This window comes from Triturus cristatus, chromosome 4_2 (assembly GCF_964204655.1).
Source record: "Triturus cristatus chromosome 4_2, aTriCri1.1, whole genome shotgun sequence".
NCBI lineage: Eukaryota > Metazoa > Chordata > Amphibia > Caudata > Salamandridae > Triturus > Triturus cristatus.
Window position 1 is genome coordinate 56,823,055 of NC_140586.1, and position 288,358 is coordinate 57,111,412.

At 49.1% G+C, this 288,358-nt stretch overlaps 1 protein-coding gene across 1 annotated transcript; it reads left to right on the forward strand.

The window, feature by feature from the left end:
* Nucleotides 1-45,646: 45,646 nt before the first annotated feature.
* BRME1 (break repair meiotic recombinase recruitment factor 1) lies at nt 45,647-215,991 on the forward strand. Its single transcript, XM_085599879.1, has 7 exons — nt 45,647-45,947; nt 46,306-46,517; nt 124,519-124,626; nt 152,058-153,608; nt 154,381-154,496; nt 157,305-157,463; nt 215,848-215,991. The coding sequence occupies exons 1-7, from the start codon at nt 45,647-45,649 to the stop codon at nt 215,972-215,974; spliced, it is 2,574 nt and encodes an 857-aa protein (XP_085456005.1). The 3' UTR covers nt 215,975-215,991.
* The last annotated feature ends 72,367 nt before the right edge of the window (nt 215,992-288,358 follow it).

Here is a 288,358-nt window from a genome sequence, read left to right on the forward strand (position 1 = left end):
TTGTCACTCATTTTGGCATTCTTGTGATTGCCGGACCAATCTTCTTTGTTTAATTCACGTGTTGTGACCTTAAGAGACTTCAACATCTGTTCTATCCAAGCCATTCATCATGCCTCAATTGGATCTCAACCTGTTCTTAACATTTCTCATGTCCGTGCCCTTCGAGCCCCTGCACAATTTCCCAATTTGCTTACTCACCATCAAAACGACGTTTCTGATGGCCAAGCAATCGCCTACAAGATTCAGCAAACTGCAAGCACTTTCTATGCACACTCCTTACACAAGTGTTTATCCAGACAAACTGGTTCTGAGGACCCGTGCCTACCTTCTTTGCTCCATCTCACCCTTCTAAAGAAGAGGAGTGACTCCACTGCCTGGACCCAAAAAGAGCGTTGTTGTTCTACCTTGATCATATCAGAGTTCCAGGCGGAGAATCAACTGTTCTTTGGGTATGTTGGGACGAAGAAGGAAAAGGCTGTGCAGGAACAAACCATTTCACAATGGATAGTGCTTTGCATTAAAATCTACTACGCATGGGTAAAAAAGCAATCTCCTGAGGGCTTGTGTGCTCATTCAACCTGAGACAAGGCTACACCACTGCATTAGATCGAGCAGTCCCTGTCCTGGACATCTATCAAGCAGCAATGTGAGTGTCTCTGCACACATTCACTAAGCACTACTGTCTGGACAGTCAGGTCTGTCTTGATGGGCATTTTGCCCGTTTGGTCCTAATGGACTTTTTGGCCTAATATGTTCACAAACCTATTTCCTGGAGGTATTGCTTGGTTATCTATTCTAAGATAAGGAATCTGCAGGTAGAAGTCTCCATCAGATGAACAAGTAGCTTACCTTCGATAACGCCTTATCTGATAGAGACTCTATTTAGCCACAGATTACTTACCCACCATTCTATCCTCCCTCCTCTACCAACTAATATCTGAATAGGATTAACCTTCTAAGGCACTTAGCACTACTCATCAAATCATCAGCATTCTTCATGGCTCCACGAGCCTGGCGATTAAAGTCACTAAAAGTAACTAGATAGGCACATCCAGTGCGGACGACGCAGACACGGAGTTGAACAACACCATCTACTGCCGCGCAAGGGTACCGCTCAATTTTCAGATCCAGTCAGACACCTGGGGATAATTCTAAGTTAGTGAATCTGCGGCTAGATAAAGTCTCTACCATACAAGGTCTTATTGTAAGTAACTTGTTCTTCAAACTCATATCTACAAAACTGCTTCAACTCCAGGGCAGTTATGGTCGATCTGAGTTTCCCACACAGGTCATTCAAGTCAGCTGAGCTGTGGTGGTTGTTGGCCTTTCTGGCAAGGGAATTCTAGCGCTTTGTGCAAGCAGGTATGTTCTGCATTCTGTCCACAACTTCCAGCATGGCATCTTTCACAGGGCTTAGTTGGTTACTTCCTAGTTTGTAAGCAGAATGGCAACCCTGCAGCAGTTCCAATCCATTCTCTTCAGGGCTGATGCACAGGATCTCCTCGGTTGTTGATTCCCCTTGGTTGAACAATGTGCTGACCTGAGGGGGGGAGGGCTTAGCAGGGCAATATTTATGTCTCCTGATAGCCTGGTTAATGAGGTGGTCTGCAGGAATTTTCTAGGGTCCTTTCAGTTCCAGTGGCATTATCCCGTGTCCAGGAGGTCAAGCACCCCTTTAGTCCGTCCTGAGATTGGATTGGGTTGGCTCAGGTTGAAAGTGTACTGGCTCCAAAATCCATTCCTAAAGAAATGCTGATTTTGTCCGGAAAAGGGGCACAATAGATTTAGGTGTGGCAAGGGAACTGCGGGTAGATCAAAGGGACCTTGCCCCTACACAAAAGTAACCATAGCCTTGTTTAACAAGTGTAGTGTAATTGACTCCACCAACCACATATACCTAATATATGGGTTCTGCACACATTTTACATAAAGAGAACTGTTAGGCCATCTTTATATAAGGGTACAGTTAAAAAGGCCTGAACCCCTGGCTACCGATTTTGTCTGCCACTATTGTCATTTTCTCTTAGCCTGGATAGAGGTGGTAGTAGGAGTAGAGTAGTGCACTTTGGGCCCCCTCTACATCAGAGATCTGCTCTTGTGTCTCACAACAGTAAACCCGAGTGCCTTCAGAGGGCTTGTATGAGTGTCAAGCTCACTGGAAGAAGGACACACAGGGTAGCCCAACTAGCCCCACCATAGTCTGTGCATCATAGACTGCCCTCTGAGCAGATATGCAGTATCCTTTCCTATCAATCAATCAATCTTTATTTCGATCAATTAAGATCATAAAAGACAATGTACAATAAAAAAGCAGATAACCCCCATAAAATGCTACAATCTAAATACAATTAATGCTTATAAAAAATCAGTCATGTTAAAAATCCAAACACTAAAAGTTTCGATTGATTAAATAAATTGATCAAAAGTTCATGATAAAATTAAAAGGACCTAGATGACTCATTAATACAATAGGCATTTTGGAGCAAGGAAAATAATTTTGGGCTCATAACTTTGTGTGACACTAGTGGTAGATACACTAAAAAAGGCTATAGTGTTTATCACAAACAGAGAGAGTATGCCACCTGATGACATAGTAACAACCACTTTCTGGTGCAATACCCGTTTATCCATTGACACTTAATTTTTTCATTTTGTTATATTTTTTCTTTACAGACTCTGATTTAGGTAAACTGAGGTAGTCATACCAATTTCTGCCATTTTTCTTTCCCGGATTGACCAAGACCAACTTTAAAAATTTAGCGACAGTGTCAGTCTGTAATATTCTCAACGCAATAGCGCTGCTCCTCACGCCCAAGTTTTTGCATAGTGGACGCAACCATTTATTACGTGGAGCCTGGTATGCCGAACAGACAAATAGAATGTGTGAATAATTTTCGTCGTGTTCCAGACACAACTTTCACAGACTATCATTGTCACTGTGCCACTTACACGTGAATACATTTAGGAGTAGTTTGCCTACCCGGAATTGGAAATATAAACGTCTATTCCTGGGTTTACTGATGACATCCCAATACTGCTCATATTATGGGCAGGGCTTAAACTCTAGATATTTACCCGTCAATGATGTGGACTCTGAAGTAGTGATGTTATCATTTACCACCATAGACCAATTGTTAGAACTGGGGGTCTCTAGTTGGCAATGGTTTGCACCTTTGTCCAAATAGGGAACCTTGCTTCTAGTCAGGACAAGGGAGTTACACTCCTGGATAACCCTTGCTCACCCTGTGGTAACGTAGCACGAGCAGACAGGCTTATCTCAGAGGCAGTATGTAGAGCATTTGTGAAGATACACAGTAACACAGTTAAAACACTACAGGTGGACACCACACAGGTTGTATGAAAAAATATATAGACTTATCACAAGACCAATGACAAAAATTCCACATACACAAATCTTCTTTAGTAAAATCCTTCTGTATTCCTTGTGCACAATGAACAACTGTCCCAGACGTATGGGGCCAGTAACATAAGCAAAAATGATCTTATCAGGAATACGGTACTCCGTGAGTCAAGGTTATTCTTGGGAAGACTGTTTCAGCTGTGTAAACACAAACGCACGAGCCCAAGCCCTCAGATATGGGCTATCGGTGCGCGGTGAATTCGGCCCCCAAGGAAGGAAGAAACCAAATGCCAGCAAGAGGGAGAGGCAGTGGTACCAGCTATAGCGGAATGCTGGCACGATCCTAGGCTGACCCACAGTTAAAATAAGTGTTCAGCACAATCCCTGCGCATACGGGCTCCCCCTTGGCAGACGCGCCAACTTCCAACCCGCTTAGGAAATGCAAAGCGGCAACGCGGGTGGAAGTTCTTTACCTGGGGAACTGTTCTGCTCCTGCGCCCCCGCCGGGGCGATCGGCAGACGGGATTTCTCCTCCCTCGACGGCGCCTCACGGAGGGGTTGGGACAGCCTTTCCAACTTTCCACGCAGCGCCTCTTCCGGTTGTCGACGTCCTGCTGGGCGGGGTGTAACGCTGATGGTGCTCCCTCGCTGAGGCGTCCTCGGTCACTTAGCACCGGCATGGCTTCCTTTGTGACGTGGTCTTCTTCTTGGAACTCGGGCCGGAGCGATGATCGGCAATAATGAATCAGAGCGCGTCATCGCTTCTCGACACACACTCTGCAGCGGAGACACACGCAGCGCTGTCTAGCCCACAGGCCGGTGGCGGTGAACCTCAGTCAGCTGGCACTGTAGACCTCACAGCAGACAACAGCCGACATGCGCACCGAACCGTAGGGGCGATTCGTGGGGTTGCTTAGATGCAGATAAATCAGCCTCTGTGACAGACACCACCTCGGCCCCGGTTCACAGCAGCTTGAAAGATGTTGCAAGGAAACTTTTGTAGCCCTGAGTTTCCAATAACAGGAGGCCAGCTCTCTTCAGGCCCTTGGAGATTCTTCTTCAAGCGTTATGAAAGTACACAAAAAGTTCCTTTCTCCTCTCCTTGGCAATCAGTAACCACTGCAGGCCCACCCCATAAAATAGCACACTGGCTCAGGGCAGTCAAGTTCCTTCAGCTTCTTTGGTTACTCTCCGCGACAGACGTTCGTCTTGAAATTCCAGAAGTGATCTAAATTCTTGGGATCAGGGTCCCAATACTTATACCCCAAAATCCTTTGTCCTCTGAGGGCAGAGGGGCCTGTGCCCAGTCCAAACCAGTTCTGTGCAGTCCTGGAGCACTTTGTTGACAAGGTTACTCCTCTCCTTTGTCAGTGAGGGGGGTGTGCCATCAGACACACCACAGGGGCCGGAGCCAGCATTGTGGAGGGAAGGCACAGCCCTATTCTGGTCCCAGGTGCAACTCCTCCCCATACTGTATATTCTATGTGGCTCAGGGGAGTGAAAGGAAAACTCCTCCCTCCTACTTAACCTGCAGACCCTCCTATTCAGCCCTCTGCTGACTCACCCTGCTCCTGTCACTCCAAAACCAGACAGCTAATACACAAAACAGCAGAGCACACTGGAAGGTTTAGGCAAGAATGTTAAAACCAACTTCATTAAAAGATGTATTTTATCATTTTGAGTGCAGGTATGGGGAACAGGTAGCCTTGCAATAGTGAAAAACGAAAATGGCTGTAATTCATTATTAGGACATGTCACACACACCAGGGCATGTCCTACCGCATACCTGCAATGCACCCTGCCCTTGGGCCTACCATAGGGGTGACTAATATGCAGGAAAGGGAAGGTTTAGGGACTGGCAAGTGGGTGCACTTGCCAAGTCGACATGGCAGTACCAGACTGCACACAGGCTCTGCAAATGGCAGGCCTGAGACACATTTTACAGGCTGCTTCTGTGGGTGGCACAACCAGTGCTGCAAGCCCACCAGCAGCATTGGATTTACAAGCCCAGGGCACACGTAGTGCACTGTACTAGGGTCTGACCAGTAAACCAATCAGCCAATCATGGAGTCACTAATTCATACATCAATTTACCATAGGGAGCACTTGCACTGTGGCACTGGATAGCATTGGTACAGTGCCCTAAGCATCTAAACCAGCAAAAACATAAACAAGCATTTGCAATGCAATAGGTCTCGCATTTACGCGAGTTTGAGCTATTGGCATTGTAATAGACAATGCCTTTTATTTATGTTTTAAAAACCAAAACATAAATAAAAGGCATTGTCATTTACAATGCCAATAGCTCAAACTCGCGTAAATGCGAGACCTATTGCATTGCAAATGCTTGTTTTGTTTAGCTTCACAGTACAGCTGTCCGCAATGCCTACTGTTGCAAACTCCAAACATATTCGCAGTTTAACCCCTTCACAGCCATCCCATACAGAATGCAGTTCGTTTGTGTTTTTCCTAGCAATGGCAAAAGCCAGGGAGCTGACCTGAACAATGTTATAAGCACCTCTGCATGCAACTCATGCAACCAGCATTTGTGAACCCCTCTGTTTACCTGTCTTAGCATAATAAAGCCATCTGTATATCTTGGTCTTTTTTTAAAACAAATTAATAACCGAGTTTTGTCTGCAAGGAGTCAGATGACTCCCATAGGAGCCGCTACAGCCGACTGGAGCCAGGTAATCTCACTACCAGACGGTCAAGATGTAAGGGTTTTTCGCAACGCGCAATAATAATCCCTTCTGGGATTTTACTATTTAATTGCCACCCTAGAGGGGTCTCTCTAGGATCCAGTTGCTGTGATATTTTTGTTTAATAAACTTGGTTCTGTTTGCAATGTTATAATATTAACAGTCCCTGAACTTAATGTCGTGTCAAAGTCCGTAGAAAGGCTCAAGGTAAACACGGAATGTCGTGTTTTTTTTTATTTTCGGTAGCGAATGAGAGAAAAAAATAGACAGAGCAGCCATTGAACGAAAAACAGAAGTCAACTGTTCACGCCATCTGTTTTCCGATGTGAGTTGTGATATAGCAATCAGAGTTACTGAGTAGAAACTAACAAGGTTCGTGCTCCGACTAGGTTCTAATCACATGACCTATAAATAAGTATTTAAAATAAATAAATGGAAAAAAAGAAGCGAGGTATGTGTGAAGCCTGGACATCTGAGAGCAGTAAAAAGACAGGAAAGCAAAACTAGCGTTAAACGCACAGGTCGTGATGAAATCACACGTGTAAAATCTAGTCGAGACTGCATAAAAGGAAAGTACAAGCAAGCCACGAAAGTGAAAGCAGAGTTACTGAGTAGAAACTAACAAGGTTCGTGCTCCGACTAGGTTCTAATCACATGACCTATAAATAAGTATTTAAAATAAATAAATGGAAAAAAGAAGCGAGGTATGTGTGAAGCCTGGACATCTGAGAGCAGTAAAAAGACAGGAAAGCAAAACTAGCATTAAACGCACAGGTCGTGATGAAATCACACGTGTAAAATCTAGTCGAGACTGCATAAAAGGAAAGTACAAGCCAAGCCACGAAAGTGAAAGTTAAAGCGATCGGGCGGAGGCAGAGGAGAATGCAACTTAACGACCCGTGACGGAGGAGACAGATGGTGGCTGCGCGCGTGCACACGCACGTGCACTCAAGCTTCAGGCCAGCAAAACTCTGGTAGGTAGCACTTTTTTTTTACCCTTTACAAAAAGTCGAGCAAGCAACGCATGCGTTGCTCTAGGCTCGACCTAAAAACAGAGGAGGCAACAGCAAAAAATGGAAGGGAGACCCACGCCAACGGTGCCAGGTCTAACACCAATATAATCTTTTCATCTCGCATTTTGCCTTTTCTGAAGCAAGCGCCGGGACACTTTCGAGTAGCCATGCGCTGTATAAATTAAATATAACATAACATCTCTCTATTGGGGGGAAATTGATGACTCTCTGGCTCATCCCACAGGTGTCACAGACCCATACTGACCAATGTAGTTTTCAAGGTTTGCAGCCACTTGATCTTACATGAGGTATATAGGGCCCATACATCTTTAAGAGCAGCTGCATATTGACTCAACTCAGGGGTTGTCCATAGTCTCCGCCAGTACGCTATTGGACGAAACTTAGCAACCTCTTCCAGTCTGCTACAACCCAGGTCGTAGAAGACTGGTTTTAATAGTGTGCTCCGTGGCAGACCAATAACACTTTATATCCAAAAAGGGGTACAGAGTTCCTCAAGTACTGGAGAGTAGAGATGAAGTGATCAGAGGACGGCCAGGGAAATGTCAGAGGACGGCCAGGGAAAATTTCCCTTGGTGGAACTAATGCTCTCACACACCCAGCAAGCTAGGTGTCATACTTCATCATATGAGCATTGCCCCTCGTCAAGTCGGCGCTGCAATCCTTGACGGGCTCCCGAAACCGGGGCTCTTTGTCGGGGATCTTTTGTTCCTGCCGAAATGTGCGTGGGTGTGAGGGGCCTAGTGGAATAAATGTAGCAGAATGTGAAAGTAAAAAGGGTTGGTCAGTCCTAAGCTATTTTTATTCAACAGGTAGACTACCCTATTAAAAACGATGTAGAGAGGCTAAGTCCTAGAATATAAAGTTCTAGACGTAAAGCTCTACTCTAGAATGATCGACATGTTTCTTGCCATATATGTCAGGAGGATCAGGGCAATTCATCAGGATCGGGGACTGTCTACATAAAAAGTGGTAATGTGTGTGCTACATACCACGTCCTAGGCTGCTGGCCTAATGCGTTAACTAGAAGAGCTAGCAACGGAGCTGGCGGCTTAAAAGGACACCGATTGGGTCCAGCGTCAACGAACGCTTTTTCTTTTGACCTACCCAAGCCGTCAGTGACCACCCCGGACATTTTCCCTGGCCGTCCTCTGAAATTTCCCTGGCCGTCCTCTGATCACTTCATCTCTACTCTCCAGTACTTGAGGAACTCTGTACCCCTTTTAGGATATAGACTTGTGGGGCACGTACATTGGACCTCCTTAAATATAGCCCCCTGTCCCCCCTTTTGGATTACAGACCAATAACACTTCTCACAAATTTATTCTGTGCTAAGACTAGTGCCTTTATATCACTAAAACCCCATATTTCAGCATCATAGGTGACAGCAGCTAGTACTTTGGTGTTGTATATCTTTAGTAAAGGGTGCATGGGTTGAGTATATGAAGTCTTAAATTCCTTCAACAAAGCACCAGCTAATTGACTATGCTTTAGGGCCAAGGTGTTTATCTGGAAATTCCAATTGAGTCTGTTCCCCAACGTGATCCCCAGATAATTAAAAAGATCAGTCTGCTCCAGTAGTTCTCCGTTAAGAAGCACCCTGCCCTTAATTGCTCTATAATTATGCAGAACCATAAACTTTGTTTTATCTGCATTGATCACCAACCCAGGATCTTTACAGAACTCTTCAAATCTTAGTAAGGCCCTCTGCAGACCACTCTGGGTCTTGGAAATAATAAGAGTATTGTCTGCAAACATAAGTATGGGGATTTTAACACCTGCAAGGGATGGTGCGTCAGTTGGAAATGCAGAGAAATAATCTACAACACCGTTAATAAACAATGAAAATAGGGTCGGCGCCAGAACGCACCCTTGACGCACTGCTTTCAATACTGGGAATGGACCAGTTTTATTACCCTGGGTGCTCCAGCGTACTTGGGCAAAATTTCCCACGTGTAATTGCTCTACAGCAAATAGCATTTCTGCCGGCATGCCCAGATCTTTGCATACCCTCCAAAGTTTACTCCGCGAAACCAGGTCAGAGGCGGATTTTAAGTCCACAAAGGCTGCGTAGACGGTGCCACCAGCCAACACAACGACACGCCAATAAATCAGGACAAACTGAAAGACCTAGTCTATTGTGCTCACGTTGGTGCGTAATCCTGCCTGTAGTGAAGTTGATATCTTATTGTCTTCAATCCAGTCTCGCATTCTATTTAGTACATTCTACCCATGATCTTTTGAATGACATCTATGAGACTGATTGGTCTATAATTGCCTGGGCATGAGCGATCTCCATTTTTTTATATTGGCAGAATCTCTGCGCCCTTCCATGAATCTGGAATGGCTGCCCCACTAGCTATCACATTCACTAACAGGAGAATATATTGTTGCCAGATTGCTTTATCTTTCTTGAACAAATCGGCCGGTACACCATCGGGGCCGGTTGCTCTACCATTAGCAACTGAACTCAAAGCTATTTTGACTTCCCCTATAACAAATTCTAAAGCTCTACCAGAAAACGAGATGGTATGGGCAGCCTCGGATTCGCCTCCTGCGTTGCAAAATGGGAAACCCACTTCTCCGGGTCTACATAATTATGGGGCATGGGAGCCTGTCCCCCTCTTCCCCATTTAACCTGATGCCAGAAAGACTGGGAGTTACTGTAGGAGAGTGGAATCTGACTAATGGTTGCCCCCAACTTTTTGCCTGGTATTTGAGTGGTTTTTGACTAGTCTGGCTGGGATCCTGCTAACCAGGAGCCCAGCCTATCTGCTTTCTCCCTAAAACTGATGTGAGTACTCTAGGTACAAACCTAATTGGATGCTGGGCATGCCCTACCAGTCCCTTGTAGATGGTACCCTAGGTACCCAGGGCATGGGTCCCCCAGTAGGTCTACCAGGGCTGCAGCACTTATTTTGCCACCCTGGGACAGCCATACAAACTGACACCACCAGACAACTACTGTAGCCTGGGTAAGGTGGTGCTAGCACCCCTTACAGGGATATAGGTACCCTATATCCCACCCCATTACAACACATGTACTCTCATAGGTCACCCCTATAGCAGGCCTTGCTAATCCTACAGGGCAGGGTGCTGAGGTATGTGTGAGGGGGAACCCCTACATGAGTAGGGCCTCTCTGCAACCTTCGTAAAATCGTTACTGGGTTGTTTGTAGTGTATCCATACCATATACTCTTAACCGCATTATAAGTATCGCGATACCGCGATAACTTGAGAATGGCTACACAGAACCATATTGTGTTTGGTGTCAAACATGTAGGAATCATATCCCCAGTCCAGCCATGGGCATGAGGGTACGATTCCCCCTTGCTAGAAGGGCGATATGGGAAAAGCGGTAGAATTTAGACACCAATTTAAAAGTGCACAAGTTTCACAAAATGGCTACTGCCCGCCACCTACACGACCCTGGCTGGCTGTTGCTGGGGAAAACCCCAGCCTCGCCAGCTGGACAATAGGGCTCCTGTGGCAGGGAGGTGCTAGCATCTCCCCAGACAGGATAATGTGGATTGGAACAGGGTGGGTGCACCAAATGTCCTTTCAGAGTTGCACGTAGGCAGCTGCAGAGACCTAATTCTGCATACACCGCTTGGAACCGGTTCAGGGGCATCCTGCCCCTCGCCCAGGCGGGAAACACACAAAGGGGAGAGGGTGTAGCCACCCTTTCCCGCCTCACCTACCATTGGTGGACACTACTCTGGACACTCCCCTAATCTTGAGGATAAAGGTGAATAACGTGGCCCCAGAGCCTCAGATTAATTTGGAACTTCACAGAACCGACCTTCGACGAGCTGCTGCCCAGCTGACTGAAGAAATCTCCCTTGGGATAAAGGAGTTATCCCCCTGCTTGGCAGGCACCTGAAACACTGCAAGTGACCCGGTTGGAACTTTGCTGCTCCAACGGACTTCGACGACTTCCAGCAACCTTGAGATGGGTTTCCAGCGCATCCCAGAGGCCAGTGAGTGTGCTCAACGAGTTTGGGCACCGTGGACCGCGTGGGTGCCGAGATCCCCAATACCCCAGGACACCGGCCACCTCTTGCATAGCACACGACCCTGACCAGTGGGGAAGTTGTGCTTTGGCCCGTTTTCGAGCCAACCACTCTACAGCAATTGTGCCAAAGACCAGCGCCCTAGCCCCCTCCGGTGGCCCGTGGGTGCCCTTTTACGCACGCCAAATTGCCGCCTCCCGCGGTCCCTTGTCTCTCGACTTGCGGGCCCTAGCGGAGGTCTATCTCAACAAACAAGAGTTCCCCTGGTTGCTCCAGGCCTGCTCTACAGTCTCTCCAAAGGAGACCTCTCCCAGACCTTGTGGATCTGCACTGTAGCTGATTTGTTTATTCTTCGTGGGTTGCGGTTGCCAAGGCTTAGTGGATCCAATCCGGACACTAACACCGCAGCGACCCTCATCCGACGTGGGACAGTCGCCCTCCGGAAGCTGGCCTTCCTTGAAGCCTCCCGGAGCCCGTGGCTGCAGATCCAAGCAACAGCACCTCTCACCTGAAGCACCCGACATCGAAGGGCTCCTTGCTTTGAGCCTCCTGGTCAGTGTGCCGTGACCCAGACTCTGTCCCCTCTGCTTTCAGGTTCTTCTCTACAATCTTCACATCTTTGATCTTCACGGCATCATTGACGCTTTTGGCTAGCAGATCTTTTGACTATTTTCCTATTGAAAATCAGCCCGCGACCCGACACCAGAATCGACCTATGCACCCGGCTTCCCTGGGGCAGGTAACAGTGGTACTATGGTACTCTCGAGGTGGTGGGCTCTTCAAAAGCTTAACTCCAAAGTTTTAACTTTGTACTACTGCTAGAAGTATTTTTAATCTGTTTATTTCAAACCGCGACATTCTCCTTAGGCTAACATTGAGATCCCGATAGCAGCTCTTTGCACTGCACGCGTCTCCCGTGGGTCCCCTTCCTCATAACTGTGGGTGGATTCTGAAGGGGCAAGCGATCCTGAATGCCCTAGGCATTGCCTATATAATTGTCGTGGTTCTTATACCACTATTTTAGTATATGGTTTGGTCCCCCCCTGGGGCCCATTGATTTCTGTGCTATTTATTGTGTTTATAAATGCTTGTTTGAAGTGTAACTTTGCTACTAGTCACATAAAGCGACTGTGGGATTCTGTCTAGAATAAATACATATATTTTATATATATACCTGTGTGGGCTACTCTTTCATTTGGCTATTCAAGAGGTTATTATGGTAAAACAATAAGCTTAACACTCATTCAAGACTTAGCCTGAAGGCTGCTCTCCACAGCAACCACTAGGATAGCTTTCTTTAAAGGTTGTCTTAAACCTATCATCAATAAGAGTCGAATTGGACTGGTGCAAGGTGTCCCTATAACTAGGAACAGCATATGCCAGGCCAACTTCTCACATTGGTGTGCAGCGGTTGGATTCAAGCTTGCCATTGTTTTACCAGATAACAAATTGAATTTCTAAAGTGAAAGCCACTTGGTACCAAAGGTACATATAAACTCAAGCTAGAATACAATAAGTTCTACTGAACTTAGAGTTGTGTGTAGAGGGTTTAGCACACCTTGACTACAACTCAAGAGAGGGTTCAGTAGGCCACACCTAGTGTAGGTAGATACACCACTATCACTACACTAGAAATGTCTTCAGGTACAGGTGCCCCTAAGGCTCTGGAAGGACTCCAAAGGGTCCCAGTCGACAAGTATGATCATCTCTCCTTTGCTGATCTCAGGGAGATGTGCACCCTTAGGAAACTGAAGACAAACAAAGGTGCCAATACCCAACGTCTCAGGGAAATCCTGCTCATAGCAGACTTTATGCAGACTTTAGGGTCTGGTGGGGTAGACAGGTTGGGTGGGCATCCATCAGAAGAGGACTCTCCAAGAGGGGACTCTGATGAGGACCAGGAAGAGGATGAAGATCCTGACCTGGAAGAAACAAACCACTCACAACATGGAGGTGATGGCCCAGGAGGCACTCCCTCCAGCCCTAAAGGGAGAGTGGTGGATCCAAGAAGGAACAGATCCCCCTCAGTGGGATCCAACCATTCCGGGAGATCCAAAGGGATCTCTGCCTCTTCTCAGAGAAGAGAATCCTCTCATGAGAGGAAATGCAGACTGATCAAATTTGAGCAGGCTAAGCTACAGCTTAAGAGAGAACAGTTAGCATTGGACAGGGAAGCCCTGGAGCTTAAGAAAGCTTCAAGAAAGTGGGGTCTAGAGACCCCTGGTGGCAGTAATGAAACCCCTAGAGTTAGAGAGAAAGTCCCTGACAATAGGAACCTCCACAAGATTGTGCCCCCCTATAAGACAGGGGATGATATCCACAAATGGATCTCTGCTCTTGAGAGGGCCTGTAAAGTACAAAGGGTCCCAGTAGAGCAGTGGGCAGCAATCCTGTGGCTCTCCTTTGCAGACAAAGGTAGAGACAAGCTCCTCTCTGTAAGAGAAGAGGATGCTGATGATTACTATATCTTGAGAGATGCTTTAATAGATGGGTTTGGCTTAACCACTGATCAATACAGACTTAAGTTCAGAGATACCCAAAAAGAACAGGATCAAGATTGGGTAGACTTTGTTGATTGTGCTACCAAGGCATTGGAAGGTTGGTTAAATGGCAGTAAAGTTAATGATTATAAAGGATTGTATAATCTCATAATGAGGGAGCAGATTCTTAATAATTGTCATAACCAACTCTTACACCAGCACCTGGTGGACTCTGATCTGACCTCTCCCCAAGAATTGGGAAAGAAGGCAGACAAATGGGTCAGAACCGGGATCAGGCCCAAGAACCAAGGTGGTGACCAGAAGAAAGATTCTACCAAGCTCAAAGAGAAAGGTGGGGATAATAAAACAGAAAAGACCCCTGAAGAGCCCCAAAAACCCAGTGCTGGGGGTGGGTCCCAAAATCCTTCCTCTTCTAAAAAGAAACCATATTGCCATGTGTGTCAGAAACCTGGCCACTGGAAAACTGACTCCAGTTGTCCAAAGAATGGCAATAAAGAAAATGTTCCTCCAGTTGCAGCTCCAACACCTCCTGTTGCTACTAGTAGTAATCCCCCAGGTGGTGGGAGTGCACCTAAAAACTTAGTTGGGTTTTCTTGGGGAACGCAGGTGGACTCTGGTCTAACCAGGTCCCCTGCACAAGCAACTCTAGTCTGTGATGGTGGCATGGGGTTTGCCAACTTTACCATGAGCCCCAGTATCCTGGGCAGGTACAGACAAGAGCCCATGATCAATGGTCAGAAGGCTGTGGCCTATAAGGACACAGGGGCCAGTGTCACCATGGTGATCAAGAGGCTAGTGCCCCTAGAACAGCTTTTACCTGGGTTTAGCTACCAGGTGACCAATATAGATGGAATCAGGACAGACCATCCCATGGCAGTGGTAAATCTCAGCTGGGGAGGGGTCACTGGCCCAAAGAGAGTGGCAGTGTCCCCAAACTTGCCTGTAGATTGTCTACTGGGGAATGATCTGGAAATCTCAGCCTGGGCTGAGGTTGACCACAAGGCCCATTTAAAAATGGTAGGAATCCCTGAGAGAGCGGATGAGACCCTGAGGGCCTCACCTCCACCCCAGGAGAAAGAAGAAAGGGTGAAGCCTGAAACTATGGATCACTCTACCCAAACAGAGAGCATAGGGGAAGAGGAACAGTCCTCCCCCCACCAGACTACAGGGAAGGGTCAAGTTTCTCAGGGAACTGATCCTGCCCCTTGTGAAGTAACTGCCCCAGAAATGGACAGGCCTGGCCTGCCCACCTCTCTGATGGCAGGGGACCCTTCCAAGGTGGTACCCAGTCTGGAGCAGGTATCCTGCCCCTCTCTACCCTGCCTCAGTCAGCCCAGGGCTGCAGAGGTCAGGGAGGTCAGTGGACCCTTAATGGGCCCCTGCCCAGAGGAACCCCCTCATCAGCAGATTAGGGACACCCAGCAGAGTAGTTTCAGCCAGGTGAATATTCCTCTACAAACTGAGGGATCCCCCTTACCCCTAGGTATAGGTGCCCCTCAAATGGATGATGTTGAGCACAGGGAAACCTGGGGCATAGTTGCCCCAAACCTTCCAGTGCCCTCCACTATTCCAGCCAAAGAGATCCAACCCCCAGCTGTAGGCAGCCAGAGGTTGACCCTTAGGGCCAGATATGACACAGTCATGGGCAGAAAGGCTTCCATAGTGGCCAGTGATCTGAGGAGGTTGAGATCAACCCAAATAGGGCCTCACTTCCAGACTCAGACACCCCACCAGCCCACCTCTGACCCAAAAACCAATACAGGTAATTTCCCTAGACTTTGGAGAAACTCTAGAACCCCTTGGGGTATAATTTCCCAAGTGGACCATGAGACAGGGAGCAACCATGCTAGTGCAGGTTCTTCCTTATATGGCCACTCAGGAAATAAAAGCTTATCTGGACAAGGTTAGCCTTATCTCCTTTCGTTTTGGGGGGGGGGGGGGGTTATGTAGGAGAGTGGAATCTGACTAATGGTTGCCCCCAACTTTTTGCCTGGTATTTGAGTGGTTTTTGACTAGTCTGGCTGGGATCCTGCTATCCAGGAGCCAAGCCTATCTGCTTTCTCCCTAAAACTGATGTGAGTACTCTAGGTACAAACCTAATTGAATGCTGGGCATGCCCTACCAGTCCCTTCTAGATGGTACCCTAGGTACCCAGGGCATGGGTCCCCCAGTAGGTCTACCAGGGCTGCAGCACTTATTGTGCCACCCTGGGACAGCCATACAAACTGACACCACCAGACCACTACTGTAGTCTGGGTAAGGTGGTGCTAGCACCCCTTACAGGGATATAGGTACCCTATATCCCACCCCATTACAACACATGTACTCTTATAGGTCACCCCTATAGCAGGCCTTGCTAATCCTACAGGGCAGGGTGCTGAGGTATGTGTGAGGGGGAAGCCCTACATGAGTAGGGCCTCTCTGCAACCTTCGTAAAATCGTTACTGGGTTGTTTGTAGTGTATCCATACCATATACTCTTAACCGCATTATAAGTATCGCGATACCGCGATAACTTGAGAATGGCTACACAGAACCATATCGTGTTTGGTGTCAAACATGTAGGAATCATACCCCCAGTCCAGCCATGGGCATGAGGGTATGATTCCCCCTTGCTAGAAGGGCGATATGGGAAAAGCGGTAGAATTTAGACACCAATTTAAAAGTGCACAAGTTTCACAAAATGGCTACTGCCCGCCACCTACACGACCCTGGCTGGCTGTTGCTGGGGAAAACCCCAGCCTCGCCAGCTGGAAAATAGGGCTCCTGTGGCAGGGAGGTGCTAGCATCTCCCCAGACAGGATAATGTGGATTGGAACAGGGTGGGTGCACCAAATGTCCTTTCAGAGTTGCACGTAGGCAGCTGCAGAGACCTAATTTTGCATACACCGCTTGGAACCGGTTCAGGGGCATCCTGCCCCTCGCCGTGGCGGGAAACACACAAAGGGGAGAGGGTGTAGCCACCCTTTCCCGCCTCACCTACCATTGGTGGACACTACTCTGGACACTCCCCTAATCTTGGGGATAAAGGTGAATAACGTGGCCCCAGAGCCTCAGATTAATTTGCAGCTTCACAGAACCGACCTTCGACGAGCTGCTGCCCAGCTGACTGAAGAAATCTCCCTTGGGATAAAGGAGTTATCCCCCTGCTTGGCAGGCACCTGAAACACTGCAAGTGACCCGGTTGGAACTTCGCTGCTCCAACGGACTTCGACGACTTCCAGCAACCTTGAGATGGGTTTCCAGCGCATCCCAGATGCCAGTGAGTGTGCTCAACGAGTTTGGGCACCGTGGATCGCGTGGGTGCCGAGATCCCCAATACCCCAGGACACCGGCCACCTCTTGCATAGCACACGACCCTGACCAGTGGGGAAGTTGTGCTTTGGCCCGTTTTCGAGCCAACCACTCTACAGCAATTGTGCCAAAGACCAGCGCCCTAGCCCCCTCCGGTGGCCCGTGGGTGCCCTTTTACGCACGCCAAATTGCCGCCTCCCGCGGTCCCTTGTCTCTCGACTTGCGGGCCCTAGCGGAGGTCTATCTCGACAAACAAGAGTTCTCCTGGTTGCTACAGGCCTGCTCTACAGTCTCTCCAAAGGAGACCTCTCCCAGACCTTGTGGATCTGCACTGTAGCTGATTTGTTTATTCTTCGTGGGTTACGGTTGCCAAGGCTTAGTGGATCCAATCCGGACACTAACACCGCAGCGACCCTCATCCGACGTGGGACAGTCGCCCTCCGGAAGCTGGCCTTCCTTGAAGCCTCCCGGAGCCCGTGGCTGCAGATCCAAGCAACAGCACCTCTCACCTGAAGCACCCGACATCGAAGGGCTCCTTGCTTTGAGCCTCCTAGTCACTGTGCCGTGACCCAGACTCTGTCCCCTCTGCTTTCAGGTTCTTCTCTACAATCTTCACATCTTTGATCTTCACGGCATCATCGACGCTTTTGGCTAGCAGATCTTTTGACTATTTTCCTATTGAAAATCATCCCGCGACCCGACACCAGAATCGACCTATGCACCCGGCTTCCCTGGGGCAGGTAACAGTGGTACTATGGTACTCTCGAGGTGGTGGGCTCTTCAAAAGCTTAACTCCAAAGTTTTAACTTTGTACTACTGCTAGAAGTATTTTTAATCTGTTTATTTCAAACCGCGACATTCTCCAATGGCTAACATTGAGATCCCGATAGCAGCTCTTTGCACTGCACGCGTCTCCTGTGGGTCCCCTTCCTCATAACTGTGGGTGGATTCTGAAGGGGCAAGCGATCCTGAATGCCCTAGGCATTGCCTGTATAATTGTCGTGGTTCTTATACCACTATTTTAGTATATGGTTTGGTCCCCCCCTGGGGCCCATTGATTTCTGTGCTATTTATTGTGTTTATAAATGCTTGTTTGAAGTGTAACTTTGCCACTAGTCACATAAAGCGACTGTGGGATTCTGTCTAGAATAAATACATATATTTTATATATATATACCTGTGTGGGCTACTCTTTCATTTGGCTATTCAAGAGGTTATTATGGTAAAACAATAAGCTTAACACTCCTTCAAGACTTAGCCTGAAGGCTGCTCTCCACAGCAACCACTAGGATAGCTTTCTTTAAAGGTTGTCTTAAACCTATCATCAATAAGAGTCGAATTGGACTGGTGCAAGGTGTCCCTATAACTAGGAACAGCATATGCCAGGCCAACTTCTCACATTGGTGTGCAGCGGTTGGATTCAAGCTTGCCATTGTTTTACCAGATAACAAATTGAATTTCTAAAGTGAAAGCCACTTGGTACCAAAGGTACATATAAACTCAAGCTAGAATACAATAAGTTCTACTGAACTTAGAGTTGTGTGTAGAGGGTTTAGCACACCTTGACTACAACTCAAGAGAGGGTTCAGTAGGCCACACCTAGTGTAGGTAGATACACCACTATCACTACACTAGAAATGTCTTCAGGTACAGGTGCCCCTAAGGCTCTGGAAGGACTCCAAAGGGTCCCAGTCGACAAGTATGATCATCTCTCCTTTGCTGATCTCAGGGAGATGTGCACCCTTAGGAAACTGAAGACAAACAAAGGTGCCAATACCCAACGTCTCAGGGAAATCCTGCTCATAGCAGACTTTATGCAGACTTTAGGGTCTGGTGGGGTAGACAGGTTGGGTGGGCATCCATCAGAAGAGGACTCTCCAAGAGGGGACTCTGATGAGGACCAGGAAGAGGATGAAGATCCTGACCTGGAAGAAACAAACCACTCACAACATGGAGGTGATGGCCCAGGAGGCACTCCCTCCAGCCCTAAAGGGAGAGTGGTGGATCCAAGAAGGAACAGATCCCCCTCAGTGGGATCCAACCATTCCGGGAGATCCAAAGGGATCTCTGCCTCTTCTCAGAGAAGAGAATCCTCTCATGAGAGGAAATGCAGACTGATCAAATTTGAGCAGGCTAAGCTACAGCTTAAGAGAGAACAGTTAGCATTGGACAGGGAAGCCCTGGAGCTTAAGAAAGCTTCAAGAAAGTGGGGTCTAGAGACCCCTGGTGGCAGTAATGAAACCCCTAGAGTTAGAGAGAAAGTCCCTGACAATAGGAACCTCCACAAGATTGTGCCCCCCTATAAGACAGGGGATGATATCCACAAATGGATCTCTGCTCTTGAGAGGGCCTGTAAAGTACAATGGGGCCCAGTAGAGCAGTGGGCAGCAGTCCTGTGGCTCTCCTTTGCAGACAAAGGTAGAGACAAGCTCCTCTCTGTAAGAGAAGAGGATGCTGATGATTACTATATCTTGAGAGATGCTTTAATAGATGGGTTTGGCTTAACCACTGATCAATACAGACTTAAGTTCAGAGATACCCAAAAAGCACAGGATCAAGATTGGGTAGACTTTGTTGATTGTGCTACCAAGGCATTGGAAGGTTGGTTAAATGGCAGTAAAGTTAATGATTATAAAGGATTGTATAATCTCATAATGAGGGAGCAGATTCTTAATAATTGTCATAACCAACTCTTACACCAGCACCTGGTGGACTCTGATCTGACCTCTCCCCAAGAATTGGAAAAGAAGGCAAACAAATGGGTCAGAACCAGGATCAGGCCCAAGAACCAAGGTGGTGACCAGAAAAAGATTCTACCAAGCCCAAAGAGAAAGGTGGGGATAATAAAACAGAAAAGTTCCCTGAAGAGCCCCAAATCCCCAGTGCTGGGGGTGGGTCCCAAAATCCTTCCTCTTCTAAAAAAGAAACCATATTGCCATGTGTGTCAGAAACCTGGCCACTGGAAAACTGACTCCAGTTGTCCAAAGAATGGCAATAAAGAAAATGTTCCTCCAGTTGCAGCTCCAACACCTCCTGTTGCTACTAGTAGTAATCCCCCAGGTGGTGGGAGTGCACCCAAAAACTTAGTTGGGTTTTCTTGGGGAACGCAGGTGGACTCTGGCCTAACCAGGTCCCCTGCACAAGCAACTCTAGTCTGTGATGGTGGCATGGGGTTTGCCATCTTTACCATGAGCCCCAGTATCCTGGGCAGGTACAGACAAGAGCCCATGATCAATGGTCAGAAGGCTGTGGCCTATAAGGACACAGGGGCCAGTGTCACCATGGTGACCAAGAGGCTAGTGCCCCTAGAACAGCTTTTCCCTGGGTTTAGCTACCAGGTGACCAATATAGATGGAATCAGGACAGACCATCCCATGGCAGTGGTAAATCTCAGCTGGGGAGGGGTCACTGGCCCAAAGAGAGTGGCAGTGTCCCCAAACTTGCCTGTAGATTGTCTACTGGGGAATGATCTGGAAATCTCAGCCTGGGCTGAGGTTGACCACAAGGCCCATTTGAAAATGGTAGGAATCCCTGAGAGAGTGGATGAGACCCTGAGGGCCTCACCTCCACCCTAGGAGAAAGTAGAAAGGGTGAAGCCTGAAACTATGGATCACTCTACCCAAACAGAGAGCATAGGGGAAGAGGAACAGTCCTCCCCCCACCAGACTACAGGTAAGGGTCAAGTTTCTCAGGGAACTGATCCTGTCCCTTGTGAAGCAACTGCCCCAGAAGTGGACAGGCCTGGCCTGCCCACCTCTCTGATGGCAGGGGACCCTTCCAAGGTGGTACCCAGTCTGGAGCAGGTATCCTGCCCCTCTCTACCCTGCCTCAGTCAGCCCAGGGCTGCAGAGGTCAGGGAGGTCAGTGGACCCTTAATGGGCCCCTGCCCAGAGGAACCCCCTCATCAGCAGATTTGGGACACCCAGCAGAGTAGTTTCAGCCAGGTGAATATTCCTCTACAAACTGAGGGATCCCCCTTACCCCTAGGTATGGGTGCCCCTCAAATGGATGATGTTGAGCACAGGGAAGCCTGGGGCATAGTTGCCCCAAACCTTCCAGTGCCCTCCACTATTCCAGCCAAAGGGATCCAACCCCCAGCTGTAGGCAGCCAGAGGTTGACCCTTAGGGCCAGATATGACACAGTCATGGGCAGAAAGGCTTCCATAGTGGCCAGTGATCTGAGGAGGTTGAGACCAACCCAAATAGGGCCTCACTTCCAGACTCAGACACCCCACCAGCCCACCTCTGACCCAAAAACCAATCCAGGTAATTTCCCTAGACTTTGGAGAAACTCTAGAACCCCTTGGGGTATAATTTCCCAAGTGGACCATGAGACAGGGAGCAACCATGCTAGTGCAGGTTCTTCCTTATATGGCCACTCAGGAAATAAAAGCTAATCTGGACAAGGTTATCCTTATCTCCTTTCGTTTGGGGGGGGAAGGGGGTTATGTAGGAGAGTGGAATCTGACTAATGGTTGCCCCCAACTTTTTGCCTGGTATTTGAGTGGTTTTTGACTAGTCTGGCTGGGATCCTGCTATCCAGGAGCCCAGCCTATCTGCTTTCTCCCTAAGTAGGTCCCCCAGTAGGTCTACCAGGGCTGCAGCACTTATTGTGCCACCCTGGGACAGCCATACAAACTGACACCACCAGACCACTACTGTAGTCTGGGTAAGGTGGTGCTAGCACCCCTTACAGGGATATAGGTACCCTATATCCCACCCCATTACAACACATGTACTCTCATAGGTCACCCCTATAGCAGGCCTTGCTAATCCTACAGGGCAGGGTGCTGAGGTATGTGTGAGGGAGAACCCCTACATGAGTAGGGCCTCTCTGCAACCTTCGTAAAATCGTTACTGGGTTGTTTGTAGTGTATCCATACCATATACTCTTAACCGCATTATAAGTATCGCGATACCGCGATAACTTGAGAATGGCTACACAGAACCATATCGTGTTTGGTGTCAAACATGTAGGAATCATACCCCCAGTCCAGCCATGGGCATGAGGGTACGATTCCCCCTTGCTAGAAGGGCGATATGGGAAAAGCGGTAGAATTTAGACACCAATTTAAAAGTGCACAAGTTTCACAAAATGGCTTCTGCCCGCCACCTACACGACCCTGGCTGGCTGTTGCTGGGGAAAACCCCAGCCTCGCCAGCTGGACAATAGGGCTCCTGTGGCAGGGAGGTGCTAGCATCTCCCCAGACAGGATAATGTGGATTGGAACAGGGTGGGTGCACCAAATGTCCTTTCAGAGTTGCACGTAGGCAGCTGCAGAGACCTAATTCTGCATACACCGCTTGGAACCGGTTCAGGGGCATCCTGCCCCTCGCCCAGGCGGGAAACACACAAAGGGGAGAGGGTGTAGCCACCCTTTCCAGCCTCACCTACCATTGGTGGACACTACTCTGGACACTCCCCTAATCTTGGGGATAAAGGTGAATAACGTGGCCCCAGAGCCTCAGATTAATTTGGAACTTCACATAACCGACCTTCGACGAGCTGCTGCCCAGCTGACTGAAGAAATCTCCCTTGGGATAAAGGAGTTATCCCCCTGCTTGGCAGGCACTTGAAACACTGCAAGTGACCCGGTTGGAACTTCGCTGCTCCAACGGACTTCGACGACTTCCAGCAACCTTGAGATGGGTTTCCAGCGCATCCCAGAGGCCAGTGAGTGTGCTCAACGAGTTTGGGCACCGTGGACCGCGTGGGTTTCGAGATCCCCAATACCCCAGGACACCGGCCACCTCTTGCATAGCACACGACCCTGACCAGTGGGGAAGTTATGCTTTGGCCCGTTTTCGAGCCAACCACTCTACAGCAATTGTGCCAAAGACCAGCGCCCTAGCCCCCTCCGGTGGCCCGTGGGTGCCCTTTTATGCACGACAAATTGCCGCCTCCCGCGGTCCCTTGTCTCTCGACTTGCGGGCCCTAGCGGAGGTCTATCTCGACAAACAAGAGTTCCCCTGGTTGCTCCAGGCCTGCTCTACAGTCTCTCCAAAGGAGACCTCTCCCAGACCTTGTGGATCTGCACTGTAGCTGATTTGTTTATTCTTCGTGGGTTGCGGTTGCCTAGGCTTAGTGGATAAAATCCGGACACTAACACCGCAGCGACCCTCATCCGACGTGGGACAGTCGCCCTCCGGAAGCTGGCCTTCCTTGAAGCCTCCCGGAGCCCGTGGCTGCAGATCCAAGCAACAGCACCTCTCACCTGAAGCACCCGACATCGAAGGGCTCCTTGCTTTCAATCAATCAATCAAAGACACTTATAGAGCGCGCTACATACCCGTAGGGTCTCAAGGCGCTGGGGGAGGGGGGGTGCCGCTACTGCTCGAACAGCCAGGTCTTCAGCTTCTTCCTGAAGGAGAGGTGGTCTTGGGTCAGGCGCAGGTCGGCCGGGAGGGAGTTCCAGGTCTTGGCGGCCAGGTAGGAGAAGGACCTTCCTCCTGTAGTCGCTCTTCGGATGCGGGGGACGGCGGCGAGGGCGTGGTTGGCTGATCGGAGGTGGCGTTTGGGAGCGTAGAAGTTGATGCGGCTGTTGAGGTAGCTCGGGCCTTGGTCGTGTAGGGCTTTGTGTGCGTGGGTGAGGAGGCGGAAGGTGATTCTTTTGTTGACGGGGAGCCAGTGAAGGTCTCTCAGATGTCCGGAGATGTGGCTGGTTCGTGGGATGTCGAGGATGAGTCTGGCTGAGGCGTTCTGGATCCGCTGGAGTCTCTTCTGGAGCTTGGCGGTGGTACCGGCGTAGAGGGCGTTGCCGTAGTCCAGTCGGCTGGTGACGAGGGCCTGGGTGACGGTCTTCCTGGTCTCGGTGGGGATCCACCAGAAGATCTTCCGTAGCATGCGTAGGATGTTGAAGCACGCCGAGGAGACGTTGTTGACTTGCCTGGTCATGGAGAGGGAGGAGTCCAGGATGAAGCCCAGGTTGCGTGCATGGTCTGTCGGTTTGGGTGCGGTGCCCAGGGCGGGAGGCCACCAGGAGTCGTCCCAGGCGGAGGGTGAAGAGCCCAGGATGAGGACCTCCGTCTTGTCAGAGTTCAGTTTCAGGCGGCTGGTCGTCATCCACTCGGCTACCTCTTTCATCCCTTCGTGTAGGTTGGCTCTGGCGGTGGCGGGGTCGTTGGTCAGGGAGAGGATCAGCTGGGTGTCGTCGGCGTAGGAGATTATGCTGAGGTTGTGTTGGCGTGCGATGGCCGCGAGGGGGCTCATGTAGACGTTGAAGAGGGTGGGGCTCAGAGAGGATCCTTGAGGGACGCCGCAGATGACTTCGGAGGCCTCTGACTTGTACGGTGGTAGGCGGAGTCTCTGAGTTCTTCCGTCGAGGAAGGAGATGATCCATTCCAGCGCCTTGTCCTGGATTCCGACGTTGGTGAGGCGCTGTACTAGGGTGCGGTGGCAGACAGTGTCGAATGCCGCGGAGAGGTCTAGGAGGATGAGGGCCGCTGTTTCTCCGTTGTCCATCAGGGCTCGGATGTCATCGGTGGCGGCGATGAGGGCGGTCTCGGTGCTGTGATTGGCTCGGAAGCCGGACTGTGAAGGGTCGAGGGATCCATTCGTCTCGAGGAAGGCGGCCATCTGCTTGTTGACGGTCTTCTCGATGACTTTGGCTGGAAACGGGAGGAGCGAGATGGGGCGGTAGTTCTTGAGTTCGGTGGGGTCCGCTGTTGGTTTTTTGAGTAGAGCGCTGAGTTCGGCGTGCTTCCAGCTCTCAGGGAAGGTGGCGGTGTTGAAGGATGTGTTGATGATGTCTCGCAGGTGGGGTGCGATGACAGCGTCGGCCTTGTTGAAGACGTGGTGAGGGCAGGGGTCGGTTGGTGATCCGGAGTGGATGGAGTTCATCGTGCGGATGGTGTCTTCGGTGCTGATCGGGGTCCAGGCGTGGAGGGTGGTGGTGGGGGGTGGTTGTTCGGTCATGGTGTGCGTTGGTTGGTTGTTGAAGCTGTTGTGTATGCCCGCGATCTTGTTGTGGAAGTATGAAGCGAGGGAGTTGCAGAGGTCTTGCGATGGGGTGATGTCGTTATTTCCTGCGCTGGGGTTGGATAGCTCTTTCACGATGTTGAAGAGTTCCTTGCTGTTGTGTGCGTTGTTGTCCAGCCGGTCCTTGAATGCAGTTTTCTTGGCGGCGCGGATCAGCTGGTGGTGCTTCCGAGTGGCCTGCTTGAGGGTGGTCATGTTGTCCGGTGTAGGTTCCCTTCTCCAGACTTTCTCGAGGGCTCGGCAGTTCTTCTTGGAGCTCTTGAGTTCGTCGGTGAACCACGGGGCTTTCTTGCTGCCGGGTCTGCTGGGCGGGGTCCTCAGCGGGGCGAGCTCGTCCGCGCAGTTGCTGATCCACTTCGTGAGGTTATCGGCGGCCTGGCTGGGGTTCGCTGAGCTGGCAGGAGGGTGCTGGCTCAGGGATGTGGCGAGCTGGTCTGCTGAGATCTTGTTCCAGCTTCTGCGGGCGGCCTGTTGCTGGTGGTGGTGGGTCGTCGTTCTCTTGAAGGTGAAGCGGACGCAGCTGTGGTCCGTCCATTCAAGCTCTGTGGCGTGGCTGAAGTTGATGTCTGTGCTGGAGGAGAAGACTGCGTCGAGTGTGTGTCCGGCGCGGTGGGTGGGGGTGGACACCAGCTGCTTGAGTCCAAGATTGGCGAGGTTGTCGAGCAGGGTGCTGGTGTTGCGGTCGTTGTTGTTCTCCAGATGGAAGTTGAGGTCTCCCAGGAGGATGTAGTCAGCGGAGGGGAGGGCATGCGGGCTGACGAAGTCGGCGATGTCCTCGCTGAATGGGGTGCGTGGTCCCGGGGGTCGGTAGATCAGGGTGCCTCTGAGGGTGGTGTTCGGGTTGGTGTGGATCTGGAAGTGCAGGTGTTCTGCGCTGGTCAGGGTGTTGTCGGTGCTGGTCGTGAGACGGATGGTGTTCCTGTGGATGATGGCGATGCCTCCTCCCATCTGGTTGGCGTTGCGGTCCCTCCGGACGATCTTGTAGCCCTCTGGGATGGCGATGGCGATGTCGGGAGCTGAAGAGGCGTTCATCCAGGTCTCCGTGAGGAAGGCAACGTCAGGGGCTGTGGCGTCTAGGAGGTTCCAGAGTTCGATGGCGTGTCTGTGGACGGAGCGGGTGTTGAGCAGGATGCACTTGAGGTGGGTGCTGCTGGTGTTTGACTTGGCGGGTGCCGGAGCGAGGCAGGTCCGGATGCAGGAGAATTTGCAGGCGTGGCAGCTGAAAGGTCCGTGGGTGCGTCGTGGTGTGGCTTGGTGGCAGTCTGGAAGTCGGCCGGTGTTGAGTGCGATGAGGGTGGCGGCGGAGTACGTCAGGCTGGTAGGTCGGGGTCTTCGTGGGCCAGGGGTCCTGGCGCTGGTCGCGATCCGGTCGCGGACGGGCGCAGACGGGCTTACCTTTGGCACGCCTTCGGCGCACAATCGGCGCGCCCGCTGCGCGTTCGCACGGTCGCCATTTAAGGCGAAGTGCGCGGGTGGGCGGAGCAGCTGGGAGGCGGGAGCGGGGAGGGAACAGAAGAAAAAAGGGGCGGGGCAAATGGCGGTGGCGGGAAGCGGGGAGGGAGAGCGGAGGGCGGCGAGGTAGGCGGGCAAGCAGGAAGGAAACTGAGACACGGCACAGGGACTACACCAAATGAAACAGGCACAAATGGAGGGCAAAACAAATGGCAGAAACAGTGAGAGAAACGATGTCACGGCACAAATAACCACAAGCACAAATGGAGGGCAAAACAATGGCAAAAACAGTGAGAGAAACGATGTCACGGCACGAATAAACACAAGCACAAATGGAGGGCAAAACAATGGCAAAAACAGTGAGAGAAACGATCACACGGCACAGAAAAATGCAAGCACAAATGGAGGGCAAAACAATGGCGAAAACCAATGGGAAGCGACCAGGCGGCAGCGAGGCCGGCGGCGAGGCAGCAAGGCAGGCAAGGGGCACACGCAGCAGCTGGTGGCCGTGCGGCGCGGGGGTGTCCCACAAGTGGGTCACCCTTTGAGCCTCCTGGTCACTGTGCCGTGACCCAGACTCTGTCCCCTCTGCTTTCAGGTTCTTCTCTACAATCTTCACATCTTTGATCTTCACGGCATCATCGATGCTTTTGGCTAGCAGATCTTTTGACTTTTTTCCTATTGAAAATCAGCCCGCGACCCGACACCAGAATCGACCTATGCACCCGGCTTCCCTGGGGCAGGTAACAGTGGTACTACGGTACTCTCGAGGTGGTGGGCTCTTCAAAAGCTTAACTCCAAAGTTTTAACTTTGTACTACTGCTAGAAGTATTTTTTATCTGTTTATTTCAAACTGCGACATTCTCCATAGGCTAACATTGAGATCCCGATAGCAGCTCTTTGCACTGCACGCGTCTCCCGTGGGTCCCCTTCCTCATAACTGTGGTTGGATTCTGAAGGGGCAAGCGATCCTGAATGCCCTAGGCATTGCCTGTATAATTGTTGTGGTTCTTTTACCACTATTTTAGTATATGGTTTGGTCCCCCCCTGGGGCCCATTGATTTCTGTGCTATTTATTGTGTTTATAAACTTGTTTGAAGTGTAACTTTGCCACTAGTCACATAAAGCGACTGTGGGATTCTGTCTAGAATAAATACATATATTTTATATATATACCTGTGTGGGCTACTCTTTCATTTGGCTATTCAAGAGGTTATTATGGTAAAACAATAAGCTTAACACTCCTTCAAGACTTAGCTTGAAGGCTGCTCTCCACAGCTACCACTAGGATAGCTTTCTTTAAAGGTTGTCTTAAACCTATCATCAATAAGAGTTGAATTGGACTGGTGCAAGGTGTCCCTATAACTAGGAACAGCATATGCCAGGCCAACTTCTCACAGTTACCATCCATACTAGCCTGTTAGAGATCTACCCACCTATGTTCATCCCAGTCCTTTTTGGCTTTATTTAACGGAAATTTATACTCTAGCCGAGTACGCTTTCCTGCAGTGTAATCCTTCAGTTTAATGGCTGCCGCCAGTGACTTATAGGCTACCTTCCAGTCCTTATTGTACCAACTAGTATCTTTACTTTTCCGCTTAGTTGAACTACTAGCCGGTTTTAAAAAGAAGGTACTTATTTTACTAAACAGACCCTCATAGAGCTTCGTTATTCTTTCATTTATCTCGGACTGTGTTGTTATTTCTCGTATCTCATCGAGAGTCTCTAAGACTGCTGCCCTTATATCAATAAGTATTGTTTCTACTTACTTCCCGAGGACGCTGCGGACTGATTCAACTTCTCGCGGCCCCCGCTTCGCGGGAGCCGCTCGTGGGCTGGTTGCTCACTTCTGCCGCTGATAAGCGCGGGGACGCTTTTGGGGTCGCTCTGGCCTGATTTGCGAGGACGCTTTGCTGATACCTGAGGGACCCACCGGGGAGGCTGATAGTACGGGACTGCGAGGACCAGGGTGCATACTGCCAACTCTTCCTGCACACCTGATTCCTCTTCCCGGCCCCGCCTCCATTGATTGATTCCCCGCTTTCCCATAAAGTGCTGGAATACCACAGAGTTCGTTGCTACTTACTTCCCGAGGACGCTGCGGACTGATTCAACTTCTCGCGGCCCCCGCTTCGCGGGAGCCGCTCGTGGGCTGGTTGCTCACTTCTGCCGCTGATAAGCGCGGGGACGCTTTTGGGGTCGCTCTGGCCTGATTTGCGAGGACGCTTTGCTGATACCTGAGGGACCTACCGGGGAGGCTGATAGTACGGGACTGCGAGGACCAGGGTGCATACTGCCAACTCTTCCTGCACACCTGATTCCTCTTCCCGGCCCCGCCTCCATTGATTGATTCCCCGCTTTCCCATAAAGTGCTGGGATACCACAGAGTTCGTTGCTACTTACTTCCCGAGGACGCTGCGGACTGATTCAACTTCTCGCGGTGGGCTGGTTGCTCACTTCTGCCGCTGATAAGCGCGGGGACGCTTTTGGGGTCGCTCTGGCCTGATTTGCGAGGACGCTTTGCTGATACCTGAGGGACCCACCGGGGAGGCTGATAGTACGGGACTGCGAGGACCAGGGTGCATACTGCCAACTCTTCCTGCACACCTGATTCCTCTTCCCGGCCCCGCCTCTTCCACGCCCTCCCTCCTTCTAATATCTTCACTGTCCCTACGCGCTAGCGGTACGCGCGCGGGACGTAGCCCGGGGCGAAGACCGGGCAAAGAGCGGGCCGTTTGAGGCCGTTTGAGGCCGTTCGAGGACGGTCGAGATCGGTCTCGGGCAGTCACTCTGATATTACGCCCTCTTGTGCCTCCTGTTGTCTGTCTGTGGTCTGCCTTGATATTATGGCCATGAGGGAGACACGAAGCAAGACACAGGGCGCTGCTGGGAATTCCCAATGCACCTTGGACGCGTACTTTGCCAAAGCTGGAACACTATTAATCGAGGACATTACCATGCTAGAACGACGCATCTCCCAAGAAATCGAATGGGTAAGGAGATCTTCGTTGGGTCCTCTAGCTGCCGCATCATCCCCGACCCAGAGACTTGATGTCAGCCAACAAATGGACAGGAGTAAGGGTATAGAGGAAACAACAGATTTGGCTAGATTGCCATCCCCCCTCTCACTTGGTACTCCCAATTCTGAATGTTCTATTTTATCACAGGCTGACCTTAGTATATTGTCTCTCCCCCTCCCCCAATCTAAGCCTCTACATTCTAAGACCAGTTTGAACACCCTAGCACATCGTAGGGAGGAAAACACTTTAGGGGCTACGTTTCCTGATCACAATGGGTCAGGGATGAGGGAAGGAGCCATCCCTAAGCATAGCAAGAAGCCCCAGACGTCTCGGGGGAACAAACACAAAAACGCTAAACTACCAAATGCGCCACAGACCGAGAAACCTGAGTCCATTAATAAACCCCAAACAATACTACAAACTAAAGGGCCTTTGTCACCTAATCTCCTATCGAATAAAGCAGATAACACTGGTCCAACCTTGGGGGAGGAGGATATTACACTTTTAGACATTCACAATCTGATGAGGCGTCTTCTTAGCCCTTTGGTAGCACGTTTGGGGAAAATTGAAACTTCCCTAAATCGCGTTGCTAGCGAATTAACCAAATTAGCAACTGTTCGCGTAAAAGACGCTATTGCCCCAGTTACTGTGTCGGGTGGCACGTTAAACAAGTTACCCCCCTCAGCCTCTAATTTGAATCTTGCCACCATTCCCCCAAAACCCAATACCCTGCCGCTTCCACCCAAATCACCAGTTACTGATTTAGCACAAAATAGAACCCCAAAAAGAAATTTGCCTGTAGGCGGCACCAAGGGCCTGAATAAAAGCTCTAGTGGGGAACTAATGACCATCAACCTACCTCCCGAGGCTAGCCCATACACTGTAATTCTAGCAGGTATCCCTGCCTTAAAAGAACCAACCCAAGAGTCTGTTGAATCGCTTAAAAATAAGGTCATCAACTGGCTTACTATCAACAGACCACTCCCTGTTGGATTAAGTAGCCAGGTTTTGATGGTAAGAAGAGTCCAATGGTTGGGTGGCCTAAAGAAATCAATACAGGGAGATTGTGTCTTGGTCAATTTTAGGGACCCTAGAACAGTCTCCCATATATGTAATTGGCCGTATCGTGACAGGGGAACCACAATCCAAGCTCTACCGTTATCTTTCTTTTATCCACCTCTAGCACAAGGGCAGGGAGAGGCTGATTGGGAACTCGTATGTAGCAGAGGTAGAAGGCGGAGCTTTGGGAAAAGGAGTATCCCGTACATGACTGACCTATCACACTTTGACTACTTCCCCACGCAGAACAGATTTGGGAGTTTAGAATGGGTGGATTGAATGACCCGGACAAGTAGTGAAGAGGAATGTGTTTCACCTGCTCTAACAAAGGAATTCATCCCTCCGAAGGTTGAGGCTAGGACCCCGGTAGACCACAATCCTTCATATCTAGATATCCCGCCGGCTGAGGTGGTGATTCCCATAGCTCCTGTCTCTGTAACGAGTACTCTTTCAATACTTGAGCTGGGTAATACCACAGATCCAGATGAACCCATTGGCGATACCAACCCCCCGCTTTTAAAAGTATTATCATGGAATGTGGCGGGCCTTGTCAACAAGTTGCATTGTCCAGAATGGAACACCTTCGTTAGGAGTAAGGACATCTGTATGTTCCAGGAAACCTGGGCTTGTGACGAGGTGACATATCTAGGATATGAAGCATTTACCATGTTAGCTAAATGGGGAGGAAAAGGTCGACCCTCGGGTGGACTGGCAACATGGATAGCGGCAGATTTGGGCTGTAGTGCTGCCCTACATCCGCTTTCCACAGAGGATATCCTTGTGGTAGTACTAAACTGGCCCAACTCTAAAAGACTTATGTTGGTAAATGTTTATTCCCGCCCAGTAACTAACGGGCAGGAATCCCGTACTATAGAGGAACTCGCTTTAGTTCTAAGCGAAATCCCTGTGGGCACGCCCTATCTAATTGGTGGCGACTTTAATTGTCACTACGAGCCCCTCCTTGGCCTATCAGATGGATTGGCCGACGAGGAGGATGCGCTCTGGTCTATACCCACTCTTGAGGCGCCAAGACCAAAAGCATGGACACCACTTGCGGTCCAAATCACGACACTAACTTTAAAATTTGGTTTACGGGCCTGTAACGGCAGGAAAAAGTCTGATATCCCTCCAAAACACACATACAGCAGGGGTGGGAGCGAATCTAAACTGGACTACATTCTTGTTCCCCTAGCATCCTGGTCTTCCATCAAAGATTTTAGGGTTTTGCCAGGTGTGGATAGTGATCATCGCGCTCTTGAAGCAGAATATATTATTCACGACTATGTGGCTACAAGGGAGCAGACCACGTCCCTTCGGACGGGTCTAACACTAACCAATAATAGACGGAGAGTGAGATGGGAAAGACTACTTTCAAACCCAGATAACCTTCCCAATCTTTACGCCCGGGCAATTCCTGTATTGACCAAGGCTCTGGAACTCTCTGACCAAGATGATTGTCCTGACAATTGGACGGAGTGGGGGACACTCCACACAGACCTAACCCTGGCATTATCAGACATCCTTTTTACAACACAGGAAGGACCGACCAAACGCTTACCCATTCCCACCTGGTACAACTCCGCATGCCGAAAGGCCAAATCGAGCCTTCTGGCTGCACTGAAAGAGGGCCATGGGACTGAGGCTATTAGGACCAGGCGTTCTGCATACAAACGCATGACGGGCTTTGCACAGAAGGAATGGGAGCACAGTAGGTGGGAGAAACTAAAAATTAGTTTAGCAAAAGGAGATTCTCGCTTATTCTGGCGCCTTGTTAACACAGGGTCAGACACATTACCAGACGCAATTGAACCAAATATTTCAGCTACTGCTTGGCGGAATCATTTTAAATCCCTATACAGCACTTCAAATATAATGGAGATGTCCAACCTTAACATCGAGGTAACCAAAGTCCACTCCTTTACACTAAGGGAGGTACACGAGGCGATAGATAGGCTAGCACTAGGCAAGGCGCCTGGTTTGGACGGTCTGCCTGGTGACTTATTTAAACACGAACCACTTATTTGGGCGCCATATTTGCTGTGCTTATTCAATTCCATTTTGGGCGGCATGGAGGTTCCGAATACTTGGCTGGGAGCAGAGATTGTCCCAATATTTAAAAAGGGATCACCTCTGCTCCCTTCCAACTATAGACCAATAAGCTTAATAGATGTCCCACAGAAGTTGTTTGGTAGACTGTTATTGAACCGTCTCCAAACCTGGATTGCAGAGAGGGACATATTGAGCCCATACCAGGCTGGGTTCAAAGAGGGCGTTTCTATAATAGACCAGATTTTCCGATTTAATTATTTATATTGGAAAGTTGTGACTGTGGGTAGAGGAACACTGTATACGGTCTTTGTTGACTTACGGGCAGCAATCGATCTGGTGCCCCGTGCCAAATTGTGGACAGTACTCAAAGATCTAGATGTTCCGGGTGACATTTTAATTATGCTGATGAGACTCCATCAGGGTAATTATGCTAAAGTTAGGTGTGGAAAGGGAGGCACTCTAACAGAGGATTTCCCCGTGAACACGGGGGTCAGACAGGGCTGTGTGCTCGCACCGACCCTGTTCTGCCTCTTCGTGAATGGTGTTATAGACTTTCTGACAGGGCTAAGCTATATTGATGCCCCAGTGTTGAACGGCAGGAGGGTACCCGCAATTATGTTTACGGATGATACCCTCCTGCTCTCAAAATCACCAATGGGACTCCAGAGAATCCTGGATGGATTCATCAACTTTTGTGAGCTCCGTGGCTTGGAGGTGAACGCGACTAAAACCAAGTTCATGACCTTCAACCCACCCCCTTCAACACGCCCTAATCCCACAATTGGTAAAGAAAGTCTCGATCGGGTCTCCACCTTTGAATATCTGGGTGTCACTCTGAACCAATCCTTGACCTGGGACACGCACATCACCAGAGTAAATCTAAAACTTGCTCAACTTACTGGTGGTATAACCAGGATGATATCTAGGTCCACCTATAAGCCATTAGGACCACCTCTCCATATTTACAAAACTCAGGCTAGAGGGGCGGTGATTTACGGGGGTGAGATATGGGGCTATGCTGCGTGCCAGAAGTTGCAGATAACTGAGAACAACTTCATTAGAAAACTGACCGCCTTACCATCAAATACCCCGCTCTTCCCGTTGAGATTGGATCTCGGCCTAAGACCAATTATTGAAGAATTGGGACTTAGGCCTCTGATGTATTGGCGCAGAGTTTGGAGTTCCTTAGAGCTTTCTAGTTATAGAGCAGAACTAGAAGAAATCATACGTTTTCCTAAGGTGCTGCAAATACCCTGGTTTAAATACATCAAGAACACTTTTAAAATGATGGGGAAGCCAGAGTTGTGGCTTGACCCGCGGAGCGCCTGCACAAGGATCTCTCGTAGGTCACTGGCGGACGCATACCGCGAGTACAAGTTACAGGCAGCAATTGAATCTCTTCGCCAAGACTCGTTGTCCATACATTTCATCGCTCTTAAGGACCACTACTATCTGGAGCAGGTCCTTGATGATGTTGGCCCACAATTAACACGAAAACTTTATTTGCAGTGGCGCTATGGGACACTCCCGTTGAGGGCTCACACAGAACACTGGCTCAAAACCCAGAGTACACCTAATTGCCAGGTTTGCCCTCATACCCGAGAAGATGATTTGCACATGATCTTCTTTTGTCCTGCATATAATACGCCACGTAAATATTGGCTTGTTCCACTCCTCAGGAATCTAGGCTTCAAGGAACACCGTCCTGCATATAGAATCCTAAAATCTGATCTGTCTGCCCCCATTGTATGTGCCGTAGCCAAATTTTTAACTACAGCCTGGTTTATTCGTAATCGCCTCATGACTAGGTAAATCTACACTGTAAATATTTTTAGACTGGTTTTATGAGTTTATCACTCCATGTTAGGTAATAATTCATCTATAAAATGTCTTTTTTATTGTGTACATTTTACTGTTTAATTGTTATTGTATTTATTGTATCTTTTATGGTCCACAGTGGCCGAAATAAAGACTTGATGATGATGAATAAGTATTGTTTCGCTAGACACTACCTTATCCTATTTTACCCTCCTGATACTACTGCAAAGCTGAACTTCACTAGTAGAAGGTAGCAATAGTGAATTTGGAGGTTGTAGGGTACCCTTAAGTTCCATCTTTAAAGATAGTGGATTGTGATCACTTTCCACTCTCTCCAAAATCTCCATTTCACGAAGTTCGGACCAGTAATCTAAACTTAAAAGTATATAATCGATCCTACTCGTACTCACACCATTATCAAATGTGGCGGCTCTATGTTTATCGGAGGGTGAGCGACCATTTACTGCTCTAAGCCCCCCCCCCCCCTCCAAACACAATGCCTTAAGTTGGAGGGCTACTTATGACCATTTCTTGATGGAGGGTATCTCTAAACTAGGAACACTCCATAATGCATCCTCTTCTTCCGTCAGTTTTGAGTCCTCACTACCAAGGGGTTCGAAGGTGGTGTTGAAATCCCCAGCTATAACTATGTAGGGGGTGCCTGCCAGACCACCCAGAAAATCTTCTAGGCAGCCAACTGTATTAGATTGTCTTCCCCCAGAAAGGCCCCTTGCATAGATATTTACAATCATTATTTCCATAGTTGAGTTGGCCTGTAAACGTACAGCCAAGATGTCAGAACTATCAATAGGTACTATACTCGTGATAAAACCCAAATTCTGCTTTACCCAAATGGTTAGTCCCCAGCTGGTCTGCCCTTCTGAACAGCCGGTTTAAAAAAGTTTAAGAATCCCAACTGATATAATGGTTTGGCTGACCACGTCTCCTGGAATATGCAGACATCATACTGCTCTATAAAGTCCTGCTAGTCTTGTGACTCTACCTTGGACTGCCGGCCCGCAATGTTCCAGTAAATGTAGGATAATAGAGCGGGACATGTTGGTAACGACAGTTCCAAGCTACTTGATTGGGTACATACTGGATCAATCATGCACCCCTTATCTGGGTTTGAAGTTTGGTGCCCTGCTAACTCTTTGTTCTTTCGAGTGCTGACACGTGGTTCTGGCATTAGTCAGTCGCAGCAATCCAACCCACTTAAGGGAGCAAATCTGTTTCCTGTACTTACTCCCATACCACCCAAGTTTTCTAGAGCACCAAATTTGTGTCCGTTCCACCCCATGGGCACGCCTAACCCACCATTCCCACAACCCTGATTGTGCGGTGACTTAAAAAAGAACTCCTAAGGCAATGCTCTGATTTCAGAGTTGTCACATGGGATCCAACTTAGTTGATCAATGAGAAAGTGTGGCGTTGCTCGATTATTAAAGTTTAGAATCACACAATCTCCCCGCAATGATTTTTGGGCTGGTCCTAACCATTCCACTCTTCTTGCCATTATAATTTGGTGGCTCAGTGTGTCCCCCCGAATTCCTCTTATGTTTACTTGACGAGTTAGCCAATGTAGGGATTTATTCATTAGCTGTGTAGTAGACTCCAGCTGCCCCTCCCTCAAGGGTGGAACATTTCCCAAGATCAATACAAGTGGGAAGGAAGCCTTCGGTAGATGTAACAACCGGGATAGGGTTGCTGTTGACCCACACCTTGCTGAGGGACTCCCGGCTCTGTTCCCAACATCTTCGTAGGATGACTAATGTCCGAAACCAGACCTGCTGCAGCGATAACTGGGAGCTCTGTCCTGGGGTTTGGTTTTTGACTTATATTCATACTATTATTACCTCCCTTGTTCCCAGGGGTTGACGATGTACCTGGAGCATCCCCCGGTTGATTCTGGCCATCTGTAAATTGTACTAACTGGGGCCCTCTAACTGCTAAAGGCACAGAACTCTCAGGGACCGCTGTAAGGCTGGAGTCTACATTTTTGCAGTTACATTTACAATGTCAAGTCCCTGGCCTTTTTAACAAAGACAAACACACCTCAATTATTGACAATTTACTTAAGAGTGGATTTAGCAAAACTGACCAGAGTCTCTAGCCTTTTCCATTGGTCAGTGTCATTTCCTATCATCCATCTGCACACCACCCACTGCCCCCTGCGTTTCACCAATCCCCTCCGAGACCTACTTAATGGCTGCACCGCAGGCATGCCAAAGTCAAGCCCATCTGTACCCATCCATGCCTGGAATACACTCAGAATCAGGAACCTGGTCCTCCACCTACCCACCACTATCCTCCTATGGTCCTCTGCTGCCTGAACCCCGGGTTCCGCTTGTCGCACTATTGCCAGACCACGCCACACAACACAAAGGGATTGTTCACATGCTTCTCCTGCAAGTTCTCATACACACTCCCACACCCACCACTCCCATGCCAACAGCACCCCACTCGCATTACCCCAGCCACCGGCTCACGCTCCTATAGGCCAACCACCAGCCACACAACAAGCCACACTCTCATGCATGCTCCGCAACACCCGCTCGCTCACCAAACACACCACAAAGATATGTGCATACTGAACAACCACTCTCTGGACCTGCTCTTCCTTACGGAAACATGGCTAAACCCAACATCTGTAATGAACATCGCTACAGCCATCCCCACCAGCTATAAGATCGCCAGGCAAGATCATCATCACAAGCCCTGAGGTAGAGTTGCCATCATATTCTAAGATACCATTAGCTGCACCACCTATATGAACACCCCCACTAGCTACCTCTCGTTCAAGATATGTGTCACAAAATTCTCCTAGGCAGAACCCTCATATACAGTCCACCAGAATTCCGCACCAATTTCATCAGCACATTACAGACTTTGTTGTACCACCTCATTATCAGCGGCAGCACCTTCATCCTCCTCAGAGACCTTATCTTTCACCTAGAATACCACACCGACCCAAATTCTACTGCCTTTCTAGAAAATCTCAGATATTTCGGCATCATACAGCAAATTACCAAAGCCAACCACACTGCTGGACACTTTTTGGACACTATTTTCTCCTCAATCAGCAACATCCTATTTGACAAGCCAGCAACTATAACTTGGACAGACCACACCCATGTCAGTTTCATTTAATGTGGAGATATCCAACCTCAGGGCAAAGATGATTTTCTAGATGATGCTAGAGGTTATGCAGACACTCACCATGAGATCCTCTCTTTCCAGCATCAGTTCATTTATGCCTCTAGCTAAGAGGCACTTGTGTTTGGTCCCACTTGAGAAAGGTTTGGCTACAGAAGAGTCTTGTCCTTCCTCCGTCTCTTTCCGGAACCCTGCGAATTTGCGCAATTTACCCGCCGAGCCACAGTCAGCCAAGGAAAAGTTTAGGAATGGTGGTAATACCTGATAACACATCCCAGTCACCTCTACACACTGTGCCTACACTAATCATTATCCCATAGGTTGTTCCGATTACATTAACTCAAATAAGCCCTTTAAACAATTCCTCAGATCATTACTCAAGCTGCTCTGACTCGGCCAGAAACCGGTTCTAGGATGCTTGTTTCCAGTACTGGGAGGACCAGGCCTGTCCGTTTGGGCTGGACTGTTCCCATTGGGCATAAGGTGAAGACTGATTTGCATATGGCTGGGTTCAAACCGGAAAGTCATGGGGAGCAAAAAATACGATGAATTTAGGCCTGGATCTCTGTAGTGGGGTGAATGTATGACATTGTTCTGCATTCTGTTCATCAATTGTTCTTTTTGCTCTGACTCGGCCAGCAAGAAATCCAGCATCACATTTGCCTCCCTTACCAATATTCCCATGTCTCGGTTATCGCAAGAAAGCATTGATTATCTTCATCATGTAAAGATGACTCGAGGAGGAGACAAAGAATAGAATGCTGAATATAAAGTGATCATGAACTCAATTAACGGACAGACCAGAAAAGGCACAAATGGCACTTCGGAATCATAGGGAAACTATATCCCTACTTCATCTGCTAAGTATCTCACATTATACATTTTCATGAGGTTCTAGCTTGTGAGTTATACATTTAGCATCCCATATGAAATGCTGCAAGCATGTCCTGTTGTGAAATTTGAAACCTACAGGCTAGGATGCGTTCTCAGAGGAACCGCTGAGGAGGATGAACCATCCCCTCTGACAGCCATTGGGACAACTATCTAACTGCAAACACATTAGGATCCAAGCAGTGATAGGTGTGAGGCCCGACCCAGCTTCCAAAAACAAGGGGACAGCGCTGGTGCTCACAGACCCTACGGTTTGTAACGGCGACGGCCCACACGTAGAGGCCACAGGAGGCAACTTCCCCAAGATAGGACTCTAAGGGTCGAAAGCTTGTGAGAGTCGTGGGCCACCCCCTCCCTGGCGTGCAGTACTGGACTAGCAAGGTGTGAGGGACAGGGAAGGGTGACCCCAGCAAAAAGGCCGGATGACTGGGTGGCCGGCGCCTCACCCCCTGCAAAGGCGGTATGACCTGCACGACTGACCTGGCCTGGCTGAGAGCAGTGTAAAGCAGAAGTTCAGACCATTCTGAAGTTAAGAACTACAAACAAATGTAAAAAGGAGAGTTAATGAATGTTGGCTCTACTCTAGACCCTCCCTCAGGGGGCTGACATTATGTAATAGATTTTCAGTATGGATATTTCATATGCCAATTGTCCAGAAACACAGGCCGTTCAAAATATTTTCAGTCCAAAAAGAAAAGAGGACTTCCAATTCAAAATCTTCCATTCAGCCTGTAATCCGCCCAATACTTTTTTCAAGAAGCATGGCTGTAGAGGCTGTGTATATGTAGCGATTTGCCTAGGGCCTAATCGCGCTGGGCTGCGTGCCGCGGTTGCGCGCAATAACAGGAGACCACACAGTTCACTCGTCGGGCCCCAAGTGACCTCGAGCGGCCACACCCCTTTATTTTAACGCGCGCCGCGTTCTCGGCATCAGCGTGTGGGTGCGACATATCCAGTGCGGAGGTTGGAGCAGTCAGCTAGACTGCTGACTCACTACATCCCATCCCAACTCAGTTTTTTTGTCCTTCCCCAGGACTCCGCCGGTCACTTACTTGGCAGGCGAGGATTACCCCTCAGTCCATACCTGGGGTGTCCAGTCCGGGTGTTGAGAGGAGATGCTGGCTCTCGGGGCATTGAGGCCCTCTCAGGGGATTCTCCTGCCGCCACTGCTCAGTGTGAAGTGGGCTGCAGCCTCGCCGGCAGACTCCCGCAGGGGTCTCCTTGCGGTGGCTCACTTTGTTCCCATTCGCCAGGATCTTCACTGACGTTGTCCTCAGAGGGGGAAACTGGAACTCTTTTGAACCATGAGATGTTGCGTGTTATGGTTTCACCTTCCTTTTCTGCTGTTACCATCGTTCCCTTCACACCAATCACCAACCACTGGCCTGGTTCAAAACTGGTCTGGAATTTATTTCCTGGCCTCCTGTCCTTCAGTATGACAGTGTGACCTCTCTGCACTGTACGGGTTGTTGCTCTCCGTGTTTGGTTGGCCGTTAGGTTTTGTTTCTCTCTCCTCCTGGTGGCGCTTTCCTCGTCGAATGGAGGGGGCGCCCACCCTGGGCAGGTGGGTAGGTTGTCGCGGCGAGCGCCGTTGAACATGAGCGACCACGGAGCTTGGTGGGTGGTGCATTGAGGGGTGCTCCGATGCTCCCGGAAGAACATTTGTAGGTGTCTTTCGGGGTCCACATTTTCGGCCGCTGCAATGCGGAGGGCTTTGTTGAGAGTCCTCATAAATCCTTCTATCTCCCCGTTGGCTTGAGGCCATTGTGGGGTGATGCGCCTGTGTCGTACCCCGTGCTGTTGCATGAACTCTCGGAACTCGTGGACCTGGAACGGTGGCCCATTGTCACTCTTGATTTCCTCTGGCCAGCCAAACATTACGAACACCTTCTCGAGCACCGGGGCGACCTGGGACAACTTCCATGATGGGATACTTGGAGTAGCTATCAATGAGGGCCAGGGTCGTTCGGCCACCGGGGAAACTCCCAAAGTCAATGCTCACTTTTTCCCACGGGATTCTTACATGCTCTTCTGTGTGAACAGGCGCAGGTCTTTCTGAGGCGCTGGTCACCTGGCAGGCGGGACACTTTCGTAGTGTTTCTTCGACTTGGGTCTCCAGTCCTGGAAACCAGACTTTCTCTCTCATGCGGGCTTTCACCTTTTCCACTCCTTGATGGCCTCCTTGAGCTAATGGTGTAGCTCGGTGTTGTAGCGCTGTTGGTATGACAATCCGGGCACACCTCAGCAGGATCCCGTCTTGGGTTACGTTCAATTCATCCCTGATCTGCTACATCTGCATGAGACTTTCCTTCACCAAGCCTGACCAGGCGTTGGCAGACTGCAAGAAGTTGTGCCAGTGTCCCACTTGGACGGCCGCACGGATCTTGGTGATGACAGGATCCCTTTCTGCTGCTGCAGCTACTTCTTCTAGCGTTAGGGCCTTTGGGCAGGTGATGATGGAGATCATGTTGAGGTGTGCCTCTAATGCTTCGGTGTCCGGTCCTTCTTCCTCACCCTCTTGTGGGCTGGGGTGTCGTGAGAGGAAGTCAGCGGGATTTTTGGCACCGGGCCGGTACGCAACGTCCATCTCATACTGTTGGAGTCCAATGGCCCATCGCTCAATTCGCGGGGCGGGTGAGGCGCCAACCCTTTGAATAGGGGCACCAAAGGCTGGTGGTCTGTGATGACTCGGAATGGTTGGCCACAGACATACAGGTGGAAATGGCAGCATGCCCACCAGATCGCCAGGGCCTCTCGCGCAATTTGCGCATAGCGCCTTTCGGTGGGGGACAGTGCTTTACTGGTATGGGCAAGGGCGGCCCATCTTCCCGGTTCCTGCTCTTGTGTGAGAACGGCTCCGAGGCCTACTGGAGTGGCGTCCACGAGTATCTCCGTTTGCTTGGCCGGGTCGAAGTACACCAGCGTGGTGCGGTCAAGGAGGGTGCTCTTGATTTTCTGGAACGCCATCTCTTCCAGAGTTCCCCAACTGCCACATGGCATCAGCACGAGTGAGGTTCCGTAGGGGCTCCGTGATGGTGGCTCGGTCGGGAATGAACCTGCCACAATATGTGGCCATCCTGGTTAACTCTGCACTTCTGACACCGTCAGGGGGTGATGGGCGTCCTTGATGGCCTGAGACTTCCTCGGGTCCACTTGAATCCCTTCCTGATTGAACGTGTATCCAAAGAATTCTATCTGCTTTTGGAAAAGTAGGCACTTCTCTCTGTGGATGGTGACTCCAAGTTCCTGGAGTTGCTTCAGGGTGGCCCTCAGGTGTTTGTAATGCTCTTCTGCAGTCCTTGAATGGATGAGGATATCGTCGCTTACGTTCAGTACTCCCTGCAACCCAGTCAGGATCTCCTTTAGGGTATCCTGGAAGATCTCTGCAGCTGACGAGATGCCGAAGTTGAGGCGCTTTTACCTCCGCAGGCCCAGGTGGGTACTGAACGTAGTAATGTACCTGCTTTCTTCGTCAGCACCAACTGGTGGTAGCCGGCATTCAGGTCCAATTTCGAAAACCACCGGGAACCGTTGAGGTCAGCCACGATGTCGTCCATCGTTGGCGTGATGTGGTGTTTGCGCCGGATGGCTTTATTGGGAAGGCGCATGTCTATGCATAGCCTGATTTTTCTTGGCTGGGGGGTTTTCTCTGAGATCACCATGGGGGATACCCATGGTGTGGGTCCCAACACCTTCTCTATGACCCCTTGATCGTCAACCTTTTGCAGCTCCTGTTGTCCTAGCGGTCTGAGGTGGAAGGGAATCCTCCGGTGTCTCAAAGCTGTCGGGGCGACACAAGGGTCTATGTGCAACTTGATTAGACTTTTCTTGATCTGTCCCAAGCCCTCGAATAGGCTTGCGAATTGGTTGAGCAGGTCCTTTGTTTGGTCCGCTTGTACGCTCCTCGAGAATGTCACCAGCCCGAGATCTTCCGCTGCGTGGCTGCTTAGCAGGGTGTCGGCTTCTTGATTTATCACGTGGACATCCGTGATGATCTCGTTATCTTCGGACCGTATGGGTACGGTCATCTTGCCTTTGAGGGGCAGGGATGTGTCACTTCCTTATGCTAAAATCTTTGTTTTGGAAGGCCTGAGTTCGGGTTTGGGCCTCAGTCGGTTAGACTGCTGACCCCCCATGACATTCACTGATGCGGCAGTGTTGGTTACAGCGCAAACATCTGAAAGAGACACGTTAATGATAGATTCCTTACGCTAGAATATCCCCAGGCGTCAGACTGGATCTGGAAAGTTTTCGCCAGCAGTACCCCTGCGCGTTGGAAGGTGGCGTCATGCGGCTCCGCGTCAGTCGCTGGCATCGTATGCGCCGAGATGACATCACGGAGACTACTTAGGCGCCACCCACGCGCACTGACGTCAGTTCTGTACATGACTTTCCGCGCCAGGAATGCAGAGCCATGCAAGAAACTGACCACTGGTGCCATGAAACTAGGGCCCTGAAAGGGATGACCTTAACCCTAGAAATCAGTTTGCAGAGCGGGGAGGATGGGTGGGGCGGTAAGGAATCTATCACTAACTAATGTCTCTTACAGATATATCGTTACACAAGTAGTAACTTGTGCATCTGAAAGAGACACGTTAGTGATAGATTTCTTGCCTTAGAACAGATACCCCAGCAATACCAACCCCGGTGATGGGCCTGCGAACAAGATTACACCAGAAAGTCACGGAGGACAGAACGGCCAAAGAAGCCGTCTCTCCGGACTTGACTGTCAAGGCAATAATGCTTGGTAAACGTGTGCAGCGAGGCCCACATAGCTGCCTGACAAATGTCCTTCAAGGGAACGCCACGTCCCAAGGCAGTAGTGGCTGCCGTTGCCCTGGTAGAATGGGCACGCAGCTCCACAGGAGGCTCCTTCTTAGCCATTGAGTATCATGCTTTGATGCACAGAACGACCCACCGAGATATGGTTCGTTTGTGCACGGCCCGACCTTTTTTGGCGCTCACGTAGCCAACAAAAAGATGGTCATCCATCCGGAACTGTTGTGTGCGCTTCAGATAGAACGAGAGCACACATTTTGGGTCCAGACGGTGGAGCCTCTCTTACTCTTTTGAAGGATGCGGAGGCGGAAAGAAGGTGGGCAAAGTGATGGTCTGCTCTATGTGGAAGGGCGTGACAACCTTCGGCAAGAAAGAAGGACGAGTCCGTAAAACCACCTTGTCCGGATGAACAGAAAGAAAAGGAGGTTTTGAAGAAAGCGCCTGGAGCTCACTCACTCTTCTGGCAGAGGTGATAGCTACCAGGAAAGCCGTCTTGAGAGTGAGAAGACGTAAGGGACAGTTATGAAGGGACTCAAAGGGAGCGCTCATCAGATATGTCGAGACAAGATTTAAGTCCCATTGAGGCATTATGAAAGGCACGGGAGGAAACGTGTGTGTAATGCCTTTGAGGAAGTGATTAACAACTGGGGACTAAAAAAGAAAAGGCTGATCTGGAAGCCGTAGAAAGGAGGAGATTGCCGAAAGATAACCCTTGAACTCTATCACTAACTAATGTGTCTTACAGATATATCGTTACACAAGTAGTAACTTGTCCTTCAGACCCTGCGACTCGCACCGTGCACGTGGGGTGGGGCCTTCTCCTCCTTTTGAGTGCTTGCGCAAAAGAGACTAGGTACGTCTCCTCTTCATACTCCTCCTAGGCTGTGTCTTCTACATGGTAGGTGGTTTGTTCGCCTTTCCTTCACCCGTGTGAGGATGTGAGGGAGAGGCTCGAGAGTTGGCACACTATCTTCCGCGCAGGCGCAGCTCGTCGTCCGTCTTTCTTCGGGGCTTTCCTCCTGAACACCGACGCGAAATGGTTTAGTATCTCACAGTTGGTGCATGTTTTCCCCTGGGCCGGGCAGGACTGGGGGGCGGGTGTTCCTCATGGCCGCAGTATCTGCATTGGCCTCTCAGGTTTGGCGGCATACGGTCTCTGGGCCTGTTGCCTCTGTCACGTGTCCTAATTGCATCAGCCCGTTCCACTTTGATGGTGGCACTCTTCTCAGTTGAGCGTGTTAGGGCTAAGTCCATTTCATCAGCGTGCGCTGCTGATAGGTCGTGCGACCTGGCCATGACTAGTATGTCATTCAGCGGTATAGTCGGTTGTCTTAGAATGAGTCCGAGCAGCACCTTACTGCGTATCCCTTGGATGAGCTGTGCACTGATTTTTTCGGCCGCTCTCTCGTCCACTAGGTGCGTGCTGGCTAACTCCCTCAGCCTTGCGTGGAAAGTGTCTATTGATTCCCCCTCTCTTTGTCACTTGAACCTCTCAAAGGCCGGGTTCAGTTGAGGGTCAAAATGAGCATTGAGTGCGGCTACTGCTGCTTTATAGTCGTTTGGGGGTCCAACATCTGGGAGGTGCTTGAAAAGCAGCTATACCTCTTCCCCGGCATAGTGGGGCAGGAGCAATCTCTTGACGACTCCGTCTGTTTTGCTGGATGCTATGAAGTAATTCTCAAGACGTCCGAGCCACGTCTTCCATCTTGGGGGCGCAGTGGTGGGGTCGGCTGCCTCACTAAATGGTGGTAGTACCCCTGTGGGGGGGTGTTGTGGGGTCATGCGGGCTGGCGCGTGGTTCGCATCTGGGTTGTCCCACATCGTGGTGGTGGGGAGACAGCTTTGCTCAGCATGGCGCAGGAGATGCTTGGTACCTTGCTTTAGCTGCGCTGCTTCTTGGGCTAGTCAGGAGTGCCCCTTCCGTGTGCATGGGCGTGACTCAGGTTGTTACCTGTTAAAGATGGGAGCAGGCCTCGTGCTGCGTGACGCTTGGGTAGCCAGTCATGTGGCTGTTTTCTACTGCTGGCCGCTTTTGCGCACACAGGTATTTGTTGGTGTGTCTGCAGCGGCGGAGCTTTGTTCCAGGTGATGTGGGGGAACTTGGTGAACCAACTGTGCCTTCTTGGGGGCGGCGTGCTCCGTCTTATTGCTTCTGCGGCCTGGCTCCATCGACCAGGCGTCTTCTGTCCAGGCTTTCAGACCAGTACCTCTGCTGGGTCTTTCCTTTCCTTTCCCCTTTGATGTTTCTTTTATGTTTTTTTTTTGTTGTGTGTTCCGCAGTGCTGCCGGGGAGGTCGTAGCGCGGATCCTCATCGCCAATGTAGGGATCTGCCTAGGGCCTAATCGCACAGGGCTGCGCGCCACCGCTGCGCGCAATAACGGGAGACCACACAGTTCACTCGTCGGGCCCTAAGTGACCTCGAGCAGCCAAGCCTTTTTAATTTTGATGCGCGCTGCCTTCTCGGCGTCAGCGCGTCTGTGCGACATATCCGGCGCGGAGGCCGGAGCAGGCAGCTAGACTGCTGACTCACTACACGTATCTCATGAATAGAGGACTGTTTCAATTTCCATACCTGAGTGATTTGCTCCTGAAATTCAATTCACAACAGAAAGTACATCAAGATTTTCAGCCGACAGTCCAAGTGATTGAGCAACTGGATCTTTATGTGAAGTACAAAAAAACGGAAGGCATCCATTATCTGGAAGCGATTCTAGACTCAAGTGATGATGTTTCCTTTGAGGAAGAGACTGTTATCAATCCAACAGAAATGCTCCAGGCTCGCTGCAACCAAACATTCTGCGCCAAGACAGATATTGGGTCAGATTTAGAGTTTGACGGACAGGGTAGTCCTTCACAAACATGATGGAGTACCCTGTCTGCCAAACACTTGGTCCTCCCACCGTATTTAGAGTTGAGTGGACAACAGCTTTTCTTTGGCGGTGCCTAAGTTGGCACCGTCGACAGAAAGCTTTGTTTGACAGCCTGACAGAGTGTAGCCAGTCAGCCTCATGCTGTCCGCCCTATTTAGGTCTGATAAATAGTTTTCTGTCCTTTACCACCAGGTAAAACCCAGTGGTTATTAACAGAACAATTCAAATAAGGACCCCGTGAAAGGGCTACAGACGGCGAATGCGGGAATCCCAAGATGGCCGCCGTTCATACTGCAGCTGTGGGTCTAGTGTCTCACCAAAACACCTGCAGGAGATCGAGAGACTGCGGAGCCCCTATATGAGCGCACAAGGGCCGATGCGTTGGATCGTCAGGGAGCAGGAGACAGAGACGCAGAGGAAAGGGACTCTACGCCCATCGAAGAGGGACACGGAGGAGTGGGGAATCGAGGACTGCAGCCGATTTCGAGAGCAGAGGAGGGAAGGAAGGAAAGAAGGAGTCTGGCCAGGAGACGAAACAAAGAGGTAAGGGATACAGCCGACAGTGCTTCCACCTTCGCCTTGCATCTCCGAGTGAGAGGACACTGAGGCCAATATCGCTACAGCTCAAGAGATGAGCCCTAGCCCAAGGCAAGTAGCGTGCTGCATGTATGTTGAATGGTGATGGGATGCACAATTGTCACACTGTGTCTGGGTGGTTTGAAGGGCCACGTGAGAGCCCAAGAATGTGGTAACTATACACTGGGAAAAAATGGAGACGATGTCTGCACAAGGAAGCACAAACAGCACAATAGAGAAAACTCCTACTAGCACCGGTTTTTGGTTGTGTGTTCACCCTAGAGAGCCAGCTTGGCTAAAGGTCTCTTCTGTTGCCTCCCGATGGTATACAAGCAACAAGAGGAGAAGCCATACCAATGGACCCTTACACAGAAACAAGAAACCCAAAGGGAAGCAACTCCACAGAAGTATTCTTCCCTGTAATATGAATGGATGACATCCAACCATCATAACTGCATATATCCCCAATATATATATACATCTTCACTTCTAAATACAAAAAACCCTACCATGCTCACAGTGACTGTTGTCTGTTTTGGCCAGCTGGCTACAGACCCCCCTCACCCACTGTGGGAGTTTGTTTTTGAAAAAACAAAATGTTTGGCATACAGTAGTCAAAACCGATGGCAGCTTTTGTTACCTTCAGAGGAACCACTGTGACAACAGTCCTTCTGACGGTACAGAAATCACATCTGGGCTGGCCGTGATTTCTAAATTTGGTGATGAAAGTCTGTCAGGGTGATGTATGTGATATCATCTGATAGATGGTGGGCCACCCGCTAAACCCTAAATTAGGCCCATTATCTCTTTTGCACTCTATGGCCTCCTGGATATTGATATCTGTGGATGCAAGGATGCATTTGAGGCCACCGCAGGAGTCCTCTGGAGCATAAATGGGGTCAGTTCTTAGGTAACTGGCATAATATAGCGGTGTTCTCTGCATCTTTGCCCGAGTGGAAAAAACACCAGAACCTGAAGAGAAAGGTTCCATTTGGTTGAGTTCCCTCATCATAGACAATAGTCACAGACCCATCACTCCTGGGAAAGTGTGGATATAGTGGAGATCTTCAATTCAATCATCATGGTCTCTGATGGAGGCTACTTATTGCATAAGTTGCGAGCAGTCTATCTGCCTCTTTATTCATTTCTTCAATCGCAAACCAACATTGCATTGTTGATAGAGACACACAACACAGCAGTGGCCCATTACCTTAACAAGCAAAGAGGATCAAGGTCAAGGATTCTGCCAGAGGAGGTGCATTACACATGCATTGCCAGTGGTATCAGCTTGACCGCAATGACGTCTCTTAGCTTAACAGCATGTCTCATGTCTTCATGCATTACAGGCATCTGAACCTTCCTATAGAGTGTGTTAACATCCTAAAGGAGGCTAAAAGACAACCTATGAGGTATTTATATGATTTTAAGTGGAAAAGATTCTGCATGTTATGTTTCAAAAGGTAATTTGATTTCACCTAATGTCAAAAACATGTAATAATAATAATAATAAGAAGAAAGCATTTTATGAAGTGCATGGTTACACCGAAGGGTGTGTCCCTGCACTAAAAACTGACCTGACCAGAAGAGGTAGGGAGAAGGGAAGGCTCACTAAGAGACAGTTTCAGCCGACTTAAACAGCCCAGTTTCAAGTCCTATACAAAAGGTCTTTTTTGCTGGTTCGGCTCTCAGGTGCATTGGATGGGAGTTCCATATCTTAGCTGCCAAATGGATAAAGGAATAGGCCTTTAGCCTTTTTTTTGTTGTTTTTTTGCAGTTTTTTATATAGCACGAACTTGACCCGAATCCAATCAGGTATCAGAGCGCTTTACATAGCACCAGTTACGTTACATGAGGATAAACATTCATTTTTTTTTGTTAGGCACGGGGAGATTAAAGTACCCTCACTAGATTGGCCCTGGCATATCTTAAGTTATGTGAGGGTAAGTAGGGTTGCACCATAGAGAGCAAGTATTTGGGGCAGTTGCCCTTTAGAATTTTGTGGCGATAGCACATAGCCTTGTAGATTATTCTTTTTCCCACTGGCAACCAGTTGAGAGAAACAAGGGTGTTCGAGATCGACATCCTTCTAGGAAGTTTCATAACTAAGCGAGCTGGTGTAATCATACCTTATCGTATTTATCTAAATCTGCCTTGAAATTTTCATCCATAGAAGTCCATTTAGCAGCCAGTATAGCCATCTAGATGAAAACTCTCCAGAGCTCTATCATTCCAACTCCAGTCATTAAGAACTTCTGGGAAGGGCTAACAAAGAAGTACTTGCCAGTGAAGGAGGCACCCTTCCCTTCATTGTAAACTGTCTGAGTCAGACCCTCCACGTCCTGACTCCGAACCTATGTGACGAAGCCCCCCCTTCTTTACCGTTTCAGCCCCCGGACTGGGAGACCGCCTTAGCAAGATCAGCACACTTCCCTACTGCAGGTCACTGGCCCTTTAAGACAGAAGAGGACCACCTGTGACAAGCATCTGGGGGCGGAGTCACGTACCGTCCTCGGCCGATAAGGATTGGCCGACGGATCCGGAAGGCGGAAGAGTCCCGAAGGAGGAAGACGCGGAACGAGTGGAAGAGGAGACGGAGAGAGAGACCAACAGCGAGCAGACGTCCACAGAACCGAGCACCGGGAAGCCAGGAGGCCAACGTACCTGCCCCTCGCCCCGCCGCGGCCCTGGAGGGACGTGGCTCAGCCAGGTGCGTTAACGCTTGCGAGGGTCGTGGGAGGCGGGCGGGGAGTCCGGGAAGCCGGGGTAGAGAGACACTGACTTTGCGCAGCGTGCCTCCTAAAGCAACCAGCCAAAAGACCCAATAAACCCTGTGGTGACGGACCCCCGCCCCTCACAACTCCCGTATTAGACGGCCTGGTGAATTACCTCCTCACACCCTTTTCCTGTGAATCCATTAAGAGACCACAACACTGAGACGTGTTATTTCTTTTATTTTTTCTTGTATGTGAGCCCCGCCGATAGACGTGGTTATCCCGACTTCAAACCGGACGAGTCGCCCCGGAAGGAAAGAGACGGATGGTGGAGAAACCTGTTTCCCTCTCACTTGCTGAACTGAAAAACTCTTAGTTACCTTTATTTACTTTGTTGGACAAAACCCTCGTGGTTCTCTCGCTTTCCAATCGAGCATCAATAAATATCAACCCCAAAATAGACAACAATCTGGTGGCTCCATTTTTCTCCCCTCGACATATGGTGGAGAATGCGGGCACTTTGACCTCTCGCCTATTGATTCCCCATGGAGAACCTCATACAGCACATCGTCGAGGGCCAAAAGAACTCGAATGGGCTGTGGAGCGTCAATTGACCTCCGCACAAGCAGATAGAGACACTTTTAAGCACCTCATGAAGGCCCAAATGGAGACCCTGTTAAAAGTAGTGGAAGACCCTCTCTCACCCACAACCGGCCATAGACTGTCCAAGGCGGTGTCCGCTCTCCCTACTGTGTCTCTACAGAAATACATACCTGGAGAGGACCCGGATGCGTTCTTATTGAATTTCGAGAGGGCTGCCCGGGCCTCCGGCTGGCCTGTCAGTAAATGGCAGTTTTTCTTAGCGCCTCTCCTGACAGGGGAAGCCCAAGCAGCCTACCAGGTCGCTAATGCGGGTGGGGTCACACCCTATGAAGACGTCAAGACCCTCATCCTAGACCATTTAGGTATGGATACGGAAGCATACCGATTAAGGTTCCGGAAAGAGAAAGGAACCCCTGCGGACACTCCAAAAACTCTATATTATAAACTAAAACTAGCGGCAGAGAAATGGTTAAAACCGGCGGAGCGGTCTAAGGATGACTTCATGGGGGCTGTGATATTGGAACAGTTTCTGGATGCTCTTCCCTTCTCAACACAACGGTGGTTGAGACAACATGCTAACCTCACAGCAGAACAAGCCGTCGAATTAGCAACAGCTTTCTCACATGCCCAACCCCGGGCCTCGCCTTGGGAACCAGGAAAAACCAACCTCATTGAACACTGTATCGAGACGGAGACAGGGAAGACAGTAAGACAAAGGCCGTATCGACTTCCTGCCTCGCGTCAAAAAGCCGTCTCCGAGGAACTTCGGCAAATGTTACGAATGGGAGTCATCCGTACTTCAACAAGCGATTGGAGTTCTCCCATTGTCTTAGTACCGAAACCCGACGGTTCAATCCGTTTCTGCATTGACTTTAGACAAGTAAACGCCATATCAAAGCTGGACGCATACACCCTACCCCGAGTTGACGATCTGGTAGAACGACTGGGTGAGGCTCGGTATATAACCACGCTCAACTTAACCAAGGGTTATTGGCAGGTGCCACTACGTCCCTCGGATCGAGAAAAGACCGCTTTTTCCACCCCTGATGGTCTTTACGAGTTCACAGTCCTTCCCTTTGGGTTACATGGTGCTCCAGCCACCTTTCAAAGGCTGATAAATACCCTACTAAAACCCCATCAAACCTTCTCCTCCGCATATCTCGATGATATTGTCATCCATAGTCCCACTTGGGAACGTCATCTAGAGGACTGTTGCAAGGTCTTAGGCTCCCTGCAGCAGGCAGGACTACACATCAATGCGAAAAAATCCCGAGCTGCTTTCCATAGGGTAAGGTACTTGGGGTTCGTTATAGGAAACGGTTGTATTGAAACTCAGGGCGAGAAAATAAGAGCTATACAACAAGCACCCTTGCCAACAACTAAGAAAGAGGTCCGAGCATTCCTTGGGTTGTTGGGATATTACCGCCGATTCATTCCCCATTATTCAGAGATCTCAGCCCCCCTCACGGACCTCCTACAGAAAAACACCCCAAAAACCGCCCTGTCTGCTCCCTCCCTTACTGTACACACGGCCATTCAGAAACTAAAGCAGGCCATCACTAGCCATCCCGTTCTAATCTCCCCAGATCACTCCCGACCCTTTATCCTTCAGACAGACGCCTCCGACATAGGAATAGGAGCCGTCCTGTCCCAAACCATCGTAGAAGGGGTCGAAAAACCTATCCTTTTTATCAGTAGAAAACTGTTCCCACGTGAGCGAGCCTATCCGGTAATAGAAAAAGAGTGTCTTGCCATTAAGTGGGCCGTGGAGAAACTCCAGTATTATCTAGAGGGTACCCGTTTTGTCTTGTACACAGACCATGCACCCCTAGTGTGGATGAGCCCTAACAAGGGAAATAACCCACGCATCATGAGATGGTTCTTATCCCTCCAGCCTTACACCTTTGTGGTTCAACATCGTAAGGCTCCCCTCAATGCCAATGCTGACTTTCTCTCTCGGTTGCCCATCGTCCCCGATCGGGACAGATCTAGGGTGGGGGTGTGTCGAAGTCAGACCCTCCACGGCCCGACTCCGAACCTATGTGACGAAGCCGCCCCTTCTTTACCGTTTCAGCCCCCGGACTGGGAGACCGCCTTAGCAAGATCAGCACACTTCCCTACGGCAGGTCACTGGCCCTTTAAGACAGAAGAGGAACCACCTGTGACAAGCATCAGGGGGCGGAGTCACGTACCGTCCTCGGCCGATAAGGATTGGCCGACGGATCCGGAAGGCAGAAGAGTCCCGAAGGAGGAAGACGCGGAACGAGTGGAAGAGGAGACGGAGAGAGAGACCAACAGCGAGCAGACGTCCACAGAACAGAGCACCGGGAAGCCAGGAGGCCAACGTACCTGCCCCTCGCCCCGCCGCGGCCCTGGAGGGACGTGGCTCAGCCAGGTGCGTCAACGCTTGCGAGGGTCGTGGGATGCGGGCGGGGAGTCCGGGAAGCCGGGGTAGAGAGACACTGACTTTGCGCAGCGTGCTCCTAAAGCAACCAGCCAAAAGACCCAATAAACCCTGTGGTGACGGACCCCCCCCCCCTCACAACTCCCGTATCAGACGGCCTGGTGAATTCCCTCCTCACACCCTTTTCCTGTGAATCCATTAAGAGACCACAACACTGAGACGTGTTATTTCTTTTATTTTTTCTTGTATGTGAGCCCCGCCGATAGACGTGGTTATCCCGACTTCAAACCGGACGAGTCGCCCCGGAAGGAAAGAGACGGATGGTGGAGAAACCTGTTTCCCTCTCACTTGCTGAACTGAAAGACTCTTAGTTACCTTTGTTTACTTTGTTGGACAAAACCCTCGTGGTTCTCTCGCTTTCCAATCGAGCATCAATAAATATCATCCCCAAAATAGACAACAATCTGGTTGCTCCATTTTTCTCCCCTCGTCATAAACCTTATATAGTTTTAACTAGGCTGATGTGTCTTATGTTTGTTTGAACACATGCATTAAAGATCTCTGGAACACTTGTTGTGCAAAGTTGCTTTTCTGTTACCAAGTACGTTGGCTTGAAGGGTGAATGAAAGTTAGGTCTTGTAAGGAAAAAACTGAATCTCCCATACAGAATTCCCACCTCACTAAAACCCTGACTTTCAAAGATCATTGGATGTATTTGCCATTCACAACTGACTTTCTGGCAGACTGGACAACCAGATTCCATTGAAAATGTCGAACAAGATTAACCCCGTGAAAAGGATCACTTAGAACAGTGACACAATCAAGAAAATCATAACAGGATTCTGCAGCCTGCAAAGCAAATGGGGAAAATGCAGGAGGAGCAATATAATATTGTACTGCCCTTCCATAAGAGCTTACAAAGTGGCAATCAAAGCTGCGAAAAGACTTCACCACTCACATTCATAATGCACGCAGTCTGTCCATCCATCGAATACATTTAACAAGATTCTTTTTGGCAGAGTTCCATAACCCAGAGCGCTATAACTGAGGGACTCTACAATCTTTTGTTTTTAGAAATATATATATCGGTTTTTTAAGATTACGGCATTCCGGGGGAGGAGCCTAGCGCTTGACCAAGATGGCCGCGTGAGCTCTGAGCTCCCGAGACCCTCGCGCCCTCCGTCGACTATCCTGTCTCTAATCCTGTCTGTATGCATGGCATCGTGTAGATGACCTGCCAGGGAGGCGATTGATGCTACCCGCGGTCGGATCGCCCACCGGGAACCGGAGTTATGCATGGCGGAAGATTGCGGCCTATCTCCGAGGAATGCCAGGGGCTAGAGTTGGCAGGACGCCCGACTTCTAGTTGAACAACAACGGCCAGGCGAGGTGTGAACTGTCGGATGGAGGTCCCCGTCCTTTCACTTTCGCTTTCTCTCCCTTTGTCTGCCCTGCCCCTGGAGAGCTCTTGGTGGCTTCATTATCCTTTGGACGCTCTACATGCTATTCTGGCGGCCCATTGCAGAACTGATCACTCCTGATTCCTCTCGTTGAGGGAGGGCCGTCTTATCTGAACCGACCTGCTTGGTACCAACCATGTCGGGCAAAGCAGAGGTGGATCGGCTGAAGCCTAAATCTACCAGGCGGGGTGCCTATACTCAGGTCAATAATATGGACCGCTATGCTCTGCAGAAGGGATCACCGAGTGGATCGAGCCAGTCGCCAGATACCCAGAAGGAGGCCTCGCCCTTGGCCCCGGAGCTCTCGCTGCAGGATGTCATGGGCGCGCTTGAAGGGATGCAGACTTCGATTGGGAGGCAGTTTGATGCCCTGGCGCATAAGGTGGATGCCATCTTGGTGGATGTCAACTTGATCCGTGCGGACTTGGGCAAAACGAATGAACGGGTTAAAACCCTGGACCTCAAGACCAAGGGCCTTGCCGATGATGTGGCGGAACTGCAGACCGAGGTTCGTAAGCTGAGGACCGAGAGTGATCTCGCTGCCCGCATGCTGGAGGACTTTGAGAGCCGGGCCAGGCGCAACAACGTGCGCGTTATCGGGGTCCCGGAGTCCTCGGATGAGGCTTCGGTTGACCTGCTCGTCGAGGACTTGATGCTTAACCATCTGCAGCCTAAGGGTCTTGGGAAGTTCTTTGCGGTTGAAAGGGCCCATAGAGTGCCGGGTGGGAGGCCCAAGGTGGGAGCCCCACCGAGGCCGATTGTCGCCCGGCTCTTTCATTTTCTAGATCGGGACGCTATCCTGCAAGCAACGAGGGTGGCGGGCCCGGTCCCCTTCCAGAACGCGTCGGTGAATTTCTATCCGGACTTCACCCAGCAGGTGCAGAGACAGGGCTTTCTGGGGGTGAAGAGGCGACTTCGGGAGAGGGATCTGAAGTATGCCATGCTCTTCCCTGCCAGACTACGTGTGGTGTACGAAGATCGGACATTCTTCTTTGAGTCTCCTGTTATGGCCGATGAATGGCTGGACGCTTTGCCCCGGCGGCGGACGGGAGAGGATACTGCCGCGGATGGGGACAGTGGCCGGGATGGGCAAGGCTGATTTCTCGGAGCCGGTCTGACTCGATTTGACTTTCTTTGATGACTTGATTAGAGTGCAGTAAATGCGGAGGGTTGCGGGAGGACGAGGGGAGCTCTTTCCTCCCTTAGGGTGCTTTTTGTAGATGTTGGGTTTTGTAGGGCGACAGGCACACTGCAAGTTGGGGGGGCTTTGTAAGCTGCAGCAGGGGTGCAGGGTGGGGGGGATGGTTGGGATTTTGGGGTTGTTGTTGAGGGGTCTGTTTCTGCAAGGCGTAGTGATCATCTTCGGTATTGTCCCATGGTGGCTCTTCGTGGGGGGGTGGTGGGCCTCTTTGTGTTTGGGGATGGGGGGTAGAGGTTTAAGTGTTATTAGCTGGAATGTTAATGGTTTGGGGGATCGCATTAAGCGCGGGATAGTTTTGCAACACTTGAAACGGTCAATGCCAGATGTTGCCCTACTGCAGGAGACACACCTTATAGGTAACACGTGCTATGCTCTTAATAGGAAGGGTTATAAATTCATAGCTCATTCGGGATTCTCCTCCGGGTCTAGGGGTGTGGGCATCCTTGTCAGGGCCTCGCTGCCATTTGAGGTGGACTCCACCGTTGTTGACGATAGGGGGAGGTTTGTGGCGGTGGCGGGGAGGTGGGAAGGTAGAACTTTGGTTTTAGTTTCGGTTTATGTCCCTCCAGCCCTGCAGGCCTCCACGTTTGTGGATCTGGGTAGGGCCTTGCTGGATCTCCCGGGGGGTATGTTAGTGGTAGGGGGGGACTTCAATGCTGTCGGCTCTGGACTGCTGGATAGGCACCCGCCCAGAGACACAGGGGGGGCTCAGAAGTGGCTTCCAGACTTCCTAGACACACTCGGCCTGATAGACTGCTGGAGGCTCCGACACCCCACACAGCGTCAATACACCTTCCACTCCGGGGCGCATGGTAGCCTTTCTAGGATTGACTATCTGCTCACTTTGGCTGTGCACGCCCCTTTGGTTTCTGAGGCCAGTCACATGGCGCGTGGCATATCGGACCATTCGCCAGTGTGGGTCAGGTTGGATGTCGGCCGAGAGGGAGGGGGCAGGGTGGCTCCTATTAACCCCTGGTACTTTCGGGATTCCAAGATGCGCAGCGCACTGGTGAAGACAGTTGATAATTTTTTCAAGGATAATCAGGGGTCCGTGGACTCGGCAGTGTCGCTCTGGGAAGCATTTAAGACCGTTCTGCGAGGGGAGGCCCTCTCACTTGTAGTGGCGGCCAAGCGGCGGAGAGATGGCGAGGTTATGCAGGTGGAGGAGGAGATCATGGCTTTGGAGGGAGCGCTAGAGGAGGAGGTAACAGCGGCCTCACTGCATGAGCTGAGCTTGAAGCAAGCCGAGTATAAGGACCTTGTGACAAATGCCGCTAAGACCCTCAGTAGGGAGCAGCAGGGCCGCCTGTATGATGTTGGTGACAAGGCCGGGAAGCTCCTAGCTTGGCTGGATAAAAAAGAACGGGTTAATAGAGTAGTGCCGGAGCTGACGGGAGAGGGGGGAGAGGTGATTGTGGAACCTGAGGGGATTGTCCAGTGTTTCTCGGACTATTTCCGTAAGGTCTATGCCTCAGTGTCGGATAGGCCGCCCGGGGACTCGCGTGACCTCTTGCGGGATATCGCTCTGCCCTGTCTTTCTGATGTAGATAGAGATGATCTTGATGGAGACTTAACGGTCGATGAGGTGGCGGGAGCTATTCGCGCGCTGAACTCGGGCAAGGCCTCGGGCCCGAATGGCTTGCCGATTGACCTGTATAAATTGTTCCCGGATAGGGTAGCCCCTCACCTGCGCGCCATGTTTGTGGAGGCGCGGGGGAGTGGGACCCTCCCGTTGGACCAGAGGCTGGCGGAAATTGTTGTGATACATAAAGATGGTAAACCCCGAGATAAGTGTGCCTCATATAGGCCCATATCACTCCTCAACGCCGAGCCGAAGATCCTGGCTAAAATCCTGGCGGGCAGATTGGTCAGGGTACTTGGAGACTTGATTCACCCGGATCAATCCGGTTTTATTCCGCATCGCAACACCGCGTTGAACCTTCGGCGCCTTCATGGGGTGATCGCCAGGGCTGGCACGCTGCGAGAACCGGCTATTGTGGCGTCTCTTGATGCCACGATGGCCTTCGATACGGTGGAATGGGAGTATTTGTGGGCTGTGCTAGCCAAGTTCGGCTTTGGCCCTGGTTTTGTGAGCTGGGTGAGGTTGCTGTACGAGGGACCCCTTGCGAGCGTGGTGGTAAATGGCCGGGCATCGACTCCGTTCCGGCTTGGGAGGGGGACTCGACAGGGCTGCCCCCTGTCGCCTCTGTTGTTCGCCCTTGCTCTTGAACCTCTGGCGGCGTGGATACGCTGGCACCCGGATATACGTGGCCTTCGGTGGTCGCCCGAACACGAGGACCGCATTTCGCTATACGCTGATGACATCTTGTTGTATCTTGCCTCGCCCAAGAACTCACTCATAGTGGTCTGTGACGTTCTTACATCCTTCGGTAGGAATTTGGGTCTCGTCATCAACTGGAGTAAATCGTATTTATACGTCCTGAGTGGTGAGGTTCCGCCGGTCCCGCGAACTTGCTCGATCCAGATTGCTCAGCAGGGCTTCGTGTATCTGGGGATCTTTATCTCCATGGACCCCGCTTTGCGGTATGAGAGAAACCTGCTCCCCCCCCTGGCACGCCTGCGGCGGGATGTTGAGGGCTGGCGGAGGCTGCCGCTCTCCCTCGTCGGGCGCGCTGCCTTGTTCAAAATGATGTCCCTTCCTCGGTTCCTCTACGCATTGCAAAACACTCTAGATTGGATGCCGGCCAAGTACTTTCGGGAGGTCGAAAGCCTCCAACGGACGCTGTTGTGGGATAGGAGGCCGCGGATAGCGATTGCTAAATTGACGCTTCCATGGTATGACGGGGGTATCGCGCTTCCAGACATCCGACGCTATTACTGGGCCACCCAGTTGTCCGCGATTAACCACGGTTTCTATGGCCCGGCCCTCAGCCCTGGTTATGCCATGGACAGATGGTTGTTGCGCGGTGGGAACTATCTTAGGGCGTTGTACTCGCGGTCCCTCGACTCATCCCTCACGGGGCCCACTGGGGTGGCGGTGCGTGTATGGAAGATGGCGACTGACTCTCTGGGCTGGAAGGATAGGCTCACCTTAGCGGCCCCGTTGTTTGAGTCTGAAAGGTTGGGTAGGCTTTGGCATACGAAAGGGTTTGATAAATGGGATTTGATCGGCATTTCCAGGGTTGGAGATATGCTGATTAAGGGTAGGGTGAAGTCCTTTGAAGAGTTGCAGAAGGAGTATGAGTTGGGGGCGTCTGAGTTTTTCCGATATGTTCAGGTGCGTCATGCCCTGCGGTCAGTCCTTGTGGAGGGTGAGAAGGTGCCTGAGTCCTCTCCTTTGGAGGACCGGATCCTTGATGGCCATATGCCGGAGAGCACGATCTCGCTCATCTACAAGAAACTGATAAATGTTCGGGCTGATGTGCTACTGGGGCTGCGGGACCAGTGGACTAGGGACGGACTCGAGTTGGACGATGAGGACTGGCAGTCTGCTGTTTCCTCTCCTAAGGAGGTTGCGATCCCGTCGCGTCTGAGGCTGGTGCAGCTTAAGATCCTGCATCGAGTGTATGTGACGGGGCCGCGACTGGTTCATATGGGATTCTCTGAGGAAGGCCTATGTAGGAGGGGATGCGGTATGGTGGGTACTTTCCTACATATCATCTGGGAATGTGGTGTCATCACGGAATTTTGGAGGCGAGTTCATGCGGTGATGGGGGAGGTGACGGGCATTGCTATGCAGCCGGAGGCGCGGTGTTGTCTCCTGAATGTCTGGGGGCCCACTGACCATGATGAGGCACAGACCCAGTGGGTGACCCTGGGTAACATGGTTGCTAGGAGGGACATCGCGCGCTTGTGGGGTTCCGGGGGGCCCCCCACGTTAACTGCGTGGAAAGAAAATATGGACTGGAGTATGCTCAGGGAGAAGACAGTATATTGCGCCAGAGGCCGCCCTCGGAGGTGGCATGCCATCTGGGGGCGGTGGAACCAATACAGGGGGGGAATATGTCTTGCCCCTGATCTGGATCCCCCCGAGGAACAGCTTTCTTCTTGACCCTCTTTCCAGCTCCGTATGTAGATGTGATGCTTAATTGACTTCTTGGGCCTCTGCTTTTCCCCCTTTTTCCTCTTATCATAGTACTGTGACCGTTAGACGATTGGGGTCCGGCTCCCCCTGAGGGGCTACCACCGTGGGCATTCAGTGTTGTTGCCTTGCTGGGGTTTGTTGTGTGTTTGTAATTATTAAAAATGGAACCTTCTCACTGCTCCTTCAATGTACTGTGGACGATTCTCCATACTCTCCTAATGAAGCTGCCGAACCTCCGGGTTGTCGGCTGAATAGCTGTGTCCAGATTCTTGAAGAAATAAAGGTTTTTAAAAAAAAAAAAAGATTACGGCATTCCACCAGCAGTGCAGTGATCAATACAGTAAGTGCCAAACATGCATTGAACGTGAACAAATAATCAAACAACAGGGAGACCCTCAGGGACTCTACAATCTTAAGCCTTTTGCAACGCAATCTCCAAAGACCTCATCGCAAAAATTGAAAATCTAGAGGATCAACTCATGGACAAACCAGTCAATGCTCGGATCAACTCACGGACAAACCAGTCAATGCTCCCAATCAAATGACTGGATCACATCAATTAGTTGTTTCTTAAAGACTTCAACATGCTCCCCAAAAAATAAGTCCTTTGACCATGTCAAGGCAAGTAGACTTTCAGCATCACTATCAGGTCCCTTAGAATTTTCACAGATATCCTCTTGACTGAAGCTCAGCCAAGAGCACACTAAAGAAGTCCTTCGAACATAGATCCTTCTCAACTCAGTTGACAACTCAGTATATCAGACTACTCCTCAAAAGGAAGGGATTTGACCCAAACTACAATCCAATATCTAATGGCCCATTCCTGGGTAAACTGAAAGAGCTGTCCTCATCCATACGAGATGACCTAAAACCTGCTATAAGCAAAAATGGTGTTGCTGCAGTTCTGTGTTTGGACTTCTCAGCAGCGATTGACACTGTCCATCTCCAGATGTTATTATTGAGACTCCAACATCTTGCGATATGCAAGAACGCTGTAAAGGGGGATTGCATCATACCTCGAGGACAAACAAAGTCTGGCAAATTCCAGCAGCTAGGCTTGTCCTCAATCTTCCATCTGGTTCCCCTTCAGTCCCTTCCTTAAAGACTCTGCACTGGTTGCCAGTAAGAAAAATGAGGTTTTTTTAAAGCTCTGCTGTCTCACATATAAGGCCTTAGGGGTCAAAGGCCCTAGTTATCTCCAACAGAAAATTAAATTGCATATACCCACCAGAAGTTTAGGATCCAAGGACAAAGCCCTGCTGGGTGTTCTCTGCATCCGCTTGGCGATATATGGTAGAAGAACCTTTTCTTACTTGGCTCCTTTTTATTGGAACAGACTCCCTGTACATATTCGCACCGGCATGAACTATTGGCAATTTAGGAAACTGCGAAAAGCCTCCCTTTTATAAAATCCATCTATTTGTGTGGATGCTTGCCTGCTACTGTTGGCAGAGTCAAGATGCCCTTGGGTGATTTGAGCGTTATATTAAATTTAAGGAACATAACATACCATAACATTCTTGCTGCCTTTTTCATCCACTATCACACCCTGCACTTTGTGTCTCTCTTCTGTTTAATCTTTATTTAATCCCCATACTATCGATGAACAAATCCTTCAGTCTCGTGCTACAAATATACGAATGACACACAGATCATCCTATAAATTGACAGCCCAAAAGACCTAATGATTGCCTTTAAGCCTTAGGTGCTTGGATGATGTATAACCACCTAAAACTTAACACTACAAAAAATTAAATAATGACCAAGGATCGTCTAGATCATGGATACTCCCAAACATTTTCCTACGGCCCACAAATAAGGTCTCTGGTGTGACTGATAACTGCACAAATGTAAATGTCAAGGTACTTATAGAGCGCACTGTCACCAGACGGCCACCTTCCGGTGTCGCCTTTTGCGGTTTCCTGGCGCTGATACTCATACCGCTGTGGAACCCCTCCTGGCTTTCCCTGTGAAGTGTCCACTCCTGGGCACCCCCAGGGTGAAGCCAGGCATCCTTAGCGCTGTTGGGGCCGATGTAAGCAGGGAGGAGGTTGTTTGGGGGTCAGGTGAGCCTAGGTGGAGTGACCGATGTACACAACGATGTCTATGAGGTATGGCGTTATTTTGAGGGTTTCAGTCAATGCTGCGCTCCTTCAAATTAGGTCCATAGTCTCTAAAAAAAGACACAGATTTGCCAATGTGTTATGCTGCATCAGCGTTGCTATCTCTCTACCGCCCCCTGGAGTAAGGATTATCTTCTTACTATTGTTACCTTTTGCAAGTCAAGTGTAAAAAGGAAATTACTTGATTATTGAATTGAAATTAAATACAATCTCAGGTCTCACAATCTCCGTATGCCTTTACTATTGTATCTATTAACATTAGAAATGCTCAGATCAGGTAGTGAATGCTTTGAAAAAAACATTGACAAAGCCCCAGAGCAACATGTGCAGTTCACTGAGGTGGGTAGACACAAATATCCAACCTCACCCCCTAGATGTGTTCAGTTCAACCGTTTTTTCTGTTGAACTGGGTGATTTGCTTTATTTACTGGCTTCACCATTTTGTTAAAATATGCTTTGTGAACTCTGTTAAAATCTGGTCATGATCACTAACATACTGGTGTTTCTTTGATGAGAGCAGTTCACCTTCAGAACCACTGAAACCCCAGTTGTTGAGTGGTGATCAAGATCTAAACTATGGTATCAGAAGGAAGACAAGGTTTTTATTAATCCCAGCCTCCCTTTGTGACAAAGTGTGCGCTCTTGTACAATAAAGCGTTGAACTCATCATCTGCTGCTTTTATATTTATAGCAATTTGAAAGGACTTTAATCAAAATAAATACCTGTAGGAAGGATATGATAAGAAAACAGAAGTAGAACCTAGCAATAGTTGGATTTTACCCACAGAAGAGACAACACCAAGTCTCATAGTCTGCTCACTAAAATGTGGTGGAGTAGGATCATTCTGAACCTTGGAACAGGGAGCCTTGCACGGCAGTGTTGTACTCCTGCTTCACCATATTGTTTAATCATGGGCAAATCATGTCATTTCTGGGGTTTTATCCGCTTAGTTGTCGTCATGAAAGAATTTTTAAATAGTAACAATACTGAAAATGAACACAATGCACATAAGCATCATACAATATATTCCCTGTAAAGGCTCCCAGTACAGATTTTATGCATATGAGTATTATCTAATCATCATTTTAAAGCTAAATGGGAACTAGTTGAAAGGCAGTAAGCACTTGGACCACCACTGTCCTTGATTTTGTAAATGCCATAAAACACAATTAAATCTTAAACTCTGTCTTTCTGATCTCACATGTCAGTAAAGACACAAGGAACACCTATACACTGAAAACATTGAGATGGATCTTTCCCTGTCTTGGATTCTAACAAAAGCTGCAAGCCACCCTCACCCTTGTGATCTCTAAGGTCCATTATGCCAACAGCCTCTCCTTAGCACGCCTGTTTCCTTGTAAGCAAACTGCAACAGATCCAGAATAATGCAGCAAGACCCGTCCTTCCCCTTCTTACCATGGAGCACATGATTCCAATCCTACAAGCCCTTAACTGGCTACTGGTAGCTAGGTAATTAATTTTCAAGGTATGCTGCATCATCCACACAGTCATTCAAGGAAAAAGGACTGTTACACCTACAGCTGAAGTTTAAACAATGCTCACAAAACAGGACACTGCAGTCCAGATCATGGATTGGCGTACTCTCTTGCGAAAAGAAATCCATGGGATCTGGAGACAATACTTGTGCGTAGAATAGTAAGGAGGCAATGGGTGCACCAAAACTTCTGAGACATAAGAAGCAGCAGCAGGATAATACTCCCTGAATGCCATACCATCTCACCAGCAATAGAAGTCGATGCGCAACGTTTTCCACTCATTAATATATTGGCACTGTTTTGTTTTTCTCCTTTGTCAGTTCCCACAGGTTGTTGGAGGATTTTTTTTTTGGTTACTTCTCTCTTCATCCTCTCTCATTGCTAAAATCGCGTTCCATTACATTACCTGTAATGAGGTGACGGTGCAACGTGTTCGAAGCCTGCCGCTTCGTATCAGGTAACCTCAATCCGGGACCTAAATTTAGAACTAAGCGATACCTAAAATATATATAACAAGACTAACAACCCTGTACATTGGGTATAACGTTTGGAAGTCCATGGATATAACGAGGACATCCACCTACATTTTTAAATAAAGAAACTTTGGAATTGACATAAAAAATCGAGCGCGATTTTAGGACGTACAAATTGCTGGATTTTATTGAAACTTAAGCCCTGAGGAAGTCGTAGGGGTATTGCCCCATTGCGGAGAAACGTGTTGGCTAAAAGAAGTGGATGGAATAAAAAGCATATGAGAAGATACAGAAGCCTGCTGTGTTGTGATATATTTTTTGTACAGTGTATCGTACTATAATTTGACTTGAGGAGCATGTGCTTCGAATTTTGTAAATTGCTTGTTTCAATTTTGGATTGATAGTTGGGGGAAGTAGGGTGTATCTCCCTATTCTGAAGGCACCGCTATAAAATTGATTTTGACATTCTATTACATTATTTGTGATATCCATACGAGCGCCTGTAGACCCATATACTCAGTTCAGTAGTGATAGGATATTTATGGCACGATTTATAACTTGGCGGTATGGAGACTATGTTGTGACAGAGTATCCATACTGCCAACACTGTTGCCCTCCCGTCAAATTTAGATGTGGGTGGACCTAAGGATTGATCATGATGGACCGTCTCCACCGTGATTAAACACCTCTGACGGTCCTGCGCAGTAAGGGCCGTCAGAGGCAGACCTCTAATTCTGCCCACCTAATTTAGGTGGGTGGAATTAGAGGTCAGTATTCATTACCTTCAGTGCCAAGAAAACCCTAGCGTTAAGGGGCACTAAAAACTACTAAATGCTCTCCTGCTTCGTAAATATTGACAGCAATTATATTACAACCCGCTTCAATTATATGGATATGGCCTGAGAGAGACGGCTAGGTGCACACGGTGTGGGATGCTGGAGGCTGATTTCATTCATCTCGCATGGGAATGTCCCAGGGTTCATGAATTCTGGGGGTTGGCCACGCAAGCCTCAACTGTCATGATGTTGGAGAAAGTGGACTGCTCTCCGTGGCTCTGTCTACTGGGGCTGGTGAAGCGCTAAAAACCGATGAACAGGAGATTGGTGCTAATTGCATTACTACTGGCTAAGAGAAGAGTTGCAAAATATTGGAACAGCAAATAGGCACCGATCTTTAAAACCTGGATACAAGTTTTGGTGTTCATACTATGCTGAAGAACTTCCACCTCCTTCAAGACCTAGAGATGTCTGGTCTCCACTAACGACCTATTTACCATCTAATCCTCAAGATGTCGCAGATGATTAGGGTGCACCTTGGTAGCATTGTGGCAAATGTGAGATGGTGTGGGTTAATGCTCTGAACTGGCTGTATGATGACATTCTGTAAAATCAAGGTATCTTGTCACATGGGGGGGGGGGGACGTGTTTTCGCGTGCATTGCGCATCTGTTGTATATTGATGGAAATGCAAAAATAAAAAAAAGAAAGGATTTTATTTTTGAAAAAAAAAAAGAAAACTGTTTGGTGCAGGGCTACATCATGATGAGGGAACCTTGTACCAATCTGTAAACCGCATTGACAGGAACTGCTGTGCTTGTAGTTCCTGCCAGTGCTTTAGAAATTACTGTCCAGCTTGGCGATCATGTCTAAATTTGGCGGGCGGAGTAGTCGCGTCCTGTGGCTGTTAAGTCCATCACCAGGCAAACAGAGATTACTCAGCCTAGCAAAATATAAATTGGGCCTGTAGTTTGACTACAGAGTAAAGGATGTATTTCAAGGGGGCCAGATATGAGTTTAGGGCTCTAGCTAAAATGGAGTTGCTAGAAATGAGTCTGGAGATTGTATAGGGCTGTGCCATTGTTTTCAAGTGTTCCTTGGGGATGAGGCGTCTCATGTTTTTGAGAGACTGGAGGTTGAAACTGGCTACTTTAGCCACATGGATAATGTGATTAAGGCGTATCAGTAAGGGGTCCAAGATGAGGCTAGGAGATTTAAAAGATGTCAGTAGAATTGGAGAGGACCCATCGGGGTTCAGAGGTTCCTCAATTTTGGATCTTTCATACATACACATGCTTGAATCATCCCCGTCCTTGAGCTGGGAGTCTTACAGTAACCACACTGAGCAGTGCAATGTTAAATATAGGCAGAGAAGCTTCAACATAGCCACAGAAGTAGCTCATCCACATCATTTTAAAATATCTACATTTCAGCCGGTAAGCATACAGCACAACCTTCACTCCATCCTGGTCAATCTAGCCCAGATTTCTATTGCATGTCGTGTATGAAGGGAGCCCTCTGAGCTCCACTTGGTCAAGCACAGATAAGTTACCTAGTTTTGCTTATTACTTAATTTCTGAGAGAATAACCACCAGCTCTAAAACCTTTTTAACATGACAATTCTTAATAATGGCTGAATCTTCTAAAAAAGGTATTTTTAGATCATGTGCTACCTGTGATGGGAAGAGGCTTCTCTCTGGAAACCCTCATAAGGACTGCAATTCTATGTCAGGACCGGAGGCGAGGATTATGCTCATCTTTCCTCACTTTAATGATAGCAGCGATTTTAAGAAAACACCTTAACAAACTACAATTCCCATGATGCCTTGGGAATTTCAACAACCAAGAAACAATAGAGTTCAACCTTGCAATAGTCTCCTCCTTTAGCCAATCAGGAGCCTGCAGTCCCAAATATAGTCCATCAACGCTGTCCACCCATCCTCTTTCTTCGCAGCTATGCAGCCAGAGTAAAAAATTAGCTAGCATTCGCGCCAAGAATTTTCAATTCTATTAAGGACACGGAGGCGAGGATTATGCTTCTCTTTCTTATTTATTGCTACTCACAGCAGCCAATGAAAATTGTTCTTATGCAAAACAAACTACATTTCCCATGATGCGTGCACCACATCACTTCCTGCAGAGCCCCATAAGAGCCAGTAATACCGGAACCAGTCCTCTTTCTTTGATCCGAACAACAGAGTCCAATAATTATAACAAAGTTCAGCAACAGCTTCCAACGTGGAAGGACCAGACCAGCTGGGAAGAACGTCAACTTCAAGCAGGATTACGACTAATCCATCTTCTTTTCGGATCCTGAAAAAACAGAGATAGAACAACCTGTAACTTCTGTATAACCAGAATATATATGCAAAACGGGTGGGCAATAATTACAATACTGTAATTTAACCGGGTGGGATAATCCTCGCCTCCGTGTCCTTAATAGAATTGAAAATTCTTGGCGCGAATGCTAGCTAATTTTTTATTCTATTACAGGACCGGAGGCTTCGTATTATGCTAGTTTAACGCTGATTAAAAACAACAGAGGATATGTCACCCACCGGTTTATAATAAAACTGTTTAAATGTTGACTCAGATGTCCAATCTGCAGAATGCATGATATCTTGTACAGTAGAACCCAACATGAAGGTCTTAGAGGCCATAGCGCCTCGAACAGAATGTGCACCAAAGACCTGAGTATCTACACCCGCCTTCTGCATAACATTTTTTAACCATCTGGCTATAGTAGCCGCAGTAACAGGTTTGTACGGTTTCTGCAGAGCAATCAACAATTGTACCACACCACCAGGCCTGGTAGACCTGGTACATTCTTCATAAGCCTTAAGGCATTGGACCACACAAAGTTTAGCATTGTCGGGAAAAGCATGATAATCTACACTGCGTGACATGGTTTTGGTTCTAGACGTAATATTAAACAAAACTCCCTCCGGAGTAAATACTCTACCTGTAATATCAAGAGCCTTAACATCCGAGGAACGTCTACAAGCCGCTAGGCATAGCAACATGGCCAGTTTGGCCGATAATTGTTTCCTGGACAACATATTGTTGTCGGGCCATCTGGTAAACAGTGACAGAACCACAAGGAAGAATACTTTGGTTTGGGTGGATTAGCTACTCTGATACCCTTTAGTAACTTACATATTAAAGGATGCATTCCAACAGGTTTGCCCTTGATCTGAGAGTGGCCCGCCGATATGGCGGAACGGAAGTTATTAACAGAGCGATACGCTAAACCTTCGGACGCTTTTTCTGACAGGAAGTTTACAATAAAGGGTAATTCCGCCCCCACCGGATCCACATGCTGTCCCATGCACCAACGAACCCAGCATCCCCAGGCTGAAGAATATCGCTTCCTGGTAGAGGGGGCCCACGCTTGGTTGATGAAGCCTGAAGCTTGCTCCGAAATCCCTGGCATTTGCCAACGCTGCCTGAAAGTCTCCAGGCCATCAGAGACAGATGCCCCGATAGAACCATCGGGTGCTTCTCTCCATGAGGGCCCTGGAGCATTGTCGAGGACCATGGGATCCTCCTGGGGATGTCGCAACTCGCCTCCAGCAACAGCGGGAACCAAGGCTGCGACTTCCACAAGGGGGTCACTAATATCACTTCCGCTTTCTGGCGCATCACCTGAGTGAACACGCGAGGAATGAGAATGAAGGGTGTAAACGCATAATTCAATTTCTGAGTCCACTCCTGTGCAAAGGCATCCGTCGCCAGAGCCAATGGGTCCGGCCTCCAGCTGAAGAACTTCGTCATTTGACGGTTCAGCCTGGAGGCAAACAGGTCGATCTCGCACAACCCCCATATCTCCTGCAACCACTGGACCACCCGTGGGAGGAGTTGCCAGTCGCTGTAATCCTTGAGGTGGCGTGAATTCCAATCCGCCACTACATTGGACTGACCCGGAATGTATTCTGCTATGACCGAAATCTGATGACTCAGGCAATAATGCCAAAAGGCCATCGCTATCTCTACCAGCATTGAGGACCTCGTGCCCCCCAGTTTGTTAATATACCGTGCTGCCGATATGTTGTCCATCCGAAGAAGGATGCAACATGAGACCTGTCTGGGAGATAGTGTCCGGATCGCAAATGATCCTGCGAGGAGTTCTAGACAATCTATGTGTAGATTTAACTCTTCTAGGGACCAATGTCCCCCTGTGGAAATATTTCCGCAGCGCGCTCCCCAACCCCAACATCTGGCGTCGGATTCTATGACCACTTCTGGTAGATAGCCGAAAATCGCTCTGCCGTTCCACGCCTCTACGTGGGCCAACCACCACTGCATCTCCTCCCTCACTTCCTGGGAAAGAGGGACTACGTCCGTGTATGAAAGACCCTTCTGCAAGTGTTGAATTTTGAGTCGTTGAAGGGTCCTGTAGTGTAGGGGTCCCGGAAATATTGCCTGAATGGACGACGCAAGAAGTCCCACTATCCGGGCAATCACCCTGAGAGAAACCATTTGTTTGGTCAGTAAGGAGCGAAGCTCCTTCTTGATATCCCGAAGTTTGGAACTTGGAAGACTGAGCAGGGCCGTCTGAGAGTTTATGACGAACCCCAGAAAATCTATCGTCTGAGTGGGATCACAGAACCGATTTTGGTTCGTTGATCACAAACCCCAAGTTCTGCAAGATACGAATGGTCATGCGCAAATGCTGAACCGCCAACGTCTGAGACTGCGCCATGATGAGCATGTCGTCTAAGTAGACAATCATGCGAACCCCTTGTTCCCTGAGGTAGGCTACGACAGGCTTCAGAACCTTGGTGAAGCACCACGGTGCTGAGGAAAGTCCGAAAGGAAGGACCAAATATTCGTACCACCGGTTCCGCCATTGAAATTGAAGGAATCTGCGATGGGGACGATATATGGGAACGGACAGATAGGTATCCTTCAGGTCCAGACGGACCAACCAGTCCCCCTGCTTCAGTAGGTCTGCCAACAAATGGATGCCCTCCATCTTGAAGTGCTTGTAAGTCATGTAGTGGTTGAAATCCTTCAAATTGAGTACCAACCTGTAACCACCGCCTTTCTTCTGCACCAGAAAAATATTGCTGCAGAAACTGCGAGGGCCCTCGTCGCAAGGTGTTATCGCGTGTTTCTGCAGCAATCCTTCTATTTCTGAATCTATGAAATCGCACTCTAGTTGGGAAAAAGAAAGCTGTCTGGGCCGATGAACCTGACAAGGAGTCTGGAAGAACTCTAGATGGAATCCCTGAACTGTCTGCAAAACCCAGGCATCCTGTGATAGTTGAACCCAATTGTGATAAAACTGCTGAATACGGCCCCCCAATGGAAGAAGAAATAAGTCTGGAGCGCTCACCTGAAGACTCGGTGTTCTGGAATCCTCCCCGATAGGATCCCTTGTTAAAGCGTCGCTTGTTGAAGCGTTGCCTGGTGGGGTAGAAGGTGCCACCGCGGGTAGAGTCCCACTCTCCCCTGCCGCGTCCGAAGTCTCCTCGCTGAGGACCTTGGGAAAATTGATGGCCAAACGAGCGTCCCCGGCCTCGTCCGGCCCTGTTGAAAACCCCAGCCTGGAATACACGTTTGATTCCTGCCTGAGCTTTGTCCAGGGTCGTGAAAGTGCCGACGTATTTCGCCACATCTTTGACGAAGCGGTCGCCGAAGAGGTTTCCGTCCGCCAATGGGCCAGGCTCCGCCGCCGCCAACTCCGTAAGGTTAGAGTCCATGCGCATCAGAATGGACTTCCTGCGCTCCGTGGAGATTGCGCAGTTGGCATTACCTAATAGGCAGATTGCCCGCTGGGTCCAGCCCGCCAATACATGGGAATCAACAGCGGTGCCCGATTCCTGCGCCTCTAGAGCCATCTCCAATATCTTGGCCAAGGGACCGACCACATCAAGAAGCTTGTCTTGGCACCCTCGCCAGGCGCGATCTATACCCTTCTCGGGGTCTTTGGCAAACTTTTTAAGGAAAGTTAGCAGACTGGAGTCAATTTCTGGCGTTTCAGCCACCTTGTCCGAAAGATCCGGTCGGGGACATTCAGACCGCAGTCTGTTGCGCACTTCCTTGTCAAAACTTTTGCGCAAATTCTCATGCAGGTACGCTGCCACCTCCGGGGCAGGCAACCAATCAGAGGACCTACGATGAACAATATCCGAGGGGTTGAAGGTGAAAGGCGTATGGGCCGTCTGTGGAGTCTCCACATTCTTAGCCTTCTTAGATTTCTTCTTGGGAGGGGAATCATCTGGGGTGTCCAATGAGGTGGAACCAGGTTCCGAGTCGGTATCCTGACCCCTCTCTCTCTCCGTCTCAGGACGCGAAAGTGACGAGTAAGAGGCAGAATGAGGCCAGGACTTAGGCTGTGGCCCTTCTGCCGGAGCTCCAGCTGGGATAGTGAAGCCATGATGCTTCGCGAACCTCTCCAACTGCCTAGTAATAGGCTTCAATGCAGTCGCCAATGCCTGCTGCACAGTTCCCAGAACTGCCTTCTCCAGGGCCTTGTTGACTGACTCCTGCACGGAAGCGTCCAGGGCCTCAACAATATTTTCCTCGATGGAAGGTGTGCCTACTTCCTCCTCGTATAAGGTGTCATCCTCCTCATAGTGCACACAATTTTTCATGGTGGAGCCAAATTTGTAGACGTACTTGCTCATAAGGCACCAGTAAGAAGGAGTAAAGGTGGGGGGGGGGGAGCCAACCCACAGCACAACAGCACAGGTACCTAGCTCCTCAGCCAAAGCTGTATCTCAATTATTACAGCCCCCAGGGCGTAGTGGAGCCAAAAGAGCAAGAAAAAGTCCAAGGAGGTGTGCTCCCTCCAGGCCCAGGTCGTTTTTGCAGCCAGCCAGGCGTAAAGCAGTGCTCTCTGAATGAAACTCAGCCTGGAATGGCAAAAACTAAAGAAAAAGCGACAGAAAACGGGCAGTTACGACGTGCTTAGCCCAAATCCTACCAAAATAGCCCAATTGGGCTACGCACGTGGAAACCTAAAACAAAAAGTAAAAGTAGCAGGCTCCCAGCGCACCGGCATATGAGGGGAGCCTTAGCGCTATCACAACATGTAAATTTCACCTGCCGAAGGCGGGAAGGTACCGTGTGCAATGACCTCTTTAAGCGCTAACACGCTGAAAGTGAAACTGACAAGGCGGCCGAGCGCCACGTCTAACACTCGTCCTTCGATCGTGAAAACGGCGCGAGGCTCACCCGCATCGATCGCCGTACCCGGGGCACTTAAGCAAGCTCACCACTCATCCCCAGCGGGAGCCTCGTAGCGCCAAGGGCGCGAGATCCGACTCGCCAACAGCGGTCAAGGCAATACTCGACAGGTGATTTGAAAAGTAAGAGTGGCGTTAAAATTTGCTCAGAAATACAATGACCATGCGCCGCTTGCAGCAATCAAAGCATCAATCATAAAGTCACACATTAATAATGCCAATAACGGAGCTCTCAACTTAACTGTCTGCGTGAGCAGCAAAGAAAGAGGACTGGTTCCGGTATTACTGGCTCTTATGGGGCTCTGCAGGAAATGATGTGGTGCATGCATCATGGGAAATGTAGTTTGTTTTGCATAAGAAAAGTTTTCATTGGCTGCTGTGAGTAGCAATAAATAAGAAAGAGAAGCATAATACGAAGCCTCCGGTCCTGTAATAGAATTAAGTGCTTAGCTTATTTCATAGTGATTTTGATGTTTTATTCTCACTGTGTTCATATCGTTATTGCTGCACTGCCTTCTAGTGTGTTTTCCTAAGCTTCCGTGGCCCTGTTTCATTTTATCTAGTAATCGTGGAGATTTGTATTGCCTGATTGTACTTTCCGCGCTGATGCGGGCTGGTTTTGTTGTGCATGATAGCCGCGGGAGCGTTCTTTGCTCCTTCGCTGCCTCTCTAAGGTGCAGCTCCGCAGTACTTTCCTTGAGGGGCACTGACTGGCGCCACCGGTTGCGACACGCTCTCGGAATTACGCGCATTCCTCAGTTTCCCGTGCAGTGCGCCGCGGTTGGGAGCCTTGGTTGTCTGAAGAGTGACGCCCTTCGTTTGAAGGGTCCGTACTGCCATTAGGCAGCTTTGCAGTTTACGCCCTGACAGGGTCGGTATTTGAACGGATTTGCCTACCACGCTCCCGCGGGAGTCTATTATTTTCAGGATGCTGTCCTGCAGCGACCCTCCCAGACATTTCCCCCCTTAAACAGCTTCTTCCTGCACCTGGGGTGAACGGTCCCTGGGGCATTGACCCCACGATGTAAGTCCCTCACAATAAAGATTTAGGCTGACATCCCGCCCCCCATAGAGCTGGTGCTCTGCCTGAGTGCTGCATATCTTTATTCCCTTTGCGCTGCAGTGACACCAGGGTTCATCTCCTGGTCATGGAACCCTTTGACGACTTCCAGGTGGAGGACGGCCACTTGGCAGGGCTTTCCTGGGATGACGACTTTTATGATGCGTTAGACGAATCAATTCATAGGGCAGTGCCCCAGGCCATGGCCCCTCTGGAGGAGCGCCTTAAGCGCCAAATAGCCCAGGCGTGTGACCGTATCGCGGGGCATTCCTCGGGCCCCTCCTCTTGCCCGCAGGGCCCGCCCAGCCCCTGGATTTGACACCCCCACCGCCTGTGTCCTCGTAAAGCGGTGTGCATATCGACGCCTTCGCTAGGTTGAAGCAGGCGTTCTTAGCCAGTAGTGTGCCCACTCCAGTATCCCTACTCCCTGTGGATAATGAGCATAGGGATACGTATGACGACGCAGGTCTGTCCCACCCCTGGCACCCCTCCTCTCAGCCCCCGACCAACCCTTCACCCGCAGATGACACCAAGGGTTTGTGCTGGAACATGTTGAATCCAGGCGAGATCCTTTACCCCTAGGTCTTCCAAATGGGCCCATCCGAGAAAGTCACGCAGTACAAGGCGGGCCGCATTCGGAAGCCTCTGGAGAAGGATTCTCGGGAACTGCTTGCAGGCGGAGTGCCCCCGGCCCTCACTTGACAGCAAGCTGGCGATGACACCAGAGACAGATCTCCGAATGGCCACTTTCCTGCAAAAGTTTAGTAAAGATCCCAAAAAGGGGATAGACAGATCCTGGCGGGCTTGCCAGGACAAGCTCCTGGACACCCTGGGCCCTCTAACGAAGATTCTGGACATGGCGGAAGAGGCCACGGCATCAGGTTCCCTGATCTCCCCTGACACCCTCTCCGCCTGGGCACAGCATGAGATCGTCTTTCTAGGAAACGTGAATTGCGTGTTATCTATGGAGAGACATCACTCATTGCTTATTAGGGTCAACCCCAAGCTGGGGGACCTGGCTGACTCAGAGGCAGGCCCTTTCGCGCAAGGCGGTCTTTTTGGAGAGCTTTTTATCACGGAATTGGGGCGTTTCGTGAACATTTTCACCTCCCTTGATAAGGCGCAGTCCTCCATCAAAAAGGTTTTCCGGGGGGGCTGGTCGAGGCAGGGGCTCCCACCAAGGCCAGTATCAAGACCAGGCCAGGTTTGGTAACTTGTATCCTACCAGAGGACGATGGGGCAAAGGCAGAGGAGCGAGAGAAGCAGGTGCTTCCAATACCACCGGTGAGTGTTCTTCCTTCTTCCCACGTAAAAATAGGGGGCCAGCTAGCAAATTTTTTCCTGGCTTGGACTTCCATCACTTGGGACGCTTGGGTTCTTCAGACGATCCAGGGGTTCCGGATAGAGTTCTTTGGCACCCCGGTTCAGGTTGCTTCTCCTCGACCCATACATTTTTCCTTGGAGTATTCGGCTCTGGTGAACACCGCTTGCAATCCCTTCTATCAAAGGGTGCTATATCCCCCAGCATCCCACATCCCAGGGGGTTTATCAGCAATCTTTTTTTTGTAGACAAGACAGATGTGGGTTGCTGACCGGTCATCAATCTGCGCGAATTCAACGAATGGATCGTCTATCGTCACTTCAAGATGGAGGGGGTCCACCTGTTGCGGGATATCCTCCGCCCCCGGGACTGGATGGTGCGCCGGTATCTCAAAGACGCTTACCTATCGATACCAATCTATTCTCCTCACAGGAGATTTCTGCAGTTCTGTTGGAGAGGCGAGACTTACAAGTTCACCACCCTTCCCTTTGGCCTCTCATCCGCCCCCTGTTGTTTCACGAAGGTCCTCAAGCCGGTCGTGAAGCACCTAAGGTCTCACGGGATGAGACTCATCGTCTACCTATAGGACATCCTCATCATGGCGCAATTTCCCAACCGCCTGACTGTGCAGCTTCAGCGGGCGGTCGACCTCTTACAGCAAGTGGGCTTTGTAATCAACAAATCCAAGTCCCTTCTGGTCCCCTCTCAGCGGGTGATTTTTCTGGGTTTCTCAATCGACTCCATTGCCGCTACTCTCAGCTTCCCATCCCGGAAGGTGACGAAGATTTGACACGAGTTGAGACGAGCTTTGTCCAGGTAACGTATCTCCTTGAGACTGGTGGCCCGCCTGGTAGGCCTCCTCTCGTCCTCCATTCAATCCATCTTCCCGGAGCCTCTTCACTACCGCGTCCTCCAGCGCTTGAGTGCGGCGTAAGGGTCTCTCGTACTCTCAGCAGGTGACCCTCTCCAGGAACACCAAGGAGGAGATCACTTGATGGCTGGCCAACATGGAGGCATGGAATGGCCGAGCGATTTTTTTTTTTCTCTGCCCCAGACATCGTCATAGAGTCCGACGCCAGCAGGTCAGGTTAGGGCGCTAGATGTGGCGATTTCGCTACAGGAGGACTGAGGTCGCCACACGAGCAGCGTTTACATATCAAGTGTCTGGAGCTTCTGGCTGACTCTTTTGCAATTCGGTGTTAGACCACGGACTCTGTCCAGTCTTGCGTTCTTCTCAAGATGGACAATGTATCCACGGTCTGCTACATCAACCATCTGTGGGATACCCGGACGAAAGCCCTCTCCGACCTTGCCTCCAATCTTTGGCAGTACTGCCTGGATCGCCAGATCTCGCTCACAGCAGAGTACCTTCCGGGTCAGGACAACCAAATAGCGGACTTTCAGTCCCGCAATTTCTGGGATGGGAGCTTGTGGAAACTCCATGACGGTGTATTCTCGGACCTCCAAGCCAAATGGGGTCGTTTTTGGACCTTTTTGCCTCCCGCCTGGACCATTAGTTTCCCAGATTTTTCAGTTGGAGGCTGGATCCTCTGGAGGCAGCCACAGATGCGTTTCTCCAGGATTGGAAAGAAGAGAAAGGTTACGCCTTTCCCCCATTCGCCATGATTACGAGAGTCTCAATGCAAGTCAATCAGCAGAAATCAGAGGTGGTACTAGTCACACCAATTTGGAGATCTCAAGTCTGGTTCCCAGTTCTTCTGCAACTTTCTTGGGATTTTCTAATCCCTCTCCCCTGTTTCTAGAGCTGCTTCTCAGCCCAGATCAGCAACCGCATCCCCTTGGTCTGCAAGGGGCTCTTGCGCTCATGGCGTGGCGGATTACCGGGAATGATGGGCGGTCCCGGGCCTTTCAGATGCGGTTGAAAACTTCATGTCCAAGGCCTGGGTTGACAGCACTACCAAGTGCTACAAATCCAGTTGGTGGTCCAGTTGGTGGCTGCGATGAAGCCTTGATCCCGTGGCAGCGAATGTGATACATGTTCTGAATTTCCTGGCCTCGGCGGTGGAAGATTTGGCGTATAGATCAATAAATACCTTCCGATCCGCTATTTTGGCGGGTCATGCTGTGGTGGAGGGCTCTCTGGTGGGGGAGCACCCTCTGGTATGTCGACCTTTGCGGGGAATTCGCCTCTCCCTTCCTCCGGAACCCAGGTATTCCGCTCTCTGGGACGTGAATCGGGTCTTGAATCTGTTTCTTTCATAGCAACCTAATAGGTTTCTTTCCAGAAAGGAGCTTTTGGCGAAACTAGCTATGCTTCTTTGCCTTGTGTCTTGTAGACGAGTTTCGGATGTCCAAGCCTTGGATATCACCGTTTGGATTTTTACCCCTTTGGGAGTAACCTTTACAGTCCGAAGACGGACCAAGTGCGGCACGAGGATAATCTCGTACCCAGCTTTGCAGGAATCGCAAAAACTGTGTGTCGTTGCATGCTTTAAGGCTTATGAGATGTCAGAAGAGTTTTGTCCTCCTGGGGAACGCCAGCTCCTGATTGCACTGCGAAAACCACACAGGGCGGTGTCCTCTCCCAAGATTGCCCGCTGGGTTAGGTGGGTGATGCAAGAAGCAGGTGTTGATCTGTGTTTGTTCGGAGCCCTCTCCACATGTGGGACGATGGCTTCCAAAGCTTTTGCGCTAAGAGCCCGGCTGGAAGGTATTTTGAATGCGGCAGACTGGTCCTCGGACTTGACCTTTAAGCAGTTTTACTTCAAGCCAGTGCTGCATATGGCCCAGCTGGTGATAAGTAAGCTTTGAACTAGCATAATCCTCGCCTCCGGTCCTGGCATAGAATGAAAAATGTCCTAGTTATTGTACCGGAAAGTTTCAATTCTATTAAGGACGCAAAGCCAAGGATTATCCCACCCTCTGGAGTTACCACAACTCTCTTGGTTAGAACCCTCCCTACTTCAGTAAGTAACTTGTTTTGATCGGTCATTGCTTTGCTTATTTGCACTATTAAAGATGCGTTTTCTATGCAATTGCTGTGGTCCTTTGCTTTCCATTTACAGGTTTTAATCCTTAGCCATCGCAGGGATCTAATTTGGCCTCTTTGTTTCAGGAATGGATGTGAATAAACAGGATGCTTGAAATAATGGACTTGGCTGACTACGCGCGACTAAAGAGGATATGTGGACTGCATTGATGGTCTATATCTGGGACTGCAGGCTCCTGATTGGCTAAAGGAGGAGCCTTTCGCCATGTTGAACTCTATTGTTTCTTGGCTGTTTAAATTCCCAAGGCATCATGGGAATTGTAGTTTGTTAAGGTGTTTTCTTAAAATGGCTGCTATCATTAACCCTTTAAGTGCGCCTGTCGGCCAACGGCCGTCGCGAGCACTACCTCGGTAGTGCTGCGCACGTCCGTTGGCCGACACGGCCCCGCCCACATAATGGAACGCCCCACACTGCGGCAAAATTATCGTTGAGGTAAACAGGTTAAAGTGAAGAAAGATGAGCATAATGCTCGCCTCTGCGTTCTTAATAGAATTACAACTTTCCGTTACTCTAGCTAGGACATTTTTAATTATTGTTTGTTTACTGACCACATGGCAAATAATTGCAAAATTTGTTGTACCTTTTCTGCAAAAACAGTAAAAAAACAAAAGTGTAGACTTTTATTACGGCTCCAAAAATCAATTTTAGGAGAAACTCACACTTTTGAAGAGGAATATCGGAGTACTTTCAAGACCTTAAGAAAAGTGTAGAAAAGGGTTAATTTACACTCTGAGGGATCTTCATTGTTATGATAAGTAGAAAAATCTTCAGCGTTTGAGGAACCTCCAAGGAAAGCTCTCAAACAATATTTGAGAGGAACTGAGGTCAATCCGGCTTAGGTAGTCATGCTGATGTAAATAATTCTCTCACAGTCAACCAACAAGCCGCGCTCTGAATCACCCACACCAAAAAAGAAAATATTTGAGGAATCGGATCCAAAAATGAAAATGTTGACATCTTTGCCGTCGACGAGACCACTGTTAACGTTTCCATTGATGAAGACCGCATTGGCAATGACACCATCGTTGATGAAGAAGACTGAGGTTCGATCTTTGACCGCAGTTCAGATAAAAGCCTTGTCAAAGGCAACACTACTTATGCGACCACCATGAACAACTTTAGCTACATTGACGACAACACTATCGATGACTTCTTCAACAACTACGCCATCTAGGATACTGTCCAAGGCAACTCCGTCAACAAAATCAATTCTGCAAAAGACACCCAGATCGTCAAAAGTGGCCTTACTATTAGAAAATAGCATTCCAATGCCATTTATGCTTGAACACATATCACCAAGCAAGGTATCTCCATATCCACCACAATGGCTCCTGGATACACCAGGATCTGATGAGAGCTGTAATTGTATTTATATAGTGCTTACTACCCCCCGACAAGGCGTTGAAGTGCTTTACAGGGATCATGATGCTGGTTCTTTAGGACCTGTGTACAGTCCAGCATAATTAAAAGTTAAATCCCAAGACTCGGACTAGGAAGAATATAAGGAAATGTAATGCATTTTTCCACTGATCCTGGTCTGAGGGAAGACCCTAACACCATAGGTTCCTATGAACCCTTTGAAGAGCATTGAGATCATACTACTCAAGGGGGGGGTGTGGCTTGCCAGCCAACATGGTGGACACAAGTCTATAGCGCTCCGGCCAATAAACCCCCAATTATCTGGTAAATCGATCCCGCAGATATGCCATCTGCAAAAAAAGCATATGCGACTGGTGCGAGATCGTGGAGCGGCACCTGGGAAGCCCAACGAATTGCTGTTTTGTCCGACGCAGCCAAGGCCGTGGTCCAAGGGAGCAATGCGGCCCAGGCCGCGTGAACACCCGGGGAGACAGTGAGCGGCAAGAGGCTGGGACCGGCGCTCGTAGCGACGCTCTCAGAGCTGTCGAGCGGATACAGTCAGCCGGCACTGGGACGGCCGCCGGGGGTTAGCAAAATCCCGGGCAGGCAGAGACCCCCGAAGCCTGTTGATGGAAGGCCGCGAAACCCCCCCCGGGGACGAACCTGAGTCATTGGCGGTGCCAGAAGGCGGTGACGATAGCGGAACGAGAGGGGGCGCAGTGCTGGCACGAAGAGCGCCATAACAGGCGGCTAAGGTGAGGAGTACGGGCTGCGTGAGACAGGGGCCGACGGCAGCAGCAGGAAGTGAGAGGTGGCGGCCTGGGCCGGAGCAGTGACCCGCAATTGACTGAGCATCCAGCCGGGGCGACGGTGGAGCGGACTCATGGAGGGGCCATACTGCATTGAGTGAGGCTGAGTGCAGCACAAGAGCTGGGCTGAAGGGCATCTCCCTGTAAGCCTCTATTGCGAGGGAGGCCACCCGGGTGACGTGGTCTCTCGGGAGCCCCCAGGGCGGCACAGACCAGCGGATGAGAGCGGAGGGGGTGTCCACTGCGAACTGAGTGCGGCAGGACTGAAGCGTGCACCGGGCCCAGGAGGCAGCCGCGGGGGTCCTCCACCGTGTTGGGGGCAACCTAGCTGGCACGATAATCTGGGTAGGTGAATTGCAGGCGCAGGCCTGCACACTCGTGAAGTGGCGGATAATCACTGGGTAGCTGGACGCTGATAAGGTCGTGTCCTGGACCATTGTGGACATTTGCGGCAGCGACCTCGCATTGTCGCGGAAACCCCGTATCTGGCAAGGTGACGACGGACGAGCTCGGCGGGCGCCAACTTGACAGCCACGACTGCTGCTGAGATTTAGATGTGGTGAGTGGCTTGTACACAAGGCAGCCCAACAAGGACATACGCAGCTCCCACAGGCCGCTACCCGGGTCCTGACCACAAACAGTGGGAAGAGGTTACCGCGATCTGCCCCGCCGGCCTATAACCCGAGTGAAGTCTTCATGGGAGCAGACTCCCCTGTTAGCAATATCGCTGTTGGCACACCGCCCCACTGGTGCCCACCCGCGAATGCCCACAGCGCAGCAGCTTGTTATGGGCCGGATGAGAGCCATGATGCAGCAGGGGCCCTTACGTGGGAACGCCTTGGATCCCATGAGTATGAATACTGGAGGGGCGACTGAGCCCGCGACCACGGCCCTAGCAGCCAAAATGGACTCTGTACTTGCAGCAGTAGAAAGGATAGGTGATGTGCTGGAACACACCAGGACCTCCTTGGAAACCAGGATCGGCAAGGTCACCTCGGACTTCAACCTCCTCCATGCAGACCACTGTAAGCTGGCGGACAAAGTCACCGTGCAAGACCAAACAATAAAAGAGCTTCAGTCTGTCACGCAAAGCCATACTGCTGCGCTGCAAGAACTGATAGATCGTGTCCATGTCCTGGAAGACAGAGCAGATGATGCGGAGGGCCGCTCCCGCCGCAACAACGTCCGCGTGGTGGGCCTGCCGGTAGGTGACGAAGGTAGACACCCGGAGCAATTCCACGAACGTTGGCTACGCGATCTCCAGCCTCAGGGAACACTGTCAGCAATTTGTGGTTGAAAGAGTCCACCACATCCCGGCACAGAAACCTCAACCGGGAGCCAGACCACGACCGTTCATCTTTAAGTTACTCAACTATAGGGACAGTGTAGGAAGGTGGAATCTGACTATATGGTTGCCCCACTTTTTTCCTGGTGTTTTGATGGTTTTTGACTAGTCTGGCTGGGATCCTGCTATCCAGGACCCCAGCCTATCTGCTTTCTCCCTTAAACGACTTGGTGTGCATATTAGATGCACTAGTGATTGGATACTGTGGTACCTTATGAGCCCCTAGTATATGGTACCTTAGGTACCTAGGGCATAGGCACTTCACAGCCCTACCAGGGGCTGAAGCATGTATTATGCCACCCCTGGGAAGCAGACTCAATCTGACACCACAGGCTTGCTACTGCAGCCTGTGTGAGGTAGTGTTAGCACTCCTCACTGAGATATAGGTTTCTATATCTCACCATACACACACATATAAACCTATCAGCCACCCCTATGGCAGGCCCTATCAATCCTGAGGGCATGGTGCGTGGTTTACAATGTGCCTCTGCGTGAGCAGGACCCCACTGCAGCTACCAGAGTCTATTCTCTATGGCTGTTTGTGGATGCGGTTCAACCATATACTCTTAAGTGCATTAAAATGCTAACTTTGGAATAACTGCATCAAAACATGTCGTGTTTGGTGTCAAACAACTTGGAATCATACCCCCACATCAGTCCATGATGTGGGAGCATGATCCCACCCTTCTAGAGGGGACGACATGCAAAACCATAGAAATCCTATAGAGCCCTGGCATCACAAAATGGATGCCACCAGCACAGACACTGGGCTGCCCTCCTGCTGCTGACTGAAACTCGCAGTGGAGGAAGCCCAACAAAAGGCATCCTGTCACAGGGAGGTGTCACCACCTTCCAGACAGGATTTAGTGTATTGGGGCTGGGTGGGTGCACTCCTAGAGTGCTTTGAAGTCCTGCACTGGGGGAGCAGTAGGCTCCTCTGTGCATATGCCAGCTCAAACCGGTTCAGGGGCTACCTGCCCCAGCTCTGGCGCGAAACTGGACAAAGGAAAGTGGGTGTACCCACCCCCTCCCCTGACCCTCCTAGAGGAGTGGTCATAGAGCTAGTCCCTCCCCTATCTTCACTATAAGATAGCAAGCTTTGCCATTGCAAATCAGATAACCCTGGACGACGCTCTACAAAGAAGAATCCTGGCCCTTAGACGTTTCACTACCTTTGGAAGACAGAAGAATCTCCCTTGGAGTCAAGGAGTGACGCCCCTGCTTGGCAGGCACCAAAAACCTTAAACAACGGTTGCAAACTTTCCCGCTCCAAGCCGGAGTTCGAAGTCCCTGCTGCCCCGAAGTGGATTTCCTGACTTCTCGACAGCCATTGTGAGTCCCCAGCAAAACTGTGGCGAGTGGACCCCACGAGTGACGAGGAACAGCAATACCCGGGGACCGTGCACTATTGTCAAGTGCAATCCCTTCACGACGTTCTACGCACTTGTGCATTGGACCATTTGTGGCCCAAGCCTCCAGCAGGTTTCGCAGCGAAAATCAGAGGCCTACCCTGTCCCGAGTGACCGTGGACTCCTGTGAAGCATTTCCTGAAGAGGCGTCTTCGCGATCACTTGCCCGTTGGCTAGTGGGTCCCCCGAAGACTTTCCCATTGACTCAAAGGGCTCCCCTGGTTGCTCCAGGCCTGCCCTCACTTACCCTTGCTGGGTGAGTCCCTCAGACCTTGCTGGTCTGCATCATTGACTTTGTTCAGTCTACACGAGACTTGCAGTTGCTCCAATCCGGTTGCCGACACCGCCATCAGCTGCCAACGTCGTGGGACACTCCGAATCGAGCTGCTGGTCATCATCGATCCCTCCTGGGCCTCGTGAGCAAAGAGTCAAAACACCATCGACGACCTGAAATCACCCGACATCTGTGGTCATCCATCTTCCTGGCCACCGGTCACTGGCAAGTGACTTTGAACACTGTCCCTTCAATTTTCATGTTGCCTCCATCTTGAATCCACCCTTGGATTCCACCGGACACTTCTTCAGTCGACGCAAGCAGCAAGTCTTCTTTGGTCTCCATAGAAAACAGCGACGCGACCCGACACCAAAAGACACCTATGCAGCCGGCTTCCCTGGGTGAGGTAACTCGTGCACTCCGGTGCCCTAGTGTGTGTTGGCCCTCGAAGTACTTACCTTGTAAGTGGCTTGCTTGTAGACTTCCTCGAAGTACCCTAGAACTTTAAAAATCAAACCGCGACTTGCACCATTGTAATCAATAGGGAACCCGCGGCTGTGTTCACACACTGCACGCGTCTCCCGTGGGCCTGTTACCTACCTGCTAACACTGTAGAAGTGAAGCCCCAGCGATTCCCCAGGCCCTAGGCCTTGTCATTTTGCAAGTCGACATTCTTACACCTTTTTTTTATTATATGGTCTGGTACGCCCCTAGGGCTCCAGCCATATTTGTGCTTAATTTATTGTGAAACGTTGACATTTTAATGTGTTCCTGACTTCTAATCTCATAAAGAGATTAGTAGAGTGTGTTTAGAAATAAATACATATATATTTGATATATATACCTGTGTGGTGTCCTTTCATTTGGTAATTCAAGAGATTATAAGGTAAAACAAGCTGCTTTACATTCCTCTGAGTCTTAGGCTGAAGGCTGCTCTCCACAGCTACCACTAGGATAGCTTTCTTTAAAAGGTTGTCTTAAACCTATCTGCCATAAGAGTCGAATTGGACTGGTGCAAGGTGGCCACTATAACTAGTGACCAGCATATGCCAGGCCAACTTCTCACAGACAGGGATGCAGTTCTTCGAGAAACACGCAAGATGGTCAACCTTAAAGTGGGCGGCAACCCAGTTATGCTCTTCCCGGACTATACGGCTCGGGTGCAGAAGCGTAGGAGCAACTACACAGCCGTGAAACGACAGCTCCGCGTCTTGGAACTACCTTACTCGCTGCTATTTCCAGACCGACTGTGTGTTGTCGCAAAAGAGGGGACCCGCTTCTTTGACTCACCAGAGGAGGCGAGGGACTGGCTTGAAGAGTCGGGTCTGTGGTCGGGCGCGAGACCTTCGAGCTCAGAAAGTGAAACCACAGCGGGTAGGAGAACCCAGCGAAGTCGGCGGCGGGGGACAATGAAGAATGCCCAGCCTGGGATAAGCGCCCCGAGCCCGGAGAACATGCGAAGGGAAAGACTGGAAGCCCTAGAAGCAGTCACCACCCTCGGCTCCTTACATGCCCAGGAACGTCCGTACTCCCACGTGTGCACCACGCTGGTACCCAGCGGCTCCTCATCGCCATCGACGGAAGTATCTGAGGATCTTGGATTACCAGTGGTAACTCCGCAAACTGCGGATGACATTATCTAAATTGACACTGTCGCGACAGCCCTCAGCCCTCAGCTGTCTGTTAACCTCTGTGTTTTGGTTGCAGTTGGGGGGAAGGGTGAGCCTACTGCACTAGCTGTAATGTCCAGTCCACATGGTGGCGGAGCAGCCGCGACACATCCGCAGCTGGTCGGGCTCCGTACATCATTGCAGGGGGACGGGTGAGAGGGGAAGAATGGGAGGAGAGGCGCACTCGCCTGGTGCATTGGTCCCGCGAGGCGACACTGGTGCTCACACGGATGGCACATCACACATGCAGGAGCAAGGGGGATGGCCACAACACGACACCGCTAGTGCGCGCACCCCAATAGGCACCCCACAGACCTAGTTTACGCTACTTCACAGTTACAGTGGTTTGGACGGGCATAGCGAAATGTCCGCCCCAGATGTTACACCGTTCTTAGTTCTTCAGTTATGTTTTCTGTTGCAGCACATCAACTTAACACTGCCTGTCCCTGTTCCCCGTGCCACCCGGGCACGTCCCGGCCCAGGCGCCCCCATTGAATCGACTCATCCAAGATGGCGCGCACTGACATAATCACGTGGAACATACGCGGCATGTACACGCTTGTGCGGCGCTACTCCATATGCGCATATCTCCAAAGACACTCCACTGCAATCGCTCTCCTGCAGGAAACACATATGACACAGCCGGAATTAGACAGGCTGCGCAAACGCTGGAGGGGTCAACTATATGGCACAACATATTCAGCACACGCGCGGGGCACACTAATTTGGGTGAGAGCGGGTACCCCATTCATCTGTACAGACACAGTGATAGATCCCGCAGGCAGGTGCACTCTGGCACGGGGGACACTCAATGGTCAGCAAGTCCTGTTGGGCTCTATTTACGCTCCGAACACTGACCAACCCTCATACCTAGCGCAATTGTCCACAACGTTGGCTCCCTATGCTGGTCTCGCCTGGCTATTAGGTGGGGACTTTAATTCGGTGTTAGACGTATGCCTAGATAGGGCCTTCCCACCCCTCCGAACAACAACGGCTGTCTCAAACGCGCTGGCCCTCACCGACTGGCTATCATCCTGGGCGTTATTGGATCTGTGGCGTGGCCTGTAGCCTAATGATCGCATCTATTCTTATTACTCTGCAGGGCACGACCTTTACTTGCGGTTGGACAGGGTGGTAGTCTCTCTAGCACTGGCCCCGTTGATTGTGGACGTGGAATATGTAGGACGGACACATTCTGACCATAACCCCCTGAGGCTATGGCTGAACTGGGAACCTGATCGTCCTCCGGTCCCTACCTGGCGTCTCCAGTCAGCGGCACTGGAGGACCCGGAATTCCGTGTATCCCTGGAGTCGGCTATTCTGGAGTATTTCGAACTGAACGAAGGGACAGCGAGTAACACATTGGTGGAATGGGATGCTCATAAAACGGCTATCAGGGGTCACTGCCTTGGTGCTACGTGGAGCATACGCAAAAGCCTGTCGTTGTCACTTACTCGTCTTGAATCGCAACTGCTCCAATACGAACGAGAGGGCGAGGGCGGAGGCCGCCACTCGGTCCGTCTAGTGAGCCTTCGGGCGCAGCATGCGGACCTCATGGAACGTATGCGATGCCACAACTATGCAGCCCACACGGCTCGTACTCACGCCAAAGCCGACAGCAGGGCCGCTTGTTGGCCTGGCTGCTCAAACAGGAGAGCAACCATGCCCCAATTGGGGCCATACGCACACCTGAGGGGGCCCAGGTATACACGCAGCGTGAGATACACATGGTGATGTCCGACCATTACGCTCAACTGTACCGGTCCGCAGGCCGCTGTTCTGGCCCTGACCTGGATAGGTTCCTCGAGACTATCCGCCTGCCCACAGTCTCCGAAGACCATCAAGAAACGCTCGATGGTCCCCTTACTTTGGAGGAAATCGAGGAGGCGATCGGCTCCATCCATCTGGGAAGGCACCGGGGCCGGATGGCCTACCTGCTGAATACTATAAGGCCTACCTGGAGTCCCTAGTGTCGAGGTTGCATGCCCTTTACTCCACAGCTCTGGACGAGCACACTCTGCCCCCCTCAATGTGTGAGGCCTACCTGGTGTCCCTTCTCAAGCCGAATAGGGACCCCGAGAATTTGGGATCATACCGACCCCTGGCACTTCTTAATGTGGACTATAACATATTCGCCAAGGGGTTGGCGGAGCACCTGGTACCAGTAGTACCGGAGTTGGTCCACAGCGACCAGAATGGTTTTGTACCCAAATGTAGTACCTCACTGAATCTGCGGAGGTTCTTTAGGGTGGCGTCGGATAGTGTACAGGAGTGGCCTAGGGCGGGTTGCCTTGTGCTGGACCTTGAAATGGCCTTTGATTGTCTGGAGTGGGGCTACCTCGCGGCAGTGCTGCTGCGCTATGGGCTGGGCCTGGGGTTTCTCCAGATGGTCGACCTACTATACAAGAACCCCACAGTGAGGGTGAAGACAGGGCCATACATCTCTGACGCCATACCAATTCGCAGAGGCACTAGGCAGGGGTGCCCGCTCTCACCCCTCCTGTTCGCGCTAGCAATCGAGCCCCTGGCAGTGGGACTGCGTGCGACACTGGGTGACGGAATTCCCTTGGGGGATGCGACACATCAGGTATCCCTGTACGCGGATGACCTCTTGGTCTTCGTAAGAGATGTGAGTAATATTCCAGCCCGGATGGCGCACACGCTGCGCGACTTCGCCGCTCTCTCGGGCCTCACGGTAAATGCCAGCAAGTCCTGCCTCTACGCGTTCAGGGGAGACGCTCAGGACCCGGGATACATACTGAATGGTGTGCGGGTGCGGTGGACAGGGGACACTTTCCGCTACCTAGGAGTTCAGATATATCGCCAACCAGCGGATCTCATTGAGGGTAACCTGGGCCGCGCTGTGACATCAATTAAGTCCCAAATACGTTTCTGGACCACGCTCCCACTAACAGTCACCGGCAGGGTAGCATTATCTAAGATGGTGATCCTTCACCACCTCCTGTACTACTTTGCTAATCTGCCAGTTTATGTCCCGGCGGCCTTCTTCACCGCACTCACTCAGTTACTTCGGGACTTCCTCTGGGGCAACACACGTCACAGGGTAGCGTTGTCTAAGTTGTACTTGCCCACTGACCAGGGAGGCCTTGCTGCGCCGTGCTTCGAGCATTACTATTTGGCAGCGCAACTACAATGGATAGCCCGCTGGCTAGCTGACAGGGGACGTGACGACACCGCGACCACCTCCCCTCTCTCTCGCTGATATTACCAAACTCTTTCACCCTGCCACAAAAGCCCCAGCACCGGCACCGCTCCTCATGGTGGTGGCTTACAAATGCTACCGCCGTAGCCTATATCTTACTAGAACTCTGGTCCCTTACGCTCCGGCCATACCACTAGTGGGCTCCCCCAGTGGGCTGGGAACGCTTACATCTTCTGAGCTAGTGGAGTGGCACGAAGCAGACATACAGACCCTAGGGGACTTATATAGTGATGGCATTCTCATGATGTATGAATCCCTGGTTGAAGAGGCGGGGCTGCCACCTGGACAATTTCTCAGACACCGCTCACTGATTGCTACGCTGACCTCCAGATGGGGGGACATGAAGGAGGAGCCAAGCCAACACCTTACCATACAGTACCTTTATGTTATGGGGCGAGGTAGACACTTGATCCGGTGGTTTGCGGCATCCCTACGTACACACACAGCGATAAGTTTGGAATCACTAAGCCGTAAATGGGAATCAGATCTGGCGCGGCCACTAGAGGATAGGGAGTGTTATAAGATGCTACAGAGTCCAATACGCACACCTAGAAATATGAGGTTCCGCCAAATACAGTTGTTTATACTCCATAGAGCATACCTTACACCCGAAACGATCAATAGGTACTTTCACCGCACAGATACGGTCTGCCCACGCTGCGCAGAGTTGGGAGCTGGGTTAGTGCACATGCTGTGGAGTTGCTACAAACTACGCTCCTACTGGGGGGCGGTTCGAGAGACGCTACACATGTATACGGGCCGTATCATACCCTTTGAATGGCCAGTTTACCTGCTGCACCTCTTTTGCAGAATGCCGTCCACAAAAGTTTCCTCCCGCTTTCTCGACTTGGGGCTGATGTTTGCTAAACAGCTACTTACAAAAAGGTGGAAGGCACCGGACCCACCACACATAAGGGCGTGGAGGTATTCGCTCCTGGCGTGGGCCAAGGCAGGGGGAATAGCTCTCCTGAGAGAGGAAACGCTTGGACTCCGGAAGACGCCTATTGCGACACAATGGGAGGGTCTACTACAGGCCTTGACACAGTCTGAGGGGGCAGCACAGAGGGGCGTCCTGAACATGGGGGAGACACCATTATGGGGAGTGATGAATAAACTACCAAGGGTCAGTAACGTCGCCATACAAATACCAGGGTACTATCTGGTGCTCAGGATGGGCAGTGCTGAGCTCTCTGATTGGTGGTGTCTGCCTGCGGGGAACCGGGGGTCGGGGGGGGGGGGGGAGAAGCAGTGGGGACACGATGTGGAATGCACATTCACAAGTCGGACTATGCTGCTGTTCTTGGTTACTGGAGCTTTGTTGAATTATCACCTTTAATGTTTTCTTCTTAACATCTGTGCACACATGTATCCTGAAGACTCTGCGTAGACTCTCTTCACCATACCACTGGAACCATGTCACCAATGTATGATGTCGTTTATCCTGTCCAGGTTTAACTTGTAACTAAACCACTACTGTCCTTGATTTGTACATCAGTTTATCACTGGTCCACAGTCATGTTCATCTGATATTGCCAAATACTTTAAGGTATGGTCGATGCTATATGTTAAAAGCTGCCTGTCTACAAGCTGTCAACTCTTCAAAACAATAAAAACAGATTTAATAAAAAATTGAGATACTACTCAAACATCACAGTAATCAATGATCCATCTCCCTATAGCTTTCGTAAGAGATCTACAACTTAAGATAGCAGATTATTATAAACGCTATCATGAATTATCTACATACTAACTGGAAAGACAACCTTCAAGACCTGCATCTCCACCTCAATCAAAGATTCATATAAGGCTGACAACTCCACGCACACCTGTGCTCATGTCTTTGATTCAAGGTCCTTCAATTCTTTTGCCACAACAATCCCCTTTGGCACCCCAGTCTATACCACCAACTGAAGATAACCCATGCTTTAATAAGCATCAGGCATAAGGTCAACTACTGCAAATCCCTCCTCAATCTACTGGTCCTAAATGGGTCGTTTATATAGCACCCATTTTAGTAGATGTCACCCCTTCTGTGGTAGATTCTCCTCCAGATGACATTGGAGGTTTTCACAAACTCATTTAAGAGTAGATAAGAGATTTGATTTATTTAAGTCCCAAGGCAAGAAAATCACTAATTTTTTATGACCTTTTACAACCAGCAAGGAAATCAGTAAAGGACATGTTACTAATCATCTCAATAAGCAAAACTAGAGGGGAACCCAGTTTCCATGGAGTGCATGTCTTATATGTATCCAACATAGGTGAGCGAAATGCACCCAGGTTAATTGGTGCTCACTCCACAATTTCTCAGATATGTAAGTTGGATGATTAGTAGTATCTATCAACCAGTATGTCTATGTATATAAATATATAACTTTATATTTATATAGGGTCCTCACCCACATGTACCACCCGTGGCTTGCTCCATCATCGAACCTTCACCTAAACCTTGAGGATGGGCTCAATGCGTTTGTAAGCGGAGCACTTTTAGGTAGTAGAAGTGAGTGAAGGCAGGGAGTCCGGGTGAATAAAAATTGCCTGATTCCTAAGTTGCCAAATGTTATGATGTAGGATTTAGGACTAGGTTAAAATAATAGTGTGATGCCCTTAGGAAATAATGTTCCCAGGCACCCATTAGGTCGACATGTTTCAGCCATTGTGCTGCCCATAAAGGGTCATTCAGCTTTCCTCAGGATCTTGATATAACCCTGCTTGAAAAACGTTTATTGCCTTTTGCTGTGCAATCAAACTATAGTAAACATGCACGCAACCATACAGACCATACAAGTAGCACTTTTTCTCGGTATGGTCATAGATGACTTGTTTGTTCATCAGACTTCAGAGGGTATGCCAGGGGAGGACTGTGCCTGTAGTCAAACATTTATCAAAGGTATGCATCCGCTTGCACTCATCGTGTGTACCTGTATCCCTGCATTTCGGTCACCTATCTTGGATACATATACCTGACACACACTCCATGGAAAGTGGGTTCCCCTCTGATTTTGTTTATTGAGTACATAGAAACTTTAAAGCTTAGGGCACACCCACTTAAAGACTTCTGACTCCTCCCTCGTTTATAGAATGCATGTTACTAATCAACCATATTTGGTCAGAAAGCATAAAGGTAATTAAAAATCAAGTCACAATTGCTTCGTGATTCCCAAGCTATAAGGCACCTGAAAATAGCCTCGCTTCTCTCGCTGATCACCACATGCAGATTTTGTGATGATGCATACGGCCCAACAACGATCAAGAAACCTGACATTTCCATGTGCTGCACCACCTGATTGAGAGACCAGAAGACTTGACAACATTAGTAAAATGTGTTTTGCAATAGCCACAACATCTATCACGGCGGCTCACGCACTGACAATCCTTGCCTGATTTGACCATCCTATGTGGTCAGTTATTGGACCATATCTGGACCACCTTCTGGACAACAAAAAGGCAAAAGCAAAAACAATACAGAATGAGGGAAAAAACATTGTCTGTAATCATTGATACGAGAATGGTGTAGGGCGTTGGGTGCAGGGGTGTCTTTTTGTGTCAGATTCTTCTTTACTGGCTCCGGTCGCGGATACTCCAGAAAGGGGCTGCGGGCGTCAGCGGGAGACTTGAGGCAGATCAGGGATCACCAGATACCAGGTCAGGATCGCTAGGAAGACCTCCTCGTGGCGTTGGGCCACTTGAACCCAGGCCATGGCCATCAGGTGCAGAGTAGTGCAGACTTGCGGATTTGGCCAGAGCCAGAGTCTGGTGGTGAGCAAATGAGGTGCTCACGGTAGACAAATTCTGGTTTGGGGAAGCAGGGCAGGTTCTCTGGGTTCTGGGGGACTGCTGGCTGTTGGACACGCCGGAATTTTGCGGGAGCAGGTTGAGGTCAGAACAGGCCGGTAGGGCTGGGGCCAAGTCAGTTAGTGTCCTCTTCTTCCATCAGCATGGCTTCTTCGGTCCTTCTTCTTCTTGTATCTTCTTGTCTTAAGAGGCAAGGTTCAGGGTTGCCCCTAAATACTAAATTTAGGGGCATTACAGGTAGGTACAGGTCGGGGCCAATTGGTCCCTCCCATGGGGTGGGAACACCCCCTATTATGCCACCCTCCAGTGGGAGTGGGGCATAAGCCTCATTCTGATTGGCTGGGTTCCCCCATCTTCAAGATAGAGGGGACTGAGAGTTGTGCTTCACCTCACCTCTCCCACCTGAGGGGTGGGGTTGGCATAGGTGGGCACACCTCTCATCCTAACTTGGTTTTCCCACCGATTATCCCGCCCAAAGTAGGGGTCAGAACCAGTAGGGGCCAGTTGCTGGGAGCAGAAAATGGCTGGGGTAACTCGCAAAGGCAGCAAGCCTTTGAAGCTTCCCCTTCGTGGACCCTGCCCATCCCGAGGGAGGAGGCTTGGCACCTTGACTCAGGATGTGCTTTGTTTCAGGGCCTCAAGAGCAGCAGACTCTCAACCCAGGGGTCCAGAAACATGACTGGTGGTGGCAGCTGGTGAGCAGCCACTGACCCAGGACACTGGAGGTAGATCGTTTTTCAGGGGGCATCTCTGAGTTGCCCTGTGAGTGCATTTTTCATTAAATCCCACACTGGCATCAGAGTGGGTTTAATGTACTGAGAAGTTTGATACCAAACTTTCCAGGTTTCAGTAAAGCCATTATGGTGCTGTGGAGCTCGTAATGACAAACTCCCATACCATATACTCTTTATGGCTTTACTGCACTTACAATGTCTAAAATAGACTTAGACACTGTAGGGATACAGGGCTCATGCCCCTGTACCCTCACTACTGGTATAGTGCACCCAGCTAGAGGGGTGGCTTAACTATGCCAGAGCAGTGGATTGTAGGCATGCGGGGAACCGGGGGTCGGGGGGGGGAGAAGCAGTGGGGACACGATGTGGAATGCACATTCACAAGTCGTACTATGCTGCTGTTCTTGGTTACTGGAGCTTTGTTGAATTATCACCTTTAATGTTTTCTTCTTAACATCTGTGCACACATGTATCCTGAAGACTCTGCGTAGACTCTCTACACCATACCACTGGAACCATGTCACCAATGTATGATGTCGTTTATCCTGTCCAGGATTAACTTGTAACTAAACCACAACTGTCCTTGATTTGTACATCAGTTTATCACTGGTCCACAGTCATGTTCATCTGATATTGCCAAATACTTTAAGGTATGGTCGATGCTATATGTTAAAAGCTGCCTGTCTACAAGCTGTCAACTCTTCAAAACAATAAAAACAGATTTAATAAAAAATTGAGATACTACTCAAACATCACAGTAATCAATGATCCATCTCCCTATAGCTTTCGTAAGAGATCTACAACTTAAGATAGCAGATTATTATAAACGCTATCATGAATTATCTACATACTAACTGGAAAGACAACCTTCAAGACCTGCATCTCCACCTCAATCAAAGATTCATATAAGGCTGACAACTCCACGCACACCTGTGCTCATGTCTTTGATTCAAGGTCCTTCAATTCTTTTGCCACAACAATCCCCTTTGGCACCCCAGTCTATACCACCAACTGAAGATAACCCATGCTTTAATAAGCATCAGGCATAAGGTCAACTACTGCAAATCCCTCCTCAATCTACTGGTCCTAAATGGGTCGTTTATATAGCACCCATTTTAGTAGATGTCACCCCTTCTGTGGTAGATTCTCCTCCAGATGACATTGGAGGTTTTCACAAACTCATTTAAGAGTAGATAAGAGATTTGATTTATTTAAGTCCCAAGGCAAGAAAATCATTAATTTTTTTATGACCTTTTACAACCAGCAAGGAAATCAGTAAAGGACATGTTACTAATCATCTCAATAAGCAAAACTAGAGGGGAACCCAGTTTCCATGGAGTGCATGTCTTATATGTATCCAACATAGGTGAGCGAAATGCACCCAGGTTAATCGGTGCTCACTCCACAATTTCTCAGATATGTAAGTTGGATGATTAGTAGTATCTATCAACCAGTATGTCTATGTGTTCTGCTTGGGTTTTCGGATCAGATAGAACCCGCTCATCAGAGCCTCACTAACCCAGCCAGAACGTTACCCCCTCCCTAGAACCTATTTACAATCCTGCAACCACATATTTATACCACCTAAGGACAGGGGATTCCTACTATGCATACCAAGACCTCTTATAATCGGCGGCCTCGCGATCCCATACGGATCCAGACCTCTCTGCCCATACGACAGTATCACAAGTGGCGGCCTCGCGGTCCCATACGAACCCAGACCTCTCTACCCAGACGGCAGTCTCAGCACAATCGGCGGCCTCGTGATCCCATACGGATCCAGACCTCTCTGCCCATACGACAGTATCACAAATGGCGGCCTCGCGGTCCCATACGAACCCAGACCTCTCTACCCAGACGGCAGTCTCAGCACAATCGGCGGCCTCGCGATCCCATACGGATCCAGACCTCTCTGCCCATACGACAGTATCACAAGTGGCGGCCTCGCGGTCCCATACGAACCCAGACCTCTCTACCCAGACGGCAGTCTCAGCACAATCGGCGGCCTCGCGATCCCCTACGAATCCAGACCTCTCTGCCCATACGACAGTATCACAAGTGGCGGCCTCGCGGTCCCATACGAACCCAGACCTCTCTGCCCATACGACAGTATCACAAGTGGCGGCCTCGCGATCCCCTACGAATCCAGACCTCTCTGCCCATACGACAGTATCACAAGTGGCGGCCTCGCGATCCTATACGAATCCAGACCTCTCTACCTAGACGGCAGTCTCATACGACAGTTCATCCTATGATTACCATAACATACAAAAAGGGAATCAGTCTCACTATTCATCAGATCACACAAGTAATGCCAGTTCGAGCATAGCCTGTTCTCAGGTTCGAGGGGCTCCTCTTTCCCTTATTCAGTTACCACTTACCTGATCAGGGTTAACATCTGTTCATGTAGCCGCAGCTGACTAGAAGAATAGGCTACCCTCTCATACAAGAACACGCAGCACATGTTGGTTCACTACAAACTGGGTACTTTATTACTCATTACATACACAATCACATAACATTACGATATAGCACATAACCTGCAAAGAAAAGTGAAAGATTAAGTTGTACACTCTAATAAGAAAGGGTCGACATCACCTTAGTAGTATGTAGCCTGCACTCAGTGGTCATCTAGGTTCCCTTCTCGTCTGTGCCTCGGCTCGCCTGGAATCACCCTTCTCCGAGTCACTGGGACCTCTTCCTTATCGGCTACTCTCTCCTCTCTGGCTATTCTGCTAGGAAAGCATCTGTCTCTCGGTTCTTCTCCGCCTTCAAGATGGCGTCTGTCTTCCCTGGAATAAGTAGTAGCTTTACTGCTAACGGCTAGATGCCGCCTACGGACTGAACATGTAACTGCCTCAGACTTTCACTAATATAGAGGTGCGTTTCCTCATGGAAAATTCCGGCCTGTAACCTGCCGCCCACCAAATTCTTGTACCTCCCCGTACCAAGGACACGTTCCCAGCCGGCCGGCCTGATGTAGTGTCTTCGGCATGAAGAAAAATACAATCCTTCGATAAGGGCCGGCCTGAACCGGTTCTCTCCAAGCGAATAACACCTCATAACTAAAACATTACGTTTGACCTAGAAGCATCCCAAGCTGCCGGAGCAGAAAGAAAGATGGAGTCTCTCCCGTTTGAGGCCTACCAGGCCTGAATTCAGCACAGCTCCGTGAAATACCCTCACTACAGGACAGGTTATCCCTAATACTAACGAATCTATCCCCTAGGCTATGTGTGCAAGCCCTGATCTATGGGGAAGAGCACAGAATCATGTCGAAGTGCCTAGTAAATAGGCTCCATTCACTACTCTAACCCTTAGACTTGAATGGTAAGAGACTGAAGTCACATTTAATCATCTTTTCCTCACAAGAAGGCCGGGAAAATCGAGCAGAACATTTCACCCTTGACTTCAGTCTATTATACATTCATTAAACGGAACTAATATCTGTGGAAGAATAATATGAAACAAGACTAACTGATCTATGTCTAGTACCAGGTGTGCAGAATTGAAGTAGTGAAGGAATACACTGAATAAAGCAACAGATAGAAATCGAAATGCCGATAGTAATCAGAATACCTCCTAATATTTGACGTAACATATGTAAATCAGGTAACCAATTAAAGAGCCAGTCAAACCAGCCCTGGTCAATGTGTTTTCTAACTTCTTCTGTCAAGTCATGTAATTTATCAATGTGAGCTTGAATGGATTTTGTATGATCCGACAAGTTAAAACAACAAAGACCCTCAAAATCAGAACAATCATGTCCATGTTTAAGCAAAAGATAATCAATGGCCGCTCGATTTTGCAAGATAGCCCTTCGTTCACCCTGGGCGTCTAATAGCATGTCAGACAGGACTGTAGAAGTATGATTGATGGATTTTACCATCCAGCAGGCCATTTTCCCAATAGATTTGGCATTATAAACTGCCAAAGCAGGAACACCAACAATTGAAATAGCCAGGCTAAGGTATTCAGACTTGGAATATAAATGCAAAGATGAGTCACAATCCTCCTGTAACCTCACTGTATCTCGAATCACACGAGAGTTGGCATTCGGATGTGAGGAAAACATGAGCAAGCTCAGTCTAGTAATGGCACAAGGGCCTCCAGAAATATTTGCGGGGATATATGGCCAGGAAGTATTACCACATGAGAAAAGCCATCCGGCAGGTAGTAACATCGTGCGATAGTGACTGGGGGTAACTACCATACTCTTGCAAGTCATGTTATTCTGAACAGAAGTACATGTTTTCGGTGTCCTTTGAAGGCACAAAGTTCGTTCATGAGCGGTGAATGAAGTGGCACCTTTCAATTTTAAACGCATACATTCAGAAATCGCACTAGGATCACAAGTAAGGAAAAAACATAAATCACCTTGTGTGATATTATAGGTAACTATTTGGGACTGGATGGGGGGTATCGGGTCTGACAGTACAGTACACAAGGGGCAATACTCATGGGCAGCGAAATCGCCCAGAAGAACATTGGGGCGAGCATTTGATATATTAAAAATATGAGTCAAAGTCTCCAACGAAGCAGGGACAGCAACTAAACAAGTTGCCAGAATGTCCGTCACCGATCTCATCGGTGTCAAGCAGAAATGAGGGGCTTTAGTCACTTGCTTGGCCAATGTAATCCAAAAGTTCGGCGACGAATCCCACGCAGCGAAGGAACGCGACACTCGGGTTCTCAACTCAGCCCGGGTTGATGGGATCCCTCCTCTCTCGTCGTACCAGCCCAAAAGGAGTCCAACGCCGACACATCCTGCAGCAACAGTCCAAAGAATGATCTGAAAGAGAATCAAATACAGGCATTATTCATTCTCGTAAGTAACATTTGTCAGCCGGGACTGCTTCCCAGCTATCTTTCCCTGGTCTCATAACTAAAATGGTGTTGTCTTGACCGGTTGCAATCACTTCTGCTTGTTCAGGGGGATTCTTAGGCGACTGCACCCAAACTCTGGCCCCAGGATTATCTGTGGAGCCAAAACCTTTCTGGCCTCGTACAGTTAGCAACGTTGGGGCAGTGCCTTTTGTCATCTCATCACTGAAGACAGGCATTATTAGCAATTGAGCCACTCGGTCAGTTTGATGTATCAGTAAGTCAACCTCACTGCTATTCAGCAGGAGCACCTTAATCTCTCCCTGATAATCACTATCAATGATTCCTCCAAGCACCTGAATGCCTTTTACTGCCAGCCCCGATCTAGGGGCGATTAATCCGAAATTTCCAGTTGGTATATGAACACCAACACCAGTTTCAATGATGACACGATCCTTACTTTTTATAACGGTGTCATCCATGGCATGCAAGTCTAAACCTGCCGACCCTGGGGTCGCTCTACATGGAGCCAAAGCTCCGGGAGTAATCTCCCAGTACATCACAGTCTCTCTGATTTCATTGGGCTTAGCATCAACATTCGGAGGAAACAAACGCATAAGTGGGGATTCAGCATTTAGAAAAGGACGGTTATTTAAAATCAATAACGCTTGAGGCAAAAAGTCTCGCCAATTCTTATACTTGTCATCTGTTAATTTGCGCAATTGGTCTTTCAGCAGACCATTCAACCTCTCCACAAGACCCGAGGCCTGTGGATAATATGGTATATGAAACACCCATTCAATATTGTTTTCCACACAGAATTCCTGTACCAATCTTCCACGAAAATGGGATGCATTATCAGATTGAATTTGGAATGGCACACCATAATACATCATAATCAATTCCAATGTTTTAATAGTATTCAATTGGGTAGCTTGCTTACAGGGAAGGGCCACCAACAGGCCACTGTATGTATCAACAATGGTGCAAACATATTGACAATTCCTACTCATAGGAAGTGGACCAATGTAATCGATCTGCCGAATTTGAGCGGGCAATTTCCCGCGATGTAAATGACCTTTAACAATTTGGGGCACTTTGCGCTGCCTGATATGCTGACAAATGGGACAATGTAGAATAACATTTTTGATTAAATCTAGGGGAATATAAATTCCTCGATCAGCAGCCCACCTGCTAGTGGCTTTCTCTCCAAAGTGTCCTGCTTTCTGGTGGGCCCATTTCACCAATCCCGCAATATCAGAATCTTGCGTGTCCACCCCTGCCTCAGCAATTTTAGATTTCTCATCTGCAATATTATGAAAGAATTTGTCAAGAGAGTCTATCGGGGTATGAGCATCCACATGGAAGATTGTAACAGTACTCTGTGGGAGCATTTCCCAAATCTCCTGCCATAATTCTTTTCCCCACAGTTCTTTTGAATGGATTTCCCAACTATGGGAATGCCAAGTCGGTAACCAAACTGCCAGTCCATTGGCAGTAGACCAAGAATCGGTAAAAATATGACATGTGCCAGGTAACTCTTGTTTCAGAACTTGATAAACAGCATAGAGTTCAGCAAATTGACTGCTCTTACCCTCACCAGTTGTACTCAGCAATTTTTGTGTGATCGGATTATAGGACACTGCCTTCCAATGCCGTTTCGTCCCTATGAACCTTGCTGAACCATCCGTAAACCAGACATGGTTTCTGTCCTCTGCGGACAAATCATCAAAAGGTTTACCCCACTTAACAGGAGACTCCTGTACTAAAGGTACGGAACATTCACTCTCAGTCTCAGTTGATGGCGCCCGTGCCACCTGCTCATGCAAAGATGCAACTCCTTTTTGTCCCACACGTGCCCTGTCTTGTATATACCATTTCCATTTAATCACACTCGCCTCTTGAGCGTGTCCAATTCGGTGAGTTTTCGGCGAACTCATAACCCATTGCATGATAGGAATTTCAGGTCGCAAAACTATATCATGTCCCAAAGTCAATTGCTCGGTATCCACCAGAGCCCAATAACATGCAAGTAACTGTTTCTCAAAAGGTGTATAACGCTCACCAGCATCAGGTAACTTTTTAGTCCAGAAACCTAACGGTACTCTACTCTTGCCTTGTTTCTGCCACAAACTCCAATTCGCATAAAGGCCTTGTACAGACACATTCAAATCCACATCACCATCACATACAGGCCATAGATCCAGAGCATGCTGAATTGCTTCTTTTGCCAGACTAAACGCATCTTGCTGTGGTTTACCCCATTCAAATGCATTCTTTTTACGAGTGACCTGGTACAAAGGGGCCAATATTTGACTCAAATGAGGAATATGCTGGCGCCAAAAACCAAACAAGCCAATGAAGCTTTGGGCTTCTTTCCTATTCCTCGGAACTGCAAAATCAAGAATTTTCTGTTTAACCTGAGGGATCACTTCTCGGTGCCCCTCATGCCAATTAATGCCCAAAAATTTCACAGCCTGGGACGGACCTTGTAATTTATCCGGGTTGATTTCCCAACCTTTCTCACGCAAGCACTCAATGACTCTATCTAATTGGGTCTGAACTTCCTCTTGTGATTCGCCTTGGATCAAAATATCATCAATATAGTGACATATCTGAATTTGTGGATGAACCGGTACCTCAGCCAGATGCTCTGCCACCAGCCGGTGACATATCGTAGGACTATGCACATAGCCCTGGGGAAGACTTCTAAACGTCATCTGACGCCCGTTCCAAGTAAAACTGAATTGTTCCTGACACTCAGGGGCAATCGGAATCGAAAAGAAAGCATTAGCAATATCAATGGACGCATACCATGTACCTGGATGTTTTTGGATTCTTTCAGTTAGGGTAATAACATCCGGTACTGCAACAGTCAAAGAGGGTGTGTGTCTATTCAATTCTCGATAATCAACAGTCATGCGCCAAGAATTATCACTCTTACGTACAGGCCAAACAGGATTATTCCAAGCAGAAGTAACTGGGGTTATAACTCCTGCATCCACCAACTCCTGAATAGTGGTACTAATCTCTTCATGACCACCTGGAATACGATACTGCTTCTGACGAACCACTTTTGTCGCCTGGGGAACTTTTATGGGGGGCATTCTTAAACGACCAACCCGTACAGGCCTGGATGATATATAATGTTTAGTTCCAAATTGGTAACATCCATCATCTAAGTGCAAAGTCATTCCTTTCAAAATATCAATTCCAATTATGAATTCTAAGAGTGGCACCACTAATACAGAGTATTCTTTTCTAGGAATTCTACCTATTCTCATTTCAAGTAAGGTTTGAACTGCGGGAGTTTCCTTTCCACCTAATCCGGTAATTGTAAAAGGCTGACCTTTAAACTTCTTTGATTTTCCATGAATAAGAGTGGCCTCCGCTCCTGTATCTACCAATGCTCGGGCCCTTTGGATGTTACGATGTCTCCAATAAATATCAATATCTACATAGGGTCTATTATCTCTGTGAGCCCATCTGTGTACTGGAGCTTGACCTATTTCCTAGTCCTTTTTACTGTGTTCTGTGTACCAGGATAAATCAGGATAAAGACTCTCACGTTTCCTAGGTATCGATACCTCCTGTTCATATCCATCTCCATTACGAAATGGATTACTGTTCTCTGCATTGTACTGCGGGTTTCGATCGGCCAATATGTGTCGATCCTCTCTCCTTCTCAACTCAGGGGATTGATCCCTATCATCTCTATGTCTGCTGTTAACATAATCATCTCTCCCCCTCTCTCTTTCCCCCTCTCTCTCCCTGTCTCTCTCACGACGGGGGGACAAATCACGTACATAACGTCGATCATCACGACGATCAGAGCGCCCACGGCGGTCGTCATCACCGCTACCGTCAGAAAAACCACGATCACACTCAGTTGTCCGAACACGCCGGGCACCCTCCTTTCGATCCAAGCCACGTTTGCGAAACATTTCCCACAAACGAGAAGTAGTCTCACCATCAATGTCCTCCTTCCGCACACCATCGGCCATAAGACCAAAAAACATATCACGTCTAGTAAGTTTATTGTCACCAGGAGTACGAGTGTCAGGCCGGGACTGCCGTTCAGGTTTAAACCACTCACCCAACTCACCGAGTTGGCGTACCGATTCCAGCACCACAGATAACATGTTACCAGTCTGATTAATCAATAAAGTCATCATGACCTGCTTATAAGCAACAGGGGAAGAACGAATAATACGATTCCGCACAGAAGATGTCCAGAAACCATCAAGCAACCTGTCGGCAGTATTTAGAAAAATTGCCGTTTTCATCACCTCCTCTTTGAGACGTTGCGCAGCATCGCGCAAAGTATACCACGGTTTGTCATTCACAGGCCAGTCAGACTCAGTAGGATATTTGTGATTACAACCCTCAGTCGCCAATTGAAGCAAAGAAATTTGACCACCACCATTAAAGTTACGAAAATGATCCTGTACAGTAGAATCCGAACTCAAGGAACAAAACTTCAAACAATCGCCAGCATCCAACATAATGCCAGCAGCGCCCAGTTCATAAAGGCGCACCATCCATGTGAGTAAGGTCTCACCAGCTCGCTGCCGAAATCGCTGCAAAATATCACTAATTTCTTGTTGAGTAAAATCCTCCAAAGAGTCTAAAGCAATACCATTCGGAGCACCGGGAGCCTGCTGCACCTTCCGCCGAAAAACTGGATGCACCGAGACCGCGGGACGAGCATCACAAGGAGCTCGACCAGTACACGTAGAGGAACAATCAGTGGAAGAAGCATCGACCCCGCTCGAAGGACGAGCGCAATCACGGGGTGCACCATCAGAGGCGCAAGAAGCAGATTTACAAGCACGGCCGGAGCGAGAGGACTCGCGCTTGGCAGACTCCTCACCCGAGGAAGGAGAATCACTCGAGTTCCAGATATTACCATCCCATTCATCAGGATTCCAATCCAGTCCGGCTTTCGCCACGACCAGACGCACCTTTCGCGTCGAAACCCGACCACGCCGATTCTTGTATTTATAATGAGCAATTCGCACAGCCGCCCTTTCGGCAATAGTTTGGTACGTCTCAAGTTTGTCAGCAAGCAACTTATTTTGACACCGCAACAAAGTATGAGCATTCTGAATCTCAACAAAGTTCGCTTCCAAATCCTTATGCAAGTTCTGTAACTTCAACAACCTCTCATGCAGAATTCTATACGCAGACAGAACAATCCAACCTCTGCGCCCCAAAACGGGAAGCTCATCACCCTTAGATACCGGCGCCTTCTGTAAACAAGTAATCACATTAGCCGGCTCCGCCAGCTCCAAAAAAGAATTCCAATTCTCACTCAAACCAGTAGAATCAGCCCACTCACGGGCTAAGGCTTCATAAGGCGTTGAATCCCAGCCGGGAATATCAACGGGCAACTTAAAAGTAGATTTCGACTTTCTAGAAAACATCTCGGAAAAGAAAGAAAAAAAGAGAAAGAAGAAAGAAGAAAAAGGAAAAAAAACTACAATCACAATTGTATAGAAATAATATACAAACAAAACCACGCACGCGCTAAAAGCAAACACGATACAACCACAACGCACACAGGTTTCGTAAACGGTTCGTGACGTCAAATGTTCTGCTTGGGTTTTCGGATCAGATAGAACCCGCTCATCAGAGCCTCACTAACCCAGCCAGAACGTTACCCCCTCCCTAGAACCTATTTACAATCCTGCAACCACATATATATACCACCTAAGGACAGGGGATTCCTACTATGCATACCAAGACCTCTTATAATCGGCGGCCTCGCGATCCCATACGGATCCAGACCTCTCTGCCCATACGACAGTATCACAAGTGGCGGCCTCGCGGTCCCATACGAACCCAGACCTCTCTACCCAGACGGCAGTCTCAGCACAATCGGCGGCCTCGCGATCCCATACGGATCCAGACCTCTCTGCCCATACGACAGTATCACAAGTGGCGGCCTCGCGGTCCCATACGAACCCAGACCTCTCTACCCAGACGGCAGTCTCAGCACAATCGGCGGCCTCGCGATCCCCTACGAATCCAGACCTCTCTGCCCATACGACAGTATCACAAGTGGCGGCCTCGCGGTCCCATACGAACCCAGACCTCTCTGCCCATACGACAGTATCACAAGTGGCGGCCTCGCGATCCCCTACGAATCCAGACCTCTCTGCCCATACGACAGTATCACAAGTGGCGGCCTCGCGATCCTATACGAATCCAGACCTCTCTACCTAGACGGCAGTCTCATACGACAGTTCATCCTATGATTACCATAACATACAAAAAGGGAATCAGTCTCACTATTCATCAGATCACACAAGTATTGCCAGTTCGAGCATAGCCTGTTCTCAGGTTCGAGGGGCTCCTCTTTCCCTTATTCAGTTACCACTTACCTGATCAGGGTTAACATCTGTTCATGTAGCCGCAGCTGACTAGAAGAATAGGCTACCCTCTCATACAAGAACACGCAGCACATGTTGGTTCACTACAAACTGGGTACTTTATTACTCATTACATACACAATCACATAACATTACGATATAGCACATAACCTGCAAAGAAAAGTGAAAGATTAAGTTGTACACTCTAATAAGAAAGGGTCAACATCACCTTAGTAGTATGTAGCCTGCACTCAGTGGTCATCTAGGTTCCCTTCTCGTCTGTGCCTCGGCTCGCCTGGAATCACCCTTCTCCGAGTCACTGGGACCTCTTCCTTATCGGCTACTCTCTCCTCTCTGGCTATTCTGCTAGGAAAGCATCTGTCTCTCGGTTCTTCTCCGCCTTCAAGATGGCGTCTGTCTTCCCTGGAATAAGTAGTAGCTTTACTGCTAACGGCTAGATGCCGCCTACGGACTGAACATGTAACTGCCTCAGACTTTCACTAATATAGAGGTGCGTTTCCTCATGGAAAATTCCGGCCTGTAACCTGCCGCCCACCAAATTCTTGTACCTCCCCGTACCAAGGACACGTTCCCAGCCGGCCAGCCTGATGTAGTGTCTTCGGCATGAAGAAAAATACAATCCTTCGATAAGGGCCGGCCTGAACCGGTTCTCTCCAAGCGAATAACACCTCATAACTAAAACATTACGTTTGACCTAGAAGCATCCCAAGCTGCCGGAGCAGAAAGAAAGATGGAGTCTCTCCCGTTTGAGGCCTACCAGGCCTGAATTCAGCACAGCTCCGTGAAATACCCTCACTACAGGACAGGTTATCCCTAATACTAACGAATCTATCCCCTAGGCTATGTGTGCAAGCCCTGATCTATGGGGAAGAGCACAGAATCATGTCGAAGTGCCTAGTAAATAGGCTCCATTCACTACTCTAACCCTTAGACTTGAATGGTAAGAGACTGAAGTCACATTTAATCATCTTTTCCTCACAAGAAGGCCGGGAAAATCGAGCAGAACACTATGTATATAAATATATAACTTTATATTTATATAGGGTCCTCACCCACATGTACCACCCGTGGCTTGCTCCATCATCGAACCTTCACCTAAACCTTGAGGATGGGCTCAATGCGTTTGTAAGCGGAGCACTTTTAGGTAGTAGAAGTGAGTGAAGGCAGGGAGTCCGGGTGAATAAAAATTGCCTGATTCCTAAGTTGCCAAATGTTATGATGTAGGATTTAGGACTAGGTTAAAATAATAGTGTGATGCTCTTAGGAAATAATGTTCCCAGGCATCCATTAGGTCGACATGTTTCAGCCATTGTGCTGCCCATAAAGGGTCATTCAGCTTTCCTCAGGATCTTGATATAACCCTGCTTGAAAAACGTTTATTGCCTTTTGCTGTGCAATCAAACTATAGTAAACATGCACGCAACCATACAGACCATACAAGTAGCACTTTTTCTCGGTATGGTCATAGATGACTTGTTTGTTCATCAGACTTCAGAGGGTATGCCAGGGGAGGACTGTGCCTGTAGTCAAACATTTGTCAAAGGTATGCATCCGCTTGCACTCATCGTGTGTACCTGTATCCCTGCATTTCGGTCACCTATCTTGGATACATATACCTGACACACACTCCATGGAAAGTGGGTTCCCCTCTGGTTTTGTTTATTGAGTACATAGAAACTTTAAAGCTTAGGGCAAAACCCACTTAAAGACTTCTGACTCCTCCCTCGTTTATAGAATGCATGTTACTAATCAACCATATTTGGTCAGAAAGCATAAAGGTCATTAAAAATCAAGTCACAATTGCTTCGTGATTCCCAAGCTATAAGGCACCTGAAAATAGCCTGGCTTCTCTCGCTGATCACCACATGCAGATTTGGTGATGATGCATACGGCCCAACAACGATCAAGAAACCTGACATTTCCATGTGCTGCACCACCTGATTGAGAGACCAGAAGACTTGACAACATTAGTAAAAGGTGTTTTGCAATAGCCACAACATCTATCACGGCGGCTCACGCACTGACAATCCTTGCCTGATTTGACCATCCTATGTGGTCAGTTATTGGACCATATCTGGACCACCTTCTGGACAACAAAAAGGCAAAAGCAAAAACAATACAGAATGAGGGAAAAAACATTGTCTGTAATCATTGATACGAGAATGGTGTAGGGCGTTGGGTGCAGGGGTGTCTTTTTGTGTCAGATTCTTCTTTACTGGCTCCGGTCGCGGATACTCCAGAAAGGGGCTGCGGGAGACTTGAGGCAGATCAGGGATCACCAGATACCAGGTCAGGATCGCTAGGAAGACCTCCTCGTGGCGTTGGGCCACTTGAACCCAGGCCATGGCCATCAGGTGCAGAGTAGTGCAGACTTGCGGATTTGGCCAGAGCCAGAGTCTGGTGGTGAGCAAATGAGGTGCTCACGGTAGACAAATTCTGGTTTGGGGAAGCAGGGCAGGTTCTCTGGGTTCTGGGGGACTGCTGGCTGTTGGACACGCCGGAATTTTGCGGGAGCAGGTTGAGGTCAGAACAGGCCGGTAGGGCTGGGGCCAAGTCAGTTGGTGTCCTCCTCTTCTTCCATCAGCATGGCTTCTTCGGTCCTTCTTCTTCTTGTATCTTCTTGTCTTAAGAGGCAGGGTTCAGGGTTGCCCCTAAATACTAAATTTAGGGGCATTACAGGTAGGTACAGGTCGGGACCAATTGGTCCCTCCCATGGGGTGGGAACACCCCCTATTATGCCACCCTCCAGTGGGAGTGGGGCATAAGCCTCACTCTAATTGGCTGGGTTCCCCCATCTTCAAGATAGAGGGGACTGAGAGTTGTGCTTCACCTCACCTCTCCCACCTGAGGGGTGGTGTTGGCATAGGTGGGCACACCTCTCATCCTAACTTGGTTTTCCCACCGATTATCCCGCCCAAAGTAGGGGTCAGAACCAGTAGGGGCCAGTTGCAGGGAGCAGAAAATGGCTGGGGTAACTCGCAAAGGCAGCAAGCCTTTGAAGCTTCCCCTTCGTGGACCCTGCCCATCCCGAGGGAGGAGGCTTGGCACCTTGACTCAGGATGTGCTTTGTTTCAGGGCCTCAAGAGCAGCAGGCTCTCAACCCAGGGGTCCAGAAACATGACTGGTGGTGGCAGCTGGTGAGCAGCCACTGACCCAGGACACTGGAGGTAGATCGTTTTTCAGGGGACATCTCTGAGTTGCCCTCTGAGTGCATTTTTCATTAAATCCCACACTGGCATCAGAGTGGGTTTAATGTACTGAGAAGTTTGATACCAAACTTTCCAGGTTTCAGTAAAGCTATTATGGTGCTGTGGAGCTCGTAATGACAAACTCCCATACCATATACTCTTTATGGCTTTACTGCACTTACAATGTCTAAAATAGACTTAGACACTGTAGGGATACAGGGCTCATGCCCCTGTACCCGCACTACTGGTATAGTGCACCCAGCTAGAGGGGTGGCTTAACTATGCCAGAGCAGTGGATTGTAGGCATGGCACACAGGGATGTGTGCCATGTTGACTCTTCACTTTGCTCTGCACCAAAACACGCAGCCTGCAATGGCAATGTGTGTGTGTTAAGGTACAGGCCCCTAAGGGGGGCACAAAAAGTGCAGCAGCCCTTAGAGGCCTTCCCTGGTCACAGTGCCCTTGGTACCTATGGTACCCTTTACAAGGGACTTACATGTGGCCAGAGAGTTGCCAATTGGGTTTTGCAACAGTATCGTTTAGGGAAAGAACATAGGTCCTAGGTACCTGGTTGGCAGGAACCCAGGGCACACTCAGTCAAAGTGCATTAAACATTAGGCAAAAACTGGGGGACAACCATGCAAAAAGGTGCACTTTTCTACAAATAGGCATTTCAACAACTGCATTTGAGCAGTCTTACGCGGGCAGGATTGGTTATGTTCCATCTCTTTTAGACCGGAGGTACAGAGTAGCATTTTAGAAAAGTCATATGATGGAGAATCCTTGTTTGGTCAACAAGTAGATAAAGCTCTCCAGTCTATTAAACCAGAAACAGACACAAGACGCAAGATCTCTGGGAGTCTTCTAGAAAAGGCGACTTCAGCCCTTTTGGGGAGCCTGTGGAAGGGGCGAATATTCTTACAAAGTTGGTTCCCGCTGTAAAGGTACCAACCATAATAGCAGTCTCAGCAGACATACTGCCCAGTTTATATACATCAGTACAGGTCGCCACCACAAGCGTCATATCGCAAAGAGACCCCTTGTAAGAAAGCTGGAAATCACTAACAAGGCCCTGTGTGCTCAAAACAACAGTGACACTGCAGTTGCGACAGTCACAAAGAATCTATACATTCCTGTAGGAGGGAGAATCTCGTTACAAAAAATTGGCCAATATAATACTGAATTGCTTGGTACTGGCCCTCATATAGTTTGGCCACACACTGGAGTTCATGCAGAAAATACTGCCGACGCCCCACACATAGACCCCATCAACATCTTCATTTGTTAAAAATCAGAGATTCTCAACTTGTTAAAACTTAAGTGATAGAACAAGTGCCTATGTCCTTGTGAAATGTAAGTTTTTATTCTTGCTTCTTCCTTATAAAGAAAATTGGTGCTAGTGAAATCCAATTTTGGATGTATGGAATTTAAACAAGTTTCTCAAAAAACATTTTGCAGGGTAACTATACAAGAAGTCTTCCAACTTCAACTTCTCTGACAAGGAGATTACATGACAACTCTTGATCTACTGGATGAATATGTTCATATACCAATCCATCCCAGTCATTGGAAATATCTGAGATTCGCAGTAGTCGGACACAACTATCAATTCAAAGTACTCCCATTTGGGATCAACCCCAAGAATTTTCACAAAGTGCGTGGCCCCTCTATGACACATCTGAGAAAGCAAGGCCATCAATTGTTTCCATGCTTAGACGATTGGATAGTTAAAGTCCAAGGCCACAGTAGTGTCTGCCGACAGCTTTTCAACAGATAAAGATGTACTTTCAACAAAGGCATATAATCTTTATTTCTTTACAGGAAAATCAAATTTTTGGGGGAAATTCTAGACAAAGATGTAAACAAGGCTTTTCCATCCAAGGAAAGAATAGCACGTCTAACCATGTTGGCCAAACAATTTGAGAGAAAAAGTTGAGTCACTGATCGACTCTTCAAATCTATTTTAGGGATGATGTCCTCCTGCATCTCTTTAATACCTCATTGTGGCCTTCACATGAGGCCATTTCAGGAAGAGCTTGTCAAACAGTGGCTTTAAACCGAAGTCCCAAAGAGGTGGCCTTACCTCGGTGGCCACTATACAAAAATGCCAACTTCGGATTGCCTTTTTTTAAGGAGAACTTTAGCTTTTTATGTCGATGGACGCCTCCCTACAAGATTGGAGTGCACATCTCCAAGAGCTAGCAGTTCGTAACCAGTGGTCACCCAGAAAGGCAAAACTACATATCAATGTCCTTGAATTAAGAGGAATAACACGTGCTCTGCACTCCTTTTTGCCAAGAATAAAGATCCCCATGGTGTTGGTGCGCGCAAACAATATGACAAGTAGGTAGTGTGTCAACAAGCAGGGAGGAACATTCTCCTGTCTGCATTCACAGTTGGCTGAAAACCTATGGGACAGGGCTACACAGAATTATATCCAAATAACAGCAGAGCATGTACCAGGCATAACCAACTCCTGGGCTGACAATCTCAGTTCCCCACCAAATGGGAGCCGAATATAGTGCAACTGGACTACATCTTCCACTGCTGGGGCAATCTAAATCTGAATCTGTTCGGAACCAATGTAATCAGAAATGCTGATATTACACCAGCAGGCACACAGACTCTTATTCGTCCACTTTCCACGATTGGCAAGGATGAAGAGGAAGCCATGCCGTTCCATTCTGATCGCCCCTGGTGGTCCAGATAGTAGTGGTTCACTGCACTACTTCTTTTTCAAAACAGACTTGAATCCTGCTGAAACTGTTGCCGAATCTGCTGTATTGCTGCAATGACCCAGATCTTGCGTCTTGAACTAGCTCACTAAGCTTGACAGCTCGGCTCCTGAATCCAATGAATTTCACTTCTTAGACATTCCAGGGGAATGCAGAGACATACTATCTAAAGCCAGAGCAGTCTCTGCAAATAAGACTTGTGTAGCAAAATGGAAGTGGTGTTGTTCTTGGTGTGCTGAGTATAATTTGCACCCAAAATCGTCTTCTCCACAGCAAGTATTAATTTTACCTGTTTCACTTAGGAAGATCTGACCTAAGTCACGCATTAGTGAAAGTCCATTTGGCTACCAATTCACGCTTTAGAACAGTGATACTCAAAAGCAAAAGTACAGCCTCGAAACCGCATGCGGCCCTCCTGAATTGTACATGTGGCCCTCTGGTCAACTCAACAGCAGGCCTGAGCTGGTGATTACTTGACTCAACACGAACATTTAAAAAAATGTTAAATGAACAGGCAAGCATTTATTTAAAGGTAAAGTGAAAACACCTTGCAACAAAGCTGTAAAAATATGATAAATTATTTTTAAAATTAAAAAAACTAAGGTATCTCTTGCCTCATACTGTTTTATATCTCACTGTGATTTGCTGCTTTATTTTAAACTCCACAAACTGCTGTGCTTTTACCTTTCTGTTTTTGCGCAGCACTGTTCACTCCTGACTTAATGCTCATTGTCTCCTTGGTCCGCCGCGGCTGAGCAATAGTCGTTTGTTGCGGAGGAAAAGGGTTTCAGGGATTGCACACTTCCAGGTGGCTGGTCAGGAACGTCAGCACTTTAGTCGTTCTCTCCACTTGGCAACAACTAATTAATGCGCATGGGGGAGCAAAAGCGCAGTGCACGCATGCAGTGGGCGCGCCACGGGCAAGCCGAAGACAGGCCTGTCTGTGCCTGGACTGCACCTAGCGCCAGAACCCTTGGACTTTTTGGGTCAGACCCCCCCCCCCTGTTTTACTCTAAAGACGTTCGTTCTTTGGAGTCTCAATAAGGGTAAGCAGACCTCATGCATGTATCCCCTTAGAGTTCAGTGAGCTCTACTATAAGACTAACAGCTTATGCCTATCATGGTTTTAGAGTCTCATTGCCTTTCTTGTGGGAGGGGACATCTACTAATATTGACAATCCTCCAGACGAAAAAGAGGATAATCGGGGGACCTCTACTTGTTACGCTAACTTCAAAGGGTACCTAATTAATGCTAGGTCCCTGAACAAACATAATATGGAGTTTGTGGAGTTTTTACTTCCTTATGGCCCGGAATGGGTCTTTATCACTGAGACATAGGCAAATGCCTCATCAGGTCCTCACTTGGCCGATGCTATCACCTCAGGCTACGCTATTATTAGGCTTGATAGAGAGGGTCAACCTGGTGGTGGTCTTGCCGTAGTCTTTGAATGGAAATTTTATTGCCTCACGGAGCCACTCAAGTGTACCATCCAGTGTGAGGCCTTCCATTTCTTTATTAAAATCTCATCCACTGATTCGTTCACCGGCATCTTATTATAGAGACCTCCAGGTCCTAGGTCCCTGTTCCCTACTGAATTCGTAATTTCGATAGAACCCTTTCTAGCTTACAGCAATGTCACTCTCATGGGTGGGACATGGAATGGAGACAGCTTTGGTCATGGCGGCTGAGGAACTTAGGGCAATACAAGATTCAGGGGGTAAGGCCTCCTTGATTTTGCTAGATCTATCGGCGGCCTTCGATACAGTGAACCACTAAATACTAGCCAGTAGACTAGAGGAGCTGGGGATCCGAGACACCGCCCTCTCACTGTTATCCTCCTACTTAGCTGATAGAACCTTCTCTGTCAAACTGGGAGCCTTCTCATCCAAATCTTTCAAACTGCCTTGTGGGGTGCCTCAGGGCTCATCTCTGAGCCCCACATTATTTAATGTATATGTGGCTTCTCTGGCCTCGATCATTAGGCAGTTTGGGTTCTCGGTTGTCTCCTATGCAGACGACACCCAGTTGGTGGTGTCAGTCTCAAGCAACGTGGAGGAGACTGCCGACCGTTTCAAAGGCTGCATGTCGCAGGTCAACCAATGGATATAGTCCAACTGCCTGAAACTGAACGGCGGAAAGACTGAAGTCTTGCTGTTGCGCTCTGATTCATCTGTCTGGTCACCCAGATGGTGGCCTGCCAATCTGGGCGACTGCTCAATCCCAGTACCCAATGTCAAAAACCTTGGAGTCATCTTTGACGATAAACTAACATTCAATAGTCAGATCAACAGGCTCTCCTCTACCATCTGGTTCATTCTAAAAATTATCAGAAAAATCCGTCCATTCATTCCTCCCGATGCACTAAAAACAATGGTTACAGCATTGGCCCTCTCCAGATTGGATTATGGTAATGCCCTATTAATGGGGATCCAATCCCAGTATCTACTAAGACTGCAGCATCTGCAGAACATGGCAGCCAGAATAGTACAAGATATTCTGAGGTTCGAGTCAGTCTTCCACGGAATAAGAGCTCTCCACTGGCTTCCGGTGGACAAAAGGATTACATTTAAATCCCAATGCCTGGCCTTTAAAGCTCTACATGGCACAGGGCTGCAATTTTTGAGGAAGCACCTGAAATGATATGTGCTGGCCAGAAGTCTAAGATCCGCTCATATGAAACTTCTGCAAACACCTAAGTTTAAGAAGGCCCTCTGGGTTGGAAGAGACTTCCTGTTAGGGACAGTTAAGACCCGGAACCTACTTCCAATCTCCATAAAGAGCAGCTCATCGCTTCTGTCCTTAGGAGAGGCGCTAAAAACCTGGCACTTTAACATCTGATCCATCCTGTATACCCCGCCAGCACCGCTCAGATCTACCGACTCTAACGCCAAGACGCCCTCGGGCATTCGTTCGCTCTACAAATATACTAATCAAATGAAATAATTTAGAAAAGACCAGGAGTGCGGATTCCAGAGCCCTTATTGACACCATGGCATCTCTTGGTCTCCAATAACCACACACTTTTGTCACCAGTCAGGCGACCCTATTATGATTTTGCACAGATAGACTGGGTTGATATTTGGCCCTCTCTATATAAAACATCCCTAACGTTGTATTTGTAGTCTCTGTGATTTTGGGATAAATGCCTACTACTCATTGGTGCACATACAATTCCAACTCTTATAGCTGGGTTATTATTTGACCATTCAGGATGTACAGTAACCCATTCCGATTTTGCGGTCATAATGAACTCTGTTTTGAGAGTTTCAACATTATAATAATAATAATAATAATAATATGAAATTTATAATGCGCTCAGCTTACCCGGGGGCATCCCGGCGCAACAGACCCAAAGGAGAGACTCAGCTAATCACTACTATGGAAACAAGTGGGTCTTAAGAAGTTTCCTGAATGGTAGGATCTTGGGCTCTGAGCGAATCTTGAGGGGCAGAGAGTTCCAAAGAGAGGCCACTTGCACAGAGAAACGCCTGCCCCCAGAACGAGCTCTTCTTACTCTCGCTAACTGCAAAAGGTGTTTTTGGTCCGAGCGCAGCAGACGTGGGGGTTTGTAAGGACGGGCCATGTTAGCAAGGATGGGGGGGCCTTTGCCATGTAAAATTTTGTGGGCTGTACATAGCGCTTTAAATTTCACCCGCTCCTTCACGGGGAGCCAGTGAAGCGCTTTGAGGGCCGGAGCAGCAGACTGCCTTCTGGGAACATCCATAAGGACTCTCGCAGCTGCGTTTTGCACCTGTTGGAGGGTTTTGAAGGTCGCTTCAGGAGCACCGAGAAACAGCGCATTCCCATAATCGAGCCTCGATAGAATCAGGCCACGTATCAACAGCTTCCTTGCTGGATCAGGAAGCAGAGGTAGCACCTTTCGGGCTGATCTCAGTAAACCAAAGCAAACCCCTGCGGTCTTCCTGGCATGAGTCCTGAAGGACAGGTCTTCTTCCAACCATACTCCCAAGGACTTGATCTCCTTCTTGGGGGATGGTGGGTCACCAAGAGACCGGGGCCAGCAGCTCGCAATAATGGAGGGGCTGGAATTGCCCAGGAGCATCAGCTCGGTTTTACCTCCATTAAGCTTTAGGGCGGAGATAGACATCCAACGATAAACATTGGCAAGGCAGTCGTGTAACACCTCAGGTTGTTCCGCCAGCTGAATGGGGTATCGCCGTGTTTTAAAACCGTATCTAACTATCTATCGCAATAAAGTTGCACGGCAATACTATTGAGTGAGCGCAGTCTAGTGTCTCTACGCGCTTGCTTCCTGATGCGTCACTCTTTATGCTAGCGAGTAGGAAGCACGTGACCCCCCAGCCGGCATTTCTACTCCGAGCGGCGATACCGCAGCAACATTCGGGCCACAGATGATTGCATTATAGGTCGAGAGAGGGACACCTTTAATACTGAAGTAAGTGTGTGGCTTTTGTGATTACCTTTTTGAGACACAGGTTCACGGACACGTACCGTGTTAACTTTTACTCTAGTCTTCAGATTTCATTTGGCAAACAAACCCCCGCTGTGGACCCATGACGTGAAGCCATTTTAAACTTCACATAAGCCCTTAAGTTTTCCATGCGTTGGCTTTTAAGTGTACACTTCAGTTGTGAATGTTCAAATTCGGTAGCGCCGTAATTGACATCAAAAGCGCTATCATTTTACACGAGGGTTTATCACGATATACTGAGACTACTAGATTTGAACCTTTCTTCTCCCTTTATTAAAAAAAAAGCACAATTTACACAGTAATTGCTTTTCCACAAGAAACATAACACACCTACAAAACGCTAACCAAGGCAGTGGTATTCGTTTATATTAAGGATCACTCTGGCAAGAATTGATAGCAGAGTGGTGGTGTGTTTGATCACTGGTGCCAAAATATGAGCATTTGTGGTGGCATCGATTGAATTACAGCAATGCGACTGTTAAGGAATATACACCTCTAATTTATCTGACAACAAGAGATCATTGTCTTCAGTAAATAGCAACATGTGCTTTGATGTATGTCTCGTGTTTGTTTTCTCTTTCAGAAAATACGGGCCTTTGGAAATCCCTGAAGCCCACACTGGTAAAACCATGAGTTTTACTGCACACATTAACTCCTCAGGTTATGGTACGCCTTAGCGAGCGTATACCGCCGGAGAGTTGGGGTCCTGATGAAAGCTTAGCACAATAGCAATCATAAGCAGAAACATATCGACCAATATCACTTAGGTATTAAATTGGACGGGTCTGATTTACCTAACTAACCAGCGCACGTCTGTCTCACTTGTTTTTAATGATCGGAGGTGTTTTCCACCATTAAAATTAATCTTGGACAAAACCTTCCATCTTTTAACTTGCACTACCCCTTGCACTGACACTTTCTCACAACAAAATCCTGCTCCGCTGTAATTCAGGCGTCGAAGCACACCAGGGAGGCACTCGGTCTCCCTGGTGGGAACCCAATGATGAAGCATGTCGCCAACTAGGTTGGTGAGTGAGAGTTCTTTTTAAAAACAGAGGTTTTTTCCTTGCACAATTTTTATTCCTGAGCACTTTTTCTCTGGAATTGTTTGTCACTCTTTTGTTGATTTCGAGTATCTCTTGGTCTCCAGCAACTGATTATTTAAGCCACACATATAGCAGGACACATATTAGATGGGATCTTTTCCAACAATGCCAGGCTATTCGGGTATGACGTACTACCCTGATTTGGTCTGATCATCAGGCAGTAGCTTTCTCCTTAAATGCCCTGGCCACCCAGACCAAAGATAACTCCGTCTCCAACAGAACACGCCAGAGGAGTTGGAAGGAGGCCTCCACAGAATCTTTTCAGGATGGCCTCAAAGGTAATCCCGGTACTGCATCTGTGGATGTGGATGAAGGAGCTGCAAAATTTGTTGCTTGGTTAAACTCTGCAGCAGACGTGGTCGCGCCTGTCAAGGTAATCTGATCTCGCAGGTAGCTGCCTACAGCTCCTTGGTTCACTGATTAGCTAAGACTACTGAGACAAGCCTGTCAGAAACAGAAATACAGCTCAAGGAAACGATATATATAGAGCAAGACAAAATTCTATATAAAAACCTATTAGAGAGTATAAAAATGCTATCAGAGAAGAAAAACTCTGTTCTGCATTAATAGGATTGAATCAGCAGGCTCTTCAAAAGAACTCTTTAAAGTTGTCTGCCATCTTGCGTCACCTCCAGCTCCCTCGGATATTGAGGGCTCAACTGAGCTTTGTAACAAGTTGGCAGGATTTTCCTCTCTTAAGTCACCAACATTTACAAGAGCGTTTACCTGCAAACCAAGAGGAGCAGATAGATTGCAGCTCTGCCATCTACCTGGCAGAGCTGCAATCTATTCTGGGCTAGACATTTGTTCTGCTACCTCGAAGGCTGAGGAGTGACCTCCTATATCTTTGTCCTTGTTCCCTCCTTTGACTTATGTTCAAATAAAGACCTACCTTTTGAACTTAAAATCATGATCTCCACTGGAACCATGTCCTCTGAGGATCCTCCAACTGGTTGCTAGCACTATAGCCCATCCTTTTACAGACATAATGAATAGAGCAATTAAATACGGTTGCTACCCAAGGTTGTGGAAAGAGGCTGTGGTCAGATCACTTCTTAAGAAACCAAGTCTTGATCCAAAGGACCTGAAGAACTATCACCCCATTGATTGCTCCCCACTCCGGCCATGATCATGGAGAAGCACCTTAACCATCACAAGATGGCTTACATGGAGCAAAACGGCTTCTTGGATCCTTCATAGTTTGACTTTCAATCCTATCATGGCACAGAAACCACCCTTATATCTGCAACAGACAGCATCAGACGTCTAGTGGATGAAGCGGAGGCCACTGCCCTGATTCTTTTAGACTTGTCTAGTGCCTTTGATACCATTTCTCACACCCTTCTCACTGAACGCCTGGAGTCTTTGGGTATTGGAGATATGGCCTTGAAATTGCTCATCTCCTTTCTGTTGCACAGGGCACAGTTGGTGATCTTAGGCAAACACAAACCTGACCCTTTCTCTTTGCCTTGTGGAGTCCCTCAGGGATCCTCAGGCATCCTCCCTGAGCCCCACATTATTTAACCTCTACACCATGCTGCTGGCCAGACTGATCCGTTCTTATGGTTTATAGGTTGTATTGTATGCCGACGACACACAGAACATTGTAGCCATCTCTAAAAATATGGAAGCCACAGCCGCCAACTTCAACAATTAAATGAAGGTGGCGGTCGCTTGGATGAGCAAGAGTTGTCTGAAGTTGAATGGAAAGCAGACTGAGGCGCTGATGTTTGAGACCCACGCACCAGTATGGAACAAGAAATGGTTGCCTGACAGTTTGGGAACACTGCTCACCCCTACTAATTCAGCTAAAAACTTAGGAGTCATCTTGGACGCTGACCTCCCCTTTGATTTGCAGGTCAATCGTACAGTGCTGTCTTGCTTCTCGATTATTCAAACCGTACAAAAGATCTTACCATTCATTCCTTCTCATGTACGGCAACAGGTGGCCTTGCCATTAATCACATCCAAGATTGATTATTGCAACGCAATCTATATGGACATTAAAAGACCACTCTTGCTAAATTATAAGTGATGCAAAATGCAGCGGGCAGGCTTTCACTAGGCATTCCCAAATACATTTCAGTCTCTAAAGGATTGCATGATCTTCACTGGCTCCCTGTACAGAAGCGGGTCACCTTCAAGGCTATGTAAATTGTTCACAAAGCACTTTATAGTGCGATTCCAGGAGGTATCAAATCCATGTTTCAGTGGTATTCAGTACTTCGATCAGCAAGTCTCAACCTTGTGGTTACCTCCAGAGTGCGCAAAAAGAGATGGGAAGGTAAAGCTTTTTCGCTTGCTGCGGCCAAGCTCTGGAATACCACCCCCCTTCATCTAACCAGTACAAACCTTTATATGCCATTCAGGAAGGTCTTGAAAACCTGGCTCTTTTCTGTGTGACTGACTATTCTTCCCTTCTGATCTGGAGATGGGCAGGTATACTCTGGGATTGCCAATCAGCGCCTTTAAACCCTTGGACAATTGGTTGGACTATATACATATATATCATATCATATAAAGGGTATATAATTATCTCAATGCATTGCAAAGTATTATTTTAAAAGTGATAGTTTTCAAACATGACTTTAGAAAGATTCATTTTTCCATTCTCCGACAACAATGCCAATTGTCAACTAAGCGGTAAGTTAAGTGTTACATGCACCCTCTGGGTGGCCTGAGTTTCTTTTATACATAAACAACATTATAGCTTATTAAATCAAACGCAGGAGAAGGTTTTGTAAAGCGCACATCCTGAAGTTATGTATTTTGAGGCCCTCTTAAATGTAATAATGAAGACAAAGGAGGAAAAGTGGAATGAAAGATTTACCTAGGATCACACAATTTGGTAAATTGGGAAGCCGAGATTAATCCCAGGTTTTCTTGGTTTCACATTGTGCAGTTCAGCCATTTGATATATAGATTTAGCTTCTCATTTCAGCCCATCGCAATCTGGTCACCTTGCCTAGAGTCTGCAAATGAGAGGGGATGCGAGGGGCAGAGCTTTCTCGGTTGCTGCTGGCAGACTCTGGAACTCACTCCCCCAATCTTTGACGCCAATCAAAGGGCTCTTGCCTTTCAGAAAGGCATTAAAAACTTGTCTGTACATTTTATAGGCTGCTCTTTTACTTGCCTCTTAACAGTTAGATTTACTGCTGGATTGTGCGGGCTGCTGTGACCTTAGATCTTTGACGCCCATCACCATTTGTCACGCTTTATAAATTAAAATCAAATGCTATACCCACCATATGACCAACACCCCACTAAGCCGTCCCTTGTGCCCCAGCCCCAACCACAACTCTGCTGGCATCAATGCGGCCACATAACTGACAAAACATTTTGGCCCTGGGAGAAATGTTTACCAGTACCGGTGCTTTAGGAGGACACTGAACCAGCCACCGCTTTGGTCTAATAGACTCATTAAGGAATTCCCCAAAGGTCTTTTCAGAGTTGTTATCCATAAAGTACCCCTGACTTTCATGCGAATGAACCAGTAGTCATACTTTCAGATTTCAACTAATGCAGCCGAAAGGGCTGTTTGTACCCATGGATGTCATTGGGGTTGCCAGGAGTCGCAGCTGCGACCCCTGGCTAGTCTTTTTCTACCCTAGCCCTGCCTTTGCGACCCCTACCCTCAGAGGTGGCAAATTCATTTCCAGGAACACAGGGGCAGCTGGGGCTCCACTCTCTTTATTTTCTGTCAATTTTAAATTTCACTAATAGTGTTCAAATATATTATTCACTAATAGTGTATTAAAAATGGAGTACAATAAGCTGGAAGATGCCCTTCCATGGCAGCTGAGGAAAGTAAAAAATGCTTTTAAATGTATGTTGTGTGCGTGCTTGCGGGTGAGTGTGGGTTTATGTGTGAGAGAGTGTATATGTGTGAATTTGTGTGTGTTTAAATATGTGTGTGTGTGTGAGTGAAAGTGGAGGTCAAAAGGTGTGTGATGTCACTTCCGCTACCCCTGGCATTTTGGTGTATTGACGTCCATGTTCATACCTAAGATACAAAAAAGATGTGTTAAGTTTTATATTGACAGAACAAAACATTTTCAACAAATGTATCAGCTTATAGTGGCTTATGACCATCCACGTAAAGGAAAACATTTTGCAAAACAAAGTTTAGCTCACTGGGTGTCTGCAGCCATAGAACCAGATTTATTTCCTATCAGCCTTCTCGTTGTTCGAGCCGGGTGACAGAGTAAATTACTCCGTCGCCCTGGTGGAGGGACCGCCCGCCAGATTTATATGAAAGATACCAATATTGGAGAACTGCAGTTACAGGTGAGTAACTCTTGCTTTCAAGAAAATTAGGATCCAGCATGCGTAGAATGAGGGAGACTTTCATCAGGATTCCGAAAAAGGAAGCTTTCAGCCATCCACTTGTGAAGTTTGTTTAAACAAGAGAATAGAAGAGAGATGTCTGCCCATGTCAAATTGTTTATGTAGGTTTGTGTGCAATCTGAAAAGTGATAGAATAACACATCTGACTGGATGAGGATCAGACTCAATGGGTCAAGATTCTGACTACAGAGAGCTAGTATTGAACCTTGGGGTACACCACAAGGCATCTCTCACTCTTCAGAGGTGTACTCTCCCAGCTTTACCAGTTGTCAATAATAGGAAAGAAGTGACGAGCACCAGAACCGAAGATTAGCTGAGGACATGCAGAGAGAAGCTAACTCTTAGTTAAGGAGCGAACTTCAAAATGAACTGGAGTTTTGCTTCCTGGGCTGTGCATCATGGGTTACTTGGGTCACCCTGCACTCTTGAGTGCACAGTGAAGAATTCCTGTTTCCTTAGCCTTGAGGGTGTGTAATCTTGCTACCTGTTTTTCCTTTGAGTGTTCATGAATCGGAATTTGCCTAGCATCGTGACGGTAAGTTCCAATTCTATTAAGGACACGGAGGCGAGGATTATGCTTTTCTCTCTTCGCTTTATTACATATAAATTTGCACAGCAGCCAGAGAGATTTCGAAAAAAAATTCCCAAAAGGATTATAACAATACAACTATAAACTACAACTCCCTACAACCAGGGAGGAACACGAATACACAGTCCTTCCTCTGTCTCCATTGCATCAGGTACATAACATCTTGTCTATCCTGCCACTTCCTCTTTCTTCGCGTAAGTCACGCCCTTCCATTACTGGTCCTGTTGAACCATCGTTGCCTGGAAAAAACAAAAGAATGTAAGTCGAGGAAAAAATCTCCTGCGACTAATGCAAATGTTACAGTAACAAACAATCTACAATTATTGTGTCAAAAGGTATGCAATCATGTCATCAATACCATAGTAAAAGGGTAAATCGTTTACTTACTGCCATACGGGAGGGTTCGCACCACTGTGCCGCGGTGGGATAATCCTCGCCTCCGTGTCCTTAATAGAATTGGAACTTACTGTCACGATGCTAGGCAAATTCCGATTCTATGGCAGGACCGGAGGCTTCGGATTATGCTAGTTCAAAGCTTACTTACTACCAACTGCGCCACATCCAGCACCGGCTTAAAATAAAACCTTTTAAAAGTGGAGTCCGAAGACCAATCTGCGGCCTGCATCAAATCTTCCAAACGCGCTCCCAGTGCGAAAGCTTTAGAGGCCATGGCACCCCTGGCTGAATGAGCGCCGAATTGCTTTGTATCAATACCAGCTTCTTGCATGACCCAACGTACCCACCTAGCTATGGTAGGAGAAGATACAGCTTTGTGTGGCTTCTTGAGAGCTATCAAAAGTTGCTGCTCGCCAGGAGGGCGGAGTTCTAGTGTTAAGGCCTCATATGCCTTTAAACAGTCCACCACACACAGTTTCGGGTTATCTCTAAAAGCCGGATAGGAAACCGACCGTGAGTGAGACTTGGTGCACCGGCCGGTCGTAAAAACGACCCCTTCCGGAGAAAAAGCGCGTTCCGAAATATCCAAAGCTCGAACATCTGAAACTCTCCTACAGGAGACCAAGCACAGTAGCATAGCGAGCTTAGAAGACAATTCCTTCAAAGAAAGATAGTTATTGGATTGCCAAGAAAGAAAAAGGTTCAACACAAGATTGACATCCCATAAGACCGAAAAACGAGTCTCCGGTGGCAATGACAACCGGATACCCCGCAAAAGCCTGCAGACTAAAGGATGTTCTCCCACCGGATATCCGTCTAGCGGAGCATGACCCGCCGAAATTGCTGACCTGATCGCATTGATCGAACGATATGCCAACCCATCTGCTGCCAAGCTTGCCAAGAAATTCAAGATGGAAACGACGTCCGCGACCACGGGATCCAGATTCCGTCGAAGACACCAACAAACCCATCTCGACCAAGCGGATCGGTAACGTTTGGTGGTGCTTTCTGCCCAAGCCTTTGACAAAAGGGTCTCAGCGTGTCCCAAAAGGCCCGGCAGCGCCCACCGGTGCCGGAAAGTCGCCACACCTTAAGGTGGAGCTTCCCCTATGTGACTAGTTGATGCGGAGCTCCGTCCGGGTTCAGAAGCAGCTGAGGACACCGGGGGAGTAGGATTGGAAAATCCCAGGAAAGTTCCAGAAGAACCGGAAACCAAACTTGAGACCTCCAACATGGTGTCACCAGGGTCACCTCCGCCTTCTGCCGGCAGATCTGCGCCGCCGTCCTCGTTATCATGGAAAAAGGCAGGGAACACATAGCCCTGTTCCATGCTCCAATCCTGAAGGAAGGCGTCCGTGGCTAGGGCCATTGGGTCCAGTCTCCAACTGAAGAACCAGGGAATCTGATGGTCCAGCCGAGAGGCAAAGAGGTCCGCCGAGAAGGGGCCCCAACGAGTGTTCAACCATTGAACAATTTGAGGGTCTAGCTTCCAAAGGCTGGAATCGTAAAGATGCCTCGAATGCCAATCCGCCACCCGATTGCTGTGGCCCTGGAGATATTCGGCCAGGACCGAGATGTGGTGGTCCAGGCAGAACCCCCAAAAATCCTTCGTTAAATTTGCCAATGCCCGGGAATAGGTGCCTCCCAAGTGATTGACATACCGCACGGCGGAGATGTTGTCCATCTTCAAAAGGACGCAGGATTGAATTCTGTCCTTGGTCCAACATTGTACCGCAAACAAACCTGCTAGAAGTTCTAAGCAGTTGATATGAAGAGCTTGCTCGTCCGAGGACCAAACCCCCCCGGTGGAGAAATCCCCGCAACGAGCGCCCCAGCCTGACTTGCTGGCGTCGGATTCTATGACAAGGTCCGGAACCGAGCCGAAAATCGCGCGTCCGTTCCATGCCTCCATATGGGGCAGCCACCAAGCGATCTCCTCTCTCGCCTCTGCTGAGAGGGGAACCGAGTGGTCGTACGACCTGCCCTTTCGCAAATGGTACACCTTGAGCCGCTTGAGGGCTCGATAATGCAGGGGCCCCAGAAAGATCGCCTGAATTGAGGACGAAAGGAGACCCACCAAACGGGCCAGGTGCCGCAAGGAGGTGTACGGTTTGGAAATTTGTTTGCCGCAATTTGTGGCGGATTTTCTCTAACTTCCTCGAGGGAAGGCTTAAGGTCGCGTGGACCGAGTCCACTACGAACCCGAGAAATGTGACTGATTGAGAAGGAGCTAGAACTGACTTGGCCATGTTTATGATAAAACCTAGGCCCTGTAAAAGAGACACCGTTTGATGGAGCTGTCGCGATAGTATCCGAGGACATTGTGCCATGAGAAGGAGGTCGTCCAAGTATATGATCATGCGAATGCCCCGATCTCTGAGGAATTCCAACGCAGGATGGAGCACCTTGGTGAAGCACCAAGGGGCCGAGGAAAGACCGAATGGAAGAGCGGTGAATTCGAATACTAGATCTCTCCAACAAAATTGAAGGAACCTTCGATGGGAGGGATGGATGGGAATCACCAAGTAAGCATCCTTCAAGTCTAAGCGCACCATCCAGTCCGCTGGCAACAGGACGTCGCGAAGAAAATGGATCCCCTCCATCTTGAAATGACGGTACATCAACCAACCGTTGAATTCTTTGAGGTTGATAACTGGTCGGCGACCCCCGTCGGCTTTGTCTACCAGAAATATATTGCTGAGAAAGCCCAGAGGGTGCAAAGTTGATCGGCGAATGGCTCCTTTGCGGAGCAGCTCGGAGACCTCCTCGTCGATCAACTGAGCGTCTGTGAATGTAAAAGCCAGCGGTCGAGGCCGAGCCTCCTACCGTGGATTTCTGTAAAATTCTATATGGAAACCTTGAACAATCTGAAGAACCCATGCATCTGAGGTTATAGCCGCCCATGTGCTGTGAAAAATCGCTAGTCGACCGCCGATGCGAACTTGCGTTGCAGGAATAACACTTACCGCTGGAATTGGCTCCTCCGGAATTGGACTTGAAGCCTCCCCCGGCCTCGGAAACACTGTCCTCGCGTGGGGTAGAAGTTGGTGTAAATTGCGGTCGAATTATACTGTCCGTGACCAGAGCCTTGTCCCCTTGAGGGGTTTTGCTGGAAGCCTCGGCAGGACGAGCGGCCCCTGCCTCGTCCGGCCCCGTGGAAAACCCGCTGATTAAAGACTCTCTTGATGTTGGATTGAGCCTTGTCCAGCGATGTGAATGTAGAAACAAACTTGCCCAGTTCTTTAATGTAGGACTCCCCGAACAAGCCACCCTGGGCCACCGCCCCAGCTTCCGAGGAGGCCAGGTCTCCCATCTTTGGATCAAGCTTAATCAACAACGAGCGACGACGCTCGGTTGAAAGGGCGCAATTAGCATTGCCCATAAATATAATAGCCCGCTGGGCCCAATTGGAGAGAACTTCTGGGAAAATGGGGGACCCTGAAACCTTTGACTCCTCCGCCATGTCTAATATCTTGGTCATCGGTCTGATAGCGTCGAGGAGCTTCTCCTGACAGGACCTCCAGGATCTAGCTATACCCTTCCTAGGGTCTTTCACATACTTTGCCAGGAATGTGTCCATTGTCGGGTCTAATTCCGGCGTAGAAGCTATCTTGTCAGGCAGGGAAGGCCTCTGACACTCCGCCCGTAAACAACCCCTGGCCTCCTGCGCAAGGGGTTTGCGGAGATGACCTGAAACAAATCTTACTACCTTGTCTCCGGGAACCCAGACCGGGGGTGCATAATCTCGTCAGGATTAAGCATGTCTGCGTCCTCCTCCGGCGGCACAGAAGTAGAGGGATTAGAAGACGGCCGCCACGGACGAGAAGTTACCGCCTCCTCATCTGTGTCCCCCTGAGTATCATCCTGACCTGATCCGGGGGAAGGAGAATCCAAAGTACCCTGAGGGGCGTCTGTTTGAGGAGTCGCTGGGACGCCCAACGACGTTTGCGCCAAAAATGCCGACTTTAGACGCGCAAAAGCATCCACGTCCACCCCTTCCGGATGCTGTTTCTTGGACGGCAGAGGACCCTCTGCAGGCTGCCCGCCGGATGGCATCGGAGGATCGGAACGCGCAGCCGCCAACCTATTGCATTCCTGCACAATTCTGTCAGAAAGACGCTGTTCCATAGGACCCACAACCTCATGGACCACGCAATAGATGGAAGAGTCCACTGCGTCAAAAATGTCATCATCCCAGGGCATATACTCCTGGACTTCCTCCTCATAATAACCTGATTGGGCATCCATAATATAGTAAAAGGTAAGTAACCACTGACTACACATGTGGAAAGTGCACTGCACAAACAGGTGGTTTAGGTAGGAGAACTACCAGCTAGGGCCAGGCCAAGGACTGCGTAGAGTTTTGGGTGACCCCAAGGATCACAATGGGCTTGCACCAACCCAGAACGCGCTACTGCTCTCAGAACCCTGACAGGGCTAACTGCCTCCCTGCGCGTTCACCTGAAATAACAGCAGACAAAGAAATGCCAAAAATAACACTGAAATGGCTAATTGTCGCGAAGCACGCAAGTTTGATATTCAAATGGGACCCACAATGTGCATGAGACACCAGCGCGACTTCGCGCGTTCAACGCGGGTAAAACCCGCTATACGGACCCCCGCCGGGGCGTTCAAGGAAGTTATGCGGGAAATACAGTCCGTTAAAACGGACATCAGCGGTGAGGCAGTAATGGGACAAGGCTCTGATCCGTTACCGTCGCGGCGCGGCTCCTCATCTGAAGAGCCGCGTCTCGAGGGCAACGAGACGAGCGAGTCCCTCTAGCGGCCCGAGAAGGCGCCGCAACAGCAGGGGGGAGCGCCGGCCGCGTAGGAGCGGGAAAAACGTTCCAGCGGCCGGCTTAGGGATCTGTAATAAGAGCACAAGGGAACTCACACATGAGTAGCGCGCACAATGTTAAAAAGGCAATACAGCGCTCACAGAAACCACCAAATAAAGAGACAATGAAGAAAGCAACTTATCTGGCTGCGGGAGCAGCGAAGAAAGAGGAAGTGGCAAGATAGACAAGACGTTATGTACCTGACGCAATGGAGACAGAGGAAGGACTGTGTATTCGGTTTCCTCCCTGGTTGTAGGGAGTTGTAGTTTATAGTTGTATTGTTATAATCCTTTTGGGATTTTTTTTTCTAAATATCTCTGGCTGCTGTTCAAATTTATATGTAATAAAGCGAAGAGAGAAAAGCAAAATCCGAAGCCTCCGGTCCTGCCATAGAATTCAACAAAGAGTCCTATTATGGTGACCCAGGATAACGAGCAAGCAACTTTTTCTTTTGGGATAATGTGAATCACCTGGATATGAAAGAAAGATACAGTAAACATTTTAAAGCAAGAGAGTGAGATACAGAGGACAAAAGAAATAAACTAATTACATTTTTGGGGTTTGTGATTCTTTTTTTTTCTCATACTGCTCCTCGTGTCAGACGACTGCTGGGAAATTTGTGCCGCTCTTTACAAAGGTAAAGAAAACATTTATGGAGGAGCCGAAGAGGAAAGCGACGGAGGAAGTTCCACAGGCTGCAGTTCTTCAGGTAACACCGACACCTGTACTAGGGACCTCTCTCCTTGGAGACTCTACCTTTCTGTTCCCAGCTTTGTGGTGAGCTCTGCAGAGTTTTTATTTTTTAGGGGAATTATCATGCCTTCCTGGTGGTACTCCTGCTAGGCAAAACCAAAGGGGATGATAGACGGAGTGTTGAACATTGCAAGCACTCACCCCCAGTCAACTGATCTAGGTTTAATCATCATTCTTTAGCTCACTCCGCCACCCCAGTTCAGACATGGCCATATGCAAATCAGTCTGACCCTGTGCCTCATGGGAACAGTCCTGCCCGAACTGCCGAGCCATGTCTTCCCTGGACCGTAAACAAGCATCCTGGGACGGGTTTCTGGCTAATCAGCCATCATCAGCCAGGCTAGCTTGAATCCAGCTATAATACAAACTCTGACAAACCCAAGGTGTTTAGTGAAGTGTACCTCAGCTTTTATCCCTGCTGACAAATCTCATGAATGCATGATCGCAGCAGTAATCAGGGCTGTGCCAGAAATGGCGTTCTTTGATATATTTATGTATTGGTGATTTTTTAGGTATGAGGCACTTTAAAGTCAGTCTGTTGAAAAGCAAGCACACTGCCCAGGCATACTTCAATATTAGGTAACTGCACTTGTAGATCGACATGAGAAGCGAGCAGCGCTCCCTAGAACCTTTGAGGAAACTTTGCACTCAGTTCCACCTATCCTCATTGTAGGGGAACCACACGAGCACAGGTGTACAATTGTATGCTCATTTCCACCTTATCCTCACTGCAGGGCTACCACACAGCTGCAGGATAACCACACACATCTGAAGGATAAACACACGCACACTACTGTACAACAATGCTCCTTTCCACCTTATCCTCACTGCAGGACAACCACACGCACACAGCTGTACAACTGTATACTCCTTTCCACCTTATCCTCGGTGCTGGACATCCACACACACAGCTGTACAACTGTATGCTCCTTTCCACCTTATCCTCACTGCAGGATAACCACACACACACAGCTGCAGGATAACCGCCCACACAGGCACCCAGCTGTACAACTGTATGTTCTCTTCCAAGGGATCCTCATCAATAGTCATAAGCACTGAATATTCCCGCCCATGTGCGGGGACCCCGGCAATAATAAAAAATGATATATGAAAAACATATATACAGCTATATATATATATATATATATATTCACTTAAAAAAACATAGGTTTCACACATGTTATAGTTATGTTATGTTATGTTATGTTAAAATAAACTTATACAGCGCACAGCTACTCTAAAAGAGTGTCCCGGCGCTTTCCACAAGCGGCTCCGTGTGTAATAACATAACAAGAAAAGAAAACTAATGCTGAAAAGAAAGAGAAAGACTCCGCAAAGAAAACAGTTAAACATTAAAAAGCCAAGTCTTCAGGCTCTTCCTGAATTGGAGGAGATTCGAGGTGCTGCGTAGCGCCAATGGCAGAGAGTTCCACAACTGGGGTGCCTTAAAGCTGAAGGAACGGCCCCCAGTCCGCGCCTTCCGCACACGTGGCACCACGGCAGTAAAAAGAGATTCGGACCGCAGTGAGCGGGCAGGACGATAGAAGTTCAATCTACGCCGAAGATACCCAGCCCCTGAGCCAAACAAGGCTTTATGCATCAACGTAAGGGATTTGAACATAATCCGCTTACGGATAGGCAGCCAATGAAGCCTCTGAAGCAGCCCAGAGGCTCGTGACCGCCTATGCAGGCCAAAGATGGCACGGGCAGCAGAGTTTTGTGCCACCTGCAGGCGTTGGACCAGGTAGTCCGGGAGGCCGAGAAAGAGGGCATTGGCATAGTCGAGCCGGGACCCGATGAGCGCCTGCACTGTAATCCGCCTATGCTCCGCAGACAGCAGTGGAAGAAACTTGCGGAGCATCTTCAGAATACCAAAGCAGGTTCCGGCCAGACCCAGGATGTGCGCTCTCAGTGATAACTTATTATCAAGTTTGACCCCAAGATTTTTAGCGACCGCAGATGATTGAACCGGAGGGCTCATTTCAGATGGCCACCATTGCCGCCACTCAGGGTCGGTGACACAGCCGAAAAATAGGACCTCCGACTTACTGGAGTTGGCCTTCAGGTTGTTGTGTTGAAACCAGTCGAATACCCTGCCCAAACAACCCCGAATACTCTCTCCATCAAATGGTTGATCTTTACCACAAGTGAAGAGGAGTTGCGTGTCGTCAGCGTAGGACACGATCTGGGCCCCGAAAGCCTCCACCGCCGCCGCCAGGGGGGACATAAAGATGTTAAACAGTGATGGGCTCAACACAGAGCCCTGTGGAACCCCAACCCCCAGAGGCGGCATCTCGGCGGAGCTCTGGGAGACCAAGATCGTCTGGCGGCGGCCTTCCAGGAAAGACGTAAACCAATTGAGCACCGTCCCCCTAATGCCGATGTCGTGGAGCCTAGCGAGGAGCGCCGCATGGGGGACGGTATCAAAGGCCGCCGACAGGTCCAACATGACTAACATGGCCTTGCCACCAACATCCAAGGTCTCTCTGATAATCTCGGAGACCTCCAACAATGCCGTTTCCGTGCTGAAATTGGGACGGAAGCCGGATTGGGAAGGATGGAGCAGATGGTTAGACTCAAGAAAGCTCGACAAGACGCCATGAACATGTTTCTCGGTAATCTTGGCCAGTGCCGGGAGAAGTGAAATTGGCCTATAATTGGCCAAAACCTCGGCATCAAGGCCCGGCTTTTTCAAGAGGGGGATCACCATCGCCCTCTTCCAGGTGGTAGGCACCCTTCCCTCCCTCAGGGAGGCATTGAGGATGGGGTTAACCAGGGGATTCACCACCGCCGCCATCCCGGCCAAAAATTTGGCAGGGCATGGGTCAAGTGGTGAGCCAGATTTAAGGCTGGTAAGCAGCGCCCGAGACGCCTCGCAGGTGACTGCTGGAAAATCTGTCAGCACTGCGGTAGGCATGGGCGGTAGCTCACGTTCCGCTCCGGGGCCACGTCCACCAACCTCAGCGCTCTCCGAGAAGGAGGCCTGAATTGCCTTGATCTTATTAGTGAAAAAGCTGGCGAGATTACACGCCCACGCCTCCGATGGCACTGGTGGAGCTGAGTAGGAACTGGGGGTCGTGAACTCCTTCACCACCGTGAAGATCTCCTTGCAGGAGTTCGCCGCCACCTCAATCCTCTTAGCAAGGTATTCTTTTTTGGCATCTAAGATGTCCCGATGATAGGCCTTAATAGCCGCCCTGTAGGCGAGTTTGTCCACCTCGTTGTACTGACGGCGCCAGGCCCGCTCAGCAACCTTGCATTGGCTGCGGGCTAGCCGCAGCGCCTCAGTGAACCACGGCGCAGATTGCCGTACAGCCGTGGGCCGAGGGGCTGACAGTGGGGCAAGATCGTCAAGCCTTTCAGTCAACCACGACTGCAAAGCCTCCGTGTCTCTTTCCAGATCACCCGAGAGATCACAAGGATGTTCCGCAAGCGCCTGCTCCAACATATCAGGTGTCACTCTATGGAGCGCTCTCGAGGCCGATCTAGGTAGCATGGGGGCGATGTTATCCGGCCGCCCATTCTCACACACAGAGAACCTGATCAGCCTATGATCCGTCCAGAGCACAGGCAGAGTCTCTACGTCGTCAAGCGGAACTGATGAAAAAACTTGATCGAGGGTATGCCCTCTCTCATGCGTAGGGCCTGACACGCAAGGTAATAGACCCAGAGGAGATGTAATGTCCAGCAATTTGATAGTGTCCGGGTCGCTTATGACATCAAGATGGGAGTTGAAATCGCCCGCCACTACACAGTGCTGAGACGTGAGCGCCAATTCGGAAATCGCTGTCTGCAAATCCTCCAAGAAGGAGCCCATCGGGCCTGGAGACCTATAGATCAGCAGCCCCTTGAATGCTTGGGTCGAGGACAGTCTGAGTGTAAAAGCAATGCACTCCGACCCCCCAATAAGATTAGGAGGGAGAACAGAGCAGGAAACATTCTTCCACACCACCACAGCTACACCACCACCTCTGCCTTTCTCTCTATCCTGCCGAAAGATGTTATAGGCTGGGGGAATAGCGGAAAAGATATCCGGATTCGACGCTTCACCCAGCCAAGTTTCGGTTAGGAGAAGACACAGGGGGTTTTCCCTCACGAGAAGATCATATAGATGCAAGGCATGACACCCCAGCGACCTCGTATTCAGGAGCAGACATAGGTGCCTAACCCGAGCCTCTACGGGCCTGCAGACATTAACCAAAGTCCCCATGGGCGTCCAGCCACACGCTGGACAGCGACGCTTACCCTTAAAGCGCCCCGGAAAAACCGAGCGACAGGAGCAGGAATGGGTCTGCATGGCGCACAGCACCGAAGAGGTATAGGTGATCATCCTCCGCCTCAACGGTCCTTGCAGCAGTCCACCGTCCACCGTCGCCCCGGCGCCTCCGGGACGCTGACGGGCAGGACTCCGGCACGACTCAGGCTAAGCGAGGGCGTCCACCTGCGCGTCACGCTGCGCGTGGAGGAGCGACTTTAAATAGACTCTCCAGTGAGTCCTTGGCGCGCGAGTCCGCTTAAAGATGGCGGCCGCCGCCGAATCCCGATCCCCAAACCAAGATGGCGCCCGCAGTGGATGCCCAGGACCCGGACCCACCAAAGTGGTGGTGCTTTAAGGCACAGAGGTGCCCTTTTTAAGTGCAGTGAGGGGAGGGGGCGCAGGCTGGAGACAGCCAAGTCTAAAAGCCAAGGTAAGTGCAACAAAAGTAGTAGCATAAATGAAAAACGCTAGGGAGTTAAAAACACACAGCGCTAGTTCAGCGCGCTCGCAGCAATGTGGCCGATGTGTAAGACCACCTCCCAAACAAAGACCGCCTTAAATAGACTCTCCAGTGAGTCCTTGGCGCGCGAGTCCGCTTAAAGATGGCGGCCGCCGCCGAATCCCGATCCCCAAACCAAGATGGCGCCCGCAGTGGATGCCCAGGACCCGGACCCACCAAAGTGGTGGTGCTTTAAGGCACAGAGGTGCCCTTTTTAAGTGCAGTGAGGGGAGGGGGCGCAGGCTGGAGACAGCCAAGTCTAAAAGCCAAGGTAAGTGCAACAAAAGTAGTAGCATAAATGAAAAACGCTAGGGAGTTAAAAACACACAGCGCTAGTCCAGCGCGCTCGCAGCAATGTGGCCGATGTGTAAGAGTTAGTAGGACATTTCACTTGTGAAAAACCAATGAAATTCCCCCGTTATAGTTAGTGCAGGCAACTATAACTCACGCGACCGCAATCCTCTGCTGATGACGTCAGATAATACATCACTGTATTTAGACACTTATTTACCCATGTCTTCTTCCATTAATTTTTAGCTACACATATATTACAAATTTCATTGGTTTTTCACGAGTGAAATGTCCTACTAACTATAACATGTGTGAAACCTATGGTTTTTTAAGTGAGTTTGCAAGGTTTTTTAAATGCTAATTCCTAACTATAACGTGTGTGAAACCTATGTTTTTTTCAGTGAATTTGTACGGTTTTTTAAATGCTAAGTTATGTATTTTTTTTTATTTTATTTTTTTTTATTTTTTTGCCGTGCGCGTAGGGTACGCGTAGTCGCGGAATCGTTACGCGAAGTTCACGGAATTTTTCCGTTTACGCCGTGCGCGTACGCTACGTGCATTCCGCGATTTTTCGCAAAAAAATTAAAATTAGTTTTTGCCCTTGGGGGTCCTTCTGGGACCCCCTGACAAAGGCTAGGGGGTCAGGAACTGTCCACCCTGCCCCCTTTTCACGTTCTCCACCTTTGTTTTTCACCCCCTCAGACTGCGAGAGACAAAATGGCGGCCGACACTTCCTGGTTTCGACCGATTCGAATGTTTACTAAGATCTAACAACCAATCAGAATCGCGCTCGTGCACGGCGGCGTGCGCATACGGTAAGCTTACGGTACGCGCTCGGAGCGCGCCTATAGATATATATATTGATTTAAATGCTATTTTCTCAGGAAATACTGAACAGATTTACACGAGATCTTCAAAAGGCACATCCCTGGCCTGAGGGCTACCTCTCTGCCAAATTTCAAGTAATTCTGTTCAGCCGTTCGGGCTGTAGCTCGGACTAAAGGTCCTATGGAAAAATGCATGGGGAAAACGCGTTTTGGGACCCCCCCTTTTTCTCAGCCCCCGCTTGACGAATCCCCCCGAGACTTTCAGGGAAGGAGCGGAGCTGAGCGCCCCACCTATTTTGAGAATTTCGCAAGGATTCGTCAATCGTCGCCAAAGTTATTCCAAATCGAATGTTGCGGATTTCCTATGAAAACACGGTCCTAACTATAACTATCTACTTCTAAGAATAATCCCACTAGTCTCTTTATGAGGCTGGAGGTAAAGATACAATTCAAACAAGCATTGCTAGTTACAAATAGCACTGGAATCACAGGGCCTCGGGGAGGACCAAACCATGTATCAAAAAAAGTGGTATAAGAACCACGACAATTCTACAGACAATGCCTAGGGCATTTAGGGTCGCTGGCCCCTTGTGAAACCACCCAAGGTAGTGAGGAAGGGGCCCCCCGGGAGACGCGTGCAGTGGTATAAGCTACTGTCGGGATCTCTATTAAAGCCTATGGAGAATGTTGCGGTTGAATTTTGTAAGATTAAAAACACTTCTAGCAGGATTTCAAGTTCAAGAGTTTAGAGTTAAGCTTTTGAAGGGCCCACACCCACGAGAGTACCGAGGTACCACTGTTACCTGCCCCAGGGAAGCCGGGTGCATAGGTCGTTTTCGATGTCGGGTCGCGGGCTGATTTTCAATGGCAAAACGTGAAGAACTGCTGCTAGCAAGAAGCGTCGTCGATGTCGTGAAGATTGAAGATGTAGATCTTGAAGAGAAGGACCTGAAAGCAGAGGGGACAGAGTCTGGGTCACGGCACAGTGACCAGGGGGCTCAGGAGAAAGAGCCCTTCAATGTCGGGTGCTTCCAGGTGGAAGATGGGTAGCTTGGATCGTCAGCCACGGGGTCCAGGAGGCTTCAAGGAAGGCCAGCTTCTGAAGGGCGACTGTCCCACGAAGGATGAGGGTTGCTGCGGTGTTAGTGTCCGGATTGGATCCACTAAGCCTTGGCAACCGCAACCCACGCAAGAATCACCAAACAGCTACTGATGCAGACCCACAAGGTCTGAGCGAGGTCTCCAGCAAGGAGACTGAAGAGCAGGCCTGGAGCAACCAGGGGAACTCTTGGAAGTGAAGATTGACCTCCGCCAGTGCCCCCCAGTCGAGAGACAAGGGACCGCGGGAGGCAGCAATTTGGCGTGCGTAAAGATGCGCCCACGGGTCGCCGGAGCGGGCTAGGGCATCGATCTTTGGCACAGATGATGCTGAGAGGTTGGCTCAATAATGGGCCAAAGCACAACTTCCCCACTCGTCGGGTTCGTGTTCTGTGCATGAGGTGGACGGTATCCTGGGGTATTGTGGATCTCGGCACCCACGGGGTCCACGGTGCTGAGCTTTGCTGTGCACACTCACTGGCCTCTGGGATGCTTGGAAACCCACCTGAAGGTAGGTAGGAGTCATCGATGTCCGTAGGAGCAGCGAAGTTCCAACCGGGCCACTTGCAGTGTTTCAGGTGCCTGCCAAGCAGGGGGGGTAACGCCTTTACCCCAAGGGAGATTTCTTCATTCAGCTGTGCGGCAGCAAATCGAAGTTCAAGTCTGTAAAGTCCAAGAATAATCTGAGGCTCTGGGGACTCTGTATTCACCTTTATCCAAGGATTAGGGGAGTGTCCAGATCAGAGCCCACCAATGAGAGTTCAGGCGGGAAAGAGTGGCTACACCCTCTCCCCTTTGTGTGTTTTCCCGCCTGGGCAGTGGACAGGATGCCCCTGAACCGGTTTGAGGCGGTGTATGCAGAAGTAGGCACTGGAGAAGCCTACGTGCAAGTCTGAAAGACATCCTATGGTGCACCCACCCAGTTCCAATCCACATAGTCTGTCTGGGGAGGTGGGAGCACCTCCCTGCAATAAGATCCATATTGTCCAGCTGCCGTGGCTGGAGTTCTGCCCAGCAGCAGGCAGCCAGAGTCGTGTGGGTGGCGGGTAGCATCCATTTTGCACTATGTGTGCACTTTTAAATTGGTGTCTCAAATTTGCCGCTTTTACCATATCGCCCCTCTAGCAGGGGGGAATCATGCCCTCACTCCCATGGTTGGATTGGAGGTATGATTCCTACATGTTTGACACCAAACACGACATGGTTCTGTTCAGCCACTCTCAAGTTATCACGCTATCGTGATTACTTATAATGCGGTTACGAGTATATGATATGGCTGCACTACAAACAACCCAGCAATAGTTTTATGAAGGTTGCAGAGGGGCCCTACTCAGGTAGGGGTTCCCCCTCACACATATCTCAGCACCCTGCCTTGTAGGATTAGCAAGGCCTGCCTTAGGGGTGACCTATGAGGATATATGTGTTGTATTGAGTGGGATACAGGATACCTATATCCCTGTAAGGGGTGCAAGCACCACCCTACCCAGACTACAGTAGTGGTCTGGTGGTGTCAGTTTGTATGGCTGTCCCAGGGGTGGCACAATAAGTGCTGCAGCCCCTGGTAGGCCTCTGAGGGACCCATGCCCTGGGTACCTAGGGTTCCATCTACAAGGGGCTGATAGGGTGTCCTCAGTATCCAATTGGGATGTACCTAGGGTACTCACATTAGTTTAGAGAGGAAGCAGATAGGCTGAGGTCCTGGATAGCAGGGCCACAGCCTGGCTAGAGTCAGAAAACAGTCAAACCATCAGCAAAAAGTTGGAGGCAACTATGCAGTCGATGCCACTCACCTACATACCCCCCCCCCAAACTCAGGGACATTAAACTAACCTTGACCAGTTGAGTCTTCATGTTCTAAGTGGAAATATCTGGAGAGGCCATCTGCATTGGCATGGTTGCTCCCAGGTCTATGTTCCACTGTATAGTCCATCCCCTGTAGGGAAATGGACCACCTGAGTAGTTTGGGGTTTTCACCCTTCATCTGTTTTAGCCATAGGAGGGGCTTATGGTCTGTTTGAACAAGGAAGTGAGTGCCAAACAAGTATGGCCTCAGCTTCTTCAAGGCCCAGACCACAGCAAAGGCCTCCCTCTCTATAGCTGACCAATGTTTCTCTCTGGGGGTCAACCTTCTGCTAATAAAAGCTACTGGTTGATCCTGGCCCTCTTCATTCAGTTGTGATAATACAGCACCTACCCCCACCTCAGAAGCATCAGTTTGAACTATGAATTCTTTGGAGTAGTTGGGGCTTTGGAGCACTGGAGCAGAGCATATTGCCTGTTTTAGGTCATCAAAAGCTTTTTGACAGCTGACAGACTACTGAACTTTCTTGGGCATCCTCTTAGAGGTTAAGTCATTTAAGGGGGTCACAATGGATCCATATCCCTTCACAAATCTTCTGTAATAACCAGTCAGGCCTCAGAAAGCTCGGACCCGAGTCTGGGTGGTTGGAGCAGCCCAGTCCATGATAGTCTGGATTTTGCTCTGTAGTGGTTGAACCTGGCCTCCACCTACAAGGTGGCCCAGGTACACAACCTGACTCTGCCCTATCTGGCACTTAGTAGTCTTGATAGTGAGTCCTGCCTTTTGCAGGGCTTCCAAAACTTTCCTCAGGTGGATCAGGTGATCTTCCCAGGTGGAGCTGAAGACAGCAATATCATCTAGATATGCTGCACTAAAGTCATCCAGGCCTGAGAGGACTTGGTTCACCAACCTTTGAAAAGCGGCAGGTGCATTTTTCAAGCCAAAAGGCATTACAATAAATTGATAGTGCCCACCAGGGGTAGAAAATGCAGTTTTGGCTTTTGCAGATTCAGCTAACCTTATCTGCCAGTAGCCAGCTGTCAGATCAAATGTGCTCAGATATTTGGCTGAGGCCAATTTAACTATGAGCTCATCTGCTCTGGGAATGGGATGTGCATCAGTCCTAGTGACTGCATTGAGTCCTCTGTAGTCTACACAGAACCTCATCTCTCTCTTGCCGTCTTGAGTGTGAGGTTTGGGTACCAGGACTACTGGGCTAGCCCAAGGGCTGTCTGAGGGCTCAATGACTCCCAATTCCAACATCTTTTGGACTTCTGTCCTTATGCAGTCCCTGACATAGTCAGGTTGCCTGTAGATCTTATTCTTCACAGGCAGACTGTCCCCAGTGTCCACTTCATGAGTGCACCGGGTGGTCTGACTTGGAGTCAGTGAAAACATATGCCTGAATGACTGGAGAACTTGTCTGCAGTCAGACTGTTGCTGGGCAGTGAGGCTGCCTGCCAAGGCTACACCATCTACTGACCCATCATCAGGGTTGTGAGAGAGCAGGTCTGGGAGAGGGTCACTCTCCTCCTCCTGTCCCTCATCCGTTGCCATGAGCAAGCCCATGTCAGCCTTGTCCACATATGGTTTCAGTCTGTTTACATGAAGTACCCTGTGGGGACATCTGGGAGTGCCAAGGTCCACCAAATAGGTGACCTCTCCCTTCTTTTCCAATATGGTATGGGGTCCACTCCATTTGTCTTGGAGGGCTGCTGGGGCCACTGGCTCCATAACCCATACCTTCTGTCCTGGCTGGTACACCACCAGTACAGCCTTTTGGTCATGCCAGGCTTTTTGCAATTCCTGACTTGCCTCAAGGTTTTTTGTCGCCTTCTTCATATACTCAGCCATCCGGGAGCGGAGACCAAGTACATAATCCACAATATCCTGTTTAGGGGGTTTGAGAGGTAACTCCCATCCCTCCTTCACTAGACAGAGTGGCCCTCTGACAGGGTGACCAAACAAAAGTTCAAAAGGGCTGTAACCAACCCCCTTCTGTGGCACCTCCCTGTATGCAAAGAGGAGGCAGGGCAGAAGAACATCCCATTTTCGCCTAAGCTCATTTGGGAGCCCTTTGATCATACCCTTTAGGGTCTTGTTGAATCTCTCAACAAGCCCATTGCATTGAGGATGATAAGGGGTGGTGAACCTGTAGTTATCACCACACTCCTTCCACATTGCCTTGAGGTAACTACTCATAAAGTTTGTACCTCGGTCAGACAAAACCTCCTTAGGGAAACCCACCCTGGAAAAGATTCCCAGGAGGGCCCTTGCCACCACAGGTGCTGTGATGGTCCTAAGGGGAATAGCCTCTGGGTATCTGGTGGCATGATCCACTACCACCAGAATAAACCTGTGCCCAGATGCTGTTGGTGGGTCAAGGGGACCAACAATGTCAATCCCTACCCGTTCAAAGGGAACGTTTGAGGCCAATGAAAGTGAAGGACAATTCTGTCCCAGGTCTTATTTTGGCCTAGGTGTCCTGCTAAGGGAATATCATGGGCCAGTGTGAGTAGGAAACCCCTAAACTTCTGAGGTATGACCAACCTCCTGGCTGCAACAGGCTTGGGGTCTCGACCCTCAGAGTAAAGGAGTCCATCATCCTAATATATCTTATGGGTTCCACTAGCATTCCCAGCAGCCTCAGCAGCAGCCTGCTGTCTGAGGGGTTCAAGAGTGGGGCAGCTCTGCTGCTCCAGGCTCAAGTCTGCCCTAGAAGGTCCCCCTGTCCCCAATAACTCAACCTGATCAGGCTCAAGTTCATCTGGGACAGTTCCTTCTTCAGGTGTCAGATCCTCTTCAGCTATAAGAGTCTCTTCAGACTGATCCTGGAGGGAAGGCTCTGCCTTACCCCTGCTACTCCTTCTCTTGGAAGGTCCTTGGTCCATTTTTCCAGGATCCAAGGCCTGTTCAGTTTCTGTCAGCTTTGCTTTAGACCTAGTCAGGGCAAACACTTCTGCAGGGATACCCAGCATTGCTGCATGGGTAGTCAGCTCCACCTCAGCCCATGCTGAGGTCTCCAAATCATTCCCTAGCAAACATTCTACTGGTAGGTCTGCACTCACCACAACCTTCTTTAGGCCAGTTACCCCTCCCCAAGAGAAGTTAACAACTGCCAGAGCATGGTTAGTACTGGCATTGCTTGCATTAGTCACTTGGTAAGTTTCCCCAAGTATGATCTGGCTAGGATCCACAAGGTCCTTAGTCACCATGGTGACACTAGCCCCTGTGTCCCTGTAAGCTAGAGACTCCCTTCCATTTATTCTAGGCTGTTGCTTGTATTTGCCCAGACCACTGGGACTCACAAATAGGGACAGGTCCCCATCACAAACCAATACAGCCTGAGTAGGCATTCTGACTAGGCCAGAGTCCTCTCCAGATCCCAGGGTCAACCCTACTATACCCTTGTTCTGTGTACCACCACCTATAGCTGGACTAGGGGGAACAGATGCTTTAGGGGCAGGTGTAGTGGTACTTGTTGAGTCTTTGGCCTTATTACAGTCTGAAGTCCAATGGGTTTTCTGTTTACAGATTTTACACCATGGCTTCCTTGGCTGTTTCGCTTTGTTGGATTGGGAATTATCAGATGCTTCTTTTTGGGGGCCTGTTGAAGACTGCTGGTCTTTTCCCTTTTCCCCGCCCTTCTCAGAGTTTTTGGCATCTTCCTTTTTAGTTGCACCCCCCAAGGGCTGGACCTTTTGCTTCATCCTGGTTCTGCCTTCTTTCCCAATTCTTGGGGAGAGGTCAGATCTGAGTCCACCAGGTGCTGATGCAATAGCTGATTCTGACAATTATTAAGGATCTGCTCCCTCATGATGAGATTGTGTAATCCTTGGTAATCACTTACTTTACTGCCAGTTAACCAACCTTCCAGAGCCTTGGTAGCACAATCTACAAAGTCTACCCAATCTTGATTCTGTGCTTTCTGGGTATCTCCGAACTTTAACCTGTATTGATCAGTGGTTAGACCAAACCCATCTATCAAAGCATCTCCCAAGATATAATGATCATCTGCATCCTCTTCCCTAACAGAGAGGAGCTTGTCTCTTCCTTTGTCTGCAAAGGAGCGCCATAAGATTGCTGCCCACTGCTCTACTGGGACCCTCTGAACTTTACAGGCCCTCTCAAGTGCAGTGATCCACTAATGGATGTCATCCCCTGTCTGATAGGGGGGCACAATCTTATGCAGGTTCCTATGGTCAGGAGCTTTCTCTCTAACTCTAGGGGTATTATTACTGCCACCAGGGGTCTCTAGACCCCACTTTCTTGAAGCTTTCTGAAGCTCCAGGGACTCCCTGTCTAATGCTAACTGTTCTCTCCTGAGCTGAAGCTTAGCTCGCTCAAACTGGATCAGTCTGCTTTTCCTCTCTTGGGAGGATTCTCTTCTCTGAGAAGAGGCAGAGGTCCTTGTGAATCTCTTAGAATGGTTAGATTCCTCTGAGGGGGATCTGTCCCTTCTGTTTGGATCCACCACTCTCCCATTAGGGATGGAGGGAGTGCCTCTTGGGCCATCACCTCCATGTTGTGAGTGGTCTGGTTCATTCAGGTCAAGTTCATTATCCTCTTCCTGGTCCTCATCAGAGTCCACCCCCTGGGTGTCCTCTTCTTTGGGATGCCCACCCAACCTGTCTACCCCATCAGACACTAGAGTCTGCTTGAAGTCTGCAATGAGCAGAATTTCTCTGAGACGTTGAGTGTTGGCACCTTTGGTTGTCTTCAGATGTCTTGCAGTGCACATCTCCCTAAGCTCAGCAAAAGTGAGATTGTCATACCTGTCGACTGGGACCTTTGAAGGTCCTTCCAGGGCCTTATGGGCTCCTGATCCTGAAGACATTTTTAGTGTAGTGGTACTGGTGTATCTACCTACACTAGGTGTGGCCTACTGAACCCTTTCTTGAGTTGTAGTCAAGGTGTGCTAAGCCCTCTACACACAACTCCTAAGTCAGTAGAACTTATTGTATTCTAAGCTTAAATGTATATGTACCTTTAGTACCAAGTGGCTTTCACTTTAGAAATTCAATTTGTTATCTGGTAAAACAATGGCAAGCTTGAATCCAACCGCTGCACACCAATGTGAGAAGTTGGCCTGGCATATGCTGTCCACTAGTTATAGGGGACACCTTGCACCAGTCCAATTCGACTCTTAAGGTGATAGGTTAAAAGACAACCTTTAAAGAAAGCTATCCTAGTGGTAGCTGTGGAGAGCAACCTTCAGGCTAAGTCTTGAAGGAGTGTTACGCTTATTGTTTTACCATAGATAACCTCTTGAATAACCAAATATATGTATTTATTCTAAGAATAATCCCACTAGTCTCTTTATGAGGCTGGAGCTAAAGATACGTTCAAACAAGCATTGATAGTTACAATAAATAGCACTGGAATCATAGGGCTCCAGGGGGGGGGACCAAACCATATATCAAAAAAAGTGGTATAAGAACCACGACAATTCTACAGACAATGCCTAGGGCATTTAGGGTCGCTGGCCCCTTGTGAAACCACCCAAGGTAGTGAGGAAGGGGACCCACGGGAGACGCGTGCAGTGGTATGAGCTACTGTCGGGATCTCTATTAAAGCCTATGGAGAATGTCGTAGTTGAATTTTGTAAGATTAAAAACACTTCTAGCAGGAGTTCAAGTTCAAGAGTTTAGAGTTAAGCTTTTGAAGGGCCCACACCCACGAGAGTACCGAGGTACCACTGTTACCTGCCCCAGGGAAGCCGGGTGCATAGGTCGTTTTTGATGTCGGGTCGCGGGCTGATTTTTAATGGCAAAACGTGAAGAACTGCTGCTAGCAAGAAGCGTCGTCAATGTCGTGAAGATTGAAGATGTAGATCTTGAAGAGAAGGACCTGAAAGCAGAGGGGACAGAGTCTGGGTCACGGCACAGTGACCAGGGGGCTCAGGAGAAAGAGCCCTTCAATGTCGGGTGCTTCCAGGTGGAAGATGGGTAGCGTGGATCGTCAGCCACGGGGTCCAGGAGGCTTCAAGGAAGGCCAGCTTCTGGAGGGTGACTGTCCCACAAAGGATGAGGGTCGCTGCGGTGTTAGTGTCCTGATTGGATCCACTAAGCCTTGGCAACCGCAACCCACGCAAGAATCACAAAACAGCTACTGATGCAGACCCACAAGGTCTGAGCGAGGTCTCCAGCGAGGAGACTGAAGAGCAGGCCTGGAGCAACCAGGGGAACTCTTGGAAGTGAAGATTGACCTCCGCCAGGGCCCACCAGTCGAGAGACAAGGGACCGCGGGAGGCAGCAATTTGGCGTGCGTAAAGATGCGCCCACGGGTCCCCGGAGTGGGCTAGGGCATCGATCTTTGGCACAGATGATGCTGAGAGGTTGGCTCAATAATGGGCCAAAGCACAACTTCCCCACTCGTCGGGTTTGTGTGCTGTGCAAGAGGTGGCCGGTGTCCTGGGGATCTCGCCACCCACGGGGTCCACGGTGCTGAGCTTTGCTATGCACACTCACTGGCCTCTGGGAAGCTTGGAAACCCACCTGAAGGTAGGTAGGAGTCGTCGATGTCCGTAGGAGCAGCGAAGTTCCAACCGGGTCACTTGCAGTGTTTCAGGTGCCTGCCAAGCAGGGGGGTATCTCCTTTACCCCAAGGGAGATTTCTTCATTCAGCTGTGCGGCAGCAAATCGAAGTTCAAGTCTGTAAAGTCCAAGAATAATCTGAGGCTCTGGGGACCCTGTATTCACCTTTATCCAAAGATTAGGGGAGTGTCCAGATCAGAGCCCACCAATGAGAGTTCCGGCGGGAAAGGGTGGTTACACCCTCTCCCCTTTGTGTGTTTTCCCGCCTGGGCAGGGGACAGGATGCCCCTGAACCCGTTTGAGGCGGTGTATGCAGAAGTAGGCACTGGAGAAGCCTACGTGCAAGTCTGAAAGACATCCTATGGTGCACCCACCCAGTTCCAATCCACATAGTCTGTAGGGGAGGTGGGAGCACCTCCCTACAACAAGATCCCTATTGTCCAGCTGCCGTGGCTGGAGTTCTGCCCAGCAACAGGCAGCCAGAGTCGTGTGGGTGGCGGGTAGCATCCATTTTGTACTACGTGTGCACTTTTAAATTGGTGTCTCAAATCTTCCGCTTTTACCATATCGCCCCTCTAGCAGTGGGGAATCATGCCCTCACTCCCATGGTTGGATTGGGGGTATGATTCCTACATGTTTGACACCAAACACGACATGGATCTGTGCAGCCACTCTCAAGTTATCACGCTATCGCGATTACTTATAATGCAGTTAAAAGTATATGGTATGGCTGCACTACAAACAACCCAGCAATAGTTTTACGAAGGTTGCAGAGGGGCCCTACTCAGTTAGGGGTTCCCCCTCACACATATCTCAGCACCCTGCCTTGTAGGATTAGCAAGGCCTGCGTTAGGGGTGACCTATGAGGATATATGTGTTGTATGAAGTGGGATACAGGATACCTATATCCCTGTAAGGGGTGCAAGCACCCCCCTACCCAGACTACAGTAGTGTTCTGGTGGTGTCAGTTTGTATGGCTGTCCCAGGGTTGGCACAATAAGTGCTGCAGTCCCTGGTAGGCCTTTGAGGGACCCATGCCCTGGGTACCTAGGGTACCATCTACAAGGGGCTGATAGGGTGTCCTCAGTATCCAATTGGGATGTACCTAGGGTACTCACATTAGTTTAGAGAGGAAACAGATAGGCTGGGGTCCTGGATAGCAGGGCCACAGCCTGGCTAGAGTCAGAAAACAGTCAAAACATCAGCAAAAAGTTGGGGGCAACTATGCAGTCGGTGCCACTCTCCTACAATATATATATCTTTTTAACATCTTAACCTCATGGGTATATCACATGTGCTAATATTAGACTTGTATGCTCTTTGAATGATGCTGCTATATATGAGAAAAAGTTTTACATTGGTTTTACTTTTTTTAACCTCATTTTATTCATATATAAAATCCTAGTTTCACTAACTGGTGAAGTTTTTATAAGCTGGACAGGCATATATTGAGTATGTATTTATGTATTCAATATGCTGCTATTTCTTATGATATTTTATCATGACTGCTCTATTTTGCACTTTACAAAATGTATATATATCCGTGGAGAACCAACATTATGATACCAAGACGTGGTATATTTGTGTCTCTTGACATTTGTGTATTTTTTCCATATCTATGAAAGAGAAAAAAAGCTGATGCACAGCAAATCGTCACTCATTTGCACTTTAAATGCTGTAACCGCTCCCTCAGCAGTGTCATGTGATCAAGGCCCCACGCAAGCTGAAACGCGTTATGGCGGCGGTGGTGTTGGTGTTGGCATGAAATAAAACCACAATTGCACCATCATTTGGGTTTGCTTCGTCTGTTCAACAAACCCTTTCTTTGGTAAAGAGACGATTCTTTCATATATATATATATATATATATATATATATATATATATATATATATATATATATATATATATATTGCAAGACGACTCCTGCACGTTGAACACAGAGTCACAGACCCAAAGTTTCGTGGCTGTAACTTCTTTATTTTTAAGCCATATGACGCGTTTCGGGCATACAACGTACCCTTGATCACATACGGAAATGCAGTCCGCTTTCTGTTTTTATATCTTTGACTAAAAATCACCTGTGTTAAACATAGAAAAAACACTATCAGTCTTAACATTTTTAAGAAGTACAAAGGCTGATTATGCGCCATTAGAATTCTCGGGGAATTTTTATGTCACCGCTGTAATTGATTGGTAAACCTAGTTGAATACACATATATACACATAGTGTAGATTGTTGTCGCAATCATTGTGTTTCACATGTAAATCTCATTTGTATAAATACACCAGTCCTTGAGTTAAATAGTAATAAAAAACTGTTTGATAAAATCATGGTTACTTAAAAAACAAAATTAAATAATATAAATACATATAAATATATATACATTTATATATATACAGATTTATTAAAATGTATTTGTGTTTGAAATTCCACACACAAAGTGCACCTTGTGCCTATTATTGCATAAATGCTTAAAACCCTTATGGACTTTCAATGAGTTCAACAGAATGCTGTGACTAATTTGTTATTCAATTGGTAGTTTATCTATTTGAACTGACATAAAGTGCGCTAATGTCTCACTCCTTATCATTGTAGTTGATCCTAATTTGTCAGTATGATAGTGTAATAAAAAGTGCTAAGTGCTCCCTTGATGCCTTTCAAAGTGCTAATGCATGAATTCATAGCATTTAGGTGCATAACTGTAATTATAAAAGAAAAAAGAGAAAAAGGAGAAAAATAAAGGGAAGTCATGGCTGGCGATGAACTATTAATAAACATTGTAACTTCATGGTTATTTATAAAGAATTATAGTGTTCATCTTGCCTGTTATCTACGGGGAAACTAGCTGTGTTACAGAATGATCAGTACATGAGTGATGGAAATGTCATTATATACACTCATTATATGCTATAACAGACTTTATATAAACATATGAAAAACTTGATAACCATCCAGTTTGCCAGGTTCTGCAGAAAAATTGAGTTGTTATTATAAAAAATTGTGAAGGTCTTCTGTGTTGTTCAGACCATTCGGATGTTTACTATCTAGCTCAATAAAGTACCGGGATTCTAATTGGCGTAACAGTCGTTCTCTGTTGCCGCCTCTACGGGGTTTTGATACTGAGCTAATTACAAAATAATTTAAGCAACTCAAATTGTTGTTGTGACATAGTTTGAAATGCCTGGCAACTGGGTAATATATATACATTTTTCTCATAGCAATGCAGCCCCCATATAGGAGGCTAAACAATGCAATAACAAATAGACTGCTTTTGCAAACACATAATGTATGTATAAAATACAAGAGGGCAAGTACCACTTAAACTCTTTTTTAATGAGTAAACCTCATGAAAAAACTGCAAAAAAGCAGACATTGTTAGCCTAGAAAATGAAAGCATTTTCACACAAAACTGACACCGTGCCTTTAAGGCAGCCATGACCCCCAGCTTTCCATTATGCCTCAGGGGTGACAGGTCAGGTGTTCTTTCCGGCTCCTTCAGACAGGACCCTGTCTATTTTTTTTGTGGATTTTTTGCTTTCACTTGACGTCTTTTGGCTTTAGAGTGAAGGTTAAACCTTTTTGGAGTTCCAGAAAAGTTTTTCTTCTGTCAAAAATGCCTTCCTTATTTGATCCTTGCCCTGCCTGTGGCAAAAAGAAGGCTAGATCAGATACACACTCTGTGTGTATACTCTGCCTCCCTGATTCTCACTCTTCTGCCACCTGTCATCACTGCAAGAAGTTGTCGAGAAGAACCATCAAGGAGAGGGAGAGAATTCAACTGTATGGCCTCTCTGAAAGAGGTAGGTCTCCAGTGAGGCAACAGAAAAAGAGAACACAGTTGACGTCGAGAGGCAAGATCCCGACCTGTTCTCCTTCGGAGTCGGGATTGGCGTTGAAGCTACTGGCGGCGAAGCAGCAGTCGTCGTCGAAGACTACGGTGGTGCAGGCGCATCACACTTCTACAAAGTCGAAGATGGCGCTCTCAACGTCAACTCTGGCTAGGTGTTCGACGTTGAGACCGATCACTCCTTTGTCGCCATCTAGACGGCGGTCGACGTCGATGCACAAGTCTCCGTTGAGATCGGTGCAGAGATCTTCGACGTCAAGACACAAGACTCCGTGACCGACGTCGAAACAGAAGTCTCCGTCGACATCAGCACACCGGCCGTCGACTTCGAGACACCTGTCGTCGGAGCGGAGGCTGCTGACGTCGAAGCAAGGTACTCCATCGGTGTCAGCCAGACGTTCGACGTCAAGGTACCGATCTACTTCGAGACTGAGTCCTCCTTCGAAGAGGAGACGGTCGACGTCGAGGCAAGCATCACCGTCGCCGGGGCGATGATCGACGTCAAGGCAGCAGTCTGTCCAGAGGGAATGTTCAAGATCAACATCGAGGCCACAGACTAAAGGGGTCTCACATCCAGTAAGCCTTTCTCCGTCGCCATCACCCACGCCGAGAACAGGTTCTCGCTGCTCCCCTCAGATTATCATCGGCCAGATCTCCGGAAGTAGTGATCTCTACGTCTAGCAGTCTAGTGTCCACTGGGCATCCTGATTCAGCGGACAGGCCTGCACAAACAGAGGGAAGAAAATCTCCTCCTGCACGCTCTCCTGAGGGACGAAAAAGACAAAGATCACCTTCTATCCATCTCTCACCGAGATGGAACCGGCCTCTGCTAAAGCTCCAGCAACAGGGGCTCAACAATACTCAAGCCCCCTCCACAGGTCTCCGTTGGCTCAACTGGTGCAAGCTGTGGACAGGGATCATACTCCATCGAGAGGCAGAGAACTCAGTCACACTCCTGCACACTCTTCCTGAAGGAGGTCCAGATCCAGAAGCGAGAGGCGAAGGCACAGATCTCCAAGGCCTTCCTCCTCTTCCACACAGAGAGACTACTCACCGACTCTTACCGACAGCCTACCGTTGAGGGTCTCTCCGGTGAGTTGGCACTTTCCAGGATGTGCTTTCCAGAGGGGCAAGTAAACTGAACATCCCTATGCCGACTCGGCAGAGCTCATCTTCAGTAATCTTTGAGACTTTGCACTAGAGGGCTGCATCTAGACCTCTGTTACCATTGGTGCCGGGGCTACTTCAACCGGTCATGGACATCTTCCTCACGCCGGCGACCCTCAAGACCGCGCCGGCTGGGATTCTAAAGAAATACCGTCCACCGGAGGAGGACCCGTTATTTCTTAGATCTGACTCCCCCACCAGATTCTGTTATAATCGCTGCTGCAAAAAAACCTCACTCAGTTGCCCCCTCCTCTACAGTTCCATCAGATAAGGAGAGCAAAGCACAAGATTTGTGGGAGAGGAAGGTCTGCGGCACATCGGCCTCTATGCTCAAGGTCTCAAGTGCATCAACTGTTTTGGGTCGCTACAACTTTGTGGGACTCTCTGCAAAGATTTACGGAAAAGTTGCCCAAGGAAGATCGCAAGGATTTTGAAGAAATCTTGCAAGAAGGCAGCTTGGTGGCGAACCAAGTGATCAGCGCCGCAGCTGATGGAGCTACTCTTTCAGCTCACGCCAACGCCCATGGGATATGCGCTAGGAGAGCTTCCTGGCTTCGCCTCACAGCGCTTAAACCAGAAGCGCAGTCTTGTATCCTCAATCTCCCCTTCTCCGGGTCATCTTTATTCGGCGCACACACAGATGAGGAAATGTCCCGGATGAAGACCGAGGTAGACACACTAAAGGCCGTGGGTCTAGAAAAAGAAAAAAGAGTTCCGACAACGTTTCAGAACTTACGATCGACGATCCTCCCAACAGAGGGTTCAAACCCCTCATTGGTAGAAACATCAGAACCAGCAAGGTCAGCAAAGGTCTCAGTACCAAGGCCGGCGCTCCTCCAGAGGAAGAGGAAACCAGCGGCAGTCCACTACCTCCGCTAAAACGCTGACCAAACAATGAGTGCCCACTTCCCCCATCGCCATTTACCACTCCAGTGGGGGGGAAGTATTACAAATCATCTCAAAGAGTGGCGAGCTATCACAAAGGATCAGTGGGTCTTAGCTACGCTGCAGAATGGGTACTCTACGTTTTCAACACCATTCCCCCTCAATCCGTCCGGTTCCATCATCGGGCCACCAGATGAAGATATTGCAGAGTGAAGTGGCACCCTTCTGCAAAAATCAGCCATCGACAAGGTGCCAAAATCTCAGCGAGGTCGAGGGGTCTACTCAAGATACGTCTTGGTGAAGAAGAAGGGTCGAAAATCAGAATACAGACCCATTCTGGATCTGCGAACACTCAACAAGTCCATCAAAAAGGAGAAGTTTTGCATGTTGGCTCTCCATCAAATATATTCACATCTCAGACCGGGAGATTGGATGTGTTTGCTGGATCTGCAAGATGCCTACTTTCATGTTCCGTTCATTCAACATCACAGGCAATATCTGAGATTTCTGGTGGGATCATCCCACTATCAATTCAAAGTGCTGCCCTTTGGGTTGAAGTCAGCTCCCAGAGTGTTCACTAAGTGCATGGCAGTGGTGGCAGCCGCACTACGTCGCAGAGGTATCGTTGTGTACCCTTACTTGGACAACTGCCTGTTGAAGGGTCCCTCCCCCCAGAGCATGAGGAATCATTTCCAACAATGCCTAGAACTTTGTCACTGGCTGGGCCTTCACCTGAATCCATTATGTGGGAGCACTGGTAGACTCCGAAGTAGTAAAAGTGTTTCCTTCGGAGGAGAGACAGTTATCCATCACACAGAAAGGCAGACAAATTTTGGATAGCAAAATGCCATCAGTTTGCAGATTGCCTCCCTGCTAGGGTCGATGGCATCCTGCATTTTCCTGCTCCCCAATGCCAGGCTGAGAATGCGTCCTTTGCAGCAGGATCTGGAGGAAAAATAGGATCAGCAAACAGTTCGCTGGGACAACAAGATAAATCTCTCAAACGCAGCAAGAGCATCCATCCCACGGTGGATGAAGAAGGGGAATATGCAAGTAAGGATTCCTTTTCTTCAGGCACCTTCCTCTCAGACGCTGATCACGGACACCTCCCTCCAAGGCTGGGGAGCTCTCATGGGGTCTCTCCAGACACAAGGGAAATGGTCATCAAAAGAGCGGTCATATCACATAAACATGTTGGAGCTGAGAGCCGTTCCTCTAGCACTCAGAGCTTTCCTCCCTTCGATTCAGGCAAACTCCATTCTAGTACAGACGGACAATACCACCACCATGTACTACCTGAACAAACAGGGAGTAACTCGCTCACGGACCTTTTCACTGGAAGCTCAAGCTCTCTGGCATTGGCTCCTGGCAAGGAACCTATCGATCACAGCGATACACCTGCCGGGGGAGCAGAACTCACAAGTGGATGCTCTCAGTCGACACTTCGAGGACTGACAAGACTGGGTACCCAACGACGAGGTAATCGAAGACATTTTCCAGGCGTGTGGTCGTCCCAGCATCGACCTCTTCGCGGATGACGAAAACACAAAGTGCCGAGACTTCGCCTCAAGGTTCTATCGGCCAGGGTCGAAGTGGGAATGCCCTTTTGATAGACTGGTCAGGGGCACTTGTGTACACCTTTCCACCCCTTCGTCTCATCCTGAAGGTGGTGACCAAGCTATTACACTCACACATGAGCATGATCCTGATTGCTCCGGACTGGCCAAGGCAATGGTGGTACCCGGACCTTCTGCACCTGTCAGAATGCCCACACAGGAGACTGCTGTGCAGACCGGACCTGCTGTCCAAGATTCATCACCCAACCTTCCCTCACTGAACTTGGCAGCATGGCTCCTGAGGTCCTCCAGTATGGTTATTTAGGAGTGCCACAAGACTGCATGACCATCTTATAAGAAGCTAGGAGACCATCCACTAGACACTCATATTCTTGCAAGTGGAAACTTTTCTATTTGTGGTGCGTACAAAACAATTGTAGCCCCACCAAGGGGCAGGAGGAAGTCATTTTTACCATACCAGCATCACCTAGCTAGGGCAGGCTTAAAGTTCCCTTCCATTGAGATGCACCTAGCGGCCATTACTGCATATAGGAGTTCGCCTTCTCAGCCGTCCTTTCAGTTGCAGGTTGTGAAGGACTTCTTACAAGGTCTTAAAAAGGTCTACCCTCCAGTCTGGCCTCCTTCACTGCCCTGGGAGCTGAACCTGGTGCTATCAAAGTTGATGGGTCTACCTTTCGAACCTATCCACAAAGCAACCTTGCAACACCTCACATGGAAGGTAGCTTTCCTGGTAGCGATCACCTCAGCTCGCAGAGTGAGCTAAATACAAGCGCTCTGTTCAAAGGAACTGTACACTGTTTTCCATTTCAATAGGGTGGTATTGAGGACTCATCCCTCCTTCCTTCCGAAGGTGGTGTAAGATTTCCATGTGAATCAGACCATTTCACTTCCCACTTTTTTTCCCAATCCCTCCACTCCAGCCGAGAGGGCTTTGCACTCACTTGACCTAAAAAGAGTTTTAAAGTTCTATCTTGATAGGTCCAAGTCGATTAGAAATTCTGATCAACTATTCGTTAACTCTGGGTCGATCAGAGTAGGTTTTCCAGCCTCAAAGCGATCCATCTCCAGGTGGATAGTTTCATCATCAAGTTAGCTTATCAATTGGCACAAAAGCCCAGTGGGCCTGCTCCCAAGGAGCATTCCACAAGAGGAAAGGCGGCTACGACTGCTTTCCTTAATAACGTGCCTACCTCTGAGATCTGTAAGGCGGCAACTTGGATGTCCATCCATACATTTACAAGTCATTGTTGTCTAGATTCAGACACCAGAGCAGACACCCAAGTAGGCCAGGCCTCCTTGAGGAATCTGTTCAACAGCTGATTGCTGCTGTTGTTGTAAGTGGGGTTGTTCACTCTCATTTGCCTGCAGGCGGAAGATGGGCTTGCTATTCTATTCAGTGCTTATGACTATTGATGAGAATCCCCTGGAGGAGAAGGATAAGTTACTTACCTGTTATCCTAGTTCACTTCCAGGGGTATCTTCATCAAAGTCATAAGCAACCCACCCGCCTCCCCATGCAAATGAGATTACTTCATTGTTAGACGAGATCTTTGTGTCTTGATCTTCTGGGTTACGCAAAGAACAACTGACCTATGCTATTGGTTTACAATGCAGCCTGTAGGCTAACAATGTCAGCTTTTTTGCAGGTTTTTCATGAGGTTTTCTCATTAATAAAGAGTTCAAGTGGTACTTGCCCTCCTGTATTTTATACATACATTATGTGTTTGCAAAAGCAGTTTATTTGTTATTGCATTGTTTAGCCTCCTAGATCGGTAAAATTTATATAATAATAATCCACATTTGTAAATCGCGAACAATCACCCCTAAGGGTCTCTAGGCGCTGGGGCCGTCGGGAAGATTAAGCAAGCTATTGCCCAGTCACATGGTGCTGGGCTAATCTGCCGCCTGTGCTGGGGATCGAACCGTGATCCCCAGATTCCGGAGTCAGTCGCCCTGGCCGCGGTGCCACGTGTGTGTGTGTGTGCGTGCGTGTGTGTGTGTGTTTTTCATATATAATTTGTATTATTTCAGGGGTGTCCGCACATGGGCGGGAATATTCGGTGCTTATGACTTTGAGGATACCCCTGGAAGAGAACTAGGATTACAGGTAAGTAACTTATCCCTCCTATCCACCTTTTTCTCACTGCAGGGCAACCACACGCACACAGCTGCAGGATAACCACACACACATCTGCAGGATAAACACACGCACACAGCTGTACAACTGTATGCTCCTTTCCCCCTTATCCTCACTGCAAGTCAACCCCACGCACACAGCTGTAACACTGTATGCTCCTTTCCACCTTATTCTCACTGCTGGACAACCACACGCACACAGCAGTACCACTGTATGCTCCGTTCCACCTTATCCTCACTGCAGGATAACCACACGCGCACAGCTTCATGATAACCACCCACACACAGCTGCAGGATAAACACACGCACACAGCTGTACAACTGTATGCTCCTATCCACATTATCCTCGCTGCAGGACAACCACACATGCACAGCTGTACAACTGTATGCTCCTTTCCCTCTTATCCTCACTGCAGGGCAACCACACGCACACAGCTGTACAATTGTATGCTCCTTTCCACCTTATCCTCACTGCAGGACAACCACACACACAGCTGTACAATTGTATGCTCCATTCCACCTTATCCTCACTGCATGGCAACCACACACACACACAGCTGTATGCTCTTTTCCACCTTATCCTCGCTGCCGGATAATCACATGCGCACAGCTGTACAATTTTATGTTCCTTTCCACCTTATCCCCACTGCAGGGCAACCACACGCACACAGCTGTAAAACCGTATGCTCCTTTCCACCTTATCCTCACTGCAGGATAATCACATGCGCACAGCTGCAGGATAAACTCCTGCACACAGCTGTACAACTGAATGCTCCTTTCCACCTTATCCTCACTGCAGGATAACCACACGCACACAGCTGCAGGATAATGACACACACACAGCTGTAAACTGTATGCTCCTTTACACCTACCCTCATGGCAGGATAACCACACATGCACAACTGCAGGTTAACCACATGCAGACAGCTGTACAACTGTATGCGCCTTTCCATCTTCTCCTCACTGCAAGGCAACCACATGCATACATCAGTACAACTGTATGCTCCTTTTCACCTTATCCTCACTGAAGGATAACCACACATGCACAGCTGCAGGATGACCACACACACACAGCTGTACAACTGTATGCTCCTTTCCACCTTATCCTCACTGCAGGACAACCACACGCACAAAGCTGTACAACTGTATGCTCCTTTCCACCTTATCCTCGCTGCAGGATTACCACATGCACAAAACTGCAGGATAATCACACACACACACAGCTGCAGGATAAACTACTGCACACAGCTGTACAACTGTATGCTCCTTTCCACCTTATCCTCATTTCAGGACAACCACATGCGCACAGCTATACAACTGTATGCTCCTTTCCACCTTATCCTCACTGCAGGATAACCACACACACAGCCGCAAGATAATCACATGCACACAGCTGCAGGATAAACGCACACAGCCGTACAATGGGATGCTCCTTTCCACCTTATCCTCACTTCGGGACAACCACACGCACACAGCTGTACAACTGTATGCTCCTTTCCACCTTATCCGCACTGCAGGACAACCGGACAGCTGTACAACTCTATGCTCCTTTCCACCTTATCCTCACTGCAGAATAACCGCATGCACACAGCTGCAGGATAACCACACACACAGAGCTGCAGGATAAACACACGCATACAGTTGTACAACTGAATGCTCCTTTCCACCTTATCCTCACTGCAGAATAACGGCATGCACACAGCTGCAGGATACCCACACACTCTTACATCTGCATGATAAACACACGCACACAGCTGTACAACTGTATGCTCCTTTCCACCTTATCCTCACTGCAGGACAACCACACGCCAACAGCTGTACAACTATATGCACCTTTCCACCCTATCCTCACTGCTGGACAACCACACACACACAGCTGTACAACTGTATGCTCCTTTCCACCATATACTCACTGGGGGATAACCACACGTGCCCAGCTGCAGGTAAACCACACATGCACAGCTGCAGGATAACCACACACACAGCTGGAGGAAAAACACACGCACAGCTGTACAACTGCATGCTCCTTTCCACCTTATCCTCACTGCAGGATAACCACACGCACACAGCTGCAGGATAACCACACACAGCTGCAGGATAAACACACGCACACAGTTGTACAACTGTATTCTCCTTTCCAGCATATCCTCACTGCAGGATAACCACAAGTGCACAGCTGCAGGATAACTGCACCACCTTACTGCTTGGTGATTCCTGGGAGGTAGGAGCTTTGAATTTGGTCAAGGCTCTTGCAGTGGAGGGAGGAATGCCTTCTGTCCCAGCTACTCTCATCCCTGAAGGATGACTTTCTAGAGCCATAGTGTTCTGTTCTTTGTGCGATGGTGATGTGCATTCTTTGTTTCAGAGGGTCCGAGGTGTTTTGAGTTGAGAGTCTTGTATTGACATCCATTGGAGAGGGTTATACTCAGTGCCCTGATTATTTGTGTATCTGTTGTCCCACAGAAGAGGCGTTCACAGCTCAGTAGCTTCAAAGCAGGGAAGTTTTGCACCATGTGTGAACCACAAAGAATCGTGGCTCCCCCGTCAGACACCCCCAAACTATTGAACATACTAGTGCATGACACAAAGGATATGGAGTGCTCAGCGATAGTACAGGCTCAAAAGCAAAACATGGACCAGGACAGTGCTAATGGGGAAGCTGAGGATGGACGGGCTGTGATTGAAAACAGACCTTGTGGTATCAAGGTGAATAAGGCAGAAGATGAACTGTGTGTTGTGCACCTAGGAACAAAAACTAACATGCCTAGAGACTCCCAGGCACCGGTGTCTTCTGTGGCGGAAGGACAACAACTGCCGAACGACCCCCGGGCACCAGTGTTTCCTTTGGAGGAAAGAAAAGAGCTGCTGGATGACCTGAGTGGAAATATCCAGAGCACCCAAGGAGAAAATAATCTTTCTTATGCTGGATGCCTGCAGGCAGCTGCCAGAGTTCCCATCCAGACCGAGCCAAGAGCATCTTCGCATCTCATCCTCTCACCTCAAGAGGTTGAGCTCCAAAGGCTCGGGCCCGAGCCGAAACCTGAAAATTGCTCACAAAGCAAAAGCCCTTTTGGATTGGACCCAGTACCAGTACCAGAGAAGGCAGAGGCGACAGGTGAGGCGGGAGACATAGATGCTGAAGGTTTGGAAAGCAACCACCTTAATCCTCTCCATGTGTGCTTTTGGGCAACTCAGCAAGATGAGAAAAGGAACCAAAGTGCCGAAGCTCCCAATGAGTCAGGCAAGGAGACCTTGGACTGTACACTGTTTTACCTAGTGATGCCGACAGCACTGGAGGCGGAGCTCACGGGGGCAACTCAAGTGACTCAGTCTCCAAAGCGCATCACCAGCAGCCCGGCACAAGTCCAGGGTACATTTCATGAAAGTGCCAGAGTCTCAACCCCAGGTAAAGCCCGGAGTCCAGATAAACAAGTCACAGGTGACCTCAATGAAGAAACTGATTTGGCAGACATGTCCAGGTCCTCCTTGTTTCCCTCTAGTTTCAGTCAGGTGACTTTACAGGAAGAAAGTTCAAGGGTAAAGGCAAAGGAAAATGGTATGGTTGAGGTAGAACTCAAGCCCGTGCACGAGCTATTGCCGAAGGTACAGTCGGGAAGACTGGAGAATTCAAGGGGCTTTTCCAAGCAAAAGACAGCAGTGGATGCACTTGGTTCATTGCCCCCAGAGACACTTGTGAAAGATATAGAGGAAAGAAATCCTGTTCTGCCTGTCCAAACATCACCAGTGCAAGAGGCTTCCCAGTTAACTCAGCAGGGACTGAGTGACGCATCCACCCGGACAGGTGAGACACTCATTGTCTCTGGAGCCCTGGGACCAGCTGGTAGTGCCAGTCAAGAGGAGGATCCTCATACTTCCGGCTTCGCGCCGGTCAGTCATCGGCCTGTCCCAGACTCGTGTCATGCAGAAGGCCAGACTCAGGACTGCCGGTCCCCGCCCCAGAGGCAGATGAAAAGGCGTCTGGACAAAGGCGGCCCAGAAGACACCATGACTCAGGTGAGTGTTAGGTATGTGGGCTTCTCTATGTTGTAGGTATTGTATTGTAATTGCATTTATATAGCGCCTACTACCCCAGACCAGGCGCCTAAGCGCTTTTTCGGCGAGTAGCACACTACTCCAGAATCCATAAGTGATTAGTGGTGAATTAGTATAGTGAAAATATGAAAGTAATTTGAGTGGTGGACATGTTAGTCAGTTATTGGATTGAGAAGGATAGTGGAGGGATAGAAGAGGGAAAAAGGTTTACATTTATATAGCGCTTGCTACCCTTGATGGGGTGTTGAAGTGCTTTTTCGGCGAGTAGCACGCTATTTTGGACCCCAGAAAGGATTAGTGGTGAATTAGTATAATGAAAATATGAAAGCAATATGGATTTTCAAGGGAGTTAGCAGATTTCCTGGATCAAGAGGGGGGCAGTGGGCTGCCAGCACTCCCTTTTCCCTTTATCTGCAGTAAGGCACACATGTCTATTCTGAAGGCTCATCGCATTGATATCCCATATTTTGCATTAAATTTCTCATACTCACTAAGCGCCTTGGGTGCTCTTACCGTATGTGTGATACGGTCTGTCATACTACAAAGCTCTGAGCCTAGGTCAGGTGGTGTGATGCCACAGGGTATATCTGTGTCTGGGGTGATAATGTTACGTCGGCATGATCTGGTCTGTCAAGGCATCAGTGTTTGAGTCAAAAAATGTGGTCCTGCATTTAGAGTCTGTGCGCTTCCTTTAAATTGCACTATTTCTTCTCCCCTGACGTTGTTCCTTAAGTGTCCTGAGCACAGCTGCCTCCCATATCCTGACCGAGGGAGCAAGAGTCCAGAGCCAGCTCTCTCACTCACCAGTGACGTTCAGTCTGAGAACTGGATCAGTGACACACAGCTCAGGTAGGTCAGCTTTCTACATTCAGCCTTGTAAGAACATTTGTGTATATGTACCTTCTGCTGTCAACCCACTTGGAGGCAATAGATACAAATGAAAAAACATGCCACTGGTTGTGCTCATGGCTGTGGGCATGTGATAGTGAGAAAAACCCCAAGTGTGAATGGAATGAGCAGAGATTAGAAGGAAGCTGAGTAATACATGTGGTGAAGATCTTCCCTACTTTCTCTCCATCCTCCATGTTTTATTGTTGACAGGGATTTTTCTTGGGCTATGGGCCACATGTATCACCCAATTTTGCTTTCGCAATCGGCCCATTTGCAAACGCAAAAAAGGTTTTTTACATGTACCAAACCCTATTTTTCGATTTGGTAACCTGCTGCGGAATCGCAAAATGGGTTTACCATTGGATATTCGAAAGGGGCATGTTTAGGGCATCCCTTCCAAATACCGAATCGCAGTGGTATGTATGAATGTTTTGTGACTACGGATGCAGTCGCGAACAATTCGCATTTTACCACCAACTTCAAGTTGGTGGTAACCCATTCACAAAAGGGAAGCCTTTGTGAATGTTTGTAAAAGCATTTTTTAAGAGCAGGCATTGGTCCCACCCAAATTAAAGGAAAACGTTTCATTTTTCTTTTTTAAAGCAGCGCGTTGAGGAAAACAGGCTGCTTTACAAAAAAAAAAGATTGCTTTATTTAAAAGCAATCACAGACATGGTGGTCTGCTGACATCAGCAGCCCACCATCCTATCGCAAATTGCGACCTACCTCATTAATATTCACAAGGTAGGTAATTTGTGACCCACTGGGAATCGCAGAAAATGTTCAACACACTTTCATGCATACCGTTTTGCGATCACAAGGATTTACAATTAGGGAATCGTAAAGTGATGTCTTCATACATCTAGCCCTATATCTTTTTGTTATTATCAGTGCTCTTTAGCAGGTATATGCTTGCATGCATCTCTGGGCCGGCGGACATCTCTAAATCCAGAGTACGATTGATCCATCAGAGCGACTGAGTATTTTACTTCGTCTTCCTGACAGAGAAAATACTGTACTCTGAAGTATAAATCAGGCCCCAAATCATTTTCGTAGAACTGACTGGGCAGGTAGCGACTCCATTAGAGAGGACAGCTTATCATTGAGGGGCGGCTTGATATTTATCTGCCCCATTGCATGGCAGAACTTGTGTATCTGGTTCCTCAGACTCTGACTTGCCACTTCCTCAACATTTCTGGAGAATAGATTGCAGTAATCCAGAGGGCCAGTTAGGGACTGCTCCAGGAAGCAATACAAGAGCAACTGGCTTTGCTTTGGCAGTACCCACTGGAATAAAAGAGTTTTAACATGTTCCATTGATTCTACTCTGCTTTTCATTACATTCCCATATCATACAGGAATCTTAATGGAGCCATTCAGCACTTATCTAAATGAGTCGTCACCCTTTTTAGAACTTTCTCAGATTGATTGTTCCGGGTAAAAGACATGTTGAATGTGGCTCCCAGTGTGCTAGTATATAAAGCATTTAAACTTACACTCACCTTCCAGAAATAGACTGGTAACTCTTGAATTGTTTTCTTTCTGGCTGTCACTTAAGCTTGCAGGATTAAGAACCTCTCTTGTCTGAGGACGCTTACACTGGGGGTCTTTAAGTGTTTGACAGATGGTGGTGCAGAAGCCTCTTTGACCAAACATGGTTCCTCTGCTCTATGCAGAGTTGGGGAAACACTAGGCTTCCAGTGACAGAGCCTCAGATGCCTCCACTTGTGGAAAACATTGATTGACAGCCATCAGCAAACATTTCCCCTAGTGCAGCCAATTGAGGCTATTTAGGGCAGTCCTTCTGAGGTACCTTGTTACTGTTCGTGACCACCTTGGAAAACCTGGCAGTCCCAAACAAGAAAGAACAGCAGTGATCCCCATCCTGTGTGAGAAAACTGTGTGTGAGGACAATTGAATATTTGTATTGCAGAAATAATCCCCCTGATTAGGTGGTATCGGCAGGGTGGTTCTGCAACATAATAAAATGCTTGCTCTCTGTCATGCATTTTTTTTTTTTTTAAACAAATGTTATTAGTTTTTCAACATACTCCATATCACAAACATGTTACTCTGAGCATTGTAATGGTACATACTGCTGCAGTGCTGCATCGACATCCACATTGGTAAAGAACAAGAAAGGGAGCAAAAAGTCCACTGTGCATCATAATAATTTGGTAGTATCATTCTGTACCCAACATCCCCCAACTTATTTTCCCACCCCCTCCCTCTAGCCCTTCTGCTGTCTGTCATGCATGGTGGCTGGCTGGTATTTCAGTTCTGCCCAAAGGGCTTTTGTTCCAGTGGCGAAAGTATGTTTGACAAAATGATCCCCATCTTGTTGGCGGGGACCCCTAAGTGTGATGGACAGTCTGCTGCCAAGACGGTACAGGCTACTATGAACTCTGCCAACCTTGCGGATTGGTGTACCGTCCACCATACTCTCAATGATCCCCAGAAGCCGTCTTAGGAAGTCACTTATTAAGGTTGTAACTGAGATATCGATAAAAACAGGAGATTTGCTTCCCAAGTCCCACTTCGTGTGCAGAAGGAACTCTTTATTATTGTCGTTAAAACCACTCTCAGTTTTTGCCTAGAAAGGTCTGGATAGTAATGTAAGCATTCTTTCTTAATTGGATGTTCCATTTATACAACTAACAATGCTGGAGTTTCTAGGTGAGTAACATTTTAGTTTCCACTGTGTGTGGGTGGTTGGGTTGTGTGTCCCTAACAACTAGGTTGAAGGTTTGTTCTGCTTCCTTTTAGGGAGGATCTTCAGGAAGAACCTTCCTTGTGCTCTCCTCATGTTGCAACAGAGGACAGAAAGGATCTGACCAAGGAGGTGCTCTGCTCTTCCCAAACCATCACTGACCAAGATGGGACACAAACTGTTCAAGGCCTGATTGCAGAGCTTTCCAACCTCAAGTAAGAGTACATTTTTTTCTACAATAATAACATAGAGGGTATATGAGACACCAGCCAGCACATAATGGTCACTCTGTCACCACATACCCAACCCACTCTGACACTAAACACACTGGTCACTTATACATCACACAGAGTGTTCGGTCTGCCAGATTACAAAATGCCAATTCTGGCATGGCCTGACCAATCAGTAATCACACAATGTATCACTTGCTATGCTTTGCACTAGCTTGTCTGAGGGTTGATTTGGTTGTGATCATCTATGAGATACCCATTCTGTACCTGGATCTCAGGCCCCATTCCCATCTCTATAGGGTCACTCCAGCACCTTGCTTCAATGTTCACAATCCCATTCATGATTTGAATATTAATTCCTGTGCTCCCCTCTGCTAGGCGGTGAGACTGAGCCCCCTAAATGCACACGGCACGCCTGCATTACAGTCTGAGGTATCATACATGCACCTAGTGCGTGTGCTGCTTTATGCAGCCCTGTCTTACCAGTTGTGGCTTTCCTTCTTATAATGAGGGTACCAGGCACTTAATGGTGTGTGTTTACTTCCAGGCTTGGCCTTTGTATGGGAGGCAGGGCATGTCCCATTTCTCACCAAGGTGGTGATTTCTAGAGGATTGCCATTCATTTATTCAAGCGCCATTGCATGTTTCTCAAATGACAATGGGGACTGGGCCATTTTCTTAAGGGGGCTTAGCTCAATCTATCACGACTTCCTTGTTGTATGCCTCTTCCTTTCAAGAATTTTCTAATTTACTTTAATCCGTTCTGGAATATAGCTCATTGTGTCAAAACTCTTTCTGTCTGGTCATCAAGTGCTTTTGCTCCTGCATTGCAGTCCTGGCCGTACTATCTGTCCTGCCCCCCTGGATACAATCCTGGCTAACATCCAAGCCTTGGCTCTGCTTTTTCAGTCCTGCTGTTTCAGATTTAGGGATTCAAATTTATAAACAAGATCAGATGATGAAGGAAACGAATCCAATCAAATTGAATAACACTTGGAAGGTTTGTAAGCCTTTGTAGCTTTTGCTTTTTGGTGTTTTTGGCACTACCCTTCCAGGTCAACCTTTCTTCAGAAAAGTAAAGGACTGGCTCTTATCACTTGACAGTTTGTGTGTGACAACAGAGTTTTTTGGTTTTGTTTTATATGGTATCAGAACACTTTACAAGAGCACCAGTTGCGTTACATAAGGACACATTAAATTGTGTTAGGCACGGGGAGATTAGTGATTTGTCCAAAATCACAGATGTTGAGGGTCGTTGCCGAGACTCAAACCTGGTTCCCCAGATTTGAGGTCGATCGCCCTAGCCTTTAGGCCACATCCTTGTCTCTGATCTCATGGATTAACTCAGAGAGTTATTAACAACAGTGCACTTTTAATGATCCCTTGTATATTAAGAAAGCGGCATTTACATAAACCCGAATTGCACACTCCCCTTTGGTGGGTACGAAGGGCCAGATGTACGTCGTGATTTTGCATGCGCAAACGGGTTTGCGAACCCGTTTGCGCATGCAAAATCACTGTTGGGCATGTACAATTCCTAAATAGCGAGTCGCAATTTATTTGCAACTCGCTATTTAGGAATTGCGATTCACAATTAGGAAGTGCCATTTCCTTCCCAGTTGCATCCGCTATGCTATGTGTGAATGTTTTGTGACCGCAAAACACTCGTAAATTACCACCTTCCACTTTGTGACTGTCACAAAAAATATTTTTTTAAATATGAAACGAAAACGTTTGATTTCATTTATTTTTTTAAATGCATCCCGTTTTCCTTTAAGGAAAAATGAGCTGCATTAAAAAAAAAAGCTGCTTTATTAAAAAGCGGTCCCAGTCATGGTTTGCTGAGCCCAGCAGGCCACCATCCTTGGCAGGGCAGGGCTGGCATTCCCAATGGGCACGCAAATTGCGAGAGACTCATTAATATTTATGAGCCTCGCAATTTGCGACCCAATTGGGAATCGCAAAACAGTGTAATAACACTGTTGTACATTTCATTTAGCGCCTCGCAATTTGTGATTCGCAATGAGCCGCAAATTGCGAGGGGCTAAATGAAAGGGTCGTACATCTGGCCCTAGAGCTCTCAAGGTCATTGGAGATCCTATAAAGGAAAAGGCATGGCTGGATGCTCTTTTTGTTGATTTTGATTTCCCTAATTCAGTTTCGTACATTACTATGCAAGTAAATGTATTTAAATAAATAGCCTGATTTGTTGTTTAAATCTTTTTATTGACAGTTCTTATTTTCATACAACACTATCAGTGTAATGACATCATATCCCATTACAGTATGTAGGCAATGCAGTTCGAAGTGAAGATTAGCATTGAGTCGCATCAGCTGGCGGATGTGGCATCTCAGACAGTTCCTTAAGAAATAGCATTACAATAACATTAATGGTGTCGATGAGACCTTGTGATATACCACCTGTTTACATTCTAAACATGGTGCATTACGCAGTTGAACCGTGGATGTGGGATACAACAAAATGAGGACAAAGTAATCAAATCAGGGATTGGGTGTTCGCCTGAGACCTGTTGCCTGGTGTGTTGGAAAGGGAGAGTCCTGCTAGAAGTTGCTGGTGATATTCCCCTGATGAAGGATCTTGAGCTATGTGAGTGGGGGGGTTGTTCTTCTTGGCCTTCTTTACGTGTACTCTCAGAGACTAAATGTTGGTTTGGCTGGCCTGATGCCCCTTCTTGAGCCTCCTCCGCAGTTGCATCCAGTCCCTGTAAGTCTAAAACTGTATTCTCCCAGTGACTCGCCAGGTGAAAATTACGAATACCCAGCGGGTCTTCTCGGCACAAGGTTACCCCTTCTGCCCTAGCCCAGTTGAGTAGGGAGCTGCACCAAGCTAATGTGTGGGATGCTATCGGGGATTTCCATCTCTTGGTGATCAAGCGTTTCGCTGCAATCAGGCCCAAATCGAGAAATCGGGGGGGGGGTGGCGACACCATCTCAGGGGGGGCACTTACTCCTCTCTAATCTTACCTTCCTTCCCTGTGTCACAAGTCTTGGAGAACTCCGGTATGGTTGGAGGGGGGAGGGAGGGGAAATCGATGGGGCACTATGTGCCCATGCTTTTGTCTTGCTAACTCTCCCAGGAGGGGGTTAATTCATAGAGCTGAAATGCTTCAGCTGCAGTGGGAGGCAGGATGTCTCCTCTGCTAAAACTGAAAGCAAACCAACAGGCAGTCCTGTTCCTTTGCTTTCGATATCATAGCAGATGAGACCCCTTGCCTCGACTGCAGCTGAAGCATTTCAGCTCTATGAATTAACCCCCTCCTGGGAGAGTTAGCTCTTCCCAGAAAGGAGACTAAGCTTCCAGGGACGTTCTAAGGCATGAGCAAGGTGGGCTCTGGCCCAGGGCCCCAGCCTTTCAAAGCGGGTGGGGGGGGGGGGGCTGAAAGAGCCAGCTCTGTACTACAGAGTCTTCCCTCATGACCTTGACATTTTTTTAAACACAATGTTGTAAATAGCGTTTTTCTATCATTCATTTTTATTGTGTAAGAGTCTATTACAGACATTTTGCAGCCAAAAGTTGTTTATGCCTCATGTAACATCCATATAAAAAGTTTATTTTAGATCAATACTGGACCTCACATATGAGAAATGGGAGGGTGTGACAAATTATTTGCAGTAATATTAGTGAACTGCTGTTGTGTTACATACTGAAAACACACATCACTATTCCTGAATATCATATGTACACACATTTAGTGTTTAACCAAAGAAGAGCTGAGACTGGATCATAAAATCAAAGCTGGTCCGAAACGTGGCCCCCAAAATACATTTGGCCCAGGGCTCTCAAAATCCTTAAAACGTCCCTGAAAGTTTCTTTTAAAATTACACAGGCAGGCACGCAAAATGCCAGCCAGCCATGTGTTGTTTAAACAGCCTGGATATTGCTTGTCTTGACACTAAATATGGTTATAAATAAAGAAGTATGTATTCATTTGTAATGTGACTTTTCTGTTTTTGTTCCCTTTTATTATCAGTCATGGATCATTCAGGCAGCTCTAGAAAACAATGAAAAGTTCTTTCTATTTATATTTGCTGTTCAAAGTATGCACAGATAAGTGCTGAAAATACAGCTTTAGGTGACCGCTTATTTTTATCCCATCTGTGACATCAAAATGATGAGCTGGCAACCCTAATCATAAGACTGGAAGTTTGTTGAGGGATCAGCAAATCTTTTCTTTCCGCCACCCTGATCCCTGGTTACTGCCATAATAGCAATAGTTTAACACATTTGAAACCCTACGCTGCCGTCAATAACATGCTGAGTTACTTCAAGTGTCTGGGATTGCACCTTACATTCAGACAACCTGCTCCTCATTCTCGCCCTTCACTTTCACCCTCACCCTGCACTCACACTGATCTCGATACATTCACACCATTCACCCACTTACCCTCCACTCACAGTGATCACTCTGCACTCACAGCGATCACAATGCGCTCACACTGATCACCATGCACTCACACCATTCACCCTCTCACCCTGCACTCACACTGATCACCATGCACTCACACCATTCACCTGCTCACCCTGCACTCACAGTGATCACTTTGTACTCGCAATGCACTTGTGATGTTCACCTTGTACCTCACCCTGCAGTCACACAAGAACACTACTCACCCTGCGCTCATGTGACACTTCACTCGCCTGTCCCCCTCACTGCTCAATATGCAATCTCACTCAAATAAGCCCATCACTAACCATGCATTAATTCTTCCCACTCTGCACTAACATGCGCACCCAAATTCATATAGTCACCTCACTCATCCCTGTACACAAGTATGGGCATGTCCTGCCCCATCAAGGTTTTCGTCCTAAATTACAAAAGGAGACATCTAAATGCACTGCAATCCAGCCTTCCAGGGGCTCCTTGATAGAGACAGTTCTGTTTTTGCCCCGATGGCCTGGAATAATTCCTCAACAGATTCTTACAAACAGTTTTGTTTAATTTCTTTTTAATGTGATTGATGTGAGGGAGTCTATTACTATTTGCAGAGAAATGTGTTTGTTTCATGCAACAACCATAAAAAAGTTAACCATAAAAAAAGTTAGATCCAAGCGTGTCCTTGCATATGAGAAATTGGAGGATATCACAGATATTATTCACTGTAAAATTAGCGGGCTGCTGCTTTGTTACAACAGTGAAAACACCTCACTATCTCTGAATATTAGATGTAAACGCTTTTAGAATTTCGACTACAGTGCCTGTGCACCGTTAGTAGCCTGGCTAAATAGGGTATGGCAGAGCTGAAAGTAAATCATTTAAACTCAAAGCTGTACTGAACAGGGGCCCCCAAAACAGTTTTGGCGCAGGGCACCCAAAATCCCTAACATGTCCATACCATCACAAAGTCTGTCAGACAACATTACTCTGAAGTAAAATAGACAACATCATTAATTTATTATTAGTTCTATTTTTTTTAAACATAAGCCTGACGTGTCCTAAACCCCCACTGCTTCAGGCAAGCAACTTATCGTACCACTGAGGAATTCTCAATTAGGTGTTCGTTCAACGCCCTCTCTGTGGACTTTTAACTGTCTTCGGATCCATAACTGGTTGGTGGGCAATTATCCCATTATAATGCTGCCTAAAACGTTTGTTAATGATTTTTAGAGAAGATTTGTTTCTCATGTACCAGCTCTGAGCTAGGGAGTGCTCGAAAAATCTAACAACACTGTCTCCCTTACAGTCCCTGTCTTGGCTGAAAATGTCTGCAGAATATTCAGCTTTGTGAGAAACTGCTATCAAAACTTTCTTGCCTTTCAGCTCGTCCTATTTATGCGAGATTGGGTTCTCAGCACTTGCGGTATTAAAGACTAAGTACCGTTCAAGACTGGATGTGGAGCAGAACCTGAGGATGGCAGTAGCAAAAATCCATCCACAGATTGAGCGTCTCTGAAAAACAGGCACACCCATCACATTTATGTTGGTGGTGCTATTATCAATCTATGTCATGTGTAAAACAAAGCATCCTAGTAAAAACAATTTGCGCACATTTTATCTTGAAAAGTGGTGTTTTGAGCTGTGTAATAAGACTCTGTCATTTCACCACACCCACACACAAACCTGCAGTTTACTAAACACTCTTATTGTATTGAACATTATTTGCTGGTTATGCCCGGAATATATGCATGGCGGTCGATTCCAGAAATTTCTGTCAGGTGGTGGGGGGGGCACAACATCTAAAAAAATTCAGCTGGGGGGGCTCAACCTACAAAAGTTTGAAGACCTCTTCAATAATGGGATGGCGGGGGCATACGGCGTGGTGTTCCTGGTGAGAAAGAGGCACCTGCGGAAGCATTTGTAAGCTATGTTGAGTAATAATGCTCCTAGGTTTCTGCACATGGATGTAAAATACTAAGCAAGGTGTGATGCGTGACTGGGGGCTGTAATGAAGCCGTGTCTGCTTGGGAAGACAGCCATTGCAGCTGGGAGGCTAGATAATAGTGTTCAAAATTGGGCTCCGCGAACCCTCCCTGCTCTGTTGGCAAATATAGTCTCCCCATAGACACTCTATGCCTTGACGTTCCCCATATAAAATCACTGATTACCTTTTCCCATTTGCGGGAAAGGAAGGGGAGATGACGATAGGTAGGGTAGTGAAGTAATAGACGAGGCGAGGGAGGACTACCATTTTTACGAGGGCAATCCTACCAGAGACAGCTAATGGGAGGGTCTTCCAGAAGCTCATTTGCGACTGAATGGCAGTAGTGGCTCTAATTATGTTTCCCTGAAATAGATATTCTCCTTGGTACGGTATATGCGCAACCCCAGGTATCTGAAAGTATCTGTGCACCATGTTACAGGCACTTCTCCAAGGGAGTATCCTGGGTCCGAGGTTGCCTGCAGGTAAGGGGAGAGAATGGATTTTGTGGCGTTAACCCGCAGCCCTGATGCTTTGGCAAGTCCTGTTAGTGCCAAGTCCAAAGAGGGTGGGATGGCATGAAGATCTTGCACATATAACAGCAGGTCTTAGGCATTTATTGAGACTACGTGTGTGCCACCTCGCAAGGTGACTGCCATGCCCTTGTGCGCGCAAATGTACGCTGCTAATGGTTCAACCGCCAGCGCAAAAAGGAGAGGGGACAACGGACAGTCTTGCCTTGTCCCACGTCTCAACTCTATAAGGTCTGAATTATAAGGACCCGTCTGGACTCGGACGGTTGGGTCTTTGTATAGCAGCTTAACCATGGTAAGGAAGAGGGGTCCTATGCCATATCTAGCTAGGGTTGCGAAGAGAAAGTTCCATTCAAGAGAATCAAAAGCCTTCTCAAGGTCCATCACCAAGCAACCCGATCTAGGCCAATTCATAGGAGCGTACTCTGCTACCCTAAAGTAGCCACTGATGTTCAGAGCAGTATTACAGTTAGAGACAAACCCGTTCTGGTCTGGGTGCACCAGGGTGGGAATATGTGGCACCAAACGATTGGCCAAGACCTTTGCTAAGATTTTATAATCCGTATTTAATACCGCTATCAGTCTATACGATCCAGGGGATGTTGGATTCTTACCCGGCTTCAACAAAGAGACCACATTAGCCGCACACAGTGAGGGCAGTAGGGTCATATTAGTAATTGTAGAGGTGGACAAGGAATGTAGACAGGGCACTAGGGTTTCTACATATGTCTTAAAGAATTCAGTTGAAGCCCATCCGGTCCCGGTGTCTTTTCGTACGCTAGTGACATTAGTGCTTCCTGAACTTCATTCACTGTTAAGGGGGAGTCCAGTGTTAGGCATTGATCAATCATCAGTGTGGGCAGTTTGACTGCATTAAAAAATGCCACAATGTGTTAATCATCCCCCCCTCAATTCGGACGCATACAGTCTAGTATAATGTATTGTCATTACTGTGTGAATGTCCCAGTCTTTGTATTTCCTATGTCCCAGCTCATCTACTAACAGCAGTATGGGGCGTTGCGGGTGCTCTTGCCGTATTAGATAGGCCAATAATTAACCCGGCAAAACCAAAGGAAATGATGGACGGAGTGTTGAACATTGCAAGCACTCACCCCCAGTCAACTGATCTGGGTTTAATCCATCACCGTTCTTTAGCCCACTCTGCCACCCCAGTTCAGACATGGCCATATGCAAATCAGTCTGACCCTGTGCCTCATGGGAACAGTCCAGCCCGAACTGCCAAGCAGTCTTCCCTGGACCGGAAACAAGCTTCCTAGGACCGGTTTCTGGCATTTCAGCCGTCTTCAGCCAGGCTTGCTTGAATCCAGGTGCAAAGTGAGCAAGGTACTCACGTCTGAGCATACCCTGCCAACTTAGGGCGAACAAAGCAAAACCAAAGGAAATGATGGACGGAGTGTTGAACATTGCAAGCACTCACCCCCAGTCAACTGATCTGGGTTTAATCCATCACCGTTCTTTAGCCCACTCTGCCACCCCAGTTCAGACATGGCCATATGCAAATCAGTCTGACCCTGTGCCTCATGGGAACAGTCCAGCCCGAACTGCCAAGCAATGTCTTCCCTGGACCAGAAACAAGCTTCCTAGGACCGGTTTCTGGCATTTCAGCCGTCTTCAGCCAGGCTTGCTTGAATCCAGTGGCAAAGTGAGCAAGGGACTCACGTCTGAGCATACCCTGCCAACTTAGGGCGAACAAAGCAAAACCAAAGGAAATGATGGACGGAGTGTTGAACATTGCAAGCACTCACCCCCAGTCAACTGATCTGGTTTTAATCCATCACCGTTCTTTAGCTCACTCTTCCACCCCAGTTCAGACATGGCCATATGCAAATCAGTCTGACCCTGTGCCTCATGGGAACAGTCCAGCCCGAACTGCCAAGCAATGTCTTCCCTGGACCGGAAACAAGCTTCCTAGGACCGGTTTCTGGCATTTCAGCCGTCTTCAGCCAGGCTTGCTTGAATCCAGTGGCAAAGTGTCGCGATCCTAGAGCCGCCGGCCGAGTCCGGCGCAAGACAGACTACAAGGCCCAGAAGGCCATGGGGCAAAGGCGGGCGGGAAGAGCCGCGCGCTACGTTACCGCGCATTACAAAAGCCCCGCCTCTTCCAGGAAGTGGGGCTTGACAAACAATCCGTTATCTGGAGTTCCCTGTTTTCGGAGAGTAGCGCATTGCGGATGGTATTCCCCGCGGATTCTTTTGCGCGCTACTCGTTCAAGCCCCGAGTCGGATTCGAGGCATCTTTGGCCCCTGAGGACCGAGACTTTTTCCACGCACCAGTGATTTACTATCAGGTATTTAGGTCCACGCAGGGAGTGGAAGCTTCTCCCACTCTGCCTGCGTTCTTTTGGTTGTGTTTCCCCATTTCTCCATCGTCTGTTGGAGCCCGCAGTATCTTGGGTTCTTGGCCTCTATGAAACTGTCCTACGTCGCCAGAACCATTTTGCATTTCCGTGTTTTCCTTGGTGGCACAAGCCTACCCAGCCCATGGGGGCGTTGTGACGTGTAACACGCCTACCAGGGTACCCTCGACGGAGGGCTTGTGCAACATTCACATCCTGTTTAACTTCCTGTCGTGTGTACCGAGGGATCCCTGGAGAATCCTTAAAACTACAGTAAGGAGAGACGTAAGGGAAGAGGGGGCAGATGGTATCTTTCATAGTCATGTCCCTAAACTCCCTCTGACCCATTGCTTCTGTTATTTGTCTCCCTCTGCAGCCTACCACATACGGGTCCGTGCCTCACCGCATCACAGCAGCCGTTCCCCATCCCTCTACACTTCCCCAGTTTCCGTTATCTCCTCCCGGTTGTCCCCCCGGTTGCATCTTCACGCCTGGAGTTTATCTAGATCTAGGTGGGGGTTGTTTCCGGGGGAATAATCGGGATTATCTACACGACATCGTCCCTGCTGGCCGCCCTTGTTGCAGGTTAGTGGTCTTTTCACGTTACACTTGGCCTAACAGTCACGACAGATTGTCAAGCCCACGGTAACTGTCCAGCCCGGACGATGGATACCAATACGGTGCTGGCTTCCCTGGTGGAGAGCATTACGGCCCTCCAGCAGGAAGTACATACCTCTCGAGTAGAGAATCAAGAAATCAAGAAAGACATGAACACATTGCGTAGAGAGGTAGCAGGAATTTCTCGTAAGGGCACGGGAAAAGAATCCTACATCAGAGACTGGACGCTTCCACCTCCCATCACGTCCCGCGGCCAAGGAGGGGGTGCTTTTGACACAGGGTTTCCCGCCACTACATCGGACACTGCCCCTCCTGATAGGTCACTACCCACTGTGCATATTGTTCAGAGTCAAGGGATTCCTTTGGCGCCACCCGAACGCTTCTATGGGGATGCCAGGAAGTTCGAAACCTTTCTTCATCAATGCAGACTTCACTTCTTGTGTAAACCACAAGTGTTTCAGGAGGAGGTGGCCAAAACCTCATTCATGATGTCCTACATGGGAGGTAATGCCGCAAGCTGGACCATCCCTTTACTGGAAAGGAACGATCCGGTTCTACAAAATTTTCAGGGATTTTGTCTCGAAATGAGAAAACTGTTCGATCGCAAGGCCCACATGATGTCCCTGGATCGTGAACTGCTTACCTTACGACAGGGGTCTCAGGATTTATTGTCCTATATAACTACCTTCAATCGTCTTGTGGTAGAGACGGACTGGCCGCCAGAGAAGAGAACTACCCTATTTTATCAAGGCCTACGAGGAGAACTCAAGGACGTCTTAGCTCAAGTGGTACAGCTACCCAGCACCTGTGAAGAACTAATCGACCTTACCGTCCAACTAGATCATCGGTTGCTAGAGAGAAAGGGAGACCGAGGCAAAAGCGAAACCCGTCTTCTGCCAGCACGATTCAAACCGGCCCACGAAGAAACCCCACGAACGGCGGAGGGACCAGAACCTATGCAAATCGGAGGACTCCGAGGTCCGCTTTCCGTGGAAGAAAGAGAGAAGAGAAGACAACAGAAGTTATGCCTCTATTGTGGAAAAAGCGGGCACTTCATTAAAGAATGCCGAGCCAGAACCAGACTCCCAGAACGAACCCCTACTTCCAAGTCTCAGGCCGCCGCATCCCCGCAACCGTCGGAAAACTGCAACACCCAAGCCAGTCAGGGACCCCTGACTTGGGACTAGAAAAGAAAACGGTCTCGCTACGAATACCTAACACTATGCAACCGTCAGTGGCTCACATTAATGTCAGCGTGACGTTATGGGTATCGCAAGTACATACCATAACAGTGTCAGCTCTTTTGGATTGCGGAGTCACTGGGAATTTTATGGATCAGCAATATGCCCGAGAACTTGGAATCCCATATGAAACCAAGAAAAAACCGGAAGTGGTAAAAGCCGTGGATGGGAAGGCTTTAACCTCAGGACCAGTGAGACACCATACTTACCCACTACGGATGCTGATAGGAGAATTACATCAGGAACTAATTCAGTTTGACCTCATCGACGCTCCACATTTCCGCATCATTCTAGGTATGCCATGGTTAACCCTGCATGATCCCGTGATTCGATGGGCGGACCGCACAGTTTCCTTAACCTCCCCTTACTGCAGGGAGCAATGCCTTCTTCATCACGCCCTCGTAGACAAGGATGCTAAAACACAAGCAGGGTTCCTTCAAGACGGAAGTGAAGAACGCAGTTGTTGTAGCATTATGAAGCTTCCAGAGGTTTACCAGGATTACCTGTCCGTTTTCAACAAACAGGAAGCTACTCGACTGCCCCCACACCGTCCGTACGACTGTCGTATCGACCTAGTCCCCGGAGCAGTCATTCCATGTAGTCGAGTTTATGCACTAACAGAACCCGAGACTCGTTACCTGAAAACATACTTGGAAGAAAATCTAGCCTCAGGCTTCATTCGACCTTCTTCCTCACCCGCATCATCTCCACTCTTCTTCATCGGGAAAAAAGACTGCGATGAATTAAGGACCTGCATAGATTATAGGGCTATCAACAGACTAACCATCAAAAACCGGTATCCCCTGCCCTTAATACCGGTCCTGTTGGACCAACTCAAGGGAGCCCGGATATTTACCAAACTGGACCTTCGAGGGTGTGAGAAGTTGGCCTGATATGTAGTGCTCACTATTCTAGTGATCACTGTGTATCATTCCAAACGACCCTTATTGATGATTGGTTGTAAGTCAACCTTTTAGACCAGCTATCCTAGTAGCGTGGATACGAGCAGTCTTTAGGCTAAACTCTAGAGGGCGTGTTAAGCCAGCTGTTTACCATCACATATACCCCTTGAACACCAAGTGAAAGGACACCACACAAGTTGTTATGAAAATAAAAGGATATTTATTTATAACAAGACTACCCTGGCTCTTTATGAGTCAGGGAGCTAAGCACACTACAAAACTCTTAGGAAAATACTTCAGTTGCACAATTTACACAAATGCCCGAGGGGCACGAGAAACCATCTACACTAACAGTGGAATGCGAATGGTTAGAGTCTGGAGATACTGATTCCGGAGTGTTCCGATCAGTGGGACTAAACGAAAAAGGAACTGGACACTTGTAGAGCGAACCTGCGATGGAGCACCGAGATGCTCGAGTTACCTAGCCCAGAGGCTGCGGCGGTTGAAGGTTCGGCAGATGTCGGAAGTCCTCGTTGTAGTCTCAGGAGCCTGAAAGAAGAGTTGCTGGCAGGCGACCAGTGTCGATGTTCAGCGAGATCCAAGCCTGGATCGGTGATGAAGGAAACCTGAAAGCAGAGGGGACTCAGTTCTCAACCGCTAGCCAGCGATCGTGTGGGTACCAGGAGGGTACCGGCTGAAGTCACCTCGACCAGGTGAGTGGGTGACGTCGGACTCGGCTGTTCCTCGGACCAGGAGGCGCGGCGGCGACCAGGATGGAGGGCGAGCTGTCCCACGAAGGTGTCTGCTGTCGATGATGCTGGGCCCAGGAAGGGGCAGCGGATCTTGGCAGTGGCCACCCAAGCGGGGGAGTCAAGATGGCGTCGGGAGTGGACCAGGAGGGTCCGTGGTACTCCTCTGTTGAAGGGGAGCAAGAGCCAGTCTGGAGCAACCAGACTAGTGATGAAACAATCGTGGTGCGTCGTGAAGAGGGCCACAAGCCGGTCGGCAAGTGGTCGAACAACGCGGTGAACAACAAGGAGCGGAAGGGCCCCCACGCAGATCTCGGGGATGCTGGGGAGGCAGACTTCGATGCTGGAGCTGCTCAGGGTTAGGGCTTCTCAAACCCTAGGTGCACTCACTCGAGGGTCCCTCGGTGGGCGTGCTAGATAAGCGTCGTGCAGGTTCTGAAGATAGCCGGTCCCGCAGGTCTCGTCACACCTACGACTCTCAGCTGAGCTGATGAGGGAGGTAAAAGGTCAGAGATGGCATGGAACTCGGGTCTCGTCGAGCTGGGCAGTCTTGATCCGTAGGAGAGACTTACAGCAAACCGCAAGCGCTTAGATGGTGCCTGCTGGTGCAGGGTGGCTACTCCCTAGCCACAAGGGAGAGTCTTCAGAAATAGTCAAGAGTTCCTTTCGTGGAAAGTAGTACGTGATTCGGAGTTATCCGATTATCTGATTATCCAATTTGGGAAGGGGACGCGCTCCTACCTTTATTCTAAGAAAAGGGGCTGGCCCGTGACTAGGTTCTACCTATGGGTGGAGCCAGGAGGGGGGTGGTTACACCCCTAACCTTTGTCCGGCTTCGCGCCAGCTCAGGGGCTGGTGGGCCCCCGAAACTGGTTTGAGCCGGGCTATGCACAGTGAGCACCGGGGTGCCACTTGCAATCACCTTCCTTTCAGCCCTGCCTACCTGGGATACACAAACCCTGTCTGGGACGGTGCTAACACCGCCCTCGACAGGAAACCCTTTGTCCAAGCTCCCCTTGCTGGAAGGTCCCCCAGCAGCAGGAGGTCAGACTTGTGTCTGGTGGCAGCATCCATTTTGTGATGCTGAGGCCTGAGTCAACTTTAACCGGGGTTCAAGGTTACTTCCATGTCGTGTCCCTCTAAAAGGGGGGAATGCTAACCCCGTCACCAGGACTGGCGAGGGGTTCGTATTCCCATTCGTATGACACCTTACTCGACATGTACAGGTGATGCGATGCCAAAGTTAGCAAATAACCGCAAGGATTATAATGCATTAAAAGTAGTTGGCCCGCGTCACCATGGAACGGCTATTAGGACTTGGTTCCGCAAGCCGTCGACGGGCTCAGCTCGCGCCAGAGCACCGTCCCACATGATTCCCTGCACTCTGCCTTCAGGATCGATAAGGCCTGCTATAGGAGTGACTGATAGGAACCCATGTGTCCATTTTAGGGTTTAGGTGTAGGAATACTACACCTACAGCAACGGGTGATTACACCACGTGGCCCCAGCTGTCGTGCAGCCAGTTGTGTCAGATTTGGGCGGCCATTCCAGGGGCGGCATAATACATGCTTCAGCCCCTGGTAGGCCCTGGGTACACCGATGCCCTGGATACCTGTGGTATGCTGAGACAGGGACTGACAAGGTGGCCCAGTTCCAATTAGTGGATGCACCTAACGTACATGTGTGTTAATTTCGAGAGAGAACAGCTAGGCTGTGGGTCTGATTGGCAGGCCCACAGCCGGAGAAAGTCGTAAACCAATGAAGCAAAAGCAAAAAATCTGGGTGATCATAGGATTGCAGACCCTACTCTCCTACATGACCCCCCCCCAAACTTCGGGACAATAAGCTAACCTTGACCAGGTGAGTCTTCTTGCTCTAAGTGGAAATACCTGGAGAGCCCATCTGCATTGCCATGATCAGTGCCAGGTCTATGCTCCACTGTGAAGTCCATCCCCTGTAGGGAAATGGACCACCTAAGTAGTTTGGGGTTTTCACCCTTCATTTGATTTAGCCACAAGAGGGGCTTATGGTCGGTCTGAATCTTGAAGTGAGTGCCAAACAAGTATGGCCTCAACTTCTTCAGGGCCCAAACCACAGCAAAGGCCTCCCTCTCGATAGCTGACCAATTCTTCTCTCTGGGGGTCAGCCTCCTGCTAATAAAAGCTATGGGCTGGTCATGACCATCAAAATTCAGTTGCGATAGAACAGCTCCCACACCCAGCTCCGAAGCGTCTGTTTGGACAATGAATGGTTTGGAGTAGTCTGGACTCTTTAGGATAGGTGCTGTGCACATGGCCTGCTTTAGGTCATCGAATGCCTTCTGACAGCTTGCTGTCCACTGAACTTTTTTTGGCATCTTTTTACTTGTCAGGTCGTTTAGCGGGGTCACAATGGATCCATAATTTCTGACAAATTTCCGGTAATAACCAGTCAGGCCCAAGAAAGCTCGAACCTGAGTCTGGGTGGTTGGAGGAGCCCAGTCCTGGATGGCCTGTATTTTGCTCTCCAATGGTTGAACCTGGCCTCCACCTACAAGGTGGCCCAGGTATACAACCTGTGTCTGCCCTATCTGGCACTTGGTGGCCTTGATAGTGAGGCCTGCCTTCTGCAGGGCCTCTAACACTTTCCTCAGGTGGACCAGGTGATCCTCCCAGGTGGAGCTAAAGACAGCGATATCGTCCAGATACGCCGCACAGAAGTCGTCCAACCCAGTGAGAACGCGATTCACCAGCCTTTGGAAGGTGGCAGGTGCATTTTTCAAACCAAAGGGCATTACCACGAACTAATAATGCCCACCCGGGGTAGAAAATGCTGTTTTGGGCTTGGCCTCCTCAGCTAACCTGATTTGCCAATACCCAGCGGTCAGGTCAAACGTACTTAAGTAGTTGGCCGAGGCCAACCGGTCGATAAGTTCGTCTGCTCTTGGTATCGGGTGGGCGTCGGTCTTAGTGACCGCATTGAGGCCTCTGTAGTCCACGCAAAACCTCATCTCTTTCTTACCGCCCTGGGTGTGAGGTTTCGGCACGAGCACTACGGGACTAGCCCAGGGGCTGTCCGAGGGTTCAATGACTCCCAGCTCCAACATTTTCTGCACCTCTGTCTTGATGCAGTCTCTGACATGATCAGGTTGCCGATAGATTTTACTCTTTACGGGTAGACTGTCCCCAGTGTCGACCTCGTGGGTACACCACTTGGTCTGACTGGGTGTCAGAGAGAACATATGTCGAAAGGATTGAAGAACCTGTTTACAATCCTCTTGTTGATGTCCAGAGAGGCTGCCACAAAAGACAACACCATCTACTGATCCATCGTCAGGGTTCTGAGAGAGCAGGTCTGGGAGAGGGTCACTCTCCTCCTCCTGTCCCTCATCTGTGGCCATGAGCAAGCCCATGCCCTCCCTGTCGACATATGCCTTGAGCCTGTTTACGTGGAGCACCCTGTGGGGGCTCCGGGGAGTTCCCAGGTCTACCAGGTAGGTGACCTCTCCCTTTTGCTCAATGATCGTGTGGGGCCCAGACCATTTGTCTTTGAGTGCTGCTGGGGCCACTGGCTCCAGCACCCACACCTTCTGTCCAGGCTGGTACACAGTCAGGACAGCCTTTTGGTCGTGCCAAGCTTTCTGTAATTCTTGGCTCGCCTCAAGGTTTTTAGACGCCTTTTCCATGTACTCCGCCATCCGCGAGCGGAGACCGAGCACATAGTCCACAATGTTTGATGCCGGCTTTCTGAGAGGTCTCTCCCATCCTTCCTTTACCAAACAAAGGGGTCCCCTTACAGGATGTCCGAACAGAAGCTCAAAAGGGCTGTAGCCAACCCCCTTCTGCGGGACCTCTCTGTAGGCGAACAAGAGGCAGGGTATCAGGACATCCCATCTTCGCCGAAGCTTTTCAGGTAGTCCGTGAATCATCCCTTTTAGGGTCCGGTTGAATCTCTCAACCAGCCCATTGCATTGTGGGTGATAGGGTGTGGTGAACTTGTAGTTGACACCACATTCCTTCCACATAGCAGTCAGATATCCCGACATGAAGTTTGCACCTCTGTCTGAGACGACCTCCTTAGGGAAGCCCACTCTGGAGAACACTCCAAGCAGGGCCCGTGCCACCACAGGTGCTGTAGTGGTCCTAAGGGGAATAGCTTCAGGATACCTGGTGGCGTGGTCCACCACCACCAGTATGAACTTGTGCCCTGATGCTGTCTGGGGTTCCATTGGTCCGACAATGTCGATCCCCACTCGTTCAAAGGGTACCCCCACCACTGGTAGTGGTATGAGGGGGGCCTTTGTCGTGCCACCTGACTTACCACTGGCTTGGCAAGTGACACAGGAGCGGCAAAACTCCTTCGTATCTTCGGACATGTGGGGCCAGTGAAAGTGTGGAACAATTCTGTCCCAAGTCTTATTCTGGCCTAAGTGACCTGCAAGGGGAATCTCGTGGGCCAAGGTGAGAAGGAAACCTCTCAGAGACAAGGGGATGACCAACCTCCTGGTCGCACCAGGTTTGGGGTCTCTTGCCTCAGAGTACAGGAGTCCATCGTCCCAGTACACTTTGTGGGTACCTGTGGCGTTCCCTGCAGCCTCAGCAGCGGCCTGCTGTCTGAGGGGTTCAAGTGAGGGGCAGTCTAACTGTGCCTTCCCCAGGTCTTCCCTGGAGGGTCCCCCTGAGCCCAGAAACTCAACCTGACCAGGTTCAAGCTCTTGCGGCTCAGTTTCCCTCAGTTCTTTAAGGTCAGCCTCCTCGGAGACTTGATCCACGACCTGGGGCAAGGGGGAAGGCGAAGCCTTACCCTTACTGCTCCTTTTCTTGGAAGGTGTCTGGTCCGTTCTTCCAGGATCCAGCACCTGTTCAGTGGGGCATCTTTTGGCCTGTGACCTGGTCACAGCAAGGACATGTGCTGGCAAACCTAACATTTCCATGTGAGTCCTCTGCTCCACTTCTGACCATTGTGACGTTTCCAAATCATTGCCCAACAGACATTCTACGGGGAGGTCTGAACTAACCACAACCTTTTTCGGGCCACTTACCCCTCCCCAGGAGAAATCAACAACTGCCATACTGTGATTGGTAGTGACGTTGCTGGCATTGGTCACTAGGTAACTGGTACCTAGCATGATCTGTCCAGGGTCCACGAAGTTAGGCGTCACCATGGTGACACTGGCACACGTGTCCCTGTAGGCCTGAGCCACTTTTCCATTTATCAAAGGTGTCTGCCTGTATTTGCCCAAAGTATTGGGACTGGCATCAGGGGACATATCCATATCCCCTGTACAGACAAGGACGGCCTGAGTGAGCGTGCCGACTAAGTCGTCACTCCCCTCGGTTCCCAAGGTTAACCCAACTAATGCCTTGGGAGGCGCACTACCACTGCTGACTGTACTAGGGGGCGCAGGTGCCTTAGGGGCTGCAGTGGTAGGAGTTTGCCCTCCTTTCTTGGTGCACTCACTAAACCAGTGAGTCTTACTTTTACAGTATTGGCACCACCTTTTTGACTGGCCTTCTTGAGTCTTCTTCTTCTGTGAAGCCTGACCCCCACCCTCTTTGGTTTGTTGGGGACCTGTCGAAGACTTCTGGTCATTTTGTTCGTTCTTGTTACCCTTTTGGTCTGCTTTCTTCTGACCACCCTGGTTCTGATTCTGGTTCTGCTTGACCCTTGTTCTGACCCATCTGTCTGCCTTCTTTCCCAATTCTTGGGGAGAGGTCAGATCCGAGTCGACAAGGTGCTGATGCAACAATTGGTTCTGACAGTTGTTTAAAATCTGTTCTCGCATGATAAGATTGTACAATCCTGTGTAATCAGTAACCTTGCTACCCAGCAACCAGCCTTCCAAAGCCTTAGTGGCACAATCGACAAAGTCAGCCCAATCCTGAGACTGAATTTTCTGGGTGTCCCGGAACAGCACCCGGTACTGTTCCGTGGTTAAGCCGAACCCATCAATCAGTGTGTTCTTCAGGACTTGGTAGTTGTTAGCATCCTCGGCTCTTGTAGTGAGGAGCTTGTCCCTTCCTTTACCTTCAAAGGAAAGCCACAGTATAGCTGCCCACTGACTTGGGGGGACGCACTGGACAGTGCAGGCCCTCTCCAAGGCAGTTATCCACTTGTGGATGTCGTCCCCTTGTTTAAAGGGGGGCACGATTTTACTCAGGTGTCTAGTGTCTATACCCCTGTCTTTCTCTCTATTGAGAATGCTGCCACCAGTGGGATCTAACCCACTTAATTTCTGCTCTCGGGCTAAGGCAAGTCTTTCTTTGGCGAGGGCAAGTTCTTCCCGCTCGATCCTCAGATTGACCTCCCGCATCTTCGCTTCATGCTCCCTCCTCTGAGGGGAAGTCATTCCTCTCTGAGAAGGTGCCTGAGAGACATGTGTATGAACCGATCTGCCAGAGCCTCTGGAGAGAGACCTAGCTCGTCCGTTCCCAAGGTTAAGCCTGCTTGAGCGTGGGCCCGGGGCTCCCCCAGTTCCATTCTCATGCCTGCTTAAGTTGGTCCTTGTAAGCCTGCCGACTACCACTGGACCTTTGTCTGCCTCGTCTCCCGATAACTCGTCCTCGTCCTCCTCCTCTGTGTGGAGGTCGAGGTCTGGGTCACCGAGGGTTCCCTCTAAGGGAGGCATGTTCCCATCTGCACTGGGGGGACCTGGGTTAGAGGACCTCCTAGCATCGTACGCCTCTAAGAGACCTATCAGTATTGCGATGGTAGGGTTAGAACCCTGGTTTAGCTTCCTGGAGGCACACAGTTGTCGCATCTCCTTGAAGCTAAGAGTTGCATATCGTGACACGACCTGTGGAGGGTCACTGACCACTAAGGGAGTCCCTGCAGACTCTCCGTGGACCGACATGCTTTTCTAGTGAGGTGTAAGTGTTGCACCTACCTACACTATGGGTTTACCTACTGATCCCTTGCTAAGAGTTGTAGTCAGGGTGTGCTAAGCCCTGTTACACTACAACAGCCGGTTCAGTAGAACTCGGAGTATTCTAAGTTAAGTTATATGTACCTGGGTACTTATGTGATCTTTCACTGCGATATTCTTAGGATACGTGTGTGGTAAAACAACAGCAAGCTCAAATCCCAACCGCTGCTCACCAATGTGAGAAGTTGGCCTGATATGTAGTGCTCACTATTCTAGTGATCACTGTGTATCATTCCAAACGACCCTTATTGATGATTGGTTGTAAGTCAACCTTTTAGACCAGCTATCCTAGTAGCGTGGATACGAGCAGTCTTTAGGCTAAACTCTAGAGGGCGTGTTAAGCCAGCTGTTTACCATCACATATACCCCTTGAACACCAAGTGAAAGGACACCACACAAGTTGTTATGAAAATAAAAGGATATTTATTTATAACAAGACTACCCTGGCTCTTTATGAGTCAGGGAGCTAAGCACACTACAAAACTCTTAGGAAAATACTTCAGTTGCACAATTTACACAAATGCCCGAGGGGCACGAGAAACCATCTACACTAACAGTGGAATGCGAATGGTTAGAGTCTGGAGATACTGATTCCGGAGTGTTCCGATCAGTGGGACTAAACGAAAAAGGAACTGGACACTTGTAGAGCGAACCTGCGATGGAGCACCGAGATGCTCGAGTTACCTAGCCCAGAGGCTGCGGCGGTTGAAGGTTCGGCAGATGTCGGAAGTCCTCGTTGTAGTCTCAGGAGCCTGAAAGAAGAGTTGCTGGCAGGCGACCAGTGTCGATGTTCAGCGAGATCCAAGCCTGGATCGGTGATGAAGGAAACCTGAAAGCAGAGGGGACTCAGTTCTCAACCGCTAGCCAGCGATCGTGTGGGTACCAGGAGGGTACCGGCTGAAGTCACCTCGACCAGGTGAGTGGGTGACGTCGGACTCGGCTGTTCCTCGGACCAGGAGGCGCGGCGGCGACCAGGATGGAGGGCGAGCTGTCCCACGAAGGTGTCTGCTGTCGATGATGCTGGGCCCAGGAAGGGGCAGCGGATCTTGGCAGTGGCCACCCAAGCGGGGGAGTCAAGATGGCGTCGGGAGTGGACCAGGAGGGTCCGTGGTACTCCTCTGTTGAAGGGGAGCAAGAGCCAGTCTGGAGCAACCAGACTAGTGATGAAACAATCGTGGTGCGTCGTGAAGAGGGCCACAAGCCGGTCGGCAAGTGGTCGAACAACGCGGTGAACAACAAGGAGCGGAAGGGCCCCCACGCAGATCTCGGGGATGCTGGGGAGGCAGACTTCGATGCTGGAGCTGCTCAGGGTTAGGGCTTCTCAAACCCTAGGTGCACTCACTCGAGGGTCCCTCGGTGGGCGTGCTAGATAAGCGTCGTGCAGGTTCTGAAGATAGCCGGTCCCGCAGGTCTCGTCACACCTACGACTCTCAGCTGAGCTGATGAGGGAGGTAAAAGGACAGAGATGGCATGGAACTCGGGTCTCGTCGAGCTGGGCAGTCTTGATCCGTAGGAGAGACTTACAGCAAACCGCAAGCGCTTAGATGGTGCCTGCTGGTGCAGGGTGGCTACTCCCTAGCCACAAGGGAGAGTCTTCAGAAATAGTCAAGAGTTCCTTTCGTGGAAAGTAGTTCGTGATTCGGAGTTATCCGATTATCTGATTATCCAATTTGGGAAGGGGACGCGCTCCTACCTTTATTCTAAGAAAAGGGGCTGGCCCGTGACTAGGTTCTACCTATGGGTGGAGCCAGGAGGGGGGTGGTTACACCCCTAACCTTTGTCCGGCTTCGCGCCAGCTCAGGGGCTGGTGGGCCCCCGAAACTGGTTTGAGCCGGGCTATGCACAGTGAGCACCGGGGTGCCACTTGCAATCACCTTCCTTTCAGCCCTGCCTACCTGGGATACACAAACCCTGTCTGGGACGGTGCTAACACCGCCCTCGACAGGAAACCCTTTGTCCAAGCTCCCCTTGCTGGAAGGTCCACCAGCAGCAGGAGGTCAGACTTGTGTCTGGTGGCAGCATCCATTTTGTGATGCTGAGGCCTGAGTCAACTTTAACCGGGGTTCAAGGTTACTTCCATGTCGTGTCCCTCTAAAAGGGGGGAATGCTAACCCCGTCACCAGGACTGGCGAGGGGTTCGTATTCCCATTCGTATGACACCTTACTCGACATGTACAGGTGATGCGATGCCAAAGTTAGCAAATAACCGCAAGGATTATAATGCATTAAAAGTAGTTGGCCCGCGTCACCATGGAACGGCTATTAGGACTTGGTTCCGCAAGCCGTCGACGGGCTCAGCTCGCGCCAGAGCACCGTCCCACATGATTCCCTGCACTCTGCCTTCAGGATCGATAAGGCCTGCTATAGGAGTGACTGATAGGAACCCATGTGTCCATTTTAGGGTTTAGGTGTAGGAATACTACACCTACAGCAACGGGTGATTACACCACGTGGCCCCAGCTGTCGTGCAGCCAGTTGTGTCAGATTTGGGCGGCCATTCCAGGGGCGGCATAATACATGCTTCAGCCCCTGGTAGGCCCTGGGTACACCGATGCCCTGGATACCTGTGGTATGCTGAGACAGGGACTGACAAGGTGGCCCAGTTCCAATTAGTGGATGCACCTAACGTACATGTGTGTTAATTTCGAGAGAGAACAGCTAGGCTGTGGGTCTGATTGGCAGGCCCACAGCCGGAGAAAGTCGTAAACCAATGAAGCAAAAGCAAAAAATCTGGGTGATCATAGGATTGCAGACCCTACTCTCCTACAGAGGGGCCTACCACTTGGTTCGCGTAAAGACCGGAGATGAATGGAAGACGGCATTCAGGACCAGGTTCGGGTTATACGAGTATCAGGTCATGCCGTTGGGGTTATGCAACGCCCCGGCTGCATTCCAGTATTTCATGGATGAAGTGCTGAGGGGCTTGCTAGACCTTTTCTGTATCGTCTATATTGATGATATCCTGATCTACTCAGCTACCCTTCAAGAACATATCACTCACGTGAAGAAGGTGCTGGAAAGACTACGAATGCACTCATTGTACGCTAAACTGGAAAAATGCCAGTTCCATGTCAACGAGATAGCCTTTTTGGGATATGTGATCAATGCCCAAGGGTTCCAAATGGACAGGAGCAAGGTCGAAGCGGTTACCCAGTGGAAGGCGCCTCAACACGTCAAAGCTGTCCAGAGTTTTCTTGGCTTTGCCAATTATTACAGGCGCTTTATCAAAGATTTCTCAAAAATCATACACCCGATATCCCGGCTGTTGAGAAAAAACACCACATTTTCCTGGGATCAAGAGGCCGATGCAGCATTTCAAGACTTAAAGAACCGTTTTGTCCAAGCACCCATCTTGCGTCATCCAAACCCGACTCTACCATACCTGTTGGAAACAGATGCGTCACAATATGCCATTGGTGGGGTGCTGTCACAAAGACATCCAGAAACAGGGCAGATACATCCAGTGGCATATTATTCCAAAAAGATTTCCCCTAGTGAAATAAACTATTCCATCACGGATAAAGAACTACTGGCCATCAAAAGGGCCTGTGAAGAATGGAGGCACTACCTCTTAGGGGCTGTCCACACCATCGAGATCTACACCGATCATCGAAATCTTCTTTTCCTAAAAACAGCTAAAGCCCTCACACCCCGTCAACTAAGGTGGTCGCTTTTCTTTTCCGATTTTGATTTTATCATCCGCTATAGACCAGGAACACAGAACGGAAAAGCTGACGCCTTATCACGGCTAGAGGACCCCTTACACCCGGAAACGGAAGAACACCCCGAACCTCCTAGCGTTCTCGCAGAAAACTCCTTTCCACCTGACAGCATCGCAGCTCTCACAACCCCGGATTTTCTGGAGGACCTGAAGGCGTCCTGGGATCCACTCGAAAGCAATTCCTGGATACAAGAGGACCCTGATAACCGAACCACAAAACATAGTTTACTGTTTCATCAAGAAGCCCTATACCTCCCCCGATCCGTTCAACGACAACAGATGGTAGCCTGGGCTCACGATTCCCCATTAGGAGGGCACCTTGGAAATACAAAAACCATCTCTCTCCTCGAGAGAACGTTTTGGTGGCCTTCCCTACGGTCTGACACCAAAGACTATATCAAGAATTGCGCTATCTGTGCCCAAAGCAAGGCAAGTCATTCCAAACCTGCTGGATTACTACACCCGATCCCGGTGCCTCCGTTCCCCTGGCACACCATTTCAATGGACTTTATTGTGGAAATGCCGCCATGTGATGATTACACCACCATCCTAGTGGTGGTTGATCACTTGTCCAAAATGGGCCATTTTATCCCCCTCAAGAAACTACCTACATCCGCTGAACTTGCTGCCATCGTCCTTCAGCATGTAGTACGGGCCCACGGACTACCTCGAGTTCTCATTACCGATAGGGGATCCCAATTCATCTCACGATTCTGGAGGTCCTTATGCGCCATCATGGGAGTGGAGGTACGTTTGTCTACCAGTTACCACCCACAAACAGACGGAAAGACTGAAAGGTTAAACCAAACTCTCGAACAATATCTACGATGTTTTACCCTCCAAAATACTCCAGATTGGCATTCATTACTGTGGACCGCCGAATTTGCTTACAACAACGCACAACATACCACATTAGGGTGTTCCCCTTTTTTCTGTCTTTATGGTTTCCATCCGTATTTCCTACCCTTTGAAGGACCTATAGAAACACATCATCCCACCATACACGAGCACCACGCCCATTTAAGAGCAGTGCTTGCAGAGGTAAAGGGTCAGTTAGAAAAAGCACAAAGGGCACAGAAACAACAGGCAGACAAGAAGAGAACCCCAGAACCCTCATACACAGTAGGGGATAAGGTGTGGTTATCCACGAAACACTTGCAGGTTAAAAAAGGGGGTAAGCTAATTCCCAAGTTTGTGGGACCCTACTGTATTCAGCAAGTCATTAATCCTGTGGCCATGAAGCTGTCCCTGCCCCATCATGGAAAATCCACCCCGTGTTCCATGTGTCCTTACTAAAAGCCTGTCCCGACAGCACAAGAGTTGCTCCAGTTCCTGTCCCACTAAGTATGGATAGACAAGAGGAATACGAGGTGAAGGAGGTACTAGATTCCCGACGTGTGAGAGGACGCTTGCAGTACTTAATTGATTGGAAGGGCTACGGAGTGGAGGAAAGAACATGGGAACCTGTCACCAATCTACATTGCCCTCGGCTGGTGAACAGGTTCCATCGCACACACCCCGGCAAGCCAGGTCAACCGCCGAGACGGCGATTCTTGAGAGGGGGTTCTGTCGCGATCCTAGAGCCGCCGGCCGAGTCCGGCGCAAGACAGACTACAAGGCCCAGAAGGCCATGAGGCAAAGGCGGGCGGGAAGAGCCGCGCGCTACGTTACCGCGCATTACAAAAGCCCCGCCTCTTCCAGGAAGCGGGGCTTGACAAACAATCCGTTATCTGGAGTTCCCTGTTTTCGGAGAGTAGCGCGTTGCGGATGGTATTCCCCGCGGATTCTTTTGCGCGCTACTCGTTCAAGCCCCGAGTCGGATTCGAGGCATCTTTGGCCCCTGAGGACCGAGACTTTTTCCACACACCAGTGATTTACTATCAGGTATTTAGGTCCACGCAGGGAGTGGAAGCTTCTCCCACTCTGCCTGCGTTCTTTTGGTTGTGTTTCCCCATTTCTCCATCGTCTGTTGGAGCCCGCAGTATCTTGGGTTCTTGGCCTCTATGAAACTGTCCTACGTCGCCAGAACCATTTTGCATTTCCTTGTTTTCCTTGGTGGCACAAGCCTACCCAGCCCATGGGGGCGTTGTGACGTGTAACACGCCTACCAGGGTACCCTCGACGGAGGGCTTGTGCAACATTCACATCCTGTTTAACTTCCTGTCGTGTGTACCGAGGGATCCCTGGAGAATCCTTAAAACTACAGTAAGGAGAGACGTAAGGGAAGAGGGGGCGGATGGTATCTTTCATAGTCATGTCCCTAAACTTCCTCTGACCCATTGCTTCTGTTATTTGTCTCCCTCTGCAGCCTACCACATACGGGTCCGTGCCTCACCGCATCACGGCAGCCGTTCCCCATCCCTCTACACTTCCCCAGTTTCCGTTATCTCCTCCCGGTTGCATCTTCACGCCTGGAGTTTATCTAGATCTAGGTGGGGGTTGTTTCCGGGGGAATAATCGGGATTATCTACACGACATCGTCCCTGCTGGCCGCCCTTGTTGCAGGTTAGTGGTCTTTTCACGTTACACTTGGCCTAACAGTCACGACACAAAGTGAGCAAGGGACTCACGTCTGAGCATACCCTGCCAACTTAGGGCGAACAAAGCAAAACCAAAGAAAATGATGGACGGAGTGTTGAACATTGCAAGCACTCACCCCCAGTCAACTGATCTGGGTTTAATCCATCAGCGTTCTTTAGCCCACTCTGCCACCCCAGTTCAGACATGGTGTGAGAAGTTGGCCTGGTATATGATGTTCACTAGTTAAAGTGACCACCTTGTACCATGCCAAGCAACCCTTATGGTGTGGTTGTAAGTCAACCTTTTTCGGACTAGCTGCCCTAGTGGTAGCGTAGGCTAAGCAGTCTTTGAGGCTAAACTCGTGATGCGTGTTAAGCAGGGTGTTTTACCAAATGCAACCCCCTTTTATACCAATGAAAGGACACCACACAGATATATATTCAAAATATATATGTATTTATTTCTCAAAGTAACCCCTAGTCTCTTTATGAGCACAGGAGCACAAATCGTCAAACAAGATTACAGTAGAATACACAGAAGTTGCACTTTATATGGATAGGCCCTGGTGGCCACTCCAACCATATACTAAAATAGTGGTATAAGTACCACGAACAGAAAAGGGAAAAGGCCTAGGGCCTCTAGAATCGCTGGGCCTACAAGGAGCTAACTTCAGTTAGTGACCAGGAGGTCCACGGGTTGCGTGTGCAGAGCAAATAGTCACACGCGAGCTCCCATAGGTTTTCAATGGGTGCGTAAAAAGTACAAAGTTACTGCAAAGAGGATCTTCCGGATGGGCTAGGAACTTAAGATTGGAAACACAGACACTAGAGATGATTCTCAACACTTGGGCACCGGAGTGCCAGCTTTACCTCACCCACAGGAAGCGGGTGCATAGGTGTCGAAGTGCGTCGGGTTTCTTCTATCTGTTCAATGGAGCCTGTAGATAAAGATGCTGCAGGCGGTCGCCCCGGAAGAGATGCGGTGGATCCAAGAGTGGATCGGAGATGTTGAAGACCTGTAAGCAGAGGGGACAGTGTTCACAGTCACTAGCCAGTGACCAGCGTGGCACCAGGTGGGTACCAGGCGATGTCGGGTGCAAACAGGAAGGAAGGTGTAGCTTGTCTCTGCAGCCACGTGGTCCCTGAAGGTCGACGACGTCCAGGAGTCGAGTCACGAGCTGTCCCACGCAGGCTCTCGCTGTCGGCGGTGTCGGCGACTTGATCGAAGCAAACAAGCCTTGGCAAAAGCAATTGTTGTAGGAGATGAAATAAGCTGATGGTTCTGACCAGCAAGGTCAGAGGGATTGCTCCTTTGGAGGGGAGCAAGGCCAGTCTGGAGCAACCAGACCAGCGGTGTATTTCGTAAAGTTCGTCGCCAAGATGGCTACTAGCCAGCGGGCCAGCAACCGGTTAGGCGCGTCGAGTGGCAAAATGCAGAAGGGCCCCACGCAGATCGTGGAGATGCTGGAGGGCTCACCTTTGGTGCAGATGCTGCTCGAGGGTTGGGCTTCTCAGATCCCAAAGCACAACTTGGAGGGAGCCTCGGTTGTTGCGCTTGCAGCTTGTCGTGGTCTTTTCAAGATGGCTGGCTCCACGTGTCTCGGTGCCTCCACGGGTCTCCTCTTTTCAGGGACTGTGGATCGGGCGGTGAGAGGTCTGGAGGTCCAGGTCTTGTCAGTCTCTGGGCTCGGGCTCCGGCGGGAGGCGGCGGCAAAGCAGACGTTGATTCGCTGGATGGTGCTTGCGTTAGCAAGGTGGTCACTCCCTGACCACAGGGGAGATTGGCTTCAGTCCTCTGTGCGGCAGAGCGTCGAAGTTCCCGTCTTCTTCTTAGTTTCAAGTTGATTCCAGGATGTCTGAAGTCTTAGGACACAGCTCCTACCTTTAAGCGGATTCTAGGGGCCGGACTACCTGCTAGGTCCCTCCCTAAGGGTGGGACCAGGAAGGGGGGTGGTTACACCCCCAATCCTTTGTCCAGCTCGCCCCAGGCCCGGGACTGGTGTGCCCCAGGACCGGATTGAACTGGCATATGCACCGAGGCTCCTTGTGAGCCTCAGGCATGTCTGGTTTCTTTCAAGCCCTACCTGACCAATACACAAAATCCTGTCTGGGGTGGTGCACGCACCTCCCCTGGCAGGAAACCCTTTGTCCACACCTCCCAAGCTGGAAGGACTCCCAGCAGCAGGAGGGCAGACTTGTGTCTGTGGTGGCAGCATCCATTTTGTGGAGCTGAGGCTATGTCTGATTTTACCCGGGTTTCAGGTACTGTACATGTCGTGTCCCTCTAGAAGGGTGGAATGCTAACCCCGTCGCCAGAATTGGCGAGGGGTTAGTATTCCAATTCGTATGACACCTTACTCGACATGTTTTGATAAAGCCAAACCAAAGATAGCATTTAACCGCGAGGCTCATAATGCACTTAAGAGTATATGGTATGACGATATCTGGAAACAGTAGAAGGAAGTTGTTCCGACCACTGCAGACAGGCTCAGCTCATGCCAGAGCACCATCTCACATGGAACCAAGCACTCTGCCTTCAGGATTGTTAAGGCCTGCCATAGGAGTGACTTATAGGTTACCAGGTGTCCCATTTAAGGTTAGGTATAGGTATACTACACCTAAGTAAGAGGTGGTTACACCAACTTACCCCAGCTGAGTGATCAGCCAGTTGTGTCAAATTTGTTAGGCCAAGCCTGGGGTGGCATAATACATGCTTCAGCCCCTGGCAGGCCTTAGATACACCAATGCCCTGGGTACATAGTGTACACTGGTACAGGGGCTCACAGGGTGATCCACTTCCAATTGGTCATGCACCTAGGGTGCATAGTGTGGATTTAGTAGAGAGAACAGCAGGCTGGGGGTCTGATTGGCAGGCCCACAGCCTCAATATGTCAAAAACCAGTGAAGCAAAAAGCAAAAATTTGGGGTGACCATAGGATAGCAGACCCTACTCTCCTACACAACCCCCCCCCCCCAAACGCTGGGACATTAAACTAGCCTTGACCAGTCTCGTCTTCATGTCCTAAGTGGAAGTACCTGGAGAGACCATCTGCATTCCCATGGTCAGTACCTGGCCGGTGCTCCACTGTAAAGTCCATCCCCTGTAGGGAAATGGACCACCTAAGCAGTTTGGGGTTTTCACCCTTCATCTGATTTAGCCACAAGAGGGGCTTATGGTCGGTCTGAATCTTGAAGTGAGTGCCAAACAAGTATGGCCTCAGCTTCTTCAGGGCCCACACCACAGCAAAGGCCTCCCTCTCAATAGCTGACCAATTCTTCTCTCTGGGGGTCAACCTTCTGCTAATAAAAGCAATGGGTTGGTCTTGACCATCTACATTAAGTTGTGACAGCACAGCTCCCACACCCAACTCAGAAGCATCTGTTTGGACAATAAACTCTTTGGAGTAGTCAGGACTTTTCAGGATAGGTGCAGAGCACATGGCCTCCTTCAGGTCATCAAATGACTTTTGACAGCTTACTGTCCACTGAACCTTTTTGGGCATCTTCTTGGATGTCAGATCATTAAGAGGAGTCACAATGGACCCATAGTTCTTAACAAACTTCCTGTAGTACCCAGTCAAGCCCAAGAAAGCTCGAACTTGAGTCTGGGTGGTTGGAGGGGACCAGTCCTTGATGGACTGTATCTTACTCTCCAGTGGTTGAACTTGGCCTCCACCTACAAGGTGGCCCAAATATACAACCTTACTCTGCCCTATCTGGCACTTAGTAGCCTTGATAGTGAGGCCTGCCCTTTGCAGGGCCTCAAGAGCCTTCTTCAGGTGGATCAGGTGATCCTCCCAGGTGGAGCTAAAGACAGCAATGTCATCCAGATATGCTGCGCAAAAGTCATCCAACCCAGTAAGGACTTGGTTCACCAGCCTTTGGAAGGTGGCAGGTGCATTCTTCAGACCAAAGGGCATCACCACAAACTGATAATGCCCACCTGGGGTTGAGAATGCTGTTTTGGCCTTGGACTCCTCAGCTAATCTGATTTGCCAATAGCCAGCTGTTAAGTCAAATGTGCTCAAAAACTTTGCAGAAGCTAGTTTGTCTATGAGCTCATCTGCCCTTGGAATAGGGTGTGCATCTGTCCTGGTGACAGCATTGAGACCCCTGTAGTCCACACAGAACCTCATCTCTCTCTTGCCATCTTTGGTGTGAGGTTTGGGGACCAGAACCACTGGGCTAGCCCAGGGGCTCTCTGAGGGTTCAATGACACCTAATTCCAGCATTTTATGTACCTCAGCCTTTATACAGTCCCTGACGTGGTCAGGTTGTCTGTAAAGCTTATTCTTTACAGGCAGACTGTCACCGGTGTCCACCACATGGGTACACCAGTCAGTTTGACTAGGTATCAAGGAAAACATATGTGAAAATGATTGTAGAACCTGTCTACATTCATTCTGCTGATGGGCAGTGAGGTTGCCTCCAAGGGTCACTCCTTCAACTGAGCCATCTTCAGGGTTCTGAGACAACAGGTCTGGGAGAGGGTCACTCTCTTCCTCCTGTCCCTCATCTGTAGCCATGAGCAAGCCCATGTCTGCCCTGTCAACATATGCTTTAAGCCTGTTAACATGGAGTACCCTGTGGGGACTCCTGGGATTTCCTAGGTCTACCAAGTAGGTGACCTCTCCCTTCTTTTCCAGGATTGTATGGGGTCCAGACCATTTGTCTTGGAGTGCTGCTGGGGCCACTGGCTCCAACACCCATACCTTCTGTCCTGGCTGAAACTCAACCAAGACAGCCTTTTGGTCATGCCAAGCTTTCTGTAAGGCCTGGCTTGCCTCAAGGTTTTTGGATGCCTTCTCCATATACTCAGCCATCCTGGAGCGGAGACCAAGTACATAGTCCACTATGTCTTGTTTAGGCTTTTTGAGAGGTAACTCCCATCCTTCCTTCACTAAACACAGTGGGCCTCTTACAGGGTGCCCAAACAACAATTCAAAGGGGCTGTAGCCAACTCCTTTTTGTGGGACCTCTCTGTAAACAAACAGAAGGCAGGGTAGAAGGATGTCCCATCTTCGCCTGAGCTTTTCAGGTAATCCTTTGATCATACCCTTTAGGGTCTTGTTGAATCTCTCAACAAGCCCATTGCATTGTGGGTGATAAGGGGTGGTGAACTTGTAGTTGACACCACATTCCTTCCACATAGCTGTCAAGTATCCTGACATAAAGTTGGTACCTCTGTCAGATACCACCTCCTTAGGAAACCCCACTCTGGAGAATACTCCCAGCAGGGCCCTGGCCACAACAGGTGCTGTAGTGGTCCTAAGGGGAATTGCTTCTGGATACCTGGTGGCATGATCCACTACCACCAGTATAAATCTGTGCCCAGATGCAGTGGGAGGATCCATGGGACCCACTATGTCTATTCCCACTCTTTCAAAGGGGACCCCCACCACAGGTAGTGGTATTAGGGGGGCCTTTGTTGTGCCACCTGATTTGCCACTGGCTTGGCAGGTCACACAGGAGCGACAAAACTCCTTTGTATCTTCATTCATATGAGGCCAGTGAAAGTGTGGGACAAGCCTGTCCCAAGTCTTATTCTGGCCTAAGTGTCCTGCTAAAGGAATATCATGGGCCAAGGTAAGGAGGAAGCCCCTAAATTGCAGCGGTATAACCAACCTCCTGGTTGCACCAGGCTTGGGGTCTCTAGCCTCTGAATAAAGGAGCCCTTCATCCCAATACACTTTATGGGTACCTTGAGCATTCCCAGCAGCCTCAGCAGCAGCCAGCTGTCTGAGGGGTTCAAGAGAGGGACAGGATAATTGAGCCTGCCTCAAGTCAGCCCTTGAAGGTCCCCCTGTCCCCAGAAACTCAACCTGATCAGGTTCAAGCTCTTCAGGGACAGTTCCTTCAGGGTCCTCTAGATCAGCTTCCTGGGAAGGCTGATCATCACTCTGAGGCAGGGGGGAAGGCACAGCCTTGACCCTCCTGTTCTTCTTCTTGGTAGGTGCTTGGTCCATTGTTCCAGGATCCAAGACCTGAGGTTCAGTGAGGCACTTTTTGGCCTGTGACCTGGTCACAGCAAGGACATGTGATGATATACCTAACATCTCTGCATGAGTCCTGTACTCCACTTCTGACAATAGAGAACTCTCTAGGTCATTGCCCAACAAACATTCTACTGGGAGGTCTGCACTAACCACAACCCTTTTGAGGCCAGTTACCCCTCCCCATGAGAAGTTAACAACTGCCACACTATGTGAAGTAGTGGCATTGCTGGCATTGGTCACCAGGTAGTTCTCACCTGGTATGTACTGTCCAGGGTCCACAAAGCCTGGTGTCACCATAGTGACACTGGCACATGTGTCCCTGTAGGCTTGAGCCACTTTTTCGTTAATTAAAGGAGTCTGTCTGTACTTGCCCAGGTTACTGGGGCTCACAGTCAGGGACAAATCAATGTCCCCATCACAGATCAGGACTGCCTGTGTCAGGGTTCTGTCTAAGTCAGAATCTCCTTCAGTTCCCATAGTGATTCCCACTACACCCTTTGTCTGGGGACCAACACTGCTAACAGTAGTACTGGGAGCAGGTGCCTTAGGGGCAACAGTGTTGGGGGCTCCACCCTTTTTGCAATCACTAGTCCAGTGAGTTGTATTCTTGCAATGATTGCACCAGGGTTTCTTTTGACCTTCTTTCTTCTTTTTGGACTGTTGGGACCCACCCTCCTTAGCAGTAGTTTGGGGCCCTGTTGAAGACTTCTGGTCTTTAGGTTTCTGATCTCCACCCTTTTGGTCTGTTTTCTTCTGATCACCCCCTTGGCCCTGGTTCTGGTTCTTTTGCTTAACCCTGGTTCTGACCCATTTGTCTGCCTTCTTTCCCAATTCTTGGGGAGAGGTCAGATCCGAGTCAACCAAGTGTTGATGCAGTTGCTGGTTTTGACAGTTATTTAAAATCTGTTCTCTCATCATCAAATTATACAATCCTGTAAAATCAGATACCTTACTTCCCAGCAACCAACCCTCCAAAGCCTTAGTGGCACATTCAATGTATTCAGACCAGTCCTGAGTCTGTGTCTTTTGGGTGTCTCTGAACATTAACCTGTACTGTTCAGTGGTTAAGCCTAACCCATCAAGTAGGACACTCTTCAGGACTCTGTAGTTTCTGACATCCTCTTCTCTAACAGTGAGGAGTCTGTCTCTGCCTCTTCCTTCAAAGGAGAGCCAGAGGATTGCTGCCCACTGGTCTTCAGGAACCTGCTGCACTTTGCAGGCTCTCTCAAGAGCAGTCATCCATTTGTGGATGTCATCCCCACTTTTGTAGGGGGGCACAACCTTAGACAGGTTCCTATTATCAAAGACCCTATCTTTGTCCTTAGGGACAATGCTGCCACCAGTGGGTATAGACCCACTCTCTCTAGGTTGCCTAGCCTTGTTCAGTTTTTCTTCCATCAGGGCTACTTCTAGCTCCTGCTTCCGGATCCTCAACTGGGCTTCCTGCATTCTGGCCTCATGTTCCCTCCTCTGAGGGGTGGTCATCCTTTTCCTGGAGTGACCTTGAGAGCCTCTAGAGCCATGAGAAGCATTGGATTCACCTGAGCGATTCCTTTGCCTCCCAAGCCCTGTGTTAAGTCCACTGGGGAGATCCAATGGGGTAAACCCACTGTCAGTCCCCAATAGCCTTAGTTTAGCTGGGCCAAGTATAACACTTGGCACTGGGCTAGTTCTCCCTTCATCCTCACTCACATCTGTATCCCCCTCACTTTCCTCCTCTGTAGTATGGTGTTCATCTAAGGGATGGCTATTGGAAAGGGGTACCTCAGTGGCATCTTCAGAAGGGGGGCCTCCTGTTCCTGTCCCTAAGGGGGCTAACTGGGAAGCTTTCTTGAGCTCTCTTTGATTTTCATCATTCTGTAAGAGTTCTCTGAGCTCTGCAGAGGTAGGGTTCTTGGGCTGTTTAAGGCCTCTAAGAGTTGCCAAATGCCTGAGCTCATTCTGATTTAGGGTAGCAAAGATGGATGGTGCCCTCTTGGGGTCACTCTCAACAGAGATGGGTACAGTGGACCCCTCTGCCCCAGCCATTGCTCTTAAGTGTGGGTGGATGTGTTGCAATCTACCTACACTTGGGTTTACCTACTAAACCTGTCTAGTAGTTGTAGTCAGGGTGTGCTACTCCCTTTGCTCTACAACAACTAAGTTCAGTAGAACTTAAGTATATCTAATCTTGTTTTATATGTACCTACAGGTACCTATGTGATCTTTCAATTGGTAACCGAGAGATTACAATGGTAAAACACAGCAAGCTCAAATCCAACCGCTGCTCACCAATGTGAGAAGTTGGCCTGGTATATGATGTTCACTAGTTAAAGTGACCACCTTGTACCATGCCAAGCAACCCTTATGGTGTGGTTGTAAGTCAACCTTTTTCGGACTAGCTGCCCTAGTGGTAGCGTAGGCTAAGCAGTCTTTGAGGCTAAACTCGTGATGCGTGTTAAGCAGGCTGTTTTACCAAATGCAACCCCCTTTTATACCAATGAAAGGACACCACACAGATATATATTCAAAATATATATGTATTTATTTCTCAAAGTAACCCCTAGTCTCTTTATGAGCACAGGAGCACAAATCGTCAAACAAGATTACAGTAGAATACACAGAAGTTGCACTTTATATGGATAGGCCCTGGTGGCCACTCCAACCATATACTAAAATAGTGGTATAAGTACCACGAACAGAAAAGGGGAAAGGCCTAGGGCCTCTAGAATCGCTGGGCCTACAAGGAGCTAACTTCAGTTAGTGACCAGGAGGTCCACGGGTTGCGTGTGCAGAGCAAATAGTCACACGCGAGCTCCCATAGGTTTTCAATGGGTGCGTAAAAAGTACAAAGTTACTGCAAAGAGGATCTTCCGGATGGGCTAGGAACTTAAGATTGGAAACACAGACACTAGAGATGATTCTCAACACTTGGGCACCGGAGTGCCAGCTTTACCTCACCCACAGGAAGCGGGTGCATAGGCGTCGAAGTGCGTCGGGTTTCTTCTATCTGTTCAATGGAGCCTGTAGATAAAGATGCTGCAGGCGGTCGCCCCGGAAGAGATGCGGTGGATCCAAGAGTGGATCGGAGATGTTGAAGACCTGTAAGCAGAGGGGACAGTGTTCACAGTCACTAGCCAGTGACCAGCGTGGCACCAGGTGTGTACCAGGCGATGTCGGGTGCAAACAGGAAGGAAGGTGTAGCTTGTCTCTGCAGCCACGTGGTCCCTGAAGGTCGACGACGTCCAGGAGTCGAGTCACGAGCTGTCCCACGCAGGCTCTCGCTGTCGGCGGTGTCGGCGACTTGATCGAAGCAAACAAGCCTTGGCAAAAGCAATTGTTGTAGGAGATGAAATAAACTGATGGTTCTGACCAGCAAGGTCAGAGGGATTGCTCCTTTGGAGGGGAGCAAGGGCCAGTCTGGAGCAACCAGACCAGCGGTGTATTTCGTAAAGTTCGTCGCCAAGATGGCTACTAGCCAGCGGGCCAGCAACCGGTTAGGCGCGTCGAGTGGCAAAATGCAGAAGGGCCCCACGCAGATCGTGGAGATGCTGGAGGGCTCACCTTTGGTGCAGATGCTGCTCGAGGGTTGGGCTTCTCAGATCCCAAAGCACAACTTGGAGGGAGCCTCGGTTGTTGCGCTTGCAGCTTGTCGTGGTCTTTTCAAGATGGCTGGCTCCACGTGTCTCAGTGCCTCCACGGGTCTCCTCTTTTCAGGGACTGTGGATCGGGCGGTGAGAGGTCTGGAGGTCCAGGTCTTGTCAGTCTCTGGGCTCGGGCTCCGGCGGGAGGCGGCGGCAAAGCAGACGTTGATTCGCTGGATGGTGCTTGCGTTAGCAAGGTGGTCACTCCCTGACCACAGGGGAGATTGGCTTCAGTCCTCTGTGCGGCAGAGCGTCGAAGTTCCCGTCTTCTTCTTAGTTTCAAGTTGATTGCAGGATGTCTGAAGTCTTAGGACACAGCTCCTACCTTTAAGCGGATTCTAGGGGCCGGACTACCTGCTAGGTCCCTCCCTAAGGGTGGGACCAGGAAGGGGGGTGGTTACACCCCCAATCCTTTGTCCAGCTCGCCCCAGGCCCGGGACTGGTGTGCCCCAGGACCGGATTGAACTGGCATATGCACCGAGGCTCCTTGTGAGCCTCAAGCATGTCTGGTTTCTTTCAAGCCCTACCTGACCAATACACAAAATCCTGTCTGGGGTGGTGCACGCACCTCCCCTGGCAGGAAACCCTTTGTCCACACCTCCCAAGCTGGAAGGACTCCCAGCAGCAGGAGGGCAGACTTGTGTCTGTGGTGGCAGCATCCATTTTGTGGAGCTGAGGCTATGTCTGATTTTACCCGGGTTTCAGGTACTGTACATGTCGTGTCCCTCTAGAAGGGTGGAATGCTAACCCCGTCGCCAGAATTGGCGAGGGGTTAGTATTCCAATTCGTATGACACCTTACTCGACATGTTTTGATAAAGCCAAACCAAAGATAGCATTTAACCGCGAGGCTCATAATGCACTTAAGAGTATATGGTATGACGATATCTGGAAACAGTAGAAGGAAGTTGTTCCGACCACTGCAGACAGGCTCAGCTCATGCCAGAGCACCATCTCACATGGAACCAAGCACTCTGCCTTCAGGATTGTTAAGGCCTGCCATAGGAGTGTCTTATAGGTTACCAGGTGTCCCATTTAAGGTTAGGTATAGGTATACTACACCTAAGTAAGAGGTGGTTACACCAACTTACCCCAGCTGAGTGATCAGCCAGTTGTGTCAAATTTGTTAGGCCAAGCCTGGGGTGGCATAATACATGCTTCAGCCCCTGGCAGGCCTTAGATACACCAATGCCCTGGGTACCTAGTGTACACTGGTACAGGGGCTCACAGGGTGATCCACTTCCAATTGGTCATGCACCTAGGGTGCATAGTGTGGATTTAGTAGAGAGAACAGCAGGCTGGGGGTCTGATTGGCAGGCCCACAGCCTCAATATGTCAAAAACCAGTGAAGCAAAAAGCAAAAATTTGGGGTGACCATAGGATAGCAGACCCTACTCTCCTACACAACCCCCCCCCAAACGCTGGGACATTAAACTAGCCTTGACCAGTCTCGTCTTCATGTCCTAAGTGGAAGTACCTGGAGAGACCATCTGCATTCCCATGGTCAGTACCTGGCCGGTGCTCCACTGTAAAGTCCATCCCCTGTAGGGAAATGGACCACCTAAGCAGTTTGGGGTTTTCACCCTTCATCTGATTTAGCCACAAGAGGGGCTTATGGTCGGTCTGAATCTTGAAGTGAGTGCCAAACAAGTATGGCCTCAGCTTCTTCAGGGCCCACACCACAGCAAAGGCCTCCCTCTCAATAGCTGACCAATTCTTCTCTCTGGGGGTCAACCTTCTGCTAATAAAAGCAATGGGTTGGTCTTGACCATCTACATTAAGTTGTGACAGCACAGCTCCCACACCCAACTCAGAAGCATCTGTTTGGACAATAAACTCTTTGGAGTAGTCAGGACTTTTCAGGATAGGTGCAGAGCACATGGCCTCCTTCAGGTCATCAAATGCCTTTTGACAGCTTACTGTCCACTGAACCTTTTTGGGCATCTTCTTGGATGTCAGATCATTAAGAGGAGTCACAATGGACCCATAGTTCTTAACAAACTTCCTGTAGTACCCAGTCAAGCCCAAGAAAGCTCGAACTTGAGTCTGGGTGGTTGGAGGGGACCAGTCCTTGATGGACTGTATCTTACTCTCCAGTGGTTGAACTTGGCCTCCACCTACAAGGTGGCCCAAATATACAACCTTACTCTGCCCTATCTGGCACTTAGTAGCCTTGATAGTGAGGCCTGCCCTTTGCAGGGCCTCAAGAGCCTTCTTCAGGTGGATCAGGTGATCCTCCCAGGTGGAGCTAAAGACAGCAATGTGATCCAGATATGCTGCGCAAAAGTCATCCAACCCAGTAAAGACTTGGTTCACCAGCCTTTGGAAGGTGGCAGGTGCATTCTTCACACCAAAGGGCATCACCACAAACTGATAATGCCCACCTGGGGTTGAGAATGCTGTTTTGGCCTTGGACTCCTCAGCTAATCTGATTTGCCAATAGCCAGCTGTTAAGTCAAATGTGCTCAAAAACTTTGCAGAAGCTAGTTTGTCTATGAGCTCATCTGCCCTTGGAATAGGGTGTGCATCTGTCCTGGTGACAGCATTAAGACCCCTGTAGTCCACACAGAACCTCATCTCTCTCTTGCCATCTTTGGTGTGAGGTTTGGGGGCCAGAACCACTGGGCTAGCCCAGGGGCTCTCTGAGGGTTCAATGACACCTAATTCCAGCATTTTATGTACCTCAGCCTTTATACAGTCCCTGACGTGGTCAGGTTGTCTGTAAAGCGTATTCTTTACAGGCAGACTGTCACCGGTGTCCACCACATGGGTACACCAGTCAGTTTGACTAGGTATCAAGGAAAACATATGTGAAAATGATTGTAGAACCTGTCTACATTCATTCTGCTGATGGGCAGTGAGGTTGCCTCCAAGGGTCACTCCTTCAACTGAGCCATCTTCAGGGTTCTGAGACAACAGGTCTGGGAGAGGGTCACTCTCTTCCTCCTGTCCCTCATCTGTAGCCATGAGCAAGCCCATGTCTGCCCTGTCAACATATGCTTTAAGCCTGTTAACATGGAGTACCCTGTGAGGACTCCTGGGATTTCCTAGGTCTACCAAGTAGGTGACCTCTCCCTTCTTTTCCAGGATTGTATGGGGTCCAGACCATTTGTCTTGGAGTGCTGCTGGGGCCACTGGCTCCAACACCCATACCTTCTGTCCTGGCTGAAACTCAACCAAGACAGCCTTTTGGTCATGCCAAGCTTTCTGTAAGGCCTGGCTTGCCTCAAGGTTTTTGGATGCCTTCTCCATATACTCAGCCATCCTGGAGCAGAGACCAAGTACATAGTCCACTATGTCTTGTTTAGGCTTTTTGAGAGGTAACTCCCATCCTTCCTTCACTAAACACAGTGGGCCTCTTACAGGGTGCCAAAACAAAAATTCAAAGGGGCTGTAGCCAACTCCTTTTTGTGGGACCTCTCTGTAAACAAACAGAAGGCAGGGTAGAAGGATGTCCCATCTTCGCCTGAGCTTTTCAGGTAATCCTTTGATCATACCCTTTAGGGTCTTGTTGAATCTCTCAACAAGCCCATTGCATTGTGGGTGATAAGGGGTGGTGAACTTGTAGTTGACACCACATTCCTTCCACATAGCTGTCAAGTATCCTGACATAAAGTTGGTACCTCTGTCAGATACCACCTCCTTAGGAAACCCCACTCTGGAGAATACTCCCAGCAGGGCCCTGGCCACAACAGGTGCTGTAGTGGTCCTAAGGGGAATTGCTTCTGGATACCTGGTGGCATGATCGACTACCACCAGTATAAATCTGTGCCCAGATGCAGTGGGAGGATCCATGGGACCCACTATGTCTATTCCCACTCTTTCAAAGGGGACCCCCACCACAGGTAGTGGTATTAGGGGGGTCTTTGTTGTGCCACCTGATTTGCCACTGGCTTGGCAGGTCACACAGGAGCGACAAAACTCCTTTGTATCTTCATTCATATGAGGCCAGTGAAAGTGTGGGACAAGCCTGTCCCAAGTCTTATTCTGGCCTAAGTGTCCTGCTAAAGGAATATCATGGGCCAAGGTAAGGAGGAAGCCCCTAAATTGCAGAGGTATAACCAACCTCCTGGTTGCACCAGGCTTGGGGTCTCTAGCCTCTGAATAAAGGAGCCCTTCATCCCAATACACTTTATGGGTACCTTGAGCATTCCCAGCAGCCTCAGCAGCAGCCAGCTGTCTGAGGGGTTCAAGAGAGGGACAGGATAATTGAGCCTGCCTCAAGTCAGCCCTTGAAGGTCCCCCTGTCCCCAGAAACTCAACCTGATCAGGTTCAAGCTCTTCAGGGACAGTTCCTTCAGGGTCCTCTAGATCAGCTTCCTGGGAAGGCTGATCATCACTCTGAGGCAGGGGGGAAGGCACAGCCTTGACCCTCCTGTTCTTCTTCTTGGTAGGTGCTTGGTCCATTGTTCCAGGATCCAAGACCTGAGGTTCAGTGAGGCACTTTTTGGCCTGTGACCTGGTCACAACAAGGACATGTGATGATATACCTAACATCTCTGCATGAGTCCTGTACTCCACTTCTGACCATAGAGAACTCTCTAGGTCATTGCCCAACAAACATTCTACTGGGAGGTCTGCACTAACCACAACCCTTTTGAGGCCAGTTACCCCTCCCCATGAGAAGTTAACAACTGCCACACTATGTGAAGTAGTGGCATTGCTGGCATTGGTCACCAGGTAGTTCTCACCTGGTATGTACTGTCCAGGGTCCACAAAGCCTGGTGTCACCATAGTGACACTGGCACATGTGTCCCTGTAGGCTTGAGCCACTTTTTCGTTAATTAAAGGAGTCTGTCTGTACTTGCCCAGGTTACTGGGGCTCACAGTCAGGGACAAATCAATGTCCCCATCACAGATTAGGACTGCCTGTGTCAGGGTTCTGTCTAAGTCAGAATCTCCTTCAGTTCCCATAGTGATTCCCACTACACCCTTTGTCTGGGGACCAACACTGCTAACAGTAGTACTGGGAGCAGGTGCCTTAGGGGCAACAGTGTTGGGGGCTCCACCCTTTTTGCAATCACTAGTCCAGTGAGTTGTATTCTTGCAATGATTGCACCAGGGTTTCTTTTGACCTTCTTTCTTCTTTTTGGACTGTTGGGACCCACCCTCCTTAGCAGTAGTTTGGGGCCCTGTTGAAGACTTCTGGTCTTTAGGTTTCTGATCTCCACCCTTTTGGTCTGTTTTCTTCTGATCACCCCCTTGGCCCTGGTTCTGGTTCTTTTGCTTAACCCTGGTTCTGACCCATTTGTCTGCCTTCTTTCCCAATTCTTGGGAGAGGTCAGATCCGAGTCAACCAAGTGTTGATGCAGTTGCTGGTTTTGACAGTTATTTAAAATCTGTTCTCTCATCATCAAATTATACAATCCTGTAAAATCAGATACCTTACTTCCCAGCAACCAACCCTCCAAAGCCTTAGTGGCACATTCAATGTATTCAGACCAGTCCTGAGTCTGTGTCTTTTGGGTGTCTCTGAACATTAACCTGTACTGTTCAGTGGTTAAGCCTAACCCATCAACTAGGACACTCTTCAGGACTCTGTAGTTTCTGACATCCTCTTCTCTAACAGTGAGGAGTCTGTCTCTGCCTCTTCCTTCAAAGGAGAGCCAGAAGATTGCTGCCCACTGGTCTTCAGGAACCTGCTGCACTTTGCAGGCTCTCTCAAGAGCAGTCATCCATTTGTGGATGTCATCCCCACTTTTGTAGGGGGGCACAACCTTAGACAGGTTCCTATTATCAAAGACCCTATCTTTGTCCTTAGGGACAATGCTGCCACCAGTGGGTATAGACCCACTCTCTCTAGGTTGCCTAGCCTTGTTCAGTTTTTCTTCCATCAGGGCTACTTCTAGCTCCTGCTTCCTGATCCTCAACTGGGCTTCCTGCATTCTGGCCTCATGTTCCCTCCTCTGAGGGGTGGTCATCCTTTTCCTGGAGTGACCTTGAGAGCCTCTAGAGCCATGACAAGCATTGGATTCACCTGAGCGATTCCTTTGCCTCCCAAGCCCTGTGTTAAGTCCACTGGGGAGATCCAATGGGGTAAACCCACTGTCAGTCCCCAATAGCCTTAGTTTAGCTGGGCCAAGTATAACACTTGGCACTGGGCTAGTTCTCCCTTCATCCTCACTCACATCTGTATCCCCCTCACTTTCCTCCTCTGTAGTATGGTGTTCATCTAAGGGATGGCTATTGGAAAGGGGTACCTCAGTGGCATCTTCAGAAGGGGGGCCTCCTGTTCCTGTCCCTAAGGGGGCTAACTGGGAAGCTTTCTTGAGCTCTCTTTGATTTTCATCATTCTGTAAGAGTTCTCTGAGCTCTGCAGAGGTAGGGTTCTTGGGCTGTTTAAGGCCTCTAAGAGTTGCCAAATGCCTGAGCTCATGCTGATTTAGGGTAGCAAAGATGGATGGTGCCCTCTTGGGGTCACTCTCAACAGAGATGGGTACAGTGGACCCCTCTGCCCCAGCCATTGCTCTTAAGTGTGGGTGGATGTGTTGCAATCTACCTACACTTGGGTTTACCTACTAAACCTGTCTAGTAGTTGTAGTCAGGGTGTGCTACTCCCTTTGCTCTACAACAACTAAGTTCAGTAGTACTTAAGTATATCTAATCTTGTTTTATATGTACCTACAGGTACCTATGTGATCTTTCAATTGGTAACCAAGAGATTACAATGGTAAAACACAGCAAGCTCAAATCCAACCGCTGCTCACCAATGTGAGAAGTTGGCCTGGTATATGATGTTCACTAGTTAAAGTGACCACCTTGTACCATGCCAAGCAACCCTTATGGTGTGGTTGTAAGTCAACCTTTTTCGGACTAGCTGCCCTAGTGGTAGCGTAGGCTAAGCAGTCTTTGAGGCTAAACTTGTGATGCGTGTTAAGCAGGCTGTTTTACCAAATGCAACCCCCTTTTATACCAATGAAAGGACACCACACAGATATATATTCAAAATATATATGTATTTATTTCTCAAAGTAACCCCTAGTCTCTTTATGAGCACAGGAGCACAAATCGTCAAACAAGATTACAGTAGAATACACAGAAGTTGCACTTTATATGGATAGGCCCTGGTGGCCACTCCAACCATATACTAAAATAGTGGTATAAGTACCACGAACAGAAAAGGGAAAAGGCCTAGGGCCTCTAGAATCGCTGGGCCTACAAGGAGCTAACTTCAGTTAGTGACCAGGAGGTCCACGGGTTGCGTGTGCAGAGCAAATAGTCACACGCGAGCTCCCATAGGTTTTCAATGGGTGCGTAAAAAGTACAAAGTTACTGCAAAGAGGATCTTCCGGATGGGATAGGAACTTAAGATTGGAAACACAGACACTAGAGATGATTCTCAACACTTGCGCACTGGAGTGCCAGCTTTACCTCACCCACAGGAAGCGGGTGAATAGGCGTCGAAGTACGTCGGGTTTCTTCTATCTGTTCAATGGAGCCTGTAGATAAAGATGCTGCAGGCGGTCGCCCCGGAAGAGATGCGGTGGATCCAAGAGTGGATCGGAGATGTTGAAGACCTGTAAGCAGAGGGGACAGTGTTCACAGTCACTAGCCAGTGACCAGCGTGGCACCAGGTGTGTACCAGGCGATGTCGGGTGCAAACAGGAAGGAAGGTGTAGCTTGTCTCTGCAGCCACGTGGTCCCTGAAGGTCGACGACGTCCAGGAGTCGAGTCACGAGCTGTCCCACGCAGGCTCTCGCTGTCGGCGGTGTCGGCGACTTGATCGAAGCAAACAAGCCTTGGCAAAAGCAATTGTTGTAGGAGATGAAATAAACTGATGGTTCTGACCAGCAAGGTCAGAGGGATTGCTCCTTTGGAGGGGAGCAAGGGCCAGTCTGGAGCAACCAGACCAGCGGTGTATTTCGTAAAGTTCGTCGCCAAGATGGCTACTAGCCAGCGGGCCAGCAACCGGTTAGGCGCGTCGAGTGGCAAAATGCAGAAGGGCCCCACGCAGATCGTGGAGATGCTGGAGGGCTCACCTTTGGTGCAGATGCTGCTCGAGGGTTGGGCTTCTCAGATCCCAAAGCACAACTTGGAGGGAGCCTCGGTTGTTGCGCTTGCAGCTTGTCGTGGTCTTTTCAAGATGGCTGGCTCCACGTGTCTCGGTGCCTCCACGGGTCTATTCTTTTCAGGGACTGTGGATCGGGCGGTGAGAGGTCTGGAGGTCCAGGTCTTGTCAGTCTCTGGGCTCGGGCTCCGGCGGGAGGCGGCGGCAAAGCAGACGTTGATTCGCTGGATGGTGCTTGCGTTAGCAAGGTGGTCACTCCCTGACCACAGGGGAGATTGGCTTCAGTCCTCTGTGCGGCAGAGCGTCGAAGTTCCCGTCTTCTTCTTAGTTTCAAGTTGATTCCAGGATGTCTGAAGTCTTAGGACACAGCTCCTACCTTTAAGCGGATTCTAGGGGCCGGACTACCTGCTAGGTCCCTCCCTAAGGGTGGGACCAGGAAGGGGGGTGGTTACACCCCCAATCCTTTGTCCAGCTCGCCCCAGGCCCGGGACTGGTGTGCCCCAGGACCGGATTGAACTGGCATATGCACCGAGGCTCCTTGTGAGCCTCAGGCATGTCTGGTTTCTTTCAAGCCCTACCTGACCAATACAAAAAATCCTGTCTGGGGTGGTGCACGCACCTCCCCTGGCAGGAAACCCTTTGTCCACACCTCCCAAGCTGGAAGGACTCCCAGCAGCAGGAGGGCAGACTTGTGTCTGTGGTGGCAGCATCCATTTTGTGGAGCTGAGGCTATGTCTGATTTTACCCGGGTTTCAGGTACTGTACATGTCGTGTCCCTCTAGAAGGGTGGAATGCTAACCCCGTCGCCAGAATTGGCGAGGGGTTAGTATTCCAATTCGTATGACACCTTACTCGACATGTTTTGATAAAGCCAAACCAAAGATAGCATTTAACCGCGAGGCTCATAATGCACTTAAGAGTATATGGTATGACGATATCTGGAAACAGTAGAAGGAAGTTGTTCCGACCACTGCAGACAGGCTCAGCTCATGCCAGAGCACCATCTCACATGGAACCAAGCACTCTGCCTTCAGGATTGTTAAGGCCTGCCATAGGAGTGACTTATAGGTTACCAGGTGTCCCATTTAAGGTTAGGTATAGGTATACTACACCTAAGTAAGAGGTGGTTACACCAACTTACCCCAGCTGAGTGATCAGCCAGTTGTGTCAAATTTGTTAGGCCAAGCCTGGGGTGGCATAATACATGCTTCAGCCCCTGGCAGGCCTTAGATACACCAATGCCCTGGGTACCTAGTGTACACTGGTACAGGGGCTCACAGGGTGATCCACTTCCAATTGGTCATGCACCTAGGGTGCATAGTGTGGATTTAGTAGAGAGAACAGCAGGCTGGGGGTCTGATTGGCAGGCCCACAGCCTCAATATGTCAAAAACCAGTGAAGCAAAAAGCAAAATTTGGGGTGACCATAGGATAGCAGACCCTACTCTCCTACACATGGCCATATGCAAATCAGTCTGACCCTGTGCCTCATGGGAACAGTCCAGCCCGAACTGCCAAGCAATGTCTTCCCTGGACTGGAAACAAGCTTCCTAGGACCGGTTTCTGGCATTTCAGCCGTCTTCAGCCAGGCTTGCTTGAATCCAGTGGCAAAGTGAGCAAGGGACTCACGTCTGAGCATTAAACCCAGATCAGTTGACTGGGGGTGAGTGCTTGCAATGTTCAACACTCCATCCATCATTTCCTTTGGTTTTTGCTTTGTTTGCCATAAGTTGGCAGGGTATGCTCAGACGTGAGTCCCTTGCTCACTTTGCCACTGGATTCAAGCATGCCTGGCTGAAGACGGCTGAAATGCCAGAAACCGGTCCTAGGAAGCTTGTTTCCGGTCCAGGGAAGACATGGCTTGGCAGTTTGGGCTGGACTGTTCCCATGAGGCACAGGGTCAGACTGATTTGCATATGGCCATGTCTGAACTGGGGTGGCAGAGTGGGCTAAAGAACGGTGATGGATTAAACCCAGATCAGTTGACTGGGGGTGAGTGCTTGCAATGTTCAACACTCCGTCCATCATTTCCTTTGGTTTTTGCTTTGTTTGCCATAAGTTGGCAGAGTATGCTCAGACGTGAGTCCCTTGCTCACTTTGCCACTGGATTCAAGCAAGCCTGGCTGAAGACGGCTGAAATTCCAGAAACCGGTCCTAGGAAGCTTGTTTCCGGTCCAGGGAAGACATTGCTTGGCAGTTCGGGCTGGACTGTTCCCATGAGGCACAGGGTCAGACTGATTTGCATATGGCCATGTCTGAACTGGGGTGGCAGAGTGGACTAAAGAACGGTGATGGATTAAACCCAGATCAGTTGACTGGGGGTGAGTGCTTGCAATGTTCAACACTCCGTACATTATTTCCTTTGGTTTTTGCTTTGTTTGCCATAAGTTGGCAGGGTATGCTCAGACGTGAGTCCCTTGCTCACTTTGCCACTGGATTCAAGCAAGCCTGGCTGAAGACGGCTGAAATGCCAGAAACCGGTCCTAGGAAGCTTGTTTCCGGTCCAGGGAAGACATGGCTTGGCAGTTTGGGCTGGACTGTTCCCATGAGGCACAGGGTCAGACTGATTTGCATATGGCCATGTCTGAACTGGGGTGGCAGAGTGGGCTAAAGAACGGTGATGGATTAAACCCAGATCAGTTGATTGGGGGTGAGTGCTTGCAATGTTCAACACTCCGTCCATCATTTCCTTTGGTTTTTGCTTTGTTTACCATAAGTTGGCAGGGTATGCTCAGACGCGAGTCCCTTGCTCACTTTGCCACTGGATTCAAGCAAGCCTGGCTGAAGACGGCTGAAATGCCAGAAACCGGTCCTAGGAAGCTTGTTTCCGGTCCAGGAAAGACATGGCTTGGCAGTTTGGGCTGGACTGTTCCCATGAGGCACAGGGTCAGACTGATTTGCATATGGCCATGTCTGAACTGGGGTGGCAGAGTGGGCTAAAGAACGGTGATGGATTAAACCCAGATCAGTTGACTGGGGGTGAGTGCTTGCAATGTTCAACACTCCGTCCATCATTTCCTTTGGTTTTTGCTTTGTTTGCCATAAGTTGGCAGGGTATGCTCAGACGTGAGTCCCTTGCTCACTTTGCCACTGGATTCAAGCAAGCCTGGCTGAAGACGGCTGAAATTCCAGAAACCGGTCCTAGGAAGCTTGTTTCCGGTCCCGGGAAGACATGGCTTGGCAGTTTGGGCTGGACTGTTCCCATGAGGCACAGGGTCAGACTGATTTGCATATGGCCATGTCTGAACTGGGGTGGCAGAGTGGGCTAAAGAACGGTGATGGATTAAACCCAGATCAGTTGACTGGGGGTGAGTGCTTGCAATGTTCAACACTCCGTCCATCATTTCCTTTGGTTTTTGCTTTGTTTGCCATAAGTTGGCAGGGTATGCTCAGATGTGAGTCCCTTGCTCACTTTGCCACTGGATTCAAGCAAGCCTGGCTGAAGACGGCTGAAATGCCAGAAACCGGTCCTAGGAAGCTTGTTTCCGGTCCAGGGAAGACATGGCTTGGCAGTTTGGGCTGGACTGTTCCCATGAGGCACAGGGTCAGACTGATTTGCATATGGCCATGTCTGAACTGGGGTGGCAGAGTGGGCTAAAGAACGGTGATGGATTAAACCCAGATCAGTTGACTGGGGGTGAGTGCTTGCAATGTTCAACACTCCGTCCATCATTTCCTTTGGTTTTTGCAATAATTAACCCGCTCAGTCCGCTGCAGAGTGAGTGCGTGCTGAATGTGCCAAATAGTTGTGGCAGTGCAACCTTTCTAGCAACTCCACTTTTTATGCATGGGTATCATCAAGTTGCTTTTGTGCTTCAGGTCGGGCGATGAATAACGTTTCCAATCGGAGTAGTTGTCGCTCGATGCTGGATAGGGATTTGTCTAGTTTTCTTCCAGACAATCCCAGGCCTCAGAAACAGAATCGAAGTATCGGGTGTTGCCTTTTCGGACGACTTGTAGGCTAGCATCGAAGATCTAGGTCTCTGAGTTGTTTTTTTTACTGCGCCGAAGGTGGTGTGACTTTTCTGCACCTGAGCAGTGCAGTCTGGGAAAAAGGAGATGGAGACATTTTGCACCTTTTGGCCAGGGTGTTTCCCTACTTCCCATAGTATCACGTCTTTGTCACGGAAATTCAGCAGGCGGAACAGAAAAGGGCGATGGGTTAGCTCCCAGACGGGGCTTACCGGCGGGAACTCTATGGATGCGTTCAACTACAAAATGCGGTGAGAGCGAGACCAGGGGGAAGAAATTCTCTCTTCCAGGACTCTGTGTAACACAGACGAGAAGGCATAACCACCTCGCCCCACCTTGCCCTTCTCCCCCCGACGCAGCAGACCACCCTGCGCACCAAGAAAATAAGTGAGGGCATTGACGCTTTGGGCTCACAACCTGCCTGGGGGTTCCTCCCCCCCCCCTCCCGTCCGTTGCTTCCGGCGCACAGTGCACGACCCCGCTGTGCCCCACTGGACAGCTGCTGACCCCCCCGCCACAGCACATGATGATCTCCCCCCCCCCCTCCCCTTGACCCCGCCTGAATTTATAACCCTAACCCCTACTCCCCCTATCGCCACACAAGCGTAGGGAACGGTTTGTTTATTGGTCACGTTCCCTGACCGGACTCCTATCTTATCTCGGATAACAGATGATGGACGCGTCGTCTGGACTCCCCGAAGCGATACCCTATTAAACACACACCGCTCTCTGGCAGCAGAGATGCGATGACATATGCGCCCTACCAGGGATGGGTACATCCAGAGCTCTCAGTGAGATCTTGACAGGGGTACATTGAGTTGAATACTGGACATAACCCCGATAACCAGCGGCTTCAGGGGCGTAGCGATGGGGGGACGGATGCGCGCCACGCAGCCCGCACATGGACCCTAATTATGCAGCTGTAGACTAGACTCGCCGAACTTAAGCGTTAGCTTTCATGCCTCAGTGAGCTATACCGAAACACTGCTGCCACGCTCTGGCCAGCATTGCGAACACGACGCTGACACTGTGCCGCCCGGGGACCCCCACGTTCATGCTTACCCACGACGATTAGTGCAACTCTCAATAAGGGCCTGGGTGACGACCGCAATGGCCACAATGCAGGCTGGAATACTGCGTTATCTTTGTTACCGACACTAAGAATAAGGAAAAAGATAGACCTGTCATTTATCAAGGAAATTACCTAATGATTGTAACAATACCATCATGCACGACGACGCCGGACCCCCGGGTTACCGGCTGAATGGCTGTGTCATATTATCTGGACGCATCTGCTTAATGTCTACTCGATTAGCCACCATGGATGGTGAATGTATACTGTATGATGACACAGCTGTGAAAAATAAAGGTCTTCCAAAAACAAAACAAAAAAAAAAAAAAATTCCAGGACTCTGTGTAGCCCCATGGATCTCGGCCTTGTGCTCCCTCCATTAAACCAATTACCCGCATGTTATTGCGGCGTGATAGTCCCTCCGCATCATCCAACTTCTCTAGACAGCAAACCTCATACATCAGGCCTTGTAAGCCTTCTGTAAGATTACGGGATCTTGGATGGAGGTCCGCAAGTGCCACTTCGTTATCATGTACACGATCGGCCAGTTTGTGCTGATCAGACCGTAAGAGCGTGAAGTCGGAAGGTATGCTGTCCATCCTACTCTCTAGAGAAGTGCGTGTCTGTTCCAGTGTTGTGCCTATTTTTTTCTACCGCTGCCAGCACTGAATCTAACTTGGCCGAGAGGTCAGGCTGGTTTGGCCCTGAGAATGTTCCAACAATCTTGGGTGTTCCCCCATTCACTCTGTGGGAGAGATTATCTTGGTGGGTGTTCAAGGGGAGGCGGCCCATGGCTAACTGCTATGCGCTAGGCATAGGGGGTAGAGTTTGCGCAACTCTTGCCTGTGGACACTGCTGTGTAAGAGATACTCCGGCAATGCACTCTACTCACTGCTCCTCCCAGCTACTTTCAGGACGTGCGATCACTTCTGGGCTGGTTGCGGTGTAGGCACCTATGGGGTTGCTTACACGCCAGTGCCAGCTGAGGGCCGGGCCCTCCCACCCCTCTCCTATTGATACAGCCAGAAGCCCTATTGCTCCAGAGTGTTTCTCTATTGTAGATCACTTCTGTGCAGGGGACTGTATGTGGCACTAGTGGGTTTCTTGTCAAATCTAGGGCCCCCTCCTGCCTCCCACGTCATGAAGCCGGAGTGTTTGCACCTCAGGGGGAACCACCCAGGGATGCAGGCCCAGCCCCCCAGTTCCTGCAGTCTTTTAGAAGGCATGGGCCCCCTGGGCCTGTCCCCACCGCAACCACGTCTCTGGCCTCCTCCGCAGCCTCAGTCAACAAGGGGAGGGACAGCGTCCACTCATCAACTCCACAGAGCAGGCCCAGACAGCCTCACCCCCTTTGCCCATATGCACGCTGCCGCACCCAGCAGGGCCCAAGCCAGCTCAATACTCTGGACCTCTGCTGGGCCAACTACAGACTTGGGGGCCGCCGTGGAAATGATCAGATGGGGAAAGTCTAGGCACGGCCGCCCCCCGGACCTCCTCCGTCCCGATCGCCTGTGATTCCAATGTCTAGAGTCTCATAAAGGATCAGGTGCTAAACGGGGTCAGCTTAGGCCCAAAACGGCCTCTGCGCTGTTCGCAAGTGTCAGGCGGCTGTCCCTAGGTCGCTAAACACCCCCCAGGATCACTCCGCTGCCGCACAGCTGCACTCAAGGCGGGACCTGGGCCCAACCGACCCCTGGATCCCCTTCTCAACAGCCCACACTGCCGCTTCAGGCTCACCTGTCATATCCTGGGCCAGGGAGTTGCAGGGTTCACGGTACGGCTTCTTTTGTGTTGAGAGGGGCCTCCAACTGGTATCTCGGGCGGGGATCGGCAGCTCCGCTGTCGCCACTGCAGTCGGCTCAATACCCCAACTTCTTGCTGCTTCACAGCGCAGTCACAGGCTGCTACGTCTGCTCTGGCCTGCCTCACGTTCTGGTGGCTCTGGAGGGCGTCACACTGCGCGCACCCTAAGCGCCGAGGGTACCGCGTCTCTGGTTCCGGCGTCAGCCACCTCGTCCCAGAGGAGCCCGGTCGGCCACAGGTCCAGCTACAGCTGTGGAGCTCCGCCACTGACACACCTGCAAGGGAGAGGAGCCCCTCCTCGGACCTAGCGAGGGCTCCCCTCCGTCTTCCAGCCGAGCTGGGTCAGTCTCCAGCCGCATTTCACCACCCGCTGTCACCGCTGGGGCCGGTCCGCTATCGCAGCCTCATTTCGCTCCACCGTTCCTCAACAGGGCGCCGCTTCCGCTTTTGCCTGCCTCGAGTCCCGATGGCTCTGGAGGGTGCTACCATGTGCGTATCTCAAGTGCAGAGGGTTCCACGTCTCTGGTTCTGTCGTCAGCCATCTAGTCCCGAAGATGCTTGGTCTGCCGCGTGTCAGGCCGCAGTCATAGGGTTCTGCTGCCGATGCTCCGGCAAGGGAGATGAACCCCTCCTCAGACCCAGCGAGGGTTCCTCTCTGTCTTCCAACCTAGCAGGGTCAGTCTCCAGCTGCCTTTTGCCATGATGTGCAGGATAACCGGGGAATGGGACTTGGAGCGCCACTAAAGCACATCTACCATCTTAGGTGCTTGGCCACGCCCCCCCGCCACATTAATATTCTTTAAATAAATAGCCTGATAGTCGCTGTTTTGATCATGGGCGTCATTGCTGATTTCAAAAACCCATCCACGTCTCAATAATTATGTTACTTTTTGGGGCTTGTAGGACACCTGTAGCTCAACAGATATGTGCTGACGTGGCCTGTTGTACTCCCTATAATACCCTAAAAAATAAGGAATAACAGATACATTGCCTATAAATATGTTGACTTCAGTTGCATCAACAATCACATGCCACAAAAAGGCATACTGTTGTAGTTCCCTGATCAGAAGACGACAAAATTGTTTCATTTAGGGCAATTGTCAGTCAAAGAAAATCATAGTTTGCTCAGGGATACAGATTTTTTAACTGTATTCATTTGTCCAAGGGGCAGCTGTACTTGTTCACTAACAAAAAAAGTTGTCCCTTTTTGTACTCATAAGTAAGGTAACAAATTATGTCAGCATTCTCATTATATGAGAGATCTAGCAACAGATTCTCTGATTATGCCAGGGCTCATATTATATCTGGTGCGGATACTAGCATGACTGTGATTTTTCCACCTTGCTGCAAATCTACTTAGATTAGATTTAATAGAGCAATAGTTTCAGGGTTGGGTGTCCTGTGAGTCTGCACAACTACAAACCAACACATGTGGGGTATTGACCAATCTTCTCCAATCTCTTCCCACATTGAAAAAGTTTGAAAATTTACTCCTGACAAGGGAAGGAAGAAACCTTTTTTCAAAGTGGAAAACGGGGTTGAGGGAACGCTCATCAGATTTTGGCATGAGCAAATATATGTGTATATATATGCTCCTGCGAGAATGGAAATCACAAATGTTTGCTATGAGTATGGTTTCCAAACCTACTTTGCTAATCTCTTGTGAGTTCCTGAACATCTTAAATCTACACCAATGCAAGGACATATACCTGTAGCTACACTTTTGTGACTTTCTTTCAAGAAGTGCCCCCCTAATTTACATTTATATTGTCCATAATGTTGCCAATGGTGTCAATCTCAGTTATTAATATTTTGTTCTTAAATATTGGCTAGCATTTTTAATAAATGCTAAATTTACCTTAGAGAAGTGGTTTTTAATGTTGGGCATATGTTTATCAAATGGTGTTTTTCAAGTTGCAAATTCGTTTTTTGTGTACATTTTACTCCGAAGGCAGACACTCGCTTATCTTGATTCCATGCTTTTGCGTGTATTAGGCCAAGCTTCTCTTCCTTCCTGCAGATCTCCATAATTTTGTCTTTGGTTACAGTTGCAGTATATCCTTGGTCGTGTTCGGATTGCCTTTGGAGAGGTTACAAACAGCCTTGACCTCCCTAATAACTGAAGCCTCCCCTGTAATTTTGGGATCTTTATAAATCACAAAATATTGACAATCCAGCTTTATGGTACTGTAAAAGACCTAGTGTCTTTGCAGTATTTATACCGGTCTTGAGACTTTGCAGAGCCTCATCTACACCTTTCCCAAGCAGAGTGTGGCCATTGAAAGGCATGTTCAGGATATTTGGTTGGACCTTAGGACACAAGGCTGTAGATCTTAACCAGCCTTGTCTTCTCACAACAGCTCCTCCTTCAAGCTGACGAAAGCCTGCATTTGAGGCGTCCATTGCTGCATCAATGATAGTTGCTGAAGTAAGTTCTCCCTCCTTGAGCATAGTTTTAGCAGTCTCATTTTTATTCTTCAGGATAAGGTCAAGCAATGGTGCATTTTCATGTCACATTTGACAATCATAGCATCCTTACCATGCTAGAGGTTTGGCCACTTTAATTGATGTTGCTGCCATAGGACAAATTCTTCAGTCCAGATTGTCTACAACAACTATCCCTGTCTTGAATACTAGAGCAATGGAGTGATGAGATGTTTAGATCTTAACGGAGCAGCTGCAGTTATCATTGAATCCGGTGCTGGATGACCATTGACAAAAGCAGGGGCTGAATCTTAGGCTCCGTATTTCTTCTCTAGACATGGTATCACCGCTGGAACGGTAGCCAGTGTTTTCATGAATTTTAGACATTCAGACCAAACAAAATCCAGGAGTGAAATGTATCTTGTAGACGTACATAACTGTTCATTAAACCGATAAAAAAAAATTCTGTTCCACTAATGTCATTGACATGTTGAACTTCTTGCCAGTTCTTTCCATCAATGAATGAAATCAGGATATATCATCAGAGGATTCCTGAGGATTGGGTAGATTATTAGCTACCTTTGGAATGTTAAAATCCTCTCCGTCATTATTATTGTCTCCATCTCTTTATGGAAGCTCTCCTTTCTCCTTGCCTATTTCAGTATATATAGAGACAGCTGAGTCATCGTCATTATCAATGTCCTTGGGAGTTGGTGGAACATAAAGATTATAGACTGGCCTAGGAGACAGTTCTCTTAGAAGTTGGAGGGGAGGAGGCGGTGATGGTTGGCGTGGAGGTGTGGATGGCAAAAGAGCAGGCAAGTGGAAAGCAAAGGAGCATGTTCAGACTCAAGAATTTGGGATGGAAGAGAGATTGACACCCTTAAAGGTGAAAACATAGATACAGTAAAAACTATTGTCTACGGTGACGTCCTCGAAGTTGTAGTTGTCAGCAGTATTGACATCAACAGTATTTGTGTCATCATCAACAGTGTTGTTATCATCAACAGGGTTGATGTTGAGGGTATCGTTACCGTCATTGTCGAATCCAACAGTGCAGGAGACGGTGGTAGAGGAGACATGCATGTTGCTAACATTGACGGTCTTGTCGTCGCGATGGTGTCATCAACGGTCTGGTCGCCAGCAATGGTGTTGTCAACAAGGTCTTTTATGTTGTAGTCACCGACTAAGATTTCTAAGGATTTTTCCCTTTTTGTAGTTGGCTTTTCAATTCTAGATTGACATTTTTTTTGCATCTTTTGCACAGACAGTTTCTTTGCTGGATTGAGCTCCTAGTCCCAGCTTAATATGTGAGGAGATGACTTCACTCTTGATCTTGATTCTGATGCGTGTGTCAGCACTGAAGGATTAAAATTACATGATTTATTACAGTGAGTACATTTTAGTATATTCTATTTACTCTGTCACTTTTCTTTCCGACGGAACCAGTGCATCCCCTGCCCACTCTTTTATGTTATGTTATGTAATAGAGGTTTGTAACGTGCACAGCTACTCAAAGAGTGTCCCGGCGCAAGCCCAAAGTGGAAATAGCGAAAGGAAGGAGAAGACAGCTTAGGAAAGGAAAAAAGGCTTAATTAAAAAGAAAGGTTTTAAGTCTCTTTCTAAAAATTTTGGGATCCTGAAGGCTGCGTAAGTCAAGTTGGAGTTGGTTCCAGGCCACCACCGCCGTGTAAGCAAGGGAGCTGCCACCAGTCCATTTAAGGCGGAATGAGTACATAAAAGGCAGCATGTGCCATTACCAGGGATTTGAATTTAACCCGTACTTTCACAGGTAGCCAGTGCAGGTTGGGAAGGTGCTGTCTAATGCTGATCCTCTTAGGAAAATTAAGGAGAGCTCTGGCCACGGCATTTTGAACAACCTGAAGTTTATCTAGTAGATAACCAGGCAGACCAGAATTCAAAGCATTGGCATAATCAGTACGAGAGGTAAAGAGTGCTCGAGTGACGGTATCCCTTGCAGATAGAGGGAGTAAAGGCAGGAACTTTTTTAGTGATTTCAGTATGCCAAAGCACATTCCTGTCAGTTTGTTTATCTGAGTGCCAAAACTCAACTTTCCATCGAACCAGATTCCTAAGTTCTTAACAGGTTGACCCCGTGGTGTTGGCCTGGGAGACTCATCTGGCCAGAAGGAGTGCCACTACTGAGGAGGGAAGTTACTGAAGAAAAGAATCACGGTTTTATTCTCATTGCATTTCAGCTGGGCAGCAGTGAGCCAATCAAACACTGCTGTAAGACAGGATTTGACATGAGAAGAGGACGTCACATTTTTTATCAGATGAAAAGGAGCTGAGTGTTAACAGCATATTCGATGACTTTAGTGCCCAAGTCTTCTACCATCCAGATGAGGGGGCTCAAGACGGACCCCTGTGGAACTCCGGTCAGTAAATTTCTGGGTGTTAGACGCAAAGGGGGATCCAGACTTGCTGAGTTCTACCCTCAAGGTAGGATTTCAGCCACTTCCATGCAGAACCTATTATGCCAAACTCCTGAAGATGAGCCAGGAGAAGGGCATGTGGCACGGTGTCAAACGCTGCCGACAAGTCCAAAAGGACCAGTGCCGCGCTGCCCCCAGCGTCTAATGTTTCACATATGGACTGAAATTTCCACCAATGCCGATTCCGTACTGTAAGAGGCTCTAAAACCAGATTGAGCTGGGTGCAGAAGATCATGCTGTTCCACAAAAGCGGACAACTGCTTGTTGACCAATTTCTCACAAACCTTAGCCACAGCAGGTAGCAGAGAAATAGGGCGATAGCTGGCAGGAAGATTGGGATCTAGTGATGAATTTTTTAAGTAGGGGGATAATCATCGCGGGGAACAACCTTTACAACGCAACTTTTACAACGCACTACCATCACAACGAAACTGTTACAACGCAAGTGGATTTACAACGCATGCCATTACAACGCAAGTCTTTACATCAACTTGCGCTAGATGGCGTGCTAACATTACAAATAGTGTAGTTTACTATCCCAACACCTTCCCTACTGTTAAGGGGACTGGAGTTAGAATAGTAAATTACGCTTTTCTAATGTTAGCACGCCATCTAGCGCAAGTCGATGTAAAGACTTGCGTTGTAATGGCATGCGTTGTAAATCCACTTGCGTTGTAACAGTTTCATTGTAACAGCATGCGTTGTAACAGCACGCGTTGTAACGTCATACATCCATCATCGCTGGCTTCCAAAGAGAAGGGACTGTAGCAGATACTAGTGATGCATTAATCAGCGAGATCATACTTAGATTGCTTACAACCGATGCACCACCCAGCAGTTTGGCTAGGCACGGGTCGGTGGGTGAACTGGGTTTAAAGGTGGTAAGAGCAGCAATCGAATCCACCACCGAGATGGGTTCAAAGGTAGTAAGTTTAACACGTGTGGAAGGAGGTGCCAATCACAGGGTACCACAACTTCTGGCCCTCTGTCCCGGTCACCAAAGTGGGATTGCAGCGCCCGGACCTTGTTAATAAAAACAAATTGGAGAGTTCCTCGCACCATGAGAGAAACGGGGTGTGGCTGCTAGTCTCTGCTTTAGGCGCTACAAAGCTCTGCACAATATATAAAAATGATTTGCCGTTATTGCAAGATAGGGCAATGCGCTCAGCATAGTAGGAGCTTTTAGCTTGAGCAGTGGCGGCATAGTAGAAGTTTTATGCCATTTTGAGGGAGGCTTTGGCCACAAGACAATAATCCTGTCTCCATTTCTGTTCCAGCCGAAACATGGCTGTTTTTGCATTTTCAAGGAGATAGAGAACCAAGGCTTAGAAAGGAATTTTTAGAGCGCCTAGACCAGGATTCAGGGGTAAGGCGCGCCACTGCCTTTTGTATATCACACATTTTGCTATTCAACTTTGACACCATACATCATGCACCCTTTGAGACCCTGGATGTTGCCCCATTTCTTACATTGCAACTCTGCCAACTCAGTGCCTGGCACTTTGCTATTTTACTCTGACACTGCACGCCATGCTCACTTCTGACACCACATGCCTGACATTCTCAGAAACCCCACAGAATGCCCACTCTGACAAACACAAACTCCCAACTTTGTAACCACAAATAGCAGTTTGACACCACACACTGCCAACTGGCAGCCTTGTTTAAGCCAACATAGAGATATACACTGTACTCACACACCGATTATTCTGAAAATACCAGGCACACTAATACAAAATCACCTCTTTGAATATTGCACTTCAATATTGATCCGCTTTCTAATATCTAATTTGAGACTGAATTAAAAAAGGACCCAAAGGTAATGCAGTTCCAGAGTCAACATCTTCATAATAGAAGTAGATGCATCAATTTGTAATATAATAACATTCTTGAATAGTAAATACGTCACTTTGTTTTAGCAAGCCAGCAGTAAATGGCTAAATGCTTCTGGCATTCTATGAGGGCACAATGAATTTCTTTATACTCATGAAATCCATTATTTGCAACGTATGCATGTCTGGGGGGAAACTAATCCTTGAAACATTATTAAGATAGTCAAAACCAGTGGATTTAACATAATCGATTGAGCCACATCTAGCGTTTCTTTGTTCTAGTAACGTCAAGGCGACACATATTTGACCTAACATCTAAAGTGAGCCTATTTTGAGCCTCATCAAGCACAACATTTGGTAAAGGAGGAAGCAAATGCAAGATTTCATACCTATTAAATTCACACAAGCTCTTTTTTAAATTTGCCTGATTGGTATAACTTTTAAAAGCTAAAAGTTCCAAAAATTGAGACTGCATCCTCCTTAACTAAGAAAATTTACTGCAAGGTATTCAGATTTAGTTGAAAAACTTCCAAGCTCGAGCTCTTGCCTGATACCCCCAATGCTCGCTGATAAAGGAATACCCAAGACTCATACTTTGCCCTTTTGTCGGTATTGGTTTAAGAATATGTTCATTTTTGTTTATTGATCCTAAGAGTTTCACCAAAAGCTCTACATAAAGAGAGTTGAACTTCCTTATCCCAATCACAGTTTGGAGAGCACTCCAACTAAAAGAAACAAATCCAAATATTTATACCACCAGTAATCGAATAGTCCAGAAAGAACATGAAAATCATGTTCTTTTATATCCTTATCATTAACCTGTGTTTTTAAGACATTCAAGTTGTATTTTTTCTCATTGTAAACTGCAACCTTTTCCAACTGTATTTAAAGCCTTATGGGTATCCGACTAAAAACTACTAGATCACCTGCATAAAGTAATGGTTTCAATTCCTGATCTTATACTTTGAGGGGGCATGCCCTGCATTGTTTAGAGTGCATGGCAAGTCTGTCAGAAATAATGCAACAAAAGGTGGGCCAAGTCAGAGCATTGCTTCAGACCGTATTCAGTCTTAATTTTTTATACCATTGCTGCTGCTTTTCTTCTCTTTCATAATTCTTCCCCTTTTATAACTGTGTCCTTTTGTAAAAATGTCATCCCCTCCCAGCGTTTTTTATACCACTGTCCCCTTCACCCACTTCTGTTGGGAAAGAGTATCATGCATGACCCTTTCCTGAAGCATATCTCTATCTCACTTTCTGCAGCCGCCTGATCATGAACACACATAGGGACCTAGAGTGCATCCGGAGGCTACGGCACCGCAGAGGAAGGCCGGGGCCCAAGTACCTGCCACACACAGGCTTTATCAGCAAGAAGAGGAAAGAGATGTAGAAGGACTCCTTTGACCATCGCGGTGCATCTTTACTCAGAGGAGACATCTTCAACCCAGAGGAGGCTCTTCGCCCTCAGTGAGAGTCTTCACACCAGTAGAGCATTTTCAACACAAGAGAGTTGTCCACAGAAGTATGTTTACCTCTGCAGAGGAACATTGTCTTCCAGAACTGGTCCCTGTATCCAACTCTGCACATTTCAGGCTTTTCGTTTACGTTGTTTTAATGCACATTAAAAAAATGTTAGCAGAGCACCTCTGAGTGTCCCACTTTGTGTGAATACTGATTTTATGATTGTGGCTTGTGTGTGGGTGTTTCTATGATGCTTTCTATGTGTGTAGGTACTGTGAGTGGGGGATCTTTGAATGCTTCGCCTGTAGGTGCTAAGCTTATGAATGCTCTTTATGATTTTGCTTGTGCAGCATTGGTATTTTTGTGGGTTCATCATGGTATTTTTGTAAGTATGGGAAGCCTCTATAATATTTTCAATTGTAGACGCTCTTCACCATTCACGCTTGGTTCATTACAGCCAGTAATCAGATCTGCTTGTTTTTTACAGACACATACAATTAATGACTTTTGCCAAGGCATTTTCATCAGAGCCTTTCATTCTACATCTGTGTTAAGCTGGAGCAGTGATCACGCTTCAGTCAAGTTTTCCATTTTCTTCAGCATTGTATCTTCAAAGCTTCGCAAATTCATAAAAGTTTCAAAACTTTTTTAAAGCAGTAGCTTATTGATGTCCTTTACGCTTTATTATCCCCAGCCAATGAGGCGTGTTTCCCTTAAGCACCACCGAGCATGCCGTCTTTAGATTTTTTAATTGGAGATCTTATGTGAGGGAGTCTCTATATACATCTCCAGTGTATTCAATGTAATTCAGCTAAAATATGAGTCAAAGAAGAACACTTCAAAATCATCTACATCACTAGTCGAAAAGGAATATCTAACTTTTGGAGGTTCTCATAATATGACCGCTGGCTATTGATAAGGCGTTCTCAGACCCTTTTATCCATGGGAGGAGATCACTTCTATTCTTTACTTCTGCATACATATATTTTGGGTCTTATTGAAGACCAAGATGTTGCCCTGTTATTTCTGTGGTTCACAAACTGTGTTATTAGTCACTCTAGTGCATTAATTCTCAAAATATGCCAGATTATTGTCAAACCTGTGAAGTCTTTTTTTCAGAAATCTTTGAGATATATATACAAAAGAGGCAATTTTCCTTTTTCCTGCATTGTGAAGCGTGGATTCCCAGTGTTTTAAATATAGCAGAAAACAATATGAACATACCATAGTGTAAACAAATATTGTTTATTTAGTAGCACCTTGACTTGATTAAAAACAGCAGACATTGCGACCAACAATATGAATGTGCTGAGTGCTCCATTTCCCCTTAAGGCTGCAGTCTGATCTTCTGATTTAGATACATATTAATGCCCCCTTAAAAGATACTTCTTCTTCAGTGGAAGAATCTGTGTGGAGTGCCCCTCCAAAAAAACCTTTAGGAAATGGTATGAATTGACTTTTTCTAAATCTGCTTTGCCTTGGAAAAATGCCACCATGGAGGAACTGACTCCTACTTTAAGAATCTGCCTCATATAGCAGCTAAAAAAGTCCAAGTGATCTTCAGACAAAGACTGCATTGCAACTGATATCTTCATTGCAGCCCTTGGCGGACAATTGATATTGCGGAATTTGACAAGATGTTGAATTCACAGAATCCTGATATAAACTGTAATATTGATGTTGCTACAGGCAACTTCAATAACTGGTTGGAATCTGCTGCTGTGAGTTGACAGGGTATGCCCAGACGTGGCTCCCTTGCTCACTTTGCCACTGGATTCAAGCTAGCTTGGCTAATGACGGCTGATTAGCCAGAAACCGGTCCCAGGATGCTTGTTTCTGGTCCAGGGGAGACATGGCTTGACAGTTCAGGCTGGACTGTTCCCATGAGGCAAAGGGTCAGACTGATTTGCATATGGCCATGTCTGAACTGGGGTGGTGGAGTGAGCTAAAGAATGATGATGGATTAAACCCAGATCAGTTGACTGCGGGTGAGTGCTTGCAATGTTCAACACTTCGTCCATCATCACCTTTGGTTTTGCTTTGTTCGCCCTAAGTTGGCAGGGTATGCCCAGACGTGGGTCCCTTGCTCACTTTGCCACAGGATTCATGCTAGCCTGGCTGATGACGGCTGATTAGCCAGAAACTGGTCCCAGGATGCTTGTTTCCGGTCCAGGGAAGACATGGCTTGGCAGTTTGGGCTACACTGTTCCCATGAGGCACAGGGTCGGACTGATTTGCATATGGCCATGTCTGAACTGGGGTGGCGGAGAGCTAAAGAATGATGATGGATTAAACCCAGATCAGTTGACTGGGGGTGAGTGCTTGGAATGTTCAACACTCCGTTCATCATCCCCTTTGGTTTTGCCGTGAGGCATGCGGCTGAAAAAGCTCTCAAATGTTACAGGAAAACTCCCACTTCTCCATAATATACTTCTGAATTAAAAAAGCTTAAGCAAAAATGCAGGGCCTTTAAAAGAAGATGGAGATTTGACTACAGGAGGAGGATAAAATAAAATATAAAGCAGTGATTGATGAGTATAAAACGATCATATCGGAGAAATCTATATATTTCAGCGCTAAAATAATTGTGGCTAATGACTCTACTAAAGAACTTTTAAAAAATGTCACTACCCTCTCTAAGTATAATAGCTCGCAACTCATCCCACCTATGCAAAGATTCTGCTACAAGTTGGCAGAGCACTTTCAGGCAAAGGTGTCTGGGGTCTATGATGAATACTTCTCCATATCTAAAGGGATTAGCCCAATTATGACATCTGTCTCATTTTACTTATCTCAAGAATCCAGAGATCGTGCTGGATTAAGTCAGACAACTTTGGATCATTTTACCCTCTTAACTGAAGATAGAACAATGGGTCTCTTGCAGACCATTAAATCAGGGTCTCCGTTGGACCCCTCTCCACTTTTTGTTTTGCATATGGTTTCCAGAACCAGAACTGTGGCTAGACACCCTACCATATTGCTCAATAGAGTTCTGACATTAGGTTACTTGGAAGTGGAATGGAAAGCAGGGGTCAATTTGCCTGCTAATGGAAAAAGTCTACCTAGGATCCAGGTGATACAAAAAAATTGCAGACCTATATCTAAACTGCTCTTACTAGCTAAAATATTGGAGAAGGCACTTAATGCAGACCTCATGGCCTTCCTCGATACGCATAACATTCTGGATCCCCCACAACATGGGCTTAGATCGTCACATTGCACTGTTTACATAGTTGGTCGCCACTGAGGAGATTCATAATCAGGTGGACTCAGATGGCAGGGCTGCGTTGATTGTTCTTGACTCTCTGCCGCATTTGACACAGTTAATTACTGTTCATTCACTGTTAATTAGCCGGTTGGAGGGGACCAGGATTAGATGCGTAGCCCTTGCTGTCCTTAGTTAATTTTTCTCAGGCAGAGAACATAGCGTGGCTTTTGAGGATTTTGTTCCAGATCCCTTTAGTTTACCATGTGGGGTGCCTCAGGGATCCTCGCTATCGCCTACGTTTTTCAACATCTACGTTACTACTTTGGCAAAACCTATTTGATCTTATGGTTTTGCTGTAGTGTCATATGCAGATGACACACAAATTGTGGTGTTCATCTCTGGGAATCTGGACGCTGTTGCCCTTGGAATCTCCCCTCAACCCAAATCTGTGGTCAAGAACCTGGGAGTACTGGTGGACGGTGACCTCTCGTTTGAGTGGCACGCTAAGACAGTGGCAGGCACTTGCTTTGGTCTTCTATGCGGCCTGACGCCCATCTTGGGACTTTTTGACGCACCTACTTGACTGATGATCGTCCAATCCACCGTGCTGTCAAAGCTAGACTACTGCAATGGGTTGCCACTGGGCGTTAATCTGTGACTAAAAGACTTCAACAGGCACAGAACGCGGCTGCCCGCGCGCTCTTTGCATTACCTAAGTACTGCCATGTCTCAGACCTTCTTTGCCGGCTCCACTGCCTACCTATAGAGCAGAGCATCTACTTTAAAGCCCTATGTACGACTCACAAGATCCTCTATGGCCTTGGTCCTCAAATCTTGAGTGAGTTGTGCTCTTTGTATGTCCCTGCTCGGGCCTTGCGCTCTGCGGTTCTGCATCTGTCTCGAGTACCACCGGTGCGCAGGACAAGAGCAGGGGGGCGCTCGTTCAGGGCACTGGCACCTGCCCTCTGGAACACCATCCTTCTTGCTGCCCGTAGCACACAAGACCACTGGATCTTTTGGAAAATGATCAAGATGTGGCTATTCTCCAGTCACTATCATCCTCATTTATCCGCTCTGCTAGGTATAGCACTGGGACGCCTTGATGCGGGGTCAGCCGTTCGCTTTACAAATCCGTATAACATAACATAACAATGTAAAGATTGCCTGCCTAATATTGTCAACCGGATGCAGGAAAATTGCCTTAAATTGAATTCTAAAAAAATGTAGGTTATCCTTTTTGGTTTTAACAACTCTTTCTGAAACATGTCTTGGTGGCCTTCCAGTTTAGGCACCCCTCCTTGTCCAGTTCTGAAATTGAGAAATCTTGGGTTGTGGTTTGATGAACAGCTTTGTTTTTCTGACCAAATCAATAAGGTAACATCCTCTTGTTTTCATTTCCTCAGAGTGTTAAGAAAGGTGTTTACATTTATTCCTGTGTAAATGCAGAAGTTGGTCATTGTTCCATTAGTCCTAGCTAGGATAGACTACTGCAATGCACTATATCTGGGCATCCAGAAAAGATTGCAGCTGAAGCTTCAGTCCCTTCAGTATGCAGCAGCCCATTTGCTCTTGAGGATCCCAAAATTTGATCCCATTTCCAAGGGCATTTGTGACCTTTATTTGTTGCCGGTGACCGAACAGGCCAGATTTAAGGCCCTCTGTATTGTTCACAAGGCCTTGTATAGTGCAGGTCCCGCATATTTTTGGAAGACTTTTTTCCGGCATGTACCTAAACATAATTTAAGATCTGGCCCTGCAAAATTAGCAGCAGTTCCCAAAATACAGAAAGCGAGAAGGGAAGTTTTTCTTTTTTGGCTTGTAGGCTGTAAAAATTATTTGCCTCTCATCCAGAAATCCCAATCCAACAGCTCCTCCTTTAAAAAATTGTTAAAAACCTGCCTCATGTCTATTCACGTATCACAAAGAGGAGGAGGTCCCAGGACATTTAAAGACTGCAAGGCTTAGCTCCCTAATCTACACATATATCATAATCAAGAAACCCTTGAGTCTAAAAGATAAAAGCTGCCAAAGTAGAGACCTAGCCGCAGAAGGGTATCCCTTTTAAAGGATGAAATTCCTCATCCACCAGTGTAAAAGCAGAGCAACTGTATTTAAAAGCACCCATAGTTTACTCGCCCAACTGCATTCAATTTGGATAGATGGTGGTCGCAATAGAATGGTTTGTATAACAAGGGAAACTTCATATGTGCAAGCCCTAGGTCAACAAGCATTTGCAATGCAATAGGTCTCGAATTTTTAAAGTTTGAGCTATTGGTGTAGCCTTATTAGCCCGTTGTTTCACGTTAACTCACTCAACAGTTCTGGCTTGTTTTTCCAATATTAATAATATGAAAACGCAATATTATTATGACTTCTTGATAGTACAACTAACAGTTTGTCTGCATTTTTGACCTTGAAGTGCTGTGAGAGTGCAATGTGCTGTTCCTGACACCCCGGGGCTGTATACGGGTTTAAGGACCGTACAATAACTCGGTGTGTGTCTGGATACTGCCCACTGACAGCGCTGTGTGTGTAGTGGAAACATTCCACCCCATGGACAGTACTAGGGTGTACAGAGCCCTCATAGCTATGCGTGTGCTAAATCAGCCGGTGTAGTGAGCTCTTGCTCGATGGGGTATGCTGGCTGGTTGCTTTTTGTATGTTCTTTTTTTGCAGTTACATATAGAGCGGGAAGTCCACCCAAAAGTATTGGAGAGATTTACAGGACAACCAGTTACATTACACAAGAACACATTGCCTATTGGAAGGCGCAGGGAGATTAACTAATTTGCCCAGAATCACAGGATAGTGAGCCAACGCCGTGACTCGAACCTGGTTCCTTAGCTTCCCGCTCGGCAGCTCTGGTCATTACGCCACATCCTTGTGCTTTAGGGAGATTGCCTACGGTCGTGTTGTGTGCCTATGCTCCGTTTTTGTACAGTTCTATTGCAGAGAGGGCTACTGTGCCCCTAATATTCTGTGCAGTGTGCCACAGTGATGCAACGCATCAGGTATTAGTGGGGAAGGAGGGGTTCTGGGGACACAGTGAGGAGCGGCGGGTTATAGAGTCTCCAGAAGTGTGCCCCGGGTGGTACTGTCCCTCTCGTTCCTTAGTATGCAACAGGCTGAATACTCTACACAGGGTACCGCCTATAAATAATAAGGTACCCCATAAATTAGCAGAACTGTTCCAATCTCAAACTCTAAAAAAACAAGCAGTGCGTAAACAGGCACTTTGTACTTAGTCGTTGCTTACTAGAAGCAAGGATGACCGTAACTGCTCCTGTTTTACTGCCACCCTTGCTTCTCATACGTAAGGACTATAAATACAAAGGGCGTGTTTAAGCACCATTTGCAGGTTTTCAAATCACATAAATAAAAGGCATTGTCCTTTACAATGCCAATAGCTCAAACCCTCACAAATGTGAGATATATTGCATTGCAAATGCTTATTTTAATTAGTTCAAAGAACTCATGGACAGCATTAGTGAACTTTGTAATCCGCCTGGGAAGGTTAACAGGCCGTGCCAGCCCTGAGGGATTGTCACCAGCAGCTCTCTGAAGACCAGGTGCATGGCTGGCAGTTCGGGCTGGACTGTTCCCATGAGGCACAGGGTCAGACTGATTTGCATATGGCCATGTCTGAACTGGGGTGGCAGAGTGGGCTAAAGAACGGTGATGGATTAAACCCAGATCAGTTGACTGGGTGTGAGTGCTTGCAATGTTCAACACTCCGTCCATCATTTCCTTTGGTTTTTGCTTTGTTCGCCATAAGTTGGCAGGGTATGCTCAGACGTGAGTCCCTTGCTCACTTTGCCACTGGATTCAAGCAAGCCTGGCTGAAGACGGCTGAAATGCCAGAAACCGGTCCTAGGAAGCTTGTTTCCGGTCCAGGGAAGACATGGCTTGGCAGTTCGGGCTGGACTGTTCCCATGAGGCACAGGGTCAGACTGATTTGCATATGGCCATGTCTGAACTGGGGTGGCAGAGTGGGCTAAAGAACGGTGATGGATTAAACCCAGATCAGTTGACTGGGGGTGAGTGCTTGCAATGTTCAACACTCCGTCCATCATTTCCCTTGGTTTTTGCCAGGTGCATACCTGGCCATTTCTCCAGGGGTTAGTTCTGATTTGAGGGAAAGGAAGTGACCAAGTAAGCTTGCACTGATAAAGCCAAGAGGTCTAGAGTTTATGTATAGTATGGACACAGAAGAACAATACACATGCAGATATACTGCTACATACACACACACACACACAAGATGTACGTAAGCAAAGATCAAAAGGCATACACGTGTATCCCCAAGCACACAGAACAGCAGCAAACTAATAACCTGTGTTCATTCACGCAAATAAACAAAAACACATACACAGGCCCCGCATATACATAAACTCAAACAGTCAACACAGACACGCAAATGGAGGAACTGACTATCAGACCGAAGAGTGGACAGACAGACAGATAGATAAACCACTAAACTGATAAGTAACGGAATGCTACAAGCAACTTTAAGGCAAAGCTAAAATGTATCTTACATTATAGTTCTCAAATTCGTTTTAAAGCATTTGAAAAGAGCAGGTCAAATGAACAAAAGCTGTAACCAGAGAGGCCAGAAGTAAGACTGTTCCTGTTCCTCTTTTTCACTAGTGATAAAGGTCCCTTTGCAGGGATGGCTTGTGGGGGCATGAAACTAGGATAACTATTACCCTGAGATGTGGTGGCTATGTTCATGTAGTGAATGTGATTAAACCGACGTGATATAATGCATACAACAATATATATATTTTTTCCACAGTTTTATATAGCGCAAGCTCGACCCGAAGGTATTAGAGCGCTTTACAGGAGCACCAGTTGCGTTACATGACGCATTCATAGTGCGGGCTATCACCTTCTCTGGCAAAGCCGGCCCAGTCACATTCAGCACCATCCTGGGTGCCAAGCTGCGCCTTTCTGGCGCACTGTAAAGCGAGGGCTTGCTTCTTGCTTGAATCTACACCAGATGCAGTGTCTCGACCTCTTGTCACGCGACAGTTGTGGGTGGGGGCCCGCGTGCACATTGGTGTCGACACACATAACCAGGGATGCCAGAAACTGCAGAGCTCTGGTGCCAAGTAATCAACTGCCCCCTCCCCCAGAAAAGCGTACCATCGCTACGGTGTGATCCCCGGCCACGCGCGAAGAAGAACCCACGCGTGCCACACCTACCGGAAGGGACGCCATTACCACAGAGGGTGGACAGCATGGGGAGATATTTATAGCAGCACAGTAATTAGTGTGGACAGAGGGAGAACACGCGGAAATTATACTGTACAGAGCTCTGCAATGAGGACAAGGGAAGGCAAGTGGAATGGAGAGGGGTGAGTGGGCAGGAAAGAAGAGGGGCGGGTTGCAGCCAGAGGGAGAGACAGCAGGGAGAGAGGAAGAGAGGAAAGTGTTTTTTAGAGAGATGGAGAGGAAGGGGCTGTGAAAGCACAGAGAAAGATCATGATGCAGTGGTGGTGACAAAAGTAAGGATGTAAAAGGGTTAGGGATTTCAGCGACTTGATGATAGCAGGAAAAAGGCGGGGGGAGACGGATAAAGGGGGAGAAGAACCAAAGATGTCAAGCTGCCCAGAAAGAAGAAGGGAGAGGGATGAGGGAGAATAGGGGGCGAATGAAACGAGAAAGACCAAGAGACCCAGAGAGAGAGAGCGGGAGAAAGATGGAGACACGAGAAGAGAGAGGGAGAAGGCACCGACAGATGAGAGGGGGGCCGGAGGGAAAGAGATGGCGATAAAAGTCTAAGCGATAAAGAATGCAGGGTGGTGTGCGCGCGTTAATGGAAATGGAGCCTGCGAGTGGTGTATGCATGTGCATGTTATACCGTTACATGATCCACACCACAGGCATGGGTTCCTCTGCCTCAGACGTTTCTGCCTCAACTCATGCATAAGCGCAGCTCCATGTCTGCCGTAACACCGGGTATCCCTCCTAACCTCCCGCATGACACCCCACGCTGCTCACATTGGTCGCTAAAATCTCATACCCCACGAACCGCACGCAGTACTTGCATCATGGTGAAGTTATTTAAAGGAAGAAGGGGGCCAACCCACTGCTCCATGCCAGCAAAACAACGAGCCATTATGTTGGAAATGTTAGAAAGTTTTCTTTTTTTTCCAAAAACAATAATAGGATCAAGTAGGAATGAATGTCTAATGTTCCTATGGCACTTCAACTCCTTTTCCAGCCTTTCTCCTTGTGAAGCATTTTATCAGGTGCGATCGCCAAACTGGGCCATTTGAAGCAAACCAAACCTATAACTCCTGTATAGGGCAGATTTGTTAAATATATGTTCAGCCACACCGAGGTCACCCCATGTCAAAATGATAACAGAAGTCTTGACAAACTCTGAAGAAATTAGGCCTTTCTTGTGCCTGGCTGGCTAGGAAGCAGTTGGTATGGTGTAAAAAAACAACTTCTGCTCGCTCAGCTCTACAGCTTTCACGGCTGTAGTGTGAAGGAGCGCAATTCTTTCTGACTAGCCTTGCAAGAAAACGTACTGTGGGTTTTCAGGCTCTACGCCTGTCTGCGCTATAAATCGTGTCCTGTGCATGACTCAGCCACGAGCAGTCAGGCGTGGAAATGGTGCTAAGACGTGTGTTTGCAGGTGGCATCTTTTTAAATTGCCTGCTAAAAAGCTCCCGGCCCTTCCTTAAAGAATGCCGTCCCTCGAGGTTAGTGTCTGCAACGTGCCGAAGAGACCGGGTTGCTCGGGTTACAAGTGATGTGCCTGCCGCGCACCCTCGAGCGCATTGTTTCAAGTGATGAGGATGAGGAAAAGGAAGCCATGCAATAAACATGTTCCTTCATTAATGGCAGATAAATGGCACGAACTTGGAATCACTTGCTCGGCCAAGCAAACATAATTTGTCTACTGCTATTTTCTCTGTCCCGCAGATATTGTACTCTGAAACGGATTTGTAAACAAATGCCATTTTGTTGGGGGAATAATGGGTGTTGCATAGCTAACCAAGAGGTATGTCCTGCCTCGTGTCTCGGGGGTAGTTGGAAATATTATCGTATTGATTTAAAAATAAACTATTTACAATATATAATCTCACATGAGAAGTAAAAACAAGTGACTATGAACAACAAGCGGCAGTGAAAGCTATCGCGAAAGCGATCGCTATTGTACATTAAAAAAACACGCCCGCGAGTGGTGCGCGCGCGCGCCACAGTGAGACATGTGGTTTTAATTATCTCGCCCGTGTCTGGGCACGATAATTGAAACCACATGGCCTTTGGTGCGCGTAATAGACACCAATAGGCCATGGGCGGAGCAATGCGCCCGCCTTTGGCCTATTGCGTGCTCTCTTGGTAAAAAACACGCACGCAAAGGCCAATAGCGGGGCACAAAAGGAAAAGCACACGCACGAGTGTGTGCGATTCCTAGGGCGATTTTGAAACCCCGTACAAAAGGGCTCTCGCTGCGCAAGCAATGCTGCGCACTGCAACGCTAGGCGTGAGACCTAAAAATTTCACGAGTGAGGAAATGCAGGCACCCATAATACGTCCGCTCACTCGTTCGTTTGTTAAAATGGAGATATATAAGTAAAGAGGTAGCACTAAAAGTATGGTGGGTTGTGTGCATTTTACCTTATCGGAGGAGGTCTGGCAACCTCTTCTGGCCACAGCGGAGGAGAAAAGACTCTGTTTGCGGCCATCGTTTAAATATGGGAACGGCTGATGTCTCGAGCCGGACCCAGTGTGTGTGCGGTTGTACGGCCCACGTAGGTCGATGGTGAGGCTGTGTCAGGTCACGTGCTAGTAAGACTTAGTTCACATGGGAAATGTAGTTTTAAAAAGCAAAAAAAACAGCGAGACCGGCAAATTAATGGAAATATATTGTGTTAGAAGCAAAGAAAAGCCTATAGTTGTGATTATGCCTTGGGATATGTGTGCAGACATAGTGTAAATGATATTATTCAGCTGTCAGTGATACTAGCTGGGTGTATGACATGGATTTCATAAACATGGTTCCCATATGGACAGCGAGCTAACCCAGCTACTGTTCAACACCTGAACTCAGTGTGTGCCAGGAAACTAATGAACCTCGAAAATAAAGGCTCTAATGTAGATCAAGGAGAAACTCACAGAGGCGATGGTGTGCCTGAGTTAGCATAGGTTAAGAGTTTAAGGGCCAGATGCACGACCCTAAATTGCGGTTGCAAACGGGCCATTGGCCCGTTTGCGACCACAATTTAGGGCATGGCCATTTACAAACCTCATTTTGCGCATCAGTAAATTTTACCGATCCGCAAAATGAGGTTTGCGACTCACTATTAGAAGGGGCGTGCCAAGGGCGTCCCTTCCTAACAGTGACTCGCATACCCTTTCCCCTTTGTGAATGGGTTCAAAAATATTTTTTAAGGGCAGGCAGTGGTCCCAGGGACCACTGCCTGCCCTTAAAATATTTTACTGAAAAGTTTAATTTATCTTTTTTTAAAATGCATCTTGTTTTCTTTTAAGGAAAACAGGCTGCATTTTTTTAAAAAACTGTTTTATTTGAAAGCAGTCACAGACATGGTGGTCTACTGACCCCAGCAGGCCAACATACCTGTGAGTGCTAGCCATTCCTAATGAGGTCACAATTTGCGCCTGCCTCATTAATATTAATGAGGTATGCAATTTGCGACCTCATTAGGAATCGCAAACAGTGTCTGAGACACTGTTGTAAATCCCAATTTGCGTGTCGCATGTTGCGAGTTGCAAATGTGATGCAATTTGCGAGTCGCAAATTGGTGGGTCGTACATCTAGCCCTAAATAATCTTCCTCGGGGAACGATCTCAAAAGGTGAAGTTACAGCACTTCTATTCAAATACCTTTTCCCTGCTCTGTGGAGTGCCACAGGGCTCATCTCTAAGCCCCATGCTTTTCATTCTTTATGTGGCACCCCTAGCGGCTATTATCCATTTGTTTGGAATGGAGGTAGTGTCGTATGCAGACGACACACAGATCATGGTGTCAATCCCCAAGAACTCATGCTCAGTAGCTGATAACGTTTCTTGTTGTCTAGCTAAAGTGGCAGAGTGGATTTCATGTAACTTTTTAAAACTGAATGGGGACAAGACGGAAGTGATGATTTTTGACCCAGGAGCATCAAGCTGGAATATCAGCTGTTGGCCTCATTCCTTAGGGACCTGTCCTACTCCGAGAAAAAAAGCTAAAAACCTGGGAGTACTGATGGAAACTGAACTCAATTTCAATGCCCAAACTAATCGTACAGGCATAACCTGCACCTGGATTATAGGGATGCTGAAGAAAATCTTCCCCCTCATTCAGCAGCCGGCACGCAAGCAGGTCGCTCTAGCCCTTATAATGTCCAGACTTGATTACTGCAACTCACTGTATATGGACTCAAACAAGAGCACGCAGTATAAGCTCCAGGTGGTACAGAACGCACTGGCGAGACTGGTTCTCGACATTCCTAGAGAGCAGTCGGCCTCCAAGGGACTAGAAACCCTTCACTGGCTCACAATCAACAAGCGCATCAGCTTCAAATCTCTTTGTATGGTTGTTCTGCTTGGGTTGTCGGATCAGATAGAACCCGCTCAACAGAGCCTTTCTAACCCAGCCAGAACGTTACCCCCTCCCTAGGGCCTATTCACAATAAGTAACCACATATATATATATACCACCTAAGGACAGGGAATTCCTACTATATATATATATATATATATATATATATATATATATATATATATATATATATATATATCAAGACCTCTTATAATACAAGTGGCGGCCTCGCGATCCAAGACGGACCCAGGACTTCCTACCCAGACGGCAGCCTTAGCCTCGCGGTCCCAAACGGACCCAGAACTTCCTACCCAGACGGCAGCCTTGGCCTCGCGGTCCCAAACGGACCCAGAACTTCCTACCCAGACGGCAGCCTTAGCCTCGCGGTCCCAAACGGACCCAGGACTTCCTACCCAGACGGTAGCCTTAGCCTCGCGGTCCCAAACGGACCCAGGACTTCCTACCCAGACGGTAGCCTTAGCCTCGCGGTCCCAAACGGACCCAGGACTTCCTACCCAGACGGCAGCCTCAGCCTCGCGGTCCCAAACGGACCCAGGACTTCCTACCCAGGCGGTAGCCTTAGCCTCGCGGTCCCAAACGGACCCAGGACTTCCTACCCAGACGGCAGCCTCAGCCTCGCGGTCCCAAACGGACCCAGGACTTCCTACCCAGACGGCAGCCTTAGCCTCGCGGTCCCAAACGGACCCAGGACTTCCTACCCAGACGGCAGCCTTCACGAGTTCATCCTATGATCACTATAACATACGACAAGGGAATCAGTGTATCAGATCACACAAGAACTGCCAGTTTGAGCACAACCTGTTCTCTGGTTCGAGGGGCTCCTTTCTCCCTTATTCAGCTACCACTTACCGGATCAGGGTTAACATCTGTTCATGTCGAGTTGCAGCTGACTAGAAGAATAGGCTACCCTCTTATACAAGAACACGCAGCACATGTTGATTTACTACAAACTGACTTTATTATATATATACATATCATATACGCAAGCACATAATGTAACACATAACCTGTAAAGAAAAAGTGAAAGATTAGGTTGTACACTCTAATAAGAAAGGGGTCGACATCACCTTAGTCGTGTGTAGCCTGCACTCAATGGTCATCTAGGTCCCCTTCTCGTCTGTGCCTCGGCTCGCCTGGAGATCACACCTCCGTAGCTCCCTTCTCCGAGTCACTGGGACCTCTTCCTCATCGGCTACTCTCTCCTCTCTGGCAATTCTGCTAGAAGAGTATCTGTCTCTTGGTCTTTCTCCGCCCTCAAGTTTGTCATCTGTCTTCCCTGGAATAAGTAGTAGCTTTTCTGCTAACGGCTAGGTGCCGCCTATGGATTGAAAGAATAAGTGCCAGTATCTGCCTCAGGCTTTCACTAATATAGAGGTGCATTTTCTCATGGAAAATTCCAGCCCGTAACCTGCCGCCCACCAAATTCTTGTACCTCCCCGTGCCAAGGACACTTTCCCAGCCGGCCGGCCTGATGTAGCGTCTTCGGCATGAAGAAAAATACAATCCTTCGATAAGGGCCGGTCTGAACCGGTTCTCTCCAAGCGAATAACACCTCATAACTAAAACATCCCCTGTAACCTAGAAACATCTCAAGCTGCTGGAGCAGAAAGAAAGATGGAGTCTCCCCCGTTTGAGGCCTACCAGGCCTGAATTCAACACGGCTCCATGAAATACCCTCACTACAGGGCAGGTTATCCCTAAGACTAACGAATCTATCCCCTAGGATATGTGTGCAAGCCCTAATCTATGGGGAAGAACACAGGATCATGTCGAAGTGCCTAGTAAATAGACTTCATTCACTACTCTAACCCTTAGGCTTGAATGGTAATAGACTGAAGTCACCCTAATCACCCATCAACACAATAGGGCCGGGAAAATCGAGCAGTACATTTCACCCTTGACTTCAGTCCATTATACATTCATTAAACCGAACTAACATCCGTAGAGGAATAATATGAAACAAAACTAACTGACCTATGTCTAGTACCAAGTGTGCAGAATTGAAGTAGTGAAGGGATACACTGAATAAAACAACAAATAGAGATCAAAACAGCGATGGTAAGTAGAATACCTCCTAATATTCGACGTAATAGATACAGGTCAGGTAACCAATTAAAGAGCCAGTCAAACCAGCCCTGGTCAATGTGTTTTCTCACTTCCTCCGTCAAATCATGTAACCTGTCAATATGGGCACGAATAGATTGTGTATGATCAGACAAGTTAAAACAACAAAGACCCTCAAAGTCAGAGCAGTCATGTCCATGTTTAAGCAAAAGATAATCAATGGCCGCTCTATTTTGCAAGATGGCTCTACGTTCACCCTGGGCGTCTAACAGCATGTCAGATAGGACTGTAGAAGTATGATTAATAGATTTTACCATCCAGCAGGCCATTTTCTCAATAGATTTAGCATTATAAACCGCCAAAGCAGGAACACCAATAATTGAAATAGCCAAGCTAAGGTATTCAGACTTGGAATACAAATGCAAAGATGAGTCACAATCCTCCTGTAACATCACTGTATCTCGAATCACACGAGAATTGGCATTCGGATGTGACGAGAACATTAGTAAAAAGCCATCCAGCAGGTAGCAACATCGTGCGATAATGACTAGGGGTAACTACCAAACTCTTGCAAGTCATATTGTTCATAACCGAAGCACATGTTTTCGGTGTCCTTTGAAAGCACAAAGTTCGCTCATGAAAGGTGAAGGAAGTAGCACCTTTCAATTTCAGCTGTAGACATTCAGAGATTGCACTAGGATTACATGTAAGAAAAAAGCATATATCACCTTGTGTGATATTATAGGTAACTATTTGGGATTGGATGGGGGGTATCCTGTCCGGAAGTTCCGTACATAAGGGGCAATACGTGAAGGTGGCAAAATCGCCCAGAAGAACATTGGGGCGAGCCTTCGAAATGTTGAAAATATTAGTTAGGGTTTCCAGTGAAGCAGGGACAGCAACCAGACAGGTCGCTAGGATATCATGTACGGATCTCATCGGCGTCAAACAAAAGTGAGGGGCATCGGTCACCCTTTTCGCCAGTAGTGTCCAAAAGTTCGATGACGAATCCCACGCAGCAAAGGAACGCGACACTCGGGCGCGTAGCTCATCCGGGGTTGACGGGAGTCCTCCTCCCTCGTCGAACCAACCCGAAAATAGTCCTGCGACGACACATCCTGCAGCAACAGTCCAAAGAATGATCTGAAAGAGAATCAAATACAGGCATTAATCATTCTCGTAAGTAACATTTGTCAGCCGGGACTGCTTCCCAGCTATCTTTCCCTGGTCTCATAACTAAAATGGTATTATCATGACCGGTGGCGATGACCTCTGCCTGTTCAGGGGGAGTCTTAGGCGACTGCACCCAAACCCTGGCCCCAGGGTTATCTGTGGAGCCAAAACCTTTCTGGCCTCGTACAGTTAGCAAAGTTGGGGCAGTGCCTTTTACCATCCCACCACTGAAGACAGGCATTATCAGTAATTGAGCCACTCGGTCAGTTCGATGGATCGGCAAATCAGCCTCACTGCTATTCAGCAGGAGCACCTTAATCTCTCCCTGATAATCGCTGTCAATGACCCCTCCAAGTACCTGAATGCCTTTTACGGCCAGCCCCGATCTAGGGGCGATTAATCCAAAATTCCCGGGTGGTATATGAACACCAACACCGGTCGCAATGATGACCCGATCTTTACCTTTTAGAACGGTGTCATCCATGGCATGCAAGTCTAAACCTGCCGACCCTGGGGTCGCTCTACATGGAGCCAAAGCTCCGGGAGTAATCTCCCAGTACATCACAGTCTCTCTGATTTCATTTGGCTGAGCATTAACATTCGGAGGGAACAAACGCATAAGTGGAGATTCAGCATTTAGAAAAGGACGATTATTCAAAATTAATAGTGCTTGAGACAAAAAGTCTCGCCAATTCTTATATTTGTCATCAGTTAGTTTACGCAGCTGCCCCTTCAGCAGACCATTCATTCTCTCCACAAGACCTGAGGCCTGTGGATAGTACGGGACATGGAACACCCAGTCAATATTGTTTTCCACACAGAATTCCTGTACCAATCTTCCACGAAAATGGGATGCATTATCAGATTGAATTTGGAATGGCACACCATAATACATGATAACCAATTCCAACGTTTTAATGGTATTCAATTGGGTAGCTTGCTTACAGGGAAGGGCTACCAACAAGCCACTGTATGTATCAACAATTGTGCAAACATATTGACAATTCCTGCTCATGGGAAGTGGACCAATGTAATCAATTTGCCAAATTTGAGCGGGCAGTTTCCCGCGATGTAAATGACCTTTAACAATTTGGGGCACTTTGCGCTGTCTGATATGCTGACAAATGGGACAATGTAAAATAACATTCTTGATCAAATCCAAGGGAATATAAATCCCTCGATCAGCAGCCCACCTGCTAGTGGCTTTCTCTCCAAAATGTCCTGCCTTCTGGTGGGCCCATTTCGCCAATCCCGCCATATCAGAATCTTGCCTGTCCACCACTGCCTCAGCAATTTTAGATTTCTCATCTGCAATGTTATGAAAAAATTTGTCAAGAGAATCTATAGGGGTGTGAGCATCCACATGGAAGATTGTAACAGTACTCTGTGGGAGCATCTCCCAAATCTCTTGCCATAACTCTCTTCCCCACAACTGTTTTGAATGCAATTCCCAATTATGGGAATGCCAAGTCGGTAACCAAACTGCCAATCCATTGGCAGTAGACCAAGAGTCAGTGAAAATATGACATGTGCCGGGTAATTCTTGTTTCAGGACTTGATAAACAGCATACAATTCAGCGAATTGGCTGCTCTTACCTTCACCAGTTGTGCTCAGCAGTTTCTGCGTGACCGGATTATAGGACACCGCTTTCCAGTGCCGTTTCGGCCCTATGAACCTTGCTGAACCATCCGTAAACCAGACATGGTTCCTGTCCTCTACGGACAAATCATCAAAGGGTCTACCCCACTTGACAGGAGACTCCTGTACTAAAGGTACGGAACATACACTCTCAGTCTCAGTCGATGGCGCTCGCGCCACCTGCTCATGCAAAGATGCAACTCCTTTCTGTCCCACACGTGCCCTGTCTTGTATATACCATTTCCATTTAATCACACTCGCCTCCTGAGCGTGTCCAATGCGGTGAGTTTTTGGCGAACTCATAACCCACTGCATAATAGGAATCTCAGGTCGCAAAACTATATCATGTCCCAAAGTCAATTGCTCGGTATCCACCAGAGCCCAATAACATGCAAGTAACTGTTTCTCAAAGGGTGTATAACGCTCACTAGCATCAGGTAACTTTTTGGTCCAGAAACCTAACGGCACTCTACTTCTGCCTTGCTTCTGCCACAAGCTCCAATTCGCATAAAGGCCCTGTACAGACACATTTAAATCTACCTCCCCATCACGTACGGGCCATAAATCCAAAGCATGTTGAATTGCCTCTTTTGCTAGATCGAACGCATCTTGCTGTGGTGTATCCCAATCAAACGCATTCTTTTTACGGGTGACACGGTACAAGGGGGCCAATATTTGACTCAAATGAGGAATATGCTGACGCCAAAAACCAAATAAACCAATGAAGCTTTGGGCTTCCTTCCTATTCCTTGGAACTGCAAAATCAAGAATCTTCTGTTTAACCTGAGGGATCACTTCACGGTGCCCTTCATGCCAATTAATACCCAAAAATTTCACAGCCTGGGACGGGCCTTGTAGTTTATCCGGATTGATTTCCCAACCTTTCTCACGCAGGCACTCAATGACTCTGTCCAATTGGGTCTGAACTTCCTCTTGTGTTTCGCCTTGGATCAAAACATCATCAATATAATGACACATCTGAACCTGTGGATGAACTGGTACCTCAGCCAAATGCTCTGCCACCAGCCGGTGACATATAGTAGGGCTATGCACATAGCCCTGAGGAAGACTCCTAAACGTCATTTGACGCCCATTCCACGTAAAACTGAACTGTTCCTGACACTCAGGGGCAATCGGGATCGAAAAGAAAGCATTAGCAATATCAATTGACGCATACCATGTACCCGGATGTTTTTGGATTCTTTCAATTAGAGTAATAACATCCGGTACTGCAAAAGTCAAAGAGGGTGTGTGTTTGTTCAATTCTCGATAATCAACAGTCATACGCCAAGAATTATCACTCTTACGTACAGGCCAAACAGGATTATTCCAAGCAGAAGTAACTGGGGCTATAACACCTGCATCCACCAACTCCTGAATAGTGGTACTAATCTCCTCATGACCACCCGGAATACGATACTGCTTCTGACAAACCACTTTTGTCGCCTGAGGAACTGTTATGGGGGGCATTCGTAAACGACCAACCCGTATAGGCCTGGACGATATATAATGCGTAGTTCCAAATTGGTAACATCCATCATCTAAATGCAAAGTCATTCCTTTCAGAATATCTATTCCAATTATGAATTCCAAAAGAGGCACCACTAGTACAGAGTATTCTTTTCTAGGGATTCTACCTATTCTCATTTCAAGTAATGTTTGAATTGCGGGAGTTTCCTTTCCACCTAATCCGGTAATTGTAAAAGGCTGACCTTTAAACTTCTTGGATTTACCATGAATAAGAGTGGCCTCCGCTCCTGTATCTACCAATGCTCGGGCCCTTTGGATATTACGATGTCTCCAATAAATTTCAATATCTACATAGGGTCTATTATCTCTGTGAGCCCATCTGTGTACTGGAGCTTGACCTATTTCCTAGTCATGTTTACCGCATTCTGTGTACCAGGATAAATCAGGATAAAGACTCTCACGTTTCTTAGGTATAGGTGCCTCCTGTTCATATCCATTCCCAGTACGAAATGGATTCGTGTCAGCAGCAGTACAGTGCTGGTTTCGATCGGCCAGATTATGACGATCCTCTCTCCTCCTCAACTCAGGGGATTGATCCCTACCATCTCTACGTCTGTTGTAAATATAATCATTTTTTCCCCTCTCTCTTTCCTCTTCTCTCTCTCTGTCTCTCTCTCGACGGGGGGACATATCACGTACATAACGTCGGTCATCACGACGAACAGAGCGCCCACGGCGGTCATCATCACCGCTACCGTCAGAACCACCGCGATCACACTCAGACATCCGAACACGCCGGGCACCCTCCTTCCGATCCAAGCCACGTTTGCGAAACAACTCCCACAAACGAGCAGTTGTCTCACCGTCAATGTCCTCCCTCCGCACACCATCAGCCAAAAGACCAGAAAAGATATCACGTCTAGTAAGCTTATTATCACCAGGAGTACAAGTGTCAGGCCGGGACTGACGTTCAGGTTTAAACCACTCGCCTAACTCACCGAGTTGGCGTACCGATTCCAGTACTGTAGATAACACGTTACCAGTTTGATTAATCAATAAAGTCATCATGACCTGCTTATAAGCAACAGGGGAAGAACGAATAATACGATTCCGCACAGAAGATGTCAATGAACCATCAAGCAACCTGTCAGCAGTACCTAGAAAAATCGCCGTTTTCATCACCTCTTCTTTGAGACGTTGTGCAGCGTCGCGCAAAGTATACCACTGTTTGTCATTCACAGGCCAATCAGACTCAGTAGGGTACTTTATATTACAACCCTCAGTCGCCAATTGAAGTAAAGAAATTTGACCACCACCATTATAGTTACGAAAATGATCCTGTACAGTAGAATCCGAGCTCAAGGAACAAAGTTTCAAACAATCACCATTATCCAACATAATGCCAGCAGTGCCCAGTTCATAAAGGCGCACCATCCATGTGAGTAATGTCTCACCAGCTCGCTGCCGAAATCGCTGCAAAATATCACTAATTTCCTGTTGGGTAAAGTCCTCTAAAGAGTCTAAAGAAATACCCTGCGGAGCAGCAGGAGACTGCTGCAATTTCCGACGAAAAACTGGATGCACCGAGACCGCGGGGTGAGCATCACAAGGAGCTCGACCAGTACACGTAGAGGAACAATCAGCGGAAGAAGCATCAACCCCGCTCGAAGGACGAGCGCAATCACGGGGTGCACCATCAGGGGTGCGAGAAGCAGGCTTACAATCATGGCGGGAGCGGGAGGACTCACATTTAACAGATTCCTCACCCGAGGAACAAGAATCGCTCGAGTTCCAGATATTACCATCCCATTCATCAGGATTCCAATCCAGTCCGGCATTCGCCACGACCAGGCGCACCTTTCGCGTCGAAACCCGGCCGCGCCGATGTTTGTATTTATAACGGGCAATTCGCACAGCCGCCCTCTCGGCAATAGTCTGATAAGTCTCAAGTTTGTTAGTAAGCAACTTATTTTGACACCGCAATAAAGTATGAGAATTCTGAATCTCAACAAAGTGCGCTTCCACATCCTTAAAAGAGATCTGTAGCTTCAACAACCTCTCATGCAGAATTCTGTACGCAGACAGAACAATCCAACCTCTGCGCCCTAAAATGGGAATCTCCTCACCCTTCGAGATGGGTGCCTTCTGTAAACAAGTAATCACATTAGCCGGCTCCGCCAGCTCCAAAGAAGAATTCCAATTCTCACTCAAACCAGTAGAATCAGCCCACTCCCGGGCTAAGGCTTCATAAGGCGTTGAATCCCATCCGGGAATATCAATGGGCAACTTAAAAGTAGATTTTGACTTTTTAGAAAACATTGTGGAAAAGAAAGAAGAAAGGAAAGAAAAAGAAAAAACTATACACACAATTATACCACAAATAATATACAAAGAAAACCACGCACACGCCGAAAGCAAACACGAGACAACACGACGCACACAGGTTTCGAAAACGGTTCGTGACGCCAAATGTTCTGCTTGGGTTGTCGGATCAGATAGAACCCGCTCAACAGAGCCTTTCTAACCCAGCCAGAACGTTACCCCCTCCCTAGGGCCTATTCACAATAAGTAACCACATATATATATATTCACTGAAAAAACCATAGGTTTCACACATGTTATAGTTAGCTGGACATTTTACTGATAAAAAAACCAATGAAATTCCCCCGTTATAGTTACTGTAGGCAACTATAACTCACGCGACCGCAATCCTCTGCTGATGCTAATACTGTATTTAGACACTTATTTGCCCATGTCTTCTTCCATTAAATTTTAGCTATACATATATTACAAATATTTTTTTTTCATAAAGACACATATGTCATCAGCAGAGGATTACGGTCGCGTGAGTTATAGTTGCCTACAGTAACTATAACGGGGGAATTTCATTGGTTTTTTATCAGTAAAATGTCCAGCTAACTATAACATGTGTGAAACCTATGGTTTTTTCAGTGAATTTGTACGGTTTTTTAAATGCTAAGTTACTTTACGCCATTTGTGGCGTGCGCGCCCACTTAACGCAGTTCGTTCCATGCGCGCACGGTGCGCTTCGCGCACCGTGCGCGCACAGTGAGCACGCGATGCGCTTCGCGCACCGCGTGCCCACATTACGCTAGATGGGCCATGAACGCACGATGCGCTTCGCGCACCGTGCGCACATGGAGGACATATGATGAGCAAACTCTTAAATCTGCTTTTCATTTATTTTTTTTTATTTTTTTTACCGTACGCTTACCGTAAGCTTACGGTACGCGTACCCCGTGATTTTTTTTAAAATCAATAAATGTTTTTTTTGTACTTTTCTGTCCTTCTTTGACCCCCTTACAAATGTTAGGGGGTCTGTAACTCTCCTCATTGCCCCCTTTCCTTGTTTTCTCTGTTTTTTTTCTGAGTGAAACACACAAAATGGCGGCCGCCGCTTCCTGGTTTCGGCCGATTCGAATGTTTACTAAGATCTATGGGCCAATCAGAATCTCCTTCGCGCACGCCATGTTTCTTCCGTACGCTTACCGTAAGCTTACCGTACGCGTACCCCGTGATTTTTTTTAAAAATCAATAAATGTTTGTTTTGTACTTTACAGTCCTTCTTTGACCCCCTCACAAATGTAAGGGGGTCTGTAACTCTCCTCATTGCCCCCTTTTCTTGTTTTCACTCTTTTTTTTTCAGAGTGAAACACAGAAAATGGCGGCCGCCGCTTCCTGGTTTCGGCCGATTCGAATGTTTACTAAGATCTAAGAGCCAATCAGAATCGCGCTCGCGCACGCCACCGTACGCTTACCGTAAGCGTACGGTAAGCGTACCGTAAGCGGGCTCAGATATATATATTGATTTAAAGGCTATTTTCTCGGAATCTACTGAACAGATTTACACCAAACCTACAAAAGGCACTTCCTTGACCTAGGGACTACCTCTCTGCCAAATTTTGAGTAATTCTGTTCAGCCGTTCGGGCTGTAGCTCGTTCTAAAGGTCCTATGGAAAAATGCATGGGAAAAACGCGTTTTGGGACCCCCCTTTTATCTCAGCCCCCGCTTGACGGATCCCCCCGAGACTTTCAGGGTAGGAGCGGAGCGTAGCGCCCCACCTATTTTGAGAAATTCGCGAGGATTCGTCGACCGGCGCCAAAGTTATTCAAAATAGAATGTTGAGGTTTTCCTATGGAAACGTGGTCCTAACTATAACTACCTACTGGCGACCGCCAGTAGGTAATATACCACCTAAGGACAGGGAATTCCTACTATATATATATATATATATATATATATATATATCAAGACCTCTTATAATACAAGTGGCGGCCTCGCGTTCCAAGACGGACCCAGGACTTCCTACCCAGACGGCAGCCTTAGCCTCGCGGTCCCAAACGGACCCAGAACTTCCTACCCAGACGGCAGCCTTAGCCTCGCGGTCCCAAACGGACCCAGAACTTCCTACCCAGACGGCAGCCTTAGCCTCGCGGTCCCAAACGGACCCAGGACTTCCTACCCAGACGGTAGCCTTAGCCTCGCGGTCCCAAACGGACCCAGGACTTCCTACCCAGGCGGCAGCCTTAGCCTCGCGGTCCCAAACGGACCCAGGACTTCCTACCCAGACGGTAGCCTTAGCCTCGCGGTCCCAAACGGACCCAGGACTTCCTACCCAGACGGTAGCCTTAGCCTCGCGGTCCCAAACGGACCCAGGACTTCCTACCCAGACGGCAGCCTCAGCCTCGCGGTCCCAAACGGACCCAGGACTTCCTACCCAGGCGGTAGCCTTAGCCTCGCGGTCCCAAACGGACCCAGGACTTCCTACCCAGACGGCAGCCTCAGCCTCGCGGTCCCAAACGGACCCAGGACTTCCTACCCAGGCGGTAGCCTTAGCCTCGCGGTCCCAAACGGACCCAGGACTTCCTACCCAGACGGCAGCCTCAGCCTCGCGGTCCCAAACGGACCCAGGACTTCCTACCCAGACGGCAGCCTTAGCCTCGCGGTCCCAAACGGACCCAGGACTTCCTACCCAGACGGCAGCCTTCACGAGTTCATCCTATGATCACTATAATATACGACAAGGGAATCAGTGTATCAGATCACACAAGAACTGCCAGTTTGAGCACAACCTGTTCTCTGGTTCGAGGGGCTCCTTTCTCCCTTATTCAGCTACCACTTACCGGATCAGGGTTAACATCTGTTCATGTCGAGTTGCAGCTGACTAGAAGAATAGGCTACCCTCTTATACAAGAACACGCAGCACATGTTGATTTACTACAAACTGACTTTATTATATATATACATATCATATACGCAAGCACATAATGTAACACATAACCTGTAAAGAAAAAGTGAAAGATTAGGTTGTACACTCTAATAAGAAAGGGGTCGACATCACCTTAGTCGTGTGTAGCCTGCACTCAATGGTCATCTAGGTCCCCTTCTCGTCTGTGCCTCGGCTCGCCTGGAGATCACACCTCCGTAGCTCCCTTCTCCGAGTCACTGGGACCTCTTCCTCATCGGCTACTCTCTCCACTCTGGCAATTCTGCTAGAAGAGTATCTGTCTCTTGGTCTTTCTCCGCCCTCAAGTTTGTCATCTGTCTTCCCTGGAATAAGTAGTAGCTTTTCTGCTAACGGCTAGGTGCCGCCTATGGATTGAAAGAATAAGTGCCAGTATCTGCCTCAGTCTTTCACTAATATAGAGGTGCATTTTCTCATGGAAAATTCCAGCCCGTAACCTGCCGCCCACCAAATTCTTGTACCTCCCCGTGCCAAGGACACTTTCCCAGCCGGCCGGCCTGATGTAGCGTCTTCGGCATGAAGAAAAATACAATCCTTCGATAAGGGCCGGTCTGAACCGGTTCTCTCCAAGCGAATAACACCTCTAAAACATCCCCTGTAACCTAGAAACATCTCAAGCTGCTGGAGCAGAAAGAAAGATGGAGTCTCCCCCGTTTGAGGCCTACCAGGCCTGAATTCAACACGGCTCCATGAAATACCCTCACTACAGGGCAGGTTATCCCTAAGACTAACGAATCTATCCCCTAGGATATGTGTGCAAGCCCTAATCTATGGGGAAGAACACAGGATCATGTCGAAGTGCCTAGTAAATAGACTTCATTCACTACTCTAACCCTTAGGCTTGAATGGTAATAGACTGAAGTCACCCTAATCACCCATCAACACAATAGGGCCGGGAAAATCGAGCAGTACAATGGTGCATAAGGCTCTCTATCTCCCTTATCCATCAAGATTAAAAACCATGTTCGGCTGGTACTCTCCTGGCAGATAACTCCGCTCATCGTCTAAACTACAGCCTAATGTACCGAAAACCTTAAGAAAGAGATGGGCCAACAGAGTATTTCCACTGCTGCCAGTAAACTCTGGAACATCCTTCCATTAAACATGAAGTCCATCTCCCAGCTCCTGCCCTTTAGGAAGGCGCTCAAGACGTGGCTATTCTGCCTGTAGCTTCTTCCGACTGCGGAAATCTAGGGGATTTCCATCGTGGATGGCGATCTACAGCGTTAACGCCTTCGGGTAACTGCTGCGCTTTATACATTTAAAATCAAATCAAATGGATAGAGGACCGGGGGATTTCATCATTTAGTACCTCTCTGCAGCTGTGCAACCTGTACACCCACTTCTGTTCCCTAACAAATAAGAAACTGGTGACATCTGACACAGAGGGTGGTATGTTAGGTTGATCCAGCACTGTCCATCTCAAGTCATCTGCCTGATGTCCTTTTCCCAAGAAATAGTTGGTAAGTTTGGCAGCTTGTTTTCTGCATTTTATAGTACTCTTGTTTTCCATTATACGACTCTTCATCTTATGCATTGTTATGCCATGTAGCGGAGGTTGCAAGGACAGGAGATTAAGTATATAAGTTACTCGCCATTGCAATTGGTATGCTGTCTAAGCTTCGATGGTTTGTTGGTATCAATATCGATCTCTATGGTGTGAGTGGTTTGTGTACATACCCCACAGGGCCACACAGGAAATGACCCTTCACTGCTGGAAGACCTCAGAGTGTATTCTGTTTTACAACTTTAGACGCCTTGGGTCTAGTTCGTACCAATCTGTCCTTGAGGTTGTTACTTCGTTTGAAGGCGAATAGTGGGCATTTGATCAATCTTCTGCCTTTGAGGAACTGCCACTTTTTACAGATCAATTTCTTGATCTGGTTGGAGAGAGTGCAAAAAGTGTTGACACAGGTTAACCTTGTTTTTGAGGGTTTTTTGGACTGAGGAGTCTCCAGTAGAGCGTCACTATTGTTGTTCCATGCCCTTTTCGCTGCTTTCCATACTAGCAAAGTTGGATATTCTCTGTCCCGTAGATGTCCGGACAGAGTCGCAGCATGTACTCTGTATTCCTGGATGGTGGAGCAATTCCTCCAGAGACACAAAAACTGGCCAAAAGTGAGGTTGTCCCTCAGAGATTTCGGGTGATAGCTCGTGTATGATAATAACACATTGCCACCCATATATACTTCTGTACCCAGACTACCCGCAGAGGGAAAAATGAGTAGATCTAAAAATGGAAGACACTCCTTACTAAATTCACATGTGAATTTCAAGATGGGGTTCAGAGCATTCAACCATAGATGGAAGTTGGTAATGGAGTCTGCTACACCACGCCAGATCACCAGAATATCATCAATATATCACTTCCACATAATAATGTGGGAGAAAAATGGATTTTCAGTTGTCAGCACCTGCTTAGTTTCGAACAAATGCATATAGTGGTTCGCCAAACTTGGGGTGACGGTAATTTCCATGGAAGTGCCAGACGTCTAGAGGTACAGGCAATCCTCAAAACGAAAGAAGTTCTCTCACCCACCTTTTGCGGGTGAGGGATTTCATCCTTTTAAAGGGATACCCCTCTGCAGCTAGGTCTCTACTTTGGCAGCTTTTACCTTCTCTTTTCACTCCTAGTAAATAGGTATTTTGGCTGCAGGAACGCTTAGCGCTAAGACGCCTCTGCATATGCACGCTTTATAAAAATGCTACTTGCTTCATTAGTGACATCATCTTAAGCCACAGTCAATTACCTCTACATCACTGAAGATATCTCCAATGCCGTCAGTGCCTATTCATTCTGGGTATGATCAGTCAGTTTCTGGCCTCTCTAAGGCACCCGTCCCATTAGCATCTGACCTGCCTATGACCCAGGTATTTCCTGCAGCCTTGTTGTTAGCCCAGCTGTGTGCGCCAATGCCGGTTATGCCTACCTGGTTGATAGGTACACCAAAACATCATGTGTGTTTAAGTGCACATTCACCACCAGGTCTGTTGGCACTGAAATAGGAGATGTTTATTGTTACCCAACTCCATGGCACTCATTTTGTTGACCTCGGATGAAAAGCTGAGTTGACCTACCAGGATTAGAATCTGTGACCATGAGGTCAAACACAGATTTCTGGACTGGATGCGTTAGTCCACAGAGCCACCAGCCTCAGCTCCGTATACAACACTATTGCTAGATAACCACTCTGAAGAAACACTATCAAATAGCAAAAAAAGCAGGTGGCTAGTACAGTTACTGCTATGGGTCTCACAGTGTCACAATCACCAACGCATGCATGTCCACGGTCACCTTGGAACTGTCTCCCCATAACCTACAAATGGAGGAAGAAGATAAGGGTGACTAGGTATGTGCTACAGATTGTGGGACTGCTTGCAACTCTAGTCATCTACAGTTGCAGTTTCTCCATGAAAATATGCATCAGGATTAAGATGTGCAGAATTTCCAGGTGATGAAGCAGCGGCTTCTCAGCTTTGCCTGGCAGAAGACAAGAATATTAGTTCCAGGACAGTGTGCAGAAATATGAATATTTTAAGGATGCACACATTACCATGCACAACCGATGGTTCAAGTGCTGGAGGTGAAAAAGCAAGATTCTTATCCAAGGTGTGTGACTCCACAACCACCTCCAATCCCAATCACCGCCTCCGCCACAGCCACCAGTCAACTTAATGACAAAGCTTGAAGTGGAGACCTGGAGACCGACCCTACAGAGGAGGAGAAGGAGGAGTTCGGAAGGAGTCAAACTTCCCAGCACACAGAGAGCAGCGTTCAAGACTATATAGCACCGGTGGAAGGTCATAACCCCACCGATTTCTTTGCCACTCAAACATAGCTGCTTCTATTCGTTTGTTAAATGTATGTTCAACCTCTGCTCGATGGAAACTGAAAAGAAGGACTGTACTCTCTGACTTCACAGATTCACCAAGAAAGTCTCTCAAAGCCATATCGAACCTAATCTACATCTGGTAGGATACTAGGAAATGTATGCAAGCTCTGGCCAGTGGACCAGCGGTCCTTCTATGACTGCAGACAAATATATAACACGATTGACAGTGACCCAGCCTGCCTGCCGTTGATTCCGTGATATTGGTTGAGGCACAAAGCTGTTCAAGCAGTACACCTTTGCCTTCCATTGCCCCATGGGATGAGATGGTGACTAAATAGACTTTTGGAAAGAGAGTCAGCGCATTGCCGCAATGTCTATTAAACCTGTGAATGTGCCTCCCACCCTTAGCAGATATAAGCCAGCATCTCTCCTTTTAAATACATTCTTTCTTAGGACAAATTAAACCAAACAAAAGACATTTTGAACAAAGGCAAATGGCTGTCATCGATTCAGTTGTGTGTGTAGCCAATGCAGGTTTTTGTCAGTAGCAGCAGCAGTGGAAAGGCATTAAGATGTCAACAGCAACAGTTCAGACACAAGGGCATTTCAAGGATGAAGGTGCAGGAACTTACCAAAAAGACATGACTTTCTTCTATGACCAGCCATTTATGCTTTTACTTCCACATCCTACCATTGGCCCATTTTTTTGTATTGGTGGAGAAAGATAACTGCTGGTTCCTGAATCTGAGACAAATGCTGCCACTCAAATATTCATCCAAAAACTATCACGAGTCCCTTGAAACAAAAAACTTCTGCAGGGTATCCTGATCATGGTATTAAAGTTTGTACCTAGATGCCAGCGAAACAATGCACTGTGCCCATATCTTCCTGGTGAAGAAATGGGGCACGGCTGGCACCTTATTCTTTACCTGTGTCATTTAAGCATGTACCTCAAAAAGTAGGCTTTTTGTACACTTGTGCTCGAATAGGTTCCACAACTCCTGCACGAGGATGCATTTATAACACCCCTAGGCCGTCAGGTGCCTCTTTTTCATATTTTTATAATATATTTGTATTGTTTTCCAGTAAAAAAAAATAACAGCACAAACAGCAAACAGTACATGGCTTCTGAGTCAGATAGATTAAAGAGAAAAATCATCAGTTCCATACGTTGACATGACGCCGAGCTCTTGGAAGCACTGAGGCCCCATAATGCCCATAGAGAGAAACAAAAATGATTCAGCACCACCCTCACACTGTATGGGAAACAGGTCCAAGCGCTCCATAAGTCATAAAATTTCTGTGGAAACCCCATTGCTCTGTAGACTGCTTTCTCTGCCAGTGCACAAGTGTCCATGCCCCGTCACCATTCCGTCACTATGGAAGGGCTACTCCTCCAATTCCTGGTGATGTCGCGTTTAGCGAACATGAAACCAATGCCCACCAAAGTCTTGGTATTATTTTTACAATCCCATTGACTTTTTTTTTATTTAAATCTTTTTATTGATTTTACATTTTTATCACCAGTAATCAGAACATTCTGTTTCAACACGCAGCGACATCATCATTTTTACTTCATGTATTAACAATGGTTACTACTTCACGTGCATTTGTTCAGTGGGCGTGGTAGCGTGGCAGTTTTCATATGTTACATTTGCTTGACCGCGCAGCACTTGTCCAGTTAAACTGTTTCTCCTGCATGTATGTCATATAGCGAGTAGCATATTAAGGCCAGCTTTGTTTAGGTAAACATGGTGTACCGCTCATTCGATAATAATTAGGGGGCGGGGTATAGAACTTGGAGCTGAGTTTGAGTGACTTCATGTGTCTACTGATGCCTGTGCACGCGCGTGCCGCCTGGTGTGCCCCCTCCTATTGCCATGTCGGCAGGCTTTTGGTGGATGCACGCACTGGAGTGCCAGTGCACAGTTAGGGACAACCAGTCTAGTGCCTGTGAATGATCTGAAGGTGTTGGAACTACCCCACTGGGTCAGGTGTCTGAAGGGACTGGTCTGACTGGTCCGCACTAAGCTGTAGCGCTGCCAGGATTGCTTCCCAGGTTGTGGATATAGGTATTTTCCTGAGGTTTCCTCTCGCCGAATCGCTATACCTTCAGCTCTAGCCCACGCAAGAATAGAACGCCTCCAAGCTTGTATGTGCGGGGGATCAGGTGCCTTCCTCCTCTTTGTGATTAGCATCTTGGCCATCATGGAAAACGGCAAAGCTACCCAGCCAAGCATGTATCTCCACACCCACGCTAAAAAGGGGTCAATGTTAAGTTCCAAATATTCTTTTTCAGTGTACGTGATCATCACGCCGAGGTAACGGAAATGATCTGTAGGCCAGTGGCCACTACTATCTCTGGTGTGGCTCCCTTGACTGGGAAATAAAAGGATTTGGCCCAGTTTGTGTGGGGCCCGGAAGCGTATCCAAACACCTCTAGCATGTGCATCATACCTGGTAGGGATTGGGCAGGGTGCTACATATATATCAAAAATCATCTGCATAAAAGGAGATTCTATCTTCATCGCCCGCAAGCCACTGAAAACCAGACAGTTGTGCTTTGCGGTGGACCCAGCCAGCAAGGGGCTCAATCACTAACACTAACAAGAGCTGTGACATGGAGCATCATTACCTTGTTCCCCGTGCCACTGGGAAGGGGTCAGATAGTACCCCATTCACTCGGACTTTAGCCAATGGATCCATGTATAGTAGGGTGAGGTACCTCAAAGAGACGGCCACATTGTCTATTCTGTAGTATTTGGTGCATAATGGGCCAACGACCCGTATCAAAAGCCTTTTCAAAGCCAATCGACACTAGCACTGCGGCACCATGGAGGTATCTGAAGCGCACTAGGGCAGCCTGCAAACGTCGCAGGCAGCGCCTAGTGCTCCTCCCAGATATGAACCCGTTTTGCTTGTGACGGGCTGACTTGTGAATCACCTTGGCAAATCTAGTTGCCTGGATCTTGGCCAGGAGCTTCGACTTGATGTTTAGCAATGAAATTGGGCACATTTCCCTGGCTTGGGAATAACCTTGATTAAACAAATCTCGACGGAGCATACCCGTATCCCATGCCTCCTCATATAGTGCAAGAAGAAGCGGTAGAAACAGGTTTATTTTTTTTATAAAACTCCACTGGGATTCCTTTGGGACTGGCCGAATTATCCATGGCGTAGCCATTACAGCTAGGTAGAGTTCTTCTATAGTTATCAGCAGCTCAAGTTTGGCCTCTTCCTCAGCATTTAGACCGATCATCAGCAGGTCTAGAGCAATTGAGCACTCCCATTCTATGTGCGGGGGGAGGCCCTCAGTATATAAATTCTCATACCTGCAAAGACATTAGCAATTGCTACACAGTCTGTAACAAGTTGCTCTGCTTTGTACAATATCAGTGGAATTAACTGAGTTTCTACGTCCCAGCTAGCGAGCCAGTAAAGGAGTTTGCCCGTTTGAACTCCCATTCGTATATTGTATGCTGAGTGCGCATCTGGAAACACTTTGCTGTATCAAACAGTAGTTCCCAAAGGGCCTGCTTGGTTGTTGCCAGTTCTCTGCAGTTATCCTCTGTATGCTGTTGTATGGGACACCTTTCCAGTGCTATAATCTGCATCAACAGAGCGTTCATGTCTGACACCCGGTCACTCTGGCGAACCCTACAGTATGTCATGGCATGTCCCCTGACCACCAACTTGAACATCTCCCACAGAGTAGCACATTTTGGAACCAAGTCAACATTATCTTCAAAAAAGTCCATCACTCTATCACGTAGGAGGTCAGAGAGGTGCTCATCCATGAACCACCAAGCATTTTATCGCCAGATCTCACGTGGGCCCCAGTCAATCCCCTATAAGCGCATCTCCACTGGGGAATGTGCCAATATTCCCTGTGGCAAAATATACACCTGAGAGACACTGCCAATCTACTTTGCTTGGACACAAAAGAAGTCAATCCATGAGCCGGACGGTGTGCATTGGAGTAGTAAGCGTATTGCGCAATGTCATCATGCCGGAGTAACTATGTAATCACAAGTCATAGTGAGGAGACCCACCTGGCCAGCATCAATGGCCTAGCCAGGGTCGGAGTACTATGGACATCCAAAAGAGTCCATAACCAAATTAAAATCATTTCCCACCAGAGTCACCAGGAGTTCAGGAAGTAAGTGTTCTGTAATACTCTGCAGGGTAGTATCCTGAAGACCAAGTGAAAGGTATACACTGATCAGTGTCCGAGGGAGGCCTTCCATCAGCTCATTAACTATAATTAGCAACCCAGTGGGTCTAGCCGTATGCTCGTCACTGTGAGTGGAAATGTCGTAAGCAGGATAGCCACCCCTTTGAGCCGCGGGAAAAGTCCGTATTCAACACTCTTGTATAGCTGCTACGGCCCAGGAATGTATAATTAGTGCCTAGCAAATGTGTTTCTTGGGGTAGGAGGACCTCTGGAACATGGTGCTTAACATAAAGCATCACAGCCTCTTGATGTTATCATTTAGGCCATGCACATTACATGTTAGAATGCAAAATTGGTTATGCGCCTTGGCACAGGTATGTTGGGAGCCATGAAGTGCTGGGAGTATCCTCTAAAAAGTGGGCTAGCCATCCCCAGCCAGGGGCACCAGTGTGACTTCCAGTTGTAAGCTGGTGTCACACTCTTCTAAGGGAGTGCATTTGAGCACTAATCTAATCTCAGCATTTTACCACCAGGAGCCTGGGTATGCTTGTAAGTGTGAAAGACAACAACATAATAAACCTCAAAACCATAAACTTCCATACCCCCAACTATCCCCCTCCTGAAACTTCCTCTACAGAACCATCTGTTGTTCTATAGAAGTCAAATTGCCCACATCATTAAACAATAAAAATGGGGGAAGGAATGACCACAGGCATGCCCCTCCTAAACCCACGATCGCCTAACGAGTATACATGCCCAACTGTCTCCCATCAATGAGTGCCAATAGTGGTGGAGCAAGCCAGTTGAGGGGGGGGGGCATCCAGGTCTCTCGCTAGGACTTCGTTAGGAGCCTGTAAGCCTCCTGGTCATAAGGGAGCTACTAAAAGCATCACAGTCATGGATCAAGAGTAACAAGAAAGCCCCCATCCTCATTTCACTCAGATGTAATCTGACCGTCATCATGGCAAGAACTTCGGACTGTGGAGTCACTAAGTTCACCATTGTTCTCCACCACCAGGTTGTAGCAACAGGCTACTTGCCACCTGCGCAATTTCTATCTTTCCTGACTGGGGCGAACCCGGCCCTTCACAGTCATCACTAGGGTGCTTATGGAGCGCCTTAATCTCCTCAACTCATTTTCAGGCAGACTCAGGGGGGTCAAAGAAAAAGGTTTTACCAGAGAAGATGACCCAGAATCATGCAGAGAACTGAAGCATGTAGGCCCATCTGCATTGTTTGCAACTTCTGCTTGACCGCATTGAAGGAGCTTCTTTGTTGTTGCACAACCCTCGATCAATCCGGGAAAAGCATACTTTTAGGATTTTCATGGTGTATGGCACCCAGTTGCTGTGGTTTCTGAAGGAGCATATCTAAGTCTTTGTAGTTGAGGAGGCACTTAATGATTGGGCGCAGGGGTGCCCCTGCCAGTGGCCATACCCCCAGGGCCCTTTCCACCACAAAGCAGGATGATTGTTCCGTCCCGGGGAGCTAAGTTGCAAACTATGTCACTAGAAAAGACTACATATATGTACCCTTAGCTTCTTCAGGCATACCCACTATCTGCAAATTATTGAACCTAGATCTACCTTCTTCATCCTCCACTCGGTGCATCTAAGTGCTTTGTCATTGTTAATAATTTTGCAATTTTGGTATGCATGTCCTGAACCTGGTCCTCCGTGACAGAAATGTGTGTTTACGCCTCAGTCACTCGTTCCAGTCTCCCGAAGATCGTGCCTTATAAGGGAGACATCCAACTTAATCTCCTCCCTCTTCCCTTCTAGGGAAGCTCTTGAGGCATTAATGGCCTACAGGATAGACTCGTTTGATGGGGATGGGGCACCACGTCCCGTCTGCAATAGGGTATCAATTGAGACAGCTGCCGGCTCCCCAGTGATTATCTTGGCATAGCGCTCCATCGTGGTCTGCAACAAAGAGGGCTCCTTGTCTTTCTCCATGCCACTGTACGCCACTCTAATCTACTCTGCACCACTGCACTCCACGCCACTGTATTCTACACCACTTTATGCCATTACTCCACTCCAGTTTACTCTATGCCACTGCACTCTACCCTGCACCACTCCACTCTACTCCTCTTATTTCTACCCTGCCCCACTTCACCCTACACCAAAGGACTCTACACCACTGCACTCTAGCCTGCAGGACTATACTCTCCACCACTGCACTGTAAATCTGATAGACATCTAGCCGCAGATTCCTTACCTTTTAATTTCCCTGACATCAGACTGGATCTGGAAGATTTTTCTTTGTGCAATACCCCTGCACTATGGTAGGTGGCGTCAGTCAGCTCCGCATGCCGTCATCTGTGCCGGAAGTGACATCCACATCAGCTATAAAGGTGCCACCTCAGCATGCTGACGTCAGTTCTTTTCTTTCTGCCCCAATTGAGCGCCGATCCGTGAAGAGAGCTAACCTCCGTCACTTTTTGACAGGGTGTTTTGATTTTTTGTGGACCCCTTTTTTGGTGTATAGGTATACCATGTCTAGAAAGACTTAAGGGTTCAAATCATGCAGTGCCCGTCACTGCGCCATGTTGGTGACGGACCTGCATCTGGTCTGTCTCTGGTGTCTGGAAGTTGTGCTCCGATTGCCGGGCCATGGCACCGAAGGCTTTGAGGGAGCTGTCCCTAAAGCTGCTTGCGGCCCAGCATGCGACACCGCATCGCTCGACTCCTCGGAGGTCCCAGTTGAGAGGAAGGTCCCAACAACGTTCCAGGAGTCCGAAGCCCTCTTCTTCCCACTTGAAATCATTGGGACATTCAGGTAAGAGACACAAAAAGCACAAGAAGACGAAGCATGCTTCGATTTTCCCCCCATTCATCGGCCGACATGACGGAGGAGCCTCGTCGTTTAAGGCCTCATTTTACGGAACTTGCGCCTGGGTCAGCTCTGTGCTTCCCCGATTTTCTGGGAGCCGGAGTGACCCTCACCCAACGTAGAGAATTTTATGAGGCCATGTGCCTCATTTTTGGGGGGGCCTGACCCCACCTGCACGCCTTCGGGCACCGTGGTGTCAGAGGGGGTACCATCGGGTTTAGTATAAGTGGCTCCGACCCCGGCGCAGATGACCCTCTATGGATCTGGGAATGGATTCGAACTGGTGCCGGTCAAGCCATTGTGACCTTCCCCGACGTCGATGCCCCGGTGCCCACCAGTGATGCTAGCCTTATTCTGATCCCTGACTACCTGGAGCCCGTACTGTGTCGCTCGACGCCGATTCCGGCACCGACAGGACCTACAGGTCCTGCACCTTATTCCGAAGGGCTTGGAGTGAGAGAAGAGGGGAGGGGTGCCTGGACCCTTTAGAAGACCAGACTGATGACGAAATGGACTGTAATGAGGAAGTAGGTGAGGCCAGTCGACTGGATACTTCTCCAGATACTGACATGCTTTCTCCCCCTTCTATGACTACGGATGAGGGAGCGTCTTATGCTATGGTGATGCAAACGGTGGCGGAGGTTCTTGGCCTTCAGTTTCTTTAATTGGCGGTCAAGACCAACATCTTGACGGAGGTGCTACAGCTGGGAATTTCCTCCTCGGAACCCTTACTCCCATTTAATGAAGCCCTCACGGACGTGTTACTGGAAACCTCATCCAAGCCCAGCACAGGGGCTCCTGCGAATAGGACAATTGCCCGCTGCCACTGCCCTGCTCAGGGCTACCCAAATTTCCTCACCACCCATCCTACCTCAAAGAGCTTGGTAGTCCAAGCATCTACGTCCCAACTGGATCTGGAAGAAAACATTTTCAGCCTTGCCTTGCGATAGGTGAACACTGCATGCTTATTGGGCTGTTATTCTCACACACTGTGGGAAATGGTTGCGCAAGTGCTGCCACAGGTCCCAGAGGAGGCCTGGGCAGTCCTGTTCCAAGCAGTGTCAGATGGGAGAGATGCAGCAAAGTTCGCCATTCGATGTGGTCTAGACACAACGGGCTCACTGTGCAGCGTGATTTATTCGACAATGGCTGTCAGACACCATGTCTGGCTGAGACCATCTCACTTTTCGTGGGATGACCAGGCTTCGCTCATAGACAAGCCCTTTTATGGCACCCGTCTCTACAGAGACTAGCACGGCGCTGGAGTGTTTTAAGGACTCACGGGATACGGACAAGTCCTTGGGCCTCTCAGTGGCCACATGTCCTCAGTCTGCCATTTGCCCCTTTCGTGGCTACGGAAGAGGCCTTCAATCGGGCCAGCAATGCACAAGCCACTGAACCGCACAAGTTCAGCAACGCCTGTGCGGCTGCAGTTCATTACAATTACATGGGTCGGGCAGCCAGAGGTCGGGTCAGACCACCACCCCTCCGGCAGCTTCAGCCTCCAAACCCTCCTGGTCTCGCCCTTCCAGACTCTGGGCATCTGTTTTTTGGCAGTATCAATCATCACCTCCACCACTGGCAGACCATCACATCGTATAGGTGGGTCCTCCAGATAGTCTAAAGGGACTACTCCCTCCCCTTCAAGACTATCCCTCTCATGCCTCCATCCTATAGCCGACTGATGGAGGATCATTTATTTTACTCCAGGAGGAAGTCATTACTCTCTTGGCCAAGGGAGCCATAGAGAGGGTTCTGGCGCAAGAAGTAGACTGGTTGCTATTCCCATACTTTCTGGTCTCGAAAAACGGACAAGGGCATTTGCCCTATCTTAGACCTATGAGCTCTTAACTACTTACTCAAAAAGGGAAAAGTCATTATGCTCACACTAGCTCAGGTCCTGTTTGCCCTGGACCCAGTAGATGGTAGCGTTGGACTTGCATGGTGCCTATTTCCACATTCCTGTCCTGCCTGCTCATCGCCGCTACCTGCAGTTTACGGTAGGTCACGAGCATTTCCAGTTCACCGGGCTCCCTTTTGGCCTTACCAGCATCCCTCTGGTGTTCTACTCTACACCACTCCACTGTACGCCACTTCACTCTACTCTACGCCACTGCCCTCTACGCCACTACACTCTACTCTGGAACACTACTCAACACCACTCTACTCTGCCTCTGCACTCTACAACACTCTACTCTGCAACACTGCAGTCTGCGCCACTCTACTCTGCACTACTGCATTCTGCGCAATGCATTATACGCCACACCACTCTGCTCTGCATCACTCCTCTGTCAGAGCACTCTGCAGCACTCTACTGCACTCTGTCACTGCACTCAACTGCATTATTCTCTACTCTGCACCACTCTACTCTATGCCAATCTATCCTGCACTCTACACGACTGCACTCTACTATGCAACACTCAAATCTACACCATTACATTCTACGACACTGCATTGTACGCCGCTGAATTCTATGCTACTGCACTCTACACAACTGCACTCAACGTCACTATACTCTACAAAGCTCTACGCCAATGCATTCTACACCAGTCCACTCTGTTCTACGCCACTAACTACGCCACTCTACATGACTCCACTTTATGCCACTCCAACACATGACACTCTATGCCACTCCACTCTAGCACAGACAGTGTATTTAGTACGCAACTCCGGTTTAGCCGAACTGAGTTTTTATTCAACAACAATCATATAGGCAAAAATGATTAGGAGTATTTGAGAAAGAGGATAGGATAAGAGGACCCCAGGTGTGTAGCCGGAATCAAAGAAAATTAGAACAAGATGAATTAAAACGATAGCATCAGAGGTATATTGGTTGATAGAAATAATTGCTGTTGAATAAGAACTAAATACACTGGCTGTGCTATTATTGCATTTCCAAACGATTTAATTGAAAAAAATTTACATGGATTTAGTCCGCACAGTAAAATCTGTGACATTCACAATTTTTTCTAGAATGAGTTCCATGTGAACGCATGTTTCAAGGATCACTTGATACCCCTATTCACGTGGACATAAAGGTTGCTCTTTTGTTAAATACTCCACTTTAGGACACTCTACTCCAACCTTCGCCATTCCACTCAACAAAACTCCACGCCACCCTCCTCTATGCCACTAACTTCTAGCCATGCTGAACAGTAACCCCGCTGGTGTACAACATGGATAAAACGCATTGCCAAAGCCTATATCACTTGCATAGACGAGACCTATTGGCTTTGCCAATTCATGTTTATGGGTGCCACAATGGGAAATGGTGGCATGCGTTCCAAATTGTATGTTTTTGTATGCAATAATTGCCTCCTGTTAGCTTCCCTCTTCCAGTTGAGGAACAGCAAGCACACTGATTTTGGTGCCTTTCCCACTTTAAATTGTGCTAGGTTTGAGTTTGATGAAATATAATCCGAGGGTCGCAGACGATATCACAGCGGGGAATTACTGGACTCTATAAACTCCGCCCTGCATGTAGTTGCGAGCCATTGTAATTGTGCTCACTTGTAAATGCGATCGTACAAAGCACGAGGAACGTGCAGTCGGGGTCCTAGACACTTGCTTGCATTTTCTGCTTCTTTTTAAGAATGAAATGTCACCATACGGAGAATTAAACGTCACAATACGGAGACCAGGAAGGATAATTTCTTTTTTCACATATTCAGTCAGTGAAAACAGGTTTTACTATTGGGGACCCCCCTTAGGGCTCAGTTTCTCATAGCTAATCAGATTACTAGTTTGTACCAAAGGATTTGCAATTACCATTCATTAAGACGTTATTATTGCCACTGGTAGTGCCACCGCTCTGAACGTAAATAGGGCTCGCTGTTTGAAGTTCTCTTCTGTGTAATTTTAAAAAAAAAGACAAAACAAATCCTATTAATTTTAACTGTACATTGTTAGGTCCTCTGGATGGCAGTCATGTACCACAAACTGCCTCTCTAAGTATTCCCACGCTGTTTTCCCAGAAACTAATCACGCTGCCGCTATAAGTATAAATGGTACCATAGTGTCATGGTCATACTAACTTCTGAAGTCAACGAGATGCACTAGCCACAGGATCGTAGAGACCATTATTCACCGTCACCTATCATGTTCTCGGTCCTTGGGCAACTCCATAATCCGTTGTGCCTACGAACCAACATCTTTTTTTTCCCCAGGGTGCAAAACCATATCACAGGGATGACAAGCAACTCGAGAAAATACATTTTTGCAACATCACATTTCCTGTGTTGTGTAAAAGTCAATCATGCTCATCTCACTGGAAGGAACGTTGCAGTAACGAGGATTCTCGTTTCTCTATTTTGGGATGTTCTCTGATAGAAGTAAGAAGTAGAATGTCATGCAAGAAATAAATCCCAGATACAATTTTTAAGTCTTGTTACAGACAGTTTATCATTTGAAGACCTCTCTTGTAACTGCTCTTCATAAAAATACAATAAGAAATATGCAGTGTGCGCTTTATTCAGCAAACTTTAGCCACTGGGTTTCATGTGGTCTCCAGCATTTGATCTTTCATAGATTCACATGCTTAAATTGTTCCCTGTTGTCGAGGTGGGAGTCTGATGGTAACCTTACAAAAGCAGTCCAAGAGTATATGAGATCTGAAAGGCCTGGTGACAGTCACATTAGTAGCCAGTTGATATCATCAAAAAAAATCCTGATGTCCAACCACTGAGGATAGATGCCCTGACATTCCCTGCTCCCTGAGGCATCTCACTTCAGATAATGTGGAAAAGGAGTCCCAGAGCTTTGCTCTCTCTCTTCAATCACAGAAGCTAACTTCTACCTCAGAATTCCTTTCCAAAACGTTTTTTTTTTTTGGTGTGGGTTTGAGATGTGTTATCCATCACCATCTTCTGATAAGGCTAGAAAGATGCGTTTGTCTTAAAATTGAACCCTCTTCAGTGAGAAGTATTTTCAAACCCTGTGAGTCTTTTCCGAAGATAAAACTTTATACAGATGATTCATAAGGCTAAAGAGTGCAGGATTTGAAGAACATTCTCGGCAAGGACTCTCCTTGAACCTGCGGGAAGGCTTTTTATGTCATTCAAAAAAATCAAAGCCCCCATCTGGAGATGAGTAACTCCAGGGCACTTCCATGGAGGAGGGGGAAAAGGATATAAACAACAACTGGATGCTGGCAAACTAATTAAAACTTCCTTTTTTGTGGAGAAACTTGTTTCCACATACATCAAGCATCAAGAAACCCCCCAAAAAGGCCCTCAAAGAATCTAGTAGGAATATGCTTCCTTCGCCTGAGAATGAGGTGAAGAAAAGATGACCATCAGCTATCTCACACCTCTAGCAGCTTTACTCAACTTAAAATGTCGAAATCGTCCTTCAAAGCTCCATTGACAAATGCACCATTAGCGAAGACCACATGTAATATCAAGGTGTCCCTTCATGCACAAAAGCAATCCTGCCAACAATGCAGACTCCCTTGCACCATGGTGCATTGTGATTCTTCACAGAGTGACATCAAACTACCCAGCCTGCATACTAAGTCTCAGGTGCATCCAGTTACCTCCATTTGTCTCTAGACGCCAGTCTTCACAAATCCCATACATTGAATCAAACCTTCTTGGGCAGCACACTGAAGATCAGTAACTCTATTCTCCCCAGCTCCAAGAATTAACTCATCCCACACATTCTTCAAGAAAGAAATTAAATCCATCATCATGACTAACCTCCATTCAGAAACCCCTTGTTTGTCGCACAATAAAGCAGAAGAAGGAACAGAGAATCCTTGGAAGATATCTTTAAATAACAATAACCAAGCAATCGACTGATTGGTTCCTCTCTGTCCCAACCAAATGTGATCATTTCACCTTTTTTTCTCCTGCCCTGCTTTCAGGTAATCATCCACCTAATACACACTCTGCAACTGCGGAGTTCGCTGTCGAAATCAATCCAGTGGTTTTGCATTCTAGTGAGGCACAACCCAGTCACAGCAGTCATTGACAAAGGGGTGCCGTCAATGCAATGGTTTGATGGCGGCTGTTCGATGAATTGAAAGACCACTGCCTCTTGTGGGGGGCTTTAAAACTAGCATGAAGCACTAAAGTCAAAAAGGAAAAACTGAAGTGTACGTGACCAAGAGCGAACAGCGCATGCTGCTGAGCTGCCAGACAACTCAAGAGTTGCGCCTGTTGCAATTTGCATTCCAGGTCCTCCACAAAGCTAGAAGGGCTGTGAAAGGAATTCCCTGAACTGGTCAGAAGGATAGGTTGCCTCGGGGGCAAACAAGTACAATTTCCTATCGATCGCACAGTCCAGTCAACGGCTCTGTGTCACAGGAAAGTGGTGGGCCGTATCTGTCCTAAAGTAGAGGAGTAGTTAGAGAAGCTAGAATAGGCAGACATCATTTAAGGGGTGGAGGGCCCAACCCCGTGGGTGTTATCCATCGTGATAATCAGAAAACCAAAGCAGCCTGGGGAGGTGTATATCTCTGTAGGACTGCAGCTACCAAATGCTACCATAAAATGACAACCGCACTGTGAGAAGTTGGCCTGGTATATGCTGTCCACTAATTAAAGTGGGCACCTTGCACCAGTCCAAACGACCCTTATGATGTAGGAGGTCAAAAATAACCGTTAGAAAGCTATCCTAGTGGTAGCTGTGGAGAGCAACCTTCAGGCTTAATCTTGAAGGAATGTAAAGCAGCTTGTTTTACCAGAATATCACCTCCTGAATGACTAAATGAAGGAGAACCACAAAGTAGTTATATAAAAATATGTATTTATTAATATAACACTCTCTACTATCCTCTACACGATAGAACAGTTGTAAGTAGCACAATACACAGTGGGCTCCAGGGGGAGACCAAACCATATACCAAAATAGTGGTACAATCACAACTTGACTAGACAGTGCCTAGTGCACGTAGAATCGCTGGGACCCCAAGGGACCACCCAAGGTGATGACACAGGGAGCCACAGAGGACGGGTGCAGTGAGGAAACACGATCACGTGCTCCGTACAACTCTATGGGAAAGTCGCGGTCGGAAAGTTAAAGTTTTAGGACCCTTCTAGGAGGACTTTGAGCGAACACTTTGGAACTTAAGAGTTTGAAGAGCTACCCCACCCGTGGATACCGTAGTTCCCGAGTTACCTATCCCAGGGGAGCCGGGTGCATAGATCTGAAGTGGCGTCGGAAACTCTCATTGTTCTCAATGGAAGGCTGTGAAGAAGTACTGCTGCCGTGAAGATGAAAAGGGTCCGGTGGATTCCAAGCCTGGATTCTGGAAGGAAGGAACCTGAAAGCAGAGGGGACAGAGTCTAGGTCACTTCAGAGTGACCAGGGGCTCGGGAGACGAATGCCCACCGATGTTGGGTGTTACAGTTACGAAGAAGGGATGCTTGACTCTGCAGCAACGAGGACCAGGAGACGTCGAGGACAATCAGGAGCCGGAGATGAGCTGACCCACGAAGGGTGTCGAGTGCTGAGGGGTCGGTGTCCGGCGGGAGCACCAACAAGCCTTGGCAAGAGCAACCCACGCAGGAAGGTCAAACAGGTTACGGTGTGGACCAGTAAGGTCCAGGGGACTCACCAAGCAATGGGGTGTCAGGGCACATCTGGAGCAACCAGAAAAGCCCAATAACATTCAAGATGACCTTCAGGAGGACCCACAGGCCGAAAGACCAGGAGTCACGAGGGGACCTCGAGAAAGATTGCAAAGTACCAGCCCACGGAGCACTCGCTGCGAGGAGGCCGGAGTTCTTTAATGCAAATACTGCTCGGGTTCAGGACTATACGGAATCCAAAGCACAAGCTCGGGAATTACCAACAAGTATATGCAACTGCAAATGCAAATGGACGCGGTGCACAGGGGTTCGGGTTATGCAGTCCCCACGAGGGATACTGGCCTCAAACTCAGTGAGAGGACAGATCGACCTCAGGAACCTTCGGAAACATGATACAATCAAGGGAAAGAGAGAGAAATAACTGTGGACTAGTTCACGTCCCCTGGTACTATAGGTAAATATTAATGAGAACTAGCTATTGGATTGAAGCTAGATATCCATGTCTGGGAGAAAAACACTTTGTTTTTTATGAAGAGCCTCACCCACCGACCTAGTTGGTGGCATGCTTCACCATCAGGTCCTACCCAAGGTGCCGAGTGCACCTCGGGTGTGCTTCGATGCCTGACTACAGCGGAGCGGGTTTTGTAAACCAAGAGTGCAGTGAAGTGAATGAGTGTAGGTTAAAAACTGTCCAATAGGTCCCAAAAAGTTAGAGAAATTTAATGGTGGGCCCCTGGTAGTATTAAAACGAGAGGGCGGATATATGTGGAGATTAGGTTATGTCTCTAATATCCTGTGAGGTCTATATGTTTCAGCCAGGTTTCTAAGTATTCTGGCTTTTGTCAGGACCTATGTGCGTAGAAAATTAGTGAAGGTCAAGTGTGGTTTGTTAGACCAGTATGTGTCGCACGCGCCTAGGTGCGTTACTTGAAAGACGAGGTGTTCCTAAAGTTGCTCAATTCCTGTTAGGTAGGAAAGGACAAACAAAAACACACAGACATAAACATTTAGAGGGTAATAGCTTCCCTTTTTCACATGGAAATGTGACTGAATGGGCATCGTGTCCGTACACTATGCGGGATAATAAGCGATAGTGAAAAAGTGGCTGTTCATTATTTATGCGCTACTGTGTTCTAAGTACAAAAGTGTCAGGTATACTCAAAGTGTGAGTGGGAAAGGTAAAAAAAGGGGCTTACACTGATATTTTCAGAGTGAGCAACATGAATCCTGTGGGGGGGCCGTCCCTGTAGTCACACACTGTGTGTGTGAGAGGAGAGAGAAACGACAAAGTTTACAGCGAAGTTCCCAAGCAGCGTGTGGACTTGTATTCACGAGTTGGGAAACGAGACCCCCAAAGCCCCATTTACTTCATCAAGATCTCTGTCTCACACTCCATACCTACTGCGACCTGCTGCCGGGATTCCGTCGATGAAGACCGGTAGCAAGGAGGCAGTTTTTCGCCAGGTGTCGCGTATCCTTGCAGGTGTGCCAATCATTGAGGTCAGGTGTCTCCGTGAGGAGTGTCCTTTTTTAGTAGACACTGAAAAGGGATTACGTAGTTTTCCGTTAGCGCGAGATAGACTCTGTGTCAATAAAGTTGTGTTGCATGGAGTTATGTGTCAAAGATGTTAAAAGATATTAACAATATGCACGTGAGGTACAGGGCAAAAAAATAGTAAATAAATATATATGCCTATCGGAGTTTAATAAGCAAATTACCGCCGAGGCAGTGTGCCAACCAAGCACTGGAGAGAGATTGTGTGGACTCCAAATTATGTCTGGTAGCGCATGGTGGGCTTCGTATCAATAAAGTTGTGTTGCATGGAGTTATGTGTCAAAGATGTTAAAATGTATCAACAGCATGTCCGTAAGGTACAGGACAAAAAATGTATATATATAAGCCTATCGGAATTTAATGAGCCAATTGCCACCGAGACAGGGTGCCTGACAACCGGAAGTGAAGAGAGACTATGTGGACTCCATGTTGTGTCTGGAGGAATGTGTATACATTAACTTTTACCTTTTAAGTGTCCACATAGTGCGTGTCCCAACGTTTATGAGCAAGTTGTGCAATATTGCGATCAGAACAGGGCCGGTATGGTGGAGGAGCGATGTATGTGCTCCAGTATGAGGTCTTACAGGATGGAGGCTGGGGTTGGGATATTCTATCACTAGATGGCAGTGAAAATAATCAGTTGGGTATTGAAGGTTTGTGTCATGCACATTATGACATTGGGATGTGTAATCTATAAGCCCTCGTGTGTGCGTGTGGACCAAATGTTTGGTCCTGGTGAGGTATTATTGCTGGAAGGGTTCCAGAGGTGTCCCAGAGGTGGTGATACTTGTGATCCTTTTGTCAGGATACATGAATTCCCTGTGAGATAGTAGTGCCATATCTCATGTCTTTGGACAGCATGAATGCTTAAGGGTTCTCAGGTCATGCCAACTATGAGTGTGACAAGAATGTGTCATGATATCAGCGATTGCTGAGGGCGTTCCACGGGATATTATCGTTGAGCCCTGATATGTGTGTGGACAAGCGATAGATCCAGCGTTGTTCTTTCTGGAGAAGGACGCTGTCATCTGTTGTGTTGTTAACACAGATTTGTTCGATCACGGTCCATCTGAGGTCATTGGGTGTTTGTCCTCTTTGGATGAAGTGGTCTGTCATTCTTGTTGTATTCTTCTTGCAGTGTATGTTGCTGCGGTGTTCGCCAACTCTGGTCTTTATTTTTCTGCCTGTCATCCCGATGTAGCGGAGTTTACAGGGGCATTCGATAAGATATACCACATGTGTTGAGTTGCAATTTGTATGCTTTCTTCTTCGGAAACACACCTCCTGTGTTGCTTAAATCTTGGAAGTCCGCAAGAGCTCAGGAGCATCAAACCGGTCAGTTGCGGTTTGGTGCCTGCGAATGCAGGGGAGTGACTCCATCACTCCAAGGGAGATTCTTCAGTTGTCTTAAGTGCACCACAGGTCCTGCACGGAGCCTGTATGGAGCAAAGGCACAAACTAATCTTTGGACGGAAAGGGGGACGAAGTCCAGCCCAGTCGAGGTCCAGCGCAGTCCAAGTTGTCCAGACGGACGAAGGTCAGTGGTTTCTTCTTGTAGAATCTTGTCCACGTAAAATCTAAAGTCTTACAGCCAGGTAAGCCCTTTTGTACCCACGGGAGAGGGTTGGACAGATTCAGGGGACCCTCCTAGGGGAGGGGCAGGACAGAGGGGTGGCTACACCCATGTCCTTTGTCCAGTTTCGCGCCAAAGCAGGAGCCAATGGCTCCCATCACTGGTTTGAGCTGGAATATGCACAGGGACACCAAATGTAGCCCAAGTGGAGACTTTTAGGCACTCTCAGAGTGCACCCACCCAGCCCCAATACACTAAATCCTGTCTGGGAGGAGGTCACACCTCCCGGTGACAGGATGCCTATTGTGCTGCCTTCCTCTGCTCGAGCTTGGCTCAGCAGCAGGAGGGCAGAAATGTGTCTCTGGTCGGCAGCATCCATTTTGTGCTGTCCGGGTCAAGAAGGCTGGCACCAGTTAGACCAGTGACCCCATGAAGCTCGCTTCAGAAGGGGGAATCATACCTCCCACACCAGTTACTGGTGTGGAGGTATGATTCCAAGGTGTTTGATACCAAACACGATATGTTTCTAAGCAGCCCTTTTCGAGATAGCATTTACCATGAGGTCATAATGCACCTCTACCTATATGTCCGGCTGAGTCACAGACAACCCGGGAGAATGGTCTCCGAAGCCGTCAGAGAGGCTCCGCACATGCATGGGCACCCTTTCACCGAAAAACCCAGCACCCTGCCTTCAGGATTGTTAAGGCCTGCTATAGGGGTGATTTATATGTTTTAAGGGTAGTGACAATTAGATATAGTGAACCTATATCTAAAGTAAGTGGTGCAAGCACCATCTTACACAGGCTGCAGTAGCAGACCTTGAGTTCCATTATTCATGGCCTCTCATGGGTGGCATAATACATGCTTCAGCCCATGGGAGGCCTCTGGGGTACCTATGCCCTGGGTACATGGGTACCATATACTAGGGACTGATAAGGGGACCCCAGTATCCAATCTGGAGTGTACCAAAGTACATGTATGTCAATTTAAGGGAGAGAGCAGACAGACTGGGGTCCTCATTAGCAGGATCCCAGTCATACTAGTCAAAACAGTGAGACATCAAGCAAAAAGTGGGCGTAAACATAAGAAGCAGATCCTACTTTCCTATACAACCCCCCCCCCTCCAAACGAAAGGCCATGAGACTAACCTAGACCAGTTGAGTCTTCACTTTCTAAGTGGAAATATCTGGAGAGTCCATCTGCATTGGCATGGTTACTCCCAGGTCTATGTTCCACTGTATAGTCCATCCCCTGTAGGGAAATGGACCACCTCAAAAGTTCGGGGTCTTCCCCCTTCATCTGTTTAAGCCATAAGAGGGGCTTATGGTCTGTCTGAACAATGAAGTGAGTGCCAAACAAGTATGGTCTCAACTTCTTCGGTGCTCAAACCACAGCAAAGGCTTTCCTCTCAATAGCTGACCAACGTTTCTCTCTGGGGGTCAGCCTTCTGCCTATAAAAGCTACTGGCTGATCCTGACCCTCTTCATTCAGTTGTAATAACACAGCCCCTACCCTCAACTCAGATGCATCAGTTTGAACAATGAATTATTTGGAATAGTCAGGACTTTGCAGAATGGGAGCAGTGCACATGGCCTGCTTCAGGTCCTAAAATGCATATATTGACAGCTAACTGTCCACTGAACTTTCTTAGGCATTCTTTTAGAGGTCAGATCATTCAAGGGGGTCACTATGGATCCATATCCCTTGACAAACCTCCTGTAATACCCAGTCAGGCCCAAGAAAGCTCTGACCTGAGTCTGGGTGGTTGGAGCAACCCGTCCATGATTGTAGGAAGGTGGAATCTGACTACATCGCCTGGTATTTGAATGGTTTTTGACTAGTCTGGCTGGGATCCTGCTATCCAGGACCCCAGCTTATCTGCTTCCTCTCTAAACTGATGTGAGTACCCTAGGTACATACCAATTGGATACTGAGGTCACCCTGTCAGCCCCTTGTAGATGGTACCCTAGGTACCCAGGGCATGGGTCCCTCAGAGGCCTACCAGGAGCTGCACTTATTGTGCCACCCCTGAGACAGCCATACAAACTGACACCACCAGACCACTACTGTAGTCTGGGTAAGGTGGTGCTTTCACCCCTTACAGGGATATAGGTATCCTGTATCCCACTTAATACAACACATATATCCTCATAGGTCACCCCAAGGCAGGCCTTGCTAATCCTACAAGGCAGGGTGCTGAGATATGTGTGAGGGGGAAACCCTACCTGAGTAGGGCCCCTCTGTAACCTTCGTAAAACTATTGCTGGGTTGTTTGTAGTGCAGCCATACCATATACTCTTAACCGCATTATAAGTAATTGCGATAGCGTGATAACTTGAGAATGGCTACACAGAACCATATCGTGTTTGGTGTCAAACATGTAGGAATCATACCCCCAATGCAGCCATGGGAGTGAGGGCATGATTCCCCCCTGCTAGAGGGGCGATATGGGAAAAGCAGCAGGATTTAGACACCAATTTAAAAGTGCACACGTAGTACAAAATGGATGCTACCCGCCACCCACACGACTCTGGCTGCCTGTTGCTGGGCAGAACTCCAGCCACGGCAGCTGGACAATAAGGATCTTGTTGCAGGGAGGTGCTCCCACCTCTCCAGACAGACTATGAGGATTGGAACTGGGTGGGTGCACCATAGGATGTCTTTCAGACTTGCACGTAGGCTTCTCCAGTGCCTACTTCTGCATACACCGCCTCAAACCGGTTCAGGGGCATCCTGTCCCCTGCCCAGGTGGGAAACCACACAAAGGGGAGAGGGTGTAGCCACCCTTTCCCGCCTGAACTCTCATTGGTGGACTCTGATCTGGACACTCCCCTAATCTTTGGATAAAGGTGAATACAGGGTCCCCAGAGCCTCAGATTATTCCTGGACTTCACAGACTTGAACTTTGACTTGCTGCCGCACAGCTAAAGGAAGAAATCTCCCTTGGGGTAAAGGAGTTACCCCCCTGCTTGGCAGGCACCTGAAACACTGCAAGTGACCCGTTGGAACCTCGCTGCTCCTACGGTCATCGACGACTCTTTCCTACCTTGAGGTGGGTTTCCAAGCATCCCAGAGGCCAGTGAGTGTGCACAGCAAAGCTCAGCACCGTGGACCTCGTGGGTGCCGAGATCCCAATACCCCAGGACACCGGCCACCTCTTGCACAGCACTCCGACGAGTGGGGAAGTTGTGCTTTGGCCCATTATTGAGCCAACCCCTCAGCATCATCTGTGCCAAAGATCGACGCCCTAGCATGCTCCGGCGACCCGTGGGCGCATCTTTACGCACGCCAAATTGCTGCCTCCCGCGGTCCCTTGTCGCTCGACTGTTGGGCCCTAGCAGAGGTCAATCTTCACTTCCAAGAGTTCCCCTGGTTGCTCCAGGCCTTCTCTTCAGTCTCCTTGCTGGAGACCTTGCTCAGACCTTGTGGGTCTGAACCAGTAGCTGTTTTGTGTTTCTTGCGTGGGTTGCGGTTGCCAAGGCTTAGTGGATCCAATCCGGACACTAACACCGCAGCGACCCTCATCCTTCGTGGGACAGTCGCCCTCCTGAAGGTGGCCTTCCTTGACGCCTCCTGGACCCTGTGGCTGACGATCCAAGCTACACCTCTTCCACCTGGAAGCACCCGACATTGAAGGGCTCCTTCTCCTGAGCCCCCTGGTCACTGTGCCGTGACCCAGACTCTGTCCCCTCTGCTTTCAGGTCCTTCTCTCCAAGATCTACATCTTCAATCTTCACGACATCGACGACGCTTCTTGCTAGCAGCAGTTCTTCACGTTTTGCCATTGAAAATCAGCCCGCGACCCGACATCGAAAACGACCTATGCACCCGGCTTCCCTGGGGCAGGTAACAGTGGTACCTCGGTACTCTCGTGGGTGTGGGCCCTTCAAAAGCATTGAACTTGAACTCCTGCTAGAAGTGTTTTCAATCTTGTAAAATTCAACCGCGACATTCTCCATAGGCTTTAATAGAGATCCCGACAGTAGCTTCTGCCACTGCACGCGTCTCCCGTGGATCCCCTTCCTCACTACCTTGGGTGGTTTCACAAGGGGCCGCGACCCTAAATGCCCTAGGCATTGTCTGTATAATTGTCGTGGTTCTTATACCACTTTTTTGATATATGGTTTGGTTCCCCCCTGGGGCCCTATGATTCCAGTGCTATTTATTGTAACTATCAATGCTTGTTTGAATTGTATCTTTACCTCCAGCCTCATAAAGAGACTAGTGGGATTATTCTTAGAATAAATACATATATTTTATATATATACCTGTGTGGACTACTCTTTCATTTGGTTATTCAAGAGGTTATCTATGGTAAAACAATAAGCTTAACACTCTTTCAAGACTTAGCCTGAAGGCTGCTCTCCACAGCTAACACTAGAATAGCTTTCTTTAAAGGTTGTCTTTAACCTATCACCATAACAGTCGAATTGGACTGGTACAAGGTGTCCCCTATAACTAGTGGACAGCATATGCCAGGCCAACTTCTCACAACGATGGTCTGGATTTTGATCTGCAATGGTTGAACCTGGCCTCCACCCACAAGGTGGCCCAGGTATACAAACTGACTCGGCCCTATCCGGCACTTAGTGGCCTTGATAGTGAGGCCTGCCTTTTGCATGGCCTTCAGAACATTTCTCAGGTAGACCAGGTGATCCTCCCAGGTGGAACTAAAGACAGCAATATCATCAAGATACGCTGCACTTCCAGGCCTGTGAGAACTTTATTCACCAACCTTTGAAATGTGGCAGGTGCAATCTGCAGACCAAAAGGCATCACCACAAATTGATAATGCCCACTAGGGGTTGAGAATGCTGTTTTGAGCTTGGCGTCCTCAGCTAGTCTGATTTGCCAGTAGCCAGCAGTGAGGTCAAATATACTTAAAAGTTTGGCTGAAGCCAAAGTATCAATAAGTCCATCTGCCCTGGGAATAGGATGAGCATCAGTCGTAGTGACTGCATTGAGCTCCCTGTAGTCTGCACAAAACCTCATCTATCTCTTATCACCCTGGGTGTGAGGTTTGGGTACCAGGACTACTGGACTAGCCCAAGGGCTATATGAGAGTTCAATGACTCCCAATTCCAGCATCTTTTGGACCTCAGCGATGATGAAGTGCCTGACATGGTCAGGTTGACTGTAAATGTTATTTTCAACAGGCAGACTTTCACCTGTGTCCACTTCATGGGTACACCAAGTGGTCTGACTAGGAGTCAGGGAAAACATGTGTCTATACTGATTGAGGACCTTCCTGCAATCAATCTGTTGCTGTTAGGTTTCTGTGAGAGGAGGTCAAGTAGTGGGTCACTATCTTCCTCCTGTCCCTCATCAGTAGCCATGAGCAAGCCCATGTCTGCCCTGTCAACATATGGCCTGAGCCTGTTCACATGGAGCACCCTATGTGGGCTCCTGGGAGTTCCAAGGTCCACCAGGTAGGTAACCTCTCCCTTCTGTTCAAGACTGGTATGTGGTCCACTCCATTTGTCCTGGAGAGCTGCTGGGCTCCAACACCTATACCTTCTGTCCTGGCTGGTACACAGTCAGAACAGCCTTTTAGTCATGCAAAGCTTCCTGTAATTCTTGGCTAGCCTCAAGGTTTTTTTATGCCTTCTTCATGTACTCAGCTATCCTAGAGCGGAGACCAAGTACATAGTCCACTATGTCTTGTTTAGGTGGTTTGAGAGGTAACTCCCATCCCTCCTTCACTAGAAACAAGGGACCCCTAACTGGAAGTCCAAACATAAGTTCAAAAGGGCTGTAACCAACCCCCTTCTGAGGAACCTCTCTGTAGGCAAAGAGAAGGCAGGGCAAAAGGACATCCCATTTCCGCCTAAGTCTTTCTGGGAGGCCCATGATCATGCCCTTCAGGGTTTTTTTGAACCTTTCAACCAACCCATTGCATTGTGGGTGATAGGGTGTGGTGAATTTGTAATTCACTCCACACTCCTGCCACATAGCAGTTATGTAACTTGACATGAAATTTGCACCTCTTTCTGTTAAGACCTCCTTGGGGAAACCCACTCTGGAAACAATTCCCAGGAGGGCCCTGGCCACCACAGGAGCTGTGGTGGTTCTAAGGGGTATGGCCTCTGGGTACCTATTGGCATGGTCCACCACCACTAGAATATATCTGTGCCCAGATGCAGTTGGAGGACCCATGGAACTAATTATGTCAATCCCAACCCTCTCAAAGGGAACCCCCATGACAGATAATGATATCAGGGGGGGGCCTTTGTGGCACCACCTGCTTTACCACTGGCTTGACAGGTGGTACAGGAGCAACAAAACTCCATTGTGTCCTCTGACATGTGAGGCCAGTGAAAGCGAGGGAACAGCCTGTCCCAAGTCTTACTTTGGCCTAGGTGTCCTGCTTAAGGGATATCAAGTGCTAGTGTTGGTAGGAAACCCCTAAACTTCAGAGGTATGAGCAAACTTCTGGTGGCATCAGGCTTGGGGTCTCTACCCTGTGAGTAAAGTAGTCCTTCATCCCAGTAGATCCTGTGGGACCCACTGTCACTCCCAGCAGCCTCAGCAGCAGCTTGCTGTCTGAGGGGTTCAAGAGAGGAGCAGCTGTGGTGCTCCTGACTCAGATCTGCCCTGTAAGGGCCACCTGTCCCCAGGAACTCAACCGGATCAGGTTCAAGTTCCTCTGAGACAGGTTCTTCACAGGGACTGGAATCATCTTCCTCAGGAGATTGATCCTCACTCTGAGTCTGGGGGAAGGCACTGCCTTACCCCTACTGCTCCTTCTCTTGGAAGGCACCTGGTCCATTTTCCCAAGATATAGGGCCTCTTCGGTGGAAGACATTTTTGCCTGTGACCTGGTCACCATTAAAGATAATGGGGTAACCCAGTAACTCTCAGAACCTGGGCATTTTAACGGAACAAAAAACAATGGTTCTGTTGGGAATCACATAAGCTTAGTTAAATGTGTACTCAATACATATAATCAATGTTTCAATAATCGTTCAGTAAGTAACACAAAAGCACACACATAAACCAAAGCAAGAGATTCTGAAATTAAATTTGTTTTTACTCTGTTGTATGTATCAAAATATTCAGCAAAATATATACAGGACTAACCAACCATAAGGCACATAGAACGTGAGACAATTAGTGACTGAACGTGCTTGGTGACATAGAATTGACCACGAATTCACATATAACATATATATACAATAATAGACGCAATTAAACAAAGAAAGTCCAAAATAAAGAGCATAAACCACAACAGGATATAATTTTCCTAATTCTAATTGTGGGATTGCGTGGACAAGTTGGACGAGCAACGTCGACGTTTCGACCCTGTGAAGTAGTGCCGGATTATATGCATCTAGAGCGGGTCTTCATCAGGACAGAAAGTAGGAATGGCAGCCTGTAAGTGCAAAAGATTTTTCCATAAGGGCCATGTGTGTGTTTAAGTAACTTAAGGTAAACTAAAAGTTACACTCAGCGGCAAAATGCTCACCTGGTATCAAAGTATTACAGGATTTGAATTCCTGGTATCGCGTTTAAGGAGATGTCAGCCGACACCTTAATAGATCATCTATTCTGTAATAAATAAGGGAGATTGAAATAACATCGTGGCTTCCCTATTGTACTAAACAGAGTTGTGTGGTATAGGAGAAAGGAACGTACCTTGACAGTTATTCGTTCCCCTGGGAAGCAGGTGGTGCCGTCATAGCGATCGCCACGTACTGGTCATAGCAAACACATCTGCAGAGATGCCCAACATTGCTGCATGTGTCCTGTGTTCCACTTCAGCCCAGGCTGAAGTTTCCAAATCATTGCCCAACAAGCATTCCACAGCGAGGTCTGAGCTAACCACAACCTTTTTAGGGCCAATTACCCCTCCTCAGCTGAAATTAACAACTGCCAAGGAATGGTCTGTCCTGACATTTCTAGCATTGGTCACTTGGTACATCTCACCAAGTATGATCTGGTCAGGGCTTACAAGGTCCTTAGTCACCATTGTGACACTGGCTCCTGTGTCCCTATATGCCATGGCCTCCTTACCACCATTTACTAAAGTCTGTTTTCTGTATTTGCCCAGATTACTGGGGCTGACAAATAGGGGGGCAATATCCATGCCTCCATCACACACTAGCACAGCCTGAGCTGGAGTTCTGACTAGGCCAGAACCTATCTCAGATCCCAGGGTTAACCCTACTATACCCTTGTTTCCAGTACCACTACTTGGAGCTGAACTAGGGGGAACAGTTGCCTTAGGGGCAGAGGTGTTGGTAGTAGGATCCTTGGCTTTGGCACAATTGGCATCCCTAGGCCAATGTGTATTTTCCTTACACAGGAAACACCAAGGCTTCTTTCTGCCTTTTCCCTTGTTAGATTGTGACCCACCCTCAGATGCTGGTTTTGGTGGCCCTGAAGAAAACGTCTGGTCTTTACCCTTCTCCCCACCCTTATCTGCAGGTTTAGCATCAGGCTTCTTTTGGTCACCACCTTGGTTCTGATTTTTCTGCTTCACCCTGGTTCTGACCCACCTATCTTTCTTCTTTCCCAATTTTTGGGGAGAAGTCAGATCAGAGTCAACCAGGTACTGATGTAACAACTGTTTTTGGCAATTATTAAGGATCTGCTCCCTCATAATCAAATTGTACAATCCCTTGAAATCATTCACTTTGCTGCCAAGCAACCAGCCTTCCAGAGCCTTAGTAGCACAATCTACAAAGTCTACCCAGTCCTGAGTCTGTGACTTCTGGGTGTCTCTGAACGTAATCCTGTATTTTTCAGTGGTTAAGCCACACCCATCAATGAAAGCACTCTTCAAAACTGAATAATGGAGGGGGGGCGTGGCTAACCGCCAACGGGAATGGCCGCTCGGTAGTCTCTCTCCGATGCGCCACTCCCGCAACATCCGTCATTACCGCTCTTTCTCTGGCCGACCCTCCGCCCCGACGGTGAGATCCTGCTGCGGGGGGCCCGCGGACCCGCTGGCCAAGTTTAACGACGATCGGAGCTGGTCGGCGGACGGAGCTCCGCTGGCCTTGGCGTCTGAAATCCCCCAGCCGGACTGAGTGCCGCGAGACGTGGCTGGTGCCCTACGAGAGCCTGGGGATGCGGCCTGCTCCGGCGATGGCGAGCACGAAGAGGTGAGGCCGAGCCCAAAGGGTGTTTCACCCCCTCATGGTGGCGGGTGGTGGCGCCTGAAGGCCCCTCACAGTTGGAGACCAATTGGCCCCATTGGTGGTCGGGATCCGGACCCCGGGACCGGCGCATAAGCGGCCGTCGCCAGGAGGCTGCGGCCTGGTCAGTGACACAGCGGTGTGCGGGCGGCGGTGGCCTGGAGCGGTTGGACCCCGAGAAAAGTGCCACAGGAGGAGATCTCGGCCCCGGGTGGGGTGATGACCTTCGGTAGGGACAGCCTCGCTGGGGTGCGTGTGGGCTTCATACGACGGAGGCCGTAGGAGGGGAGACGCCCGGCCTTCCGCTGATCGATACCCGGGTAAGGACTGCTGGGGGCCCTGGAGCGGTGTGTGCACCGAATATAGCCAGGCGGGCGGTGAGGAGCCCTGTGAGGAGGAATAGTGGAGGGGGATTGGAACTTTGCGGCTTGGGAGGACCCCCTCGGCGTCCGGCCCTAGACACCGAAGACAGCGGAGTGCGGGCCCCCGGGTCTGTGTGCTGGCCGCCGAACCTACGCAACAGCAGAGGCGGCGTGGTCCGCAGTGGGGGACGTGAGGAGCCATCGGTGGAGGCTGGGAGCCGTGCTCCCTCAGGCTTGAGGCCGCAGTTCGGAGCGCCAGAAGGAGAGAGAGGGTCGGGCCTGCCAGCAGTCGTCCCGGTGAGGGGAGCCTCCCGCGAAAACCGACAGGCCGAGTGATAAACTCCACGGCAGGCGGCGGCGATTAGCGGGGGTGCTTTGACCTTGGAAGTGGCCCTTGGACGCGGCGCCATGGCCTCTGGCAGGTTGAACAAGACGGCGGCCCAGGCGAAATTGGAAAAATTTGCATGGCAGAAACAGCAGACGGAGGGCAACCGTGAGTCGGTGCCTCTGGGCGATACCCCGGAGCCTTCCAACAGGGAGCTGCTGGATGCAATCGTGGGGGTCAGGACCTCCTTGGAGGCGAAAATAGACACGGTGGCCACAGAGGTGACTCTGATCCGAGAGAACATGAGGAAATTGACCGAGAGGATGGAGACGGTGGAGAGCACCGCCAAAGAACTAACCGCTGACACGACCCAGCTTCGGGAGCAGGTCAGGATACTCAGCTCAACCCAAGAGGCGTTGGCCCTGCAATTGGACGACTATGAAGGGCGAATGCGCAGAAATAACATTCGCATAATTGGGGTCCCGGAGCGGGCGGAGGGGCCAGCGGCGGACCTGTTTGTTGAGGATCTGGTCCTCAAACATCTGCAGCCCTGAGGGCTCTCCAAGTGCTTCACCATTGAGAGAGCTCACCGGGTGCCTGGGGGCCGGCCGAAGCCGGGGGCCCCGCCGAGGCCGTTGTTGGCTAGGGTGTTCAACTTTCGCGACAGAGACGGCGAGGGCGGCCCCACCACTCAAGTTGGAGAATAGCCAAATCAGGTTCTTCCCGGACTTTACGCTGCGAGTCCAGAAGCAGCAGCGCAGTTTTCTCGAGGTTAAGGAGGCTCTTAGAGAGCAGGAAGTCAAGTACGCAATGATGTTCCCAGCGAAACTGCGAGTGGAGGCGAATGGCAAATCGTGGTTCTTCACCCGTCCGGAGGAGGCTTGGGACTGGTTGGAGGGATGGCGCAAAGTGGAGAAAAAAAAGCATAAGATGCCCTCGGCGGCTGACTCGGAGGAGGACTGGCGCCAGCGCCGGCGCCCCGGGGCGCATCCCGAACCCGACCCACCAGGAACAGGAGGAAGGGTGCCAATCGGGCGCCGGGTGAGGTGGGAGAAGGCTTGTGCATACCTAACCCAAGATGCCATGGGGTCGCAGGAACTGGGGACAGTGGTGCTGAGTGACTCAGCCAAAAGGTACCTTTTTATCCGGGGCTGCGTGGAGGTGGCCTATGGACTCTGGGGGGAGCATATTCACCACTGACTTGTGGGGACGGTCCCCCGGGGCCCACCATGTTTGTTGGGGAAAACGGGTTGCCCGGCGGAGAAGAAATGAACTGCTCTGGGGACAGGGGTCGGTACAGGATCAAAACTCTGGATGGAAATATTGGGACCAGTATGCCGGAGGGGGGGTCAGTGGGCTGGAATGGGATTGCAACCACGCGGGATCGGGGCGGGGGAGGCGGAGGTCGCATCTGATCATCGACCGCACAGGGGGTGGGGTTATCTACGTTCCGTTGAGTTGTGTATGGGGGGGCGACAGGCACTTTGGGGGGGAAGGGCAGTTTTAAGTCCGCAATGCAGGGAAGCAGGGAGGGGGGTTTGTTTTCACGGGTGGTGTTACAGGGGAGTTCGCTGAGTTGGGGGGGGGCAGGGTGGGGGGGGGATCAGAGGACAGCGTAGTCGGTAAAGTCAGATGTTACATAAGTTTTGATTTTGGTCAGTTGACAGCAGAAGCCATGCCATGGACACGGGTTACCAGGAGGAGTCCGGTTGACAAGCAGCCCACTTCTCGGGTAGGGGTCGGCCACCAAGCGCCTGCGGGGTGGGCAGACCGGTCGGGACTAGACAACTATGGCAGCAGGGAAGGGACTTAGACTAGTGACCTGGAACGTCAACGGATTGGGGGACAGGATAAAGAGGGGGGTGGTGTTGCAATGGGTTCATTGCCAAGGGCTGGATTTGGCGCTCCTCCAGGAGACCCATCTGTATGGTAACTCGTGTAAGGCATTGGATAGGAGGGGGTACCGCATGTTGGCACACTCGGGCTTCACATCGGGGTCCAGAGGGGTGGGCATACTCCTGAGGAAATCCTGCCCCTACATACTCCACAGAACCTGGACTGATCAACTGGGGCGATATGTGGCCTGCACGGGTACCTGGGAGGGTAGAGTCCTCAACTTAGTTTCTGTTTATGCTCCACCGGGACTGCAAGGCGCGACACTGTCAGACGTAGCGAAACTGCTCCTGGACCTCCCCATCGGGACCCTAGTGGTAGGGGGCGATTTCAACTTGGCCATGGATGGATTGGTGGACAGATCCCCCCCCAGGCTAGACCCGACTAGTGGTTCCCGTCTGCGGGGCTTCGCCGAGGCCCTGGGGTTAGTGGATGTCTGGAGGTGGACACACATTAGGGACACACGCTTCACCTTTCAATCGGGGGTCCACGGGAGTCAATCGCGACTGGACTACCTACTTACACAGGCGCAACATGCCCCGGACTTTTCGGACGTGAGGTGTATGGCACGTGGTATTTCGGATCACTCCCCGATGGGGGCGGTCCTGGGGTTGCGACGCCCAGCGCACGTGGGTCCCATTCGGATACCGTCATGGGCATTTAAGATCCCGGAGATCAGGGTCGCTCTGCGAGCAGATACGGAACATTATTTCGCTGAGAATACCGGCTCTGTAACTTCGGCTGTTACTCTGTGGGGAGCGTATGGAGCGGTGATCAAGGGAAGGGCGCTGTCGGTAATGGCTGGCCTCCGGGAGGAACGCCGTAGGAGGGCGCAGGAGTTGGAGGCGGAAGTCCAACAGCTCGAGGGAGGGAACTCAGTGGAGCCGGGGGTGGACATACAACACCTACTGAATATAAAACGGCAGGAATACAAACAGCTGTTAGTTGAGGAAGCCAGTAGACGGCTGTTGGCCAGCAGACACAGAATTTACGAGCAGGGGGAGCGTACTGGGAAGCTCTTGGCCTGGTTGGAGCGGAAGGAACAGGCTTCGCGCTGGGTGCGTGCGCTCCGGGGGGTTGGCAGTACCCAGGTCACAGACCCGAGAGAGATCGCGGAAACGTTCGCTCGCCACTATACCACAGTATATGCGGCGCCGGAGGCCTCCCAGGCGGCCTGGGCGGCTGACCTTCTGGCGACCATTGAGGTTGAGGGTCTGTCCGAACAGGACAGTAGTGCACTGGAGGCTGAGTTGTCCTCGGAGGAGGTCCATAAGGCCATACTGGAGGTCCGGTCCGGGAAAGCCGCTGGCCCAAACGGCATCCCGGTGGAACTACTTAAGTCGATGGCCTCAATTCTGACGCCCCACCTGCTCGGCCTTTACAACGAAAGCCGCGAGCTGGGCCTTTTGCCGGAGGATATTCGGGAAGCCGCCATCGTGGTTGTCCACAAGCCCGGGAAGCCGGTGGATGAATGTCAGTTATACAGGCCTATCTCTCTGATCACCATTGAGGCAAAGGTCTTGGCCAAGGTTTTGGCGAACCGACTGCTTCCCTTTCTGCCGGACTTGGTCCACCCCGACCAGTCAGGGTTTATGCCTGGGCGGAAAACTGCCTGTAATCTGCGTCGGGTAAATGGGGCTATCGGACGGGTACACACCCTTGAAGAAGAGGCCAGTCTGTTGGCACTTGACGCAAGTATGGCATTTGACACCGTGGCATGGGAATACCTATTTGCAGTTCTAGATCGGATGGGATTCGGACCAAAGTTTACGGGATGGATTCGGCTGTTATATGCGCAAACTAGGGCACACGTTGTGGTGAACAACTATCGCTCCTCCTCCTTCCCCCTCGGGCGCGGCACCAGGCAGGGCTGCCCACTATCGCCCCTGTTCTTTGCATTGGTTCTCGAGCCATTGGCGGTGTGGATAAGGGGGGACCCCGAGATCAGAGGCCTGAGGTGGACGGATGGACACGAGGACCGCATATCGTTATATGCCGACGATATCTTGTTATACCTAGCTTCCCCCGCTCGGTCGCTTAGTCGGGTACTCCACATCTTCCACATCTTTGGGGCGCACTCGGGATACCAAATAAACTGGTCTAAATCCCAGATGTACTCCCTCTGGGGCGAACCTCCCCTGAGTCCCAGAGGCTACTCTATCCCGATGGCCCGTCAGGGGTTCCTATACCTTGGGATATTTATCACCACAGACGCTCAGGTGTTCTTGGAGAGGAATCTTCTGGGGGTATTGCGGTGATTTCGCGCGGACGTGACACATTGGAAAACCCTTCCCTCACAGTGTTGGGGAGGGCGTCCCTATTTAAGATGCTCGCACTACCCCGCTTTTTGTATGCGTTGCAGAACGCGCCTTTTCCGGTTCCCAACTCCTACTTTACACATATAGATGCTGCGGTGCGTGAACTGCTATGGGACAATAAGCCGCCACGGATTGCAATGGCCAAGCTAACTATGGGATGGTACGATGGGGGAATAGGTCTGCCGGATTTGCGCCGATATTATCAGGCCACGCAGCTGACGGCTATCAACAGCTGGGTGTTTGGGCGACATGACGACCCGAGCTTCCGCACGGACCACTGGCTACTGGGTAAAGGGGGTTACAACAGAGCCCTATACACCAACCACAGGAGGTTGGGGCGAACAGGCCCGACGGCGCGCCCGGTGGAGGTATGGCATAGGGTTCAGAATCAGACGGGATGGAAGGGGCGCCTGACGAAGGCAACTCCACTATGGAAGTCAGACATTCTGGGGAGACTTAGTTCATACGTAGGTTTCGATAAGTGGGACTTGATCGGAATCTCCAGGGTGGGCGACTTGTGGGTCAAGGGGAGAACGGCATCGTTCCTGGAGCTTCAGGACAAATACCAGTTAGCCTCCACAGAGGGATTTCGCTACCTACAGATTAGCCATGCTATAGACTCGGCTCGACCCAAAGACGCCCCCCTCCCGGCCTCCTCTCCCCTGGAGGATAGGCTCCTGTTGGACCCTATGACCCGAAAGGCCATATCGCTCACGTACAAGAAATTGATCAATAATAGGGGCGACCCGATGACCAAGCTTAGAGCGACCTGGGAGGCCGACGTCAGGGCATTACCGGACGAGGATTGGAGGGAGGCATTGGCCTCACCCAGAGAAGTGGCTATCCCCTTGCGTCTTCGGCTGGTGCAACTTAAAGTCCTCCATAGGGTCTATTTTGACGCCATATTGTTACACAGACTCGGGAGGTGGCTGGACCCGCAATGCCTCCGGCAGTGTGCACTTACTGGCACATTTTTCCACATCTTATGGGACTGCCCCCGCATACGGGAATACAGGGCCGGCGTCACTAGGCAAATGGCTAGAGCTTGCGACAAGACCATACAACCGTCACCTCGGTTATGCCTGCTAAACATTTGGGAGGCGACGGACCTCACACACCAGTCGAGCAAGAATGGGCCTCAGGGGGATGGGGGGTAGCCAAAAGGAACATCGCGCAGCGTTGGGGAGTTGGTACCGCCCCGAAATTAGTGGACTGGGCTAAAGACATGGACTTTGCCATGCTAGCGGAGAAAACGGTGTTCAAAGGGTGGGGGTGCCCGCGAAAATGGGATAACAAATGGGGCAAGTGGAACAGATATAGGGGTAATATCTGCGTCTCCCCGACAATTGAACTTAGGAATGAGCAAAAACGGATACAGGGAGGGGCTACACCGGATCAGCAGGAAACTGTCTAGAAAGTCCCGAGGGGTGACTAGGATGGGGGACCCCTGGATGGGGGATGGTGTGGTGGCAACGGGACGGGGGGACGATCTCTGGAAAGGGAACTGCGAAGAATAGCTTGGCTGCTGAGTATAGGGGGTTGTAGACTGGTGGTAACGGCTAATGTAAACATTTCTGCAATGTCATTGTCATGGTTATTTTCGCTGTCTTGGTTATCAATAAAAAGTGTTTTAAAAAAAAAAAAACTGAATAATTGCCAGCATCCTCTTCTCTAACTGTGGGGAGCTTATCTCTACCTTTGTCAGCAAAGGAGAGCCACAAGATAGCTGCTTACTGCTCTTGAGGGACCTTCTGTACTTTACACGCCCTCTCTAAAGCAGTTATCCATTTGTGGATGTCATCCCAACTATGGTGGGTAGAGACTATCTTGCTCAGGTTCCTATGGTCATAAGTGAACTCCTTAATCCTATGGACACTGTTGCTGCCACCATGGGACTCTAGTCCCAATCTCTTTCTAGCCTTCTGGAGTTCTAAGGATTCCTTATCTAGTGCCAATAGCTCTTGCCTGAGTCTAAGTTTGACCTTCTCAAGCTCTAGAAATTGACACTCTCTATCATAGGATCTATCCCTCTTTTGGGATATGGAGGTCCCTATAGAATGGTGAGATTCTACAGAGGGATATCTAGATTGCCTGTGTAAACTCTGTATTCTTCCTGGAGGAGTGAATAGATGGCCACTGGGGCCTTCTCCCCCACCTCCTGGAAGATCTAGGGTGTCCAGGGAGGATTCATTTTGATCCTCCTGGTCATGGTTTGATTCTAGGTCAAAGAAGGTTTCACTTCCTGGCCTGTCCTCATTCCCTGTTCCACCCACTCTATCTACCTCATCAGACCCTGGGGTCTTCCAAAGGTCATCTAAGAGTATTACCTCAATTAGGTGTTGGGTGTTTGCATTTCTCCCTGTCTTCAGCTTCCTAGAAGCGCACATGGCTTTTAAATCTAGAAATGAGAGGTCATTGTATCTAGGGGCCAGAGAGCCACTGGCTACTCCTTTATAAGACATACTAGTGTTGTGTGGTGTATGCACCTACCTAACCTAGTGGGAAACTAAACTCTCTTAGGTTGGAGAAAGGGTGTGCTAGACCCTTAACTTACCCAACCCCAAGTTCAGGAGAACTTACTTATTCTAATAATTGAAGTATTATATCTGCCTGATACTTTAGTGGTTTTCAGTTAATCACTCAATGAGATTTATCTGGTAAAACAATAGCAAGCTTGAATCCAAACAGCTGCACACCAATGTGAGAAGTTGGGCTGGTATATGCTGTCTACTAATTAAAGTGGGCACCTTGCACCAGTCCAAACAACCCTTATGATGTATGAGGTCAAAGATAGCCTTTAGAAAGCTATCCTAATGGTAGCTGTGTAGAGCAGCCTTCAGGCTTAATCTTGAAGGAATATAAAGCAGCTTGTTTTACCATAATATCACCTCCTGAATGACTAAATGAAGGAGAACCACACAGTAGTTATATAAAAATATGTATTTATTAATATACCACTCTCTACTATCCTCTACACGAGGATAGAACACAAAGTACACAATACGAGATCAATAGAACAGTTGTAAGTAGCACAATACACAGTGGGCTCCAGAGGGAGACCAAACCATATACTAAAATAGTGGTATAACAATCACGACTTGACTAGACACAGTGCCTAGTGCACATAGAATCACTGGGACCCCAAGGGACCCCCCAAGGTGATGACACAGGGAGCCCACGGAGGACGGGTGCAGTGAGGAAACAAAACCGCCTGCTCCGTACAACTCTATGGGAAAGTCGCAGTTGGAAAGTTAAAGTTTAAGGACCCTTCTAGGAGGACTTCAAGCGAACCCTTTGGAACTTAAGAGTTTGATAAGCCACCCCACCCTTGGATACCGTAGTACCTGAGTTACCAATCCCAGGGGAGCCGGGAGCATAGGTCTGAAGTGGTATCGGAAACTTTTATCGTTCTCAATGGAAGGCTGTGAAGAAGTACTGCTGTTGTTGAAGTGAAAAGGGTCCGGTGGAATACAAGCCTGAATTCTGGAAGGAAGGAACCTGAAGGTAGAGGGGACAGAGTCTGGGTCACTTCAGAGTGACCAGGGGCTCGGGAGACGAATGCCCACCGATGTTGGGTGCTACAGGTGTGAAGAAGGGATGCTTGACTCTGCTGCCACGAGGACCAGGAAATGTCGAGGACAACCAGGAGCCGGAGGTGAGCTTTCCCACGAAGGATGTCGCGTGCTGAGGGGTCGGTGTCCGGCGGGAGCACCAACAAGCCTTAGCAAAAGCAACCCACGCAGGAAGGTTAAAAAGGTTACGTTGTGGACCAGCAAGGTCCAGGGGACTCACCAAGCAATGGGTAGTCAGGGCACTTCTGGAGCAACCAGGAAAGCCCAATAACAATCAAGATGACCCTCAGGAGGACCCACAGGCTGAATGACCAGGAGTCACGAGGGGACCTCGAACAAGATTGCAAAGTACCAGCCCACGGAGCACTCGGTGCGAGGAGTCCGGAGTTCTTTGATGCAAATACTGCTCAGGGTCAGGACTACACGGAGTCCAATGCAGATGCTCGGGAATTGCCAACAAGCATATGCAACTGCAAATGGACGCGTTACACAGGGGTTCGGGTTATGCAGTCCACACGAGGGATACTGGCCTCAAACTCGGTGAGAGGGCAGATCGACCTCAGGGACCTTTGGAAACCCACCTCCTGTGTTGCTGAAATCTTGTGAGTCCGCAGAAGCTCAGGAGCAGCAGTCCGGTGTTGGAAGGCGGACCTCGGGGAGTCAGAGAGACCACCCAGGGGGGCCCCCACACTGTACGAAGTAGCCGAGCGCTGCTGAGAAGCCTCCTAGGAGAGGTCCTTCTCCTATACCGTACTAGCACAGTAACACCACCACACAGGACTCGAGGACGTTTATCAAGACGAGCAATTCTTTATCAGCATTTAGGAAGTTACGGTTATCGATATATACAAGGGGGGATCGAGGGATCCGCAAGAGTCTCAAAGTCTTTGGTAGGGACGGGGTAGCGGGACAGTCTTTAGTAGCAGCTGGGTACGAGTGTACCTTAGGCCCAGTTCTTGATCCTCAAGCTGGGGGGACTCGGGGTCTCGGAGGGGTCGAGCCGCGACGGCGTCAGCAGGGCTCTGGTGATCAGTTCGTGGAGCTTGAGCCGCGACTAGGTCAGCAGGGCTCTTAAGGTGTTTCAGTTCAGCTCGAGCCGCGACGACGTCAGCAGGGCTCTGGGGGAGGTTTCAGCGAGGTTGGGCCGCGACAGCGTCAGCAGGGCCCCGATGTTCCGTGAGGTTCCTTGTCTCAATAAGGTGGAGCCGCGACGCAGTCAGCAGGGCTCGTGGTATAGTGTCAAGCAAGAGTTCTTCTCCGTAGGGTCAGCCGCGATTCCATCAGCAGGGCTCTTGACTCCGGGATACAACTACTGTCTCATTGCGGGGTTGCCCCAGATATAGGTCTGGAGCCCTTTGATGTCCGGACCCTTGTGCCTGGGGGGGCGGAGAGGCCGGGCTGGGAGAGGCCAGACGCCCAGCGGGAGAGGCGCCAGGCCCGGGGAGGCCGGAGGACGATCGCACCTAGGTGTTGAGGGACAGTGGGGGTCCCATCGAAACTCTCCTCCTCCGGGAGTGGTGAAGTGGCCATGCGGTGCCCCCTGGCCAGATCTTGGTGCCTCGATGTCGGGGCTTCGCTGGGGCCGAGGCTGGAGGGAGCCGGGCTGCGTGGCTGGTGCGTGGAGCAAGCATGGGGGGACCCCGAAGGGATGAGGGGTCCCTGTGCGGCCTGGAAAAGGGGGCCGCTGAGGCGGGTGTAGGAAAACGGGTACAATCCAAAGGGGGCCTCGAAGGGAGGAGGGGTCCTTGGCGGCCTGAAAGGGCGGCCCGTGTAGGCCGGTGAGGGGGACGTGCACAATCCAAGAGGGTTAAGACCACGCCACGAGGCCGGGTCCAACAGGCATCCCCCCCAGCCGAAGGCAGGGAGAGTCACCCATTTCCTTGGGGGTTCTCCTCGTCGAGGCGGAAGAAGCGGGACAGGCCGTCGGCGTTGGTGTGGTCATTGCCGGGCCGGTGTTCAACAGAGAAGTCCATCCCTTGCAGCGAGATGGACCATCGCAGCAGCTTGGGGTTCTCGCCCCTCATTTGCATTAACCACCGCAAGGGCCGGTGGTCGGTCTGGATCCGGAAGTGGGTGCCGAAGAGATAGGGCCGGAGCTTTTTGAGGGCCCACACTACAGCGAAGGCCTCCCGCTCGATGGTGCTCCACCGCTGCTCCCGGGGCAGCAGCCGTCGGCTGATGAAGGCCACGGGTCTGTCGAGTCCCTCCGAATCTACCTGGGACAGGACGGCCCCAATTCCATATTCGGAGGCGTCCGTCTGCACCACGAACTCCTTGCTGTAGTCAGGGGCCTGTAGCACGGGGGCAGTGCACATCGCCGTTTTGAGAGTCTCGAAGGCCGTCTGGCAGCGGGGGGTCCAGTGTACCTTCTTGGGCTGCTTTTTTGACGTGAGCTCTGTGAGGGGGCCGACAATGCTCCCATAGTCTCTGATGAATCGCCGGTAGTACCCGGTGAGGCCCAGGAAGGCCCGGACAGCTGTCTGTGTGGTGGGGGGTTCCCACGCCTGGATGGCATCAACTTTCGGTTGGAGGGGAGCCACCTGACCGCTCCCTACTTGATGGCCCAGATAGGTCACTGATCCTTGGCCTATCTGGCATTTGCTGGCCTTGATCGTGAGCCCGGCCCTTTTGAGGGCGGCCAGGACTGCTTTGAGGTGCCCCAGGTGCTCAGCCCAGTGGCTGCTGTATACGGCAATGTCATCTAAATAAGCCGCGCTGAAGGCCTCTAGCCCGGCCAGGACCTTGTTCACTAGTCTCTGGAAGGTGGCCGGGGCGTTCTTCATGCCAAAGGGCATCACCCGAAAGTGGTAGTGCCCATCAGGGGTGGAGAAAGCGGATCTCTCTTGGGCACCGGGGGTGAGCTGGATCTGCCAGTACCCGGCGGTGAGGTCAAAAGTGCTCAGGTAGCGGGCTGCCCCTAAGCGGTCGATGAGCTCGTCGGCCCAGGGAAGAGGATGGGCATCGGTCTTGGTAACAGCGTTCAGGGCCCGGTAGTCCACACAAAATCGTAGCTCCGGGGGGGTGCCTGGTGCGGCGGCCTTTGGCACCAGGACGACGGGACTGGCCCACGGGCTGTCGGAGGGCTCGATGACCCTGAGGGCCAGCATCTTCGCCACCTCAGCCTGGATGCAGGCCCGCACCCGGTCGGGTACTCTGTAGGCTCTGTGTCGCACGGGGGGACTGTTCCCAGTGTCGACGTCGTGGACACACCATGGAGTCACACCCGGAGTGAGGGAGAAGAGGGCCGCAAAGGGCTGCAACAGTCGCTGACAGTCGTGGTGCTGTTCCGGGGTCAGGGAGGAGGCGAGTTGGACGCCTTCGATGGTCCCGTCGTGGTCGCTGGTCCGCAGGAGGTCGGGTAGGGGCTCGGAGTCGCCTTCGCCCCCGTCGTCGGTCGCTAGCAGTAGGCTTAGTTCGGTCCGGGCAAAGTGGGGTTTGAGCCGGTTAGCGTGTAGAACCCGGAGGGGGTTCCGGGGAGACTCCATGTCGATCAGGTAGGTGACAGGGCTCTTCTTTTCCACCACCTTGAAGGGCCCGGTCCATTTGTCCTGGAGGGCGCAGGGGTCAACCGGTGACATGACCCAGACTTGCTGGCCCGGCTCAAACTCGATGGTAGAGGCGTTTTGATCGTACCATCTTTTCATGTCCTCTTGGCTGGCCTCGAGGTTGGCTTCGGAACCTTCGTGTCTGGTTTCGTAGGGTCAGGAGGTATCTGTAGACGTCGGGAGGGGCATCTCGGGGCTTCGTCTCCCAGCCCTCCTTGACCAGGCTGAGGGGTCCTCGGACTGGATGCCCGTACAACAATTCGAAAGGGCTGAATCCCAGGGACTTCTGCGGGACCTCCCGATAGGCAAACAGGAGGCACGGCAGCAGGATATCCCATCTCCGCCGTAGGGGTTCTTCCAGGCCCTTGATCATGCCTTTTAAGGTTCTGTTGAACCGCTCGACCAGTCCGTTCCCCTGAGGGTGGTATGGGGTGGTGAACTGGTACGTGACCCCGCACTGCTGCCACAGGGACCGCATGTATTTAGAGATGAAGTTCGTACCTCGGTCGCTCACCACTTCTCGGGGGAACCCCACTCTCGAGAAGATCCCCATTAAGGCCCGGCCCACTACGGGGGCTGTCACAGTTCGAAGCGGGATGGCCTCAGGGTACCGGGTTGCGCGGTCTACGAGGACCAGGATGAAGCGGTGACCCAGGGCGGTCCAGGGGTCCAGGGGCCCTACGATGTCTATTCCGACCCGTTCGAACGGGGTGTTGACTGCTGGGAAGGGCTGGAGAGGGGCTTTGACCCGTCCCCCCGTCTTGCCGCTGGCTTGGCAGGTCTGGCAGGACCGGCAGTGGTTGTCCACGTCCCTCCGCATCCGGGGCCAGTAGAAGTGGGTCACCAGGCGGCTGTAGGTTTTGTCCTGCCCCAGGTGCCCGGCGAGGGGCACATCATGTGCCAGGTTAAGGAGGAACTCCCGGAATCGGAGGGGGACCACCAGCACTCGACTGGCCCCCAGTTCTGCAATCTTCTGCTCGCTGTACAGTAGTCCTTCGGCCCAATAGACCCAGTGGGTTCCGGTCTGGTCACCGTTGGCCTGCGAGGCCGCTTGCTGCCGGACTCCTTCAAGGGAGGGGCAGGTCTTCTGTTCCTGCAAGAACTGTTCTCTGGTGGGGCCCCCATCGTGGCACCATTGGGCAAGCTCCGGGAGTGTGCCGAGAGAGGCAATCTCGTCCGGGGGGGGGGGGGGCACCGTGAATCTGGCATCGGTGTCCGCTTCTTCCACGCTGGAGGCAGGTGGTGGCACGGGCCCCTCGGGCTCGACGGTGTCGGCGGCCATGGACGAACGGGGGGCCTGGGCGGCCATGGACCGGGTGGTGGCGCAGGCCCATTCGGGTAGTCCTAGCATTCGGAGATGCTCTCGTCGCTCCACTTGAGCCCAGGGGGAACTCTCGAGGTCGTTCCCCAGGAGGCAGTCCACCGGAGCGTCGTCGCGGACAGTCACCTTCAGCATGCCCGTCACCCCTCCCCATTCGAAGGGAATCTAGGCCATCTGGCACATGCTCTCGCTGTTGTCGGCCGTCCGGACGGGGCATAGCACATTCGGCAGGATCTGTTCGGGGGCCACCAGGTGGCAGCAGACAGCGGTGACACTGGCTCCGGTGTCACGGAGGGCTTCGGCCCGTCGTCCATTGATAGTGACCCACTGTTGGTACTTCTGGGTGTTGCTCGGGATGGGTGTTCGGGGCACCATTTCTCAGCTGCCCAGGCAGACCAGGGACATGGCCGCCGGCTCCCACTCAGTGGACCCCCCGTCGAGGGGTTCTTCCTCTTCCTCCCCGTCTCCCAGGGCGGCAGCCGCAAGTTGTCGGGGCGGGGACCCGCTGGTCCCCTTTCGTCGGTTCCGGGGGCAGGCAGGGTCGCTGGCATAGTGTCCTGTTTGTTGGCAGCCGTTGCAGGTTATCGTGGGCCGGGGTCCGGTTTTGGCTGGCGTCGTCCCTCTTCGGGCTAGGTTCGGGGAGGTGTGTTGCTGAGGCGGCCCCCGAGGCGGACTCCGGGGTGGCCCGGCTGGGATGCCCCGATTCCTGTTCGACCCTCCTCCCCCGCCGCGCTGGCGGGGGGGTGCGGTGGGGTTTCACTGGTACTCCCCCATCGAGCTCCGGGGGACTCGGGTGTTGACCCATCGATCGGCCTCGGCGGCGAGCTTCCGCGGCTCGGTCAGCTTGCTGTCGAGGAGGTGTTGTCTTAGCTCCACGAAGCAGTTGTTGGAGAGGTGTTCCCAAATAATGAGGTCGACCAGCTGCCCGTAGGTGGTGACCTTGCTCCCCTTGATCCAACCTTCTAGGGCCCTGCTGAAAAAGTCAACATACTCTACCCACGTGGTACTGGGGATTTTCTTGCAGTCTCTGAAACGCTGGCGGTACATTTCCGCGGTTAGTCCATAGCAGGTGAGCAGGGCCTCCTTCATATGGTCGTACGAGGTCATCACCTCTTCCGGGAGCTGGAGTAGGGTGTCTCGGTCCTCGCTAAGGAACCGACCCCATAGGCCGGCACCCCAATCCTTCCGGGGTACCCGATGGGAGGTCATGGCCACCTCGTACGCCTTAAACCACTGCTGGATGTCGTCGTTTTTATAGTACTCCTTGACGACATCTTTGGGAATATGGACCTTGGCTTCGGTGGACGGCAGAGCGTCTCTATTGCTGGGGGTGCCGGTCTCCCCCTTCTGGGCCTTGAGCTCGAGTTCTTTGAGGCCCCGCTCGTGTTCGAGGGTCAGCCTTTTCTCCTCCAGCTCTCGATGCCGCTTCTTCTCCTCTATCTCCTCTTGTAGCCGTAGCTGTTCCATGGCCAATTTCTTTTCGGCCAGCAGGAGTTCGCCGTCCAGCCGAACTCGTGCGAGCTCTAGCTCATGGGTCCGGACCTTCTCCCGCTCTCGTATTTCTTCCGCGGAGAGGCCGGTTTCCAGGCTGTTTCTCCCTCCGTTCGCTGGGGTCGGTGCCGGTGGCGTGGCTGCATTCAGGGGCAGGGGACCTTCACTCTGGGCGGGACCCGCCTCGGACTCTATCCAGGTTCTCAGGGCTTTCTGCATCTCTTCCTTGGTACCTAGGCCGGTGGTCGCAAAGCCCTTGTCCTTGCAGAACTGTTTTAACTCTTTGTGCGTGTACTCTTCCAATCGTTCTGGTTGGAACTCCATGGTCGCGGTGGTTTCCTGGTTGCTCATGGTCTCTGTTCGTCTGGATGGATAGCGAGTGGGTTACTTGCTTGTACGATCTGCGTTCGGCTCGAATCCCGTCGCTGGCCACCAAATGTTGGAAGGCGGACCTCGGGGGAGTCGGAGAGACCACCCAGGGGGGCCCCCACACTGTACGAAGTAGCTGAGCGCTGCTGAGAAGCCTCCTAGGAGAGGTCCTTCTCCTATACCGTACTAGCACAGTAACACCACCACTCAGGACTCGAGGATGTTTATCAAGACGAGCAATTCTTTACCAGCATTTAGGAAGTTACGGTTATCGATATATACAAGGGGGGATCGAGGGATCCGCAAGAGTCTCAAAGTCTTTGGTAGGGACAGGGTAGCGGGACAGTCTTTAGTAGCAGCTGGGTACGAGTGTACCTTAGGCCCAGTTCTTGATCCTCAAGCTGGGGGGACTCGGGGTCTCGGAGGGGTCGAGCCGCGACGGCGTCAGCAGGGCTCTGGTGATCAGTTCGTGGAGCTTGAGCCGCGACTAGGTCAGCAGGGCTCTTAAGGTGTTTCAGTTCAGCTCGAGCCGCGACGACGTCAGCAGGGCTCTGGGGGAGGTTTCAGCGAGGTTGAGCCGCGACAGCGTCAGCAGGGCCCCGATGTTCCGTGAGGTTCCTTGTCTCAATAAGGTGGAGCCGTGACGCAGTCAGCAGGGCTCGTGGTATAGTGTCAAGCAAGAGTTCTTCTCCGTAGGGTCAGCCGCGATTCCATCAGCAGGGCTCTTGACTCCGGGATACAACTACTGTCTCATTGCGGGGTTGCCCCAGATATAGGTCTGGAGCCCTTTGATGTCCGGACCCTTTCGCCTGGGGGGGCGGAGAGGCCGGGCTGGGAGAGGCCAGACGCCCAGCGGGAGAGGCGCCAGGCCCGGGGAGGCCGGAGGACGATCGCACCTAGGTGTTGAGGGACAGTGGGGGTCCCATCGAAACTCTCCTCCTCCGGGAGTGGTGAAGTGGCCATGCGGTGCCCCCTGGCCAGATCTTGGTGCCTCGATGTCGGGGCTTCGCTGGGGCCGAGGCCGGAGGGAGCCGGGCTGCGTGGCTGGTGCGTGGAGCAAGCATGGGGGGACCCCGAAGGGATGAGGGGTCCCTGTGCGGCCTGGAAAAGGGGGCCACTGAGGCGGGTGTAGGAAAACAGGTACAATCCAAAGGGGGCCTCGAAGGGAGGAGGGGTCCCTGGCGGCCTGAAAGGGCGGCCCGTGTAGGCCGGTGCGGGGGACGAGCACAATCCAAGAGGGTTAAGACCACGCCACGAGGCCGGGTCCAACATCCGGTCAGTTACGTTTCGGTGTCTGCAAATGCAGGGGAGTGACTAATTCACTCCGAGGGAGATTCTTCGGTTGTCTTAAGTGCACCACAGGTCCTGCACGGAGCCTGTATGGAGCAAAGGCACAAACTAAGCTTCGGACGGAAAGGGGGACGAAGTCAAGCCCAGTCGAGGTCCAGCAAAGTCCAAGGTGTCCAGACGGTCAAAGATCAGTGGTTTCTTCTCGTAGAATCTTGTCCACGTAAAATCTAAAGTCTTATAGCCAGGTAAGCCCTTTTGTACCCACGGGAGAGGGTTGGACAGATTCAGGGGACCCTTCTAGGGAGGGGCAGGACAGACGGGTGGCTACACCCAAGTCCTTTGTCCAGTTTCGCACCAGAGCAGCAGCCAATGGCTCCCAGAACTGGTTTGAGCTGGACTATGCACAGGGACACCAAATGTGGCCCAAGTGCAGACTTTCAGGCACTCTCAGAGGGCACCCACCCAGCCCCAATACACTAAATCCTGTCTGGGAGGTGGTCACACCTCCCTGTGACAGGATGCCTATTGTGCTGCCTTCCTCTGCTCGAGCTTGGCTCAGAAGCAGGAGGGCAGAAATGTGTCTGGTCGGCAGCATCCTATTTGTGCTGTCAATCAATCAATCAATCAATCAATCAATATCTTTATTCGATTCATACAGAGAATCATAAAAGCACAAAGTGAACATAAAATACATAATTTAAAATGAGCCATTTGTAATACAAAATTTGATTAAGAGACCATCATACAGCATAAGTACAAAAAAGACCAATGGGAAATTACAAGT

Bases quoted from the DNA above. Each gene is read 5' to 3' on its own strand.
- BRME1 (XM_085599879.1), top strand. From the start codon at position 45,647: ATGAATAGAGGACTGTTTCAATTTCCATACCTGAGTGATTTGCTCCTG. The intron at 45,948-46,305 runs GTAGTCCTTCAC...AAACACCTGCAG, and splicing joins TTTAGAGTTTGACGGACAGG to GAGATCGAGAGACTGCGGAG. The intron at 46,518-124,518 runs GTAAGGGATACA...TCCTCGTGTCAG, and splicing joins CCAGGAGACGAAACAAAGAG to ACGACTGCTGGGAAATTTGT.